The 262,533-nt window shown below is 40.8% G+C and overlaps 2 protein-coding genes across 8 annotated transcripts in view; one reads left to right on the plus strand and one right to left on the minus strand.

Annotated features, from left to right (window-relative positions):
• The first annotated feature begins 24,643 nt into the window (after positions 1-24,643).
• On the plus strand, positions 24,644-242,205 carry robo3 (roundabout, axon guidance receptor, homolog 3 (Drosophila)). 5 transcript variants are annotated; one of them, XM_033644045.2, is made up of 28 exons: positions 24,644-24,879; positions 133,595-133,921; positions 166,609-166,766; positions 168,381-168,501; positions 169,641-169,779; positions 171,508-171,635; positions 177,932-177,943; positions 198,096-198,220; positions 203,188-203,359; positions 207,826-208,031; positions 216,835-216,916; positions 219,130-219,298; positions 222,330-222,496; positions 222,629-222,750; positions 222,893-223,109; positions 223,727-223,851; positions 224,223-224,406; positions 227,847-228,095; positions 228,461-228,500; positions 228,706-228,845; positions 229,013-229,294; positions 230,945-231,092; positions 231,631-231,849; positions 233,702-233,901; positions 234,111-234,218; positions 235,051-235,221; positions 235,947-236,089; positions 241,350-242,205. In XM_033644045.2, exons 1-28 carry the CDS (start codon positions 24,726-24,728, stop codon positions 241,359-241,361), a joined length of 4,320 nt encoding a protein of 1,439 aa, XP_033499936.1. In that variant the 5' UTR covers positions 24,644-24,725; the 3' UTR covers positions 241,362-242,205. The 5 variants fall into 5 exon arrangements, with proteins under 5 accessions (XP_033499936.1, XP_033499968.1, XP_033499952.1 ...); XM_033644077.2 differs by having other exon boundaries at positions 24,645-24,879; positions 233,705-233,901; XM_078172167.1 differs by lacking the exon at positions 24,644-24,879 and adding an exon at positions 113,386-113,591.
• Positions 242,206-254,569: 12,364 nt separating this feature from the next.
• Positions 254,570-262,533, minus strand: part of robo4 (roundabout, axon guidance receptor, homolog 4 (Drosophila)) — a 44,686-nt gene continuing 36,722 nt past the window's right edge. For all 3 annotated transcript variants that reach the window (XM_033650338.2, XM_033650346.2, XM_033650354.2), the window contains exon 19: positions 254,570-257,475. In XM_033650338.2, coding sequence (XP_033506229.1) covers positions 257,294-257,475 — 182 coding nt within the window. In that variant the 3' untranslated portion in view covers positions 254,570-257,293. The remainder of the gene's footprint in view (positions 257,476-262,533) is intronic.

The raw sequence follows: 262,533 nt of genomic DNA on the forward strand, positions 1-262,533 counted from the left end.
CTTCGGTGGCTCGCTGAACTCTTGTGCTTGTAAACATAGTCCCACTAGAAACACGTGTAGCGGTACAAAATGGCTCAGCCGTGCACGCAGAAAACGCCGTCAAAGTTAGTGGATGTTTGTCGCGTTTGCGGCGACACGTTCTCGCCAACTAAAAGAAACAAACATAATCCTTTACAAGGCCATGACTCATCTCATATATATATATATATATATATATATATATATGTATATATATTTTTTTTTTTTCACATCACTGTATCACCGTTTAGACTAATCTGATGTTTGTAAAGTCTATAAACACAATGACTGAACAAACATTACTATTTCTGTGTGCACGTTTAGCTGGGCTAACCGTTAGCTGTTAGCCCTGTTAGCTGTTAGCAGTGTCTGTAATAGGTAATAACTCATTAAAATCCGTGAAAAAATATCTTATCCAGCGGATATCTTAGTTACAACATGATTGAGCTAGCAAAGCAGTTTTGTGTTGCTATGTGTGGTATTTATTCAGTTTTGGGAAATCACGATGTCTAGAAAGCATCAGTGGCTGCAGCTGACAGGGACAGCTAACAGCAGCAGCAAAGCTAACATCAGGACGTCATCTGTTAAAAGCCTCCCATTGTCAGATACGACATGAAACTACTCCAGTTAGCTCAATCATGTTGTAACTAAGACATCCGCTGGAAAAAATATTTTCTTCACGGATGAGTACATGTTTGATAAAACGGAGTTTAATCTCTCGGCATCCATTTTCAAGCTGTGTGTTTGTTTCCTTGCGGACGAGAAAAGGGGGAGCGCATATTTCCAAGAAGGCGTGTCCTTTTCAAAAATGCAAGAGGCGTTGCTTTGTTGCCGGCCGTTTTCGCCGGTGTGTTAAACACACTTTAGAAAGGAGTGTCCCCAGACTATCAGAAGGCGGAGATCTCTCATTGTCTGGTGGCGAGACTAGGTTAATTATGACTCTTTCTATTCTGAATTTTTTAGCCATGGAGGTTTAATATTTGTAAAACTTTCCTGGTGCAGAGGAAATTGATTTAAAATTCTGTGACATCATCACAATGTGCAGTCTCTGAGGCTAGCTGGAACCTGCAGGCAGAGCCAGTGGGAAAAACACCACTGTGCATATTCAGTGGGCTGCATACTGCTGGAGTGAACTCAAAAGCTAGAAACCGTTTTTGGCATATGTGCCAGGCAAACAACTCCACTGGAATGGCTGGGCGGCATCTTGGTGTCCACTACCTAGTTATTATTAAAATCTATTTATAAAAGTGAAGCCAAAACAAGGACGCAGTCCCTTGTGAAGAGGCAGGTTGTGAGGAGAAATGATCACAAAAACCCTGACTTTCCCCCAGGTCTTTCCCCCGGAGACGTGTGTTTGGAACTGTGTGAACTTTGGGCTACCTCTGAGTCATTTTAAGGTACATCCTCACTATGTTTCTTTTCCTAAACCTAATCACCATAACTTTACGTTAATAACATAACTTCACCTTAAAGACGTGAAGTCATTTGTGAGGCAATACTTCAGGGATATCATAGGATATCTAGGGATATCACTAGGATATCATGCGAACAACTGTGACTGCATTTTTCCAGGATATCTTACAAACTGTTCAATGAAGATACTTTGGGCAGTTTTGTTGTCGAAACCTAACTCACAACATAACCCACATGCTTATGCCTGCGGCCATGTAACGGTCATGTATGAGTTATTCTTTTGTCCATCAGTAGGGGTGCTAATTTAAGAAACGTTCCTATGGGTCGTATGCAAAGGGTATGAACATACAAATGATGTGGTCATATGGGTTAGAAGACTTGTTTGAATATCTGTAACTACACACTGCAGCAAATAAAAGCTGGCATCTGACAAATCAGCCTGCAGTTCATCAAATACCACCAATTTGTTACTGATCTCAGCGTCAGATACCAATGCAGAGAAGCACCTTTTGCAGCTGTATAATGAGCGAGAAAGTCTCTATAGGACGGATGAGAGTGTTGGTGGCTGGGTCAAACAAACTCTGGACTTTAGAGTTATTTTGTCATTTTTTAACAAAGTAAAGTTAGTATGTGTGGCATGCTACGGTAGTGATGTATGTCACGTAACAGTTATAACTGTACTTACTTTTTTCCAGACCTAACCACATTCTTTTGTTGCTTAAACTACTTTTAAATTGCATGTCTGCAAGTGATGTACACATGACAAATGTACAATAATAGTTTCTATTACTTTCCATCTTTCCATATTTAATTTGGAAACTTATTTCTTAAAATTTTGTATCTAGCCTTTCGCCTGATGACAGCTGATTGACTACCGCCCCCCTGCAACACAGATTAGGATAAGCAATTTACAGATAATGGATGGATAAATATTCAGATTTGTATTTATAGGCTGCAATGAAATATTTCAGATAAAAAAGTGGGGTTGTTGGTTTTTTAGTAAAATAATCCTTTCATTTCAGCTCTCAAATCACCAAAAGGGGCAAAGGGTGTGTCGTTCTGCCATGCAGAAATACCACAATACCTCCGCTACTGCTGCAGAAAAACTGTTTGAAGTCACATCTCATAAACATCAGAAACACCCTGACTGTCATCACTCAAACAGAGTCGGGAAATCGTTTTGACGACCAGGCTGCTCCAGCCCAAACAGGATGCCAGGCCTGCATGATGAAACAGAGGCCTTGAGGGGGGATCAGCTGCCAATAACAAGCCCTTCCACTTCCACATGCACAAAAAAACATACACTTAAACACACACTGTGGCCAATTTGAGTTTATCCTTGTGTAGAGTAAGGGACATAATCCCCTGCTGTAATTGCATTCGGGAGGTTTCTGAGAGGTTTGATACACCGCTGAAGCCACTTTAGCGGTGAAAGATGCGTCTCAGGTCTCTCCAAGGTCGGTGCTTGACAACATATGTCTCTCAAGTCCTTAATCTCTCTATTCCCAAACAAGAAGGCTAAAATACATGCATCAGGGCTGGTAATTAGTCTGCCCCTGTGATGTGCCACTTGATTTGACATCATTTGAAATAAGCAGCTGAGTCGGGGAACAATGGCAGACCTATGAAAATTGATTCAATGAGAGAGAGAGAAAAAAGGAAAGTAAGCGAAAGAGAGACTTGTGGAGTGAAATATGTTCGTTTTCCTCTTTGACTTTTAATTAAAGTAGCTTACAAAGAGGTGTAGGGATGAAATTGGAAGAGATCAAGTCTGTCCTTGGCAGGAATTAGTGTGCACACGGTGATGGGTTCACCCTTATGTAACTTAAGTACAAGAGAAAAAGGTGACTTTGACTGGAATGACTTCATTTTTGGAAAAAATGGTTGTTACTATCAAAGTTTATTCTAATGCCATCATTGTTTGCAGATCTATGTATGACACTTTACTTTATGGTTATTTTCTATCATGGCATGTCCTCCTTTAACTGCAGGGCTCCTGATTCAAACTCCAGTGTTGGCAGGCATTCAACCAATATGCTGTTGGGCAAGACACCAAATCCTTATAAGGTCCAGGACAACTCATCTGTCTCACTTTGAGACTCAAGGTCCAGATATTTTGTTCATATTTTCCCTATCTACATGACTTTCGTCACCCTTTACAGCCCTTTCATCAGAAATGTTTCTTACCTCTCATTTTCTGCTGCTACATTTCCATAGTGTCTTTATTAAGTCCGATGGAACTTGCAACCTCTTTTGTTACGGTGTGAGGGACCCCAGATGATGCTCGACCCGGGTCATCCATCACCCCTGTCACGTGTCCCTGCAACCCCCAACTACTCCACAGCCCACGTCCCAGCATGCATATTCACAGGAGCTGGTGTCCCGTCTGAGGAAACCAAATTGCCCCACCCTGTGTACCTCTTTGCATAGTCAATATTAAAATGGGCTAATAAAGAGGGGCAAGATTCCCCCGTGGTAATGGCTCCCCAGAGACCCCTGACTAATTAAAGGGCTGCCCCTTCCAATGAACAGTAATCACTCACAGCTTTGGGTAGACAAACACATGAGCCTCTGTGAACGAACAAACAGGGATGAGAGTTTAAGAGATGAAGGTCGACAAAAAGGGTCTGCACCAAAGCTTTCTTTTGTTGTGAAAAAAATTCTTACATCTGTATGGCGAACATCATCAGGGGGACTGCACCCTGATAATCAAGTACCTTGATCATATGAATTCAGGTTGTAGCCATTATCCACTGATTTTATCTATGAAATATAATCACAATGAAGTCAATGTAGATAAAGGGAAGTAGCTTGGAGAAGGGTTTTTAACTTTTAACAGTTATGATGGGACAGTGTAAAAGCTCATGTCTAAAAGTAGTAATTGATGCACTGAGTGAATATTCTGTAACTTTGTTTTTAAAGTGCATTCACAATAAAACTTTTTATACTACAACACTGACAGCAGTCTAGTTATGAATTTCAGTAACTTTCATATACTTTTTTTCAAAGAGCTTGTTCATTGTCAGTGTTATCATCTCTGCATAAACAATGCAAGAGGTTTACAGATTTAGTTAGATCAAATATCAAGTAAAGCAAATTATTCATCTGTAATAATTAAAATATAATGTGTAGCATGTTATACATAAAAAAGCCTGATATCGTGCTGGAGCTTTGCTGCAGGTTTAGCAGCAGCTATTGGACTGAACTAAGGTCTGCCATGGATGGGATCTTGTTCAAATGCCAACATCGCTAAAATCATTATAACAGCAGGGTACAGTCCAAATAATCTGTTAATTTCCTTGGGAAAACAAACTGTATTTTAATGAGTCATCCTTAACCAATATGTGATTCTGTCTGTTTGGGTAGGACCTGCTGTGATTGGATGAATAAAATAGGCTTTACTCATACAGTGATGTTTGTGTTGCTGCTGTAATTGGGCCATTATTTGCATGTTGGGAATGAACAATGGAACATAAGGACTGAAAGGGGCAGAGATCTTAATGACATTTAACAGCACTTTAGTCAGAGCCAGATGAAAACAAACAAACAAACATATTTGTCATTAATAAGTAAGTCATAATTGTTCATGGTACTATTTTAATTCTTTAAGATGACATGTGCCTTTTGAGTTAGTACAAACTGAGACACAGTTGTGGTCAACCAAAAGTACTACACAAAAAAATGACCAGAAAGTCTTTTTTGCCCAAACACATTCTTTATGTTGGACTGTAATATATTTGGCAGATTGTATCTGACTGTGAGAATGCTGTCACCACCAGACTGTAACCTCAGAGCTGATTGAGCATCAAATCTTAACAAGACTCTCTTAATGATCTCAATGAAATGCTCAGTGACTTAATTAGATGGTGTGCTGTGCATTAGAGGATTGGTCTGTGTGTTAATGTGTGTGTGTGTGTGTGTGTGTGTTCAGGGGAACAGAGGGGATGGGGTGGGGGCGGTGGGGGTAAAGTCAAGATAAAATCTGGATTTCTTTGTATTCTAATACATGTAGAAGATGCTTTTATCATGTGTCTTGAGCATGAGATCAAATGAATATGTTTTGATTTATTCTCTAAAGTGATGTAAGAATAATATAAGAATTTGGTAGAAATATTTGATTTCATCACTTTCGTCAACTGGCCGAACATATTGCACAGAACTATATATTTTTTCAATAAATTAAAAATCCTTCATAGCGGGCCCTAGAGGCCATTTTGCTGTATACACCATCCTTAGAACCCCATACACTACTAAGCTGTCATTCACACTGACAGCTCTGTGTGGGGGCATGGTGATTCAGTTACTGGTGATACAATCCAGTAAGTCCAGTTAAATTTAAAGGCTTATCAGATGCCAACGTACTGCCCTGAAGCACTCAATCACAGGATTTTACAACTCCAGAAAGTTAAAATAGCAGCGACATTTTTGTCTTTTGTCTTTGTCTGCTTGACGATGTATTGCACTGCAGCAAGAGTTGAAAAGGTTTTTTCCTGTGTGTGTGTTTGTTTGTCTGTTTGTGTGGGTGTGTGTGGGTGTGTATGTGTGTCACACAGGACTTTGAATGAATCTTAGTGGTATGTGCATGTCCCATACTGCTACAGAATGATACATTAACAGAATTTCAGAATATATTGCATTTTTATTGGCCTGTCAACCGATTAAAAGAAAAAAATAATTAATTACATGCTCTGTGATTAATCTAACTTAATTGCATACATCAGTTTTTGCACTGAAAGTGTTCAAAACATTTCAGTTCAAATCATTTTTGGCAGATGCGTCGTAAAGCTGCTGAATTTTCCTGTACTCTACCACCAAAACTGGTCTGCAGTCCATTGCAATCCATTTTGTAATGGCGTTAGTCTGTCACAGGTAGCCTTACTCAGTCTGCATCTGAATGCCTCAAGTGTGACTTGACAAGGCTGGCTGTTACTGTTAGCATCAGAGGCTGTGCTAGCTCAGACCTTGGGTGCACTGCTAAAGCTTTGCATTGAAGTGATATTTCAGGCTTGAGGTACTCCAATGGTACGAAAATTCCTTACTGCATAAACTGCAGAGAACAGTGTTCCTATCAAAAGTTCCATCTGGGTGTTTTTTTAAATGTAAATGTTTCATTAACAAGGCCAAGCGGCATCATCTCATCTGCCTTTTTCCATCACTCTGTGAGTAACCATATTTTGATTTTATGCTGCACACACCATGAGGTCCCATTTATATGACAATGATTTCAACTGAAAACGGTAAACTTTAGTTGCATTTTGGCTGATCCTTTACACGACAGCGCTGTTTTGGGTGCCTGGCCTGGCATGTATACTGCAGCGTTTTTGGTCATTTTTCTGTGTGCACGGCGATTGTTATCAAAATGTTAACGTCTAAATGCAGAACTTTTTTAAAACGAAAATGAGAAACAATTCTGTTATCAGTGGATCGTTTTTGTGTAAACATGGCCTGAGTCTGCAGCCAGCAGGGCACAGTGAAAGAATTGGTTACCTGGCTAAGTTGGAGGTCTGCAGCCTGTCACCCCGGAGCTCTTCATCTAACAACTCACTGTGGCTGCTTCTGACTGTTCCATTATGTCTTGCAATATACCAAATGATCCGCTGTCAAAAAATGTTGAAAATTAGCATTGTCTTAAATTGTGGTACTTTAATTTAATACAGCATTTTGTCTACAAACACCCAGTTTATAATACTGCTATATAAAGATTGTAATACTTTCATCAGTGGGCCATACGCTCAATCACCATTGTGTTACCTCATTCCACCATAGACAAGACTTAACAGACCAAAATGAAAATCTTTGATATTTAATTGTCACACACGTGTTACCAGTGTTGGAGGTAATGCATTACATAAGTAATTCGATTCAGTATATATTACTCAGTCCCAAAGTAATATAACACATTAACAACAGGATTTTGGATAATATTAACACATTTACAATGTCATGTAATGCGTTACCGCCTGAAATAAACTGTTTATTGTTTTCATTTTACATTCATCCACACTGATCCACTTCTGCCACTACGCCAAATGAAACATTTCCTCTGAAGGTTGCTGTGTCTTGTAATGTCATTACAGACATTATAGAAGGGTGCCAGTGATCTGCACATCTGGGCCATGCTGTCCTGTGCGGAATTTTCATGTTCAGTGTGTTTCCATTAATATACCTGCACTGTCTACAACATATCCTGTTCTGCTTTTGCATACTGAGACTGCTAGAAAGTAGCAGGGATAAGGAGTTGGCCTCCGGTTTGTTTTTTCCTTGTCCCTGTGATTGGCACATCTGGGTGATGTTAGTATTTGTTAAATGTCTTTCCATTCACATCCCCTACAACTGCAGAGCAACACTGGCACACCATCCCATTCTTATGGACAGTTCTCTCTCCGGTGCTTTTGTAGCTTTGCCTGTACCTGTGTTCAAGGCTATTTGTTTACTTTAAAAGGTCTGGGCTATTTAATTGTTCTTTATCATCACACTATTATTAATATAAAAAAGGAATTTTAATACAAAGTAGTAACCACTGTATGTGAGTGCATGAATGGGTCAGACCTGCGCAGGACTGGATTTGAAATGAACTGTAATAAAGTGGAGCTTCTGTGCTTTGATTACCTGCTGTGAAACAACATGACCCTCATCCATTTAAAATCAACATTAGTTCCTCTGAGCTCATTTTGGTCAAAGTAATGCAAAAGTAGTGTAATAAGCAGAGTTGGGTAAGGGTTACTTTAAAAGTAATCAAAGTACTTTACTGCATTACTTTTTTTTAAAGTAACCCGTTACTTTACTGCGTTACTCCCTGAGTAAAGTAACTCAAGCACTTTTAAAGTACTTTTGAGTATTCTACATTTCCTATTGAGCAATGGACCACAGGGCGCTAAGCCTACATTATTTTGTCTCCAAAATTAAAGTTATGGACCACTTGCCCTTCACTGAGATCCAATTCTCCCATCACAGCCGTCACTTTGACCAGTAGAAACACAGAACAATCTGCTGCCGTAGACAACTGTATGACAACAACACCCCAGCATTTTTAATATTTCCTCTAGGGATGTTACCACACAGAGTAAAAGGGGGAAATGATGGTGTGAAACAGCAGAGGCACTTTGTCAATCCGCTGAGTTAACGTTACTGTCGTTAGCATCAAGCTAGCAAACAATGTTACATCCTCACGGTCAGACATAAAGTAATAACATTAACAAATAGCGGCGGGGCTTTTACTCACCACAACTGCAGAGGCTCCCAGCTTCATTTGAAACAAACTACATTATAGACGGTCCGTTATTCATTAATCCCTCTGTGTGTTTATATTTTTACTTTTCATCCACTCCCGTTGTCTTTACAAAGTTAACATATCGCGCCGTCATTTCAAACTCAACACTTCCTGAATTCCTTTCAAATTAAAAGCCCCTTATAACCTCGGCTGAGAGAATCCCTCCATTTTCTAAATAGGCTTTTATTCTGAAACATTTGTCAGAACTTGGTTGTGGAGGATACAGTAGCTTGAATGTTTGCATACGCTGCTTCAAATGTAGCTCCTGCTATCTGCTGACCTTTTTGGTGACTACAACAACATGTCGGCTGGCACATGAACAGACACAGTGACTCAGATGATAGTAATAAAAATAGGACAAGAATAACCCGATGACATCACACACGTCTGAAAGACGACCGGAGACAGCTGGTGAGTACCATGTAGTGTGTCATGTCTGTTGGCCAAGTCAAGGCACGATTTTATGACTCCACAATCGTGTAATATGATATAGTGACTTTCAGAACGGGCAGAAAAGACGTGTAGCATGTAGGCCTATACCAGGCATAATGCAAGTCCTGAGTCTGACCTGTCTGTCAGCGAGTCCTCCTCCACCTTTTTTTTTAGACTCCACTGTAGACAGCGGCAGCATTTCTCCGACCACGTAGCGAGCCACAAGCTTCATGGCTTCTTTCAGGCTGATAGGTTTAACGTTATCTCCGTTATTAGAACCAAAAGACAGTTGTTGCTGTTTCAGAGCTGAAGGACCAGCGTTCTAAAAGTAACGGAAGTAACTGATGTCTTGTTTGAAAATATACTCAAGTATTTGATTACTCAAACAGCAAACTAACACGTTAGGTTACTTGTTACTGCAAAAAGTAATCAAAGTACTCTAACCTGTTACTTTGTAATGCTTTATACCCAACTCTATTAATAATAAGTAACGTATTACTCTTCACAGAGAATAATATTGTAAAGCAACTTATCACTTACAAATGAAGATAGCTAGTAGCCTAATATGTTACATTATGAGGGTAACTTTCCCACCACTGGGTGTTACAAGGTCCTCCCATGAAACCACTGTCAACCACTGTCTTAAAGTGCCCCATAATGACTGCTGTCTGTCTAAAGTTTGAGAAGCTAATTGTATAGGCTACCCCAGGGGAATACTGGTACCTGTGAATGTGAATGTGATATGGACACAGTATATTTCTACAATTGGCTGCTGTGTCACCACTGAACTTTACTGCCACTGGTTGGATATGCATGACATTTATTCCGCTGATGCCAAATGCCCTATCTTGCAGTATAAACTAAAGTAAAAACTAATTTGTGCACTGGGATACTGACCCACTACAAACTTTAACGGGCTCCTCCTTGGCCCATCCTACACACTTTCAATCAATCAATCAATCAAACTTTATTTATATAGCGCCTTTCATACATCAAAAATGCAACCCCAAAACGCTTTACAGACTAAAAACATACAAAAAAAATACTACAAATATTGAAAACCCGCCCCTCCCACCCCCACATAACAGAACAGGGGAGGACAGGAGCAGGAGAACTGTGGGTCGCCACACGAGCAGCGCCCCATTTACTTAGATGAAAAAAGGAGAACAAGAGGGAGGAAGAGGGGGAAAAAAAAAAAAGCAACTCCCAAACTAGGCTCCTGTAGGGGGGCACAGTGTGGGAATAGGAAAAAAAAAACACCTCAGCACATAAGCAACATAATAAGATATTACAACAAAACTCGAAGACTTGCACATATGGGAGGGGGGGAGGGTGTTGGGGAGGGGAGGTGTCGCAGCACAGACACTGGGGGGCGCGCGCACAGCCACATTTGGGCGCATCGCATCACCCTGCCATGCTACATTGCGACACCATTTCACCAAGTTCCATTAAAATGGAGCCAGTAGTTTTTACAGTAATCCTGCTGACGGACAAACAAACCAAAAAGATAAGCTCCTTGGCAGAGTTAATAAATATCCCTAACTGCTTGGAGTGCCGACTATGAGGCAGCTAGACTCACAAGTTAGAAGGCGGAGATCTCTGATTGTCTGGTGGCGAGACTATGAGGCAGCACCCTTACTCTGACATCTCTCCAATAATGCATGTCTATAGGGCATGCGTGTATTTCGGGTCTATGTGTGTGTGCAATGAATAATAGCATCATAATTTAAAAATTAGATTTCCCTAATGCAGGATAAATTCTTCCTCGTCTTTTTCATTAACCTAGAAAAATTTGTTTTATGCGATTTGATGTCTTGAATAAAGTCCTTTAGCCACATTTGTCCATGAGAGGACAGTGCCATTCAAACTCAGGTGTTGTCAAGAAACTGCAGCGAATACACACTCCCCACCCAACTGAATGATCAGGTAGACACTGCAATCACATACAAACACATCCCCAAACACACACAATACAGCCTTCCTTCTTCTTGAACGATGACAGAAACTCTAAAACCCTAAATAAAATGTTGTTAAAACTAAACTGTAACTGTGATGTACAGTGATAATGGAACTTATTTTTGTCCAAAATTGGGTCGTTTAAACTAGTTAAGACAAGATCAAAGTGCTTAGCAAGTTTAGTGGCACAAATATCCAGTGACAGCATCTGAAACTTGTCCAGTAAAAAGCATGTCTCCTCAGGTTTGAACACCTCCAGTCATAGTAAACCAAATGTCTCTGATCTCATGGAGCCCTAAATGAGGGCATGACCATTAGAGCCACTGTCATTTCCTGAGAGGGCAACAATTAGTCCTTGCCAGCAGGCCAGCCGTGCTAATGGCTTCAGTGTAAAAGATGTGAGAGTGTTGGTACCAGTGGCAGAGGAAGAGCAGTGGGTGCCTGGAAAAGAGCCACTCCTCTCTCCACCCTAATTGCCATGAAAACTCCATCTAGCTGGGTTTATGGAGTGGCAGCAGGGAGAGGTGAACTTTGAGAGGTTTTGTTAAGCTGGCCCTGTTTTCTCTTGCTCCCGACCCCCTGAGGGCCAGAAGAGGTGCAAAATGGACACCAGATGGAAGAAGCATAACAGAGGAGCAGAGCAGGAGGAGGAGGGGGGGCGAGCATGAAGCATGGTGGGTGACTTGGCTGGCTGCATGAACCTTGTTGTTCTGTGTTGTATAGGCATATGTCAAAGTATTATCTGAGATGACTGTGGATGTGAAGAAGACTGTGTAAACCTCTTGCTGAGAGAGTTTTGTAAAGTTACAAAGTTTTCCCCAAAAAGTTTTCAGCGCATTATCAAGTTTTGTATGAAAACAGAGGCAAAGACAAACCTTGATTTTGGCACTCACGCTGCACCCGCTGTGTTATTCCAGCCAATTTTCTGGGGCCTGACCAGTGATGGCACAGTTAACCAAGCAAGGCTGTGAATTTGCATCACAGAGACAGCGGTGAAAATAAATGGATGGAGACTAAATTGAGAGGGAAAGGTTGACAATGGGCCTGTCTTGTTGTGGCTGTCTGTTAATCATTTTCCAAACCCCTCTGGCTTCAATAAAGCAGAATAAAAGAATATAAAAGAACAATTTGGGCTGCCCCAGCTGTGAATAACCAACCCATCACACCAAACAATAGCCCAGTCACGCTTGCTATAATTCAGCTTGTGATCTCAGACACGCCCCACTCTCTTGACACATCTTTGTTAAAGTCGTCTGTCAGCCATATCATTTTCCTCTCCCCACCCCTCCTGCATGGCCAGATGGTTAAAATCCATAATTCACCGCCCAAAAAAAGACCCCTGGACCCCCACTTCCACACCCTTTCATGCTATGACATTACTCTCACCATGGCTCATTATTGGCCAGTAGTAGCCCACCCCCTTGGTTAATTAAGCTCAGCTTTGTTGAGCCGGGGCGCAATAGCTTAGTGAGCTGGGAGGACGTCCCAGCACCTGGGGAGTCTACCTGTTACAGTTCCTGGCTCATCAGCCTCACAGAGAGGGAGAGGCAGGATGGGTTGGTGGGGGGCCCAGCTGGCTGGCCTGCACTGGCACTTAGAGAAGAGGCGGGATGGTAGCCACTGGTGCATGATGCAGTTGTTTTAACAGCCTTGAGGGCATTTTATGCAAGATGCACCTCAGTGGGTATGCATGTAATAGTACAGAGGTTTTCAATCTCTAGTGTGCCCACTTTGTTTAAAAACAGAAATCTGACAGCCCGTTCACAGGCCTCCTAAGGTGATTTTTGATGATTATGATATGTAAAACAACCGCTCTATTTGTTGTTGTTAAAATGGTGTACTTATACAACCTATTGTTTGAAAGCTATAAACTCTTCATGGTGCCATTAATGCTGACCATTTCAAGATACAACCACCACAGCAGGCTCAATAAACACTTCGATCAGACAAAAAACAAACAACCTATGAAACTATGACATAACCCACAGATCCATATTACCCAGACCGAATCACAGTTTACACAGCTAAAGTTTAATTCTCACACACTGTCAGCAGTCCAGATGATCTAAATCCAGTGAAATATTTACTCCTTTATATTTCCTCCACATTATTTCTCTGTCCTGCATGTAAACAAACCGACTGAACGGGGTCTTAAAATGGAGGCAAGCTTTGGCCTTCCACTGACATCTCACTTGGGCCAATTTAAGCTCCCAGTGCTGTTGCTATGACCTCGATAGCTACACAGGGCCTGAGCTGAAGGAATGTACGTCACTGAGATTTCCTGTAGTTTCAAGCTAGTTAAAAGGCCAGCGATTGGCTAAATGTTCTCAAGGCTTATGGGTCGTGCTCCACAGCCGTTTTTAACCCCCCTCATCATAAACTGTCATAAATGCGCAGAAATGATAAACAAACAGCCTTTCTTATTAATTTACGTTTTCTAGAAGTGTTTTTGTAAGCTCCTAAATAGACATTTCTGTCTATGTTGATTTGTTTTTCCACTCACATTTACACATTTAGTTTATTGATGTATCCTCTTTTTTGAAAAACACCTGGACAAAACCTTAGAAAAACATGTAAAATGTTTATTTTACTTTTTACTGTTCATTTCTCATTTGAATTTGTATGTGTTTTCCAGCTAATACCTCACACTTCTAGTTATCTGCAGCATCTTATTTCAAGAAAATATTCGGGCAAAGATAATAAACCATTTATTTCAGTGTACTGAAACTTAAATAACTCAGTGACCTGATCCTGTTTTAGGTGAATTTCGGTGAATTTTATAGGACCTTAAAGAGGTTTAATTAAGTTGCTTAAATGAACTTTAGGAAGGCTGAAATAGTCAAAACAGAGAAAACTCTGCATATATTTGCCACCACTGTCAAATCAATTTTATTCTTATTTTTTCTCACTGACAAGATGAATGGTCAGTGAGAGAGAATTGGGAATATGATAAGATTCTCTGCACCATTTTTATACCTTTAAATGGATGAAGTGATTTTCATGAAATTTCAGAGTCATCTGATAGCATGTAGGGGAGAATGACAACAAAGGTGGCTAATCTCTCCAGGTGAGTCCTGCTTAAAGCACTTAGTAAGCTGTGACTGCCGCTTGCCATTGATTTTCTCCTGGAACGCGTGCTCTGTTTGAAGTTGGCTGTCCGCTGCGCACAGCACTGCGGGAAAGCAATCAAGCTCAAAAGTTTTCTCCTCCTTCAAATTCTGAGGCTGACAAATAACTCATCTTTTTTAGCTCCAATCAATATGACGCAGACCTCTTCACTCTTGCACCTCAATATTTTCTCTCTCCAACCCTGATTGGAATGAACTCCAGTGTTTCGAAGGTCCGCACGCGCTGATTGTGAGAATGTGAACCAATCTCGTTAAATAGCGCGAGGTCTTCTTTCAGGCAAGTCACATCAAAGTCTCGCTGCAGCTCGGTGCAGAGGGTCAGTCTCCAAGAAGCACTTGAAAATGGTAGCGTTCTGCCGTAGGACTGGAGGGGTTTAACTCGAGGGAGCTGAAACGGTCCGGGGCTCACTTAAATTACCACCTACGTTTTGGGGAGGTGGGGCTGGAAATAATGCTAATGCATATTTAAATGACTACTTTGCATTTATCTGCATTCATCTGAAAATAAAATAGTATGAAAATAAGAATAGAATGAAATTGATATGATAAGGTGTGTGGAGGGGAATTCATGAGATGCAAATGTGTGATCGGATAAATGACAGGTCCATCTTTTCCTACTTAATATCCGTGGGGTCGCGGCTAATTGTGCTTTTGTTGTGCAATTACTCAGAGTTTGCTCAAGGTTTAGATAGTCGGGGCCGTGGGGTGCGGCTAGTGCTTTGTTTAACTTCCTCCCCTTGTGGCCCCGCATGTAACTTAGGCCTCTGGAGATTGGATAATCCCCTGACTAAAGCATATTGGCTCTGTCACTCCTGGTTACGCCGCCTGCTATGTGACTGTGGCTGAGAAGAAATAGATATAGATGACACACAAAGATTCCTCTTGCTTTTAAAGAGGCACGGATGTCTAAGTTTCAGCCGTGATAGTGTGGGCAGTCCGAATGCTTTGATGTTGGCTTTGATGTTATGAGGCAATTGGAGGAAATGAGGGAATTGGCCGCAGGGTTTCCTGGAGAGCCAGTTTGTGAGAGGCATGATTGGACACAGCGGCCCAGAGGGAGACAGCGGCCACTTTGCTCAGGGGGCCTGTCCTTCTGGCCTGCACGCTAAATCTATAGGACAGAGACACCAATTATGGCACTTTGGCATATGGACAGTGGCTAGCACCCAGCTCTATTGATGGACCCTGCCAACTGCTCCAGGTTATTGACCCCCCTCAAAGAAAAAAAACACCCCCCAATTACTGCCACCTCCTCTCCTGATGGCAGTTGTGTATCAGTGTATCAGATGTATCAGTGCAGGGGGCAATGACAAGGGGGGAGTATCATACACCTGCAGCCTGGTTGGGATGCTGGATCTGGCTGCTTGCCCGCTTTTAGCCCTTCCCTATCCAGCTGGGAGAGAGGGGTGGGTAATACACCCGGCTGTCTCTGCCCCAGCTCTGAAGTTCCCAAGGGAGCAAACTGCAGCAGCAGACCCCAGAAGTGCACACAGCCAGACCGGGGCACAGATGTTCCACCCTGGTGCCGTGTGGCATCTAGTGGCACATCTCTACCTTTCTGATGCCTGTCTGACTGCAGGTGCTGGCAGCAATCGCGTCTCACTGCTCAGGACAAGTCAGACGTTAACCACACTTCATCTCAGCTGACACTCATCCAGGGGAATAGGACTCACACCCTATCATTACTCTGACAGACAAAGCAGATGACATGACAATAAGCTGCTGCAATGAGGCCAGAGTTTTCAATGGGCATTCAGGAGCCTTTACCTTTAATACTATATTGTGAACAAAAGGCAAAGCTCCTCAGGCTGTAGCACAAGCCTACATATCAATTTTCACACTGGAAGGAAACATTTTTCTGATACATCAACATGTTTGTAGTTTTTAGAAAAAAAAATATCCTTGATGAAATTTGCAAAAAACACAGTGAAATTCATGAAACATGCATGAGCCGGGGAGCTGGTTCTAATTCAAGTTTAATGACTCTAAAATGGTCACAGCTTTAGCATGATATGATACAGCTCTTTCATTAAAGTTTCAAACATTTTAAGCAGTTTTATCACTGCAATATTAATGTGCCTGTGTGATCAGTAAATGAAATATATTTTCCCATAGTTGATAATCAGATGTGTCTTCCTTTATTAGCAGTAACGTTGGGGCGCCTCGGAGCAAAGGAGTTAACTTTGAAACTGCACAAATGCCCAGTTGTTTACAGAAATCTATGGGTGAACAGGGCAGCTCCAAGGTATTAATATGTATGAATGTACTATGAAACAGTTGTGGAAAATGCATGCAAGTGCTGCAGACTTAAAGAAAATATGTGGGGCTGCTCAGCTCTCTCATTGTTGTAGACCAAATCTATCTCTGTAAGCCACGGTGCTTCATGGAAACTGTAAAATTCTTCCATTAATTCTGCTTACACAACAAATCGATTTAATACTCCTGTCAGCTTTTCAACATGCAAGGTCCTGTCGATAGGTTTGGGCTGTGTGCCTTTCATTTCTCACCATCAGAAACACTGTGGGAAAGGAGAGTGGATAATGAGAGTTCAATGTAATGTTCTCAAAACAGTTTCTCACCTATGAGATACAGTTAGCCATCAACCTCCTATCCACCTTGACTCTGTGTGATCTGCTATGATTCCCAGCTCAGGATGTTATAATGTATTGACCCAAAGGAGGGTCAGGATCTCTCTGTTTTTTCTGATCAACTGGTTTTACCTTCTAATACTGCATCGGGATGACTTAGGAACGTGTTGGAACAATGTGCTGGATATACAGGTGCTCCCAAACTGTGTACTGTATGAACCCATTAACTCACCTGAATGGATGTGCAAATCATAATCTCTATAAACACTTATCTGCATATGTATGTAATAACTGTAGGCAACAGGATGAGCTTTTGGTATTGGAAACATTCTGGTTTCCATTAGTGGTCCATTTGTAGTCCAAGTAGTACTGACCAGTGGTGACACGTGGTGCTGCAGAGGTGGTGATAATTCTTGAGGGTAAAGTACTTTGAGCAAATCCTTTAAAATTACAGGTTTGCCTAGTATACAAATTATCCATTTTTATCTTACATACTTTTGGGGTTTTTGGCATGATTGTTTTCCTCCATAAACATTCCAGAGAACAGCTGATGCTTTTTTTCTATTTTTAAGATTCATTTTGCTGTAAATGATGTAAATGATGGGTGGCACGGTGATGCAGTGGTTAGCACTGTCACCTCACAGCAGAAGGGTTCCTGGTTCGAACTCAGCGTGGGGGGCTTGGACCCAGGGTGAGGGAGCCCTTCTGTGCGGAGTTTGCATGTTCTCCATGTGACAGCGTGGGTTTTGTTTGGTTACTCCGGCTTCCTCCTGCTGTCCAAAAACATGCAGGTTAGGGTCTGTCTCTATTATTAGTCCTGTGATAGTCTGGTGACCTGTCCAGGGTGTACCCTGCCTCTCCCCCAGTGTCAGCTGGGATAGGCTCCAGCCACCCGCGACCCCCAACAGGATATGTGGTTACAGTGGCAGGTGAGCGGCTAATGTCGAGAGGCAGAATGCTTTGGCTGAAATGCAATCTCTGAACCCATCGGCTATAGTGGCTATAATCTGATGATGAGTTAGCTTTATGTTAGCTTTTTTGTATGTATCTGCATTCATATGCAGATATCTTTCTTACAAATTGGCCAAAATGTGTATCTAAAAAGAATGGATCTGGATATCCACTGGCTACACTGGATCTTCTGAAATATCTTAGTTGTTGGACTTAGTTGTTGTCAGACCGATAGCTGATGGCTTTCAAGTTTGTGCAAATCATAGTGATGCTTATGCTTATGATGGTAAGCAGGGTGTTCTAACAAATTTATTTGCTGATCTGGTTGGAGGTCAAGACAGTCAGGACAAAAGTATCGAATACAGGTATTCTTTGACTGGAGATTTGAGATCAGATTCTGCTTGGTACTGGATTATTCAGTTCAGACTATTCACATAAACTGTTCGTATGTTTTCCTATTAGAAGTAATGAACCCAAATTAATACATATCCCACATATTTTAAAAGGCTGCGATCACGTGACCAATGAGCAGATGGCATGAAACAAGTGACAGTCCCAAGCACTTGTAAGGTGGCAGGTCTGGGTGGTGGATGGGTCACAAGCAAAAAAAAAGACTTTAGTCCAGGACTTTCCTCTGGAGCCGCTTGTTTGGAGCCGTGTGAACTTTGAGTCATTTTAAGTTATGGTAACTCAATTAATCCTAAAATAAAAGCTGGTACTCAAATACGATAAGGCTCCAACTAGTAGCCTGGACTGTGGTGTGTTACGGCTTAAGTACATGGAGCACAGACATGACAAAACTGTGTGGTTGCTGCCAGCCACCCTGTGTACATATTGAGTTTTGCGAAATGATAAATGGGCTATATTAGCTTGCACTGAATTCATTAACTGGACTCTTTTACCCAGAGGGTGCATTGCTTAGCTTGATTAGCCTAATTTTAATGTGAAATGTAAAAACACCCACAAGGTTGCTCTGCTGCATCACATTACCTCTAGCACAATGAGGTACACATTTTAACATTATTTTAACACAAATTATACTTCTTTTTTTTTTTTACACAGTTCTATGTAGTTTTTAACTATTGGGGCATAAAAATTGTGTTGAGCATTGCCATGCCTGTGTGGGCAAGCGCAGCCTCCATGGTCAGTGTAGCAGTTTCAGTTGCTACAATGTATTGTCATAAAACGGTTTGTATGATATCCTACGAAAAATGCATACACAAATGATATCCTACAACTTTGCACCCCATGAATGACATTACATCCTTGACGTACGGTTATGTAATTAACATAAAGTTACGGAGGTTACGTTTAGGCAATAAAGGTTACCTGTGGTTTGGTTTTGGAAAAGAAACATGGTGAGGACGTATCTTAAAATGACTCAAAGTTCACTAAAAGTTTACATGGATCCAAACACACGACTCCAAGGGTTCCAAGTTCCAGGCGAAAGTCCAGTTTTTTTCAACCTTTCAAAATACATGGGATATGTACAAATTTGGATGCACTGCTTTTTGTAAGAAAACATAGGAAAAACTTGAACAGCCTGAGTTGCCAATAATGGTTGCACTCTTTTGTGAGTGTGCTGCAGCAGACATGGTGCACCGTGTCTGCGTCCCATGCGTTTTGGCCATTAGAAAACATAAAGGCTAAGTGCCTTTACACCCGCACAATCATCAGGTCAGACTGATCATTTATCCGAAACTGTGCTTCATGATCAAATACCTGCAGAACTAATGACCTTCCCATCAGCCTCAGCTGTACTTTCTGCTACTGCTAATTACTACAAACTGGGATGGCGAACATAGTAAACATTGTATCATCAGCATGTCAGCATGGTCACTGTGAGAATGTTAGCATGCTGATATTAGCATATAGCTCAAAGCACTGCTGCAAAAGTAACTCTTCAGACATGGTACCTAGATCCTTGGTCTGTTTAGCGTTTACACCACAAACGCTATTCTTAAATGTCGGCGGGTTGGTTTCACTCACTGTTCTGTCCAATTTCACACGTATCCTCATCACTGCTGACACAGATGGAAGTCTGCACCTCATTTATCGTCCACAGAACAGGGTTGCTCACCGTTATTTCAGAACAAAACAGAACAGATTGCAGTGGGATTCTCTCTCCATGGGATATTTAACTGATTTTAGCTGGTTTGTGCATTTAGTCCTTCTCAGGCAAGCTCAGGGGTTTAGTATTGCCAGAGCCCAAAGGAGTGATTCTCCGCAGTGCCTTTTTTTTTCCAAGTGAGGATTAGAATATATGCATACTTCACGTTTTATAAAGTAACATTACAAGTAAACGTTCCACCTTAAAAGTTGCTGGCAGTTGGCCCAGTGAAAAAAGTTATTTTTTCTCAGTCTACAGCTGCTGCTGGAGGCAGCAAAGCATCCTTTGATTTTATAGTTACAGTTTACAAACATATGTAAGACTTACCACGGTATGAACAGTGGTCATATAAGCCTCAAAACCAGCCACAACTCAGCCCTGAGCAAGAGTGACTGTCCTCTATTAACCAATCAATGGACTGCAGTGTTTCTAGCTCCACCACCTAGAACCAGATCTGTGTGCTAGGTACCCAGACAGAGAGGTGACGGAAAATGGGGACAGGTTGGAACGGTTCCATTGGTACCATCCACAACTTTTCACAGTGAAAACGGGAAAAATGCGTACCGAACTGAATTGAACCATACCGTACCAGACTGCTAGATGGAAACGGGGCTATAAAGTGTAATAACAATAATAATAATAATAATAATAAAGTTGGATTAACTGTGAGGACAAAATAAAAATTTCTGTTAGAATTTTTCATAATGCTTGCTTCGACAACCATCTGATTCTCTATCCATCCAGATTAGATATAAATGTGAGCCACAAAATTGGGTATAAGTAGTGATTCAAGAAATCATACTGATACTGAATACTGAATTTCAGTATTTTCTATTTGCTTTTGTAAGATCTGTGTGAGAATGTTGAAAGGATTTAGACTTGTAATAACTGTCATAGCGAGACAAAGACATCCATCCAACTTGATGTTGACATTAATGACCCATCTGCATCCATCTCTGCATTACCATTTGTATGAAAGGCCAAACACTCATTGTGCCACCACCCGTCCCTCTGTTTGATGGATTTGCATGAAATTTGGTTTCATGCTTCAAACACAGGTCCTCATGCCACTGACAAAAGCTCCTCTGACTAAAGGTCACCATGCAGCTTCCCGCTATTCTAAACTATGGTCACACTCAGTTAGCAAATCACTTCTTACCTAATGATATTTATCAACATTAATTTTAACCCAGCTAATACTCCTATTGTTAGTACTGTTCCTCTTACTGATATACTGCAATAGTAGTCACCTGAAATGGTTTTCCAACAGTCTTGAAGGAGTTCCCAGAGGTGTTTAGCACTTGTTGGCCCCTTTGCCTTCACTCTGCAGTCCAGCTCACCCCAAACCATCTGGATTGGGTTCAGGTCCGGTGACTGTGGAGGCCAGGTCATCTGCCGCAGCACTCCATCACTCTCCTTCTTGGTCAAATAACCCTTACACAGCCTGGAGGTGTGTTTGGGGTCATTGTCCTGTTGAAAAATAAATGATGGTCCAACTAAACGCAAACCGGATGGGATGGCATGTCGCTGCAGGATGCTGTGGTAGCCATGCTGGTTCAGTGTGCCTTCAATTTTGAATAAATCCCCAACAGTGTCACCAGCAAAACACCCCCACACCATCACACCTCCTCCTCCATGCTTCACAGTGGGAACCAGGCATGTGGAATCCATCCGTTCACCTTTTCTGCGTCTCACAAAGACACGGCGGTTGGAACCAAAGATCTCAAATTTGGACTCATCAGACCAAAGCACAGATTTCCACTGGTCTAATGTCCATTCCTTGTGTTTCTTGGCCCAAACAAATCTCTTCTGCTTGTTGCCTCTCCTTAGCAGTGGTTTCCTAGCAGCTATTTGACCATGAAGGCCTGATTGGCGCAGTCTCCTCTTAACAGTTGTTCTAGAGATTGGTCTGCTGCTAGAACTCTGTGTGGCTTTCATCTGGTCTCTGATCTGAGCTGCTGTTAACTTGCGATTTCTGAGGCTGGTGACTCGGATGAACTTATCCTCAGAAGCAGAGGTGACTCTTGGTCTTCCTTTCCTGGGTCGGTCCTCATGTGTGCCAGTTTCGTTGTAGCGCTTGATGGTTTTTGCGACTCCACTTGGGGACACATTTAAAGTTTTTGCAATTTTCAGGACTGACCTTCATTTCTTAAAGTAATGATGGCCACTCGTCTTTCTTTAGTTAGCTGATTGGTTCTTGCCATAATATGAATTTTAAGAGTTGTCCAATAGGGCTGTCGGCTGTGTATTAACCTGACTTCTGCACAACACAACTGATGGTCCCAACCCCATTGATAAAGCAAGAAATTCCACTAATTAACCCTGATAAGGCACACCTGTGAAGTGGAAACCATTTCAGGTGACTACCTCTTGAAGCTCATGGAGAGAATGCCAAGAGTGTGCAAAGCAGTAATCAGAGCAAAGGGTGGCTAATTTGAAGAAACTAGAATATAAAACATGTTTTCAGTTATTTCACCTTCTTTTGTTAAGTACATAACTCCACGTGTTCATTCATAGTTTTGATGCCTTCAGTGAGAATCTACAATGTAAATAGTCATGAAAATAAAGAAAACGCATTGAATGAGAAGGTGTGTCCAAACTTTTGGCCTGTACTGTATGTATAACCTGTGCACATGAATAAAAGAACACAGTACAGCTTAAGAGAAAAAAAGCCATAAAGCAACAACAGACAGTAAAGTACAACTTCTATCACTGTCTAACCTGTAATACACATAAACTCTCCCACACAATGTAACCTGGCTAGAAAATGGGTAGAATGTGGAGCAAGACATTCCTCCCTCAGATTGTTAATTAGCTTGCTGAAGACCTGACTGTGGAGATTGAAAGTCTGCTCTTGAGGAGATTGATTGAGGAATTACTGAGTGTGAGTGTGCACACAATAAATGTGTGAGAGCTTTTGAGTCACTGAAGAAGTACAGCTGCAATTGTGCTGTTTGACATAGTTGTTCATCTACATGAGACATGCAAAACTTGTACATCTTCTTACTGAAACACTTAAAGCACATCCATGTGAAATGGCCTGAACAGACTGACAAGATAACATTGACTCCCACACACAAAGAAGTCTGTCAGCAGCTATCGATCTTACACCACTCACCCTCCTTCCATAACGTGCCAGTATTGTGTGCCCATTAGCGCCGTATGTGAGGATGTAGCTGGCACAGATGCCCCATGAATAGAAGACCCTGTGAAATGAGGGGGGACCGGAAAGGACTCTAGGAACAGGGCATAGGACGGGGGTCGTCACGGCAACTTTGTCGGCGGGATGGCTCCCATTGTCACAGTGATGAAGCAGGAGGACAGGGTCCTGATGGGGGACGGGCATCGTTAATAGGAGTCACACTGAGGCTGTCAGCGGGGCGTCCAGGCGCCACATGCGACCATACTGCTATGATCTCACATGTATGTCAATGATGATATGTAGAGTATGCATTAGGGCTGTAGCATGCTTGAGCATGATTGAAGGTATGTGGGTAAATTTGTTTCATCCATATGCACATGCATGCACACACTTAAGCACTTAAATATGGAAAGTAGTCAAACACATTACAACACTGCAGCCCAGCAGTTTGGTAAAGCTCATAGTTGTGACTTTATTGAAAAATTGGGAGCAAATTAATAATTAATGCACAGCTACTGCTTTACTGTATGTGTCCCTGCTATTATCCATATGGGAAATGAATACTGTGACTTTAAAAAGTAACTATTCTTGACTTTTTTATAACCCATTTCAAGATTGGGGTTTTTTTTCTTGGACTACAAAAAGAATTCAAAATACATCTCTGTGCCATTACTTAGTCTAAAACACAAAGTTGTTTTTGCTGTGAAAGCAGGAAGTGAAATGCAAAATGTGTTGCTTTTTTTCAGTATGCAGCATATCAAGCTGTTTTCTGACCTCATACTTGCATGCATAGTCTCTATAGACATATCAACTCTGATCAACTATGATGTTTTTGCTGCAAAGTCCAGTTTGTCATGCTAACAAAGAGAATATGAAACTCTCTTCCTATGAAGATGTTGGCATGCAATTTGTTTCAGAACAGCAGGAAAACAAACACAGCCTCAAATGACATAGCTGGAGTTTGATTTGTCCCATGTTTGTTTGTCTAACACGTACTGTATGCCTGCATTTATGTATATGAGGCTGTGGGTAGTTTATGGGTAAGACAGTGACAGTAAGTCTTTTCTCCCCCTTTTCTCCACCGCCCCGATTCAGAGCCTCCTGGGATGATTATTAATCTAATAATTAAACATTTATTGCCAACAGCACCTGCTCTCTCTCTCTCCTCTGGACCCCCCGGGACCCCATCACAGAGAGGGAGAGAGGAGGAGAGCAGGAGAGGGAGGGAGGGACACAGGAGGAGCCAGAGGGAGGGGTTGGAGAGCGGAGAGCAGCAAATCCGAAGGGGTCATCATCACATTGCTGGATTCTTTTACACTGGCGAGAGGCTGTTTTTTTGTGTGGTGGCAGACAGCGTGTGAAGTTATGTGATCCCAGAACAAAAGAAACAAGGAGGAAGGAACAATCCGATGCTGGGGAGGAACTGGAGGGAATCACAGTGAGGGGCCCCCTGAAGCCACTCTGACAGCTACAACCAACCAATCAACTAAACTTGGTTTCTTTTTATCCACTTTTTCATCAAAAGTGATCTATTTTCCTCCAATTTTTTTAAAAAAATATTTTGAAATATTTGGGTGGGATCAGAAGGACATTTCTCTTTAACTCTTAACACCAGGAAAGGAGAATAAAAAGTGGACAGACTCCCACTTTTAAAAGGACAGATAGAAAGAGAGACAGTGAAACCTACAGAGAAGCACAGGTCTCTTTGCGCGGCAAGATGCTGCGCTATCTGATCAAGACTCTGCTGCAGATGAACCTGTTCACCGACACCATCCGAAACCCGAACAATGGCACTGATCTGTTCTTCAACAGCTCCCTGTCCTCCTTCAACGGCTCCCTGCTAGACTGGGGAAACTTCACCGGCTTCAACGGTAAGCACAGGGAATTTGCCTTTGCATGCTCTCCTCTGTCCTCCCTGTTTAACCTCCCTTTGGTTTGTCTCCTTTGCACTCTTTTCTCATCTGATGCAAGAGGACACATAGGGTTTCTTGAAAAAGACTGAAAACACTTACACGGGGGTGTCTTTTATGATGATAATGTGGAGTTGAGCCGACGAGAGACTTGAAAAGGGAAAGTGGAAGGAGTTGTCATGAGAGTTAATCTCATATGAGGTGATTGGAGATGAATGGATGTTTGAAATGAAATTAGGTGCTTATGACAGATTATTGTTCCAAATGTAAGATCTTCTGCTCTAGATCAGATATAATATGTATTATGAGAATAATAACTTTTATGATGGAGGTTGATAATTATACAGTTTCATTACTAAAAGCTGATAACTAGATAAATCTCCTGTGTTTAAGAAAAGTCCTGTGCTTCCTGATCTCACAATAATGAGTCTGAATTGATATTTTTTTTAGTTAAGATGAATTACACAGAGAATGCAACCCTTTTAAATTGGGCAGGGTGATGTAGTCATTGGATAAAGTTCTTAATCAGGTCCTTAAATACAGCCATGACTTGTGTCCCTAAGCAAAATACTGAACCAATACTTGCCTCAGTCTAAGTCCCTCTGAAGATTTCTGTCAGAAAATAGCCCCCTCCCCAAAAAAAGGGGTCAGTGGATGATCGCAGCACACTGGGATCACACGCCTGTCAGAGTGTTTTGTGGGCTGTGAGTAAAATGTGACAGAGACACAGTATTACCCAATAACACGGTCTATTTTACAGAAGCGTGAGTGGCAGCCTGCTCACTCTGTTAAATGAAGCTGTCTGCTGTCAGGCGCGACGGACCGGAGCTGTCACATCTCCCTAACTTTTGCCACTGGGCTCTCCATCAGTGATGGAGCTCAATCTCGCAGCACTCGTCTCCGTCTTGCTCCAGAAGGGATTCATAAAGCCTAGGTTTTTATGGCTGTGGAGGGAATTTTGTTTTTACTGTGTTTCTGCGCAGGCTTATTAACATGGTGTAATGATCTGTCCCTGCTGTGCTTTGCTCTAATGGCAAGGCTGTATATATGTGTACATATAAGTGTGTGTGCGTGTGTGAGTGTCGATGTGTAGTATAGGGTAGAGTTAAGTCAACAGATCACCTTGATGTCTGCTATAATGAGCCCCCCAGCTTTGTCTCCATGTCAGTGCATACCAATGAAAGCTGCATTCACACACACACACACACACACACACACACACACAAAACTGTCAAGTGTATGTACCATATTCACCATATGTTACTTTCCATGCCACCTAATTCTCCTTTCTTTCTTTCTTTCTTTCTTTCTTTCTTTCTTTCTTTCTTTCTTTCTTTCTTTCTTTCATCCTCCCTTCCATCCTTCCTCCCCTCCATCCTTCCTGTCTTACTTTTATATTTCAATTCCAAGCTGCTTTCTAAAACATCCAGCTGCTTCCCAGCTTGTGTCCATTGACTGATGGTTAAGAGCCAGTGAGAGGGTTACTGTGTGGGTGTGGATGTATGTATGTGTGTAGGTAATTGGTGTGTATTTTTTTTGCCACAGTGGGGAGTGAGGTTTGCCTTTTGATGCGTGGACATTGGTGTGAGGGGTAGATTTGTTTCTGAGCCCCATCCCTCCCTCCCTCCATGTAACCAGCTCACAGCAGCAGTGGTGTTGTCTGTATAATGCTGAGTTTATAGCTTCTCTTTCATTGCCCTCACACTTCTATTTCTTTCTCTCTTTTCATCCCTCCTCTCATCCATAAGCTCTAATGGAGTGTAGATTGAGCGATCTATAGTAGCCCGATGAGAAAGTAAGCATGAGAGGTGAGGAGGAACAATGAATCTATTGAGAGGAATTTATCTGATGCAGAGTAACATGGACTGATGGGCTGATAGAATGACGTGCCTTGTGTGCACCTGGCTTCATATTCAGTTGGAGCGCTCCCCAGAGCTCCCACAGACTGTCTCCTCCCTACAGTCTTTAGGTAGTATCGATACATTCAGGGAGTCTAACTGAAGACAGGGGATAGATAGAATAGTTGTACCAATCAGTGATCAATGAGATAAAGTGTATAAGCTTTCTCCATTGTAAACTGGTGTGAAGGAAACAGATTGACCACCTGGAGAGAGTAAAAGGCAAACCCTGATATCTGAAAACCCACCTGCTTCAGAGATCAATATTGTTGTTTCTTAACAAAAACTGTGTCCAGCTATTTTACTCATACAAACATCCTTTGTCATCATTGCCCTGATATGGATTGATCCCCCCCATATTTTTATTCTTTGCCATAACAGAGATGTATTACGCTGGCCATTATGTGCTGATTCATCAGTGGGGGGTTGCTGGGGGCTGCTGATCAAACCGTGGGTATCCAGGCGAGAAGCTCAATAGCAAGGCAGTGGGCGGACAGTTTGTGTGGGTCAACCTAGAGCTCAGAGGGAGGCTCAATGGGAAAATCAATGCGGCCCAATAACCAATTTGGGAAATAATGGACAATTCACTCAAACACAGCGCTATAGTGGTCTGCTGGGGCCTGGCAAGTTTATCTATTAGTTCTTTCAGTTGTGCAACCTCTCTCTTCCTTTATCGCACCTTCTCTCTTTTCTTTATTGACAGTTTCTTTAGGGATTTGTGACTGATGCATGGGTGCTGGCTATTACCTGATTCTAAGTGACAGCCAAGTTAGTCACAAATTTAGGTTGATTAATAAGGGCCTGAATTTTGACAAGGAAATTATCCAAATGAATAGAAATGTAATTATACTGTATGAAGTATGCTAGTATACAGCGTTTCTGTCTATGAACTGAACTGCTTTACAGCTTTAACTTCCCCATTTATGGCAACGTATCCTCGTACAACGGTTTGTATAATATCTAATGAATAAGTAGCCCACCAATAACGTTAAGTAAGTTAGGTGGGTTAGGTTTAGAAAAGAAAACATGATGGCAACTAGGGTAGGGCTGGTGTAAACATTTTCAACCAGTTTGATATTAGGCCTAACACTGGACCAGAATGGTATACCGAATTTTACCAAGTGTCACTGCTCCCAAGTGGAACATGACACCGAGTCCTAACAGTAAACAAGGGGCAGACTATTGCATCACATCACGTAACATAGGAGCTCTGAGTCAACTTGCGGTATTCCTACATTTGTAACGCTACATTGAAAACAGAAAACACGTTTTATATTGTGATATTTTCTGTAAATGACATAGGGTATAGCCAACAGCAAGTAGACCTGCTTGATTTTAGCAAGGGTCATTTAGCTCACCAGAAATTTTCAGCTCCCAGGCGATCCTTCTCCAGCCAGCCTCCAAGTATTTGTAGGGAAATAAGTAGGTATCATGTAGATAATTCCTCATCTTAACTAAATTAATCAGCCATTCTGCATCCACTGTGGTGCTTTCAAAGCCAGCGACAAATATTAATAGAAACACAGCATCACACAAAAGTTCAGCTCTTGCTTATTCCACCTCTTATGTCATCTTTAAATCCAAAATGTTGCCATATTGGTGCAGTTTTGTTTTTCTTGCCATGTCTCCTCCTGTTACCCTAAAACACACAAACTTTGTTGTAAACAAACACCACGTGTCCCTCTGCTCCTCCTACCTCCTGTAATTTGATCTCCATGGTGCCAGCACTGGCCTGGGCTCATAGCCGGTCAGGCGCTAGTGGCTCCATTGGTCCATTTCTAAACATAATATTATGTTGATCACGTTGTCATATTGCTTATCATTAATGCAATACATGCTGAAATTAATACGGTGACGCTGTCAGCACAAGTTGCAAATCTTAAACTACTTTGCCAGAATGTGTAATTATGACAAATGGTTCAGCTGGTTTCCATAAAGTCAAACCAGATAGGACCAGCAAAACCTGAACTCAACCCAACTCTAGTGACAATGTACCTTAAAGTAACTCAAAGTTCAAATGTTTTCACATGCTTCTGGTCTCCTGGGGGAAAGTCCTGTGTTTTGTGACCCATCCACCACCCAAACCTACATCCTTAAACAGACTACTTGCTTCTTTACTCCCATCAGTGCGTTGGTCATGTCATCACAGCTTTCCCAATTATGTGTTTAAAAACAAATTGCAGTGCATTACTTTTAGTAGGTACGTACAAATAGTGCATGAGAACAGCCTGTTTTTAGACACTGACCCTGAGTCAGTTATGTTATTGACATCATTACTTCCGAGAAAAAAAGAACAGATCAAGGGAATGCATAAGAGGGGAATTTTTTTTAAGGGTGATGCAAATAAAAAATAGTGAAAAACACTGCTCACCTAGTATCCGACTGTGCACCTGTCTGAGGTGCTGGAGCTATAAAACAAAATAAAATGAATGAAAAAAGTATCTGCACACTCAAATCTGTGCAAAAATTGTTATAATAAAGCAAGCTTTCAGTCAGTGCCCTTCCTCAAAAAGTTGGGTTATTTAAGTAAATTTCTTTGAGTTCTACTTAGACTCTTTTTGTCTAAATTTTAAAGCATTCTAAATACAGCTGGAGTAGAAATGACAGCTGAATTAGCCTCCCTCTCTCTCTCTCTCTCTCTCTTTCTCTCTCTCTCTCTCTCTCTCCACCCACACATCCTCCTCTTACACACTCATTTGTGCTCTGGATGCAACTGACTGTGGAGATAAATTGGTAATCCATAAGAGACCTCAGAATCAATAGGCGTTAAGACACATTCCCCTTGGGGAACAGGTGCACAGGAACAGAGCTTCGAGGGCGATGTTTGGATTGTGAATAGATGTCAACATTTTTAAATGAAGTGCATAGGAGTCATGGCACAAAGAGAACTTCCTTTTTTTCCCTGAGTTGCTATGAAGATGTTAAAGCCCTCATTAGAGTGGCCACTGTGTAATCAATAAACCCTGGGTCAAGTCTGTCTTTATGAGGCTCAGGATGGAAACAGAGAAGACAGAGAACTATTTTAAGCTTTTCAGTCTATCATGTCATTTGATATTGTTGTATTTGAAGTGTGTAAGAGGTGATTTTCAGATAAAGTTGTGGATCTGATGCTGCAAGCCCATTCATGTGTGTTTGTATGTGTATGTGTGTATAAATACATATAGGCATCTTTGCATTTAGGCAGCTGGTGATGTCTGCTGCTGTGCTGTGTAATTGTACGTGTGTATGTATTGTAATTTATGGGCGCTAATGCAGCCATTTGTCCCTTCATGGAGGTCAAGTAGACTACCCTTTGCTCTGTTCACCATAAATCTGCCAGGGAGTCATTAACGCTGTCTGTGTGTGTCTCTGTGTGTGTGTGTGTGTGTGTACATATTTCCTAGCTAATTACTTCTAAATATTTCAATATGCAAATCCCCACCACCACAGCCTCCACAACTTATTTTGTGCGGAAGCAGAGCTGCCTGTAGAATCCTTATCAGTGTAAATCAGCATTTCGTACAATCAAGTCTACACACTGAATTCAAACTACAGACGGGGGGCAATCATCATGACACCCTGATGCCCACCAGGAGCTCAGAAAGGAGGATTAAACTTCCTTTACTAGCACTGTAAACTGTGCTGGTTGTAAAGTGGCTGTTTGGTGCTTATGGTGCTGTTGATCTGAAGCTGCATGAATCCAACCAATGCCTGCAGAAGGGCTCTGGACCTATGGCATCAAATGTAAAGATGGAGAGAAGATGACTAGAGCAAGAGATAGAGAAAAATGGGAACAATAGTTTTTATTGCTTCCCACCAGATCCACTACATCCTTGCTGCTGTATTGCTCATTTATTCAGCAGGCCTAGCTGGCTAGTAGAGATGCATTATTAATAGATTTCTAGGGAGCATTTGGGAAGCCAAACATCTTTATTCATAGCCCAAGCCAAGCACTGGGAACCACCAGTTGTCTTCCCTCGTGCTCACCTCAGCTTTGCTCTGCCATCACTGAAAGCCAACCATTAGCCAACTGTGGCCGAGGTCTCTCTCACACAACAACTCACATCACACACACGTAAGGCGTGCATGCACAAATGCACTGAGATGCACACTAATTCAAAGTCACCAGAAATGCAGACACAAACACAGTTTCACCTCTGGACCCTGTACTTCCTGTCAAAGCGGGTTCCTGCTCCAGCGTGACGTCTGGATCATTAGATGTGACCTTTCTCAGTGCGCTGCTGCTGATGCTGGCGGTGTGGCCGTGGCTGGGACTTTGTAGTCGGCTAGAAAGAGAATGTGTGATGACCAGGGAGGGCTCAGCAGCGGCTGGCCAGACAAACTATGGTGGAGAGCAGGAGGTGGAGGGATTTCAACCCCCCGCACTGATGGCATCCAGCCAAAACAAACCCATTATTCTGAGGAGGGTAGGGGAGGGTCAGGACTTTTCACACACAAGCCTGGAAATGTTCTCGCCAATGATGGACCTGTTTTTGTAGCAGTACTCCTCATTGTTGATTACCAGATCAGATATAAATCAATGCTTGGTCGCTAAGCAGTTCACATTTATGACATTAATCATAAACATGTTGACATCTGAATCCAAATCATTCCACCTGATGTTGACAGAGGAAGTGGAAATTAATTAACAACCTCTGTATCTGTATCATCCCTGACAGGAATGAAAACAACCTGATAGCGCAACTCTGGTGCAAACTATCTGCTCCACATGGTCCAGAATACTCAAACAGGTCATCAGCCAATGCAAGTGTGCTTACAGATGCCTCTCTTGGTCAAATGCAATCATGTTTGCACAGCTACTGCATGAACATGATGTGAAAGGTTTCAGATGGTAGTTACACAGTATATGCTGGATTATTTGTAGCACATGTAAGAATTTTTTTTTTTTATTCTATGATATTTCATGAGCTCATACATTATAGCTATTGTAAATGTAATGCTTCTGGGATGTATTCATGTACCTGACTTTATGTCATTCAAAGGGATCTGGCACAAATATTCAAGTATTCATTGTTTTTTTTGTCCGAACCCAGTCTCACTCCGAAGTTGTCGAATACCAGCGTTTTTAGGGGGCGAAAGTCTGAGTAGGGCGTGGGAGGAGTAGTGGATGGGTCCAGCAACCACTGACATTCACCCGGGATGCTGGTGTTCACTTCCCCTATACATGTAAAGCCAAGCCATGTTCTTTTGTCCTAAATCAAACCACGTGCTGCTGTTTCCTAAACCTACACCACGTGTGTGTGTTGGCAAAACTAACCATGTGCATTTGTTGTTTAAGTAAAAAAAAAAAAGAGACTGTATGAAAAAAACATTTCCTGTGAAAACCGAAGCATATTTTGAAAACACACAATGCATGTAGAAAGCTAAAGTTGACATGTCATCCCAGAATGTCATAAGTCGACATGAAAAAAGACATGGAAAAGTCCATGACCAAATTTGTGATGAGGTCAGAGTGAGAATGTGTTATTTTTTTCTATATAGAGACAGTTTGAATGGGGTTCTGCAGGATGTTCAGGGTGACAGCAACGTTTATGTAATATAGTAAACAATCCAAGTTACCCCTCCAAGCTAATGCATGCTAACTATTTGTTGCATTGGACACTAGACATCAATCAAAACCAGACACTGTGTCGTATTAGGTTGCTGTGAGCTGCAGATTCTTAAAAACCACTATTAAGCAGGAGGCAGAAAATGACATTATCTCAGAGCCTGAGCAAGCTAAACATCTCTTCCTCCATGCAGCTGCCTCCATCTCACTCAGACCTATCCTGGATCTGGGTCTGTGGCTGCCTGTGCTGTAGAGCAGTGTGAAAGCGAGGAGCGCTCACTCTGCAGCTAAATCTGGGGACCGTTTGGATAATTAAATGATTTAGATTATCATCATGATTATCATCTTTATTAGGGATGTAAATTGATATGAATACATTTCTAGATATGAACAGAACAGTCACACCACTTCTTCTCGGAGTCATAAATCAGACTAATCAAAACACATGGCGTCCACCATACGGCACACACACTGCAAGTCACTCTTTACAGTTGCGACAGGATTTCTGATGTACATTGAGGATAAACGTCTAAAAATCTTTTTAGAAATCTAATCTCCAGTATCAGAGTCATACAGGTGGCTGCCTGTACAGTATAAACAGGAACTGTGAGCAGCCACAGCAGCAGGATTATCCATCTATGTCAAAATGTAAATAACTAGGCTGAAAACACAGAGGTGTTCTCAGGCTCAAGTTCAGTATTCAGGTGTTCAGCAATGCTTGTCCTCAAAGCTTGTCCGCTTGACTGACGGCTGTTATTTGTACCCCATGACACTTAGCAATTGATTTGAATTGTGGAGACATGTGAAATCAGCATTTTTTTGTATTTCTGTTGTCATTTTCAGCTGTATCTGTAATGCTTATACATATATAGGTAAAAACAGTGGGCCTGACCTATCTGATGTTTCTGCTGTGATTATTTTATGTACTGTGTTGCTTTGCCAGAGTCTATGATAAACCAAATCTACCAGCACGGAAGCTTAGCAGTGTACTGCTGTGGATGGGGTTGCAGCAAAACGTATCTTCGACCCTTAAAAAAAATCAGTATTAGTTTAAATATACACTACTTACCTTAAACACACTAAACACACTAACCAATCAACACCACGGTAGACCAACAACTCTCGGGAAGTCTGCAGGAAGTCCACTTGAGGCCCCTTGTGGACTGGATGAATTGGGAATTTGGACAGCCCTAAGCAGTCCTAGACTTCGCGGGAATGCGTCTGCAAAGTCCGCAAGTCTGCAAGTGCGGTAAAGTGCAGACATTTGGATTCAGCCATAGACTGTAAAAATGCCCTAAGTTCATTGGCCATGTGATCGCAGCCTTTCAAAATATGTGGGATATGTATGAATTTGGGTGCTCTTCTTAGGAAAACATACAAAAAATTTGCGAGAACAGCCTGATCTGAGTTAAGGTATTTTTGTGAAATAGGCAGATATAGATAGTACCTTTGTAATACACTCCTAGTCACTAAAGACCTTCATGTCTTTCACCAAAACAGGCACTAATAGTATTGCCTCATTGTAGTCTGCAGTCTGACCTCTTGCTCCTCACAGCAGAAACAATTATGTCGAGCTAAATGAGGGGATTAATTCAGTGATGTAGTGTTAAAAGTAATTGTCATTATAAGGCGAACAGCCAACAGTAAATCAAAGCAGGGTGAAATAAACCGTCACTCATATTCTCATTCAAATTTGGTCAAACAAAGATGACATCATGCTGTTCTTATTGGACACTTTCAGAAATCCTCTCCTGTCTTCTTCATCCCCTGTGCTGTACCTCATCTGTTTTTTATCCTGTGTGCTGTTATCCTCCCTCCATCTCACTCTCTATTTGCACACCCCCTCTGTCTCACTCACTTCAATTTTGTTCCAATTCACCTTGATTTATCTGCACGGCGGTTGCATAAACAGCATTGCCACATTGTGTGAATACATAACCAAAAGAAGAAGAAAAAAAGCCTTTTGAATTTTATATCTGTGTGTCGTATTTGTGTATGACAGCATCTTCTTAATAAAGGATCTGAGTCACTGCATATTCACCTCTCCTTCTTCTCCACCCATTCTGTGCTGCTTCACCTTATCCCTCCATCTGCACCACCCATCTTCCCCATTAAGAAGCCTGCTCAGTCTCTTCCAGCAGAGGATAAATAACATCAGGCGGTCCTCGGCAGCACGATGACGGCTCAGCAGTCCAGCTAGGAGCCCAATTATCGCTAGATCGTCTTGACGTATTTTCAGCCACTATCAGCTTGAGCCTCCCCATCACGGTTTCCATCAAGCACCGGCCGGCTACATCCCTGATGTGCTTATCATCCACAATTTCACTTTAACATACCTATTTGTAACTGCAGCATGGGGTCTTCTTTTGAATCATTGCCCCTCATCTACTAACATGAAACAACATCTTGGAACATTTGAGATTTTGTTATCCAAATGTAAGTTCCTCCTTTAAAAGTTCACATAGATTGAGTACATTTGGATCTACTGTTTAAGATTTTTCCAAAAATCTCTATGCTAATATATATATGTTGTAGACTGTTGCCAAAAACACTCATTTATCATGAAAATAAAGATTCAGCATTAGAAACAAACTACTGTGCTTTTGTTCCAAGCAAAACACAATTTTAGCTTTCACTTTCAGACCTGTTGAGATGGCCAGTGTTTGCAGTGCGCTCAATGCTTAGCCCCCTGTGTCTGAGATAATATGCAGAATTATGTACATAACCGAGCAGGAATGGAAATTAGGCAGCATCTGTGGCGACGATGAACACTGAAGGGGAAGAGAGAGAGAAGGGCAAGAGATGCTACTTTGTAAGCAGGAGAGACTTCTGCGTATGCTAATAGTGGCTTGGACAACTTCCTCCATCACGGCAAGGATTTTTCCAGGTGATGAGCACAGGCAGATTGGATGGTGATGAAGATATAAAACCGTGGTTAGATGTACTCATAAGGTGCACTGTGGGGGCAGGTATTAGTGTGATGTATTTGCAAAAAGGAAAAAAAAAAGAAAAGTGTGGATCAGGGGAGATGATAACTCCCTGGAATTATAATTGTCAGCGTGGCTTGTTCAATTTCCAGACTGTTTGTGGGAGGAAGAGTTGTGATAAGCCACGGAGATGAGAGAATGATAATGCAGCTTTGTTCCTGGGGTGGGCATGCAGTTGACAGAGTTATTGGAGTGAATGAGAATTATGTCCTTTTAACTTCAGAGAGTGTCTTCATCTCATTTTGCACTTAATGGCCTTTTCACAAATGCTGGAGAATCAATATTCTGATTTATTGGCATCTTTCTTTTATTTTTGTTTTGTTCTCCTACAGCATGTTTTCTTTCTTTTAATCAATCAGTCATTTAATAAATAATTTATTTTGTCCACGGAATTATATATGGTACAACTCCAGTGAAATGTGATCCCATCAACTCCTGTTGGCTGCTGCTTTATAATTGTCCATGTTTCTGGTAATCCATAGTATCTGGTTGTGGAATGATTTAACTATCCACACATTCAGACCTCAACAAGACAGCTGCATGGTCACTCCCCAAACATGGGCCATGCTGCACTGCAGTTGCCTCTGAGCAGCGTATAGCAGTGATTCACAGCAGGAACTCACATTGCCACTGTCACACCAGTCCTTTTTCACCAGAAAGCACATACCTCCTCTCCTTCTCTGCTCTGTCAGATTGACAGAAAAAGTCACCTGGTTGAATGGCACTCTCCAAGACTGAGTCGACTTTTAGTGAATCACAGTTCCTGATATCCTGTTGGAAACTGATGCAGCACAGAGGTTGTCCAGTTTTTATTCCAATGCCTGTACAATGGCTATAAGTATGCCAGTTCAGCTGGTGCCCAACTCCCCCATTTTACTCAATGTGTACTGATTTACATTAAAACTTCAACCTGGTTAGCTAGCATCTTGCTAGCTAGAAGTTTGCAGAAGGAGACTTCTGGTGACAGACTGGTGAATTGATTTCCGCATCCTGTTGAGTGACTCACAGCCACACGCCACCACTGTCCAACACCAACCACAAAAAGCACCACCAAGATTTACACAATACAATAACAACGTAAATTTAACACAAATTTAGTGGAGCTGACAGAGAGGCGTTCGGAAATGTCTGCGTCTACGTCTACAGCATACAGATCTGTTCTCTAAATGGCGTCCTGTGCTCTCTAGTGACATAAATCAAAGATGAAAGTGAGAAAAATAATTAAAATGCTCCTGTTCCATGGCAGGAAGTGCATAGTGTGACAGCGTCTCCCTGTCTTAAGAGTATTCTATGCATATAGCCAATGAAATCATTACACAAAGCATTAAGTGCCACTATTGGACAGTATTATTGGCTGTCGGTAACGCTGATTAACTACCTGGCAGCCACCAACAACACAACTCTCTAGTTAATAACCTCTTATTTATGAGTGTTTTGCAGCTCGGCTTGCTGAACAGGCTACTTAACGTCTACCAGGAAATGTGCAGTGTTAACATCATTTTGCAGACAAGCAGTTGAGCCTATCATCAGTAGCACACAAAAGAAATACCGTACCTACAAATATCAACAAAATGCTTTCTGTTTTTAACCTGTAAGTCACAGTTAAAAGTACATTTATTGACATTTTGGTTTGGTGCCTCTGCCGGCTGACCTGTCAATCAAAACTACTTGTGTGAGCAGGCCTTCATGCCCCTGAGAATGTTTTATATTTAGACGAGTTTTATATTAACTTTCCTGTGACAATGCACCACAAGCTACACCCTTGGAACTGCCTCTCATTAAATAAACTCCAGAGGCTTGGAGGATAAAAGCCTGCTCACATTCGGGTGAAGTAAATATTTATTTCAAGTTCAACTTTGATGAACTTTGACATGCAAATTCATGCCATTAGCCAATAGGAGGTCATCATGGAAGTGCTGACCTTGATGGAACTTGGAGCCGTAGAGTTAAGAACAGAGGAAGCTGTCTTCGCTTATTAGCTGTATGAGTCCTGAGACAAATGCTGGCATGACAGCTGGATTTATTTCAAACACCCACAAACTATATCAAAATGAAGTTCAGAACCTGTAGTTTTTAGCCGTACAGTATGTGCTCATTTCCTCTGTTTAAAAAAACCTACTCCAAATACTGAAAAAAATGTTTTACTTTGTATTTCAGTCAATATTCATCTGTTTTCCACAGCTAAATTACATAGAAACGAATAATATTTATTTTTTAACTTTTTAGTTTTCATTTAACATTGTTGTAGGCCTTAAGTAAATCTTACATTCTCCTCTTGTGAAGATGTGTAGTCTATACACAGAATAAAAAATGTTTTAACATTTCAGCAACTATAGTGTGCATAATAACGTACGACCTTTTCCTCTAAATTGTGCTGAACCTAAATAGTGGTGACTAGTCTTTGGTCTACCTAGCAGGGATAGCTGCTGTCTATGGATTCCAAATCCAAAAAGGGAAAGTCTCAGAGGAAAGTAGAAAACTTAATAGTCCCTGGACAGATAGTTGACTTTCCCCGCCAAAGTGCAAAGTTTTAGTATCGATAATGATAAATAGTAGGGATGTCATCATTATCAGCCTATATTGGCTTCAAAATAGGCTCTTTTGATAGTAAGGGTTACTGACCCCAGTTTGGTTTAAGATGTAACATGCTGTATGTATCTAAATTAAATGTTTAATTTTATTCAATTTTAACATATTTTGGGCATTAGGAAATAAATGCCCCCTGAAAAAAATAAAAGTAGTTCTTTGAAAATGTCCTAAAAAAAGCCATGTATGATTTTGCGGTCACACTTTCTGTTGTGAGGCTGTAAAGCAACAAATTTGGATTTATCTCTGATTTATCTTGATTTTTGTGACTTTAGCCAAGATTCTTGAAAACGACATATAACATTATTAAACATTAAAACACACAGAGTAACAGAAACAGACTGTGATGATGCTTCTTTCTTATTCTGATTATGTTATTAGTGCTAGTGTTTGTCAAAATGAAGACAATAATTATAATAATAATGATAATAATAAACTTTATTATATAGTACCTTTTAAAAGTACTTCACAATAAAACTAAACACATGTAAAACACAAGGAGAATAAGAAAATAAAACCAAATGAACTAAAATGTCATAAAATGTCACCAAAGTAAAACAAATACAAGAAGGTCAAAACTAAATTCAAGATAATAAACAATAATTAAATTCAATAATATAGCAATAAAATAGACAGACTGCTCAGATAAAATCAGGATATGCTGTCCCATAGAGGTACATTGTTAGGAGAGCCTTAAACAAAGACAATGACTCAGACAGCCTCATATCCTCGGGCAGGTCGTTCCAGAGCCTTGGGGCTTTTATTTTTCCTCCACAAAGGGGATTTTTATTTATTTTTCTTACTGTTTTAAATACCTTAAGATACACAATGTTTAAATCAATCACATCAGTGAGGTCACACAATGCGTGCACACTGCAAACACACAAGACAAAAAAAACAGAGCTCTTTTCTCAGTCAGTGCCTCCATAAATGATCCACACTTTCAATTTTCAACAACTCCTGCTTCAGTTTATTAAAGAGGCTGGCTGCTCCATTCATCTGGTGCTCACGTACAAGGAGGAGGTCAATCAAAATGAGGGGTTAAGTGTGCTGATGACACAGGGGTCACCATGAGAGGTCGTAACCCTTAACCCATCTACAAACCCCCATAACCCCTTACACATCTTCACTGAAGGGAGCTGCCTGGATATATTGAGTGTGATGACACGGCCCTTTTGTTCATCACATCTGCCCCGCACCATTGTTATTCCAATCAGTGCGATTAGTTATGAGTAGGTGTCAGCGCTGTCCGCTCCACAGCACATCGTTGCTTTAAGTGTGGACACGTGCGTAGTTTGAGTCAGATTCCAGAATTGAGTTTGAAGTAAAAGCACTGATGTACTTGATATAAAATACTTGTGTCATTGCTAAAACATTGCTTGCCTGAAGGCAGATGTTGCATCATGATTATGGACTAATGGCTAAATTTGTATGCGTAGTATTTTTCTCTTCAAAGTAATCGGTTTTTGCCTACGTTAGAAAAATGGAGTTTAAACAGACTGCCGCACGCTTTGAATTACAGCCTGAGTGGACTGAAGGTGTGAAGTGTGTTTTCTTTATGTAAATTGATTTTAGCATCTAACGGTGGTTGTTCAAGTGATTGAGCTGTTGGTGCAGTAAAAAGATAACACTGGAATAAAGGGACTTGGTTATATTGTCCTTGATACACACTCACAAAAAATACACATGCATACCTAAACATGCCAGTGTCAATATACAAATACACACACAGGTGAAACCACAAAAGCCATCAGTGTAAGCATGACAAATCTCCCCTTCTCTATTTTTCTTTCTTTTACACACACACACACACACACACACACACACACACACTGTAATACATATAGCTATCTCCAAAATCCATTTCACATCACAATCCTGTTCTCAATTATCTTGTGAATCCATTGGTGGGAAAGAAACATGCGATGACAACCCTGCAGTGTCAACACAATTGGTCATGCATGCCTATGAATACCAAGATTTAAAAACAGTGTGATGAGTGCGGACCACGGTGGTTTTGTGTCCTATACCATAATATGTTCTCCTTCTGTTACTTTGAATGTTTTCAGCATATTAATTATTGGTGATCATGCACAGATGTGAGTGTTCCGCAAAATTATTTCAATAAATGATCAAAATAATAATATTAAGAAGTTTGTTTTGCATTTTTTTTGGTTTTTATTTTAATTGACCTCAGTGTAATCTGAGGTCAATTCTCCTGAGGGAGATGAAAGCATGGCTCTCTGCAGGATTCTTGTTTCTATTATTTGTAAGGTCAAAACGGATGACACCATAGAATATGAGTGTACTGGAAACTGTCAGATTGCTTTCATAATGAGATTTTTATTTTTATTTTTTTGGACTGTGTCACTGTTTCCTGCTCCCTTTGTTCCCCTTTTTTCTCTGTTCATTTAACTGTAGACTCCTGTCTTTTTTAAATTTCCAATGGAAATGAGACCCTTGATTTCAGTGGGACTATCCAGAATTAATGAGGTCTTATGAATATAACTAGAAAGAAAAATGCTATTTTAACAGTTGTTACTGTACTGTTAAAATGATCAGTGAATAAACTCACTTCATGTAGATGAATACATGATTTGGACCTTTAATGTCCAAACTAAGCAAAAGGGCAATATAATTTTTTTTGTCTTTTCTTTTTTTTTCCTTGGAGCTATAATAACAAAAATTAATGTTTATTTTTTATTTTTTCTAACAGACCCCAATTTTTAAAATGAGACAAAACTGAGACATCACTTCATGGTACATGTACAACAGAAATCAAAAATCAAAATAACCGACCAAGTACTGTTTTAAGTCTTGTAATATGTTAGTACCAACATGTACCACTTTGTGACTTTGGAATTAGTACTATTACCATTACTAGTATTATTTTTGTGTGTTTATACTCTGTGTTTAACATTACAGTACTTCTAAATCTCATCTCAAATATGTTAAAAAATTGATGAAAATGATTTTTTTTCTTTAAATATATAATGGAATAACATTAAATAAATGGTATTAACAACACTAAATATTCATCCTTTTTTATTTCAGAAAAAATGTAAATTTATTATCTTAGCATCACTACCTACCATGAAAGGACAATTCAAATGTTTGGTTGAGCATGGCTTGAGACAGAAAAAAGTCATACTTACAAACTTATTTCAGAAATTATATAATGGATAATATACATGTATCATTTAACAACAATGAATGATCAGAAGTGTTTTATTTTGTGGCAAATAGTCAATTTTAGTTACAGTAGCTTAGCCTCACCACCTTTACCATAAAAGAACAAATGAACCATTTGGAAGAGTGTGTTTTTTAAATAAAATATTTGACTTTTATTAGACTACACAGACATATATATTGAAAGGCCCACCACACAGAGCCCTTATGTCTGTAGTGACTTTTTTTTGTCACTAACTTCTTGTAGGAGGTGAACTGAAAAGACACAACAACATCCAGTGGATTTTTTTTAGCATAACCTACCTAAACCAAGTGGTAGAGATAGCTCAATCAGGCTGAGTTAAGAGTAAGTTCAACACATTTCATTAAGATACAGTGACTCAAAATGTTAAAGAACGTTAAAGGGGTATAGACTATATATTCAAATTGTTTGTATTGCTTTTATATATATCTATTTATATAATATTTACCTATTTTTTTTCCACATGCTTGAGTACATAATAGTCCTGTCTGTTCCTTACCATTATTCATTCAGCTTTGTTCTCCTTCTTCCAAGATGTTTTGTCTATTTCTCTGTATGGACATTAAGAGCAATGCCAAAACAAAACAAAAAAAAAACACCCAAATGCCTTGTCTGTTTACAAATATTTGGTCAATAAAAGTGATTCAGTATGCCACAGCAATAACCCACTCATGATATGATTTGTTCATTATTATTTGATTCATGATCTCAATTTATGATTGTATCTGTCATGTCACATGCCAATATTGATTCATTAGCTGAGACTGTAAATGTAACTGTGTGTCAAGAGGATACTACCCATGGGCTGTAGCTGAAACAATCACTAGGCAATTACTGAATCAACACTAATTAATCAATAGAGTCAGTCTGTGACCCACCCTGACATCCCTTCAGCCATTCACACGCACATTAACAGACATGTGCGCACAAGGCAAACAAAAGGCCCTAAGTGAGTTGACTTGAGAAAATATTCACTTCCCCTCTTTGTCCATTTACTCTCCTCCATCTGTCTCCAAATGAACCAGCAGAGTAAACGTGACGGAAGTTAACTTTTAATTGCCGTATATAAATGTAATTATGTGCTCGGAGTAATGTTTGTAGAATATTCTAATTTTGACATTTATGATAATGTTGCCTGTGTGGGCCGAAGCCACATTCAGTCAATTAAATGTGAAAGTCTGACTTTGGGCTAATTAAAGTGACTGTAGACTGTAAAGTAAATGCCACTTTGATGGCATTTGATTTAACTGCATTTAAACATAACACAGACATACATTTTACATAACAAGATGACATATTTGTTGGCTGTATGGTGTTCTGTGATAAGAAATCTTTTTTTAGTCAGATATATTATTAATCACTGTATAATGCATCAACGTATCAGCATGCAACTCTGAATATCTTTACCTTCATTCTTGAATACTGACAAAATGGTTCACACACTGTAAGAAATAAAACACAGCAATAGTTATCAGTTCCAAGTAAACAATCACTGTAAGTGCCTTTGACGAGCTCAGTCAGTATGAAAATCAAAATATCAACAACAATCAACAAATCATTCCTTGGTTTGTGAAAATGTAATGTAATAGACAGGCAGAACATGGATAGAGGTTTATTTACAGTATGAGTAGAGTTTGCCTTTGTTCTTTTCAGCCCCACCCTCATTATGTGAGCTGGGATACACACATTCACACCTGAGCATCCCAGTATGACCAGTCAACCAGTGTGGGCCAAGTGGGGAGCAGATGGCAAACTCACTCATTCTTCCCCGAAAGAGTCTGGTGACTCAAACCAGCAGCCGTCCTGTCAGAGGCTGGCTTCCATCAGCTTCAGGCTGTGTGTCACTCAAAATGAAAACTATGAACTCTTACAATGGTCACCGTGTTGTTAAAGAGATAAAGAAAACGTAGGACGACAGGCCCATTGCTCAACTTTCCTGTTAAGTGATCAGAACAAACACTCTAAAAATAATTTGTAGATATTGTTTAAATAAAGACTTTTTTAGAATTAAAAATACACATTTGTTACATTTAAATATTTTAATCAGTTGACAACTTATTTTAGGATTTTTTTTAAAACACCAAATCACCACAATTTTTAAATAAATATTAAGTTGGTTAAGCTTAATTAAGCTTAAGAAAATCATGTTGGTTGCACTGAACTAATGGGTTTGTCATCTTATGAAAGACTCATAGGATTTCATGCTAATACAGTATGCTGAATCAAGTTAGTCAAGAGTTAATAGTCGATTTTTTTGTTGGAAAGAAGTTGATTGTTGTGTTTGTGTTTTCATTTTGTCACACTTTGGTTAATTGAGCCCATCTCTCAAAAACCTAGCATATTCCTTTGAAGCTGCAGGTCCAACTCATTGATTAACCTAATCTGGTATTCAGCACCAAACTGCTGCTGCCGCTGCTGCTGCTGCTGGCTCAGTGACCCCATTCAGAGGTGCCAGTGGAAGAAGTTATACCTCAGTAAAAAGCCTCTGTGACAGAGCAGGGCAGGTGATGGGAAGCCTGAAAAATGACTTCAAAGTGTCACAGACTGATGAATGATGGATGGCTGAAGGTGGAAGAAATGCCTGAGAAAGTGATAGTGGGAGAAAACACTATGTCAAACATGAAAAGCCAAAAGGAAAGATAAAACAAGACAATGAGGGATACACTTGAACAGTGATGCCAGTTTGTATTTTACAGAAGGGGTCAGTAAACACACTCACCCTGTATTCAGATCATATGAGTAGATGAGGTTGGAGGAGCAGAGGGGGAGCAGCTGCACTGTCAGCTTACATTGTGGATTGATACCACGTAGCCAATTCTCTCGAGGAGCGGAAGTCATGATGACTCCAATTTCAAACAGCAAGATTACACTTCTGTGAGAGAAGAGTAGAGGACCTTTAAAAGGAACAAACACAGAGGGTCTCAAGCAGTCTTTCTGGGGGTTTAAGAGGCTGAGCAGTTTTAATAGAGGTGGAGGCATATAAAGCTGTCAATTGCAATATTTCATATTCATACTACTAAATTCTGCATCATTTTTTTTCCAGTCACTAATGATTTTATTAACCATTATTTGATCTTTGTTTTTAACTTGTGACTAAGCTATCTGCAAAAAAAAAATCAAAGTGTCCATCATGATCATGTTCACAAGAACTCATTATGTTGTTTTGAGTTACACTGCTATCAACACAACAAATAGAGGAAAAATTACACTTTGAAATGTCAACTTATCATACAATAACATATATTCTTTAAATCTCAGGATAATGATGAAGATTATCATTAGTATAAAATAACTATTCATTCATCAACTTGCAGAGCTTTGTGGAATGTCATCAAAATGCCACATTACAATAAATTCAGAATAATAATCGTAATCAACTTTATTTACGGTGCTCTTTTTTTGTGAAGCAGTTTCAAAGGGAAATAGAAAAAGCAGGTGGCAGAATCAAACATTATAAACAACAAAAACATAGAAAACAAAAGGGTACAGGTGTTTTTATCAGTCTGAGATGTTGAAGCATATTCCAAAGCTATACTCGATCACTCCTGGTAAGATGAGGTGTGCTTGGAACAACCAGGAGACACCTGGCTGAGGAGCTCAGGCTGTGCTGTGGATCATAGGAGATGACCTTACCGAAAATGGAACTTGGAGCCTGGCTATGCAGCACCTTAAAGGGATAGTTCCAATCCTTTGAAGCGAGATTGTATGAGGTACTTATCCATAATCAAAGGATTACTTACAGTAGATGGCTGTTGGCACACTCCCAGTTTGGGGAAGCAGGCTGGAGTCATGGAAGCCAAACAATGTACTGCTGAGGAGGGGTTAGCAAAGCATAATTTAGCCACCTAAAATGTTTTACTGTACACTGTATTTAGAATATTTTCACTGCTTTACATTATACTCAGACAGGGATTCCTGATGGGGAACTGAAACTGTTATATCAAACATATGAACTGAATTGCCCACATGGGATAAATAAAGTTTTCTGAACTCTGAACTGAACATATATTCTTACTTCCAACTCGTCATATATCGCCACTTGTCCAAAAGACTTTTGATGTCTTCATATGATGCGCTAGGTATCCTGGGTCCTGTCAATTGACATGGTACATGCATTGTATCTTTTCACAATACACTTCTGTTTTCACAGGAACTGTACAGTTTCTGTAGATGTAAGATGCATATAGTCTTTTTGAAAATAAACTTACAATGTCTGTAAAACACCTGGAATTATTTCTATGTCTATGGATAAGTACTCTGTACAAGATCTGTACAAAATCTGAACAATTGCTTTAAATGTTATCAGTAAAATCAAAACCAAAGAAATCTTCATCCTCATGGATGTGGATGCTATAGGCCAAACCTGGGGCTGAATTTGAATGTCTTTGGTAACCCTGACATGAAAAGAACTGGAAACCTCTGGCTTCACATACTGACAAAGCATACAAATCATCACGACATGAACTGAAAGAGAGATGAACAGAGGCAGAATGACGGTGACAGCAGAACAGAGGGGCAGAGACACAGAGACTACCAGCGCTGGGAGGGCTGGTACAGGGCAACAAGAGAGACTGACATTTTCAGGCACTTTAAAAAGTGAATGAAGATTGGCAGCTCTACTTGCTGCTCACTAGCCTGATTACCATAAAGCTATTTATTAGGCTGATTTCCCAGGCTGAGAGCAACAGAGACCGGGGAAAGGAGTGGAGGGGGTAGACGCCATGGGGGAAGGCTGGCAGAAGGTTAAGGGCAAATCACCATGGAAACAGACTGGGAGGGTAGCAGGAAGTGATTGGGAATAGTGGATGTCCATTTACAGGTGGAGGCGAGGCACAGAGCACAGGGTTAGAGGTCAGAGATGACTATCAATTCCACTGTGAAGACTTTTACATCACTACAGGGAGCTCATGGTCGCATTCCTGGAGGTTTATGAAAAGTAAATATGCAGTGACTCTTTCAGGTGGAGCTCCCAAAACCCCCAACTCACCATTCATGCACACATTTTACATGCAATTAGTCTTATTACAGCATCTTAAATTGCACACAGTTGCAGCTCTAATCTATGCACACCCCTCACATGCATGAACACTTCCTGCAAGTCTTCATTAGCACTAATCAGGGTTTTGCTGCTTCCCGCAGCGGGGGCCACTGACACCTTTTTGAGTGTCCATGCTGCTCTAATACTGCTCACATTATGCTGAGGCAAGAAACAGCACAGTGGTAAGTATGTTCGTGTGTAACAGGCTTCAGCCATTCTTTGCAGGGCAGCTGTTATAATCCACTTAAGTGTTGTATACAGTGACATGAAGTGTAAATAGGTTGTTATTGAGCAAAAATATATACACATCCACAGAGTGTGAGGGCTGAAGGATCAGTTTAATTGTCATGAGGAGTACTGTACCACCTTAGCCTGTGAAAATAGATTAATATTGTCATCTGTGGCTCTGAAGGGAGCGCTGCAATGTCTGAAAATGATGTTATCTCAACAATAATTATATTATGTCATAAAATAATGATAATTTTTTTATCATCATTATTTTTTAATTTCCATTAGGCATAGTAGAAGAAAAGAGTTCTTTTAGCATATGTTTTTAAATTAAAATGATAAAAAACATGATTTTAATCTAACAAAGAACTTCCTCAGGCTCCATCTGGTATTTCCTCCTTTACTCCGTCACCTGTTTAATCCAGATCTTTTAAAGGAGCTATATGTAAGAAATCTAAAGAAGAAATCTAATCTTCTTTAGGTTAGTCTAATAGTCGTAAAATCATCCTAATATGTCACAGAGACTAAGGAATAATGTTAATATAACATACTGATCTCACCGACAACAATAGTACGGCCAGAATATTCACATTTTAAAAAAATTTTTACAGTCCGCAAATCATGTTTATGTTTTGAATTTGTGTTTTGGCCTGTTGCACCACCCACCGCCGTCTACCAGTCACGCAGTCAGTAGAGTCTCAGCATCAGTTACAGTTACGACTGAGCTACAGCAGCACAGCAAGCAGCATTAGCAGTGTCCCGGTACATAGCATTAGCAGTCTCCTCAGCTGTATCCCGGCAGCAGCGTCAGCAGTGTCCCGGTACATAGCATTAGCAGTCTCCTCAGCTGTATCCCGGCAGCAGCGTTAGCAGTGTCCCGGTACATAGCATTAGCAGTCTCCTCAGCTGTATCCCGGCAGCAGCGTCAGCAGTGTCCCGGTACATAGCATTAGCAGTCTCCTCAGCTGTATCCCGGCAGCAGCGTCAGCAGTGTCCCGGTACATAGCATTAGCAGCCGGTTCCTCCTCAGCTGTATCCCGGCAGCAGCGTCAGCAGTGTCCCGGTACATAGCAATAGCAGTCTCGTCAGCTGTATCCCGGCAGCAGCGTTAGCAGCAGAGAAGCCGGACTTGCTCTAACGGTCCGCTGGAAAACCGAAGATCACGGACGCGGTGACATGGCCCTGCCACGGCAGCCGCCTGTGGGCAAACAAATCAGCCTCCAGCGTGCCGCTGTCCAGCAACCTCGAATCTGTAGGGGAGGGGGGGCGGACACGACTCACGGCAGTATTTTGAATTTGAGTGCAGTAACCATTTTGGCCACATTCTTACATACAGTGCCTTTAAGTGATACATTTCAATGTGTTGTTTTTGTGGTGGGGTGCTCACCTTATGCAGTGTGTTTCAGGCATTTAGTGCTAGTGAATGCAGCCACAGGCCTGCCTCCTCCCCCAACCACACCCCTAGTTATTGCCAGATTATATAAGGCCTTTGGTGGCTGGGCTCATTCTTTTGGCTCCTGTCTATCCAAGGAGATTAACCTGCTGCTGTGCTGCTGTTCTGCCAATTTACTGTATTGCCTTTCATTGTTTTGCCGTCTTTGTTTTGCCAATTTCATTTTTGTTATATTACCAACTGGCTTGTTTGTATTTTTTTTTCTTTTCTTTCAGTGAAGCAGAGTGCCAACTTGTTAGGAGGCTAGGCACCTATGGTGAGGTCCCTGCACTTAATGCATGTGAGTGAAAGCACCAAGACACAAGTGTAGATTGCACCATTTTTGTAGTGAGTATTGCTGTGTTGCACTTGAGGTGAAGTGGTGGTACCCCTGGGCACCCCTCAGTGTAGTCTGCCTCACCACAAGTGGCCTCTGCTCACTTCCCCTAGTTATGGTTAATTTAGTTTGTGTTGGACTGGGTATTTTATCTAACTTGTGGTTTTATGTTTTGGGTAAAGACGTTTTTAAGCTAACTGTAATAAACAGTATTTGAAATCCCCTCTAGTTGGCATTTGTGTTTGTTTGACTATTAACATTTTTTACCTTTCTCCCAGCAGTTCCAGTTCCTGTTTATTTGCTTGTTTTTGCTAAATTCAATAAAGCATTTCGGTTATTTTGACTTTACGTCTCTTTCACTGTGTCAGTAACAAGCCTGTGGGCCCTATTCCTGATTTTCAACTCAGCTAAAGTTTCTTGAGAAAGTATTTCCTGGGGTGTAATTCACCTGGTGGCATTGTTGGTCCTCTTCCTAAATCGTAGGTCCCCTGGTGATTACCACCCCTAATAAGCACAGATATAGATATAGTGTCCAGTTACAGTTAAATGCTTCGGAAATCTCCATACACCAAGCTGAGCATGTGCCACATCCTCAGAGTTAACAGGCAGGTCACTTTGTTTACATCCCTCTCTCCCACCGGCCCTGTTAGGCTCATAACTTATTTATACTAATGGATGCCAGTGGATCTTTGTGTTAAGTGTGTTGCTGAGGCAGCTGGCCTCCTGACTGGAGGTTTGCATGTGTGTGTGTTTGTGTGTGTGTGTGTGTGTGTGTGTGTGTGTGTTGCCTTGCAACAAGTCACTATTACTGTGTCATAAGTACAGTTTATGCATTATTTGGCTGGGCCAGACATACATTATCATTCAACATCACATTCGCTTACACATTCTAAAACCATCTCATGTTTGTTGCTCAGGTTTGAATTCACTTACATAAAACTGTCAGACATCACATGCTCCACATAACCCTTTAAAATTACATGTTAAAGGAATTCATTACATCACTGAAATTATCAGGGCTCCCATACTTACAATTGTATCAATACCACCAATGACTAAAAAACAGTGACTTACAGTTTGACTTACAGCTCTGAGTTACTCACATATTTGTGTGAGATCATGCTTTTAAAATAAATGGTTGCAAGGAAAGGCTGCATGTTACCTGAAGTTTTGACAAAGAAGACTAATGACCCAGATACATATACACCAAGTTCATGACTTCATTTCAGAATTCCCCTGCCTAGAATATGCACATATCAACATTTATGTCTGACAGGAACAGCTCAGAGCATACGTCTTTATAAACTATGATCTTATATGCAAATAAAATAGGTGAGAACAGCAGACTAAGCAGCTGGGTGAGGCTGACCTCACTGGTTTGGAGCTGTGTATCCTGACGTCCTGACAGGAGTGATATCATAGCCTGGTATCACATCATCTGACCTTGTGCTGCAGCTGTGTTCACCTTGACACAAAGGAATGAGCTGTCTTTGTAAAGACTGTAGGTGAGAAAGAAGAATGAGGCTGCACAAGGCGTGAGTCAGTGCGTCATGACGTCACCTCTGATTAACACAAACACAATCACCCGGCCCTCTCGCTCTGATCTGTTGCAGAACAAAGAGAGAAACCTTTCCTGGCATTTTGTGCCAAATTAAATAATTAAATAAATATTTACTGAGTTTGAAAAATGAGGGGAGGCCTGCTTTGACATTCTGGCATCAAAGTAAAGCATTTTTGGATGTTTGCTGTGCTGCAGACACAGTTATTTTATTTTAAGGTGGATTTATCAAATAAAAGATTGTAAGGCCCTCAAAAAAACAGAAGCAGTTGGAAACTGACCTGAAATAAAACGGCAAGTCTGCTAAATTGTAGCCAATAGAAGGCAGGGATATAAATATATTCTACACATGTACAAAGTAATGCTCATGTGTGATCAACAAGGTGTTTGGAATTGCATCAATTCAAAACCAAACATGAAACCATAGTAGAATGGGCAGTGAACTGTTCGCAGTGGTCATTTGACTAGAAAAAAAGAAAACTGCAATTGTTTACTGTGACAACACATGTTTGAGATTTGGCCTATTCTTACATGTGTTTTCCTTATTAAACAGAGAAATACAACCATTCACCAATTCAAGTTTTTCTGTTTCACTGAACTAACTTACCTTGTGACCTCATCAAAAAACACTCTTCATTCAAAGTCGACACAAACAAAATAAAACTAGATGTGAGAATAAACTGATCTGCTTGCTGTTTATCCCCATAGCCTCACTATGCCTCTCAGCTGTCCACTGAGCAGCAGCTCTTGCTTGTTCTTCAGTTGTAACTGCATTGATTTTATATGTTTCAACAAACATGCACTTAATGGCAGCAAAAGAAAAGTAAAGTTTAAACGAAATGTTTTCTGCTTATTTGATCATTACTTCAAAACCTCACCTCTCTGAGTTTGCGACTTGCTGCAAGTCATTTTCTTACACTGAAATTAATACGTACAACGGTTGCAATGGAAGCAACATAACAATTCAACAATACATAAAATGGCTACATCTCTGACCATCCTTTTACATTAAACTGAATGGAAATGTACATTCTACTCTCATTCTATTTCTACTGATAAAATACAAAAGAGGAAAACTAATGTTTTGATCCTTGAATACAAAATCAATGGTCAATATTTTCCTCAAAATAAAAATCACAATAAACTTTTGAATAAACAAAATATGGTTTACTTATTTGTTGATTATTAATTGTTGTTTTTTTCCTAATTCATTTGTTTAATGGCCTTCCTCCATATCGTATTTGTGAATATAGAGAATTCAAACAAGCAGATCCTAATTCTGCTGTCAAGGTAATTTCACTTAAAGCAAGTTCATTTGTTTCTTTTTGGTAATAAAATAATGAAAAACCTGGTATTGTGGCCTCATGGAGCATGTTTTGGTGATATGAGGAAACAGAGAAGAAAAAGAGAAAACAGTAAAGATTAGAAATATGGAGTGAAGAGAGAGGAGGCGTAGGAAGTCACGTTGTCGTCTCTCTGGAGCGCCTCCTCCAGGGGAAGCACAATTAGGATGCGTGCCGCAGCATTTACCCCACCAATTAGCAGCCGCCTCCCTACCTGGTGAGCAAGCCGATGGACAAAGGGAGTGTTAGGGAGGTGGCAGGGGACAGGGTGTGTCTCTCCATTCCTCTCTCTGCCCTTTCATACCCTCCTTCTATCTCTCTATCCACTCTTTCAGCTCAGTGCAGCTTTGCATTTGAAAGAGCTCTGCCAGTCAAAAAAGCCCCCCGCACATGAAAGCAAATGTCAGGGCCAAAGGGCGTTTCTGACGGAGTTTCAACAAAGGCAGACTATTCTGATTTTAAAAGACAACTATTTAATTTGGAGATTAAAACATGACAGCAATTATTAGCTTCAATGAAATTAAACTTGTTGTAGTGAACAAAATGAAAAAAAGGATTCTTGATATTTACAATCACTCTAGGGGAGACTGGGTATGATTCTAGCACTTTTTGTCTCAGCACCTATAACTTGCTGAATTTTTGTGTTAGAGCTGTCAAATTTTGACACAAATACCCTTTTTTTGCCTACTACAAATTGCAATGTTTCAAATGTCTCCAACTATATCACAGAACTTATTAATTGGTGTCCAATACAAGGAGTTTCACTGTTACAACCTGCCCTTCTGCTGGGGTGAGTTACAACCCAACCTGGGGTAGGTTGTAACACCGAGAATGAAAAATTAAAAACAACACAATTACAAAAATCCAAAAAGCTGACATCCAATTCCTCCTAAGGTCTAACGTTGCTAAACTGCACCTGTGTCAGACATTTAGTGCCTCTGTTGCCTCAGTGAAGTAACCAGTCAAGACATCCTCTTCCTGCACATTAGAGACTGCTGTGATCCTCTACACTGGGCAGCTGTGTTTATCCTCTTTCTGAGGTTTTGTAATTTCTTGCAGTGTCTGCTCAGTGTCACATGGCCCAAAGAGTGTTATTTGGGGACAGACCTTACTGTCTCTCCCTGCCTCACCACATCTGATGCTGAGTTTAGTAGATGTGCAACCACACACCTATCACCAACTCTCCTGGCCTGCTGAAGAAAAGTACTAAGATAGGTAGGTAAAATGTGTTTAGTTGTCATTGGGGTTAGTTGCTCATAAAAGGTGTTACAACCACCCTGTCAGCCAGTGTTTAGCAGCTGTAGCAGCAAGGCAGTTTAAAATGAGCACAGATGAAATGCCTCACACTTTACCTAGGAAACTACTCTCTAATGTAATACAAGCTACATAATTCTAATTTTAACAGTATCAGTATTAATAAGGGTACAGACTTAGTCCCAGAAATTACTTTCACACTTGGAAATCAGTGTTTTGGCTGTAAAATCTGCACACTTCCTCACACAACTATGAAATTTCACATGCAAGTTTAGGAAGGAAGTGATCATCCAGAAAAAACTATTACATGAGTCGTAGGCCTCATTTCCACTAAGCAGTGTGGTACTGTTCAGTTCACTTTAGTATTTTTTCCATTTCCACTGTGAAAAGTTGTGGATGGTACCAATGGAACCAATCCTAACAATCTCCAGGTTTTGGTCACCCCTCTGTTGGAGTACCTAGCACACAGATCTGGTGAAGCCAGAAACACTGCAGTCCATTGATTGGTCAATAGAGAACCGTCACTCTTGCTCAGGGCTGAGTTGTTGCTGGTTTTGAGGCTTATGTAACCATTGTTCGTACTGTGGCAAGTCTTACGTACATTAGTAAACTATAACAATAAAATGAAAGGATGTTTTGCTGCCTCTCACAGCAGCTGTAGACTGAGAAAATAATAACTGCGTTCACTGGGCCGACTGCTGCCAACTTTTAAGGTGGAACGTTTACTTCTAATGTTACTCAATGCACGAGTCGACAACATGAATCCATCAGCACACCTTAAATTTCAATATGACAACTTTGACCATTCTGTTAGATTTATTGTTTCTCTTGGATGACATAGACTTTTAGTGATGAGTGGATCTTCAAGCGTTTGAAAATATATATAAATTTCAGCTGGATTATGTGAACTGCATATATTCTAATTCTCACTCAAAAAAAGCATTGTGGAGCATCTTTCCTGTGGGCTACAGCAACACTAAATCACTGCACTTGCCTGAGAAGGACTAAATCAACAAACCCACTATTTTTAAATATTCCATCGAGATAAACTCTCACTGCAGCCATGTCAACATGCAACCTCATTCTGCAGACAATAAATAAGGTGCAGGCTGATAAAGGAGGAAATACAGTGAGTGCTGGATGGAGCAGTGAGTGACAACAACTCTGCCTACATTTAAGAGTACTGTTTGTGGTGGAAACACTAAATGGACCTAAGGTCTAGGTACCATGTCTAAAGGGTTACTTTTGGTTCCAAAGGTACCATACCAAAAATGTTTGGTGGAAATGGGGCCATAGGTCATCCCTTCTTGGTAAAAGTGGTGCTGTTACAACCATCCCGTTGTTACAAGCATACCTGGTCTCCCCAACTCACTGCTTGAGCTGATGCCATGAATACACAATAAAAACTCATCACTTCTGAAACACTGGTAAAAAAAACATTGTCGAGATGCAATAGATGAGAACGACGGCGACCTCTAGTGGATCACAGAAGCCTCTGACATGCTGCCTCAATTATGATTGCTCTGCACTAGAGCCCTTCCAAATGAAGATAAATATTTATGTCCTCCATCACTAACTGCATTAGACATGGCAAATAAGACAAAACAGGACAAATTGTCTTCAACCTATTAGATGGCACACATTCTCTTATTACTTTTGCCTCACAGAAAGCTCCATACTTTGCTGTCATATGCGCAACATAAATCAATATGTTAAGCTATGGTTCCCTCTAGTGGCCTGCTAGGCAAAGCTCAGCCTCATCAGACTGGCAGTAAAATACATGATGTTTCCTGTTTTGTAGGTATCGAACTGTTTCTTAGCTTAAGTGTTCATCTCTGCCTCAAAAACTTCTAAGATGTTAACTATTATATTGTTTGAATATTGTTCTCTTGAACATGTTCACTGTGCTTGATGAGGAGCTTCCGAAACAGCTGCTGGGTTCATTCATGAATACTGAGTAAGCAAAGGGGAAAAGGTCCCTTGAGAATTCCCATGGGGATATCACACAGCCATACCATGCTGTCACTGTAATGCCTGAATGAAACACCAGATGTCAGCAAGACATCACAGTGAGCTGCTCAATGCTCCATGACTGTACTGGAACATAAAAAATGAAATAAAGTTATAGAATTATTACAAAATGAAAGAAAGATCAATTTCCCCTCTTTAGCATTCACTCACTGAATTCAATGAGTGTGTATAACATTAAAAATCCATTGCTATACATTTTATAAAGTCATATAATATGACAAGGGGTACAAAAACTGTTCCAAATTTAATCTAAATTTGCATTTAGTTCCCTTTCACATTACATATGTCTTTTTTTTTTTTTTTTTACTTAACCAGATATAAATGAGATAAAAATCTGTCTTTCAGTGGTGACCTGGCTAAGAAAGCAGAAGTACACATCAATTATTTATTTTCTTTTTTTTTTTTTATTTGCATACACATAAAATTGCATAAAATCCAAATAGTGAATAAGAAATGTGTCAGAGGAGGTCAAGAAGCCACAGGCTTATACAAGGGAACCTCACCTTAAGGAGAAAAACAGGCAATGACAAAAAAAAGGAGAAAAGGTAAATGAAAGAACTAAACTAACATTATACAGAAAAATACAAGAAAAGATAAAAGACAACAGGAAGCACACTGAGCAGTCAGTGACTAATTATAATCTTCAAAATAAGATGATGAATGTACACAGATAATGTCACAGTACATACCAAAAACATATGCTTAAATTGTTATGCCTTGTAAAAAGAACAGTTTGTGGCCAGGACTTCTTTTCAGATTTGTTTGAAACTGGTTAGAAAGATAAGGACTCAAGATTGAGTCTAGTCTGTAGATCAATATGAGACCAAGGGACAATATATATATATATATATATATATATATATATATATATATATATATATATATAAAGATCCAGTAATACTTTTCCAGCCTCAGTCCACACAGATAGGGCTTTAAGCATAGACAATTACTGTAGCCAGGATTGTAGCTATTTTGTACGAATACAAACCTAGAGCATAATTACATGGGTAACCTCTCTAGAGAGGCATTGTACATTAAATATACAGGTGCTGCATCCTGAGCGTAGAAGGTAAGGACCATCCAACCAGGTTGTACAGTGTGTAGTGATTAGACCTGTAGCCTAAGTTCTAAATGTATCTTGAAGCAGCATGATAAAGTGGGTCAAGTTTGGCTAAAGTAGAGGAACAAGTTCATCTGTAAATGGTACCATCCTCACCACCATAGTGTAGCTGAGACAAGAGGAGGCCTGAAACCACTTTGTTTACTTGAAGATGGAGAGAAACATGTCTTTAATCCATATTAACTAAAAAATCCATAATCCATGTTAACTAAAAATGAAATGACATTAAATTGTCATAAAAACTGATTTCCTATGAGAGTGTTTAGAGTTTTGGGGGAAATGATGATAGATGTATGTCTTTGTTGTACCTTTGAAAGCATGAATGAGTGTTGTGTTCATGTTACACCACCAGAGGGCGACAGAGATCTTTACTGGTGGTGTTGTCAGACTACGATAGATTCATGGGCAGGGGGGAAAAACAATTAAAGTTCAGGGTTTTCACCTCAGAATTACCTACTTGAGATGTTGGCTGATGTCATTGTGTTACATGTCTTTTAAAGCTTTCACAGTATTTAGAAGATTTTGCAGCTTCACAGTTTCCTTCACTCACCTATTTGTGCATATCAGATGGTAGTTTCCTCATTAATTTGCCTATGATTTGGTGGGGTTTTGTGGTTTGATTGGTTTTGTTGGGTGGCTGTGGCAGGTGAGTGGGCGTCACTGATGTGAAACACCCTCCCTGTTGGCCCGTCCCGCCTTCAGACATACCTTCATCCATCACACTCCCTGGCACGCTGACACGCCCACTCTCCATCAATTATGGATATGTGTATGTGTGTGGGTGGGCCCACTGTCCTTTTCTAGTGGAGGTCTAAAAGTATAAATGTATATGTATGGACCCTAAACACTGTGTTCATGTTTTATGCAAAGTTAAAATTAAGTGAAGGACAAGGCATAATGGCAGCTTTGAGTGTGTGAATCCAGTCTGTTATGAATATCTTTCAGTCATTCTCACTGATTATGTTTTTTCATTTAAAGAGTGTGCATCTCATTAAAAAAATGTTTAAAAAAAGATAGCGTGACAGTTTAATGAAAATTAAGGCAGAACTAGAATTACCACTTTGCAGTTGTATGCCTCCATGAACACGCTGGTTACAGTTTACATCCATGTCTGTGAAATCATGGATGCTTCACACACATTGTACCCTGAGCAGCACAGGAGATCTGTACAATCAGCACTGTTTCAAGGTGGACACCCAATTTAGTATCTGACCAAGCATCTCCCCTTCTCTTTCTGAGTTTTGACATTGAATAATGCCCAGAAAAGTACTTTTTCAGAACATTTTGATGTCACAGTGCAGTTAACCTTTGACCTTTTGGATATAGAATGTTATCACTTCTTTATTATACACTATTAAGGCCCAAACATGCTCGGGCGGAACGTACGCGGAGCGGACTGCGGACATTCCTCGCGGAGTCCGCTCCGCTTATAGTACGTATAGTAAGTAGTATAGTAGTTTAGTATAGTATTTAAGTATAGTCTATGAGCACCTTTAGACATTTGTGTCAAATTTTGCCATACTTAGCGTAAGAATTCCTGAATTATGGCCATGTTTTGTGAGGTCACAGTGACTTTGACCGTTGACCACCAAATGCTAATCAGTCCATTCTTGAGTAAGAGCAGATGTTTGTTCCCCCGGCTCAAGGATGAACTGATTAGAATTTGTTGGTAACGTTTGTGCCAAATTTGAGGAAATTCTCTCAAGGTGTTCTTGAGATATCATGTTTACAAGAATGAGATGGATGCAAAGTCACAGTGACCTTGACCTTTGACCACCAAAATCTAATCAGTTCATGCTTGAGTTTGGGGGAATTGTTTGTGCCAAAAAAAAAAAAAAAAAAAAAATCCCCAGATTTGAAGAACTTCCCTCAAGCTGTTGTTGAGATATTCACGAGAATGGGATGGACAGATGTATGTTCATATTTACGTACGTACAGATGGATGAACAGACTACCCAAAAACATGATGCCTCCGGTCACGGCTATTGCCGGCACTGAGGCAAAAAAAATGTATCCTGGAAAGGATGTCTTGATATTTTGAGTTCAAGTTCTAGTTTTTATCACATTGTGGGGAAAAATGTTTTACATTTCTCCTCAATTACTCTGGGCTCCTTGCAGGTATTCATCATTAAAATTAAAGAAAGAAAAGTAAAAAGAATTCAAACTCTCCTTTTGCTATGACTCTCTATATGCTGGGTTTAAAAAACTTGTTTGGACTCTAATTTCTCATTCTGGAGTTGCTGCTGCATCCTAAAGCTACAGCTCAAAACTATAAAACACAAAGATAAAGACACCATATGTTCATATGGCAACGGAGACGACACTAAAAACTCAAATGAATCCCCCACAGATAAACCCATTTTCCCAAACAATGCTATAGCCTATAGAATACGAGGATAAATGAACAGCTGTGTGTTTTAATTGACCATGCAATCTCAATCACATGTCAACATGTGAACATGTTCTGTCTCTGTGTAGATGCTCTTAAGAAGCACATTTCTTCACATATTTTTTTAAGGTGGCGTCCCAGTGATAGGAACTATAGAAGGCATGAGTGAAGTGGCAGCTTGTTGGCTTGTAAGAGCCCACATATGGTTTGCTTTGTTAATGTGGGACGCTGATATCAGATGTGCAGGTAATTGCTATAGGTGAGCAGCATCTGGCATCAATGAGCACCTCGGGGAGACTGGGTGCATTCCAGCGGCGTACCCTTCCTCAACCTCACTTAATCAATTAACTCCACACAATCTCTCCTCTTCCCTTTTTCTCTTTCATTTCCTCCCACTCTCTCTCTCTTCCACAACCATCCCACTTGCAGGTCTTTTACCTTTCTAAATATATCTTTGCCATGAGCGCTTTTGCCTTCCCAACCCCCACCATGCATTGATTCTCCTCTGGCATTGATCTGAAATCCACTGTCTGAGTGTGTGATTGTGTGGGGTTGCGTACCAGAGTATATATGCACCTCTCTGGTTTAATCTAGGTGTGTATGTGTGGACACAAACTAGCATGTGTGTGTGTTTCAGGTTTATTTACTAGATAGATTTTGTTTGCCATCCTCTTATCCCTTTGGTTCAGCTCTCAAGCTCAGATTCCTGAATATAAACCCTGAGAGAGTCTTTACACTCTGACTGCTGGAGTCTTATTTTTTTTATTTTAGCACAACTCTGCTTTGAATCAATGTGAGTATTTTAAATGTGAGCCTCTCAAAACACAATGGCTCCTCTTGCTTTCACATGAAAAGAGCTGCTGGAGCCAAAACGCCTTTTATCTTACAGTCAAATCCCACATCTCTTCCTGTTTTAATTATAATATTTGTCACGTGAGGCACAGAGAGAATGTCTGTGTGTAGGTTTACCAAGATATGAAATGATTCCACTCTGGTGTTCATATAGGGAACAGAAAAAATGAATATATGAGGCCTATCTTTGGAGCACAGGTTTAATTTATATAATTATCACAATTATTTTCATTACTCTGTCCAGGTTAGGCTACATAATGAAATAATAACACAGTATGGGAGAAGGGAAGATTTCAGCTAGTTCCCCCCAGTTGGGGATATCAAGACGAGACGCCAAAGGCTGAAATTCATTTTTCACTTTCCACAATCCTCATCACAATCTTCGATCGATGCCCGGCAGTATAGTTCTGATATATGCTGCTGCCAATGGGATGTGATTTATGTCTGCTGTACTGTGGACATGCTGTGTGCACTTAAACTTGTGCCAAATTTCCTCACAAACAATAAAAGTGATTAGAGAAATCAATCCAACATGCAGATTGTTAGGCTGATGCTGAGGTAGTAGAGTAGAGTTAGGAGCTAAATTCCGGCTCCATTCGATTAGTGCCAGGGTTCATATTGAATGATAAAACACTGCAGGTATTGTTCAATGTTTGCTATCCCTTCCTGTTTCTAATACATCTCATGGTGTCTCAGCATAGCTGGAAACATCAGGGCTCAGGTTCCTCTCTGCAGAATTTACCAACTATCAGTCTTCTTACTGAACAACAGCCAAGTCATGGTAAGACGAGGCTGGTGTTTGTTGTGGTGTCTGAGTTGCTGCTTGGTGTCAGTTGCATGACAGCTACAGGAAGTAGGGTTAGGCAGATCAATACCAAAATATCAATACTACAGATACTACATTTTTGTTTTGACGATCAATTCTAGGGTCAATAGGATTGATACCAAAAATGAGATCAGTCTTTGCCTCTCCACTGCTGTTGTTGTGTTGTATGCACTCAAACAATGTAGGCATTGTGCAGGCGCATCTTGACTAGTTTAATCTGACACTTAAACCAGGGGTGTCTTTTGAATCAGGGGCCCACTTTTTCAATGGGGCCAGGTTAAGATAATTTGAAAATACCTGGGGCCGTATTCACAAAGCTAGTTCCTAGTATAAAGAGTTGCTCCAAATGAAATTCTAAGAAAATTCTTAGCATTATGACATTTTCTTAGAATTTCCCCTTAAAGTTAAGACAAGGTCCTGGTAAATCTCTTAGCCCTAAGGAGAGCTCTTAAGGTGAAAAACTGTTAGGGGCAGGGAGAAGGACTTTTAAGAGGCTTAAGAGTTTCTTAAGTAGAGGACAAAACAGTGGAAACATAGAGAGGTAGGAGAAATATACTCTTTAAATACTGAATGAATTAGATCACGACTGATAATGTTTATTTCCTACCCAACGCAATAACGCCATAAAGTGAGAAATAAAATGATCACAATACTAACATATTTGGGAAACTGGAAAAACACAAATGTGCAGCAGTGATGACTTGAGTCTGTCTCAACCTTCCATCAGCAGAGTGATCACACTAACACAGTCAGCAGTTCATTTCATTTCCACTGGGTGTCCACACCTTGCAGGCTCACAAAAGGGTGTGTCTGTGACAACCAATCACATCTGTTAAAAGAATGCATCATAACTAGCAACAGGGTCAAACACACCTCCTCACTAAGGTAAAAGTTTCTGTCCCTTCCTGACTCAGAGTTGCTCTGAGAACTTCACTTAATCACTCCTAAGCTAGGACTCCTTCCTACATTTTTAGGCTAAGTTAGGAGCTCTCTGAGAGTATTCTTAGAATATTTGTGAATACGGCTTCTGGCGTCCAGCTTCTTCTCACATCATTCAGGTGGTTAAAAAAATTGTTTTATCTTTCAGTGAAAAAAACATTCAACTTTGCACCACTTCTGAAAGCAGTGGCCCTTGCTCTTGATGCTTCTTTGCTGTGGCCATGTCCGATACCCAGCAAGAATTATCTGCTGTTAGATATTTGTTTGCATCTTTACCATCTGTTTATGAAAACACAAAAGTTCTGCCTGTGTAGTTCCTGCTTGGCGCATGTCTACAAACTCTATGATAGTCCTGCCATCATGAGGTGAACAGAAAAATTGCAAAGTGATCTTGCTTAATTAACCAGCATTATGTGGCAGGCCACAGATAGTATAGTTTGAAAAACAAGTTGTAGGCCATTTATAAATCGGTTTACAGGCCACAAATGGCTCGTTGGGGCGTCGGTAGCGTAGTGGATGGTGCCGGCGCCCCATGTACAGAGGTGATGCCTCGCAGGTTCGATTCAGGCTTGCAACCCTTTGCTGCATGTCATCCCCCACTCTCCCTCTCTCTCTCTCCCCATTTCACACTGTCCTGTCAATTAAAGGCAAAAAGCCCAAAAAATAATCTTTAAAAAAAAAAACAAATGGCTCGTATGCCACACTTGGACATGCCTGCCACAGGTGAACAAAAGAGGAGAAAAACAAGAGAACTTGGACCTGCAACAGAAAAAAAAACAGAGGAGGATGGAAATGCTTTGGTACGCAGGCCCCAGACACAGTCTATCCAGGTTTATGGTACTAAAATTAATATTTCAGTATTTAATTAATAGTCAAATAGCATCTTTAGCAGTGGTTGATGTTACATTTTCAAAGTGTAATGGGTCATCACTAGCTTTTACTTTAGCAGATTGATTATTCACCTCATGAATCTCCCCTTCATGAAATAGATAAGTCAAAAAAAAAAATATTGGTGTTAGCATTAATATCTGTGATTTAGGCCCTGTATTGCTTTGCATTGGATCAAAACCAAATTTTGTGCTATAAATTGTGGAAATAATCTTTCAAAAACCTGCTACAAACCTTATTGATGCATGTATATTTTATTGATGGTGTCTTTGTTTGCTTTTAATTTCAAGCTGGCTTTGACACTGAAAAGATTGCAATTAAAATGTCAAATAATCAATACAGCATGCATAAATGACAACACAGCCCAGCATGAGCTGAAAAATGAACTGGAAAAACAGCAAATAAAACATAATTCTAAATGTCACCAGTGTTCTCCTCTGAGGTTAGCATGCAGTGAGAGGGTTGAGTTTGGAAGGTCTGTGCAAGTACACAAGCAAGTATGTGTCAAATAATGAGAGTATTTCCTACATTTTCTTCCTTGAACTTTTACAACTGAATTAAATGGAAAGTCCACCATTGTGTGTTATTACCATCCTTTTCATCGCTAAGTATATATTATAAAGCAGTCAAGCACTGACCTGCAAGCCATAATGGCTCACTAATGGCTGCCAGTTAAATAAAGCAGACTTATACATTCTTCGCAGCAGGTATAAAGAGGTACTGTATGACATGATTGCCTGAAAGTTGCTCTTAATGTTTAGTTAATGACACAGTGTGTATCATCAAATCTGTATATACAGTACAGCAGCACTGCAGTCATCCAATATTCACATTTTATTTGCCTGTAGTTTCCCACTGGAATTTGCAATACAGACCACACTTAACTGAAATCCTCTGCTTTGCGCTCACAATCTGATTACTTCCAGTTTGACTCCAAAATCTATACAGCACACGCTTAAATCATCTATTGTAAGTTAATTGACAAAGACTGCAATTTGCAGAATGCAATTATCACGTGCAGCCATCATCAACCATTATGTCAAGACGAGGGGAATCTTCGTATGGTCTGTAATTTTACAATGGAATGGTCCTAATTGCAAATCTATCTGTCATTGTCTCTTCAGTCAGGTTTTGGTGATAGTCTGTTTCTTCTGTAATTTGATTATCATTTTTGCAGTAATTGAGACAAATTGGAGTTTCCTTTTGGGTAATTAGATAATTCCAACCTGTCACTTTGTAAATGCGGCTGTTACTGGATTAAACACAAAACTTGAATTCTTGACAGACCCAAAGCTGTGCACAAAATGTTGACTCTGACTGACCCAGTTTTTGTGGTGTCATTCATCTCTCCTGTCATCCTTATATCTAAGAAGAATAAATCTCATTAATCAGAATAGATAATACAACCTTGAAGATAACGCTGTGATGTTATCTCAACCTGTGGGGATACAGGTGACAAATTAAAAGAAATAAGAAGGAGTCTCTTTGCAAGGTGTTGTTTCACCAAAACCCTCTCTCAAAGCTTCAGTGCTCCAGAGGCCTGCACTATGAAGGCAGTTCAGCTTACCCCGGATATCTTTTCGTTACCTGGCTTGACTAACCCAAACATTGGCTGTCTAGATAACCCGTACTACAAAGCTGGTTATCAGCTATTTCAGTCAGTTCTTGGATTTCCTATCCAGCCACGAGCGCGTTCATGTGGAAGAGGTAGGGATGTTAATTACGAGCGACATCATCTGAACCATGAATGAGTAGTAGGCTGCTGCATGTCATATGAGATGAAATAAAAGTGCCGAAGGTGTCTGGTACTGTGAGAAAATAAATGTCAACTGTGTGGGATAAACAATACTCTGTAGTCTTACAAAATGTCACATCATTGAAAATACTATCCAAAATTCACCTTAAGCTAACTGCGTGTAGGTATCACTAGGCTGTATATATATGTAGCCGGGTGGGAAAATGTAACTGGTTACTAACGCCACCAGAGGGCACTGTCTCATTTGGGGAACTGTTTAGAGAGCGGTCCGGAAAACAGAAGTCGCCATCTTCTTTACTGCGGTGCGGACACGCTACATTTTCCGATGTTTATGGACTGTTTTGGAAGGTAAATATATTATAAGATGTGACTGTGACATGAAATATCAAGTGATACAAGTTCAAAAGTAATGTATGTCTACGGACTGTGAAATGTTGTACGCTAATTAGTCTGTATGTGTTAGATGCTGACAGATAAACGGGCTGTGTCTCACGATAGCCTTGAGAAAAACCCGATGGATGTCATGTAGTTAACCTCCCGCCGTTAACACTGTTTGTGCTCCGGAACAGATGCACAAGGTCGAGAAAACCACTATAGTTATTTTTGCACTTTGTTATTAGCCTCCAGTAGCCCCACCTCTCTATAGACCAGTATCTCACCAGTGAACACTCAGATGTCTGCGGTACCCACTAGCTCACCTGACAGAGCAGGTACCCCATGGTCATAGGCTATGTTATTGTTGTAGTGGCAGTAGGTTTCATTCCTCTCGCTCTTCTATCCTCCTTTCTAACATTGTCCTGTCCAATAAAGGCAAATATGCCCCAAAGATAGTCATGTCCTTGTAATAAGTCACTTTGATCTTATGCATTGGCCATCTTGAAAAACTGAAACATATTGGATACAGATAAACAGGAGTACCAAGCACCGCCCACCAGCGCACCCCACTTCCTCATTTTACAGCTAAACAGCACACTAAAATGTGTTTCTGAAAACATTTAAGGAGAGAAATAGGCAGTGCATTAACAGGATTGTGATTCATATTTGATCTGTGCTGTCTAGTTTGACAGTTTGAAGCAGTTCACAGATCAGTTTACATGATTGACAGCTGTGTTAGAGACTCCTCAGCTCTGATTGGTTGCTGCAGTCTGATTCTAGCAAATGCCATTAGAGGCAGCAGGGGGGGGAGGCGAGACATGACTTTTTTTTTCATAGACCATATGTCTCTTGCTTCTTTCAGAATATAATGTATGTTATTTTCATAAAAGTTACCAACTGTAGCTTTACACACAATCCGCAGCTCTTTGTAATGTTGTTAGCGTAGGCTACACTTTTGTAAATGTTGGCATGCTGGCCTGCATGTCTCCATGGTGTCTCCCCAACTCTTTTGGAGCAGCTTCTTTTGTAATTTCAGTGGGACTGTGGTTGCAGTTCTCCACAAATGGTTTATTTTTTCCCCTCAGACCTATTTCATTAGCAATGCTGTAGGCTTTGCTGTTGTACATAAATGTATGTTTGTTCTGGAGACACACACAATGCACACTCTGTGAGAACTAATTTTTGCTTTGGGGACAATGAAATCATTCTAACAATACTGGCAGAGACGTCATCCTGACAGTGCAACGGGGTCAAGCAACTAAATCAGTTTCTGAAGAGGAGGTAATTGTGGGTAGTGGAGGATACTGTTTTTTTAATTTGTTGATTTGAGTTTTTGTCATGACATAGAGGTTGTCAATGACTATCAATGAAATGAACCCTGCATGACACAAAGCATGATGCAGTGTTACTAGTTTAACTTTATCATGTCACACACCTGTTGGAAAGCCTCTGCTTTTCTGTTTCTCAGCTACAGATTTCATCAAATTTCTCATTTGTCTGCATCTCTCCAGCAGTTCACTGGCTTGTTGCAATGTAATATACAGCACAGACACAAGCACAGACTGGTGTAAAGAATGGGACTACACAGTTTAATAACAGATGGTCTTCCCACTGGTTTCCACTGACTACATTTAAAATTCCATCCCCTCATCTTTAGTCCACAGTGTTTACACAGCTTTGAGAATCACTGTGTGCATGTGGGGAAATTCTAATGAACTGACCAGGTGTTTGGTGTAGGATGCAGGATACAGGAAGGATAGCAGTCGTTTGTCCTGGGTTCAGGCTTCCTCCTCCTCCACATATGCACACCATGCATCCTTCTTCAACATCCTAACGTATCATCTGATGCAACTCCCACCCTTCCAACACCAAGCAGGGAACGGAAGTCCTTCTTTTCAGCCATTGTCTGCGTCCATTAATTTAACTCCAACTAATGCAGTTCTTATCTATATATGGATTGAAGGAGGCCTTTCACCATCAAACAACAGCCAAACAAGACACTTCATGTTTGTTAGTTGGAGGATAATGCTGAATAAAAGACATCACCTTTTCAGCTCCTATTCAGCCTGGAACATACTGTATCTCCCTATCATTTTCTAGAAAAAAAGGAAGGAAAAAAGAATAAAATGAGCTCTTTGAAAGGTATTAAATTCCATAATAGATCGTCTTCCCACCACAGAGGTGGTATGTAGGGGGATGCACAAATAAATCAATACAACAAAGTGGGCTGTGCAGGGGAGAGAGACAGCGGGCTGAAATATTAACCAAGCACCATAGGAACACAAGCCAAAGCCTATGAAATAGAGAATCCATTATGGGCAAGGCTGGCGTTGTCTGTGGAATTGGATTCTGTAACAAGAGGGAGGGGGGTGTAATGCCCATTCACCGTTTTTATTGAGAACTCATTGCACGGCAAAATTGAGAAGCCATTGGTATCGATCAGCAACTGTACGAGAGAGAGAGAGGAGAATGCAGACTTCCAAACAGGCTGCATTTGCTCAAGTTATTTTTCTCTGTTCCCCTCAGGCACTGGATGGAAGACACACTTCCTCACACACTTCTTTGTTTGCACATCTTTCCTTTATAATCTCTCCTCTTCCAAATTTTTCACTGCGCCATGAACTTTGTTTTGCATCTGCTGTTGCTGACTTTCCATTTCTTGCTTTCACAGTCTTTCTTGTTCCCCCCCTTTCTTCTTCAGTCGCATTTCATCTTTTATTCTGCTGCTCGGGGTGTCCAAATGTTGCATCAAGCTAGATAAAACACGTTTTTAAGATTTTTCAAAGCCAATTAGAATAGAATCTGAGACTTAAGCCTTTGTGACAGGGCCACGGACCCTGTAAAAGCAATTTAACAGTTAAGTATATCATTCAGAGGAGCTCTTCTTCCACCACTTAAAACATGCTTTCCAGTACTTTCCTTGTCTGGATATATTTACTAAGTTAATTTTCATGGCATTTTGGGTGAAATTACACATCACACCCCCAGTTTGGGGAAGCAGGCTGGAGTCCAGCACAGAAGCTAAGCAATGTACTGCTGTGGATGGGGGTCAGCAATAAAACATATTCTAGCTACCTGCAAAATCCCACCTTAAACAACCAATATCAGTTTTTATTAATGATATTTTTCAGCTTTTTGCCTTTATTTGATAGGACAGCTATAGTGTGAGAGGGGGAGAAAGAGAGGGGAAATTACATGCAAAAAGGGGATGTGGGTTGGAATTGAACCTGTGACTGCTGCGGTATGGACACAGCCCTTGCACATGGGGTGCCTGCTCCACTAGGTGAGCTAGTGGGCACTCCATCAATATCAGTTTAAGTGTATGCTGTATTAAAAGTATTTTCACTGCTTTACCTTTCAGTCATACAGCAATTTCTGACAGAGAACTGAAGCCATTATATCGCTCTCTTCACAGCTAGACTCCATTGAGAAAAAGAACACAGGAGCTGCTGGTCTACCACGACCTTGATCAGTTTTTTTTGTGTGTTTGTTTTGTTTTTTATTTTGATTGATTTTAATGTCTGAAATGGTTAGGTCAGATTCACCAAAATCCATAACACAACACAAACAATGGGGTCTAGTGGCTTTGAGGACAGCATGGCTAGGGAATGGCTCCCCTGTTGAAAGAGGCTGTCTAACAGGAAGGTAAAGTAGTGAAAGTGCTCTAAATGTGGCATACACTTAATTGTCATAGATATTTTTCAGTGGGACTTCAGTGGCAAAAATATGTTTTTATCAATGTACTGCTGTGGACCCCCAAACCAGGCGTGTACTGACAGACATCTGCTGTAGGTAATACAAGTACCCCATACAACCCCACTTCAAAACATCTAATCGCTTTGTGACTGAAAGATGCTTAATCCTACTGTAACAGTTTTATTATGGTGAAAAATCATAGAAGTCGAAGTGAAACACCGCTTTCTGTTTTGTTTTAAGTCTCTGGTGTTCCTGGATGCCAAACTTGTAAAGAAATGACTGTACTTCTTCAAAATGCAAATGGAAAGAATAAGCAGCACTCACATCACACTGGAAGTGTACTTTGAAGACCTTGAGTATAATTTTCAGAAAGATAGTTTCAGTGAGTACGGGCACTGTCTGTGTCCGACAGAATCTTGGTGCATGTCACCTGCTCATGTCCCTCCTCCACACAGAGATATGCTATCTTCTTTTCTTCCCCTTCTGCCCTTCTTCATCCCACCCAGTCCCTGCCTTGATAATGACTTTGGAAATCCCCAGCTACAGGTAGTGCCGACACAGCTCTTCTGAGAGCACCTGAATGCTGGAGTTGGTCCTGTAAAGTTAGATTGCACAGCGAGATTGAAGGTGAAGGAGAAGGAGAGCGACACTGAGATGAGATGAGATGGCAGTGGCCTCATTCACAGGAGGGTGATTGTAGGGTAGCGTTGTTGCTGAGGTCAGGGAGAAAGCTCATCCCCTGGATTTACACCCATATGATGCTCATACTACACTACGGCAGGATTTGTGACTGCACTCCTGAAATCCATTTTCTTCTTCTTCTGTGTGTGAGCCTGCACATGAACATGGACCCTGGTTTAACTTGGATTTATAGATCCCCACATTGTATAAGCCTTCCTTACATGCTTCTTTTAATATGTCCCAGTACACAACCACACAGTCAGTTGTTTGCAAAGACAGTATCTTACCTCATCCCTCATCAGCTGCTACTTTTTCTACATCTGTCACAGTCAATAATATACACACAAACATTTGGCTTCTTTTATATATCAACATACAATACAAACATGTATTTGCAGACATTGGAATCTTTAGGTAAAAAAAAAATCAAAGTAGTTTGATCTTCTTTTTGTAAGTAGCTTTAGTTGACCAAACTAGATTTCTCCTCAGAGTAACTTTGCTGTGGTTCAGCTTGTTCCAGTGTGACTATATGCATGTTAATCTTTGGAATAACAGTAACCTGCATTCAGTGTTCTGAGTGTACATGGTGGAGGGTAAGGTCTAGTAAAGAAGTTCTGTCAAGTAAGGAGTTGCTATTTAATGAGTTCTGTTGGTAATAAGCAACACTTTGTAGTCTGACCTGCAGATGACACAAGGAGCCAGTAAAGATAGGACAGAATGTGTTCAAAACATTTTGTTCAACAAAGAATTTTCTGAAAACAAGCATGTCACAATAGTCTGGATGAGACGAAGGGAAGAAGAACTGCTAAGATCTAACTGTAATCATGTGAACAATGATCAGGTTTGAGAGCATTGTCTTTACCTGAATATAAACCACTTTCATTTGTTTTCTACATTGTCCTTCCAACAAAGTAAATGTTAACACCTTGAAGTAAACTGAAAAATGACCAGTGCATACTATCAAGAAAATTGCACAAAAATCAGATTGTTTATTTTTTAAACAGAATTGTCCAAGATCTTTTGTTAAGATGGATGTTTTGTAGTGTGGTGCACATATGTTGCAAGCAAAGCAATGCCAGGAATAGGATATACACAAACACAGTAAGTGAGATCAAGCAAAACAGATTTTCAATTGATATTCAAATATCTACAAAAAGAACATTTTTTGACCGTGAGGTGACGGCCAAGAATATCACTTACGGCTTCATCAATATTCTAAGAAAATCAGTCAAAGCTTAAAATCAAGTCAAATAATAATATTAATGATGATAATAATAATGTAATAATGGTCTCCTGAGAGGATGAAACACTATTGTGGAGCTCAGTGATGAGAGGTTGGTGTTATCAGGGCTTCACACTCCAAGATGAAAGCGTCAGAGATGTCTGACTCAGATGTTTGATGTCACTGGTGCTGACGCTGGCATCATCAATTCTCAGAACAGTGAAACTTGTTCTACATGACTTGTATTTTCTGGGGAATGCAGTGTGTTTAGATTAATACAGAGCCAATCACAGTTGTGTCTTTCTGCACAGAGCTCGTTTGATTTTATTCAAAAAGGGCTTGATTGACAAAACTCAGGACACTGTGACTTTCATTGGTTTGAAATGGTCATTGTGGACTCACAGCCACCGCTTTGCCAGCTTACAGATTTGCTACAAGTTGGGTCACAAAGAGACACAGGTCCCAGAACTTGCAAGCAAGACCAAGTGTGTGTGTGTGTGTGTGTGTGTGTGTGTGTGTGTGTGTCTGTGTGTGTGTGTGTTGGTGCATCCAGCCATTGGGCAATTTCTTTCTGATTCAATGGAATGATGGAAATATTGTTTTCCCTAAACCGTGGTTCTGTATTTTAGATAGCTGAGCTATTAAATAATGTGCAGCAATTATGGATATTTCCTTCAGGAGTTGGTGGAGACAAAAAACAGACACAGACCAAGACACAGACCATGATGTCACAGACATACATGAAAAGACCATGACCTCTTAACATCACACTACAGGGTAGTGCAACACCATGTAACAGTTCATATGATATCCTGCGAATTACTGTCCCACAAATGATGTTAAGTCCTCAGTGTAATTAAATAATTTAATGTAAAGTTATTGTGGTTAGGTTTAGAAAAACAAACCTGATGACGACGTAGGGAAGGTCCTGCTGGAAAGTTCAATGATTTGTGAACAATTCACAAATGCCTCCTAACAGACCACTCAGGACTGCTTCCTTCTTTACTCCCATCAGCCCATTGTTCACGTGATGGCAGCCTCAAAAAATGTGGGTTATGCACCTATTACTGGCTCATGATTACGTGGGATATAAATAAATTTTGGTGTATTACTTTTTGTAGGAAAATATACAAACAGTGCATGAGAACACCCACAGTTGTATTTAGGCACCAGCTACTTGGTTAAGTTCAGAAAAAGATCATGTTTTTGGTTCAAATAACTTTGCTTTTTATGTTCCGACATAAGTACGTCCTAAAGTTAAGTGTGTCACATAGCTTGATGTAACTACGTAAAGGAAGTTAGTATGTTAAAAGAAGTGAACATTGGAAAGTCCTGTGTTTGTTTGACCCATCCACCACCACAACCTCCTGCCTGCATGGACTTTCTCACTCTTTATACTTCCTATGGGGTTATTACATATACCAATGCACATTGTGTGATGTTTTTGAACCAGGGAATTCATGTGTCCACCTCACTGAAGGACCCTAATTGACTTTCAATTGACACTGTATTTGTGGTGCGTAAGTGTAATACATTACAATACAGTGTTAAGAGACTGTGGTCATTTCACTTGTTTCTGTAAGATCAGGTTAGACAGATTTTTATTTTACAGGTGGTTAGAAGGACCATTTAAAGTGAAGGATAATGCTTAATATGAAAGTGAGCAACTGCTTGCTAACAAGTTCACCATATCAACTTGTTATGTTCATGATGTGTTGTGAAGTGGCCAAAACAATAGAATACAGCAATCGATACAGTTAGTATCACAATATTTTTGTGTGGCTATATAGTATTGATACACAGATGCAGAGTATTGTTTTTCCTAAATTTGTATAATAATCTGTAGTTGTATAATGCAAATACAGATTTTTTTTAAACCTTTGGTAGCCTACTAGAATAACAAAATCAATTGCTTTTTCAGATCACTAGATACATTTTGTTGCGATAAAAAACACTGAATTGAGCTGAACAGATTAAAATTTTTATTTTATTAGATAATACATATTTTAAGTTTTCCTTTGAGGACATAATTTGCAGTTAAAAATGGTGAGAAATCACAATGTATCACAATTTATTTGATCGCAAATTTTATCGCAGCACATTTAAACTTGCAATAATATTGTATCGTGACTTATGTAATATGATAATATGGTATCGTGGTGGGGCCTCTAGTGATTCCCTCCTCTACAAAAAGTCATAAGTGACTTTCAAACAAAAGATAGGACGGGCTGTACTTCAAGAACATTATACAGAAATCACAATCTTTCCTAACCAAAGTGCTTTTGTTGCCTTATCTAACCACACACTACAGTTCTGTAGAGTTCTGCGAAAAAACACTTCCGTCATTAGAAAATAACATTGCTACTGAGCATAACCCAGCAGTGATTACATTTCCTGCAAAATGTATTTGGCAATACAAATGAGCAAAATAAACATAATTTCCTGGAGACAGTGTTGTAAGGGATTGCAAGTAATGAACATCATTTGTCTACAGTATCAGACATGATAAAGCTACTCCACAAACCCTTTTGGAAAACATGGTATAAAGTTAGGCAAACACATTTTCAAATCCCAAATCCCACGGTAACAGATGATACAAATTTACATATTACCCCTTTAAAGCTTTTGAGTTTATGCACTTTGCTTTATTGAGAGTGATGCAGCACACGCTGCATCTGAATGACAAAGCTGAGGCCATGTGTTGGTCCATCTGGCCGGGATCCACAGCCACACAGCACCATGATTTGACTGATAGCATGGATAGCATTTGAAATGATAGGCCTCATCTGACAAGGCAAGACATGCACTATATACAACAGGGGCCGGTGCAAACAGGGGTCACCCTCCATCACCCCTCCCCACCCTGAACCACTCTGCTTTTTATCCCTTTCACTCTTTCTCATCTCTGTCTCTGTCTTCATTGCTGTCTGGGTCACAGTTATGGCCGAGCCAGGGTCACTTCACTTTCATTTCCAGTCATGTCAGGAAATTAATTGTATTTAACAGACCACACTGTCTATCCATCTTAACAAGTCAATTCATGTTTTATCCACTTTGTGTTTTTCACAAATCAGGAAAAAAATCAGCCAATAGGGTGAGATGATTTCAGTTGTGTGTATGCAAACCAATTTCTTTCAAAAACCAATAATGATCCCTTAAAGGTTCGGAGTCAAGAGAAATTATCTCACTTCATTTTGTCTCAAATTGCTTTAGGGCAAACTACATTTTATGACTCAATGCAGTGTACACAGTTATGGTGGCGGATATTAAAAAAGGGGATTTCATGTAATTGAAGGTAATTTCTAAGCCTTAATGAGGGATTTCCTCAGTATATAAATCTTACCCCAACACAGAATTTGTGAAGAATTTTAATTGCACCAATTTGTGGTCCATGTTCTTGGTGGTCTCACTGCCCATGTAAAAAAAAAAAAAAAAAACAACTAACAGTGTATTGGAGCAAAGGGAGGGGTTTTCTTTGGGCGCTGGAGATATGGTGAGATTAGATAAGAAGTTAATAGAGCCACAGAGAGGACTGTGTCTCACTGTAGTTTAAACAGCTCAGTGCAGGTCAAGTGAGATATGCACTTTAAGATATGCTCTTATCAAAGTGAATCTATTAGCATTATATCCAACAAAGTTATCAGATAATAAATTGCATGAATTATAGATAGCCCGTACAAGAAAGGCTTATTGTTGAGACAGTGACATGGTCATGATCTGGCCTTTCAACTAACTCCAATGTAAACCCATCAACGGCAATACTTCACACTAAAAGCAACTGACGAGAAATAAAAAAGCAAGTCCACATAGGCAGGAGGGAGGGAAGGTGGATGGGTCAAACAAGACTTTCAACCAGAGACCACTGTGTGTGTCCTGTGTGAAACCAAAGGTCAGTGTTGTTTTTGAAACAATACGCAATTCACGTAGCATCATTGCTCAGTGCCATTACTTACATGACGTATTTATGTTACATTAGGTTACATAACAAATGTACTCATTTAAACAGAAACATTATCTTTTTTTCTGAACCTAACCAAGTAGGTTTTTATGTCTAAACCAACCCATTCTCACTCCGACCTTGACACATATCAATGTTTGGTCATGGATGGACTTTCCACATTAGGATATGATGTGCAAGGTACCCTGGGTGTGTTGGTTGCTGACATTCTGGGACACAGTACAGTTTGCATACAGCCTCTTTCAAAATAAAGGCACAACATCAGTACAACACCACAAATTGACGTTTTGGTGGTTGGGTTTAGACATCAAAACCATGTGGTTGGGTTGAGAAAAAAAAAACAGGGTTTGGCTTTACAATCTTATGGTAAGTGAACACGGCCTCCTGGGTGAAAGTCGATGGTCATTGGATCCAGCCACCACTCCTCTTGCCTGCCCAACTCAGACTTCATCCACCTTAACTGTTGCCCCTGACGCCGCCGGGCCACGCATCATGCTGACGTGAAGGGTTAAAAGTCACTGGCCAGTCGCTGGTTTTCGATGACTTCCGAGTGAGACTGGGTTGCCTAAAGCTAATCACAGCCATTTCAGCTGTGCATTACATAGATACGCCACAGGGTGGCCTATGAGACACCGAGGGGCATGAAAAAGCATCTGTATTTGAAGACCTGGGAATGAGAATAGCTTGACAATATGGGACATATTTTACTAAACCAAACACAGTAACACACCCAAAAGATGTACATATATGGAAGTACTTTATAGAAATATGTTTCTACGGACTCTTTCGTAGTTGTTTCCACCATGAAAAAGTGACTACCTGGAAATGGAATCCATTTTAACTGGCTGGAGGAAATTGGAGGACAGAAGCATACAGCCAGCTATCACCAGCCACCTGTAAGTCTATAAACTTTTCAAGGCTGGCATGACCTTTACATCCATGATTTTCCTTAAAATATTTTCATGTAAATAAAGAAATACATATATCAGTCAACTGCCTCAGAATATTTAGAATTGCACTCTTATAACATTATAAGTATGACGTGTTTTTTTTTTTTTACTATCAATAATAGGGCAGAAACATCCAAAATCCACTTTCTAACAGTTAACATATCTGTTTTTCAGCACGTTGGTGACATTGAACGTAACACACCAGACAATAGAAAGAAAGAAAAAAACAGAAAGGCATACTTGTCTACTGGCACTGAGAAAGAGTCTATCACCTATTTTTAGTGGGTTTTCCTGTGTTTATAAACCTACATATATGTGCCAATTTTAATGAGAAAAGGGTATAACTTAACATGCCTAGATTTTTCCATTTTTAAACTTGTAGTCCTTAGCCCCAGCTGATGCTACACTTACCTCAAGTTACATCACATGAGCAAATTTATCAGACTTCACATAGCTCTGGCTTTATACCACTGTCATACAGTATGCAACACGCTGATGTGTATAATTTAGTGGAGTTCCCTTTTAGGTTACTGTTTTAACTTTAGACTTTGGTGGCGGGACTTTAAGACTTGTTACTTTCTGAACAATGACTTTATCCCACCTCTGGGTTGTGAATTTACTGAACTGATATATTAAATCAGGTATAGAAACAGCCGCCTGCAAGAGGTATGGCCACACACACATACTGATACCAAATGACATTTAAATCAGTGAATGGGAAATATAATAGCTTGATGCAGACTCGGATCACCTGTTTTCAGCAGCTTGACTCTCCTGCATTCCAGCACTTACCCTCCTGTATGAGAACTGATGGATTATCTAAGAACTGATCACAGAGATTGATCTCTCTATGAGGCAATCAATCAAAGTCTCTCTTATTTTCCCCCCATCCTGTCACCCTGTCTATCTCCCAGTGTGGAAATGAAAGAAATGAAATGTTGGATGGTGGGTGGATGCAAAGACTGTGACTCATTTTCTTTTCCAGCCTAATGAGCCACTATCTTTTCTCATTGCTATTAGCCAAACCAGGTGCCAGGTGGTCTCAAAGCACAACAGTCAGGATGCAGTTTAGACAAGATGGCTACAAATGGACAAACAAACAATTCTGATTTATGTGTTTCTAGGAGAGGAGTAGCAGTGAAATGGAAATGAGATCATTACAGTACAGGGACAGACAGATTTGATCCTGTCTGGGCTTTTATATTCCACTGTCTCTATTAAATAATAGTGTTTCATGATTAACTTGTTTTCTCTGGCGCTCTGCCATCGTGTATTGAGCCAGCTGAGCCACGATTGATTCCCATGTGAATACATTACTTCTGATTGGCTATAGGCTTAACGGTAGGGTTACAGCACTATGTGACCCATGACGCTGATGACAGTCTACTTGGGGTTTGCCTACCAAAAAAGCTTATGATAGGGTGGAGAAAGATATTCAAAAATGTCTGAGAAAAGACAGAACATGTAACAGGATGAATCTGTTACTGCCAGTGGCAGGTTGGATGATTTTCTATGTCTGTTTTCCAAAAGATTAAACTTGTAATGAGGAAAGAAATAATGCAAACTGATAGAATGTCAGTATAAATGATAATTAGTGTTAGCTTTGGAAATAGTAAAAAAAAAAGTGGTCAGTAGCAATAAATGTGAAATAGTGCTAAAAAGCCCAGTGGAGAGAAGCCACATTTAAGTGAACACATTTATTGCTCAGGTCATTTTAAGAGCAGTCATTCCACACATTCATTGTAATTCTTTTGTGTGAATCAAGAAAGTTAGAGGTCCCATTCTGTTATTTCTCTTATCTGCCTGCCTGATAGTCTGCTTGGAGAAAAACGGTGGAGAATGGCTGTTGACTGGCTATCACAAGTTGCTTATCAGGGCTGCATTGAATTGAAATGAACCACATTGCCACAGCCATAAATACAGACACAAGGCTCCCTGCAGGCTTTGATTGTGGCTTGTTTGAAGTAGCCTGAAGGGTTAATGCCTTTCGCACATGATGGCCAAAGGAGAGGTGGAGAAAGGTCATTCCTTTTTGGTGGCAGCTCATCAGCTGGCCCTGCAGGAAAACACACGTGGGTCACACACACAAACATAAAGTACACTAACAGCAGACAGAACCAGAATAAATGTGTTCAAACATTGTCCCTCTGCTATTATTGACTGTAGAGATTTGTAAAGGGAGGGACAGTATTTATCAGATATGAGTGAGCTGTGGATTTTTACATGTTCTGAGGAAAAATTTCATTTATTTTTTACACGGGGATAACTAACATGTAAAAGCCAGCCCATTCTCATTCCAAAGTCATCAAATACCACCACATTATTTGTCAGTGATGGCATTAGACACCAATGCCAAAAGTCACCTTTTGTGGCGTTATGATACACTGCCTTTCAGCCAGACAGCACTTGTCGTGGCAGTATGATACGTGACCAGGTGACATCAGTTCATAATAACACCTCTCACAGTGGTATGATACGCTGCTGGACAGCATCAGGTTGGAATGCTGTGTAGCGACTTTGGACGTGAATGTGTTGAAAAAGCTAAATTTTCACCTTTGTCAAAATATTCACAAATAGCCAAAATGTGGATGTCAGTCTAAAAATAACAGTTATATTTAATTAAAGTTCTGGTGTGCAGGATTTAGTGGCATTGAGCCGTGAGGTTGCAGATTGGAACCAACTAAAACTTCTTCTGTGTGCCAAGCCTGCAGGACAACTAAGGTAGCCGATGTGAAAATGCAAATGGCCCCATCTAGAGCCAGTCTTTGGTTTGTCCATTCTTGGCCACTGTAGAGCAACATGGTGACATCATGGAAGAGGACCCATTCAGCATGGTGCTGAACAACCTGTTTGTTCTTACTAATTCACCTGTGTTGAGCTAATGCACTGTGCTATAATGCAAATGTACATAAAGAAAAATAATACTTTCAAGACGAGGAGCTTCCCATAATGAAAAATTATATTTTCAGAGAAGCCTTTGTGTTTACATGAAACTATAAAACATAGAGTACACATGGTACTACTTAGCTGCTCATCCATGTACATATTTGAAAAGTTAAACAGCAGATTTCTATTCACATTAAATTGTTGATAAGTGCTATTTTTTTCTGCAGTAGACAGACTCACTTGTTGGACCTGCAGTCACCAGGTAACAGCTAATTTGTTATTCATGAAAAGCCACTTGTATAAAGCCGCCCTCGGCTGCAGCAGCACCTAAATTGCCCAATTACGCTAATGGAAGACCATCTCTTTGTTCACAGCGGCCATATTGGCACTGGTGGAGGTGATGGTGGTGGGAGCGTGTGGGAGGTAAAAAGGTAAAGAAAACAAACGTACGCGTACACACATGGACACACACATAGCAATTTTATTGATGTGTGTGTTGGAAGGAGGCCTCCATTACGCTTCAGAAGGGCCCAAGATTGGACTAAATTACTGTTCGTGTGTTTGAAGTGTTCTGGCAGCGATGGTAGTTCGGAGGGACGCTGGGGGTTTGGATGAAGTGCAGAATGTCACCAAAGCAGCTGGAGAGGGCTAATGAGGCTAGCAGGGGTTACTATCCCCATCAGTGTATCTCTGGCCTGGGTCGGCTAAAACTGGAGGAAATCATCTGGAATTAAAAACAGCAGTGCTCTCTGGGTCAACCTCACAGCTCTCTCTCCACGTTTATGTTTCCAGCATCCATTTTTTCCCCTTTTGCTGTTGGTTTATAGAAGACCTCTCTCATCCCTGCACGCCCTGCTGTCCTGTGCTCCCCTGCTCCTGCTACAAAAGAGTATTTTGCAGATATTAACATGGTAATGATTGGAGAGGGGCTCCACAGGCAGCTGACCACAGGTTTTTAGGCACTGTCAAGGGGACGCAAATGAAAAGCTACCTGCTGGGCCTTGAAGTGAAGAATGGTGTATGCAAGGCTCCTCTGTGAGATCTACAGCCACTGCACATGCATGTGTGTCTATGAGAGGGTGAGAGAGAGCAAGAAGAATCTTTATGTAGTTACCTGAAATAAAAGAAATGTACAATATTGTTCAGTAAGGTGTCCGTTTCTGTCCAAGAGTCCATAATATTGGGAGATGTAAGGGGCCCGTATGCAAGTTTAAGTTATGTACAACTTAAACTTAGTTTGCTGCAATCATTCTTTCAGTCCCTACTGGCTTTGCAGAGATTCTTCCTAACCCAGATCTAATGTAAAGGCCCAAATACACCAAACCGACATCAGAAAAGTGTTTTAGGCAAAATGTTGCACTTGAGCACTCTGCAAAGACTACAGCTAAAACATATGTTCTGCACCTGCATGGGAGGTAATAAGTCTTGGAAGCCTGAATTCATTATTCAAAGAAGGAGACCTGAAGACTGAAAGGATGGATACAACATGCAAGTTAGCCAGTTCAGTACGTTCTCTCTCCCAAATACCGCTGCCTTGTCAGAAGACCCCGGGGACAGACACAGAGGCACTCTTTGTGGTGGTTTAATACGCTCCGGGCGGTGGCTTTTTCTGACACAGCCGGCAACAGCCGTAGTCTGCGTAGGGCGGGTGGGAGGGGAGGTGGCAGGGTTAAACAAACTCCAGACACTCACCTGGGAGCCTACTGGTTTTTGTGTGAAACCAAAAGTCAATGAGGTACGTTAATAACATAGTAGTGTACTAGTATGTGTAGCATGCTCCACTAGTGATGTATGTCACATGACAAATGTCACGTGATGTGACATTACGTTGGTAACAATCATACTTATTTACAAAACCATGATGGGTTTTTTTCTAAACCTAACCATGTGCTTTTGTTATTTAAATTTAAACTTACGCTGTCAGTGTGTTTTGTGTAAAAGAGTTTGTATCTAATAAAGAGAAACTGTTCATTTGCTGTTGGTTTTGGAGGTTCTTTTTCCTGAACGTCCAAAATTGACGCAGGAGGGTATACCTAGCAAGTCATTTTTTGACGTGTAGGTCCACTGACAAAGCCCGGTACTTAACAAGTTGGGAAGAGAACGAGTTGGCCAGTTCCTAAAACTACTAGGGTGACAGACGCTCAGGGACAGCCCGACATTGACCGACTGCCGACCAGCAGCTTGGTGTGTCAGGGCCTTTGGAGATGGAAGATAAAACCCACAACCCTCATTCTGTGTGAAAATACATTCTGAAGTCCAGCTGATTCCATTGGAATCACATTAGGACTTTTTTTCCCAGGGCCAGTATCCATTTACTATAGAGCCAGCAATAAATCTTCTAATGTACATGTGGGCATATATTGTAATGTTGTATTGTAGGAAATAGGAGAGTTGTATCAAGACAAACTTGAAAAAATTGAAACATATTCTTTTGATTTGAATTTTATGTTTCCAAATGCAAACCAGTAACGTGATAGAATTGTTATTTTTGGGGGTTTTTTTGGAGGTTTGCATCTTACATATTTTGCAGAGGTCTAGGTCTGTAGACCCTGTGGTATCACTTTGAGTACCACTGATCTGTAGTATGAGTAGGCAGGCATAGCATGTGAAGTATATGAGCGATCAGCTTGTAGATCATCTAGCCTTTCAACCCTGATTTCCATACAAAACCACAGTACACAGCATATGGCAGAACATAATTGCAAACATTCATCGTTTGACCTATACATACATTCTGACATTTTGATTCTGATTGCTGTGTGAGAGCTACAACCTTAACGAGCATGTCATACAAAGGTGCGAGCTCACACACTGTGTGAATCAGAGGCAGGAAGGAATTTCTTTAATATGCTGAAAATGAAGGAAAAAAAAGGACCCAACACTTAAAGTTTCCTTGCAATCTGCCATCAGTCCTTGAGTGTCTAAATAAAGAAATTACTATTCCGCACTAGCTTCACCACACTTGCCATGATGCTTCATAATTGGCAAGCATACCAATGGGCCTCATGTGACAACTGTTCTCTTCATTAACATTCCCAGCTCATACTGGTTTAATATCATCCCAGAGCTGTGATGGCGATCCACGCGCAGCCGCTGTATAGTCCAGGCCTCTGGTTTTATGGCCATTGCTGCACAGCACATGAAATCCAATTAAGGCAATGACATCAAATCAAGGCGGCTACATCTGGATATGCTAATTTCTAACTGGTTTGCTGCTAAATCCAATTCTTTCCCAAAGGTCATTCTTTGACATGCTTGTAGCGTGTTACCGTACAGTTCTCCAGCAGCCCCCTGAGGACAACTTTGTGGGAAGTGATTTGGCAAAGCTATGGGCTTTTATTGGCTAAATTTCAATTAAATACAATTACAACCTGTTTTTGGTAATTGAATGACATAAACGGCAGTCCTGTGTATATGAGCGTGTGGTCTCACATATGGCAGCTTTGTGTGTGTTATGCCTTTGTTGCATCTGCTGACGTGCATGAACATGGGCACTATAAAAAAGAAAAAAAAAACAGTTTGCATAGATCAAGTAAGATCAGTATTTATACATCAAGGCTGCTGATATTTTGGTGCATATTCATAAATGTGCTGTGACTGGTACTTACCACTGTGCACATGCTCATTTTGGCCAAATATTTTAAATGAAAAATAGATAATTCTGTGAACATATGGACAGATACTGCAGAAACAAATGCATATACAGGACACACACTCTTATGTTTTTCATCCAAACTCATCCCCCATCAGGACAGACAGACAGAAGACAGAGGAAGAGGAGGCCATATAAGAATGAAATATTAATACCTTTTCTCTTGGTCCCTGGCCTTACAAGGTCACCTGCTCACTTTTCATTGTTTGAAAACAGCCTGACGGCTGAGGCAATTGAAACTGAAGAGATTTCCACCTTATCCTCACACAAATTAAACCAAGGAAACCATGACTCTTTGTTACGTGACCTCGGTCCACATTGTTACCTGCAGGAATGGAGGGAGGGGAAGGGACGGATGTGGATGGAGGGAGGGAGGTAGAGATTTGCTTGTAAGACAGACGAGAGCTTTACCTTCATTTATTTGCTGTGTGCCTGCAGCATGGCTGTCATACAAGGGTATGGTGTGTGTGTGCTTTTGTATGTGGCGTTCTGTGTGTTGGGGTGTTTTATGTGAGTCGTCTCCCCTGTGTTGAAGGACAGACACAATCAATAGAAGCAATCAATGTTGCATGAAGGCTGGAGGGAAGACAGTTCTGAGGTCTGCTGTACTACACACACACACATACACTTACAGTAACGTATCCCAGGGTCCAAAGCAGCTCAGTCAGTGGTGTCTGTGTACACAAACATCTGTTCTTCATACACATCTATGGCAGCACGTCATTGTGAGGACGCTTGCATTTGCCTTTGTATCTTAGCACATCCATTTCCTTTCATTTCTCTCCCATGATGCCTTTCAACTCCCCTACCTGTGTGCATGCAGACAGATAACCCAAAGCCAACAGCTGATTACAGCAGAGAGGGAACATGGATTACTGTTCTGCTGGTTACTGTATTTGCTGCTTCGCTCACTGTGATCTGTGTAGCACTGAGGCAGCTGACAGCATAACAAGCAGGCAAAGTAAAGATTGTTGCCACAATTCTGTCACACAATGCTTCATTAAATATCAAACATATGAATTTCATTTCTGCAAAACTTACTGAAGATGATAAAGACAAATTTATGAAATGTGTTAAACCTTTTGTAACTGCCCACTTCATCAAAGAGACAAGCAGAGATGCTGTTTCCTTTTTCCATCTCATGTCCCCCTTTTCTACACATTGTTACTTCCCTGTTAGTGGTCTGGTTTCTGTTTCACAGTAGAAAACATTTCAACTATCTGGATTGCTGGATTTTGCAGAGTAAAAGTGATAATGCAGTGAGACTGAGTACTGCAGGTTGCTGCTTTTTAGTTATTTAGCTGCATTTTAGTCAGCCAACTGACATGGAATGGATGATTATGTGAATGTAAAATGTACAGCATTGATATTCAATGTCCAGCCTCTGACTCGTCACTTCCCCATTAGGAAACGCCAGGCTCATCCCAGCAGGAAGTGAGGGGGGGGGATGATAATAATTTCCCTTCCAGGGGGAATATAGTCTCAGAGTCTGGAGGTAGACATCACAAAATGATGTAGGAACATTAGCAGTGGCAGCAGTAGCAGGAAGTGACAGCTTAGATGGATTACTGAATGGACCTACTAGACACAGGCCTAGGGGCCACAGGTGTCTGAGGGCCCCACAGCTCACTTGTTTTTGTTTTTGCCCCTTTTTTGGTCCTTTTTGGTAAAGAATTTCATCCGTTCAGAACCCAATTTCCAAACACATTTATTTTTTCTGTCCATTTCAATGAATAAAGAATCTTAACAGAAGCTGCCTAATAGTAAACATGACAATAAGAGACCTTTTTTCAATAAAAAGCATGAGTTTATTTATTTTTCATGAATGACTGACTCACTGCTCTGTGCTTCTGTTCCAACTATAGGCTGTAAAAATAATCACCTCATCTGTAATGTCGCTCATTGGTTTATGGAGTTCGGCATTTCAAGTGACCATATTTGGGAAAGAGGGTGGAGCTGTGGAGGAGCGAGGGGTGGATCTGACTGATCAGCAGACAGCCTTTCACTCAAGGCAGCTCAATCTTAATTATGTGTAACTTTAACCCTTAATAAAATGTATACGGGTGAGTTATATGAAAATTCACCCCTTATACAGCAGTCAGTTGGGGAAATTAGCTATAGAGACAAAAAATGTTTTCTGTACCAGGCTGTAAACATGTTTATTTCTTCCTCATTTGGGCATTTTTACATGGGGGACTTTGGGGAATGACTGCCTTCTGGAGACAGCCTCGAGTGGCCGATTGAAGAACTGCAGTTTTTTTGCAGCATTTTTCAGCCCTGGAGTTAGCTGTTTGGTTCCAACATCACCATGCTCATCTGAGGGGGTTATAAAACCTGTATCAGTACCTGCTGCATGTTACATTCTGAACCTTTTCACTCCAGCAAAGAAACACTCCCGTCACTATAGATCACACTGGTGAGTCTTTTCACATTCATATTCAGAAACAGTGTTATTTGACTTATTAGTCTAAACTGGTCTTCAGATGCACGTGTGAACGTCATGTGCAGACTGGAGCTGAGCTGTAAACACAAAACAATAATAACACCCACCAACATGGAAATGGGCTGTAAACAGCAGGGGTTAGTGCAGGAGGATGAGCACACTAGATGAGACAGACATGTCATAACACCAGTCTGCTTCTTCATATCAAGACACAGTCCTCTCAAACTATTTATTCACTAAAGGTTGGAAAACAGAAACAACACAGACCTCTGTCTGAAAAAAAGAGAATTAAAAATATTATGCAGCACCTTTGCTCATCATCATAGCTTGAATTCACAAGTTGAACTGTTATCGACCACAATATTCATTTCGATCAAAAGATGAAAGAGAGATCTCTTTCCTGAAAAAGCATGAGCTACATTACATTTGGCACATGAAGAAACTAATGTTTTGACTTGATAAAATAATCAATGACTTCCTGCAATGGCATCTTTAAAAATCACATTCTGAGTGCCACACTGCTGTGTGATTCAGAATGGCTCCAATATGTTTCTGAATGCATTAGTTGAAGTGCAGATTGAGTTCATTTTGTCAGACTGAGTCATTCGAAGACAAACAGTAGAGAAAACAAAGCTGTGCACATCAGATGAGACGACAGCTACGAGCCTTTTTTCTAGTTTACAATCACATCTGTGGCCTTTCATGCCACTGAGCTCTTCAGTTTTCCACATTTCCAGACAAATGATACTCAAAAGCTTACTTCCACTCCCACGTAATTAACACATTTTTACCGCACTAGCCTTCAACATTCCAAACCACTTCAGGCAATGTGCCCATGCAATTTTAGACCGACGCGAGCGGAGGCGGTGAAGGGAAGAGCTTTGTGAGACAGCTCTCTGATGTACTGCAGAGTGTTTTGCCGAGCTTTATTAGATTTAGTCGGAGTGTACAGACTGTGTGAAAATGGGCCGCTTGATGAGCTCAACGTCGGTACCCGCCTCCCCCAGCAAGCATGACATCCGCCTCGTCTCGGAACATCTCAATCTCGCCTCAACAATCGGCCCCCCACTGTACTTGACATTTCTCGTCGGACGTTTATTTTGTTAGATCTTGTTAATTATCTGGCATTTTTTCTACTAATGTTTTGAACAATTAGCTGAAGAGGAGTGAAATTCTTTGGTGACAGAACCCAAAATTAGAAGGCACAATCCCTCGCTGTTACACATGACAGCATGAGCTGAGTCTACTGTGAGCTGTCTGAGGTGTTGCCTGGTGGAATCAAAAGACATTTGAATTTCCTCAGAGGTAGAAATTTCTGTGTATAGACGATACACACAAGGACATTTAGGACAGCAGCCACAAACACAGATGGACCCACTCACACAAATGCCAGAATTTAAATGATGTGGTTGACAAGCATATTTAAGTGAATATAATTGTAGTAACTGCCTGGTTTAACTTATGAGTCAGTCTAACTGCATTAGTGGCCCACACAATTAGGATTATGCTAATTTAGCTAAACTATCCATCCATTCCACATCTCTAATGTCTCAGAATCTGCTGTACATGTGTGAAGATCTGAAATAAAGCAGTATAAAAATATGTTGCAATGTAGTCAACACAGCAAAGAGACACTGTATATTACACACTGGACCTACTGCAGAAAAGGAGCTAGTGAGGAAGAGCTCAAGGTCATTTCAGCACAGTGGATGTTTGCTGACATAGGTGTTGAGCACAGGTTATCAGGTTGAATGATAACTCTTTAACCACGAGACCACCCTGTTTTACCCCATTACTGCCCATTTCCTGATTTATTATCACTGCAGCAGCTCCAGGCTTCATATCTGTTAAACATCACTGATAACACACAGGCTCCTCTGGTTCCTGGAGAACAATACAATAGTAATAATTATACTATATTATATATATTATTACATACTATATACTATATTCTATACTATAAAGATATAAAGAGGCAATGGTGATCACACCTATCCAGAGCCATCAGTCACAATTCATACATAAAAATGACTTAATACAAATACCATGAGCCTGCTTTCTTTTCATTATTGGCATATTTTGGCAATTTGCACAGTTGCTCAGAAACAGCTCCCTCATTATCTTCATGTAAGTCACAAACATGACTGACTGTATGCAGCCCAACCGCCTTGCAATTACGTACAGTATGTGGGTCTGCAAACCACAAATACGTAACATTTGCACAGTTCCTACAGGGCATATAAACATGTCTAAACTGACTTAGTATGTCAGCTGACTTAGTCATCAGGAAGAGTAGGGATGGTGGATGGATTGATACCTGCCAAGCTGCAGAACACTGTTCAAGACTGACAAACAATAAACATAGTTGTGTTTTAATGAATCATTGCTTTGTTTCCAGCAGCTTATTACTCATCACATTTTTTGGTTTTTTTTTGGCAACAGATTGCTGTTTTTCCACAGGGTATAGAGGCATGAAAAGTAAGCCTAGTTGTTTTTTGTTACAGAGACCTGGCTATGTTTCCTACCATGATAGTGCCATGAGAAGTGGCTGTTTTATTCCAAGACATAGCTGCTTTTACAGCAGGGATTGTGCCTCAAAAACTGGGTATTATAAGCCAAAACATGATCTTGACCTGTGTGTGATTTATTCTGACTTCATATGAGTTATTATTATTAATGCAATGTTAAATGTCATAGGCTCATGCTAATAATATTAGCATGTTGAATTTGCGGGGCAAACATGTTTAGTATAAGACAATTGTTTTATCGGTGAACCTTGTGACTTGTGATGGAGCCAGATTTTGAAGCATAACCTTTGTTAAATGTTGCTGTTGTCCCTGACATTGGAAGAGCAGAGGAAAACACTGTTAGCTGTGAGGCTAATTTAAACAATGTAAAAACAATAGGCTTGTGCTAATAATTTTAGCATGTTGTATTTGTGGGGAAAATGTGTCCAGCAAAAAAAAGTGGTTTTTATCTGAATCTTGGGAGTTATAACAAAGCTGATTTGTGTACTTGTGTTTGAAATTGTTTCTATGAAGCAGTGTTTAATGTGTGTTTTAGGTGCATTGAATAAATCAAACTCTATCAAATGCTGACGAGTGTTTAGAGGTGTAATTGCAGAGCAGCACAGACACACACAAAAGTATAAATGATCACGTTAACCACAGCACTGTTGAAAGTTTCAACAAATCCACTACATAATAACATACAAATAACGTAACATACCTGTGGTTTGCAGAAACATATAATGCCAACCTTTTCTCTGTGATTGGGTTGCTGTATAATATTCTCCCATCCATCATGACTGCCTGCCATCCAATCGAGGAAGGCTTCGATGAGGCAGGAAGTTTCTCTATCATCTGAATTAATATCAAACCATTGTCTTTTGTATTTCTCTTACACTGTAGCACTGTTCACACAGCGTGATCTTAATAAGTGTTTCAAGTCCCCTGTGCCTACTATGTTTCTGACTGCTGGTTTCCAAGAGCAGGACATCAAACTTGGCAGTATTAGCAACTTCTCCTGAAATATGATATTTCATGTACAATAATTTAAAGAATTGGAGGGATTTAAATTTGATCAAATGCTTACCTCAAATCCTCAAGAAGTAAAAATTGCTGAAGGGAAACTTTCAGTCACTAGACAGACAAGATGGGAGGCTTCAGTCTTGCTATCTGCTGTTGACTTCTGTGCTTGTGTGCAGCTTGAAAATGAGTTTTGTCCCTCTTTTCGAACCACAGGTGCAACTATTCTAAGCAGTGCCCAAACTGAAAATGCACTTATGGTGATGTGCGGTGCTTTGGATGAAAGCATTCGCCCCTTGGCATATATTATATTCAAGCTTCATGCTGAGACAACACTGGGTAAGCACACATCAAACCCCCAGCTAGAAGTAAAATAAGTGGTGGAGGTACAGTTGTAGGGGGGAAAACAAAGGGGAGGTGGGGTGTGTTGTGAAAAAGATAATTGCATCTTTTTAATTAAATCCCTGGAGCACTGAAATGCTCGAAGGGTGATTGGAATCAAACCACCCTCAGCCTTTGTTTCTCTCCTCTTCCGTAAGCTAGAGCAAAGCATTGTGGGATATCCTCTAAGATCTTGTTTAGTAAATTCAGATCCATACCCCCAATGTATTTCTGTCTTTTTGCTTTGCCCTCTGCATTGTGATCTTCCTCAGTTCATACGTTTGTTCACAACTCCTTTCTCCCATGAGTTCTCCTCTGTCATTCTCTCTCCTCCTTCCTTTAGTCTCTCCACGTGTATGCATCCTTTTGTTGTTCGCTCATCTGCATTGTCATGTCCCAATCCATCCCAAAGCAACAAGTCGAAGTGCCTCTTCAGATTCTCTTCTCCAGTTTTTTTCTTGTCATTTCCTTTTTGTCTTCCCGGTGTTTCTTCACCCCAGCTTCACTCTCTCTCCCTCCAGTTCAGGCCTAATTAGCGAGACTCATCTCTGATCAATAAACCCCCCTCATGGGAGCGCAAGAGGCAGCAGCCTAGATTGACGACACATGAGTGTGTGTGTGTGTGTACGTGTGTGTTTCTGTGTGTGCACATGCATGCAGAGTGGGGTGTCAAAGGGTTATGTGTAGAACCTGCTTAGCAAACAGATACTCACTGCATGCACCCACACCTTTGTTCTTGGCAAATAACCAGCTTTAAACTGCACACACAACTTACAGTAATTCATACACATACTATCCATGACATAACATATTACATTGCATATGACTTCAATTCATGTCTGTATCAGCTGTTAACATGCATTGGATTTACTATTAATAGTCCATAACTGTTACTATAAACACACTGGCACATTGGTTCAGTGGTTGCAGTGCAAATTTGTGGAGGTATTGCAAAATGGTCTACCTGTGATTGAATTTATTGTATGGTTATCAAACCTCAAAGAGCGGTTATTAAAAAACTGCATGACAATGATGAAGCTTTGAAGCTGACATGTGATGATTCACATTTGGCTGCATAATCCATCCTTTGTTTATTCTGTAGTATTTTTGTGAACTTAACAGTGTGCTTTACGCTGGCTCAGAGGAATTTAGCTGAGGAATGAGTCTGGCACTGGAATTCTACAAACATATTTCACAGTTTATTGTAGTTATTTAGTTAGGTAGTCATAACTTGTGCTTATAAAGCTTTAAATAAATTCTTGCATGCCATAACCTCACCCAAACAAAGCCTGCCACTTTCCCTATATCCATAATTAACAATACATTTTTGCTAATTTCCCCTTTTAAAGCTGACGAGGGACAGACTCTGCCTCAAGGTCACAGCAGAGGCAGTATATTAAAATTTAATCGCAGTCATACACAGATTTAAAGTGAGCGGTGTGGGGAATTAAGCAGCCAAGGAAAATCATAAAAGGGAGGCTGTATCTAATGAGTCAGGAGTGAATGATGTGAACGTGTTTACGTGCCACTGATGTGAGAGTAGAGGGCCCAGGGCCGCGGACGGCCATCTGGGGCTCCGAATTTGACAATTACATGGGGCACTGTGGCCACAGGCACATTCCCTTTGCTGCTGTCAAAGAATGCGTGTGTGTCTGTGTAAGTGTGTGTGTGTGTGTGTGTGTGTGTGTGTGTGTGTGTGTGTGTGCGTGCATCACACGTGTATGTGTGTCTCCCGTCGTCTATTTTCATAGAAATCCCTCATAATCTTGTTGGAAAACAACAGCCAATTAAAATTACTGCAATCTGTATGCATAAGCCTCCGCCAATTTATCCAGGGAGCCTTGTGAAAGTACAAGGTTTCAATATGCAATGTGTTTGGGCTTGGCTGTGAGTAAGCATTAGCTATGCACAGCGATGGGGAGACTGAGTCAAACAAAGCTACAAGAACTAGCCACTGTATGCAGGCTCCAGAGAACTTCAATCCCAAATGATTCATTAGCTATTCTAGGAAGAGAATATATTCAGTCCCCACTCAATTAGTGAGCGGGGTTGGGTATGTATTTACTTATATAGCATCAAATTTTACATTTAGACTGTTGAATATCATGCATTTTAGGCTATCACTTTTTTGTAATTTATTTGTTGTCGCTTGAGACCAGACAGCACATCACCTCACACATAATTTACTGATGATTTGGGCCCAGCCAACATTTGTAGGTAGGGCCCATGTGGGTAGTAAATGGGCTGAAAAATAGCCCCTATATGGAACTGTTTACAGGTTTCATGATGGCCCTCTGCCAACTGCCCACATGCGTGGGTACACCCGAGTGAGCTCTAGATAAGGTGCCCATTTTGAGCCCATCACAGTTGCCACCCAAAAAGTCTTAGCATATCCAATGTAAAGCCCACTTGGGTAAACCCACCCATGTGGGTAATTGGCATAGTGTCAATACAGAACTCATGGACAATCCCATAAAGGGCCCGTTTTTTTTTTTTTTTTTTCAGTCCATTTAGTAACCAAATGGGTCCCACATACAAATCTTGGCTAGGGGCTGGATATCAGTACTTGATACCTTTAAGCTTTCGACTGGAATAACCCAGAACCAAGAAGTATTAAAACATCTCCAGTCAAAATCAGTTTTTCACCAGGGTTTAATCCAGGACCATCCCGACTCCCTGACACATCAGCAAACTTTCTGTTGCTGCCATCACTGGGGCTACTCTCCTCCTGGCATCAGTCGTTTTAATTTCTTCCCAATTGTCAAAAGATAATATAGCAGCTAAAATCCAATATTGAGTTATTAAGCGGTCCCAACAAACTCACACCAACAATGAATGGCTCAACCCTTTCCTCAAACCTGTTAATATATGTTAAGGCCCTGATACACCAAGTGGATGGTCAACCGTCAGTCAATGTCGGTGAGCATCTGTTGCCCTATGGTCTGTTGCCCCTTGTTAGCCCCTGTTGCCTTTTTTTTTTGGCCAATAAAGATGTTAAATCAGCGACAGCAGAGCTCATCGTGGAATGAAATCACTCGGATTGGCAGTTATGCAAGTGAGGAAAGTAAACAAATTGCTAAAGTCAAGAGGGAGTGAGACCCATTACATAAGATTTTTAAAGAATAAAATTTTCTTTAGCCATTAAGCTCTTTAACAGAAAAGTTAAAAAGACAACAACAGTGTATTCAAGAGCATCTTCTTAGCCAAGAAACAGGTGATGTGAGGCAATGCAACAGTCGTCTCTCGTTGCTACTAGTTTTCTGAAGTCGGTTTGGTGTGTCTCAGCATTTAGGAAACAACTGCCATGTGATGCAGTGAGATCTGTCACTGTGTGTGTGGCCAGGTGGACACTAAAACTGTCCCCGGCAGCAGCAGCTACATCCCATACAGTCTGTGGTGAAGTCGAGTGAGGTAGGCTATATTTTACAGAGATGGCAGTTCAGCATGCTAGGATGCCACCAAAATGTTTGAAAGTATTGCTACACCACACATCACTTCACAGTAGGGGTATTGAACGAAGTACTCTTCTGGTATTGTTAACACTTGAAAGCTATAGATATTGGTACTGCTATTGTAATTTTCTAAACGATACCCAACCCTCGTGGTGATCATCACACACATACTTCCATGTCTTTAGAAAGTATTTCAAATGCTTATCATATTTTTCCACTTTTAGCTCCATCACTTGCATCACTTGTGTACTCTACCTGTCCTTATGTATGTGTTTGCATGTGTATTTCTGTGTTTGGTGTGTGTTGTTGCCTCAGTGCCCCAGCGTCTTTAGGCTGATTACTACAATGCCTGAAGGGAGTAGTCCATTGTTTATGTTATTTATGAGCTTCATATAATTGGGCTGAGAGTAGCGAGGCTCAGTCAGAGGCATGCTCCTGTTGGCTTAAGCACAGTTCTCTGTCAGTACTGGGGGCTATGTGGAATGTGTGGCTGTCATTAATGAAATTTACTTCGACATGTTGCAGGTGGATTAGATGCACAATGTGACAGTTCACAAGGCCCAGCTGATTGTCACACATGAACCCAATCTCTTGTTTTTGCAACTTATTTTACTGAGAAATTATGAGGTAAATAATTTGCTCATTCCTTTGGCTTGATGATTGCATGTGTGGATGTCTCTATTAAAGAAAGTGTCACGCACAACACCTTACCTGGATGCATTCCTGGAATCAATACCAATGAATGAATAAACAGCAGTATCCCAGTTAATTTAGACATTTTACAGCCCTGGTCTCATTCTGCATTCTTGCTGTGTCCTGGAACACTGGGGAAATTATTATCATAAAGCCTCTAAAGTCAGGAGCCTGACAGCAATATCTAAAGTAACTGAAATAATTCAACACTCATGAATTATTTTTTGCCGCTGTATTATTTTATCTAGTGAAGGTAAGCTCACCAGTCTCTTTTAGGGATGACATTTGTGGTGAAATAATTTAAAATTATTCAATGATTAGCTGACTGACAGAAAATGAATTGCTAATAATTTTGATAATAATTTATCATCATTTATAATTTCCAGCTTCTCCTGTGTGGATTTGCTGCTTTCTTTGTTTTATATCATTATAAACTGGATGTCTATGGGTTTCTTACTGGTGGTCCGACAAAACAAGACATTTGAAGATGTCACCTTTGACTCAAGGAAACTGTTTCAAGAACCGATGGATCTAATCTATTTTAAAATTAATGAATTCTTTTCTTAGAAGATAGTTGATTTTTGTTGGCAGTGTTGGTTTGTTTCTAGAGATCAAAGTTAAAGGTACAGTTCATCCCACAATCAAAAATACAAATTTTCCTCTGGAGTGTTTCGATGTGACTTGTCAAGTGTTGGATATATTGGCCCTAGAGATGTCTGCCTTCTCTCCAATACAATGGAACTAGATGGTACTCAGCTTTTGGTGCTCAACAGCAATGTCTCTTTCCAGAAATCATGACCCACTTACTCAAACTAACCCACAGCCCTTGTTGTGAGCAGTTTCATGTAGGAACTGTTTTCTTTCTACCAAACTACACCTACCAGCTGTATCACGGTGCAGAAGGACGCATGCTTTTACTCATGGATCAGAGGCTCATGCTCATGATGGCACTGGTGAGGTAGCAGTACATGCACACTTCTTTGTGGTGATATGGTTGGCGGTTGTAGTTTGGTATACAGAAAATAGTTCCTACATCAAACTATACTACTAAAACTAAACTACTTATTATTTTTTTCTTTTCTTTTTTTGGGTGCTTTGAGCACCACAAGCTGAGCACAATCTAGTTTCATTATATTTGAGAGAAGACATCTCTACAGCTGATATCTCCAACACCCTGCAACTCACACTAAAACAGTCTAGACTGAAGAGTAGCACTACGGTAAGAGGAAAATGTATTTCTCATTTTGGGGTGAACTGTTCTGTTGACATTTCTTTCTAGTTTTTACTTTTCAATATCTACGTGTGTGAGAAAAAAAAGGTTTACTGGCTACAACATAAGTTCTTCATAACATATTGCTTATTCCACTTGCTTCTCACTAATAATGCTCCAAGTGGCAGTAAATGATCAATATTTTTTTATAATAAGAATATAGCAAATGACAACATGAAAACTGTAAACAATCTGATAATGCAAGAGGGGTGGCTTGTAGCAGCGAACCTATAGAAGATTATCACCTGAGTCTGCAACTTCCCGCAGCTTTATGGAGCTTCAGCTTATTGTTTATCTGTCCGACCCACACCTTATCTGTTCTCATCGCTCTCGTAGTCTTCAGCTGCAGCAGGCAGCAGTTTTCAGAGAAAAAGCTTTAAAATCCACTGCACACTACCTGCTCAGCACCAAACAGCAGACCCCCACAGTTACATGTCAATGTCTACACAATATTAACACATCATCACCTTTTAACCTCCTGGTAAACAGTTGCCTGTTTACATATTCATTAGATACAGAGCAGTGTTATCATTGATGTGGAGTTGTGTTTGTGTCCATCTGATGAATAGTGACTCTGTTTTAGCTCAGTTTTTGGTCTTCACCAACTCCTGAGGAAAATATCTGGAAACATTTCCACTGTAAACTCACTCACTCAACTTTTTTTTTTTTTTCTTTTGGAAACAGCTTGCACTCAAAACTTTTGGTTTTGCCATAAGCATAATAAATATGGAAAATGTACAAGGGATGAGTTTCTGTTTGACCTATAACTTTATGCCAACATAAAGTTTTTCTCTCATTTGCAGCATTTGTGTAGACTTTACATTAAAGCTTTGTCATGGATGGATAGAGGTTTACAGTGTAGATGCCAAATCTTCCACTGTGTTCATCTGCTTGGCTTTGACTGTGTCTGTCCGCCCTTTGGTGTTGGGTTTGGCTTGAAACAACTGCCTGTCGTGGCCAAACCAATGCCAGAAGAGTGATTAGAGTAAACCAAAACAGCATGAGCTGAATGAGCTGAAAGCTGTGACAGAGCTCCGTAGAGCTGAGAGGAACTGCAAGGTTGGGTGATAAGTCTCTTTGTCACTATGAGTGACACCTTTCACATACATGTGATCCATTGTTCATATAAAATGATTAATTGTAGCTGCTTTATATAAAAGAGTGTCCACTTGTGACCAAAAGTTTTAATCCTGTAGAGTCCTGAAGCACACTGTCTAGTGTGACAAGTAAGCAGAATGTTGTGTAGTTTTTATGTCTTTGTGACTTTGTGACTATATGTTATGACCCTTGGGTGGATGGAAACCTCTGGCTTAGCTCATTCATGGGTATTGAATTCCAGTGGCTTTATCAGTTATCATTGTTTGCAATCTGAGATGCCATGTCCAACACTGTGGTTTGAGTTTTCTCACCCAGCCTCGTTTTGGAAATCAAAATGGAGCCCAGCTCAGGAGACACAGCCAGTCATATCCTAATGAGTTGTTGGCAGGCCAGCCCTGCTTCGCCTGTCCAGAAAGAAAACACTGGCAGATAATTGGCCAATTTCATAGCTGGGATGTTTCCTCTGGCATGAGACTGTGAATTAACGAGCTGACCATCACAATATCACGGGTCATTTCCAATGAAGAAAAAAAAACAAAGACAGAAAGTGATGATGCTCTACAAAGCTAATGATGCCTGCCATTAGCAGTGGGAGCTTTGCATTGTCACAGTCAGCTTTGACGGTGTCCGACAGGAGCTGCGCTGGCTGTTTTGATTGCATCACGAGTCATCTGGGGTTAGTCAAGTGAGAGGCTGTTAGTGTGTCTCATAACTACGAAACACATGCATAATATCAACATTGAGAATATGAAGGGCTCAGAATATTTGATACACTGCCAGAAGATAAAGTTTGTTGACAATGTACTGCTGCAGGATGACATTTTAGATAGCCTCATCCTGGTTTTCCTTGTCAAAAAGCCACTAGAATTTTTGTAATTTTTTTATTACAGAGAATGATACTCACACGTTTTGTGTAAGGATAATCTTCACAAATGAACACCATTTTTATGATTTTTGAAGCCTAAATACAATCACCAGAAGTAAAATACTAACGTTAGGCTAAAAAAACTACCCCACAGTGACTTAATATCGGCACCACAGTGAGGCTGTAAAGCCACGTTTGGTGTGATGACGATCTGTAGTCTCATTTAGCTTGTTGTTGGCAACTGCCTTTTTTTAAGACACTAAAAGCTTCAAAATCACTGGGGGGCTATTTACTGATGCATTTTAGGTTGGAGAACAAAATGTGAAAGTCTCTTGAATTTGTGTTAACCACAGACCTTATTCCAGGCATCTGACCAAAAACCCATTGTCTTCAAGATGAGGGAGCCAGGAGCACTAAAATCCTAACTAATTTCCAAATTTTAGGACTCATTCCTGCAGCACTCGATACACGATGCGAATTAGTGAATTCTGCTCTACTCTCCCTCTGATTGGCTAGTACTTGTTGCCTTTGTTGTTTTTACTGGTTATGTTTAGGCAAGAGTCATGGTGGGATTGGTTAGAGTTAAATTAAGAATGTTAGGGCAAGCCAATCAGAGGCAGAGTAAGGCAGGTTATTCCTTCTCTATCCTAAGAAATGCAAATAAACAGGATGAGAGAATCTTCTTATTCTGAAACCATCACTTTGGTCTCAGACACGGGTGCCAAAATCCACCTTTTGTGGTGTTATGATACACTGCTGGTCAGCTGGACGGCACATGTCACAGCAGTGTGATATGCGGTCAAGTGGCATTAGTTCATAATGCAGATGGACGGCACCTGTTGCAGCAGAAACGCTGCACATAATGATGTCAGATAAGGAGCTGGACAGTCCCTATAGGGCAGGTGGAAGGGGCAGTGGACTAAGTCCAGACACAAAAGACGACATTATAAGTAGCAGATAGTCAGTAAAACAAACATACAAAGTAATTGCAAAACACTAAACACATTAAATCAGCTCATCGTTTGTCTATGGTTTAAAACTCATCAGTCACTTGAGGGACTTCTTGAAAGCATTTTTAGTTGCCAGAGGGACTCTGTAGCGCCTCCTGGAGCTTAAGAGCTCAAACTGGCTAAAGAGAGGGTGGGCGCTATCTGCCAGGATACTCCTTGCTTTCTTCCTCATCCTTTCTATGAAGAGTTGGGTCAAGGGCTGTTCTGGCCACTGAGTTTACTAAGAAGATAGAGTCGCTGTGAACATCTCTTCAGTATATACTCAGTATTTCCAAAGAAGCTCACAAAGTAGTCCAGAATCATACCAAAGTCCCCAGACTTTCACATACGAGCCGCTGTTCACTTCTCGCATGAATGTAGAGCCAAACCATCATGTATTTTGTAAACCTAACCACATGCTTTTGTTGACATTGTGGTGTTAGTTGTGGCATCCCAGAATGTCAACAGCAGGCAGAGAAGGATAACTAGTGTGTAATACGTAGATGTGAAAGTCCACTGACAAAGTGTCACTTGGGTTGAGGTGTAACTTGTTACTATTCTCTATTTTTGACTATAATACAATTTTAAAAATGTTTTACTACTAAGGAAATTGTATTACAAAAAAAACAAAAACAAAAACAAAAAAACCCTCTGGTAATGGTTTTGATGGTTCCTTTAGCAGCCTTGCAGCTGTGTGTGGGCTTTGTTTCAGTGAGTAGCTGAGGACTGACAGTAAGTGTTACAAATGAATGGTGGCTCTGACATAAATCAATGATTTTCTGTGATGAAAGAGACCATTTTATCTTTTGACAACACATGAGGTTTTACACTTCCACTGGTTTGTGATGATTACTTATGTATTTGCTGTGTTTGGTTCTGTATGTCTACTGTCTGAAGATCAGATTAGGGCTTCAGAGTTGCTCTAGGTCATGTGTGAAAGTGCAAACTCCTTTTTGTAACTGCCATACAAGGCTACCTCTGCAAAATGTTTGGAATGTTTCACACTGTTCTTCAATGCCACTGGTGTGAATAGGCAGTGTTAGTGATGGGCACTGGGCAGCTGGTGCTCAGTAGTTCACTGACTAAGTGGACTTGACGCTTCAGCATGAACGACACGAGGTCAAAGAGATCAGCCAGCTGAATGTTAGTCTTTCATCCTGCAAATCCCAAGGCACCCCTTTTCTTCACACTTCATGCATTACATTCAAGAAATGTCTTCCCCATTGTCTAGTCCGCAGACTTAAATCACAATTTGCAGCACTGATTAGTGTATTCACTGGATGTGAGCATTCTCAAAAAGTCTGTGTATAGGAGCAGTTTTTTAGAAATGATTTGGAAGCATGATTTACAGCAGACCTGGAGAATTGTAAAGCAAAAAAATACACAGTGCAAAATCCATTGAATAATTTCTGATTATTCCACGTTTCACCCGCATCAGGTCAGCTTTTTAAACTCCCACTGCTCCGTTTCTTTTCAATGCTGGAGTGAAAAAACAGCTCTCAAGATGCATCTCCTCTCAGCACAGACCATCCGACGAAGCAAACACACATTGAAGGTGCATTTGCACTTCTCTGCGCCCACACAACTTGGCCTCAGTGCAACTAATGCTCTCATGACTTGATCACAGTTCACCCTGCCATTTTTATTCCTTCCTGCTACAGTGTGAAGTGGAAATGATAAGGATGGGAACTGCAGTTGACGCATGCTGGCATTCAAAAATGTGATCTTTATGTGCATCCATGTATAAGCTGTTGTTGACACTGACCTTAAAGGGATGCACACTGAGGGCTTCTTTCCCCTCCATTAGTGTCTAACAAACAGTGCTTGTTTTCCTTAGTAAAGACATTGGATTCTCAAGTGTCACCCAGGCCCACAAAGTGCTTTAAGTGCATACAATTCACAAAGTAAGGTGAAATGTCTATTGAAGCCTACATATGGCTTTATTGATGAAGAGGAAATATGTGGTGCTTCTGATAAGTCCCCAGAAACTTTTAAAAAATATTTTCTCTCTTGAGCTCATCTTGTAATTGCTTTTATGAAAAACATCCTCATTATGAAGCAGTTTGAGGGTATGCATCAGAATGAGGAAAGATTTAATTGGAGTGTCCTCATCAAAATTCTCATCTCAGTGTATATCCATCCTCATCTACATTCATTTTGTTTCCTAAATGATCAGCGCAGTATGTCTCCACCCCCTTGAAAGTCTAATTTATGGGATCCACCATGCAGATTTTTGTAACTCAGCGTGCGCTCTGCCTCATAAATGTTAACCAGACTCAATAAGGAACTAAATATACAGACAGTGCATGCCCTCTCTATTGGAAAGTAACCCCTCTTTACACCCAGTAGGTTAAAAGCACAGAGAATGTTTTTACATAAAATTTTGACCAAATTATGTTTTGAATCATAAAATTTAATTTAAGTTTTTAATATGCATGGGGATTATTGTAGCAGAATGTCTGTCTGCTGCTCTGGTGAACCCTGTCCTTTCTTTGGAGCACAGACTGGATGTGTAAACACTGTCATGACCATAGCCACAGGACTCAGGAAGAGGTAATGGAGTGTAAATAATGTGCAACAACAGTTGCCTGAACAGCTGTAAAGTTGATTCATATCAGTTGTTGTGTTTATTGAAGATGCTATTCTCAGATACTTCCAAAGCTGCACACAACGGTCATTCTCTTCTGCAAACTGCTTCCTGACAGACTCAGGCCTTTGCTCTTTGGCCTGTCCACCTGCTCTAAAACTCAGTCAAACAGGTGTTCATGCTCTGACAACCTATTCCACAGTCTATTTAACAACTGCAAATAGGTCATTACCTGCATTAGCTCTGTGTGGGATCATGTCTTGGCATGAGTTGCTGAGTCAGAGCTGTTGTGTTACTTAGGCATACCTATAAAAGGCAGTTGTTCGGGACAAGTGTTTGGCTAGCATCATGGCTACAGGGATGGCAATGTTGTTCAGTCAGTCTGTCCACCTCTTTGGTCCAGACTGAAATGTGGCAAACAAATCATTGATGGATTGCCACTGATGTTCTGCCATGATCATCTGTGGACCACAGAAATTCATGGCCCACAGATGATGTGTCCTACTGACTTTGGTGGCCCACGCTGACTTTTCCTATTGCACTACCATGAGGTCCACAATTGTGCTTTGAGTGAAGTGTCTGAACAGTTATTCGATGGACTGTCATGACATTCAACACATGATGGACTTTTCATGTCCACATATACCGTGCAAGGTTGTTGATGTTCTTGGACTCTGTGTCAACTTCAGCCTGTTGCATGCATTGTCTGTTTTCAAAATACACTTCCGTTTTCACAGGAAATGTACAGTTTGCATACAGTCTCGTTCAAAGTTAACGTATCACGTCGGTACAACACCACAAATTGATGTTTTTTTCCTTCAACAACAGACACGTGATTACGTTAAGCCAACACACGCACATGGTAAGGTTTAGAAAAAAAGAACAGGGTTTAGCTTTACTACTAGGACTTCTGCCGCCTTAGCCTTACATCGACCGGCCACATACCATGCCGGTGTGAAATGATGGCTTTTTTTGTCAGTGTCTGACGCTGGAAGTCACTGACCAAGCATTTGGTGCACACATGCATGAACTCCTCGGGATAAATTTAAGAACTTTAACAGTCTTCTGACTTTACATCTACCAACATTATCAGTTCAGATTTTTAATTTGTCCAAAGCTTTGATTTATGACCAAATACCCACAAAACATCAACCTCAGTGGTACTTTGTGATCAGTGCTAATTAGCAAATGTTAGCATGCTATCACACTAAGCTAAGATGGTGAACATGGTAAACATTATATTTGCTGTAAGCCATGCTCACAACACAAAAGTCAAACAACCCGTTACACAAAAGGGAAAGAAAACACGGACAAATGGACAGACAGTCAAGTCCATGTTTTACTGAGCAAATATGCAATGGTGGAAATACAACATGATAGTGACTCGCCAGAGTGAATGTGATGGTAACGGAATAGGTATGTAGTTCTTCAGAGGTCTTCGATCCTAACCTAACTCTTTTCAACTCCAGCTTCTTGCATGACCAAACAGTTATAGAAAACTGAACTTGAATCATGACTTCCAATTATTCCAAAGTCACTTATCAATATGTTTTTTGTAATATGTTTGTAATATTTTAAAAAAGTTAAAAAAAAAAAAATTGTTCAAATGGGGATTGGAAAAAGTTTGGGGGGTACATTTTTTCAGTGTTGTGTATTGACTGGACAGATATATAAGTCACTACTGTATTGAATAAGGTCAAAGGGAGTCGTGAGGCAAGTGAAACCCAATGCTGCAATACTGGCCCGTACATGTGTTAAACTGTTAAATGTAAAGGTTAAATCAGGAAAAGACATCCCACAAATATGGACCCAACCGATGGTGTAAAGAAAATGTCGGGGTGATCCCTTCTCTGTCCTTCACATTGTCTGGTTTGGTTTATAGGCACATCAAGGTTGCTGTTTTCTATCAACAACACTGGACAACAATACAAAACATGTGACACCTCCCCGAGGGACGATGTCAGATGACGGCGACAACACTCATTGTTACACTTAATGCGTTAAACCTCCCACTCCCCCCCGCACTCCCAAACATAGCCATTATTCACCCCTCATGGTCCAACCTTGCGTGTGATCCTGTGATAGCTCTCATTCACCTAAACAACCCAGCTGACTCCCTCAGAGTGATGGGCAGGGGGGCTATTGTCTTGTGATCAGCCAGAGAGCCACAACACACGGCTTGATCTGCCTCAGGAGTCACCGTCACCAGTGTATTGCGTGCTGCACGTTCTCCCTGGGGTCATGCCATGTCTCCGGTCAGGCTGGAGATATCATAAATAAAGAGAGACAGTGGAAAGAGAAAGAGAACAATGAATCCCCCCTTTCCCTGCTTCCAGCGCTGCCTCTCTTCCCCCGTCAGCCACCGGGGACATTGTAAATCAGAGGGCAGGGGTGGGGAGAAACCTGAGCCGAGAGCAAGGGAGTAAGGCAAGGAGACATTAAAGTGGGAACCTGGCTCTCTGGGAGCCTGGCCATTCCTGTCATCATTAGGGAGCGTGGGAGACAAAGGCAGGAAGAGATGATGATGAGCCATGGGATGGAGGGAGAGGGGGGCTAGGATACACACTCTTAGGTGGACATATAAAATGAAAACAGCAAACACAAATACATGTGTAGTCCCTTCTCGTGCTCTCTGTGTCACTCGCGTACTTGCACAGGTCATAAATCCAGGTTGGCTAGGTTTAGCTCTGACAGCACTGCCGCTGGGAGACAAAGGTAATCCGGCAATAATTTTCAGGGAACAAGGGATTTTGATTTCTACCCTGCCAGGAGGGAGAAAGCCAAAATCATCTGCGAAGGGCTTTCTTTCAGTGCAGCACTGCCTAGCCTTCAGCCAAGTAATGTCCTTGCATTCACTGGGATAAAGCCATCTCTGACAATGGTGGAAGAAAAAGAATTGCTGATGGAGAGGGAAGAGGCTGAAGTGAGGCAGTGATGAAAGGGATAAGACAGAGTGTGTGTGTGTGTGTGTGTGTGTGTGTGTGTGTGTGTGTGTGTGTGTGTGTGTGAGAGTGAAAGAGAGATGGCTGAATGGTTGTACCTTTGTGTATTTGTGCCTTTGTGTGACTCACCGTACTGCCACTTTCACACCAACCACAATCACAATAACAAATCACCAAAAAGATGTCTCTATATGAGTAAAAGTGTCACAGAAATTTAATGATCTTGACCTTAAAATTATAACTTCACTGTTAAAGGAAAGCAAGATTAAAACAAATACAGAATGAATAAGCACCAAAACCTTCACATTTAGCCTACCTTCCCTGATAAAGCCCCAAATCAGTCCTGGTTGATATATGTTCTCTCCTTTCTCTACTGTTTACTAAGGCTGTCAAGATAGGTTTACTGAGTGCTACCTCGCTCTCGCTGACATTGATCACTGTCCCTCTTGCCCCAGGTATCTCTCTCTATATGTCTTTCTCTCTCTGAGAGGTAACTAAGCCCTGTGGAATGTTTCGTGCCCCTCTCCCCGACTTCTGCAAGTGTTTGGACTTGGCTCTCACCCATCATCTCACATTTTGCCCTTGAGGTAGTGAGGCTTAACCCTGACAGCCCATGAAGAGGGTCGAGGAGAAAAGCTAGTGCCACTTTTCACTGGACTCTTTACATTTCCTCACTACACAAGGGAGGGGAGTTATGAAGAAGAACGCTGAGAGGCATGGAATCTAACTCTGCGTCCCCTGAGGGAGCTTTAGGGCTTATTTAAGGTAGAGCTGTAGAGGAGCTGCTGGTGAGAAATCACGCTACTTTGGTGGTCAACACTTGTTTTATGGATTTGTTGTGTGAAAGGGCATCAAGCTCAAGGTTTCACAGGTTTGATTTCAGCTAATTAGGTGAAACAATTGTCTCTCATTATTACAGTGTGGCTTCCTACTGTAAGGCTGTACTTCATGCAGTGGAAAGAGAATGTAATGCAATTAGCAGAGCCAATAACAAATTGAAGCACAGCAACTATCCATAATTGATTGCACATATTTTTCAGTGCACGTTTTCTATGCCAGACTGTGAGAAATATATCGTCAGTCCTCTACTATAAGTCAGGTTTATGTGAATGAATGCAAGGTTCAAAACTCAAGCAATCTATATTTATATATTCACAGGTACAGGCAAAAATAAACTACATGTGGGTGGGCAGGGAGTGACAACAAAAATATATTTGTTTTTCAGAATAAAAGAACTGAAAAAGATGTGCAGTATACGTGTATTATTTTGACATCTAAATCACTATTATCAAACTGCAACTCCTTTTTTTTGAAAGCCAATGAAACAAGTTAAATCTTTGACCCTGACGTCACATTTATCACCGACGTGGAGGACTCCAGCAATGAAACTTTGCAGCCCATGAATGAGGTGGCAGCCTACACTGAGTTCAAGACAACCAAAGAGGACCCTTTTTGTGGTTTTATGGTGCATGCTAAAATGTTTCCTAACCTAGCAGTGATTGTGTGGAATGTTTTCGCCTTCCCCGCAGTCAGTAAAAAAGACACCTCCTCCACTGTATTTGTAATTCAAGAACAGAGAACCCAGCGTAATGTGAGTGGCTGTAGCCTGTGTGTGTTTCATCACGGCCGCAGGTCAGGTTGCAGGACTTTTATTAACGGGTGCAACTTTGACGTAGACATAACGACGGGTAACGGGTCAGTTCTGGTACTGAGCTGTACAGGCATGAACAGGTGTGGGTTTTCAAAAATGGACCTGTGCAGGACTTTGACAGCTCTAACTTCTTAGCTTTCACTCAAAGAGCATAAATAGTGGATACCAATAAAATAATTACAAAACAACCAAATTAAACTGTTTCCAAATATCACATATTACTGGCTGTTACCAGATGACAATGACTGTTTAGGCCATGGCATAACAGTAATGCTGTGATTTTATGTCAAACTTAAGCGAAACAGCAGTCCAACTCAGCAGTGTAAAAGTTATGATTTCTCATGGATTTTGTGCCTTTTTGTGTTGAGGTGAAACTCCCATGTGACAAATGGAACAAAGCCAATCAGGAAACACAAAAAAATCAAACACTACTCTACACAACCGCTTATTGTTCAGTTGCCAGGGTATATTCTACATCATGGTTCACAAACTTTTTACCTTCAAAGGACATTTTTTGTCATGGCAACCTGCCAACCCTCTAATAGAATATGCATACATGTACACAGAGGCTTATCGGTTTGAGCAATTTTCAATTTAATATTAGGTTGCTGGCATTATCAGGGATGAGAGGATGAGATTACGCATACATGATGCAGCACCACAGTCAGTGTGGACAATGATAGATATCCCTCTTCCACCAGCAGCCAAAATCTGTCCGTTATGCCGTTAGCTGAGCAGCGTCCAGTGTGACTGTAGTTCTTTTGGTGGGTGTTGAGGGCTTTTCTTTGAGTTCTGTTTACTATTTCAAAATGTTATATAAACATAGTTAATGTAAATGTTACTAATATTTACATTAATGTGGTGGAAGTAACATTATTAAGAAATATACAGTAGTACCCCTGGCCCTCCTTATGGCACCCCAGTGTGCTGTGACACCCACTTTGGTAACCACTGTTCCATATCATCACCACTATTATAGATGTCATGCCCCTACATTATCTTTTGGCAATTTTCTTTTCCAATGTAGGGTGATTCCAGGGTGAGCCAATCAGAGGCAGAGTGAGGAGGATGTAAGTAGGGTGGGTCATGCCTTTACTGTCCTACAAATTCACCTCCCTGACATGCTGGTTGAGAAGTGAAGCATGTTAGGCCAAAGACTAAAAGTGCCCAAAAGACCCCAAACTGCCTTGTGCCATCGAGTGACACAGGATTCATCCACCTACCTATCCAACCTACCTACATATCAGGGGTGATTGCTCTGAGATAACAAGGGAGGCTGAACTTCCCCTAAAATTTCATAGAAAGAAATGGTCAAATATGCACTATTGAATTTACATTGCATTAAATGTGCGCTAGGATGCATTTAACATCATGACTATGATGTTCAAACGTCAGCTGTTTATCACCAGTTTTCAAACGCGACCTCCCTGACATAGCCTACATTCTCATGTCACCACGGTGGACGTGTAGCCTCCAAGCGTTCCTATGAGACAGCACTGAGCAGGTTTTTTTCATGCAGCAAAGCGAGACGGTCATTGGATAAATGCGACAAAATCGTCACTTCCAAGGAGGCTCAGCTTCCCTGGTACCTAATAGAGCTACCTACCTACCTACCTACCCACCAACCTACCTAGTTACCTACCTACCTGACTAGCTAGGACATTTCAATTGCCAGAAAACAAAAAGCTAAAACATTTTCCAATGGAATTCTACCCAGAATTAAGGCCAAACCAACCAAGGTTTTGTTTCAAACAACAATTAAATTTAACTAGCAATAAAAGAAATTGACTAAAAATAAGAGTCAAGACCAGATACGCTCTCATAAATTTCATTCCTCTTCATCCCACAGTGGCCCTTGTCACATTTACATAAGATCTGTCTGGTAAAGGTCTATGCTTTCAACAAACGACCACAGTATCGTATGCGCAGTCAGTATCTCACTATTTATTGCCATCTCCCATTAAAATGGGAACATCTCTGCTGTGAGTGTTATTTTGCTTTATTAGATCCATTCTCAATACTACAAATGAGCTGGCTGTGTATATTCATGGTGTAATTACTTTCCCTTTCCAATTTGCCAGACACAACAGCTCTGTCCTGGAAATATAATGGGCTATTTTACATCAAACACAGCTAAAGTAATAACAGAATATTAGCTTACCTCTCAGCAGGAGCCCAATGAGATGGGGTCAACTTCAATGCAGGAGACAAAAGCTTCTGGCATTTTCTGTTCGCAATCAGTGTGGAAAACATAGCATTGTCTGATCTGTGCATGTGTGTGATAATTGCTCCCTGGAAGTGGATATGATGAAACAAGGGTTCAAAACATATCTGGCTGCCATCTCCCTTTCGACTTCAATCTTAGAGATACTATTTTTATTTTTGTATTTCATGTGGCGTTCCCATCACATTCTGAGAAAGCCTGCTGCAGATCCTGTGATAGGAAAACAGGTTTTGCATGTTTTAGATGGCCAGGCTTTAGGTGAACAAACTCTCTGCATGCTGCACATGCTTCACTAGTTGAAAAACTATGCATGTTAACTGATCAACACCTTTTCTCTCCCTCTTGCCCGTGGCATTTCATGTATTCTTACCAAAAATAAGGCATCTCAGGCAGGGCAACTAACTGTTAGGCTTGAATGGCTCCTGTCACACACCATAATAGCTTGTGTGAAAGGCCAGGGCTGCCTGTTAATACCAGGTGAGAGCAGGGATGGAGCCGGAGGAGCTTGTCTGTGGAGCACAGACAATTTTGCTCTGGCTCTCCAGCAGCTTTGCCAGAGTGTGTGTGTGTGTGTGTGTGTGTGTTGGAGGGAGGGCCGTAATTGCTGTCGCCACCCCTCCTCCCTAGAGCAGACTGGGAGAATTGGAAGAGTCATTTCATCTCGGAGGAAACGAACGGATGGGAGCTCTATGGGGAGGGGAAGCAGAGGAGGCTAAATTACAGAGCAGCACAGTGTGGCAGCCGGTTGTGTACTCTGACCCTCTGTCCTGACACCACTTGGAGCCTGAGAAGAAGGCTATTTTGAAGAAGATGCACATCTTCTGCCAGAAACTACATGGGGTGGACACAATAAGATGACATCCTGTGCAATATCATGCAATCCAATTCGACAGCCATGCAATAAATGTTACCTTTGTAGAGATTACGTTGTCAGGTGATAAGACAGAGACAATTTTGCCCCAATTTTCTTGTGTTCCAAATACTGTTAAGATGTCCAACAGTTTAAAACAATGAAGCTATAACCTGTGGCTATAAACATGACCAGAGAGTAAAATCAACACCTCTCTTCGCTGCCTCAACAAAAACTGGACTGTATGTGTTACAAAAGTGTTATTTGCTGCCAGGCTGCATGAGGGTTGGGATTAATATTACTGCACAAACCTTCACTGCTCTCTTCTGTTTGGATGTAAGTCTGTGATAGTGACATTCAAATAAAGATTTTTAGTCAAACATTCAGTTGCAACTGAAGTGGAAATATTCCTTTTAATTAGAAGGACAGTCTTTCTGAGGTGAACATGAACATAGGTTCGTTGTTTTAAGTGTAATAAACACTGCTTTTGTTTCTGTAATGAGAATAGCCTCCAAAATCAAAGACATGGTAATAAATTACATCATTTTGTCAATGGAAGAGTGCATTGTCTTCCTAAGGCCCAGACACATCAAACTAACATCATAAGCTACTTTTACACTGCTCCTTCAAGGCGGGAATTTCATGCCATTATTCCACCTCACTGCTCTGTATAAAAGATACAATCACAGAACGGGGGGACAGAGTTGTCTCGCCTTTAAGCCACCATCAGAAGTACTAACAGCACCAAAATGAAGTCTGTCTAAAAGGGACAGCTGGCAGGACAGGATCAGGGACAATGATCAGCTCTGCACTCAGATAGACTGAAATGGGCTTGTTGGGCTTGCAACTTAGCAACCTCAGACACAACCCGCCGCGCTCTTGAAAGCTGGCGGGGCACAAAAGTATAGCCCCCAATCTCTGACTTCACATTTTCCAGGTGGTTAAGGACACGGCGTATGTAGGGCCCCTTATGCATGTGAACCACATTTAAAACAAATTGGAAAAACAATGAGGTTGGGGAGCTCCTTGCCCTCTGAGCAGAGGACAAGATCAGTCACAGTACATGATTGTTATTGTCATGATATGAGAGGAAGTAAGTCTCTGTACCAGTATGTATGTATTCGTCATCAAAAAAGGCAAACCAGAAAACTGAGAGGATGAATTCAAACTGATAGTTAGCCAGTTAGGACATTAACAACACAACCCGTTGTTAAAAGAACTAAGGATATTTTCTGTTTCTCTTCTCTCAGAGTGATTTCATTCGTCGACGGGCACCGCCATCTTCAACGCCGATTTAACATGCTGAATTAGCCAAAAACAGCTGACAGGAGCCGACCAGCGCCAATGGTGCAGGACACACTGCAAAAAATTTGAGCGACAGAAGCTCACCAACAGCCTGACACTGACCGACAGCCAACTGTTGGCCTGGTGTCCCAAGGCACTCATGTCCAGTTCAGATCTTATAAAGGAGTGTGTTTACAGACTTTCAGAGGAAGCATTTCTATCCTTATGAGCACTGGCACATTTGTGATGACAATATTTCAACTCACAGAGCACCACTGGTCAAGAAATTAGTGGTTTAAAAAAGCCATGGAAAGCTCATGCCATCTGTGTTAACATGGCCATTTCTGTTCCTAGATACAAACCCAAGTGAACAATTAAGAGAAATGGTAGAGTGACACCATTGCTGAAATGTATTCCAAGGTGCACTGAAGCTACTCTGGCTCAGAACACAAAGAAAACACATTCAGGATTACTTCCTGTCCTCATCATCTTGCAAACTCAAAAGACAGCCAAGTCATAAAATGCAAAATTGTAGTTAGACACTCAAAATAACCACTTTCATCACCCAATTCAGTCCCATTGTAACCGATTTCCATTATTGGCAACCCACTCAACTGTTGTCTTCAGAGAGAGATCCATAGAGCTCACGGTGAGCATGCCAAATGTAATCCCCACTCATTACAAAATACAATCAGTATATGAAACCAGTTGAATGGTTAAACCCTGGTAGATAGACAAGAGGTTAATGTTGCCTTTGACACTCCAATCTGCCCTTTCTCATCATGATGCGTGGTGGCAAACAGATGAGGACGCCCCAGCCCAATCTGTCTTCATACAGTCATATCAGTCGGTAGATTTGCAGAGAGTGGTTAGGGGGGGAACAGAGGGCACGTCTCGCTTCAGAGCCCCGAAATTAATAGGGGGCCCCCTCATTACGGAGAAAAAGGAAAGACAAAGACAAAGAGGTCTCGGGGACGGAGTGGGACATAGAGAGGCGGATTCTTATATAATGGGAGAAGAGGAGAGAGTGTGAAGGAAAAGGGGAGAAATGAGATGATATTTGTGAAAGAGAACTCCAGCCTGAATGCAGCCCACTGGATCACTCATATTTCCTTGTGCTCATACTGTGGGACTGAATCCAAGCTGAGAGAAGCCAGCGAGAGAAACAGGAAATTAGCTGCCCCCTTAATAGCCTTGCTTTACCTTCTCCCCCTCAAATTTTTTTCCTCTTTTTTTTCTCCCTCCATCCCTCAGGGAGGTTGGGTAACAGCCAATCCCATTGAAAGGCAGATCAATAAAGAGATATATTGTCATCTCGGAGCGCCACCCTCTTAATCAATTAATCTATAATAGAATCCATTCACTGGAGCCTCTTAAAGGGCCCGTCCTCCCATTACCAGCTATGGGTCAGAAAAGGTGCAGACATATAGGGGTCTCATTACTAGTAATGAGGAGGGGACTGGGATAGGCTCACATGCCTGGCCATAGATACAGGTGATACACATTTAATGGCATTGCTATGGAACAGTGCTCATGTTTTGACCAAGAATAGGTCAGCCTACTAAAATTTACTCCTAATGAGTTATTAACCATGCTCTGCTGCATCATCAGATTTAGGGACACATGCATTAGACTGCAAGTGACTCTCAAACTGTGCAGGGTGCTCACTGCAATATGCTGGTGATGCTATCTTAATACACATTTCTGCTTCAAGCTTTGGCAATGGTGTCGCAGAGGCTATAACCACATAATAAACGTTCCATCATGGTCAGCCATGCGGGGATTGTGAAGGTACTTCAAAGATGACCATTTACTGTTGAACAAGCAGTGTTTGAGGTGTAAATCAGAGCTCAAGGTCAGTGCAACTAAAAAGCAATATTTTACGCATGTTATTGTGCACATTTACCAAATGAAGTCACAGAAAGCTAATCTTTGACATCAACAGCTGTGGGCACACATATCGGTGGGACTTTTCCCCCCCTCAACATTATCAGCTCTAATTGTTACCATGCAAAATTACCTCTTGAATACTCCCAACAACATCAGAGCTGCCATCACTGTTGTTCATACATGTTAAAAGTGATTTATACTCAGGAAGGAAGTGTTTCTTGTAAGGGGTGTTGGCCATTTCTTCGTGGGCAGAATAATTTCATGTGGTGTTCTGAAGACAAAAGAAGCTTGTTCGCCTTCCAGCGACAAGACGACCATTGTTTTGGGAGACTTGAGGCTCTTTGGACCATGCAGTATCCATATTCCCTCTTTACACCACAAATTTACATGATACTTGCTTTGCTGATTTATGTTGAGGGTTCATTTACCACATAACACTGCTCATTTCAGGCATTCTACATTCGATTAAGTAAATATTGTAGATAGATAATGGTTAAAGGCAACAGGTTATGCTTGTTTTCAGGTTTGTACTTGCATTTTTAAGTGTTTTAGTATCTCTTGAAGCCTCCTCTCCCGAAAAAGCCCAGCCAGTTCTGATTGGTCAGTGTTTCCGGGTCTTTCATTTCTTTGTGTCTCTGCCAGGCCCCTAGGAAGTGCGTTAGGCTTTGAAGCCAAATTTTATAGTGACTAGGAATTGAAATTACAACTCCCAAGTCTGTCAGGTGATGCCCTTTGGCCTGAAAAGACTTTTCTCCATAGGCTTATATTGGGAAAGTCTGGAAATAAGTGCTTACATATCTTTTGAGTGCCACAGCCCTTGTGAATTTGTTTCACTTATCAAGATTTAATCGATTCGGTCTGATAACATTTGGAAAATTTAGGAGAGCCGCAAGATTGAATAATTTTATTCCCATTAGTAAAGTAGCTGACTCAGCCAGAGGAAGTCTCTCGTGAGCCTGCTCTATGGGCCCAATGATGCGGAAGCAACGCAGATCATACCACGGAAATATAGTTTTTTTGGCTTCATGCACCACTGAGCAACTTTCATAGGAATGAATGTGGTCCTGTCGTCAATGCTGTATCCAGGTGTCTCAATACATTCATGGTCTCTGCACGCAGCCAAGGAATGACTATAACAAAAAACATGTTCCAGCAAGAATATGATCCGAAACTGGGAGAAACAGCAGCAACCAAGCCCACGTGTTTCCCTGACGTTAGCATTTAGCTACATGTCTTATCTTAAATCACTTTTGGAATCACTCAGTTTTTGTATTCAAATGACTTCTCATTTGGTCTCCTTGGCAACTGAATTTGATTTCTGAGGAAATTATGGACTCTTAATATTGCTCTTTTTTTTATGAAGCACTTAATCAACTCTGAATGGTGTGGAATAATGAAATTACTTGTAGTAGCAGCACAGCCTCAGCCAAAATAAATAAGCATTCCAGAGGTCAGGAATATATCTAGTATATCTAGTCTCAATTCCATTAAAGTCATTAGTTTATTCATGAACAGAGGCCCAGGTGCCCAATGCATTATGAAAAGAACACACGTCTTTGCTGAAGACAATGATACACACATCTTGATCTTTGCTTGATTCATGCTAAATTTCAGCTGTCTCTATGGATCTGTGATAATTATTAATAATCTAATGTTAGAGCATTTTTATCAGCTGGTAAAGCTTTCAAACACAGATGTTCCTCTCACTGTTTCAGAACCAACTTAATCATACAAGAGCTAAGGACATGAAAACTCACTGACCACCTAAACCTCTCCGATGAATTAGACTCTATAGATCATAGAGGTGGTCTTTTCATAATGCTGCCAGGAAATGTTTTAATGCTGGCATTTCCCAGAAGCTGACTCCGAAGGCCTTTACAATACATTCAGATGAATGGCAAAAATCACCTCATAAAACCGAGCCTTTGTGTGTGTGGAGAGGGCATAATTTTATGATCTATGGCTCAGCTGCAAGTGTGCAACGCAGCACCAAACCCCACTGATGGGCTGTCATTGTAATTCAGTCCCTAATGTGGATAATTAGTCTAAATTCATGGAGTGCTTGATTCCACTGACAGCTACGCCAAATGTTTGACGAAGACACCATAGTAGCAGCATCAGTCACAGGCGAACGGAAATGCATTTAGTGGAGGGCCTCATCATGTTTTATTCAATCACAGAGCGATGCTCAATTAATCAGTTTCTGCAATTAAATTAAACATGTACATGCATAAAACATGAAAGAAATATCAGGGGTGTTTAAGCACTGCTTGGTTCTCAGTGCTCCCGTTAGCCCAAAAAGAGAGTATTTATTCTGCGCCCTCTACAACAACCTCTGTGACTTTAGTGATGTGGAATTATTCCTTTTTCACCCAATGTCAGGAGTCGTGTGTGACAGAATGTGTAAAATCTCATCTTAGTATGCGCTCCTTGATGCATACCACCACCCAATGCATTTCTATAAATGTCAAGAGCTGTGTGTTTACTAGGTCTGTCTGACCCCTAATATTTATTCAGCTCAACAGCACTCTACCCAATCATTCCTTATTGCTTCATTGCAGAAGCGTGGCTCTTGCTGTGTCAAGTCTCATTGGCTGCAGTTTGCCATATCTCCTGGCACATGTAATATTGCTTTTCGCTTTCCATCAAGTGTAGGCAAAGCCTGGGCTCAGATAAATAGTGACATTTTGCAGTGGTGTGTGGGGTTTGTTTGTATCTCATAGTGCCTGAGTCATTTCCATCGCCTGATTTGTATACATAGCACCACAGTCGGCACGATCAAAGGTCTTTCACATGTAAGACAAATTTGCATTTGGATTCATACTACTGCCAACATAATTTATGCCTCTGTCGTTAGATAACAGCTTTGAGATAAATGTTGACATTTGCACTACATTGAATAGTGGGACTTCAATTAAATAAGGTTGTTTCTAAATAGATTTAATCCAAGTAACATCTGCAGGATTATTAAGAGCCTAAGGTGCCTTTCACATTTCCTCATTCTAAATAGGATTATGTGAAAGTAAGAAATATTAATATTCACATTCTAAATGATTCAAGATTACAATTACAAAATGCTGTAGCCTTTGATGATGAAAACAGTTGTGTCACATCATCCATGTCTCACCTCCTGAAGATGGAAAACATTTGCAGCATTTAAGAGATGTGAACATCTAGCCCAATATGACCTAGGTGATTATTCAACCCCAACTGACCATTAAACAGCTGTAAACATGTTGCTTAATTGAAATACAGTAAATAACTAACTAACTAAAGAAAGAAAGAAAGAAAGAAAGAAAGAAAGAAAGAAAAGAGCAATATAGACTACCTGATTAAAACTGAGGCTGAAAAACATAAGCTTGTATTTATGTTTGAAGTGTTTGTGAATGTACAGCTATGAAGTTGTGCTCCAACCTAAACATTTTTTTTAATTAAGAGAGCACACAGTGCAACCGAATCTGATGAGTTAGCATGCGTCAACCATCTTATTTTGAGTTTTAACTTTTGTCAGCATTTTGATGTGTATCTTACAAAGCAAAGAACAATCTTTCAGATGCCTAACCAGATTTGGTCGAGTGCGCTGGCCCTTTAAGAGAGTGGTGCTCGGATGAAGTCAGACAGAATGAACCGGGAGCAAACCGGAAGCTTGTTGAATGTGCCTTCAACATAATATCACAGTAAGCGACAACGTGTCACAATTGAAATAATATCAAATGTGGATTGAGTGGAGGACCACAGAATCACAAAAGAGAAATTAATTATATCAAAAAAAATCCACAGTATGTAATCACCATAACACCAAATCAGTCTACAATTATCTAGTAAATCCATTGCTGTCTTTATGAAGTATTAGCTAATGAGTGTCTGGAAATATATGATAAACGTAAAGATCATTTACAATATAACTTAAAACTATGGGGAATTTGAAGGTATAAATGACGTGTATAACATCCTGGGTTGATGATATCCATATCTTGAAATACTACCACTGCTAGGCCCGCTAGTAGTAGTAGTAATTATAATGACAATACTATCATTAATTCTTCATCTCATTCAACACATTTCACTAGGTCCATTCTTTTGTCGGCTCTGTGCAAACTGCCTGTTACGGAAATCAACTATCTGGGAAATTACACAACGTAGGCTACTTACCGCAGTTTATACTCTAAATGTAGCCTACGTAAGGCGATACAACGCGATGGTAAATCCTAGTCTTATTTTGAAAGCAGGACCGGAAGCTACATATCCTACTACGGGTTATCTGACTGAAGTGTGTTTCGGCTCCGGGACCGTGTTGTTTGTGATGAGGCTGTAGTAATTCAGTCCTAGTAGCGGAGCACAGGGAGGACAAGAGACAGAAAGAGGAACTGGAGCTGCGTGTGTAACAAAGTGGAGTTTTCCTATCAGCACAATGACTTCATGTACTTTGGGACTTATTCCGTGTCAGAGGAAGGCGTTATGAATCTTTTTCCTCTGTGACATTAATTTGAGAACGGGAGAGAACGGGACTGACTGACCGGGCGCTGCTTGCCGCTCACAGCCGCCTCTCCTCTCATCACCTGCGGCTTGCCTTTCACGGACTCTCCGTGGGTTTACACGCACACTTTTGGAGGGGTTGAAAAAGTTGCTGTGTTTCATGTCTGAACTTCAGATGTAATTCTGCAGCGGCTGAGATGCTGCCTGTGGAGTTTGATGCTGTTTTCATCCCATAGACTGGAAACCAGTTTGGATCTATCACTGCTGCTGGACAGCCTGTCTCACAAACTGCTCTTCCTGAAGACTGTGACCGACCTTATCTACCTATGAAACATATGAGTGTATAATGGAGTACCGCCAGACTTTGGTTTCGCTACTGGTTTTATTTGCACTCAGAACTTTGGCATATGGTAAGTTTGAATTGGCATGGTTGGCTGCTTGTTTTTGGGTTATGTTTGCACAGATGGAGCTTATATGCTCCATATCAGTGGCTCCCAACTAGGTCTCACACTCCCCTGGGCTCTGAAGGGGGTCCCACATCAAAAATGACAATTTTACTCCTGCAAAGTTAACATTTCATGTCTCCTTTCCTTGTACCAATTCATGGATCCTTGCCATGAACCCTTACATATATGTCAGTATTTGTGCAAAAGTGAGTAATCCTCTTGGATGATGTCATTTAAAAGGCCACTTAAACCAGCAGACACAAGAGCAGCCCATATGCAGCTTTACTGTGTGTCTTGCCCAAGGGACTTTGGATTCACACCAGCATCTGCTCCCCACTGAAAGTGGACTTTGCTGTGATTTGAGCCTGCTCATTTATCTCTATTATTAGGTCCATTAGATGAAGACATATCCTCTGCACAATGCAAGTGTGTAACAGAAACAGCATGATAGAGACAGTTTCCATTTACTGATGCAGAGTACTGTAAGTGAGCATGGCAGGGTTGGAAGTGCGATTTCCCCCTGTGGATAGCAGTGCTTAAAAATGCATTGTTTTTTTCTCTTTACTATAATGCGTTGGAGATAAAAGCCTTCGGCAGATGCTGCATGTAAAATGTTAAACTATTCATCTATTTCCGTCTGATTGCACCCTTGTATTGTGTCGTGTAGATTTTGGATTCCAAGTTGCATTTAGCAGACAGATAATACATGCAGTGTGGGTGGATAAAGATGTTTGTTAAGTTAAAGCCTTTTAATCATATCTTAAATTTAAAAAAAAGACCACTAAACATTGCCACAACTTTTGGATAGATATTAAGTTGGTTCAATAAATTAAGCTTTTCGAGGTCAAATCAAATTGTGTTGATTGTACGAAACAATTTGGGTTTGTCAGATTATAAAGGGCGCATAGGACTTACTCAATAAGGAACAACTAATAAAGATGCATTCAAATTGCTACCCTTTTTTTTAAGTTTAACCAGTGGATTCTTTTTATAGTGACAGTGCCTTGAATTTAAGTTTCCCTCACACTAAGCTATGTGGAGAGAAAGCTGCCACTGCAGGCACACCATCAACCCGAGTTCGACTCTCACTTGTAGACTGAGTCACCTCTGGGATGATAAAAACCTGCTTAATTTAGAGTGGATGCTGCATCCACAGATCCTCCATCAATCACCAGATGAATGACTGGTAAATTGCTGCCAGTGGGCTACAGGCTCTTTGTCAACATACCTAAGTCTTTGTGTTCTGCACAGAAACACCCCTGACTGTGATATACAAAAGCATTTTTTTTCAACAGGAGAGGGATGTTATAGTTTGTGACAGCGTGGTGTCTTTGGGCCTGGACCTACAGCTGAGGCTCCCTTTTACAAGGCTGTAAACATTGGCTATGAACCCAGAGCATATGAACTCAGCATCTGTGAAAGTGCTCCTTCAGTGACTCCAGATGCTCCTCTGGGACTACAAAGGCTGGATTAAAGCTTCTTATTTTCACTTTAGCAAAACACACAGTGACTTTTTAGAAAAAAGTCTGTACTGTTTTTAGACATGGGACCTTTTTACATTTCATTGAAATTTACATTTGAATAGGCATTTGTGTCACATTCTGACACTGTTATCCAAAGCTACTAAGATTAAAGGGAGAATAAGCTGCAGTTCAGCACCAGCATGGATATGTTAGGCAGATATATTTGACAAAATTAGCTTTATACAATATGATAAGAAGAACTTAAGAATCATCCTGGCTGCCTGTCTCTGTTTTCCTTTTCATATCTGAAGGGCCCTTCATGTGGAGCCAGAGTCACATTTCAGGGGCCTGGTCTTCAGACTGTTTGGCCAGTAAGGTGATACTGGAGTCTGCACTGTTATTGTCAGTCATCTCTGTCACCATCAGTCAACACAGTGGTCTCTGTCAGCTCTCCCCAAAGACTGTCAACGGGCCATGTGTTTGCCTTGCTCTCACTGAAGTGATTGGGAGGCAGGGCTCGAAGACAGCTGCCTTGTTGTCTCATGACTGTCCCCAAACAGACCACTGACCAGATCAAGTAGCCGGCACCAAACCTTGATACCCACACTGTAATTACAGTCTGAGCGTACAACTCCGTTTCCTTAAGCGAGGGAAGTGTGGTGGGCTGTAATGTGGCTGAAATAGCACAATTAACAAGACGTCTCATTGTTCACATTCCTTTCTTTCGTTCCTGGCAGTTGTGCGTTCTCACATGAGGCATTTAAGACATGCTGTCATCCACAGTGACTCACAGTGGAGGAGGTTGGGAGGGCTGTAATGGATTGGTCAAGGACAGTTTGACAGGAGTTATAGCTGTTGCTGTGATTTAATCTGCGAAATTCCAGTAGCAGTACAGCCTTTTTAAACTTGGGATACACATACCTTAAACCCTAAAAACCAGTCAGTTAAAGGTTCAATTCACCAATTGACATCAGAAAGAAAATCAACAACAGCATTTCTTTCCAGAAACAAAGTCCCTGTTACACTGGATAATCAATAGGCTTAATTGCCAGCAGGTTTAGTGGGGACTAGGGCTGAATGATTTTGAAAAATATCCACAACATAGGCCTAATTGTTATTATTTTGACCGATATTGCAATTGTGATATGATTTTAAATACGGATAGGAATCATATTTGCCACATCATTATTCTTATTTTCATTGAAAAACATATTAAAATGATTATGGTGTGATTCTTCCGGGAATTTGTGGCAAAATGCTGAAGTCTGGAGAATGTGATGTGTAGGCCAGGTCATCCCTGCATTGTGACAGTATTTGATTTAAACACATATTTCACCTTCAACAAATGTTGTAGGTCATATGTGTTTTAAAATTAAAATTTTGATTAATTGTTCAGCCCTAACGAGGACTGTCTCTTTGGGAGAAGGTGTTGACAGGCAGTTGTACAGAACAGTGCTGCAGGTGAGGATTAATTTCATCATAGATTAATCTGTCAGAACAGAACAAGGAATCTGTTAATCAAGGAAAATATCCTTGATTAACAGATTCCTTGTTCTGTTCATGAAATGCCACAAAGAAGTGAAAAAATGCTAATCATGATTTCCCAGAGCCAGAGTTGATGTCTTCAAATCGCATGTGTTATCAGACCAGCGGTCTCAAACCCAAAGTTTACTGTCATAAAACCACACATTTTAGGGACTGGAACCTGTAAATGTTTGACATTTTTGCTTGAAATATAAAGGAACAGCGTGTAAGATTTAAAGGGAATTTAGTGGCATCTAGCGCTGAGAATTGCAAATTGTAACCAGCTGAAACTTCTACCATTAGAATCCCTTCGGTGTTGGTTGTTCAGGAGGTTTTTACCAGGAGCTGAATTATCCGCAAAAGTCTCTTCCTCTCCAAAACAAATGGATTCAGTGATTTAAACTGGTAAAAATGCTGAATAAAGCAGTTGCACATTAAAAAAATTAGTGCTGCTTGTCCTTGAGGGGCTGCTAACTATGGTGGCCAACTTGAAAACATGAAAGGCCCCATCTAGAGCCAGTGTTTGGTTTGTCCGTTTTGGGCTACTGTAGAAACATGGCAGTGCAACATGGAGAGATGAGAATCCACTACCTTTGTAGATATAAATGGCTCCTTCTAAGGTAACAAAAATACAACAGTCCTTATTTGCAGGTGATTATACACTAAAGAAAACATAGTTATTATATAATATTCCATTTTTGCCAAAACAACTCCCTAAATCCTTCACACTGGACCTTTAAACCAAAAATAACCAAAATTATTTGCATGCATGGCTAGATATCACTAGCGGTAAGTGAGAACAGTATCAGTATAATTTTATATACTTTATTAATCCCCCTGTGGGGAAATTCAATTTTTTCACTCCGTTGTCATTAACACACAGGTCCGAAATACACACACATGCACAAACAGGACCTATACATGCACAAAGTGGAGAGATGTCAGAATGAGGGGGCTGCCTTGGTGAGGCGCCCTGAGCGGTTGGGGTTTTCAGTGCCTTGCTCAAGGGCACCCCGGCAGTGCCCAGGAGGTGAACTGGCACCTCTCCAGCCACCAGTCCACGTGTGATCTATATCCAGTTTGTTTGATTACATATTGCACAGTTGATCTTACTGCTCAGGTCATCAGTTGGAGTCTTTACAAAAGGTTAACCCAGATCCAGTTTGTTATTTTACAAGCGTACCTTTTATGCTATTGATAGTGGCACTTAACAGTCTCAGTCTTGTTGTCATTACCACATTGTTAATGTGACTGGCTTGTTACAATATAACTGTGGATGAGTCATAACAGCACAGCAAGACAACATCCAGTAGCTCAGGTTTTTGCAGTTGGCTTATTGACAACATGTCTACTTTTCTTCTGCAGAGAAAAAAGGAGACAGAGAAAGCTTTGTAGTCATTTTTGAGGACTAATACACACTCACACACTCAGTGTACCTACCTCCTCCCCCACCTGCCTGCCCATCTGTTCTTTACACATCAATTAGCCTGTCAATAGCTCAGCAAGCTTTGGTAATATACATGAGAAATGAGCTATATCTTGTGAAAATCGTTGAGGTACAAGTGAATCCTCATTTACGCTCACTGAAAAGGTAGGGCAAGGAACTAAACATCCTCTTCCTGTCATCAGAGAATCAGCGGCGTTAACCACACGCTGAAATTGATGTTTGAAGCTTAGTTGCCTATTTCCGGCGTTTTTTTTTCAAACACAGCTCCTGGCTTGCTAAATTTAGAAATAAGAAATGAGTAATCAAAAAGCTTGGGAGTTGAGCTGTACTTGGGTATGCTTGTCACTGAGCAGCCACTCATTATGTATACCCATGATAATAAAATTTCACCGTCCCAAATATTCATTACACAACAGCTTGACGACGGCTCGTGATGCATTATTAACAAGTTATTTGCCCATTTGACTGTAACGAATGAAAAAAAAAGCAAAGAAAAAAGAGCACGCCCAGTCACTTCTTTTTTCCAAATGTAACCGCAGGGTTGCACTCCCTCTCTTAATGGCAATGCTTAATATCTACCCTGTACATTCCTACCACTGAGGGCCAAAATAAACACATGATGGGACACCAGAGACTTCTGCATTGGGCATCAAAGGAAAGGGAAGAAACTGAACAGGAACTCTTTTTAGCAGCGGGTGCTGACAGGACAAGTCAGCTACTCCCTCTCCTTAAAGGGCTCAAGTGCGACCGCCTGAGGTGCCTAACACAATACCGCCTGAGCTCCCCACCTCAGGCTGTAGACAGATGGATGGCCCCCAGCATTAGTTCCAGTGGTTTTAGGAGGTCTGACCTCTATATTGCTGCTCATAATACTGAAATAGACATGGAGTGAGGCAAACCAGGGGCCACTGCCATCTGACTATAATAAGGTGTCAGTCATAGAGCACAGGGCTTTGATGAGGCTATTGCACTGCATAACAGTGGGGGATAATACAGCTACTAATTGGACAATACAGGTGACATAGGTGTCATTTTGTGTTTCATGCACAGTATGAAAAACAAAATCGTTTTGCTCTCCAGGTGGAGAAGTTTTCCTTCCTGTCTCTGGCGAAGGATTAAAGTGACTGAAAAAAAGAGTGATGTGCATGAATTCGCACGCCGTGTCAAAACGTCCCCATCAAACACTGACTGCGACAATCTGCCAACTTCATCTCCAGAGAGGCGTCTTCCTTCCCTGCATTCTCTTTGCCCACAAATATGGGACACATCCAAAATGTCTTCAAAGAGGCCTTCTTTCATGTGCATATGTGTGTGTAGGAGAGAGATATGGTGTCAATGTACGGGAAAATGTGTGTGTCACAACACAGATAAAATCATACAAGGGAGCTGACCTACGCACACACCATTTACATTCTATTACATCATATATTCACATTATATGAGGATGTATTTGTATTGAAGTCAAGGTACATTAAAAACAATCAAAACACCAAATGTGTAAGTAATATAAATGTTATATTCTTCATCTATATATGTATATGCCATCTAGCAAATAATAACGCATGATTAAATGATTAAAAATATATTTAGTAATGCTATTATGTTATACATTCATTCAAATTCCCATTTTCAGTGTCCACAAAGAATCTTTGAAGTCATTATGCAAAGAAAAAATCTTCTGCAAATTAAAACAGCTCTATGATTTTTTAACCTCAAAATGCAGAGGGGTTGGGGGACTTTATCAGCCCTGAGCGCCTGCAGTCGATCTCACAGGCTCCAGCCCCAACAACCTCCACCAACAAGGTAGAGCTTGTATGTTGCCTCAGTTCAGCCCTTTTTCCAAGAAACGTTCATATAAAACTAATTTGAAAAAGCAAATATATTTTTAAAAGAAATGTAATGCAGAGTGGATTACAGTTTCTGTTAACATCATGAGGCATGCTGCAAGGTACCATACATTTTATAAACGTCTAATTTTAATCTTCCCCTAACCTTAACCAAAATGCTTTTGTTGCCCAAACCTAACAACCATTATCATGTCCACCATGTACCCCAACCATCTCCCTACGAATCCTCAAAGCACTTTACAACTCAAACACCATTCACCCATTCACACACTGGTGGCCATAGAAGGTGCCGCCTGTTCATTAGAAGTGATAAACATTCAAAACCACAGTCAAACACCAGTTTGGGGTTAAGTATCTTGACCAAGGACACTTCAGTATGTATACTTTATGGTTTTCCAGGAATCCAATCACCAACCTTCCGATTAATAGACCCGCACATGTACCTCCTGAGCCACAGCCAACCCCATAAAACATAAATATGGTGTTTCATTAACCCAAGGAAATGTCTCTGAACATAATCCACCAACATAACGTCACCAAAATGTAATTATAAATGTAATTTGTTAAAAATATACAATCGGAATTTCTGGGAGACAGGGTTGCTGAGACTCAAAATCCGGGGCGAAACCATTTAGAAGTCAATTGCTACTGCTTATAAAGCTCAGTTATAACTTGTTAAATACTGAGGGTAATTCAAATGAGCATTTAAACATTTTGATCAGCTCAGATCCTCTTCTATCTGGATTTTGGCAGTTGGACAGCAAAAGGACACTATTTCAGTGGATGAATCAAACCGAACCTGGGGACGAATATAATTTTTGAAATGTGGAGCATGTTTGCCCATCCTTAGTGAAAACTACACCCTTTGCCTTTAAATGTTTAATTTGCAGAGGAATTAAATTGGCATAGCTGAGCAACTGTGTTGTTTTGCATTGTTCTTACACAACTCTAACAGCCCGCACTTTTGTGTCTTTACTGTCTGACCAATCGTCTAACAAGAGCACATGGTTTTCATCAAGTTTGGCTGGCAAGACAGTTGGTCAGATCTCCATGTTTACCAGTTTTTATTGTCCACAGACTTTTGTGACAGTTTGAAGCCTGACCAAACTCTGTGGCAGAGTCAAAAGGAAAGCCCAGGGGTATAGCTGCAGCTGTCACCGCCGTGACTTTGTCGATGGGTTGGATATATTTGTGCCACTTGAAAGCTTGGTGTGGGAAAGAGCCAACTGATAATGGATCATTTTCAGCACCGGTGTATCAAGGTGATGCTGCAGTGGAGGGATTTTGACAGCCGCTGTCGATTATTTAATGGCTGGTTTTGGAACTGACTGAGACAGCTCTTTTTGAGAAGTGACAGTCGCTGGGTACCTGTTACTTTGTGATGGGAGTGTTGATACACAAAAAGTGACTCTGGGATGGGAGGCAGAGTGTCTCTGGCTATTTGTTCTCTGTAGCAGCAGTTTGATGATTGACAGCTATGCATGACATCCTGAAGGGAAATGCTTATTAAAGAAATGTGACTTGGGTGACGAGGCAATTAGAGTGCCTCCTCTACTTTTTATCTCTTAAGTGCAACTTACTGCAGAAATCAGAAGCATTTGTAGCATTCAGAGAAGTGAAAGGTGGCTGGATTTGAATCCATCTCTCGCTCTTCTTAAACTTCCATCAGTTTCTCAACTCATGTCTTAATTATACCTCAGAACCAGTGTTTCTCCGAGTCTCATGTGTGAAGGGGGCATTCATTCACTTATTTCTGTCATGGTAATGTTATCCCACTTATAAATAAGGGATCGTTCCTTTCTACAGTGACACATTCTAAGTGTTTCATTTGTGATTTTGGCTCATGTATATAATTGCATGATAGTCTAGTCTTCTTACAGTGCCAGCAGCGTGTCATCATGTTCAATGAAACTTTACATTCAGTACAAGCACACTGTAGTGATTGGTCTAACTAGAAAAAGGACAGAGCAGCATGTCAGTAAGCTTAATCGTTCGTTCTTGCTCCCATCATACTTCCCTGTTTAACCCTGACGCCCAAATTATGTCTCCTCATGTAGATTATTTTAAAAAAAATAGCTAAAACTCCAAATCAGACTAGGTGTTACTCTGCCTTTTGTAGACTCAGACACAGGTTAGCAACTTTCATGGCTATGGGTTAATGCAAAAAATAATAATATGTTTATTTTTCATGGTATCACACTTGTTTTTCCTTAGAGTTATCGACTCAGGAAGTCCCTGTCTGGACCCTTTCCTCCCTTCCAGTGACTTGTGTGATCTATGTGGTTAGACGGAAAGGGGCTGATAGCAGCCAGTCTGACTGTATGTGTGTGCGAGTGGTCAACATCTAATAGGAGCTAATCTTGAAATATGCTGCTGTGGGACAGGAAACCAATGGCATTTCCCTGCAGCTGTGTTAGGCCACCCGCAACCAGTGGTGTGCCTGTCCTGGGGCCCCTTGAGGATTTCCCCCCTAAGGGCACTGACACAGAGCCGACGTCAGAGAACAATTTGCAACGAAGGCCGACTGTTGCGTTGCCTTATGTTGCCTGTGTCTTAGCGAAAAAAGTTGTACTTGAATACATCACAAAGACTACAGCCAACAGCATGTAAATTCTGCCACTGTTTGGGAGGAAATAACTCTTCTTACCAGCAGGCGAAGGTTCGTTATTAAAAATCAGAAAATGGAACACTGGATGGGATTAAGATGCTAGTTAGTAGGCTTGGGCGGTATCAAGGTATTATGGTATACTAGGGTGTTCCTGATATGATTTTCAACACCATCAAAAATACAGATGTTCCTCTTTCTGTTAAACTGATATGGAGATGCTGTAATAAGGAGATGTATTGTAGTGCACAGCATTCACCAGGTAACTGAGCAGAGAAAGATGGCGACTGCGAGTGGTGGGAATAACGTTACAGGACTAGTAAAAAAGAAAAATGCCTCTGCCCCTGTTTGGTAGTATTGCCACAGATAACTTTATCTGAAGACGACTTTTCCAGCTACAAAAGCAGTTTATTAGTCACATTAGCCATTGTTTTTGTTTGTTTGATTTTTTTTGCACAAATACTGTCATATATTGTATAACATTGTGAAATGTCAGGAAGGTATGAAGTTATGAACTGTTTCTACTAAAGAGCTCAATGACAAAAGAACACGAAGAAAAATTAGCTAATGTGACATGGTTGTTTTGATCTCACATCCTCTTTTTTTTGTAATCGTCCCTTTCCTCACTTTGGTTTCTCTTCTCGTGATTCTTGGAGTGATTTCTCTCACCAATGGGCTCCATTGGCTCTTCCGCTGATTCAGCATGCTTCATCGGCCAAAAAACAGCCAACAACAGTCAACTATTGCCATTGGTGCAGGACCTTAATGGACCGATAATATGTAATAAGAAATCCTGTCAAGTAACTAGGATTCAATAGTTTTCCATCTTAGTGTTTTTGCTTTGTTGTTCTCTTGTCAAGCATCACTACAGCCAGTCTATTCTTACTTCCCTCGTTCCAGTATTTTCTCCTCTTCTTCCTCTTGTCTCCTCTTGCTCTCATCACATAGAACACTTAGAGCAAAATGGAGTGAATAGTGAAAGTCTAGTCGCCACATACAGTTACTGTTCTGCTGTTCTTTCAGAGCGTAATCCAAAAACCCCCTCAGTGGAATCAGTGGAGAAAATCGATGCTTGTTACTGGCAGGCTACTAGAACTCAAACTGACATCTCTTGGCAGGATTTGTGATAACTTGAAGAATGCTGGACTGGTTATATTTAAGTCCTCTGGACTGCTTTTTTACGAATGCTCCTCTATTCAGTGTGTTTAAATATGAGAATAGTTTTGACGAACCATCCTCCGCATTATTGATGTTGATATCTGATGTTATACCAGAATGTGCTGCAGAAACTTGAGGAAAGTGCATTTCAAAGTCAAAGTAAACAGCTGAAATGTCCATGTAAAAGAGGGGGCGGGGGGGGGGGGGGGGGGGGTTGTATTTGGAACTTAATCAAAGCTTAATCAACTCCCATGCCTTTCAGCCATGTTTTACTATGAGTAACTTTTTGTGTAAAAATGGTCCTTTAGGCTCAACTGTCTGTTCCTGTTGGACCAGAAAAAATGCCACTATTTGCTCTCTATCTACAGCAAGCTGCTTCTGCCTTGTCAACTTGCCCAAACATCAAGCCAAACTCATTTCAGCTGCTTCGCCAGCATAAGAGGCCATACTCAGAGGGAGCATGAAACAGAGTTGTTAGTGGAAAGGGCATTTTGTGGAACTGCCGCGGGAGTTTGGATCTTTTTGCTCACAATTTCCACAATCCCCTCTTCTGAAGGAAGAGCAAAAAAGAGTAGCTTTAGCCCCTCCTCATGAATCTGTTCACGGCCCCAAGAGGGACATGATAAAAACACCCAATTTCCTTTCGCAAAGTTGACCCTGCCCATTTAGACGCTTAGCATCAACACAGGCTCAATTAAGAGGGGTTGTCTCTTCATGGCTGGCACATTGTATTCTCATGCAAGTGCCTCATTTTGTTGTCCCCACAGGGTCAAAGACTAGGAGGCTACAGAGAAAGCACTCCAGCCTGCCTTCCTCACTGCTGCCAATTTAACTTTGAATGCTCATTTGCAAATCAATTCCTGTGGCTTTGGTGAAAAAATGGAGAGGTGAAGGAGGAGGTAACAAAGCTGTAAAACAACAAGTTCTGTGAGAGGGAAGCCAGCCCTCTAAAAAGAATTGCAGATGAGGGAGCGATGGGAAAAGGAAAGTTGTTGAATTGTCTGTGATCGTCATGTTTTGCCCTTCACCTCTCTCCTCTGTTCCCTCTTTAAAGATTATAAAGCCCCTTCTGTTCACCAGTGGAAGGTCATTTTATTGTAGGCTACTGGAAGTTCAGCTTAAAAAGACTTTTCTTGGCCATTAACAGCAATGTCTTTTTTAAGTAGAACAGGGAGGGGAGGGTGGTTATCTTGAGTGAAGGGCGAGGGTTAGCTCAGCTTAGCCTTAATTTTAGTTGCTAAGCCAGAGCATGGTTTAATCTTTCTTTATACCACAACTCACCACAGAGTGATAAGGAGTGCAGGGTTTTGATATACTGCAGTGTTCTGATTTATTTTCAAGTCCTTCATGCCAAAATGAAAGGCATTTCTCACCCTGTCTGGGTGGAAGACTTGATGGGGCTGAATGAAGTGCCATCCATGTTTTATGTCCTTTTCCCTGCAGGGCCGTAGTAAACAGAATATTTTTGATCCTGTGTGTGATGACACATACACCTTCTATGAGCTGGGAGGGGTGGCTTAGGGGTGGGTAGGTAGAGTGGTAAGTAGGCGTGAAGATTTTTGTCAGCCTCAAGCTTGAGTCGTTTTTATGTCTCTGCGCCAGCTATAGCTGTGGCCAGAGGCATTATGTTTTCAGGTTGTCCGTCCCTTTAAATTTGGCACAAACGTCCACTTTGACTCAAAGATGAATTGAGCAGATTTTGGTTGTCAAAGGTCAAAGTCACTGTGACCTTGCGTCCACCTTATTGTCGTGAACAGAATACTGTATCTCAAGAAGGCCTTGAGAGATTTTTTTTCACTTGGACTCTACAATGAACTGATTAGATTTTGCTGGTCAAAGGTCAAGGTCATTGTGACCTTGTGGTTATCTTATTCTCATGTACTCAATATCCCAAGAAGGCCTTGAGAGAATTTCCTCAAATTTGGCGCCAATGTCCACTTCGACTCAAGAATAAACTGATTGAAATTTGATGGTCCAAGGTCAAAGGTCAGCTTTACTGTGACATCAATATGTTCTGCAAAAAACCTTTCTGGCCATTTGTCAACGTCATAACTGAGGAGCAGAAGAGGCGACATTTGGTCAGACACTGAAATGGTGACACTAATCTTGGGTGCCCTCCTTGAAACTGGGCTGATTGTATAGATTGTCTGTGCTGCTGGGGGCAAGATGTGTGTGAAGCATCCATGTTTTCACAGACATGGATGTTAACTGTAAGAGAAACTTGATGACTGCATGGAGGCATACAACTGTAAAGCGGTAATTCTAGTTGTATCAGACAAAATGATCAGCCTCTGTGGCTTTATTGTATGAGTCAGACCGTCATCTCAGCGTTATACCATCTGTGTTTGGAAAATAGTGTCTGTGAAATGCAGTTTGGGAGAGATACAGGGGGATGAGCATATTTACATACAAAGCTGTTGAAGTGCAGAAAATGGTTTAACAGCCTGTCACCTAAAGCGAATAGCTTGTCAAGTAAAATTATGTTGAGATGAACTTTTCACAGCTTTCTATATTTCACATCAGGAGATCTGCACAAGAAAATAATCTCCATCTACCTACAACTTTTTCTTAAATTGTTTTCTTTTTCTTTTAGCCTCAGTTTTCCTTTTACAGTGATTAACTGTCAGGGCCTTTAGTCGACAGCAGCATAGTGAGCACATCTCTAATCACATGCTGGAAACAAGTTGACAGTCACTCATTTGACCTGTGACTTCTTGGCAGGGGATTATTTTTGGATAATTGGAGTGGAATTATTTCCATGTCGGAAGACGCTACATTATCATCACATTGTCAGTCACAGTAGCATTTAATGCTCTTCTAATTTGGTATTAAAATAGAGAAAAGTTTTTTTGAGATTTCTCTGCTAGACATTTTTAAGTTGGTCTTTACAGTCCAACCCCCCCACATACAAATAAAGCATCTCCCCCATGCAAGCAGCATTTCAGTGCAAGTCAAGACTACTGGAGCGATATGTGTGAGTTGCTGGTTGTTGTTCTGATGTTTTTGCCTTCTTAGAGGAAGTAAATCTGCTTAGTGATGAAAGCCCACTTGTGTTTGTAGTGAAATAAAGCTGGGGAGTTGGCAGAGGGGGAAGGGAGGAGGGGGATCCACTGAAGATCTTTGGCAGTGGTCCTCTGTTTTTGATTTATATCAGCAGGACACACTGAGCCACTTGTTCTTGTACTAGATGAGAAAAAGTTCTGCCTCAGCACTTTGCCATCCTCCATTATAGAAAGGACATTGCAGCAGGAGTTTGTGCTCCCCGTGGCTGTTTGGGTCCAGTTTTTCTCATTTGTTTTTGTGCACTTTTGTCTCTTTCACTATTTTTCTGTCACCCTCTCAGTCTCTTATTCTCTCCTCCTCCCATTTCTCCAGTTAAAATAACTTTAAAGTAGTTTGACAGTAATTCACTCTGTGTGTGCATTTGTCTTGGTGTTTGAATATAATCTTTATACAAATGCACCACGTGAGCCTTTTTTGATTTAAAGTCTGTCAGTTTGGACACGTCAGGTAGTTGCTGAGTTAATTAAAGAAAAAGCAGTGCTCTGTTTTTCTCTGCTGGATTAACCAGCCATATAATTACACTGCAAGAGAAATTCAGCTACGTTGTATTAAGATAGGTCTGCAGCTTACATTTTCAACTGAAGCAAGGGCCAGTTGTTTGCCATTGATGTCAATGGGTCTCCCAAAGGTGTTTATTTGGGCTGAGATTTGGTAACTGCCAATCATAGTGCTTTGCAAAAACATATGATTCACATTAATTTCATATTTATCAAAACATTCATTGTATTGGGGACTTCCAACATGTTGGCCGGGTCACAATCTTTCTCATTTTACAGCTAAACAGTCACTAAAATATGTTTCTAAAACAATTTGAAGTGAGAAATAGGCAATGCAGTAACACAAACTTGATTCCTATTTGATCATCGCTGCGTAGGTTGACAGTTTAATCACAGTTCACGAGCAGTGATTGGCTTAATTGACAGCTACATTAAAGACTCTGGCTGGTTGTTTTCTGTGAGCTGCGGTGGTTTCTAGCAAATGCCATTAGAGGCAATAGGAGGAGGGGAAGGGACATGATTTTTATGCCTCAGCAACTGGCGATGGCTGGAGGCATTATGTCTTTGGCTTGTCCGTCCATCCGTATGTGTGTCCAATTCTCATGAACACAATTTTCCTTGTTGGGGGAATTTCTTCAGATTTTGCACTAATTTTGCAATGTCCACTGGGACTCAACAATGAAATGATTCAATTTTGATGGTCATAGATCAAAGGTCAAGGCCACTGCAACCTTGCCTGTGTCATTCTTTTGAACATGATATCTCAGGAACATTGATTGATTGATTGGTTGATTGGTTGATTGATTGATTGATTGATTGATTGATTGATTGATTGAAGATGTTGTGGCAGTTTTAGCAAATATGATAAAAAGTCGTCTTCAGAAAGGTTACCATCTGTAGCTCTAATTTGTCACCCGTCTGTAAATTTCCATTGTCAAAAATTACACTTTGTGCCTCTAAAGGCAAGATATAAAAACATTTTGGCTACCACTGATGACTGACAGCTCTCAGATCTACAAGGGAAATCACACATAAATCCTTCAAGTGTGCTTCACCTCTCTTTTGGCTTGGGAATTTAGACAGTAAGTCATCTTTTTTCCACGCACAATTCTTGTCAAACACTCTCACAGGCTGTACTCTTACAGCATCCCTGTGGTTTCATTAGCTCACATGTAGCTTTGAGAGCTGCTGCCATCCTGCTGTAGTACACCACCGGCTTGAGCTAATAGGTCCTTAGAGGGTCCGGACTTTCCTATTAGACAGCCTTCTAGAGACAACCAGTCATCCTCTCCGGACTCCAGCTGTCCATTTAACCCAATTTGAGTTCATCTTCTCCAGCCTCGCCCTTATCTGTTACATACGTTTACACACAGTGTGAGCTGCGTCGCTGGGGAATATGCTGGTCAAAAATTCAAATGTCCTAAAGTTGTGTTGCAGCACAGTCAGTCTCTATCAACATGCAGATCCGAACAGTTGTACGGTCACATTACTACGGTGTAGTAATGTACAGCCTGCAGCTACATCATCATCCTCTCATCATCTTAAGAAAATCATCTTGGATGCATTCACAGTTACTTTTATCCGTCTTCCCAAGTTAAACTGTCCGTCTATGTAACATCCCAGAGTAAGTTGCCAGTGTTTTTCTATTTGTAGAAGACAGTAGTTGAGAGATTGTTCCATCAAGTCTCAATTTCCTTGGATGATAGGCATATCATCTTTAAGAGCTGCTCTTCAGTACTTGTCACTTGGACGTTCTCTTGACGATATTTTGCTCAGTCAACACGGTGGTCTTGTCCTCTTTAAAAGCCTTCCCTTTACATTTCCACATGGCTTGTTCCAACCAGCTTGGACTGCAAAATTTATGAGTCAGCTCTTAAAGCCTCTGCCCTGCTGAGCTCTTCCCACAGACCCCCCCCAACACACCCACCATCCCCCCCATCAGACAAACTCAGTCCAGCAATGATACATATGCTGCCTTAAAGCTAAGAGATGAATGGTCAAACTCTGCTGCTCAGAGAGCTTGAGGGAGGAGAGGCAGTTAGCAAAATAATGACTCTTGTTGGTTTTTATTCCACATGATTGCTGCCTTCGCAAAAAAGTGTATTAGGGAGAGCACAGATAACTTCCAAAAATGGCACTACGGGTAGGCCTGTCACAATAGTTACTTTATCGACTTATCAAGGTCAGCAAAAATGATTGAGGTCATGTCATGTCCATATGGTACATGATGCCTGATAAACAGGAGGACTTTCCCAGTCATTATAAGGCTGAAAGAACAGAAAAATACTATGCTTCGACTTATTTTTGTATTCTTTCTGGTTGAATAAATAGTTCACTGATCTTTGGAAGGATGTACTTGCACTGTTATGTTGCAATATTTTCAATCAGTGGCATAAAAATGTTTAAATGATAATAATATTGTTTATCACAATTATTAATTAGACTATGTCATCGAATAAAAGTAGTTATCGTGACAGGCCTAACTATGGGAGAATGCCAGAAGACTCCTGATAAGCAGTTCATGTACAGTAGTGAAGACTCAAGCACCATCAACATGACTACTTAATATAACCAGTGGCAGCTGTCCAGCATAGCGATGATTTGTTTTGCATCCTGATAGTTTTTGTCATTGAATTCATATAAACAGTGCTTAATCCCAAAGGATAATTGCACTGTTAGAGCAGCCAAGTCACACACAAGAATCACAAAATGACACTCAAAAGTCCTTTTTTCACAGATATGGTGCTATAAAGCTGCTACAAAGTCTCTTCTTTATGCCACCTTTGCATTTTTTTACACAAAATCAAACAAGAGTGGTATCATGCCGCTCCAGGGTGTGATTTTAGACAGCATGCTGGCATTGCTGAAGCAAAAGAAGCATGACGGGCATGACATGTAACACAACAGCGACAGCCTCTAGTGTGACATATAACATATGCATCGACAGTGCTTCATGAACAATAACAATGGCATAAACTTGGCCATAACAATCATTTACCACCTCTTTTATATGGCGGCTGATCTCATCCTCTGCTTGAAGGGTAAGGAGCTCCCAGACCTCATAGTTTTTCCAATTTTTGGACATTTTCGGCTGCTGTTCTTCTTTTTGAGTTAGCTCTTAACTGCCAAGAGCTACTTTTTAAATATCCCGTGGTAGGTGGGACACTTAACATGTTGTCGAGATGTCACACCTGTACCACTTGCAATCCTGTTCTGCTGACTGTCCTGTTTATACAGACACTATTTTGGTGCTGTTACTACCTCTGATGCTGGCTTACAGGCAAGAAAAAACCCCCATCATTTCACGGTGTTGTACTGATGTAGTGTGTTTATTTTGAAAGAAACTCTACATTTCCTGTGAAAATGGAAGTGTGTTTTGAAATCAGACAATGCATGTAACAGGCAGAGGTTCACACGGTGTCCCAGAACATCAACAACCAATGCACCCAGGGAACTTTGCATCACATATCTTGACATCGAAAGTCCATGACCAAACCTTGATATGTGACGAAGTTGGAGTGAGAATGTGTTGTGAAATAGTATACATCTGTAATAGTCAGGAAATTTGGTATGGTTACCAGAAATAAATAGTTGGTGATAGAGCAGTGTATCAGTACTTGATATTTTTAAGGTATCAACCTAAATAACCTAGTACCAAATAGTAACAAAACTGCTTCAGTCAATTGATACCTGCATTCAACCCTTTTTGGGCCCAGATCTAGAAAAACATGACTGTATGTGTAGTTCTGCTGACAGCCAATTACCTCAAGTGTTCTCTGATTTTATGCAATGTGTGATTGGCCAACTACCATAGCAGCTACAACCCATACAGTCTATGATGTGGTGAAATCGAATGCTCCCATTCATAGTATGGGTATCGAATGAAGTGTTCTATAGGTGTTGGTATCACTTTAGGGGTACTGATCTTGGTACTGGTATCATAACTTTATAAACTATACCGAGCCTTAGTTGGTGAATCCATAGTGAACACAATGTACATTGGACACTTTAATTTAAACTCAGTTCCTAATCAAACCTATTTCAGAAGGTTTTAAGATTTGATTAAACATATGTAGCCCACTGCTTTTGAAACACTTCAGCTGTTTTTCCTCAAGTTGGTATGACATAACTGCTATTCAACACATACAGCCTATAAACGCAAGACAATATAGTGTTCCAGTCTAAGAAATAAAGAGGCAAAGAAAGAAATTTGCAGGTATGTTTTTTTTTCTTCCATTAATGGCAGTGAAATATAACCCTAAAAGGTATATCTGATCTCATTCTGGTGTGTGCTTGGAAGTAGATGTCAGACATAAACCCAGCTGCAATTTGATTCTAGCTAGACTTCAAAGCCTCAATACCATTTCCTCGTTTTCAGAACTTCCTTTTTTCCATCTTTGTGAATGTAATTGCATTGAGAGCAGGGCCATTAGATGTTACTCTATATCCCCATCAGCGACAGGAACTTTAGCTGAGTTCTTAATCCGCCCAAAACCTTCTAGAGGATTTGTCACTTTGAGGGCAGGAATTTTGACTGCTTTTCTTATCAGGTGTTATCAGGAGAGTCTGAACCTTTGAACTCCTCATTCATGCACCTGTGGGAAGAACCATTACATCCCTTTTTCGTATTACAGTGTTTCAAATAGTATATACCAGAGCTGTGGGCACATTCTCAGCTATCTTTCCATACTGTAGGAGAGGAAGAACACAGGAAACAGGCTGCTATTTTGATCACCTCTTGAAGGTTTGAACTTGTGCGTCTGTCTCTGCTGCATCAGTTGTGGCTCCATCTTCTTTTTTTCTTTCTTTCACCGTTCTTTGTTCACAAACTAAAACCCTACAGCAATACAAAATCACCTCGAGTTATGTTTAATTTCTATTTAAACAAAACTTGTTTATACTTCAACTAAGCAATGACTTATTCCCCAAGAACAGCATCAAAGTAGCGAAACAAAACACAAGTGAAACAGACCTCTGTGTGATGCAGGAGCAACAAAACTCTGAAACGCTGGACAAATGTAATTTGTGTTTTTTGTCTTCCTGTTATATGCATAGCCACTCCCGCCAATCTCCTGCTGTGAATGTTCTGAAAACACAAAGTTGCATAATATGCCACTTTATGGCATGGCTAAAGCGTGCAATACTGTGACAGTGAAAAATGGGTTTAGTTTAAAAGCAGCACAGAATTCCCCCATTGCAAAGTCATGCATGCTGCAACAATCATCACTGGAACAAAACCTGGTTATTCAGAAAAAACTGGCGAGATGCACCTCCTGTTCTTTCTTTCTGTCATTCTTTCATATGCTCTCCAGGGGAAAATTTCACTTGTGCCTCATGGTGCTTGAGTTTGTGTTATTGCTTTTCATACATAATTGTACCGCCAACATGCTGTCATTCAAATCGAAGGAGGAAGAGGAAAGATAGAGGAGAAAAAAAGCAATTTCAAAAGCTTGCAAAAAAAACCTGTGGGAATTACCTCGCCTCTGTCTGCTTCTGTCTCTGTCTTAATTTATTTCTTTCAATCAGACTTTCAGAAGAAAGTTATAGAGTCTGCAGACTGCATAACCGCTGATCAGAAACACTATACATTTATATTAAGTCATTTATAGAAACTTACACCTTGCAGAGCTTTGCAAATTATTCAATTAAGTAGAAAACACCAGTTCAAATGTCTTAAGTATTTTCACTTGGAAATCATATGGGATATATATATTGGGGTTGGTTGTATATTTTTGAATATTTCTGTAGTTCAGTCAGCCTTCTTTCCCATGAGCTTATGATTAACACAGCTCTGCCATGTTTACTTCTCTCCTGTTTCCCCTCCACTGCCGGAGAATTTTGTTTTGGCTTGATAGATGCAGAATTTAGAGCATGTAATTTCACACGTCCTCTTGATTTATATTTTCAATGTAAGCGTTGAGCAATTACATTACATGCTCGCTTCACACAGCCATGTTGTCTGTGATAAAACTGTGTGTTTTTCTGCAGCCGTTCACACGCCAAGCTCGAGAGGTTTGGAGAGATGGCAGCTGAGTGTGCTTTTAGAAGTTGTGCCGCCCGCTTGCCTCTTGTGTGCAGTGGCGTGAATGTAAAAAAAGCTGCAGATTTTTATGTTCTGTGTTTATTATAGTCCTTACTCTTCCTACACTGTTGCAACCACGCTCTTTAGATCCTGAGTCTGTGAACAATCTAAGTGTACCATGTTTTCACTCGTGCTCTTTAAATACCCTTAACAACTCTCAGCAACACAGACTGTTACTTCTGTGCCTTTCTTTTCTATTTATTGTCTATTGTCTGAACACTGATAGTCTAAAATCTAAATCTTAACCCTTTCTCTTCCCCTTGTTGTCTACTTATGTCCAGGATCCCGACCCAGGTTAGAGGATGCGCCTCCCCGGATCGTAGAACACCCGTCTGATCTGATCGTGTCCAAGGGTGAGCCAGCCACTCTCAACTGTAAGGCAGAAGGTCGACCGACTCCGATGGTGGAATGGTACAAAGATGGGGAGCGTGTGGAGACAGATCGAGAGGACCCTCGATCCCACCGTATGCTCTTACCCAGTGGCTCCCTCTTTTTCCTGCGAATTGTACACGGGAGGCGGAGCAAACCTGACGAAGGCATCTATGTGTGCGTGGCACGCAACTACCTGGGCGAGGCAGTCAGTCGTAATGCTTCGCTGGAGGTGGCAAGTAAGTCTTTGATTTTTAGCTGTTAAGACTTGAGTGCTCAGATGTGTGTGTGTGTGTGTGTGTGTGTGTGTGTGTGTGTGTGTGTGTTTGTGGGTGCGATGCAGCCAAAAGACAGAAAATGAATGCTGTTATGTACTAATGCAGGGCTAACACATGGGAGATGGATGTAAAGGACATACAGTATTATATGTGACTCTACAATGATACTAAGGCCCAATTCCATTTCTTGTTTTTACTCCTACCCCTCAACAACCTTTCATGACCCTGATATGTCATCAGTAGTTGTTGATGGTGTTTACGTAAGCAGACAGGACTAGGGCAATAATAGTATTATCATATAAATATGATAATACCATAAATCTGGGACTGCCATGCACAAATCAGCAATAACAATGTAATGTGAGCTAGCTTGCTACTGAAACATTGGCATACTATTTTTTTGTTTTGCCTGTTAGCATGAAAAGGACCACAATACATTGAAACGACGTCAAACTAAGATAAAACAATGGCCGATGTAATTTTTAAACCTTAATTAACTGAGAAAATACATTCATGGGTCTTTGGTTGCCTGTGCAGCCAACTTTCCAGTGATTTCTTTTGGTTTCTTTTGAACATTTGGTTTGAAGTGGAAAAACCTCAGTTTGGAGGGTCATGTGGCCCCAACGCTTTGCACCACCCCTCGGACCTGAGAAGAATCAGGACACACTACCCCTAGAAGTGAATACATAAAATGGAGGTGTAGTGGTAGGGGCAAGGGGTGTTTGGGGATTCCCATTTTCATGCTGATGACTCAATTTACACTTCTAATAATGCCCATTAAAGTTTATGGAGGTAGACTGAAATACACATGACTGTTTTGGAAGAAATTTAGAGTTGCAGAGAACATCACAAACCAAAAGGAACATACTGTGTAAGTGCAACACAAGTCTGTGTATAGGCAAGGAAAGATAGCTGTGATAGCTTTGTGCTTGTCCACATATCAGGTGTCAAACATCATGTCATGGATTGTGTAGCTCCAGTAATAAGAAACAAATTAAATCACAGATAGATTTCACAGGTAACGTTAGCCATGCTATAACAGCAGAGGAATGTAGAGGCAGCCTCAAAGGACTCTCTGCTCTCTTATCATCACCATCACTCGGCTGAGTTAACTTAAGACACCACCCCTGACCTTGGTGTCAGATCTCTACCCCCCCTCACCCTCATCCCTCCTCCCCGGCCTCCAGCATCGCATCATATCTTCTCCTGCTCCGGAGAGCCTGGCCTCTGTCGTGTTGTGACCAGGCCTCTGCGACCAGGCCTGTTAATGTAGATGGATGACAGCTAGCTCCTGCACAGAGATAACAGTTGTCGCCACTAGACAGGAAAGCTAAAAAAAAAAAAAAACCTCTTGCAGGGAGAGGAGGAGAGGCCACTGTTGGTTGGCAGCTTCTCTCTAGCAGATGTTAGTTCCTTAAAATACAACAAACTCCTGTCAGATGGTTTTTCAACAGACACCTCGTTTTTTTTTACTCTCCACAACAAGGCTGCTTGTGATCAGTGGCACTTTAATGAAATGCAGATAGGGCCAATTAAATCTAATCACCATTACCTTTAGTGTTAGAATATCACTAGTATAACTTTTTTTTGACAGCAGCAGAAAGTAATTTAAAGAAATGTAGGCAGTTTATATGAAGCAAAATACAGTACATAGAGGACTTTTTTGTTGCTACATTTAGGTTTTGTTATGTCAGTGTTACAGTAGATTTAAACATTTCCTCTAATCCCTTCACTCCAGCCACTCCATCCTCATCATCGACCCTTTAAAACAGAAACCATCCCAGGAATTTCTCACCGCGTTAACACAAACCAGCTGAAAGCGGTAAAACAAACTCCATTCCCAGTAAAAACCTGTGAAACTCTAGCCTCAAACACCTTAAGGCCAGGCATCATATTTTCCTGAAAGGCTCCAGCCCCTAACTTAATAATCAGGCTGAATTTCCCCTGCGTGCCTCCACAGAAATACAGCTCATGAATCATCCTCTATCCTTTATAAACAGCTGGGATCTGTGTGGTGTGCCCGTCACCTTTCCTAAAAGCAGCATGAAGAACTACCTTTCACCTTGCTATTGCTCTGTTTAGGTATCAGCATCAGAAGCTGCAGGATGTTTGTGATATAAGCTGTATATTGAAACCCAGCAGGTAAAGTAGGTGGAGGTGTTGTGAATCACTTTATGCTGAACTGGTTATGAAAAAGAGCAAAGGAGTAGAGTAGTGACAGATGCTAGAATGTTCTTACTCCCCATGAATAATCTCTAATGTGTTCCTCCACTGTTTCTGTGCACTGTGCTAGTTTTGAGCTCTGCTTTTGAGTTTCAAAATTGTCTTTGCTTTTTTGAGGTTAATGACATAAGGATAGTGCTCTCTCAAAACCAAAGACACATGATTATTGTATTAATTATCGTTAGTATTAGGGATGCATATTGGATTTTTTGGCGATATCCGAGAACAACTTATTTGGCTGATAACTGATACCAGTATTGATATATCCTCTTTTTTCCCCCACCTTATTTTAGTAATCATCAAATCTCTTCTCTAGTAGAATTAACATCATATTATGCATGCATGCTCTTATAGTGATGGCCCGCCAGCAGATAGAGACATGAAGTAGAATGCTGTTTCAATGTATTATGTTCCTTTTCTTTATAAAAAGCATATCAAAAGAAATTGCTAGTATGCCGATGTTTCGGTAGCTAGCTAGCTAGCTAGCATTACATTGTTATTGCTGATTTGTGCATGACAGTCCCTCATTTTAACCTACCTACATGTTGCATTTCCCCTTTGATGGCATATGGTGCCTGAAATTTAATTTAAGTCCAGCGATGAAATTGTTGCACTTGTTAGTGCTCCTCTAATCAGTACAGACTTGCAGAATAGGAGCATGAGCTGCTAATGTTAGCCTACAGAGCACACCAGTGGCCTGGTAATGAAGCAGTGTTCTGTTTTATTTGATGACTTGTTTGATCGATTGATAGCGGGAAGTTTTAAATAAATTGCGAGCATCCTGACAACTGCAAAGGCTGCCTATAGCCCAAATAAGAGAAATCCCCACAGAAGATGATGGCATATCCGCTGTGAGGGTCCAAAGGACAGAGGGATGTCGTATGCTGTGAAGCCCTCTGAGGCAAATTGTGATTTGTGATATTGGGCTTTATAAATAAAATTGATTGATTGATTGATATTTGCAGTGTCTGGCAACACTCATGTCTGTTTACGTGAACACCAGCATGAACAACAACTGATGACGTATCAGGGTCTTGAAGAGTTGTCTGATTTCATGTTACAAGGGGTAGTGGCTGAAGATTTCAACCACTACCCCTTGTCACTTTGTTCTGAGGGTTAAGGTGTCACTCGAAAATGATAGCAAGGGGGTAATAATAAGAAATGGGTCTGGGCCCAGGTCCACCAGGCTGACAGTCGGCTGTTGATCAATGTTGGGCCGTCAGTGAGTGTCCGTCACTCCTAGTTTTTGCAGTGTGTCCTGCACCACTCAAGCAAGTTGGATATTGTTAGTGGCTTTTCAGCCACTTCAGTGTGTTGAATTTGTGGTGGAGCTAGCGAAGCCCAGCGGTAAGAGAAATCACTCTGATTGACAGTTTAGTTCAGCGCGTGAGAAACGAAACGACGTGAGGAAAGCAAACACATGACTAAAGTCAAGAGGGTGTGAGTTGAAAATAATCTTCTTATATTAGGTAAAATAACTGCTTTAGTCATTGAGCTCTATGGCAGAAATGGTTTGTAATTCTTAATTGTTCGTTAGGGCGTGGTAAATATCATTTGTTCTCTAAGCATTGTTAATGTGCTAACTGGCTAACTAGCATCTTGAATCTGTCCTGCCAGTTTCCATTTTTGAATGAAAAATAAAGACAACGAACGCCTGCTGCTACAGAGAGTTGTTTCCTCTCACGCAGGCGCAGAACGCCTGTGCTAGTTGGTTGTTGGCTATAGTTCCTGCAGTGTGTTTAAGTGCCACTTTTTGGCAGAGACAAAGGCAATATGAGGCGACACAGCAATCGGCCCTGCTCTAATTTTCTTTGTCAGTTTGGTGTGTCCGGGCCTTAAGAACTCAACAAGGCTGTATGATGTTGCGGAGCATCACATTTGCAGTCGAAAGTGTTTGGTGTGTATTCTGAACCTCTCATTCTGTGAGGCCACGCAGCTGATCAGTTCATCTGTTTGTCTCTACATCAAGCTCTCTGTTGCTTTCTCTCTTAATGCTGTGGTCCATTGGGAGGTGACATTCTCTGCAGCTGTCTACAAACAGACACATGCGCAGGGACACAACTTGGCGTACAGCAGTTGTTCTGAGAAACAGTAGTATAGGGAAAACTGCAAGTGTGTGTTTTACTTGTGTCTTCTTATGTGTTTGTCTGCCTGCACAACCACACAAACCCACAAACACACTTTTGGAGTATTGCCTCCAGAGAGTGAGGGAGAGAGGTTATATAGAACAAACAGTGGCCAGTGCCAAAGCCAAGCCAGTGCCAGCTCCTGCCAGCCCCCTCTGCATGGCACCAATGGGGTTGGAGATAAGGCCACAGGCGCATAAGCTCGCCTGGGGCTGCCAGGAGGCTCGGCGTGGCACCAGAGAAGGCGCAAGATGGCACTTTGTGGCATGGTGTCACTTTACTCCCCAGCCTGTGACTTGGAAGCACTGGGGGCAAACTGAGAGGGAGCTGCATTGTGTGTTGGTGTGTATATTTGGTATCAGGGTGGAAGCCAACACAGTGGGAAGGGTAGAAGGTTCAGGAGGTTTAACCCTTCACAGTCCATCTGCCGCAGGCTGAGAGGCAATGGAGGCGACTGAGCTGTACAATGGATGAACTGGCAGAATTTTGCAAGCGCTGACAAAAATACCTGACTCAAGAGTTTGTCTGGAACTTGTTTGTTTTGTTGTGTTTCATATGATAATCTCTTTGTGCATGTACCAAAGGGCCCAAGAGCACAGATCTTTTTGAAGTGGAGCTTTCACTACAGACAGCTTGTCTAGACATTTTCTCATGTAGAACTGAAGCAGCAGTTGATAAATGAGTTCTTAGAGGTCAAACAAATGTAACACTAGACAGTCCATCATCTTAGCTGTAGTTTGAGAGTGCACAAAGTTATAGATTTCAGCTTTAAAGTGATACCCCAGCCGAAATCTATCTTTTGAAGATCAAACACCCTGTGCAGGCTTAAAGGTGGCTGTAAAATGTTTGCAGATTCCTCACCGACAGAGAACATCTGCTGGAGTCAGCTTAAATTCAGTCCATCACACTGTATTCTAATAGTGAAAAAGAATGTCATAAAAGTATTTCACACAACCCCTGAAGTAAAATTAGACTCATATGTCTCACACCCTTCACTGGAATAGCTGTTGTCATCAGAGTGTGAACACAGGTTCTGTACCTCGTCAGGATTGAACAGTTGGGTCAATGGGAAACTTTGACTTGTTGGGGGTGCTTTATAAAGTGTCAAGGGATTACCATATTAGGATTCATCTGCTGGGCAATTAATTAAATAGCTGTTGTAACATTAAAGTCTACATAATGTTGGACTGACAAACATAGCTATTCCTAAACCTTGGCACTAGTGTGATTAAAAAAGTTCCTCCCAAAAAGATACGCCCCATTTAGTCAGTTTACCAAAATTGGCGACGAGACGAGTTGAAACACGCAGCTACTTACAATGTGCCATTCTGCAATGTTTTAAAAACCTGTTGGTTCACACCAATGCAACTAGATAAGCCGGTGTATCATCTCTATTCAACAACCCTCTGTACTTTGGCTCTGATTTCCAGCTTTTCAGGCTTATTTGTAGCTTCTTAAAATATGAATGAGGATAGTGATAGTGAGATACTGGGGACAGTTGCATTTGTAGTAGTGATGAAACAGCGAAAAAAAAAGCAAAAACAAAAAACAAGCATCAGGTGGACTGTATTCATAAGAATTATGCCACAATACTGTAAATAACCAGTGCCAATTTTCAGTCAATGAGAACGCGTGTGTGCGTGGGGGGCATAAGCACATACAGCGAGCAGCAGCAGAGACCCTTCCGACACCAAAACAGAAAGCTTGGCAGAGACGTCGCCTGCAGTCATTTTGACTTGACCAGCGGACTTCACTACAAGCCAACACAGATGTGCATAAACTCATAGTATTTGGAAATAATTTGATGGCTCCAAAGTTATGTCATGTTTGAGCAGAGGACTGAACCCAAGTAGAACCAAGTGGCACTCCACAGGTGATGATGATTATTTCTTGCCTAAAATGTTTTCAGAAACATGTTTTAGCTTATTGTTAAATTGTAATAAGAGGTCCTTTGTTACTAGCTGGCTGCTTTTGTGTCAGCTGAACACTTAATATTACGTCACCTATCAGCAGGAGTATTTATTGGTCCAGTGCGGCACAGTGCGTTCTGGTAGTTGTAGGTTTTCTGCCTCTTAAGCAAAAGTGAATGCCAGAGCCCTTTTCCTCTGTTTTCACTGATCATGTAGCACCAATTTTTAAAGTATTGGCATCTTTCTACTGCATAGACAGCCTAGTTTTGTTAAAAGACTGTCCTTTCATGGGTGAAATACTTCTCCAACAAGCCTAGATATACTTAAGATAGCAAACCGACCAATGTCATAAAGACCTCTCCTCTCTTATGACAACAAATTCCAGTCTGACACAAGCACATCTTCAGGGAGACACTCCAATGTTTTCTAAAACTTGCCTTACGTCACAAGATCACAGTGCCTTTCTATAGCACAGATGATTAACAGTGACATGGCTAGTTTTTGCTACTGGCATGACAGTTCTCCCACTAGAGGTATGTGCAGACCATTTTTCCTTTGCAAGCATTCATACTGACAATTAGGTACTCAATAACTCATTAGGAAAGGTTCTGCTCAGTTACATCAGTAACAGTTTCCAGTTATCATTAATGACATGTTTGATAAATGGATGTTTGATGCATGAACTATGAGGGTCTTTTTTGCGCTTCAGTAGGTGGCGCTTAACCGTAGATATGATATAGCTGGCGGTTGAAGTAGTTGTGCATTTTTTAAACAAACATTGCCTCGATGTCTTTGCACAGCACTCTGTCTTAAAGAGCTACAAAAGATGTGTCACAGATGCAGGATCAAACGAAGCAACGCACAGTTTGATGAGTTACCTAAATTCACATATGTGCTGTAAGTGTGGCTGTCACCCAGCACTAAGCTTTAAAAATCCTTTTTCAAACGGTACATTCCATTATCTTGCATTAAGAACAGATCCTGTACCATGTTACTGAATATTTCCTTCCAAAATGTGTGTTTTGCACCTCAGTCCTATACGATTTCACGCATTAAATGAGATTCTTTGATCCTGAAAATGTTATGTGCCAGGAGCAGAGGCCAATTCGTGTCAGATGCATAAAAGTCAGTCAAGCACAATAGACCTAACGGGCCAGACACCCCTGGGTGGGGATTTGACATTCAGAGTGACTTGCCCAAGCTCCTGGCGGCTGTTTCTTTGAGTGTTTTATACCTCTGACGTTTTTATTATGCCTGCTACGTCTCTACCACCTGGCTTTATGGCTCATGAATATTCACACTAACAGGGGAGGGGAAGAGGTGCTCTTTTGAAGGCGCTGAGGGTGGAGTCAGAAGCATTTCAAATAAAGCTGACTGGGGTAACCTCCAGGGGTTTGGGGGGTTTACCACCTTCTTTTTTTTTTTTTTAAAAAAAAAGGTTGTTTGGAGATCAAGCCTTCAGTGTTAACGATGGCAGCTGCCATGTGGAATTTGGGGAATAAACAGGTGAAGATGAGATGAAACTCCCGTTTTCCTCTGCTTTTGTGTGAATTTGTTCTTGTGTGTGTGTGTGTGTGGGTGTGTACATCCTTAAGTCTTTGTAGCGGTAGTCTGGGCCAACTTTCTCACCCGTAGTAATCCTAGACACCAGTGTGGGAGCAACAGCTGAACAGCACTGTCACCACTTGGATCCTCCTTTCTCTTTCTGTCTCACACACACACACACACACACACACCTGTCATACTGTTTTTGATCACTGAGACCCCTGTGCAGAAAAATGGATTTCAGGGTTTAGGGATTTGGGAATGGGAAAAGGATTTAGGTGGGAGGTGGTGTTAGGAAGGAGTTACAGTAGGGAGAAGTGTAGGTTGGTAGGCTTTGATAGAAGAGATAAAGTAAACCTCCACTCCCCCAACCCGCTCCCCTCTGCCCTGCTCCCTCTGCTGTCCCTGCTCTCCTGGAGCTGCCCTCTGTCCTTGTTATTAACCTCAGTGGTCTGGAGCCATATGGGTTGTGATTGGAGCTCCATGGTGCATGCTGTCATACACAGTGGAGTGCAGTCACACTGATCTGTACGTGTACCTGCAGGCTACAACTAAGTGAGCACTGACCTGCTGTCTGTTTCTGTAGACACCTGTTAGCATTATCAATCACAGGAGTTTAAGTGAGGTCTGTGCTGCTCTAACGCCCCATGCCATGGTTTAAATGATTTTTATTGTGGCTGGAAAAATGTCCCATCCATCCATCCATCCATCCATCCATCCATCCATCCATCCATCCGCCCATCTATCCGTCCGTCCGTCTGTCCATCCATCCATCCATCCATCCATTTTCATCAACTTACATGGGGATTGCGGGGGCAGTAGACTGAGCAAAGTACTCCAGACAACTGTAGGGCTGGGTGATACGGACAAAAATTCATATCTTGATACTGTCAGGCTGAATGGCGATACATATGATATCTGGCAGACCTGCCAACCTGTACGCATTTTGCGTATCAGGCACGCATTTTGACATCAAAGTACACTGGTACGATTTGATGCTCTAAAGTACGCATATCACTTGATCTCGCATTTTGCTGGTTTTAGTCTATGCGAGTGTCGGGTAAGGTGGTACTCATAACCTTTCTTCAAGGTTGGCAGGTCTGATCTGGGTATTTTCTAAGAAATGGGCTACATGTTCAGTTGCAAGTCAGACTGCATTTGAGATGCCACGAGCACATTTATAAAAACAGACTGTGATCAACATAAAATTCAAAGACAGGGATTTTTTTCCCTGTTTGAAAATATACAGCTGCACAACATGTCAATGAGAAATGACATAAAATAAATAGAAGGGCTGTACATTAACATTTTGTGCATAGCACTGAAGATGCAGACATTTAAAGTTTGCAGCTCAGGCCACAAAACCGTAACATGAGTATAAAAATATCAAGTAGGCCTAAATCCATGTTGTCTGAAACAATTAGATATCTTTGTTGAGGGAGTAAAAAAGTCATTTTCCTTGGTCTTCCAAATTAATCTAGTTTTGGAAAATGATGAAAATACTTCATTTATTTAGGCTATTAATCTTATATATGCACATAGCATCAACAGAGAGGCCAATGGAGGGAGGGAGCAAGAGACACTTGATCCGCAATATGTACATCTTGTATATAAAATAACTGTGCTGTCACTGCATTTTTTAAACCCATCTCTTGCCTGCATCCAGGCACTGTCTCAGTGTCACACAATAAACTACAACTACCAAGAAAAACAGTGATGCGCTATAATCCACCTCACAAACTAGCAAACAAATGCTCACCTGAAACAACCAAGCAGCTCTGTCTCCCGGGTGCTGCTGCGGTCTTTTTATTCATCTCACTGACTGGTTTAGTGTAGCACGTGCAACATATAGAGCGATGTTGCACTGTAGGCTAATTAAAAGACAGATTAAACAGAGTAGCAGCTCTGTGTCTCTCTCACTGTTCCTGGAGAATATGTTAGTGGGTGGGGCAGAGCTGTGCGCAGAGTGTGAGAGAGGAGAGATGCACACCAGCATGGCTTTGCCAAAGAGCACTGTTATGTAATGCAACCCGACCCTATATTAATATAAGCAATATTATCTAAGTCTATATCTTGCTTGATAATAGGTCGATATATCGTACATAGTTGTCATATCGCCCAGCCCCAGACAATCCTCTCTCCAGCAACACTTTCCAGCTTTCCAGACGGTCCAATGCAGCGCCCCCATCACTGCAGACACAGAGCCAAACCGCCTATTCATCTTACCCTCACTCGTCAACAAGAACCAAGATACTTGAGCTCTCTCCCAACCCAGAGGGGGCAATCCACTGGTTTCCAGCTAGGGAACCATAGCCTCAGACTTGAAGGTGCTGACTCTTACCCCAACCGCTTCAACTGACCCAGTGCATGCTGGAGGTCATGGTGTGATACGAGCCAACAGTACCATATAATCTGCCAAAAGCAGAGATGCAATTCTGAGGTCCCCAAAGCGGACCCTTTCCTCCCCCCAGCTGGCTCCTTCAGATCCTGTCCATGAAAATCACAAACAGAATCAGTGACAAGGGACAACCCTGGCGGAGGCCAATACCCACTGAGAAAGTGTTTAACTTTATGCCCAGTATGCAGACACAGCTCTCACTTTGGTTATACAGGGACCGGATAGCTTGTATCAACGACCCCAGTGTCCAGTATTCCTGCAGTATCCCCCGCAGGTCTGTGCGAGGGACACGGTAGTAGGCTTTCTCCAAGTCCACAAAACACATACAGACTGGATAGGGAAGGTTTGTATTTATTTTATTTCAAAAGTAATTAACAAGAAAAAGTGTCATTGTGATTTAAAATCTCCTTTACAAGAGAGTCCTGGTCAAGACAGGAAGCAGCATATTAATCAAAGTTGGAGAAAAACAACATAGAACAGTAACAGAAAATAAAAAAAAACACAGTATACCAAGAAATAAGGTCAACATATCCTGGATCACATAGCGGCAAGGATTTATGTATTAATGTAGAAATAAAGCCTTTCCCCTTTAGACTCTTCCTATTTTCCTAAACTGAAAACTGTTTCGTAATCCTTAAACCTGTTCTGAATGAGCAGCATTAGCCGTTAGCCTACTTTGCATGAGCTGATATTATCTGTTCAGCTATTATGAGACAGCTCATTTGATCTGTTTGTCTTTTGACCTATTAAGGACGAGCTGTTCCTGAGAGGCTGTCAGTCAAGTGTTAGAAGAAAGAGAGGCTGTTGACCTGCTGTAGCCCAGAATTGAAACTCAAATCTGCAGTGTTATGTGTGTCAGTGCATACGGATCTTTTTCTTGCAGTTGTATAATGAGTCAATTTTAGATGGCACCAATGAGTAATCCTCCTTGCATTATTATTTGTATTTGCCAACTTGATGAGTTCTGGCAGGTAAGGAAAGCTGCTCAGGTTCATATTAGTTGTAAAAAGGGCTCTTTTTGTAATGATCCTCCCTTCATATAGTCCTTTACCAACATTAGAATCAAAAATATCATTGCAGGGTTCCTGTAGATTCTTACAAAGTCTTAAAGGCACTGACATTATTAATATAGAAATAAGGCTTTAATTTTTATTTAAATGTCTTAAATCATTCTTCAAGAAGTCTTAAAAATAAAGACATGAAATGTAAAATGTTATTGATATTTTTGTTTTTCTGATGTTGCATTGCAAAATCTCAACATCCATTTGTTTTTAAATAATTTACTGAATACCTCCTGCATATACATCAGGCAGATTAGGACAGCAGAACCAACTAAACTCATAGTTTTGTTTCTGGCTGGGATGCTCAGAGCAGAGGATCCACTGTCTGCTAGCCAAATGTTACCAGCCTCTTTCACACTGTCTGTTCAAGGTGGGAATATCACGCCGTTATGCTGTCTCACTCTGCTGTGTATAATGTGCAATTACAGAATGGGGGTGGGGGGCAAAGTGATCTAGTAACAACAATGAAACAGTGCCTGTATAAACAGCACAGCCGGCAGATTGGAACCATGGGTAGGACATGTGTGATGTTTTGAGGACATGTTATGCATGCAACCCACCACGGAAGATTTACAAAGCAGCTTATAGCAGTTAGCAGCTAACTCAAAGAAGAAGAACAGTGGGTGAAAATGTCTGCAGATTGGGGAAAAAAATGAGGTGCAGGAGCTCCTTACCCCCTGAGCAGAGGACGAGATCAGCCACCATATAACAGAGATTGTCATTGCCATGTTATGCCATTGGTATTATTTATAAAGCACTGCCAACGCGTATGTTATATGTCACAGTAGAGGCCGACGCTGTTGTGTTACATGTCACGTTCATCATGCCTCTTTTGATTCCATGATGCTGGGACACTGTCTATAATCACACACTGGAGCAGCAAGATACCACTGTTGTTTAGTTCTGTGTAAAAATGCAAATGTGGCATGAAGAAGGGACTTTATAGCACCCCTACAGTGCAATCTCTGGCTAAAAAGGGCTATAGTGACCTGGACGACATGGGGAAGTGCAAATTCAATGAAAAGTGGCTATTTAACCAAGATTTTGCAGCATGGTGGAAACCAGTACAAGGCAATGCATATGAGGCTCAGTGTACTTTATGGAAAAACCTTATCACATTTGGCATATTGATAATAAAGGCAGTTAAATCCCAAATTCAGAGTGAAAAAACCCCCACAAACTTGTGAAGACATGCTTTAAAAAGCATTTTGGCAAATTTGTTCATAAAGTAATTGTTCATTTTTGGTTGTTTGTTTCTTTTCAGTTTTGGTTATTGAAAAATTGCTGTTAAATATCACTCTGAGTGGCATTAAAAAAATTCTGAAAAGTTTTAAATCCATTCTACCTTAAGCTGTAGGAACCCTGCATTGCTAACACTATGACAGGATGATGATAATAAAAAGAACAATAATGTTTTTTTGATTTGATTCTGTGACTGGTGTGTAGAACACATCCCACTGGTAGGAGTGTCAAATTCAGCCCTCCCTGCATCTTCCTTCACATCCACAGGAGCATAACAATGTTTTCCACCAGCTGTCTGAGGCACTTTGTCCATTCAGATCCATTTGTCAAAACGAGCTACTGTCAAGTCTTATTTCCCAATTACCTCCCTCTCATCTGCTTTTACCAGTTGAGATATCTTGTGGACATCATGATATGTGCATCATCTTGCTTCATTGTATCCATTTACTTACCACAGATCAGTTTGTGTGGATTGGTATTCAGCACACTGAGTCAAGAGGAAGTGATACAGTAACACCATCACTAGCAGCTCTCGTAGTGAGCTCTTCAGCACTGACCTTCTTAGTTGCTTGACGATAACAAGCTCTCCTCTCTTGTGTTTTTGTGTTTGTATCTGTCTGTCTGTGTGAGCACTGAGGTGTGTTCATGCTTCACTAATGGGATTGCAGGTCCCAGCCTTGTGGAGGACAGAGCCGGTGGCCATTCTGGTCTTAAAAGAAGGGGATCAGATGGCCGGAGTGAGGCCACAGGCCTCTGGCTTATTCCCCTCTGTATGATCCGGCCGTCTGCCGGTCATTGAGCCAGGCCCACCAGCCAAACCCTCCTCCAGAGGATAGCCATGAATTAATTAAACCATACTAAAGGCGAGTGTAACCAGTGACCAGCATGTGTGTGCGTGTGTGTGTGTGTGTGTGTGAGTCATAAAGGGTCAGCAGGACAAAAGCAGAAGGATGGGGGGTTGGATTGGAGGTGGTTTGGGGGCTGGGGGGGGAGGCGGTGACAACAGGTGGTGTGAGGAAGATTTTAACCTCCTCCCCCCTATAACGACCAGGGGCCATGGGGGCTGTGGAGAACAATATAAATCCCCCTTGCTCCAACTGTTGTGTCCAATCACACCCCATTATCTCTCGGGGCTGCTCATCACAGGCGCTACACTGCCAGACTCACCAGTTCGTCTATGCCAAATGACTTTCCTTATTGATCGTTTCCTAGGTTTCCTCCCATGAATTGTGTGTGAATTAATGTATGATTGTGTATTTCTATTCATATACTCATACAAGTATGTAAGTATTGGGGGTGTACACATGAAAAGCAGCAACTCTTGTGAATACATATAGTATGGATGATTTCAAAAACGGTACTCATTACCAATTAGGGTAAGCAATAAACTGATTTCAAGGAATACCATGATATAAAAGTTGACAGTTCTCATACTGTGTTCATTTGGTTATCTACGATATTGTAAAAAAAAAAAAAAACGGGGAGGGGGCGACTTCTTACACATACTTCCATCAACCCTATTACCCATACTTGCTGCATTTAGTATTTAAACATTTTTGCTAATAAGTAAGCTAATAAGTTGTTTTTGCTGATTTTATTGTGGACAAAGGCAAGTGAAAATGTGTAATTAGCTAACTAATTGTCATATTTTAAGGACAATAGAACTTTAAACTTGCATATTCTTTCATACCCCAAATGAGCCCTCATATATTTTATGAATATTTGCATGTATTTTTATTTTTTTGCTGAGGTGTCTTGATTAAGAATGTAATTAATTGCGAGTCATTAGTCATAGTCTTACAGAATGCAAATGACCCCTGTTTGGGCTCATTGAGGCCAACAATAGCCCTCAGGCAAAACTACACAAGGGGCTGTGTGGTGTGAATGTGTTGCTTCAGGGTACAGATTAAGAGAAAAAAAACAAGCCAGGAAGTCCAGTTGTAAGCCTGATCAGACACAAAGACACCGCACAGCAGTTTATAGCACCAATGTGCAGAATCTGAAACCGAAAGTTATCAGCAGTTATTTGTTTGTTTGTCTCATGCTATGAGGTATTCAATATGTCATTTGTACTTGCATGGATTTGATTTGTGTAGGGGCAAACATTGAACCACAGTAAATCTTTCCCCCAGACTGCATTTTTGAGCCGGAACCCTCTGCAGCAGCACCCCTGCTGCACCAGTGCAGCGGCTTCATTGAAATTATTGAGAAGTGTGTGCTTTTAATGTACTGCTAATATTGGGCTGAATGTGCTCGCAGGAGGGCATGAGGGGGCACCATTGTAAAACAGTCAGCACCGAATCAGAAGTGAAATAAGAACAAAAGACAGCAAAATTAAGATGAGGTGGGAAATAAACTGAACCTAACACAAAAATAGACAAGACAGCACAAGCAAATGGCAGACAGTTGGGCATGGGCAATGCAGACGTACAGAGGGGGTAGCTCTAAAGAAATCCATCAATTCATCACAAGTAGCACGAGAAGCAGGATACATCTGGGGAGTTTCAGGCGTCATTAATGACAGACAGTGAGCACGAGAGGCCAACACAATCAATACACGGTTCAAACAAATCAGTCGACGCAAGCAGCGCATCATTACAAAGCAGATGAAAAGAGAGCACATTATAGCAACAGAGGGAGAGGCATCTGGTTGCTGGTTACCAGGATCAGTGTAAGAGTAAATGTTGTTTCAAAATGATCTTTACTCAACTTGTGGTCCTTTTGACAGCACATTGTAGTTATTGAACCAATCAGTGGAGTTATTGGAAAAATCATTGTGTTTACTGAAGCACGTATTGTGGCTATTTATGAGCTAATCCTATTCAAAGGACAGCTCAGTGTACAGCAGCTGAAGGACATTGGACAGCAGTAATTGGACATTTCATTCTTATCACTGGACAACTTTACTCAGTTGTGGTACAATCCAGTGTCATTATTATGTGTCAACTTCTTCTGGTAATTGGAAAACTTAGTTAAGTCATTAGAGGACAAATTCCACTTGGTGGGAAACTTATTCTGATTGTTTTATTACTAGTGCTAGGTTTTGCCAGCTCATTTTAATTGTCGGACAATTTATTTTCATGATTGGATGAGTCATTCAAAGTTGGAGACTACTATTTCTGGTTATCTGGCAATTTATTCTACTCGCGGGATAACTCATTCCAAGAACTGGACAGCTCAAACCAGTAATTGGACATCTTCTCATTGGTGCCACCTTGATACACCCTCAAGCTAAATCCTTCGTGTGTGCTTTAATTTGATGAAGGATATGGTTTCTATCAAGAGACATTTTAAGCAATATCTTCAGCTCTGATGCAGCATCTTGTAAGCACTTGGAAAATTAATATTTGAGTGGCAGAAAATGTCAGTCTATTCCGAATCACTGGTGGTAAATGTTAAATTAGCATTATGTAAATTGAAATGGTTCCCCTTCTGCATATGAATAAGAGGCTTATGTTCTTCCTTTGTATGTTTAGGACTGTTTGCTACTGACATGTCAATAGCATCTTGCAGTGAGAGCATGTGTTAACAGTAAAGATTGCTTAATCTTTAATGTCAGCCTCATTGGATGTACGTATTATGTACATGTTTGTTCACTTTTGTCACAGTTTTTCATGTCTCACCTTTCCATTGCCCTGACTGGTAAAAGCATAGAGAGTCTTTTAAAAGCAGTCTCTCGCTTAAAAATAACCGTTGGGATTTTTCTTTGGACAGAAGCATTCACCTTTGAGTATTTGGCATGGCTGCATTAATACTGATCGCTAGCTCTTTGTGGTCAAAAAGGTATTTCAGGGGGATTTAGGTATATTCGACCTGTCTGCAAATGGTAAATAGGAGGGCAAACAGCTGTGGAAATGCTTATTGATTTCTACTCGTGTGTATTTGTACAAGATTCATTTCTCCTTAAGACGCAGCTCCCACCTCCGAGTTATAAAAGGTCAGCGAATGGGGGCTTAAGTCATTCAAGTGGAGCTAAATGGATTTCTGCTCCAAGATCCATCTGTTTTTGGAGTTTGTTGACAGGGTGGAAAATTGGAACTGTTGCTCTTCCCTCCCCCAGTCGCACCACCATCACCTCCTCCCCTTTCAGTGCAGGGGTATGAACAGGCATGGCACACTGTTGGGTAAAAAGTGTGCTGGGCACGAGGCAGGATACAAGACCTGACCATCTGCTCCAGTTATGTGAACACATTTGTGTACGTTTGACAGGGAGAACCGCAGCATTAGTTGGGCTTTGGCCATTAGCAGACGGGGACAGCTGACAGGGGGGTCATCTAACATGGGCAGACTCCTCCAACAGAAAGACGCTGATGTCAGAAAGACGTTTCACCTTTTTCACCTCTCAGGCACGGGCAAGGAGAGTGGACACTGAGTCAGCGACCTAACAATGAAACAGCACACATGCAGAAAATGACAGGGCTATGTGTGAACGTGTGTGTGTGTGAGAAAAAGGAGAGGCACTGCTGAGAATGTTGACAGGACTTACATGATAGTGAAACAGCATAGAATACTGCAAAGACGCATACCTTTATCAACCAAAATCAGTGCATATATATAACCCTTTGATCTTTAAATGCTTCATATCCTTAAAATCTGTACAACATAAGCTAAAAGGTTCTGTAAGTCACTAACCTATAATAACTGATGAAAGCACTGAAATTGTGTCATTGAAAAAAATTTGAATTTTCATCAGATTTGACAAAATAAAAACACAAAACATAATGATTCAAAATATTTTTAAATGTAGAAACATTAACACCCCATTAGTTTTTTGAGATTTGTTCATTTTTATGGGCAAAGTGCCAAGGTGTTGTGATGGATGCATCATTTATTCCTCTGGTGCCACCACACGTTTTTGCCTTACGAACATACAACACGATGACATGGAAGACTTAGCTTTCTGCTTCAAAAGGAATAAATGTTCTAGTTATTATGCTTTTTATTTTAGATTGATATATACAGGATTATGCAAGCAATGATTTTGTACCACCATTACCAGACAGTTCTCGGGGAATTCTGCCATAATGGTGGTGAAATATGCTTGCACTACACGTGAGGCAAGGCAACGTAAGATCATGACGTGATGAGGGGGAAGAAAAAAGCCTAAGCTTTTTGCTGCAAATGCCCTAGATATTGACAGTAGACCAGAGTTGTGTACACAGCTTTGCATTAGATGAGTTAACCTTTGTGTCTGTTTTTTTACTGGTGTGCCAGGTTTGATCTCATGAACACGCCGGTTAGTAAACAGTAGAAAGCAGCATGGAGACCAGTGAAAATGTTAAAGTGGTTATTTCTTTTATTTCTGTTACATCCTTAGTCTCACTTTTAAACTCAGTGCATAATAATTTGGAACCATATTGAGCACTGCTTGGGCGGAGACAGACAGAATTTGTGTAGGCGCGTCATTGTATCACGCTGGAAAAGTGACGAAAATTAGCACATCCACCCTGGTGTCATTTTCCCATCTCCGCTGATGGAACTTGATTGCAGCTGGAGCCGATAAAAACTTGGAGAGTCATTTGTCCTGGGGATGAATGCTGATTGTAACCTTTTCTACTAAAGGAAAAGATCCAAGTGTTGGTGGGTGTTAGTGGCTTTTTCATCCAGTGACAAAGGGGCTTTGTGAGCATTCTCCCACTCTGTATTTAGCTCTGAGCCATACATCTCCAGGCAAACATGTCTGGGTGTTTTACAGGCTTTTATCAACACTTGCTGCAAAAACTTGAAATTATGTTGCGTCTCCCTTTTTTTTTGTATTTGTTTACCAGCGTAGTGGTCTCATTTAACTAAAAGAGTTGGTTGTGCTTCATGACCTAATGCTATAGTCAGTCTGAACATGGCCTGAATCACACTGTTAAAATTTCACTTCAAATTGTTGGAGTGGTCACTGCAGTGGTCAATAATTAATGGGTTGTGTGTGAATGTTGGATGGGGGCTCCCATTGTCCATCCTGTTCCTCTTGAGGTCGAGTTAAAGAGTGTTTCTGGTTTTCCAGATGGGTGAACTACAGTAGCCTTGATTGGGCTGGAGGGTCAGCTGAGGGCAGTTCGGGGCAGGCGGACTGTGGGGGTGAAGGAGGGGTGGTTTGTCTTACAATGGGCTTCTCAGCAATTCTTGGTGACCCTCTTACCCCGCTGCTATAGGCTGCACGACGTCGGCCATTACTAGATTAAAGTAATCCTCTTTTCAGGGCCAGACAATTGCTTTATTAGCTGACCACACACAGGAGCCCGACCACCTCTGTAATGGTATTGTTGTGGGGGGCCCTTGGGGTCCCGGGGTGGGTGTTATTGGTGGAGGGTGGGCATAGGGGGAGTGGAGGTTTATCACTATTGTTTTGGCCCTTTTTATCAATGTGATGCATATATTACATATGCATTACTGCTTCTTGTTAAACCCTTCACAGCAGCAGCATTTGTCTGTGTTCTGCATGTATGTGTTTGCAGAGGGCTGGTTCTTTTTTATGGTACAACGTGCAAATTGCAAATGGACACACGACACCCTCCACACCTCGTATTCTATATCACATATCGGTGGACATATTGTTTGAATAACAATCAGTTTAATTGAGGGTATGGATGTGCATGTTTGCAAATCCCCCCCTGCTTTTCCTCCTCCCTTGTTAGCATGTGGGCCAGATTTTTTTCTCTGAATCTCTCCACTGGCTTGTCCCTGCCAAAAAAATCCCATCAAAATGCTGTTTCATCTCCTCTATTCCTCAGTTTCTAAAGGCATGGTGCATTTCCAACTAAAGCAAAAATTTTCCTTTAAAATCCACTCCAAAATGTGTGTTTGTGCTGACAGGTTTTTCTTTTTTAAAAGGGCATGATCTGTTTTTATGAGCCTGTCAATCAGGTGTGAACGGCTTCACATGATAATTTATTCAGCTTTATGAAGAGTGGGGAGCCACTCAAGCTGAATTAAGTATTGTCAAACAGTTTGAATATTTCATGAATAGCTGGGATAATTTGAAGGGACGTGGTGGATTTCTATCTATGCCATTTACATCATAGTGTCCATGAGAGATGCTTACATTGGCTTTTTTAACAGAGTTGCAGGGCTTCAGGATGCATCTCTGCACACACCCGATAGGATATGTGCCAGTTTCAATTAAAGAGAGGATTCATGCATGGAAAGTTCATAACCTCTGCATTGGGGAATTTAAGATATCAATCCCAAAATATAGTAGCTAGCGTCAATGTCGAGGTTCAAGCCAGCATGGAATTTTAAAACTTGAAAGCTGGGTAGGATAAAGACCTTTGACAAGTAAGGATGCCTGCATTAAAGATTTCCAACAGGTTTTATGACGATCGGACAGATGCTCATCATTATGCACAAATCTCTACTAGGCCGTACTCTTCTTTGGAAACACTGTTGTTTCCTATTGGTCAGTTACAGAAAGATTTTGGGGACATGCATCAATGGCTTAGTGAAAAAAATCCACCAAGTTTGGGGATGTTTGAACAAACTGTCATTGATTTATGGCCAAATTATGCCATTGTACTTGTTTTGAACAGGTGGCAACCCTGTTGACTGATTTCAAAATAATTCTACACATGTGGTTCAACATTAGAAATGAACATACCCTGCACGTTTTGTAACGATTGGACACAATTTCTGATTTATAGTATAGATTTATAGAGTCATAGCAGATTTGTGTTATGTCATAACCATTTTTTGCACATGTAGTGCCCCAGTAATCGATTTGAATGACACTTTAATGTTATGTTGCTAGTACTTATATAGGCAACTCTTGCCAGTTTTGTGAGGATTGACTCAATGGTTATGGAGTTAGGTCTATTTATGTGCTGAGCCACGCCCCTCTAAATTCATTGGACAATATCATCAAAATGTGAGATATCAACAATCTTTTCATAACTTTAGACAGGACTTGTCAAATGATGATACACAGAAAATTTGGTACAAATGAGACCTACATTTGTGGCGCCCCCCTAGTGGTCGATTTAAATGACACTCAAAGGGTATGTTGCTGAGACCTCTTTAGACATTTCCTGCAAATTTTGTGTTGCTTGGCTCAACAGTTATGGAGTTAGTTCCATTTATGTGCTGAGCCACACCCCCTCTAAAGTTCATTGGACAACATCTTCAAAACGCAGTGAGATATTAAAAAGCTTTGGACAGCATTTGATCAGCTTGGTCCAATGATGATCCACAGAAAATTTGGTACAAACCAGACCTATGGTTTAGCAGGCAATGTCAAAAATGTGTTTTTCAAAAAATTCAAAATGGCAGAAAAATCTAGCAGTGGACCTTTTAAGTTTTTTTTGTTTTTTTTCCCTTGTAGAGCACATTAAGCTGGACGTGTATACTGAATTTCAATTCAGTCTAACGTATGGTGTTAGGGTGTGAGGGCCTTAATAGCAGCACTCCCATCAGGTCAACTTGCATTATATTTGTTTAGCAGCATTTGCACACAACATCCAATCATTGGTGAAAATTTTATGTGAAAAGAAAATTTTATGTTAAAAAGAAAAATAATAAATCAGCACACAACAATAGAGTTTCAGCACTTTGGGCTTGAAATCCCAATAATCTTCAGTTATTGTCTTTTATCATAAAAAAATAAATTTTTGGGATGAAATCCTCCACCTGCAAAAAATAAGCCAATAAATACACAGCTTCATTAAGTTGATAGATCTGACAGGGACTGGACATGGAAAAACCATTCACCTTGACTATACTCCATCTGACATATCTTTCCTCCTCAGAGGTCAGGGGCATTCACTGTTGATCATCAGTTCCCATTAAGAGACTAAAGAGAGGGAGAAATAAATCTTAAACACATCTTTTTGATAATGTGATATTATTGATCCATGCCAGGAAATTGTTTTTTTTTCTCCTCACTGCAGGAGGTCAGAAGTCGGGGTCAGCTGCTCAACAGTACCCTGCAGTAGGAAACAAATCATTGTATTGCCCAAGGACACTTCAGCAGGGTGGATGCTTGCAGCACTAACCTGGGCTCTCTATTTGAAGGATGTCTCTCTTACCTACATTCTGCCCTATATGGGGTCCTTTCACTTTCCCGGAGGAAAACCCAAGAGCCAGGGAGCCATAGTGTTACTTTAATTCCAGAGAATTTCAGAGTCCATACTCTGCTGAGTTTGGTCTACAAGTTGTCAGGGGTCGGGGGAGTCATGTGTATCCCATCAGGAATTGCAGAGATGAAATACATAGATGAAAAATTGGCAGAAAAACACACACACACACACACACACACACACACACACACACACACACACACACATACACATACATACACACCTACAGGGCCAACATAGCATGCCAGGGGAGGTTTGCGGTGGATTAACCTCAAGGTTGTTGGGTGGGTGAGCACAGCTGGAGCAGCAGCACCAGCTCAGAATTGGGATGGGAACCTGCTGCTGAGCCACACATAGGTGAACACTCTCCATGCCAGGAGATTGGAAGGATTTACACGCAAATGTGGAGAAGTTTGTCTGTGTGAGTGTTGGTGTGTGTATGAATTTACACAAGTTTGTGTTTACAGTAGACTGGCTTTATCCGTGTCTGTGCACACGCTTGGGTCATATTCTGTAGTAGCAGGTTAATGGGAGGGGTTGGGTAGAGGTAGGGGTTTTGATGCGAGAAGATTTTGCTGGCAAGTAGTATTTTAATACTGCCACCGTCTTGACTTGAAATATGGCTATTTCAATCAAATGGGCTTGGCATGCCTCAGGCCTGTTCTGCTCTGTTTGAGTGTGTGCATGTGTGTGTGTCAGTGTGCGTGCATGTGTGATGGGGGAAGGAAAGAAGAGGGGTGAAGATCCAGCCGGATGGATGGAAGGTTAGCCAAGGCCTTTAAAAGCTTTCTAGACACACACACACACACACACACACGTATATGTATGCACAGAGTACGGTGTGAGGCTCATTACTGGAAAAGTCATGTACTCCTCATTGATCATTAATCATTTCAGAAGTACCAATAATATTTCATCTGTAACTATCTTTTATTGTATCTTTGTCTGGATGGAACTACCTGGATGAACCAGATGATCCTACGTGCATTAATTTAAAATATTTGGGTGCAGCTCAGTATCCATAGGAATTCTGGTTTTATTGGACGATTCTCCAGGGCATGATAGACATCTAGTGCCAGACATTCAGCTAGTTCAGACAGTAATGTGCCCTTTAGCTGGGTTTATGCTTAAAACAAGGGGTTAACAGGAGTCCAGCCATAGTTATACACGATCAGGCACAATATTAAAACCACTGACTGGTGAAGTGAATAAGTCTGATAATCTTGTTACAATGCAATGTTCAATTGGGAACCCCCTCCTGGAAAGGGCACTCCCCATTACTAAATATGAGACTACTCTGTGCAGTTGCTGTAGTTGTTTCATTTACTGTGATAGATAGTGGTGACCACAGTGAGCAGAGGGTTTTAAGTACGTGTGTTACTGAAAAGAAGAAGATAGCTGAGCCTTTTGTCAACTTCCTTTGTGTTGTTTTCATGTGGTTTTCGCGTAGTGCACATTTTTGAGGGGGTGTAGGTCAGTGATAGAGCAGCTTACAGTGTAGCTATATGTGTAGGCTTTGTAGCTACTCTGTATTCTCTTAATGCAACACCATAAATCTGGTGGAGAGCTTGGTGCTGTGGAAGGACATGTTTTATGGCATTTGTGATGTTGAATATTGACCCATAGGGTTGCTTGCATGGGATATACTGTGAGCTGCGGCTGTAGTTTTGCATGATATTACTGATTGTAGTTTTAGGGAAAGGGGAACGCTTATATTGAAACTTTTGTGTAGCTAGTGCATGAACAGAGACGTGTACATTTGCCGATTTCACATGACACCTGCATGATTGATGACTCCAGCTGAGTTAGTTAGAAAAGCTCAGATGTGGACATCCCTCACCAAGAATAGAACACTCATCTGAATCCATTGGTCCTGGTTTCCTCTTCCTGGTTGGGGGCAGCACAGTGACATCTGCGTTTATAACATACCTTGTGAGACTCCCTAGCTCCCACTCATTTTTGCAGGACTTACATAATATTAACCACGTGTACAGTGTAGCTTGCACTCCCATGTAAAGCATGAGCCAGCTTAAACATATAATCTTATTGTCACATGATTGTGGCTCCGTGCTAACAGGGTGCCCGTAAGTTGGCCTGATCATCCTCAACCTCTGGTCTGCAGCATGTTGTGGGCCATGTGGTTCATTATAACACACACACACACACACACACACACACACACACCCATTATGTGTGTGGCTGATAATGAGGGCCTCCTGTGTTGTCCCACTGCTACATGTGGGGCCCACAGTCATATTGGCTGCAGACTACACCACTGCCAACTATTAGCCTCCCTTCCCACTCCTCATCCACCCTTACCCAGCCCCCCTGTCAACACGTCTAGTGTGTGGTAAGACAGTGTGGAGGGGCCCAGCCCGGCATTTACGAGCTCTTAAAAAGCCATGAAACGTCGCACCTTGACAGATAATCTCATCTATTTTCTTCTCAGCAGTGCTGGGGGCTGGGTGGGTGATGGTGGTTTCTCGTATTTTATCTCCTAATTCCATTTTGGGCAGTATTTTACATAATATAGTGATGGTGATAACACATAAAGCATCATACACTGTATCAGACCATATTAATTTAATGTAATTTTCTTGGGTTCGCCTGATGATTATGTTGTAAGAGGTTTATTTAATAGGTTTATAATCTGCCTGTAATGCATCACGGTGAGTTGTGGATTTCATTTCAGTGTTATCTGAGTGCCGTGGCTAATAATTGGTTTTCCTGAGGTTTGCCATGAGAAATGCCAGGACTTCCATGTAATGGTAATTTGTACTGCAGAGATCTTCTGTCAACTTCTGGTCAGGATTAATTTGGTAAACCCTCCAGTGCTTTATCAAACTGATGATTTGTTTTCATTTTCATGCTACATCCCCTCACTAATCACACACACACACACACACACACACACACAAAAAGAACTTCTGAACATTCACCTCAACTTGTAGAGTCTCACTTTTTGCATCGATGCACTGAAATCATTTTTCATGCTCTTGTCATCATGAGTAGTGGGACCAGCTGCTTTCCAACCATCAGCCCGGGTTTGGTGGCAGCATGGGTGGGAGGGCTCTCGGTGAGGGTGCTGGGGATTGGGTGGGTGGGGTCGGTGCAGCTTTTGTGGCTGCTAAATGGACTCAGCTGACAGGACTAAGCAGCAGTGACGGTGGCCTAAATGGCTACACCAGCAGACACGCCAAGGGACAAAAGAAAATGGAGGGAGCAAATTTGAGGGGGGAAAATGCATCAGACATTGATGAACAGGTTATGTGTGTGTGTGTGTGTGTGTGTGTGTGTGTGTGTGTGTGTGTGTGTGTGTGCGCGTGCGTGCTTGAAGAGTAGGCAGGCGGTAACGCATGGGCCGAGAAGGTGACCCTTCTGGACTCATGGAAGGAGTAATTGAAATGCCCTGTTGCTGTGATTCCCATTCATTTAGCTTTAGTGCTGGCTCAATTTTGCTGCTGGCTATATGAGCATTTCCAGAGAGCTAAACCATGTTATGTCATTTACTCAAGGCCATAAAATACCCTCAGGCCCAAAGAGCCCAATGACAGCACCATGAGAAAAATGGAATAACACTTCAAACTAAGTTGTTTTTTAGAAGAGGGGACATTTCAGGTCAGCTGTCAGAAAGTGTTGATAGAGAAATGGTAAAGGCTTCTTGACAGTGTGTGTGTGTGTGTGTGTGTGTGTGTGTGTGTGTGTGTCTACACTGCAGGGGAGTTACAATCTCCAGTCAGCCTGTATATTGGACTGAGCTGGTAATATTGGATGCAGACAGTGTTTTGCTGTACTTGCTGCTGCAGCTGCCGTGCAGCATATCTGTGCGAGTGTCTGTGTTTGTATTGGGTGGGGTGGGGAGGCGGTGGGTGCTTAGAGGCAGCATGGACATCTGTCTCCAACTGTGAGACCCCCGCCTCCCCTCCATCGTCTCCCGACCCTCCCATCACCACACACACACACACACACACACACACACACACACACACAATATCCTGTGTGGGCCGTTTCATCATGGTGTAATAGTTGATAGGGATCGGAGGGGGTCCACTCTGGATAATGAGAGTGGCTGATAGAAGGTGGCTTCTGATGGGGGCCCCTGTTGGGCCCAAGGGCCTGGACAGATATTGCCTTGGGGACCAGGCTACACCTATAGAGAGAACAGAGAAGACATTTATGTGTGCGTCTAAGCGGTCTTGATAAAGGGATAAGAATGATGTATGTACTTGGGTGAAGAACAAAAACGTGTGTGTATTTGCGTGTGCTCACACCAAAGCAGATTGCTTCATGTCGGGACAAGCAGTAAGCTGACGGATGACCAGCTCAATCCCCCACAACAGAGCCTGAACCTGAGGACGCTTTTCTTGATTCCGTCTGTCCATCCCTCACTCTACTCTGCCTGCCAAGGGACTATCCGTCATTCTCTCTCCTCCATCTGAATATTTATTCTTGAGGGGGTGCTGTCACACACACACACACACACTTGCAGTCCCTGGAACATTAACGACAGCGATAAAGCCATTTAATTAAAAGTAAGCCTGAGCTCGCCCCAAAGGTGTTTTTTATGTCCAATTAAATGCTCAAATGATGCCCTGATATACAGCAGGGTCGTGATACTTTGCACATGTGGTAAATCACAGAAGTCTAACGGTCACATATGACTTCCATATAATAACACACATTGTTTGGCCAAGAATAGATTAGTCTCTCGGGTGGTTTTTGATTTTTGTAATGATTAAGCATAATTTGCAATTCGCATATCCATCAATGTACACAAGCATATAAATGCTGCACACAGACGGGTATCATTGTTTATGTGTGACTAATGTGTTTGTCATTGTGAAAGCCTGACAATCAATCTATCACAGACAGTGAAACAAAAAGCCTCACACATCTGATTTTGATGATTGTCGATACTTAGATGCGGTTGTGCTTAGAAGTGGATGATGAAATCGTGACTGCAAACGTTAACGTAGATCTGTACGTGATGTGAAATAGTTTTCAAAAAAATTGAATCAAGAAACAATGAGGGCTGCAACAGTTCTTTTCCCAAATAATTGTTTTGTCTATAAAGGTGAAAAATCCTTGATGAAAAAGATTAATAAAAACTATTTCTACAGCATGTTTTATTTGACCAGCAGTTGTAAACGTATGTAGTGAAGTATCATACAACAATGAAAAGCATCGAATCCTCTCATTTGAGAAGCTGGAACCAGAGAATGTTTGAGATTTTTACTTGAAAAATGACCACAAACAATTATCGAAATAGTTGTTGATTAATCTTCTTTCGATTGACTAATCAATTCATTGATTCATTGATTGTTGCAGCTCTTGAAACAATTAAAGAAGTATTTCACTCCTGGAAGGATTGTCTTTGTGTAAAACTGGGCTGTCCATGCAGTACTAAGATGCAAATATTTTTTTAAATTGGTGGTACATGACCAGATAAAACAGAGAAAAAATGACCGTGGCATCTGCTTTGCTCAAGAGGTAGAAAACCTACAAATACCATAATGCACAGGTAAAATCAGTACTGGCAGACAGATATTGTGTTGTAGCATATATTGCCACATGTCTGACTCCAGTTACTATCAGAGCAGGGGAAGCATGTATGTTATACATTTTCAGGGTTTCAGTTCCAATCAGACATCTCTTTCTCAAATATATGCACCCATGGTCCTTATCTCTCACCCTGTGTGTGTTACTGTGTGTCTGTGCTCTGATTAAAGCACACCGTTCTGGCCCAGTGGTGGGGATTACTCTGGCTTTGTTGAAGGGGTTTAAAGAAAAGGTCAAAGTGCACCCACTTAATATGGGCCCCAAAGGGCCTTATGGGTAATTGCCAGTGCCTAATAAACTTCTAGACACCCTCTTTTTTGCTCAGATCTGGAGAGAGCGGAGGGCAGAGTGGGAAAGATCAGGGGCCCCTGGAGCCATGATCTCAGAATGGTGTGTGTCAGGTCTTGCAGCGGTCCTTTAACCTTGCGGCATGGTAATTCAGACCTGGGGTGCAACATATTGCCCTATTTCCCTCCTCACTCTGCATGATGGGACAGGTTACTGAACAATTTAGCCAGGGCTCTGTAATCTGCTGTGAATAGTGATTGGGAGAACTGTCAGCAGCAGGTACAGATAAGGTCAGGGGTGTGGTTTGGCATATCATTCCAGGATTGGAAGGGCCAATGGGATTTAGAGTGCCCCAAATGGTCTGTGGATAGTAATTGGCCATCAGGATATGGGTCTGACTAAAGCCATAAGTGGCAATTTGATCTCTCGAAGAGACACAGATAAAAAAGACAGCAACATAGTGGTTCAGAAGCCCGCAGTGGATTGTGTAGACCTGTATTTTATCAGGGCAAAGGCAAGCACAGGCACCGTTAGCTAATGAGGAAATGAAAAATAACCTCCTTTAACACTGACATGACCTTGATTACAAACAAAACAGGCTGATTTATCTCTTCAGGTACACACCCACACTCACACTCATTCAGAGAGGACGCCGCGCTATCTTGACATGAAGAGAAATTAGCCATCGCTGTGTACAGCCTGACATTGAGACACAATGCATTTTCCACACAAACCCAGGTATTTCAGATAAAGAAACGTCAGAATTCTGAGAGCATAAGAGGGTTTATATGGATGGATGGATGGACATATAGCTATATGGATGGTGTTGATAATGGTAATGTCCTGTGCTGTCATTAGGGGAGGTGTATCATTCATAAGATGAGGTGGTGTCTCCCCTGTTGGCCTGGGACATTACCAGATATCTGCGCTGTTTCTCACAAATTTTCACACATACATGCACTCACTTTTGTGTGCGTACACACCCATGTATCGAGACAGACATGCACAATAGAGATCTATCTATAACAATAAATGCTTCCAAAATGCCCGGAGGAGTCATTTAATGACAAACAATAACATGTGCAAGTCACTGCATTACATGAACATAAAATCTTGTGGATGGGCTGAGGTAAATATTTGTTTTAAGCCACTGGCACCAGTGGAAGATGACTCAGATCATCCAAAAATGTTACACTTTAATTTCCCACTGCAATAACATACCATATATTCCACTCTGTTTGCTTATGTGGTCCTCGAGGCTTCATATATCAGTGAATATGTCTAAGAGAGCTTTGAAAACTATTCCCTGTTCTATTTATTCTCTAGGTAAATGCAAACAGAACACTTTTATATGCTACTGAAGACACATTTCAGAAGGACCACCCTTTGGACCAGATACATGGCAAATTAAATCAGGTTTTATAGGGAATTACAGAGGGATTGGTCTTTTTTTCTCAGGGCTGAATGGGGTTTAAATGAGTAATAGAACATTTGCTTCAACAAGATGTACTTGTACTTGATTTACAGTACACATATTGCTCACGTAAAAATGAAATAACTTGTGTTTAATTCACCTAACAATAAGCACAGACTATTTTGATTAAAACTTACATGCATATAGTGTAAGGATGATACAAATTCAATATGAGTGCAGTAAGAGTGATACTGTTGAATGTAGCTTGCTCCAGCTTGTTCTTATTGGACTTTCTCAAAGATTCCCCAGTGAGGGCCAAGTCTCAGATTAAATGTTAATGGAATAGCCTCATGACTGAACCATAACCTTGTCAGTGCAGCTTGTAATTTGGTCTTAAACATGATTAATACTTATGCCTTGAGTCATGCCGCATCTATGGCGTAGGCTCTGCATACACGTGTGCCATTGCTGCCTATGCTGTAGCCTGACTTGCACCTGTAACTAATGTAGCTACATGTCGTGGCAATGCAGACCTTTTACTTTTGTAAGATGAAAACAATTTCCCTCAGTGGAAATGAAGCTTTTATTTACTTTTATTTTACCAATAAGAAACAATAAATTGTGAAGACAATAAAGTCCCCACAAAATAGCATTTTAAGACCTGTGTGTGATTTATCCTGACTTCATAAGAGTAGAGGAAAACTCACTAGCCACTAGGCTAATTAATGCAATGTAAAATGTCTCATGCTCATGCTAATAATGTTAGCATGTTGTATATGTGGGGAAAATGTGTCTAGCATAAAACAGTTGTTTTGTCACTGAACCTTGTTAAAGGAGCAATAAGCGAAATCGTTTCACCGCTAGGTTTTCTGTTGTGCACTGCCTGTAGACCAAAACAAAGTGTGTCATGAGCCACTCCTCCCTCTACCTCTGCTCTCTCTCTCTGGGTTAATGTCCGGAGCTTGAGCAGCAGAGAAGAGGAGGAACGTTAGCGTTAGCTTCCGGTGTTAGCACTAGCCAGGATCCGAGTCGGCTAGAGCCCGCCAGGCTGCCCGCCTGGCTCACGGGCTGCCTGCTAGGCTAAAACATCGCTCTCACTCACGGAGAAGAGGAGGAATGTTAGTGTTAGCTCCCATTGTTAGCACTAGCCGGGTCGGCTAGAGTCCGCCAGGCTGCCCGCCTGGCTCGCAGGCTGCTCAAGCTCCGGACACTAACCCATCCCGGTGTTTCCTCTGCAGCCTCCACTTCACCCAGCTTCACACAGCTGCCCGATAAACCCGCTGCTTCTTCCCACTTTAACCTGAAGCGATGTTTTAGCCTAGTGGGCAGCCCACGAGCCAGCTGCCCACTAGGCTAAAACATCGCTCTCACTCACGGAGAAGAGGAGGAACGTTAGCGTTAGCTCCCGGCGTTAGCACTAGCTGAGTCGGCTGCCAACGGCTACTGGAGTAACTTAACAGCTATGGAGCACTTCTATCAGCTCTTGTAGTCACTGAGCCTCGCCTCCATCTCAGCAAATATATTACAAAAATGTAGCCTCGCGGGGGGGGGGGGGGGGGGGGGGTGGGGGGGGGGATTCACTTGAACGTACATGAACACGCAGCCGGACCGGCTTGTAAACAATGGGCTGGAGATCAACACAGAGAGAGGCTGTGTGAGGTCATGCTATACTCCAGATGAAATTACACCTCTAGTCCTTCACATAGCAATTTTTTAATTCCTTCAATCTAGAAATGATGAATTTCGCTTATTGCTCCTTTAATAACAATAAAGCCGAATTTTGTAACGTTACCTTTGTTAAATGTTGCTGTTGTTCCTGACTCCGTATTCGTAGAGGAATATTCTGCTAGCTACTAGGCAAATTTATGCAATGTAAAACGCTGTAGGGACATGCTAATAATGTTAGCGTGTTTTACATGTGGGGAAAATGCGGTGTAAGACAAATTTATTTTTGGTGAACATTGTGAGTTGTAATGAAGCCAAATTTTGTATCGTACCTTTGTTAAAGGTTGCTGTTGTTCCTGACTTTGTATGAGTAGAGGAAAACTCTGCTAGGCTAATTTAGGCAATGTAAAATGTCATATGCATGTGCTAGTAATGCCAACATTTTGTATTTGTGGGGAAAACGTGTCTGGCAGAAGACAAGTGTTTTATCTGTGAACCTTGTGAGTTATAATGGAGTTAAATTTTGTACTTGTGTTTGAAATTGTCGCTGCCAAGCCATGTTTAATGTGTGTTTTAGGTGTATTTTAAATCAACCAAACTTTACAGCACTTTAAAAAAAAAGCATTTGAGTGTGTAATTGCAGAGTGACACAGACACACCACTGCACAAGTATATATCTTCACAATGATGTAGGCCACTTGCGTAGAGCTATAAACTATACTAAACTAAAAATCAGCCTTTATTTGTACTTATCTTAGTGGTACTCTTTATTTTAGTGTAAACCAGGACATGACTTGCACTTTTTAAGGTGAAGCAACTGAGTTCTCTCTGCTAATCTTTATGACAGCCTCAACAGCCCTGCAGATCTTGAAACACTCAGGAGAAGTTTGAGTCAGGACATGAGCGGAATGTCATTATATTGATATAACTTATTGATATCCTCAATGAGATATATCAATATAATGTAAGAGAGTATGCAAATCCATCGTGCTCTTCTCTTGCATCAATTAATCATCCAGCAACTCCTTGATGTCCAAATCTCATATCTTCCCTTCAAAGAGAACTTTGTGGATATTTGAGGGTAGAAATGTGATGCCCCCCAAGAGCAATTTAGAAAGAGCTGCTGCTCAACTTCGGACAGTTCTTAATAGATGCCTAGGAGAGATTGTGATGTGAAATGGTATTTTGGGGGGAGCTGCTTTTCAGATAGGTTATGGCGTCTTTCTGGAGGGTGTATTCCAGGTAGGAATGCCATAGAAACCATCTCATTGGTTTATCCCCTTTGGAAGTCCCTGGAGTGGCTGAGGCCAGACTGAGCCTGCAGGCCTGAATGGCTTTGGCCTCTTCCTGGTAGACTGGTGTTGTCAGTACATCATTCTAGATTACAAAACCATCCTCCACACATGTAATATGAGACGTCACTGAGCCTTAGAGACTGAAATAAGAAAAGGTCCAATGCCTCCGGGTAACAGGCACAAGATGTTGACTACAGAGGGATGAATCTGGAGGTAAAGCAGGCAGGCTGACTGGAAGACAGCTTCCAGTCTCTGGTTTATGAATAGTCTCCTGAAAAGCAAAATTATAACAATATTTTCTGGATAACATATTTTAAGTGGCCTCCTGCAATTGATATCATTGATTTATCTGAGGTCGTTGTTTGAATAGTAACTTGCTTTGTTTTCCACCTATCTTAATCTATTTATATGTGTGTATTTGCCAAGGGAGTGTGTGTGTGAGGGTCAGATGAATAATTCATCTACTTTGTGTGTAAGAGCCTTCATTATTGATGTGGTGTGATGCGGCACACATGACACAGAGTCGATGAAGACCATAGGGACACCATGTTAAATTCACAGTCCTACAGTATCAGTAGCAATGTCCTGTCACTCTCTGTGTTATTCAGCTCAGTCAGACACAGAGATGATCCTAATTTTTGATTTGCAGTCATGTTGTTTGTTTTTCAATGCCAAATGTCAGTACAGAGTCAACAGGACTCCATGTATGCATAGTCAGAAAGTATCAACAACAGGCTGACTCTCAGCAGAAGGTTGGCAGAACTCCATTTATCCAGCCGATCCAGATAAAACATAGGATCAATGAAGAAGTTCCAACACACTCTAACTAACCATGTCACTCTTCTTCTCTGTCCTTTCTCCAGTTCTGAGAGACGACTTCCGTCAGACGCCCAGTGATGTGGTGGTAGCAGCAGGCGAGCCGGCTGTTATGGAGTGCATCCCCCCCAGAGGCCATCCTGAGCCCACCATCTCTTGGAAGAGAAACAACATCCGGGTCAACGACCGAGATGAGAGGATCACTGTAAGTTTTTCTTTCCGTTCAAGGAAAATATAATAAGACTTGTTGAGACTATAATAATTAAGACTTATTAGACTTAATTATAATTAAGACTAAGACCTGTTAATTTGTGTCTGAAATTTTAGTTTGTCACTCATTCTCGAGAATTGGAAAAGATGAACCATACTGACTATATAACCTTGTAACTGGCCAACCTGCCAGTGATTTGATTTCTTGGATGTTAGAGGTAGGATCTGATAGAGTTGACGTCTCACAGAGTACACAAAAAGTTATATATTTAATTTCACAGCAGTTAATGCTAATCAAAATACTACTTTTTAAACCTTAATTCTTATTTGTTTGAAATTAAAAGGGGTACAGAGTTGACCTGTTATGGTTGAAACACACATGATAGCAATGTTATTAATCTATTAATTTATTTAATTTATCAAAAAATAGAAAGTTTACCAGTACATTACTGCCTTTTTGGAAGTGAGACGGGAGTTCCAAGTATATAGCCAACTCCTTTTATGCCTGATTAAATTATGTTTTTGTAGAAATCTGACGGAGATGACAATCTGAGGCACATCTTTAAAAGGCCAACATTTCCACAAACATACATTTCAGAACAAAGATGATCCTGGCTGTACATTTTTACAGCGGTGTTATCACTGCATACTGTTAATTTTAGATTTGTACAGCTTTTAACTCATTTTTTAATTGAGGTTGTGAATTCTTGACTGGGACAAGGCTGTTTCTTGCACAGGGCAAGTTTGGAAGTAAAAAAAAAAAATGACAGCAGATCAAAATATTTTATAAATCATATTCATTTCATACATATAAATTCTTTGAAAATAATGTTTTCCCCTAGAAATGGAACAAGTGTGTTGATAATTTACATTTTTAAGGGTTTTTTGGTTGTCCCAATTCCCAAAGAATGGGTGTTGTACAGATAATTTGCTGCTTGCAAGCCATTAGGTTTGTGCATTGTGGTGTTAGGGTGCACAAGCTAAACTACCTCATTTTTTAGGTGATCTTCCAATTCTTTTTCCTTATCCACTGAGCAATCAATAATTTGGAGTTTTGATTATTGATGAGAAGCCCCTGATTAAGAATCAATCAGGTCAATAAAAAACAGCATTGCTATTGAACTGCATTGATTCTTGTTTAATTGAATCTTACAAGAGTGTTCATCAGAAGAACACCTTCTTGAAATAATCTGCCACACAAACTGCAGAATACAATAAAGCCAGACATGTTAACCTGCTATTTGTGACGCATGTGTGTGCGCACTATATGCCAGCATCAATCAATGCATCACATATTGCAAACTGAGCCATGGAAGATGTGTCTATGGAAATTGGCCCGGAGCTAGACCCATTGTCAAACAGCGTAAGAACCAGCAGAGGAGCCATCTGTCATGACACACACTGAACATGACGGCACGGCCTCTCTCTAGACTAACATGCTTCAATATCCTGTTTCCAACCTCTCTCCATTTGTCTTCTTTCTCCCCACCTCCTCCATCACCACCACTTCTCCTCCTCCTCGTCTTCTTCGCTGTCCTCCTCTGCTTACCTTTTCATCCATTTCCTTCCTTGCCTCTCTCCTTTCCCTCTCCTGATCCTTTTGTTTCAGATCCGAGGAGGCAAGTTGATGATTTCCAACACCAGGAAAAGTGATGCTGGCATGTATGTGTGTGTTGGAACCAACATGGTTGGAGAGAAAGACAGTGATCCTGCTGAACTGGTGGTGTTTGGTGAGTCATTATTAAAACATCTCATTAAATTATGGGCAACGTGCAAGTACTGCATGGGAAATGAAACATATGGGAATTATAGCAAACAAAAGCGTGATTAGTTTTTTAAATAGATGCAAACAGATGCAAATATCTGTATCTTCAAATAATAATTGTTGAGGTTCTATAGTGAAGTTGGATATAGTTGGATAAAAGATTACAGTGTAAATAGTCTCAATTAGAGTTAATGGTTCATCTGTTGAATTTTGTAAATTAATTTGACTTAGATAAATGCCCTTTGTTATAACTTAGCATAGGACATTTATTAATCTTGTAGAGTAAATTACTCCAATGATAAATTTGTAATGGTTCTTATAGTAAGCTTCACAAGATACAAGTATGGTATTTTTTCGCCTTTCTCTGGATTTATTTTCTCTTGGGCAGCACTTTGTTTCCTCAGCTGATGTTGTTGGAGCAGAAGATGAATGTCTCCCTCCCAGCTGCCCTTTGCTTTGCTCTCTTGACCTCTCTGCTGCTTTCCTTCTCTCTGATTCTCTGCTTTGCTCTCAGCAGAGCAGCAACATAAGCGTTCTCAAAGTGTGTATTGATCCCAGGAAACAGATAGAAGATTGATATTTTCTTTTTAGTCCCACCAGACCTCCTCCACACCACCACCCAGATGCTGCTCCTTTTGCACATTGTGGTGCAACAGTAAACCATAACCAAATTATCAATTTATGTTGCCTTCAAAGTGCATGGCCTGACACTTTTTCTTATATTTATTACTGCCATCTGTCAAATTTGCAAAGACACACCTGCGCTAATTTCTTTAGGGTATCACCATTTTTAAAACTGATTATGATCTTGAGAAGAGCTTACAGTGCATATTTGTCTCTCCAGACATATGTCTCTGGTGGATTGATTCTCTCACCTGTGTATCTCAATGTTATGCACATTCCCTCTTGTTTGATAATGTTACCATGTTTAGTTGTGGTGATTTGGTTTTAGTTTTCACACTTCATTTCCTCACTGGTCACTATTTGTCTTCTTCTCATCTATATCACCGTCACTGCTGCTGTAAAAATCTAATTACCCTAGAGGGGTCAATTTAGTACAACATTTTAATCCTCTTTCCATCCTCTGTCTCTGTTTAATTTCAGAGAGGCCAGTGTTCACCAAACAGCCGGTGAACCAGGTGGTGTTGGCAGAAGATACAGTGGACTTCTTCTGCGAGGTGCACGGAGACCCAACTCCGACTGTCCGCTGGCGGAGAGAGGAGGGAGAGTTGCCCCGGGGCAGGTACAGCGGAAACAACACTCTTATGTTGTCTGTTAGAACTGCTTGATTCAGCATACCAACAATACGTGCTGGTTGCCAGGGTAAAAACTCAGCAACATGTTACATTTCTGGTAATAATTGTAGTGTAGTTATCATTTCACTGATGATATAACCATTTCTAATTAAAGAGCAACTGCAGGCATGTTCTGTGCAAAGTTATGCACAATGAGGAAAGATTAAATGATTGATTGAAAAGAAGAAGAAAAGTTCTTATCTCCTGTTTTGGAGGTATGGCGGAGGACACCAAACTGAAACAAATCCTATCTCTGATGGAGCCATAATAATTTGAATGGTCTGTCTCTATAGCCCCGTTTCCACCAAACACTTCCGGTACAGTAACTTTGGAACCAAAAGTAACCCTTCAGTCATGGCACCTAGACCCTAGGTCCATTTAGCGTTTCCACTACCAACTGTATTCTTAAATGTGGGCGGGGTTGTTGTCACTCTCTGCTCCATCCAGCACTGTCTTTCCTTATCACTGGTGACACAGAGGAACGTCTGCACCTTATTTATCATCCACAGAACGGGGTCATATGCCAAAATTTTCAGAACAAAATAGAACAGCCTGTAGTGAGAGTCTGTCTCGAAAATAGCAGGTTTGTGTATTTAGTCCTTCTCAGCAGGGGTTTAGTGTTGCTGTAGCCCACAGGAACAACGCTCTGTGATGCTTTTTTTTTTCTTTGAGTGAGGATTATAATATATGCAGTTCACATAATCTAGTCGAAATGAATATATATTTCTTAAATGATTGAAGATCCACTCATTACTCAAAGTGCCTGTCATCACAGAGAAACAATAAAAACTAATGGGATGGTCAAAGTTGTCTTATTGCCATTTAAGGTGTGCTGATGGATGCACATCAGCAATTCATGTGTTGAGTAACATTACAATTAAGTGTTCCACCTTAAAATTTGCCGGCAGTAACCTTAGTGAATTAAATGATTTTTTTCTCACTACTAAACCTCAAAACCAGCCACAACTCAGCACAGAGCAAGAGTGACCGTCTGCTACTGACCAATCAACAGACTGCAGCGTTCACAGCCTTGTGATAGTCTCTTGCCCAATGACAGCTGGGATAGGCTTCAGCGCACCAGCAACCCCTAACAGGATAAGCGGTTATTCCAGGAATCAAAATGTTTGCCTCATATTGCATAGCAGCTTGTACAGGAAGTACAGAGACAATCATCAAAATGCTAAGCAACATATTCATTAAACAGCTGTTGAACTTGTCATATAGCTGTTAGACAGTAATAGTAATAATACCAGTGATAGTAAGTGATAACAGTCATGGTAGTATTGCAGGGTAACACAGTTACTAAGGTACTGTGAGAGCCTTTGTGGATCTGACTGGATGAAACTTTAATGATCCCTCAGGGAAAATGCAGTCAATGTTCCCTTGTTGTCAGCAGGATCCACATCTACACAGGGTGCTGAAAGCTATACAGGACAATAATCCGAGATTTACCAAACCAAATCTCATACTGCCAAGTGCATTATGTCAACTTTTCATATAGTACAAAAAACAGCTTAGTTCTTAGCCTGACAGCTCTACGTTTTGCTCTCTTGCATTTTTAAAGGTTTAATGGAGGAGATAACTTTGCAGTTTGCTCAGAGGGACATATAAAATGAGCTTGAATGTTGAAACAATGGGAGTTTTCAAAAAAGTCTCGTGCATCACTGTCTTTCCAGATTTGAGATCCGCAGCGACAACAGTCTGCGTCTGACCCAGGTTCGAGGTGAGGACGAGGGCACTTACACCTGCGTGTCAGAGAACAGCGTGGGCAAAGCTGAAGCATCGGGCACCCTGCAAGTGCACGGTGAGACATGAGCATGCATCAGAAATGTTTTAGTAAAAGTTTGTTGTTCAAGCTACTGAGATCCCAGCTGCTTACTGACAGTGCCAGCTGGCTGCTCAGTCATGATGGAGTTGTTAAATTTTGAGAATGAATACAAGTGGATTTGCAAAATGTGTAAATCACAAAAACAAATTGTCATAGCAAGTCATTTCATTTAATATTATGTGTGAGAAATATAAAAAAAAAATGACACAGTGTTTTTACTTTTTCCCAATATGCTGATAAATTTGATAGTATCATTTTCTCAATAACAGAAAGGTAGAAATCTGCCACCAACTACAAAAGGTCTTAACTTGCTTTATTTCAATACATATCATCCAACAAGTGTAATTTCTGTGGAGGCAGTTCTGCACTGGCAGAAAATTTGATTTTAACACTGAATAGATGAGTAAATTATTTGCACAGATGGACAGCCTTGCTATGATGCATCACGAAACATCTCACCTACCAGCATGCTCTTATTTAACTGTTCTTCCAGAGTCTGATTCTGATTTTTTTCGGTGAATTACGTTTGGTAGCTTTCATGGAAGATTTGCCATCAAGTCAGTTTTCTCTAAAGCTGTAGTTGGTACCTTTTAGAAAAAAAACAACAACAAAAAAACAAAACAAAACGAAGCTTTGCTGAAACTGTCACTATGTCCAAACTACAGAACATGAGATAGATAATCTATGGAAAAAAATCCGACGCCTCTGCCTACTCTATTGCCTCATAGGGCTTCTAATGGCCTTATGGCATGTGAACAAACGTGAAATTAAGTTTGTGACCTGACTGCCTTGTTAAAAGCAGCCAAGCCAAAACAACAGGACATCAACTCGCTGGTGCAAACTTTCTCATTTAACAGCTAAACAGTAACCAAAATATGTTCCTGATAGGGAGACCGGGGTAAGATGAGCCACTTTTCATAGTCAGGATCACTACATCAAGGCTATTATAGTTTTGTTGCTAACTAATATATGTGCATATATTTCAGGACGTTGTGCATCACTACAGACAACCAGAATGAGTGTAAACATAACTGTTTTGATAATATAGCATGTCCAAAAAAAGTGGTCTCGTGGCACAACTTACCCCGTGTCTGGGGTAAGTTGAGCATAGGAGTGGGGTAAATTGAGCCATCTCCCTCCTTCCCTCCCCCCGCCCTCCCTCTTACTAGAGTTGGGTACCGTTCATAATTGAACCGATACGGTACCGGTACAGGTATCTGGAATTCGGTACTGGTACCAAACAGTACCTTATTTCGGTACTTTTTAACCCTATGGGTCCTGGGCCTTTCTGGGGTATTTTTACTGCCTTTACTTTTAAGCTCATATCACAGTCATTATAAAGGCTACATACACATGCTATATCTTGTTTTTTTTTCAGGACAATCTGGGCTAACCAGATTTGCCATCATTTCATGTTCTTCTATGTGCCTGTATTTTATATTAATTTTTATATCAAAACAAAAAAAACAAATCTGTGTGCCTAAATTCTTACATTTTTACATGTATCTCACCATGGCAAGTTGGAAGTTGACATATTCTGCCATATATGAAGAGGGGAGACTCTCTGGAATCTGGCAATATAAGAACCACAATGCTGGGACATTGTGTCACTTCACAGCTGTCCAAAACATGTGGTTTGTGCCAGGCGGACATGATTGCCAGTATTTTTACATTATTGCAAGAAATTCCACTTACTCATTCTCAAGTCAAAAATATGTTTTTTCTGAAAGAAACATGCAATATTTACATCTAAGATAATAGAAAAATAATCAACCAAGTGCAATGATGTCCTCCAAGATAATATTTGCCACTTTGTTTGCAGTAAACAAAGTTTGTTGTTGTTTTTCAGTTTCAGTTATATATTAGGGAGACATTTTGGGCATTGGTGGGGGGAACGTGTCCCCCTCAATGTATATGGTGACTACGGCCCTGTCAGCATGCATTAGGGTGCAGTTGTCTGGGTGCGCAAAGGTGAAGTAGCTGGTCTTGTCATACAAAGTTTGATGGAGTGTCAACTGGACAATATGGAGATATTTGCATCTTGAAAGCTGGACTACAAATATGGATAGACAGGGAGAAACACACGCAAGCCTAAGATGTGGTAAGATACGATATTCCTCACTGTATGAAGTGACTGACAACAAGATCTGTATAATGGATTGTAAAGAAATTCGTCAAGTTTTTATTTTGTAGACAACTGATCTGGATTTATAGCGTGATGGGATGACAGCACAATGATGTGTGTGGTCCTGCGCTTTCATGTGATATGCGTGGCATTTCTGTGCGAGCCTGCGTTCGCGAGTAATCCATCCAAGAGTAATGTGTGTGCAAAGCTGTATGAAAGCTCTGTTATACATCATTTTATTGTAATTTTTCGCAGTAAAAACATTGGATTATCGACAAGTGCTTGGCCTTGTCGGAAAGCTACAATTCTGCAGTTTCCGCTGATATGCGTGGCTTCTCGCTAGGAGAAGATCCACAGAGAAGAACGGGTGTGAATTTGGACTCACTATGCGTCATTCGGGCCCATAGTCTAAACTTCTCAGTTTCAACATTTTATTGAGAACATTTAGGAACAGTGCTGCACGTTAACTTTTGTCTGCACATTGTTTTTGTCGCCATTGTTGCTGAGTCTGAGGTGCGAGTCATGCGCTCTCACTCTGCCTCCACCTCAGGTACCGAAATTTGGCACCGTTTCATTTTAAGTGAATCGGTACTCGGTAGTACCGGCATGAATCGGTACCAAGTACAAAAAGTACCGACTTTCGGTACCCAACCCTACCTCTTACCCCCCCTTACCCCCACCTCACCTTCTCTCCTCCCCCTTTCTCCTTCCCTCCCTGGGTTAAGATATTCCAGTTATACATGTCTGTACTGAATTAAATAAGACGCTTCTTCAAATCCATGTGTATTTTTATTTATAATACACAATTCAACAGGTACAAATCTTTTTTTTAAATTATTATTGCATATAACAACTTCAAAACATTTTAACATAGGCCTGAGAATGCCTTAAAGTATGCTTAGCAAGAGAACCTTAACAGCTGTGTTTTTGGAAAGAAAACACTGAACTAAATCCATAGACGTGAATCCTAGTTTAACTCTCATTCTCTCATCATCCTTCCTCTATATGTCCTCCTTCATCCTCTCTAAACTCCTCCCTCCATCTTACTCTTGTTCCATCCACCCCCCTCCCTCCTTCCATCCATATCCCACCTGCTCCTTTACTCAGTATTCCACCTATCCAGGTTGCAGGGGAATACAAACTGCTGGGACTCTGAGGTTTGGGGAGTTTTGCGATTACATCACTTCTTGGGAAGAATCCCTCATCTTTCTCCTTGAAAGTAAAACTTGGTTTACCATATCCAGCTTTGCCTCTTCTCAGAAACTTATGGCTCAACTTACCCCTGTTCAAATTGCTCAACTTACCCCATAGCTACCGTACTGACTTTATTAGCCCCCACAGCTAAAATGGTGAACTTTCATGCTAGCTGTACTATCTCATTTTGTAGCTAATAGATACCACAATTGATGTATAAAACAAATTAAAAATGATTTATTTTGGTCTAAACACAATCCCCATGAAACTTATGATAGACTAAATTCACTTTCATGAGTGAAAAATGCTTTTTTGGACATAAATCTCTAGCCACTTAACCCATCAATCAATCAATCAATCAATCAATCAGTTTTATTTATAAAGCCCAATATCACAAATCACAATTTGCCTCACAGGGTTTTACAGCATACAACATCCTTCTGTCCTTTGGACCCTCACAGCGGATAAGGAAAAACTCCCCAAAAAAACCCTTTAACGGGGAAAAAAAACGTTAGAAACCTCAGGAAGAGCAACTGAGGAGGGATCCCTCTTCCAGGACGGACAGATGTGCAATAGATGTCGTACAGAACAGATCAGCATAATAAATTAACAGTAATCCGTATGTCACAATGAGACAGAAAGAGAGAGAGAGAGAGAGAGAGAGATGCAGGACAGACGGTAATGACAGTAGCTTACAACAACATTAATGAAAGTAATAATATTATGGTTATAGTTCTGGCTACTGTGGTACAATATGTTGAAAGTATATATTAATATCTGATAGTGTACATATTTGACAATAGTCATATGTGTATAATAACAGTAGAAGTATGACTAATGACTAATGATGGCAGCAGCAGCAGGAGGCATCTGGCAGGACCATGGCAGCAGCACAACCACACACGTCACGCTGTCCAGGCACCGCTGTGATATGAGTTAATCTGAGAGACAGTGGAGCACAAAGGCTCCGGAGAAGAAGCCGAGTTAGTGACATCCAGAATGGCCGAGTTAGTAAGATGAACCCATGTGGTTCTTACCTTCACAGACTCCATAAAATGATGCCTTCCTCCTAAATATTTGGTCACATGCTCAATTTTATTTATGGTTTCCTAGCAACAAGGGGTGGCTCAACTTACCCTTTGGCTCAACTTACCCCAGTCTCCCTAACATTTAAGGTGAGAAATAGGCAATGAAGTAACAATCCTGATCCTGAATCCTGATTCATATTTGATCAGTGCTGCCTAGTTTGACAGTTGACTGCAGTTCGCGAGCAGTGATTGATGTGATTGCTGCGATAGAGACTCTTCAGCTCTGATTGGTTGCTTTCTGTAAGCCACTGTAGATTTGAGCAAATACCATTAGAGGCAAAACAAGTGGAGGGGTCTTGTTTTTTTAACAGATTGTCTGGCTTATATTTGGATTAGAGGTGTAACATCACACATATTGAAGTGTTCGGTACGAGGCTTTCGGTTCAGCACACATTACAAACCGAGCGCTAAATTAAATTAAATTATCCTATTACATTTGGAAAATAAGATATACAGCTTAAACAGTGCTTCATAGAATGTTCTCAGTGCCACAGGACAGGCAACATGCTGTCTGTCCCCCCCAGAACATTCTACTCCAGTGAGACACACTGGGAGGCAGCTACGCTAAGCTAGCTTGTCGCAAGATGGTTAGTAGAACAGAATTGCTTCTTCTTTTGTATTTGTTTGTAACTACAATGCCACATTTTATATTTTATATTTTATAAGGAGCTGTTTCTGTCACTCACGTATAGCTCCGTCACTGCTCAAAGTAAAAAAAACATCGTACTTTGTGAAGTTAGTTTTAATGATTTAAAAATGTTAAGACTCTAAGAATGTTCTCTGGCATTTATACTTTTTTGCTGTATTGAAAACGCACAGAACCGTGAATTTTGTGAACCGTTACACCCTGAGTCTGGATGTAGTGACATTTTCAGCAAATATGACAAAAAGCTACTTTAATAAAAATGACCTACTATAGCTTTAAGATCATGTTGAATGGTGTCCTCAGTGTCCACAATGTTCATACGATATAGCCTGTAAGAAGAAAAATCATTGAAGAGACAGCCAGATAGACAGTGTCTCTGGTTAAAACTCCCCATAATGCCACTGCTAACATGCTCTTAACTGAAACTATAAGAGAGGAAAAAAAAGAAAAATAGATTTTTAAGTTTCTTTCAAGCGCCGACTCGTCATCCCTCTGGAGAGAGAGCTAAGATCAAAAAGCCCTGAAATTGCATTAGAATAAAGTCAGTCCCTTGAAGAGAGGCACTCGGAAGAGAAATCTGTCATTTGTGATGATAAAAGAGAATATTTAGAGTTTTACTCTGTAACAGTTAATTCAGTGGGCCGGCCCTCCAGTATGTACTTACATTCCTAACATCTGTCAGGACATTAATGCTGACATACTACGTCCACATGCGTGCACTGACAAACACACAAAACACACACGTACACACTCCTGCACATGCAGAAATGCACTTTATTAATAGAATTTTGCAGCAGAATGAAGAAGTCATTTCCAACAGCAGCTGTTAGGCAAATGGAGATTGATTGTGGGTTGGTGCATGCAGCTGCAGTATTAGCCCCCCCTCCTGTTTAAAACCACAGATCAATCAGAACGCTGCCTCTTATCTCCACGTGTATGTCCACATTCAGCTCATCATTCCTCCTCCCACTCGCCCACTGTTCCTTTCTTTTGGGACCACTTCATTTAAATAGCAGACAGTTTCACTTCAGTCCATTCACATTCAGTGATTATTCATGTTGAATAGACCTGAGCGGCTGTGGTGCTCCAAAGTTTCGCTCTGTCTTGTTGAAGTATTTCATCCATTACCACTGTTCATCATGAACTCATCATCTCATTCTCATTCATCTCTTCTTTTCTCCTTTTCTTTTCCATCCCTTTCTGCATCACTCCATCGCAGTCGGCCCATCCAGTGAGTATTCCATTTCATCCCATCTTATATCTGTGTGTGTGTGTGTGTGTGTGTATGTGTGTGTGTGTGAGAGAGAGAAAGAGACATAATATGAGAGAGAGAGGAATACAGATACAGACCATGTTGCCATGTTGGAGACAACCACTACCACTCTTACTTTTTTCTTTTGGCCAATTAGTAATAGAGAATAGTCAACTAGTATTTAAGTACCTTTGGAGGCGCTGGGAGTAGGCTTTTGATTTTGCACAGCTGCACTCCAGTCAAGCTTTAAAGCATCTAGGTAGAGCTTCCGTTACTACAAAGAAAAAGATTCCATCAATACCATATTAAGTTTAGTACTCAGCTCCTGAATATATGGAATAAAAAGGGAATTACACCAAACAAAATCCTAAATATCCCACATACTATAAAGTAGTTTAAAATAATTCGTAGTGCTGCAATAACATGCTGATTAATCATGTATGTGCTGACAATTTAATTTTCTCGTTGGAAAAACAGGGCCTCTGTACTCTGAAAAATAGTCATTTTACAGCTAACAGAGCAGCGTAGTTTGGAAGCTGACAAACTCATCATATAACACCATCTGCTTGGGCATGATATCATTTCTAATTGTGTGTGTACTTATGTTGATTAAATTGCAAAAAGCTGTGAGTTGAATTGAGGCACAAGATGCTTCTTATGTGTGTCGTGAAATGGAGAAATACCAAAGCTGCAAAAGTAGACCTTTTTACCCTGGAAGGGAAAATATTGTTTCTTCACAGCAATGTATTACAGTGCAGGAGCTTTTCATTGGCATTCCTGGAAGACAAACATGAAATTGAGGAAAGGAGTTGCAATTTTTCCACAGGTGTCTGAGAAATGGGCTGTCAGACCGGCCCTCTTACTACCTTCGCATCAACAGAAATGGAATAAAGAGTAGGGAGTGTAAATGATGGGTTTCAGGAACAGTTTAGGTTACACAACAAAGGGGAGTGTGTGTTTAGAGGACGTGTGGTCTTTGTGTATGTCCGTGGGTTTTGACTCTTCACTGTACATTTCCATATCTGAAAGGGCCTTGATGCTTTAAAGGTTGACACCACTCCAACTTTTCATCTTTCTCGCCTCTCAGTCACTTCACATAATGCGTAGGCAGGGGCAATTGAGAGGGATGAAATAACACTTTTAAGCTATGACACGCACTGGCAGAGAGCAACAACAGATTTATGTCTATTACAGAAACACATCTCTGTAGCAGAGGACGGACAAATAAGAGCAAATGGTGTGAATAATCCCACATCAGTCCACACTACATGAAATAAACCTGTATTAACTGACAGGTTAAGACTCTAACATTAAGCCCTGCATCTGTTAACAACAAGGAATCAGCTAAATAGATTGCATTAGCAATAGAATATTTTCTTCAGACAAGGGCAAAGGCCAATGTGAATAAATGGGACAGGTTGGTGTGGAGTGCAGAGAGGAGAATTTTCTATAGCACAAATCCTTCATCAGGCTTGATGCATGTTAGATGACATCAGTAACATCTCACATTACCTAGCCATGATTTCCATGTTGACGCTCGTCAGAAAAACAAAGTGGCTCATTTGATCGTTTCCACTACAAGACTGTGTGCTACCAAACATGCCTGATAGCCATCAGGAAACTCTGAAGAGGGCTGAGGGCAACAGCGACAAATGAACTGGAACACGTCAGTCCTCTCACGGCAGGGGGGCACAAGACTCCAGAGAGACCTAGCTGAAATGACGATCCAAAACAGTAATTTGGTCTAGTTTCCCATTTGCTTTCAAGTGTGCCCTATTGCCTCCTGGAGTGACTCAGTATGTTTACATGACACAAGAGAAAATAGATTTGTTGTGTTAGTCCGACTAAAAGCAGTCTTTTAAAATACATGTGAATATGTTAGACCGACTTCAATCGTACTGAATTGAATTTCTCCATGTCAGACTAACACACCCAGATAATGTGATTGGGAGTCAAATTACTCTTGCGTGTACAGTCGCTCTGTGCATGCACCACAGTTTCTGACCCAGGCTTTGACCCAGAAATTGAATAGTATTAAATGCATAACAGAAGAAGAAGCCAGTAACAACATGGCAACATCTACATCCAGTTCTGTGCATTTTTGGACAGACAAGGAGACACAATTCCTGCTGTGTCATCTGAAATGTACAGAGCTGGAAAGATGTCCACTATGGTAACAGTTTGCCTCCAGCTAACCGTAGCTAACTTGTTTGTTGATTGTTTGGTCTGTGACGTAATAGGTCAACCAGAAAAAGGTCCAGTGCTAACAAGCTGAAAGGGGGCATATCGCCACCTATCATAGTTGAGTCTTAAATACTTTGGTCAACAAATCAATTCCCCTCCCATGCTTGTATACTGGGACAAGGACAGCAGTCCAATTAAATGGCCTAGCCAAGTTATAATCATCGCTCTACTTAACTGTGCATGTAAACGTACTGATTGAGTGCAACCCTTTATTTGCTATATATTACAATGGGATTGCTTACTAAATAAAAAGTACAGAACAGGAGCCTCATTACAGAAAAAAATATATGCTTGTCCTATCTTAACTGACGTTTCAATGATAAAAAAAAAATCCTATCTTCCCATTACACAAGGAATTCCCATATTCATGGCTGTGTCCTACCCTGTCTCAGACCTCCTATCTTAACTTAAGAAATCCTAACTCCTAAATCATAAAAGTGTAAATTTGATTCTTCAATCTGCACTCATCCTGTCATGGCTGTAGCTTTGATAGTGTACCGGTAGGCTCAAGATGGACAGACATAATATCATCGGCTCTCCTGTCACTGACTAGCTAGTTCGCTATAATGGACAAAAAAAGATGGGCGTTCAGTTTTAGCCACAGTGTGTCAGAGGCAGTTATCATGTTGGAAAAGACACCCCACCTTTTCAGGAAGTTTTCTTCTCAATTATTTAAATGAATGAATTATTTATTTTAATTATTTGATTAGAGCTATTTATTGAAATTAAAGTGTTCTCATACGGTTTCAGCAGCCCTTCAGTCATATTTCAGTGTTCATGATGGTCCCCATCTTCACTGTCATTAACATACAGACCTAACAACAGTACCTGTGCCATTTTTGTTAGTTGTTTTGAGTTTAGGACAGGGTCTACTCTATCCTAATTTAGGATTCCTAACATGGTAAATCCCTAACTTAGGACAGCTCTGTAATAGCGAAATTCCTACCCTAAGTCTTTGTAATACCAAAAATCCTCAATGTCATGTGTAACTGAAAGCAGATAGAATTTTAGACTTAGGAAGTTTCTGTAAACAGGCCTCAGGACTGGCTGTGTGTCCTGTCAACTTGAGTCAGTCCTGTCTGTAAAGGCCCAGACACACCGAGCTGATGGTCGGCTGTTGATCAGTGTTGGGATGTCAAGGAGCCTCTGTCACCCGAGTCTTTTGGTGTGTCCTGCAGCATTGGGTGCTAGTTGGCCATAGTTGTTTGTTTTTTTTCGGCTGATCCAACACATTGAATCGTTGTCATAGATGGCAAAGCCTGTCAGTGAGAGAAATCACTCTAATTGTCAGTTCAGCTCAGCGGACGAGAAGAGAAATGAAAGTAAAGGAAAGTAAACAAATAACTAAAGTCAAGAAGGAGGGAGATCAAAACAAACTTATTATATAAGTTAAGATTTTTTTTTTAAAACCATTGAGCTCTTTACAGAAACTATTCATAGTTGTTTGTGTTATTGTTTACTGGCTCACGGTAGACATAATTTATTCTTTCAACATCTGGTTGTGTTTTTAATGTGCTAATTGGCTAACTAGTGAAAGGACTGACAAGATCAGTCTCCCGGTTTTCAATTTTGAATGAAGAATAAAGACTATCGCTGCCTGCTAGTATGATGACTGATTTCCTCTCACGCAGACGCAGAGCGTATGTGCTAGTTGGCTGTTGATTGTAATGTTTGTGGTGTGTTCATGTGCAACTTTTTGGCCGAAACACAGGCTAGGTGAGGTGACGCAACAGTAGGCCTTCGGCGCAACTAGTTCTTTGATGTCAGTTTGGTGTGTCTGGGCATTAAATGTGCAGCCAGCTTTGGGGAATGAAGAGGCAAGGATAGGGGAAGGAAAAAAGAAGAAAATGGTAAAAGGAAAACAACTGCAGGTTATAGCACACATGTTGATAAATCATGCTTTGTAAAGCACATGTACAGACAGGAGTCAGGATGACCTTCCCATGAATTTTATGCAATAGAATTTCTATATCATGTACCTCGTACAGAGGGTTAACTTGTGGGAGCTAAGACATTATAAAAACAAAGAATTGCATAGCTGCTTCTATAACTTACACTTAGCCTATTAAAAGCTGTACCAGCCCTCCAATTCATATATTGATGTTGGATAAACAAGGAGGAGTTCTGGGCACAAAGGTCCCACTCCAAATTAAATAAAAGCATAGATGAATTATGGTCCTGATAGAATTCATTACGAAATAACCACCTCCTCAATCATCACTTCAGAATGGAAACAGCATCAGGAAAAATGTGTATGCGTCTGAGAGAGAGAGAGAGTGTTGTATAAATGATGAAGCTGAAGACTCGTGCAGCAGCAGCAGCGTGAGAGTGTGTTTACTCAAGCGCATGTGTGTGAAACAGGCTGTCTGCATCAGCGTGGGACTGTGACAGCTGCCTGTCACATCGAAGCCCCTGAGGAACTCCTCCTGGGAGTGTGTGTGTGTATTTGTGTTCCTCTGTGTGTGATAGCTTCAGTATGTTGGTGCAAATCGCACGTCAGTTGTGCATTTAGGGGGGTTGGGGGAGGTAAGATGCTTTTGGTTGTAAACACTTTGTCTGCCTTTGCTATGTGATTGAGCAACACACACGGTGTTCATACAACAGCAGTGGAACAAATGGCACACTGTGATCTGTCTTAGTGGGAACACAGTATGTGGTGAGCAGTTGAGTTGGCTGAAACATTTGTCTGCTGTATTTAGTTCATGAGCATCTTCCATTGATTATGTTCCCTCCCAAACTTCTAAAGCTGGGATCAGCAACCCTGTCAGCATACAAGAACTTCAATATTGGACAACCCAAACCCCCCAATACCCATCAATGCCAAATTTTTGGCTATACTAGGTTAAAGTATACTAGGTTAGGAAAGATTGTGCTTATGGCAAATAAGGTATGGTAAGGTTAGGAAACTAAAACGTTATATGACACCATCTCCTGCCTTCTGCATTTAAGTCAAATTCACTACACTCCCATCTAACACCCCAACCTCCACACCCTTACTTTCTGCCTCGCTCCATAAAGGGCACGCTACCTCCGTTCGCATGGAATATGAGCATGATTCCCAGATACTGCTTTGGGATCAAAGTACATGACATATCCCTAAAATGGCCAGATGCAGCAGACATGGGACGTCCGAATTGAGAATGAGTGCAGGGCACAAAAATGGTGTCAAAATGAAAAACCATTTCTTGGTCTTGGACACCTAGCAGGTCACATTTGCTGTGCCTTCTGTTGGTTAGCATGACAGACGCCCTTTTTCATAGAGATCACGTGATAGGGCCGCTATTAAGTCCCTTTGCTTTTTTTCCAAAGAACAAAAAATGGGGGCATAGTGCCGCACCAGTGTGTGATATTAGACAACATGCCGCCATTATGAAAGCACAAGAGGTATTATGGGCATGGCAAGTAACACAACACTGTCAGTCTCTAGTGTGACATATAACACAAGTATAGGTAGCCTCAAACCTGCACCATAGATGTTGACATACTTCAGCCTGGGAGTTTCTCTGGCTGCTCCTGCCTGATCACCAATGGATGCCACGCATGAAGAACGCTACAAGCTAATATTCCTTAAGATAAAATTTGTAGTCTGATATGGTGTTCTGCCAAGATGTGGCAGAACCTGATTACATCACCTGCTATAGAACCCTCTAAATTTTGTGTCGTCTGATGCCATCATAAAGTAATTCTAACATTCACCACCTTTTCTAACATTACGTTTAAAGGGTTAACTTTAAATGGCCAATGTAAAAAGTAAGGATTGGCCAAAATGACTTCACTTTTGCAGGATTTAAGAGAATGTTTAATTCCCATCACACAGAAACACACACAAGTATTCAAAGAGACCACGCACTTCACACTCAGACAATACTTTCCTTCTGCAGTTTGACTCTTTTATCGTAAAAGCTGTGGAAGTTTAACTTGTAGGTCTTGTTTATTTTTGCTTCCTCTTGGCATGTTAGCCTTGTTATGTGTTCTCCAGTTCCGGCAATATCCAGCATATAAAAGAAGTCTCCAGGCTCCTTTAAATTCCTATCTCAAGTGTTTCATTCTTTATTTAGATCTTCCCCATTTTACCTCCCTGACACAGCCTCTTGCAGTTATCAGTTTATGTGCCATCATTTTTGCAGATCTGGTTATATACTTTATGAAATTGGAAAGTTAAGGTTCGGTGGTGTTTGATAAGCAGTGACACTCTTTCTGTCCTTTTTAACGGCACTTTGAACAATAAAAGCTGTCATACCTTAAAGCTAGCAACCCAGAATACCAAACTACTGTACAAGCAGCATGCTGTGCAAATAGCCTCCATGACATGCAGGCATTGTTTGCTGATTTTTGTCATGTATATTTCAGCTGCTCTGTTACAATCCATCTCCCTGCTTCTACCCCATGTGAGGATGCTAATGTCTCTCTCTGCCCTAAATCTAAAGCTCAGTGTCGCGCCGAGTGCACCCATTATTGCTAATTATTTATTACAGCCTCAGGCAATGTGCCGGCTTGCCTCCTCAAATCAAACATTGTTATTCTCCAGACAGGGCTACGTAGCGCACCAAAAACGGCATTTTAATAGCCTGAATATTCCAAGCTGTCACTGTATTTGGGTCAAAGTTATGGCGATGTGTCAGGCGCGAGGGGAAAATGTTCAGGTGTTGACAAGTTTTTGTAAAATGACCTGTTTAGCATGATGTTCTTATACAATGTCTTTTCTCTGGTGTGTTTATCACATCTGTATGTGCACAAGCCGGGAGTTGCATTACATAAGAAGTATGTATTACACTGCATTTCTTTAATATTTCAGGCCTTGCATCAGTCTTGACAGGAAGCCTGTCCTTATGGTAGCTGGGAAGTGAAGGCAGGGGTTCAGTGCCACCAGCCTGTATTGCACTATTGTGGTTCACATCCGAAACATAGGGAGCATCGTTGGGCTTTGACCTTTAGGGTTACTGGGGGGCTGCGTCTTCAATCCCATGACATGACCCTGCCCACTGTGGCCAAGGCCCCCTTAGCTGTGATTTATCTTGAGGTTGACACATGGATCTCCTCCTGCTGTGTGATGGGGCCAGCGGTGGAAGCAGTCTTAAGGACGGCAAAGGGCAGGGCAATTCCCAAGGCAGGGGATCAAAACGTTTATGCAGGGTTATTAAATGAAGCTTGAATACTCATCTGAGGTTAGTGATTACAGGAAACAGACAAGTCACAAAGAGGGGGGGCTAGGTAGAGACAACATTTCACGTACAACAAATTTTCAATACTTGATACTCACCTGCTTTCAGTGCTAGCTTTTCTGGCTTGACCCTTAATTTTTGCTCTGTTTATCTTGTTTTTTTTATCTTGCCTGCTGCTTTCTCTCCCTGTAAGGATGTAATCAAACTCTAACCCTCTCAACAAAATGTAAGAGACAACATCCTCCTCTGAGCTAACTAATGTCAGCAGTCATTCCTCAAGTTGTAATTGCTTTGGGCTGATAATTGAAGCAAAGTTACACATCATAATACCTGTCATGGTCAGTTTTTTTCTCTCACTAGGTATCTTTCCATCACTCGTTTAATCCATCATTGGCTTTGCAAATTGAAAGGAAAGGCAAGTTGTTGCATGTTTGCATGTGTGTGTTACGACCCCTAGCTCGTGGTGGGAAAAGGGAAGCAACATAAACCAGCTGTAACTGGTAAAAGTAAAATTATTTATTAAACAAGGTTTGGTAAACAGAAATTGTGAGGCAAAGCTAAAGGAAAAAGGGCTGATGGATGCTGCTCAAATTAAAGAAACAAATAGAACCAAAACTAGAGTACTAATAAGGAGACTAAGTAAATCAAAAGCAAAAACAAAATCGCTAATTAACTCTTGATTATTTTAAAACATAACACAATTAGAAGAGCACCCCTTAACCTAGTGTGTCTAAACAGAAGAAATGCCAGTATCGTTAGTGCAATCAGTTATTGAAACTTACGTTCCCTAGCACAGTCCTGTCTATCAAGTGCCTCATATACTTCAAACATTCAAGTTAATGCAACATTAACATTTACATTTACATCATTTGGGAGACACGTCTGGCAAGCTGCTTTACAGCCGCCCCGATTGATGATCTGGCTGAGGCTCATATAGCCTTGCTCCTCAGCTGCAGCCTGGGGATTGGTGGAGCTGATGTGGTACTGTACCAATCCAAACGAAGGAGATGCGGCCAGGAGATGGAAGGTGGAGGGAAGGCACACCTCCTCAGCGTGAGCCAATCAGCTGCAGGGGATCACACAGCCTGGTCAGCATGAAACACAACTATACACAAAGTTAAACTATGAGGCAGGGGTACGGTGGTGGTGGCCGTAACAGTGTGTCAACTAGAGTATATTGTAAGGAGCGCATACAACAACATGACATAGGCCAACTGTATGCAAGAAACTGCAAAGCAAGGCAGTTTTATTCAAAAAGCACATTTTACACACAGAGAGGTTCAAGGTGCTGTGAGAAGTTAGAATAGAATGAAAGTAGACACTGCCATTCAAATCAACATAGCAGGATGGTCAGAGCGTGTGTACCTTTACCACTGCAACAGTTGTAGTGGGCTAAGTTCTGTATAAATTTTAGTAAAAATAAACCAAACCGCTGCAAGTCACAAACTAATTGAGGTGAGGTTTGGCAAAAACAACAGAGAGAGACTTGCTGCTTGAGAGGAATTGAGGATTGTGACAGTATAGCTACTGAGAAATGTACCTCCTTGGACTACTTTTGCATTACTGCCCATAGTTTCAGCTGGGAGATGTGTTCGAGCAGAGACTTCACTACTTTTGTATGTATGTTACGTAAAATAAATAATAAAATAAAATAAAACATAAAGTCATAGGACAATGAGAATAATCTTGCACATATTTTCCTTAGTGAGAAAAAAATACAACCACAAACAACATTTCTCTCTTTCACCAAACTTTTTCTTTTTTTCTTTTTTTCTCATTTTCTTTCAAACTTTGACATAAGCAAAATAAATCTCACCAAAAAAAATCCTTGTCTCTAGCCTCTTTTCCACTGCACACAAAAAAAATTAGCACGTGCTGAGTCTACCCCTCTACCAGCGAGATGCAGTGATGTGCCACCACAAAATACTGTCTGTCCCCCTTCCAAGCAGCGCTCAAACATCGATCCAGATCAGTCTGCACAAAGTTTGAAAGGGAGACTGAATATAAATATAAAGCTATTTAAAGATATATCAAAAAAGTAACCTCTGTAAAGGTTTCACAGGCCTCAATGCTGCTTTTTACTGTTTACTATGCTGTTTTCTGGCCTGTCTGTTACTTAGTATGTGAAACACCAAAAAACCCAGCACACTCACCCAGAGGCATACTTGTTTGCCGCAGAGAAGTGTTCACATTTCTGGTCTACTGGCAATGGAAATATGGCCTTGTTAGCAGGTTTACTCATGTTTAAAAAAAAATAAAAAAAGTGTACATGCACTAATTTTAGTGGAAAAGGCGTAACAATTAACTAACACCAGAACAGCTTGAGAACACTATGGTTTACAGTTTGGATTTAAAAACTGCAATGGTTGGGGTATTCCTGAAGCTCTGCAGCAAATGTCAGAGTGCATTATGACTTTTCAGTGTTCTGAGATTTTTGTTTTTCCTTTGTGCAAATTTAACTATCACATAAAGAATGTGGATGGAAACTCGCCTTTTATTCTTTCTCTTTAGCTGGTGAGTATTTTTTTTCTGTTATTTGTCTTTCTATTCTTTGGGAAGCTTTTCCTCCTCTCCGTCTTTCTCTTTCTCTCAGTTTCTCTCAATGCTAATTGAGACAGAGAATGAAAGAGAAGCAGGAGATCAGGTGGGAAGATGAGAAATCAATTAGGACTGGTGGAGGGCATCATTATGCATTCACATCCCCTGTGGAGGAAGGCCTGTCACTTGCTACAGAATCAATAGAAATCAAAGAGGTGTGTGTGTGTGTGTGTATGTGTGTGTGTGTGTGTGTGAGGACACAAACACAGACTTCCCACCCCTGCCCTCCATCTATGCTCACAGACATCTGATTAGCCTGGTGCCTGGGATCAAAAAGGTGACCCACAAACCCGGATTTAGGTTCCTGTGTGGTTGCCTTCTTGATAGGCTCTCCACCCAAGCATTGGAGATTGATTATCTTAGCATATAGCTTAACCAATAGGCATCAATCAAAGCCAAACAAATCAAGGACACAGATGATCTATGTTGTATCCTTATCCTTGTAATAGTAGTTCCAGGTAGGAGGCACTAAATTTAGGAATGCAGCCAGCAGCTGAAAGTCCCATTTGCACATTCCTGTTGGCATCCGAGGGCTTGTGAATATTAGAAAAATAAGTGTGAAAATGGATTACAAGTGACTGAGGTATGTGCATGTTTGTTAGGCATGTTTGTTGCGTGACTCCGATAAACGTAATGAATGGAGGCAAATGAGACATGCAGGAGAGGAAAGGGAGCCTGAAGACTCCAGAATGCCTGGGTCCAAATCCAACACTTGTTGTGGCTTTGTGTTAACATATTTCTGTTAAGTGCATATCCATGGTAAAACAATTATCAAATTAAGCTTTGTTTTTCTTGTTCTCTTGCTTTGTTCTCTCATTGCTTCTCCCTCTCTGTAGTTCACCTGCTACCTCTCTGAATCACGGCTCCCTCTGTTGCTCTCGCTCATTGGTGGTCTCAGCATGTTCTTACACATTTTCTCCTTTTTTGACTTATCAAGAGGCAAACAACATTGCTTTTACATTCATGCAAGTCCATACTACCCTGCAACATACAGTGAAGTCCTTTTCCTACTAGAAGAAAACCCACTAACACTTGCTAAAATCTGGCTTTTGTGTGTAATAGGAAATGTTACAATCTGCATTCACTCCCAGTCAAATAATTCGGCAGTAGTCGCAGGTATTTATTGGCTACGGCTCCAATCGGCAGTGATGGAAATACTACTAGAGACTGCGCTAATTTTAGCCCAGTTGATAAGCGGTGACACACTGTCACAAAATACTGGCCATCTCTGCCCAAGCAGCGCTCAAACAACAATCCAAATTAGTCTGCACTGAATTTGAAAGAGAGACTGAATAAGTAAGCGATATATTTAAAAAAAAAAGTAACCACTGTAACATTTTCACTGGCCCCCGTGCTACTTTCTACTGTTTACTATCCTGTTTTCCAGCCTGTCTATGATGTTGAATGTGACACGCCAGCAAAAACAAACAAACAAAAAACAAAATAGAAAGGTGGACTCGTCTGCTGCAGAGCCGTGGACACAGCTCTGGACTAGTGGCAATGGGAAAGAAAGGAGTCTATAGCCTATTTTTAGCGAGAAGTCCTGTTTTTCCCATTTGATTTCATCTCTGACATAAATGCTTAATAAGGCCTGGATTTCATTATTGGTATATCTTTCGTAGGCTCTATATTGATGTGTTGATGTCGATGCATAAAGAACAACAAAACTATCCCATGAATGTTTCCTGCAAGTAATCGGCCAATCAGAAATGTTCAGCACTGCAAGCCCCACCCCCAAAGTTCCTGTACTTTCAGTAAGTACTACCTTCTGATGTGGGACTTTTTAGGGGCAAAAGAATGTCCCCGGAATTGAATTTGGAGCTTGGTCCCTGTGGTCAAAACAAAATTAGTTCCTCGACAGGCTCCTAGTTCGCGGGGGAAGTTTCTGCGGTCATAAAGGTTGTTTTTTTTCCACCTGTAACTGTCCTAGAGGAACTAAATGTAGTCCCTGGTTTCTCCTGGTGAAATGCAATTACTGTTCCTGAGTGTCTAGAACTCTGAAAGTGGGAGCAAAAAGCAAACACTGCCCTGGCTTTGGAGACTACATTACTAATTTTATAGTAAAGGAAAGGTTAAAGTTAATGTTGTTTATTGCTTTAATGCTGTAGAGTTGCATCTGTTCTGAGCCTTGTTTGATGTAATTAGCCTGTTTTGAATCATCAGTGATGATAACATGCCACCATGAGAATAATTTTTTGAACTAAGTATTCACAGGCAGTACCCACTGTGTGTAAGTGTGTGAAAAAATATTACGTCAATAGTTGCTGCTAAAACTGTGTGTCACTTAATGGATTCTTTTTTTTCTCAAGTAACTTCAAATAAGAACATTTTATATATGAATTTAAAAAGACTGGTTCATTATTAAACATTGTTATTGTCATTGTCTGCTTTGGCCTTTTCCCCTCTCTTGCCTTGACATACTTGACATAAAATCCTCTTATGTTAAAATATTTAATCACCGGCAGCCTTGATTGAATATTTGGGCATAATGTACATTTGAACATAGTGAGTGTTAAAAGCAAGTAGCAGCTGATAATAGAGTAACAGCAGGGTGATTTATCAGCTGCCACAAGGGTGCTGGCTTACATTCTCCTCAGTGAAGTATGTTTATGAACTATGCTAATTGAAAAATGTGAAGTTGCTGTGTTTGATAGAGAAACTTCTCTTGACTTTGTTGCCTCTACATCAAAAAACCTTCATATTTACATATTTATACTTTCTTTTAAACCTCCGTCCCACGTGTGGCCTTTAGTGTCGGTGTTTGAAGTGATGAGGCCGTCAGAGGAACACCTCATGGTGTGTGTGTGTGCGTGTGTGTGTGTGTGTGTGTGTGTGTGTGTGTGTGTGAGAAACAGATAAAGAGACAGAGAGAGCGCGAGTGAGAGAGTTGTCAGTTATGAGTTGCTGTCATCACTGGTGGCCTGGCTGTCACGGCTTAAATGGGACCTGTTATCCTCACTTTTACGTTCATATTTGTATTTTGGGTTACTACTAGAACATGTGTACATGCTTTGATGTTCACAAAACACTTTTTCTGCCTCATACTGTCTGTGCTGAAACACCTGTTCTCACCTTTTGACTGAGACTGTCTTTTAGCACTCTCTGTAAGCCACCATCTTGAAAAAGCCCTGTCTGCTCTGATTGGTCAGCTTTTTCAGGTCTTCAGTACTATATCTGTAATCTCTACATCTCTGCATTGTCTTTGTAGCCAGGGTAATGACTTGAGAAAAGTAAAGTACTGAACATCTGACACTGTAACATTATAGTATATATATGATAGAACATTAGAAAACTTATAACAAGTTCCCCTTTAAAGCTACAGATGGTAAGTCTCATAAAAAACACAGCTACTTTTTTTCACATTTGTTGAAACTGGGTCCGCACCATTAGCACGCCGAGTAGGCAGAGTCTGCACACCATTCAAAAGTTATTGGAGGCAGCAGATTTCAACAGTAAGAGTGGCGTATACATCACCACAACCACATGGCCTCTATAAACACAAACAAGTCAAAGGAGATTGATAAGACAGAGAACTAATGAATGGCACACAGGATTACATAAAATCATGTTGTGAACATTACCATCCATGCAGGCAATTATTTGTCAACAAGGAAAGCTACTGTAGCTTTTGCCCTGAAGGTCGACATTGTTGTATGTTTTGTCAGCTGACAATTACATGGTTACTGCCACTGGCTGACAGATTACACTCCATTCTAACAGCTTTCCCAGCCCTCGCCATTACATGTTATGCAGTGCATTGATGCACTGAAATGGAGTGGACCCACTGTCACTATATTCACACAGTACTAAATAATGCTAAATTATAATAATTATATTATTATTCTAAAAATCCCCTACCTGCTCTATTGCCTTGAAACATTCCTAATAGCCTTACGGCATGTGAACAAAAACAGCCAATCAGAGCCCAGGAGTCTCTAAATCAGCTGTCAATCATTTAAATCACTTCTCAAAAACTGTGATCAATCTTTCAGACAAGGCAGTGCACAGTTTGTGACCTGGGTGCCATGTTAGCTGAACTTCAGTACCAAGCACTGCCCACCAGCCAGACAAACATTCTCATTTTACAGCTAAACAGTCTCTAAAATGTGTTTCTGAAAACATTTCAAGTGAAAAATAGGCAATGTTGTTATTTATATTTGATCAGCAGTGCCTCATTTGACAGTTTAACCGCAGTTTCCAAACACTGATTGACATGATTGGCAGCTGCCTTAGAGACTCCTCGGCTCTGACTAGTTGTTGCTGACTGCACTGCAGTCTGCTTCTAGCAAAAGCCATTAAAGGCATTGGGGGGAGGAGGGACATGATTATGTGGTTCGTGTATTTATTTAGGAATAAAGTGACAATTTCAGCAAATATGACAAAGCTATTTTCATAAATGTTGCCAACTGTACCGTTAATACAGTCAATACCCCCTTTTACACGGCCTGTTCAAAGCGGGACTGTCCCGTCGTTATGCCATCTTGCTGTGCTGTATATAAGGTACAATCAATCAATCAATCAATCAATTTTATTTATAAAGCCCAATATCACAAATCACAATTTGCCTCACAGGGCTTTACAGCATACGACATCCCTCTGTCCTTATGACCCTCGCAGCGGATAAGGAAAAACTCCCCAAAAAAACCCCTTTAACGGGGAAAAAAAACGGTAGAAACCTCAGGAAGAGCAACTGAGGAGGGATCCCTCTTCCAGGACGGACAGACGTGCAATAGATGTCGTACAGAACAGATCAGCATAATAAATTAACAGTAATCCGCATGACACAATGAGACAGAGAGAGAGAGAGACAGAGAGAGAGATGCAGGTAATAACAGTAGCTTACAACAACATTATTGAAAGTAATAATATTATAGTTATAGTTCTGGCTACTGTGGTACAATATGTTGAAAGTATGTATTAATATCTGGCAGTATACATGTGTGACAATAGTCATATGTGTATAATAACAGTAGAAGTATGACTAATGACTAATGATGGCAGCAGCAGCAGGAGGCATCTGGCAGGACCACGGCAGCAGCACAACCACACACGTCACGCTGTCCAGGCACCGCTGCGATATGAGTTAATCTGAGAGACAGTGGAGCACAAAGGCTCCAGAGAAGAAGCCGAGTTAGTGACATCCAGAATGGCCGAGTTAGCAAGATGCAGTAATAGAATACGAGAGAGAGAGAGAGAGAAGGAGAGAAGGTGCCCGGTGTATTATGGGGGGGTCCTCCAGCAGACTAGGCCTAAGTCAGCCTAACTAGGGGCTGGTACAGGGCAAGCCTGAGCCAGCCCTAACTATAAGTTTTATCAAAGAGGAAAGTCTTAAGTCTAGTCTTAAATGTGGAGACGGTGTCTGCCTCCCGGACCGTAACAGGAAGATGATTCCACAGGAGAGGAGCCTGATAGCTGAAGGCTCTAGCTCCTGATCTACTTTTGGAGACTTTAGGGACCACGAGTAACCCTGCGTTCTCAGAGCGCAGTGTTCTGGTGGGATAATATGGCACTATGAGCTCACTAAGATATGATGGAGCTTGACCATTTAGAGCTTTATAAGTTAACAGTAGGATTTTAAATTCAATTCTGGATTTTACAGGGAGCCAGTGCAGAGAAGCTAAAACAGGAGAAATATGATCACGTTTCTTAGTTCCTGTTAGTACACGTGCTGCTGCATTCTGAATTAGCTGGAGAGTTTTTAAGGACTTACTAGAGCTACCTGATAATAGAGAGTTACAGTAATCCAGCCTAGAGGTAACAAAAGCGTGGACCAATTTTTCTGCATCTTTTCGGGTCAGGATAGGCCTAATTTTCGCAATATTACGCAGATGAAAAAATGCAGTCCGTGAGGTTTGTTTTAAATGAGAATTAAAAGACAAATCTTGATCAAATATTACTCCGAGGTTTCTTACGGTAGTGCTAGAGGCCAGAGCAATGCCATCTAGAGAAACTATGTCATCAGATAAAGAGTCTCTGAGTTGTTTGGGGCCAAGAACAATAACTTCAGTTTTGTCTGAATTTAACATCAGGAAATTGGTGCTCATCCAAGTTTTTATGTCTTTAAGGCAGTTATGGAGTTTAGTTAATTGATTACTTTCTTCTGGCTTCATCGATAAATACAACTGAGTATCATCCGCATAACAATGAAAATTTATAGAGTGATTTCTAATGATGTTACCTAAAGGAAGCATATATAGAGTAAATAGGATTGGTCCGAGCACAGAACCTTGCGGAACTCCAAAACAAACTTTGGTACGTAAGGATGATTCATTATGAACATCAACAAACTGAAAACGATCAGATAAATAAGATTTAAACCAGCTTAGTGCAGAACCTTTTAGGCCAATTAAATGATCCAGTCTCTGCAGTAGAATTTGATGGTCAATTGTGTCAAACGCCGCACTAAGATCTAATAAAACAAGTACAGAGACAAGTCCTTTGTCTCAAGCAATCAGAAGGTCATTTGTAATTTTAACTAGTGCTGTCTCAGTGCTATGATGCACTCTAAATCCTGACTGAAATTCCTCAAATAAATTATTATCATGGAGAAAATCACACAGCTGGTCTGCGACTACTTTCTCAAGGATCTTTGACATAAAGGGAAGATTAGATATTGGTCTATAGTTGGCTAACACCTCTGGATCCAGGGTGGGCTTTTTTAGTAGAGGTTTAATTACAGCTACCTTAAAAGACTGTGGTACATAGCCTGTTAATAAGGATATATTGATCATATCTAATATATGAGTGTTAACTAAAGGAAAGACCTCCTTAAGTAGCCTAGTTGGGATGGGGTCTAAGAGACACGTTGATGATTTAGATGAAGAAATCACTGCTGTCAATTCTTGAAGAGAAATTGGGGAGAAGCAATCTAAATATATATTAGGTCTTACAGCTGTGTTTGAGGTTAGATAGGTACTATCTGAGGACAGGAGGTCATGAATTTTGCCTCTAATAGTTAGAATTTTGTCATTAAAAAAGCTCATAAAATCATTACTGCTAAGGGCTAAAGGAATACAAGGCTCAATAGAGCTTTGACTCTCAGTCAGCCTGGCTACAGTGCTGAAAAGAAACCTGGGGTTGTTCTTGTTTTCTTCTATTAATGCTGAGTAATAGTTTGCTCTGGCATTGCGGAGGCCCCTCTTATAAGTTTTGAGACTGTCTGTCCAGATTAAACGAGATTCTTCCAGTTTGGTCAATCGCCAATTCCTTTCAAATTTTCGCGATATTTGTTTTAACTTACGGGTTTGAGAGTTATACCAAGGAGCGAACTTTCTTTGCTTTTTTAACTTCTTTTTAAGAGGAGCTACAGAGTCAAGTGTTGTTCGCAGCGAGCCTACGGCACTATCGACAAAATGATCAAAGTCGGTACAGGAAACCTCTGTTACTGAGGGACTTGGTATTGAATTTAACGACGGAGTAATCTTTTCCTTAAATTTTGCGACAGCACTATCTGATAAACATCTAGTATAGTAACTGTTGCTGAGTGGCGTGTAATCGGGTAAAAAGAAATCAAAAGTAATCAGATAATGATCCGATAGCGAGGGATTCTGTGGAAAGACTTTTAGGTTATCAATTTCAATTCCATACGTCAGAACTAGATCGAGGGTATGGTTAAAACAATGAGTGGGTTCATGTACACCCTGATTGAAGCCAATGGAGTCTAATAATGAGATAAACGCGGTAGCCAGGGAGTCATTATCAACGTCGACATGAATGTTAAAATCACCTACAATAATAACTTTATCTGATTTAAGAACTAAACTGGATAAAAACTCTGAGAATTCAGATACAAATTCAGAATACGGGCCAGGAGCACAGTACACTATAACAAATAAAAGTGGCTGCGAGGTTTTCCAGGTCGGATGTAAAAGACTAAGAACGAGGCTTTCAAATGAATTATAATCTAGTTTAGGTTTAGGGCTGATTAACAGACTAGAGTTAAAAATGGCTGCAACTCCCCCTCCTCGGCTGCTGCCTCGAGGAATGTGGGTATTATTATGACTGGGAGGAGTGGATTCATTGAGACTGACATATTCATCTTGACACAGCCAGGTTTCTGTGAGACTGAGTAAATCAATATGATTATCTGATATTAATTCGTTTACTAACACTGCTTTAGACGATAGAGACCTGATATTTAACAGTCCGCATTTAATTCTCCTGTTTTGTCTTTCTGTCACAGAAGAGGTTTTAATTTTTATGAGGTTGTTATGCACAACTCCTCTTTGTTTAATTTTAGATTTAAATAATTTAGGTGGTCGGGGGACAGACACCGTTTGTATAAAACTATGAAAACTATGGCTGGGTAACTGAACTAGAAGCTCAGAGAGGCGTATAGGACTGCGTCTCCGAGTCCTGGTCTCAACTCTGGGTTGTCAGAGATTTGATTTACTAATAAAGTTTGCCAGGTTCCTAGAAATGAGAGCAGCTCCATCCAAAGTGGGATGAATGCCGTCTCTCCTAATAAGACCAGGTTTTCCCCAGAAAGTTTGCCAATTATTAACGAAACCCACATCGTTTGCTGGACACCACCTGGACAGCCAGCGATTAAATGATGACATGCGGCTAAACATGTCATCACTGGTCAGATTTGGGAGGGGTCCAGAGAAAACTACGGAGTCCGACATCGTTTTTGCATATTCACACACCGAGGCAATATTAATTTTAGTGACCTCCGATTGGCGTAACCGGGTGTCATTGCCGCCGACGTGAATAACAATCTTACTGAATCTACGTTTAGCTTTAGCCAGCAGTTTTAAATTTGACTCAATGTCGCCCGCTCTGGCCCCAGGGATACATTTGACTATGGCCGCTGGTGTTGCTAACTTCACGTTCCTCAGAATAGAGCTGCCAATAACTAGAGTTTTATCCTCAGCGGGTGTGTCGCTGAGTGGAGAAAAGCGATTGGAAACGTGAACAGGCTGGTGGTGAGCCGTGGGCTTCGGCTTGGAGCTGCGCCTCTCACGAACAGTTACCCAGCCTCCCGGCTGCACGGGAGTTGCCGGAGGACAGTTAGCAGATGCTAAGGCTATGCTATGTGGCTCCGCACCGGCTACAGGGGGCTGGCTAACTACCGCAGCTACTGAATGGTTTTCCATGGTGTGGAGCCGCGCTTCTAATTCACTAAGCCTCGCCTCCAACGCAGCAAATAAGCTACACTTATTACAATTACCACTGTCGCTAAAGGAGGCAGAGGCATAACTGAACATTTGGCACACCGAGCAAGAAAGAGCAGAAGGAGAAGCCATCGCTAACTGTAAAGCTAATGTAGCTACCAAGGCTAGTAACGTGCAAACAACAGCTAAGAGATTAGCGAGAAAGTCGTAGAAAGGAGGAGAGCTATAAGTGCTTAAACAGAACCACTGTGGGTTAAGACTTGAAGTAGACGTTAAAGCAACTGAAGTGTCACAGAAACACCGGAAATGACACAACTCGCTTACCGCAATACGTCAGCATCAGCAATACGTCAGCAATCGCAGAATGGGAGACAGAGTGGTCTCGCCTTGAAGCTGCCACAGGAGGTAGTAACAGCACTGCAACAGTGTCTGTATAAACAGGACAATGGGCAGGACAGGTATGACATTTTGACAATGTGTTGCGCGTGCAACCCACCGTGGGAGATTTAAAAAGTAGCTGTTAGCAGCTAGCTCAAGAAGTAGAAGAGCAACCATAAATGTCTGGAAATTGGGAAAACAATTAGATTTGGGAGCTCCTTACCTATTGAGCAGAGGACGAGATCAGCTGCCATATAACAGAGAGGGTAAATGATTGTTATTGCCATGTTATGCCATTGTTATGTTTATAAAGTGCTGCTGCTGTTTTGTGTCATACAAGAGGCTGACACTGCTGTGTTACATGTCACGCATGTCACGCTTTGTTTGATTGGTGATCCAGTCTGTAATCACACGCTGGAGTGGAATGTTGCTGCTGTCATTTGGTTCTGTGTAAAAATGCATAGGAGGTGTAAAGAAGGGACTTTGTAGCGCCCTTATAGTGTGATCTCTGTGTAAAAAGGCTAATGCCACTGCTGGCATATTCTCACTGTATTAAGCCCCTTCAACATACACACAAAGACTTAAATTCTGTTGTGCTCTGATTACGATTTCTATCCATTCTCTGTGTTGCAGTGCCCCCTCAGATAGTAGTTCGGCCACGGGACCAGATCACAGCTCCGGGTCGCACCGTCACCTTCCTCTGTGGCACCAAAGGAAATCCTCCGCCAGCTGTCTTTTGGCAAAAAGAAGGCAGTCAGGTAAGACACTTCTTGTGACTTGTATTAAAGTCAGCTTTGGAACTGACACAGCTTCTGCCCTCTGAGGCATCCATCAAGGTCTCATGGTCAATTTGCGACTGACAGTTGGTGTATTGGAGCAAGCAGTTTGAGTGGCAGGGTGGCCTGGTGGTTAACACGGCTTCCACTGGTGATAGGAGGTTCTGTACTATCACATAAATAGGAGTTAGAATAGTGAAGCCATGGGGACTGAGGAAATTTTACAAATGGGCACATCACAGGAATATACTGCATATAGCCATATATATTGTTCAACTTTTAATAGATTAGATGGTGGTTGTCAGCTGTTCCAGTTGTGTTTTTCAAAGTTTAGTTAAGGTAATATCGGGGCTCTGATACGTCTTCACCTACTGACATGGTGCATGAAGAAGGGAGTCATAGAAGCATCAAAGCTCAAGCAACACTATAGTGTAGAACACCTTTATTATTTAAGTGTTTGAACCCCAACACAAAAAATACATCCAACGTTAGACACAACCCTTTCCTCGCGGCCAGTACAGAAATTTGATTGGTCTAAAACCACATGATCATATACTAAACTCCTTCATGATTCACCAGTTGGCTTCTGTGTTTATCATTGTTCTTATGTCATTGCTTTATGTTCCTTTCATATTTATTCTATTTAGATGTGTTTGGTTGGAAATACCTGTACCATTTAGATCATCAAAGCTTTAAGTTGGTAATATTAATACATGTAAAAATCGTAGATATGTTACATACTGTATTGTCAGGAATGTGATTTTCCTTACTGGCAGTTTTACAGACTGACTTCGAACAAAAAAAATACAGTTTCTATTTATAAACACTGTTTTGAGGTCTTATTTCTCACATTGGACTGAAGTCAACCAGCTCAAAGAGAAATATTTCCAAGAGCTCTCTTTCAGTATTATCATAATGCCAATATTCACTATGTTTATAAACAGCTTACCATGCAGAGATATTCTTTTTCAGTGTTGGGAAATGCTACTCTGTTTATCAGTCTGTTTTGATGTGAGTTGTTGAGTGTTGGAGATGTCGGCCATTGTTATTTCTGCCTTCTCTCCAGTATAATGGAGCTAGAAGGCACTCAGCTTGTGGTGCTCAAAGCGCCCAAAAAAACATTTGAAAGACTCAACAGCAGTGTCTCTTTCATGTCTCAATCGTGATCCGGTTACTCAAGACAATCTACAGACCTTGTTGTAATGGACAAGAGGCTTGTGACAGCGTGAGATGTAAACATAAATGGCATCCTCCTCGGCTGAGCTGTAATATTAGTTAGCTCAGTGGTGCTAGGTGAGCTAGCAGTAGATGCATGCTTTCTTTCGCACAGTGATGCGGTTGGCGGGTGTAGTTCGGAAGAAAGTAAATACATCTGTGAAAATAGTGTGTGTGTGTGACATTCTTCTAGATATGATATGTGACATGCTTCATACATCACATGCGTCATGAAAAACATGGGCTCCAGTGCCTGGTTTGAAAGCAGTTTTTCCAAATGAAGTTTGCTTTGGAAATGATTCTAAGCCTGGGGTGCACTGTACCAAAATACAGCTCAAAACAAGTTCAGATCCATCTTGAAAGTTTATCCGCAGGGATGTGTTGTGTTTCCTGTTCAGTTTAGTTTGAAGGAAACAAGCACAGCTCAAAATCTGCTTCCACTAAAATAGATAAAGGGGGTGTTCAGGTCGGGCGGCACGGTGGTGTGGTGGTTAGCACTGTCGCCTCACAGCAAGAGGGTTCCCGGTTCGATCCCGGGTGTGGGAGCCCTTCTGTGCGGAGTTTGCATGTTCTCCCCGTGTCAGCGTGGGTTCTCTCCAGGCACTCCGGCTTCCTCCCACAGTCCAAAGCCATGCAGATTGGGGACTAGGTTAATTGATAACTCTAAATTGATGTGTAGGTGTAGGTGTGAACTTGAGCATGAATGGCTGTCTGTCTCTATGTGTCAGCCCTGCGATAGTCTGGCGACCTGTCCAGGATGTACCCTGCCTCTCGCCCGATGTCAGCTGGGATAGGCTCCAGCCCCGCAACCCTCAAGAGGATGAAGTGATTAGAAGATGGATGGATGGTGTTCAGGTCAACATTAACAGCACAGCATGAGAAAGCACATCCCTCTTATTTATTTCTATGGGACCACTGCATCATCACAATGGGAGTGCTGACTCAAGCACTCAAGTGAAAAGAAACAAAAAGCAGGATTTGTCCAGCAATAATTCTAAAACCAAGCTTCAACTTTTGCTACAAAGTAATGTAATGTATATAACTGTTTTAGCTAATTTCACCCACTTTTAATAATTCAATCAAATCCCCATATTTACCCAAACAAAAAAGAGCCCTACAGAAAACTTCTTATGATGTTATGATGCTGGTTCAAGCTAGTTTCTCCACATGCCAATCTGACACACATACTTGAGAGAAAGAGAGCCTGCATCTCTTCTTACTGTCATGTTCTTGACTATCATCCTTCGCTTGTATCACTCTGTGTTGTAGTTTAGTGCCGGGGTGACTCATACACACACACACCCACACACACTCGCACAACCACGCATTTATACACACCTCATTTTCCCATCATCCACACAGGCTATTATTCACCAAAGCGTGAGTCTGCACAGGCTTGTGTGTGTGTGTGTGTGTGTGTGTACGTGCATAAGTATGAGTGTGAGAAAGGCAAGTGTATGATAAGCATTGCAGCCTGTTGGAATGCACTGAAAGGCCTGATGAGAGAGCGTGGGTGCCTGCAGCATGGCTCCCAGGTACAGATTAGAGGGGGAAGATTTAGATTGGAGGAGGCCTGCAGAATGTGTGTGTGGGAGAGGGAGAACAAGAGTGGAGGAGAGAGATAAAGAGGAGAAAGCATGGAGAAAGAGGGGGAGGAGAGGAAGTATGTGGGTAGCATGTTGGGAATGTTGGCTGCCTTTTAGTGAAATACCCAGGGAATATAGTCATTTTCATACTAACAAATGAAAAAGGGGAAAGTGGAGAAGATCAGGGATAAAAATTGGGGAGACAATACTTTTGGTGACATTCTTCTGTAACAGCTGAGTCTCTGCGTTATGTAGAAGTAAGTAAAGAAAAGAGTAACAGGCACAACACACCAATTGTTATTTTTGATTTCTTAATGCAGAGTGCACACTGATAACCAAGACCGATTATTATTTTTTAGCGAAAATAATTTTTTCAATGTTGTGTTATATACAGTAGATCCTTTGCAGCCCTTGTCTTTTAATGGAAAAAACACTCAGTAGGTTTACATACCAGTGTTGATTTTGACAGGTATTTTATATTTAGTCTTAGTCTTGAGACGGAAATGCTTTTTAGTTTTAGTCACATTCTAGTCATTTTATCCTTCATAGTTTCAGTCTACTGTAGTTTTAGTAGACGGAAGTTCAAAATGTTTTAGTTCCATTTTAGTCAACTTTTAGTCATTATGTTTTCATTATATTTTATTTAATCTTTAAAAATAATCTAGTTAGGCTAATTCATGTATCAGAAACTAGAATCAAGGTGACAGGTTGTATAAAATTTATATTGAGATATTTTTTCCCACAACTACAAACTTTTCTGCACATTAACAAGCTGTCATTTCTTCAGCAGTTTTTGACAGGTTTTATTGGTGATTTACAAGCACACACTTACTGATCATCATTTGAAAAGTTCAACATCTCTCTGTTTACGCTCTCAAAAACTTTGACACCACAAAAAAATAATCTGAGACAACTAGGATTTGTACCCAGGTTCACTGTAAACGCTGACTCATCAATCTCACTGTTAGAAGCAGAGAAACAATTAAAGCCTGCTTAAAAGGGTGCTTGCTCCGCTGCCATTCAGCGGCTAACAAGCGGAGCCAAAAGCCACCGCTGCAACTAACAAACTACACAAATCCATTCAACAGCTCCACCATCCACAGTCAGACACACATGGCTGATTATTTACTGCTGAATTACAGCTTACAGCTGGCATCAATGGCCATTAATTGGACGACAGTTCTTGTCCCAGTACAGGCACAGGAGGGAAATGAATTGGACCTTTTTCCGGTTGACCTATTACGTCACACAACTTAGCTACAGTTAGTTAGTGGCAAACTGGTACCATGGTGGACAGTTTATAGCTCTGTACATTTTGTCCGTCCAAAAATGCACAGCTCTGGATGTAGATTTCGGCATGATGTTACAGGCTTCTTCTTCTGTTACTTATTTAATGCTATTCAACTTCAAGGTCAAAGCCCGGGGTGGAAACTATGGAGCATGTGCGGGGCGTCTAGACCAGTTTGGGTCCAATTGACTGTATACATGCAGGAGGAATTTGACTTCCAATCACATCTTGGTGTGTTAGTCCGACTTGGAGAAATTCAAGTAAAAGTCTGGTTTCAGTCGGACTAGCCCAAGTAAATGATTTTCTCTAATGTCATATAAACATGCATCTGGTCATCCTCTCTGCTGCTTATGCTCCATTATTTCCCCAACATCCTATCTCTTTTCCCTGCCCTTGATTATGCTTTTTTTTCCATTTTGTGTACTTATTGTGCCTTTCTTAGTTTGAGGACATACAGAGTCATATGCAGTTTCAAGGTCTGCCATTTGAATGACAGGCCATAGTTCATTTGTTCATGGTCTATTGCTGCTCCTACAAGTTTTGTCTGGCTAACAAAAGCTCTTATCCTTGAACATTCAAGAGCCACATTTATGAGTTAATTCTGTGTATGGCTGCAAAATTCAAATTCTTAATAAAGCTGTAAGTGGAACAGCTTCAGTCTGGCATTGAGTTTTGTAAAGAAGCTTGAGGGTTCTGTTCTTTCAATATCATCTTACTCAGTAAAAGCACAAGAAATGAATGCCCCAAGTTCACATAAATCAGTGATGAATAACAGACTTAATTGTGAGGTATAGAGTGAGTCACTGATCAGGAGGAAACCAAATGAAGAGACTAATCTGCATAATGTTTGTCTTCTCCAGATCTTGCTGTTCCCCATCCAGGAGCCATCACAGTCAGGTCGTTTCTCTGTGTCACTGAGTGGTGAGCTGACCATCGCCAATGTCCAAGTCGAAGACTCCGGCTATTACATTTGCCAGGCTATCAGTGTGGCCGGCAGCATCCTCACTAAAGCCCTGCTGGAGGTGGAAAGTGGTGAGTGTAGACAGACAGAGTGTGGCATTACAGTAACCTGATTACACAAAATAAAGAGTGACTGCAAGAGAAATAAACAGCGATCACATTAAAGATTCAATTAGCTACAATATTTATGGAGAGTAAGAACATACTTCACTGCGTTTATGTTTTCTCTCTGTTTGTGGTCTGTCTTTACCTGGAGTCAATGTCACTTGGCTTTTGGCGTCCACTGTTAAATTTCAAACAGCTGTTAAAAATTTGCTCAAGATCTGAATGCAGGTTGGTTCAAATGCGAAGTGCCTCACAGAGACCGAGAGTGTCTTTTTATTTAGAAGTGTCTAGACCAAGACTGCAGTTACTTCTTGACACCATAAGTCTGCCCTTGTCTTTCTGTCAATCAGCTGCACTGCCAAAATGACCTTGCAAGTAATTTTCTTATAGACCCTGTCTGAAAATTGCCAACAAATGTGCATCTTTAAACTGTATCGAATTATACAATATGGCCTCTATTAGGCAGATTGTTAGGGGCCGGGCTGCTAATCGCCTCCTCCTCCTCCACACTCCTCCATATTTTTCTCCTGTACCTCCTCCTCCTCCTTCTACTTCTTCTTCTTCTTTTCTGCACCTTCTTTTTCTTTTCATCCTCCTCCTCCTCCTTCTTCTGCTGCCTCTACTTCTTCCTTTTCTCCTCCTCTTCTTCTTTCCTGTTTTGTCTTTTTCTGCTATCCCTCCTCCCCCTCCTCCGCCTCCTCCTCCTTCTTTCGCTGCCTCTTCTTCTCCTTCGAGCTAATAGTCCTGATGGTGCCACCGCAGCAAACATCTGAAGTCATTACACCTCCTATGTCCTTTCATATTTTTTGCTCTTTTGACACCAAACTTAATATCAGATTTTTAAAATATCAAAAGCACACAGTTTCCACACAGTCCACAGTGCATCAAATTGTTTTCACTAGTTAACATTGTTAATAGCTACTGCAGATTCTAGCTACACAAATGTCCAGTGTTCTTCTTCTTCTTTGAAAAAAAGATGTCATGATAGAAGTGTGGTAAATGTCAGAATTATATCTTAAAACTGAATTTTTGACAAATATTTGAATTCTATCCTCATGTAAACTATTGCAGTCGATGAAAATTAGAGCATCTTCAGGCATCAGTTTATCACTTCAGGAGCAATCATTTTTTTGTAAAAACAAATTAGAGACACATGATTTCTAAGATATTTTAAGAGGTTTTTTATAGTTTATGTCTGGGCAGTTCTACTGACGGACCCTCCTGTGCTCTCATTTATATTTCTCCTTTTCCTTTTTCATCTTTCTGCTTTTCCTGCTCCTTTTTCCTCCTCAGACTGCTCAGCAGTCATAATTTTTTATTGGTCTTAAGAAGACAGCACTGAACTAAATGACACATTGATACTGACACTTTTTGGTATTTGTGTGGGAGAAATATTTCTGTTAAAACTTAAATCAATAAAAAATAACATTAGCATTTGCTGCTGCAATGTAGGTACCCTCAGCTGGCAGCATTTCTTTCAAGTGTCAAACTCTGCTGTAAACTGGATGAAGTCAGAGACAAATAAGACTTTGAAAAGGCACTATGCATGTGTTTGATGTTGAAAAAAATACGTTCCTTATCTAAGCATCAACACCAAATCTTTGGTACTTTTTAAGTGTAACATTTTCAGCTTCATATTTGATCAATAATTTCTTACAGTCTGTTGATTTAACCTCCATCTCCTCCTCATATATGCACTGATATAAACCCAGAAACTCTTCAAACCTGTCTCAAATTAAAATATTCTTCCCTTAAATGAGCCTGATGTAATCAAAACAGACAACTGGTGATAGTTGTATGCAAATAACCCCGCTGCAACATATGCTCCCTCCCTGCATCCCCATTCAGGGACTAAACAGGGATTTTGTTCAGCTCTGTCTACACCAACTCCTGTATTGACTTATCACACTTTCAGTTAGCTTCAGTTAGCTGATGCTTTCCACAGCACTGAATACTGATGAGCGTATACTCCACGTCTGCAGGCAAATGGCAAACGGTAGATTGAGTGAAACGTTCTATTTTTGCTCAGTCATTGCGTGGCCAGGGCTTTGTGAGCCCCAGTTGCCATCGCAGGAAGGAAAAGAAAGGAAAAGTTTGAGTTAGAGTCTTCTTTCCACAGGCAGTTATGAATGTGCAGGAATTCACTTTACTTGTCCAAACTGAGTATAACTCTGCGAGTTGGCAACGCTTACATCACTGTGTTTACGTTTAAGATTCAACTTACAGACATAGACATGAAGCACAGCCTTATATGTTCATGAGTTTCTTTGTGATGACTGTAAAGGCTGCAGGCGCGCAAGGGTCAAGTGAAAGCAGGCTTCCTCTATAGGAGATTTATTCAGTGGCTATGTCTAGATGATTTGCAAGATGTAATTGTAGCTGTATGGAAAATAGGGATGTGCATGTGAATAAAAGTGTCCATTCCAGTTTTTATCCCCTTGATGTGAAGCCCAGTTGTGCAGCTAACAAAGCATGCAACATATATTCATTTATTTTTTACATTTTCTCAAGCTAATAAAAGAACTCATAAAATTTTCTTACAGTCAACTTAATAACAACCCAGCTAAGCTGAGTGAAAATACACCCTCAGTGTTTTGCCACGGATTAGCATTAGCATTAATCTGTCTGGTACCAAAATGTGTGTATTGTGTTGTATCCTGGCACACACACACTCACTGCAGTCCCATGTCGAAGTATCAGATACAACTTGAAGATAGATAGATATTTAAGTGGTTAATAACCAGGTAATTAAGGTATTGAAGCCATTAATAGCTTATTAACTACACATGATAGACATAGACTGTATAAAGAAATGGATGTAGCCAACATAATATCACCCATTGTCTTGTGGACTCCCGTTTTGTAGCCTGGAGTTTGGTATGCTGGCCGTCACCATCTTGGATTTTTGGAGCCAAAAGTTACCATATTTGGACAAAAGGATGGAAATAACCCTGTCGCTAGCCGCTAACTTAGTTAGCACGGTGCATTTACATTTGCTATGCATCCAGTCTGTGGGCTCACAAAAATTAGGCTGCACATGGATGTCTGCCTCGGGGTCTGTGCATATCCTTGCAGACATTGGTGGATGATGAAATTTTACATTTTGCGGACCAAAGCAAACACTCAAGGACACAAGGATGCAGAAGCTATGAATTGGCCCGTAGAGGGTGTTTTTTTTTTATTACAACCAAATGCTGACATTTTTAGGCGATCAAAATGTTAAAATGAACTTTCATGAACTGAAAACACACTGAAACAGCAACAGCTAACTTATGGCGAGGAGTGTACTCTGTGAATCTGGGGTTACGCCATTATCACGTGCTTAACTAGTGTTGTCACCATGGTAGGAACTTGTCAATGGAAAGCACCCAACCTGTCACTCAAAGCAGCCACGCCTTTCATTATGCATAACTTTAAGCCTTAGTATACATTAACACTGCTGAGTTACATAAATTTTATCCAAGTACAGTTGTCATGGATGTTGAAATTAGCTATAGTCACTGAAACCATTTTTTTAAAGTAGTAAGTAAACATTTATATTTCCGCTGTAAAGTTGGGCATTTTAACACGAGAGTCTATGGGGATTAACTCGCTCCTGAAGGCAGCGTCAAGTGGCCATTAGAGGAACTGCAGTTTTTGGCACTTCTTTTGGCTTCAGTATTCACCCCAGGAGGTTGCTGTGGTGATAGGGAGTACATATTTTGGTTTCTGGTCATGATTGTACCCCACAAACACACGGATGACTCAGTTGTCCACCAAGACTATATTCCAAATAATTTATGTTTACTCAAAGGTGTAAATTTTGTTGAAAATGCACTTTCAAGTATAATATTAAATACTGTATTCATGGAGGCGCTGTTCAATTGTCTGTCACGAGATCCATCACTCTGACTGAAGGTAAAAGTATCAACATATTCCTGACGGAGATAAATCTGTGTCATCAATTTGCATGCTAAACTGGGTTAGGACCAGAGAGAGGTGGAGTTGAGAGCTTCTGGGAGTGGATGCCCTCTTATAGTGACATCTTACAACTCACTTGGCAGGGCAGGCTGGGATTTTACAAGCAAACATTAAGATTTGTAACCCAAAAAGCAAACTGTTGACTTCCTGTGTCTTTCCCTGTAAATATGGTCTCCAGGACAATGATAACAAAATTTACAAATTACCAGTTATGAAAATGCCCAAAACACATCAAACATATTAACCAGGTCTGATTGTTGAACATGTAATGGATTTAAATGTAAGAGTGAGATGTAATATTTCCATTTAGCTCATGATTAAAATTTAGTTCCTGAAGTGTTTAGTGGACTGGAAAGGAAACCAAAAGGATCATAAGATTTAAGTAAAAAAAGATAATCTGAATTCTCTGAGGACAAGAGGGGATTTCAGTTATGGCCTTGTATCTCAAACCACTTAATTCTCTGTCCCAACAGCACCTTCGGACCGCGTCCCTCCCATCATCCGCCAGGGACCAGCCAATTCCACTTTAGCTCCTGGTTCCACCACTCAGTTGCACTGCCACATCATGGGCAACCCCATCCCCAGCATCCAATGGGAGAAAGACGGACAGAGGATCCTGGGAAATGATGGTCGAATCAGCTTGATGGAAAATGGCACCTTCCAAATCACCAACCTCCAGGTATTTGATTTCCACATAAACAAATGAACTGCAGACACAGATTATGAACAGGAAATGGAAAACTTTTAATTTGTCATTTTGCCTTTAAATTCACAGCTTTCTGTGATGACCTTCAACTAATTTTAATTCATTGTATATTTATCACTGCTTCTCATTCCATCACACCACAGTGTACTCATTAAAATGTATTCACAGTCTTCATGTATTACTATTTGCACATCAAACATGACGCCGTTCACACGAGATAAAGATATTCCACATGATAAAACACCAGTTTTAATTACAGGGAAAGAAGGAAGCACTTAAACAGAGGACATTTTTACCGTTGACTCAAATGATGAGTTTTTATGAGAGTAGGAGAGGCGGGGAATGTAGCAAAACCACATCTGTGAGGCGTGATCATCATGATAATCAGCGTACGAGGCCATTAGCAGTCGTTAGCATCGTCTTACTTCGTGCTAATGAAATCCATTCTGCCCAGAATTCCCTCCAGGGTATGAAGCAGCACCTGAGGTCACCGCAGCCTCTGTGAGACTCGAGGAGGCTCACACATTAATTGATTGTGGGTTCTTAATGATTAACGATCGCTGAGACTTGTAATTAAATCCTCAATACATCACTGTGTGTGAGGAGTGGATGAATGAGAGAGGGAGATAGAGATGGAGGAGCACACGGTAGAGTGAGAGGAGAGGATAGACGGAGACATACTCAGAGGGAGTCAGAAGCCTAAAGTACATTTTTATGCTGCATTCATGTCATGTAGGAATAAAAGAGAGTGACTTGACAGCTAAGAGCACAAACTTGGAAGTGCTCATGCTTTGGAACCCATTTGAAGTTGTCACACTCTGCGTTGAAGTTCTCTGTAGACTTTGGCTCCGTTTGATCAGACTCTACACAGTGAGGAGACATGCCCTCAGTGATGGTGGTGTTTTTGATTTTATTGTTTTACAGCAGACATAACAACACATGGTATTTATGGCTTTGGATTTCAGAGGTGAGATCACAAAATTACTTGTAGAAATCATTTGTTTGTTTAGTTGTTTAGTTTCTGTCTTGTCATTGATGTCGGGGGTTGGACACTAGAGTCCATCACTAAAACAAAGAATCAAGTCCCACAGTTACACTAACACTACAGTTGCATTGCATTTCAGATAGTCAAGACAAGTCATGAACTGTTTCTCTCCATTTACCTTAGGCTGTATTGATGGTAGAAAACACAACTATGGCTTTGTTTCTACCAAGCAATCCGCTTCAGTTCAGTTTAGTTCGTTGTGCATTAGAAGAGTTATTTTTGTGTTTCCATTGTAAAAATTTGGCCATGTTACCTACAGAACCATTTCATTCCGTCCTGTTTTTGTGCTACCTCTCTGTTGAGGTACCTAATATACTGATCCAATACTAAAAGGTGAAGCTAGTAACGCTGTAGTCTGTTGATTGGTCAAGCAAAATTCATCATTCTTGCTTACCAAAAACTCAAATAAACCCCAAACCTGCTATTTTTAAATATCCCATCGATTGTGGCAGAGACTCTTAACATTCCAACTTGTTCTTTTATGTTGTGAAAATGTCAGCGTGCCACCCCATTCCATTGGGTGTCTGGCTGTCTGTGAGGCATCACCATTGTCTACCCCTCGCTCCTCCACAGCTCCGTCCAAATATGATCTCCTCTGGCCTCAAAAATCCAAGATTTCGACAGCCATACTGCCAAACAATAGGGTTAAAATAAGGAGTCCACGAACCAATAGGTAAAGTAAGATGTGTGGTAGCTACATCCATTGTTTTTACAGACTGTGCTTCTGGCAGCAGAGTCTTTTGTTCCAGCTGCACCAGAGAAGTCTGGCCTGTGACCCAGCAAAGCATCCGGGCATTCAAACCATTTGTTGGTCAGCCCATCTGAGCAGCTTCTGTTGTTATGGATTGTAATTTCCTAAATGATACTGATTTTTTTTATGTAGCTTTTCTCAGCACTGTTTCACAGTGTGACATATGTTAAGCTCAACTTGCAGAAGATTTTCGCGACACCTTGTCATTTCAGGTCAACATTTCCAACTCCCACTTGATTTCATCTTTGGCATAATTGCTTAATAAGGTCTTGGCTTCATTGTGGGTTCATCTTTCGTGGGCTTTCTTCTGTACCTCTATATTGATGTGTCGATGTTGATGCATAAATAACAACAAAAATAGGTAAAAATAGATGATATGTAATGTCACTGTGGCTACGTCCATTATTTTTTTTACAGACTGTGGTCATAAACCAAATTTTTCTGACTTATTCTAAAAAGATGAATGTTTCTGTTTTTGTCTTGAAAGATAATCTTGGTTTATCACAACTTGGATCTTACTTTTATAGTTTTTTTTATCAGTTATAATAATGTGCACACTGAGTGAATTGTTGACATCTGGCAACATTGCTTAAAAGCAGTCTAATGGGTGAAAAAACAGGGACAGTCAGACAACCAGACAGACTTGAAACATGGTGACAGCAACTGGTGCCAAAGCTACAAATGTAGAAATAAACTGAAAATTTATTTTAAACTAGGAGACCTAATGTACTATGGTATTAACGCCTGAAATCGTAAATGTAGACACTTATTTTCATATGAGTTTACTGATTATCTAATGATATCAGTCAGTCTGGCAGGTGTCGTGACAAATCGATAATAATGAAATGTTCCAAAATGTTCCCAAATTCTCGTAAGTGAAAATCTTTCATTTTCCCCAAGATACTTTAACATTTAACATATTTATTAATCTCTAAATGTTAGTTCTGCTATGAATGAACCCCAAAGTTAAAATCAAAAGAGAGTGTAAAACACAAACTTTTATCATTGAGCACAATCTCACTCTGAGAAAAAAACAAAATCAGCATTGATAAAACACATGTAACCCTGAAATAATCAGTATAAATAAGTCAATTTCATCAGGGCCCCTGGAGGGGGACAGATGGTCTGTTTGTTCCTCGTACCTTGGCAGTGAGGAGATGCCATTACCCTGGGACCTCTGCCAGACACACACCACCACGGTCCCTCACCGCTGCCAAGACGTCCCGGACAGACGGGAAGTGTGTCTGTGTCTGTGTGTGGTGCTGGTGGGGGGGTTAAAAGAGGTTTGTGCTGCCATCCTGCTAAATGGTTGATGTGGGCATGGGGTGGGGGCTGTGTACGGGTATGGCAAAGTAAAAACAAGAAGGGAGTGGGACAGTTGGGAAACAGAGGAACCCAAACAAAGCCTGAGGAGTGTGAGAAAGACTACATGGACAAGTGAAAACAGATTACTGGGAGTAATCAGGTTAAAGCAGGAAATCGAGTTCATGTGTTTTTAAATCCCAGTGTACACGTGTTATAGACTGTAATTACATTTCCCTTCTGCACCCTCCTAAAAAAAGGTCTGATATCATTATCAGCCTTCTGTCTGCTCTTGTGCAGCAGGCTGATACCCATGCTAACTGGGTAGTTAGCAGGTGGTGGACAAAGATGGAAAAAAAAGCTCAGATCACTGTTTGATTGGCAGATCATTTCAGGGAAGTGCAGTGAAGAAATATCCCAAATTTCAAGATAAAATCAAACTATGATAAATAAATGATAGTCCCTCTTAAGTGTAGAGCTCCTCTCTCCTGCCTCCCTCCCTCCTCTTCTCCTCTTTTTTTCTCGCCTAATCCATTTTTTCAGCAATCTGTTTCGCACAGCGCCCAGAGCTGCCTGCCTTGATTAATAGTCAGGTGTCCTGGCTGTTTACCCCACCCGCCCTCCGTGCCGATTCCCCATCCACCGATCAAACGCCACCATCTGGGGACTCGCTTTTTACCCCCTCAGACAGCCAAACCATCAGCTGGCCTACAGGTCAACTCAAGGTCAGGGCCTATAGAAAGAGAGGAGGAGCAGCGAGGGATGTTGTATAGGATGGAGAGTCACCTGTCCTGGGTCCTGCCGGACGCTCTGACAAGCCACTTAGGCTTGAGTAATTCTTCTGTCAGCTTTACTGATGAGACGGCCCAGACGTGTACGTGTACGTGCACACCACTCAGCTAGGCATTAGTCATGATAGGCTCTGCCTGGCACATCCCCTGCATAATGTATAAGGTTTTCAATTGGAGTAATATGGGCTGTGTTCACAGAATAAGTGAATAAGGGAAGGCTGATTGTGTTTGCGGTGGATTGGGTCTGCATGTAAATTGATGAACTACAGAGGACTGAAACCTCTTGCAGCAAAACAGATGAAAAACTAATTAAAATTCCCCAACACTCCCACACACATACCTGTACACACACACACACACACACACACACACACACACACAGTGCAACAGGAGAACAATTTAGAGAGCTAGCAGCCCTCCCAGGTGCACTTAACATTAAAATACAGTTGGTCCTTTGCTCTCACAATGTGACTGTAGATGGAGCCCAATTCATAATTTATCTAGTTTTACAGCTGCTCTCTGGAGTTTATATTGTAAACAAACGTGTTTTTTGTTTCTCACCAGAACACAGTGTAGTCCCTAAGACGTTGGCAAATTGTTGAACGCATTTCATACCTCATAAAACCTTTGCAAAGCCTTTATCTGTGAATGTTTGGAAACTCGCATTGTTCACGTCTTGCCGTCTTTTTCGTCTTTACTGCCTCTTTTACTCGTGCACTGCTGCTATCTTGTTTGGTGCATTAAGGCCACCAGTAGTTGACATGCACAACTGCCCTTTGCACTCAACATGAATTTGCAGTCACAGACTTGTGGCATGAATGTGCGTCCTTGTGCGAGAGCTGGTCAATAATACAAGGGCACCTCCATTTAAACAATGCTACAGCACCACTTATGGTCAAAAATTCTCTATTTACATTTACATTTATGACTTAAAGGTGAAACCTGTACATTAAAAGTAATTTAAGAAATTTTAGTCAGTGAGACAGTCAGTTTCTCACCCAAACACTCTTTGAGGCTAACCAAACATGTTAAATCTGTTTCCTCTCAATCAATCATATTTTTTCACTTAGCAAAAAAAAGAAAAGAATCAGTCAGTCAAAGGAGTATATCACATAAGACAATGCTTGTGCATTGCTTCATTTCTTGGTTGGCATCAGACTAAAAACAGTCCTGCTTTGAACAAAAATGCAAGGGGATTTGGTGGTGGCGTTTTGTGTTGGATAACAGTTAGGTGATGAAATAATAATCCAGCTGGAGCAATAGATGAGTTTTAAACAGCTGTTTGTATCTTTTAATTTTATCCCTCTGTTGCAATGTCCATGAGGCAAACAGTTGAAATGAAGCATTCATTTTAAGTAATGTAGAAGGAATGAACACCTGCACATATTTGATGGACAACTTTGCATTGCATTGCACCAAAATACACATGGGCCTGGATCAACTTTCTTGTGGGTCAACCCAGCCTTTTTTGCCAGAACATTCTCTGTCGGCACACATTTGAATAGTTAAGGATGGACCAATTTTTTTTTTACAGTATCAGTTTATTGAAGTTGATGCATGTAAACATATTGAACGTTTTGAGTTTTGATACTTTCTTAAAATATGGTGTCAGTGTCTTCTTGACACTGTTATAGTACATGCACGTTTGACAGCGAGGGCTACCCAGCCCCACAAAAAATATCCTAAATACATCACCAGTCATCATGTATATGTTTACATATTTACAGATAAAATATTCATTTTAATGTTCTGATTCAGCATACCACTTGTATGTAGGCAGGCCATGTAAGGTCAGTACAGGGGACCAGAAATATCACTGGCAAACTGCCGTTCTTTGAATCTGCAAGTAGCAGACATCCTGGTTACCTTTGTGCCCTCGTGCTGCATTCATGTGGTGTCGGAATACTAAGAAAAATATGTACCTAATCATATTTCATGGCTCACCTGATCTGTTCCCTTTGCTCTTTGTTATCAAAGTGTTGTTTAAACACTCTGAGCAGTAGGGGTGTGCCATATATCTCATTCACGATTATACCGTGAATGTCTAATTTTTAATAGAGCATGAAAAATTTATATCAGGATTCTCGCAGTATTTCGACTTGTAGACATAATGATGTCATACTGTTATGCACGGCAACAACAAGCATGGCTGAAAGCGAAATTATTAGTGACTCTGCGGTGGTTCCAAAATGAGGAGCAGCTTCAGTAGTGTGTAATAAACTGTGGCATCCTGAATGTTTTATCAACAGCCCTGGACTTCTAAGACTCTTTTAGTGACTTACCGCTCAGAGGGAACTCATTCAGCAGCTCCTCTGGCAGCAGCACAGCATCTCCCTCTCCTCTTTTGCCATTGTAAATGAGAGTTGGTGATTTTGTCATAAACCTTTGGTAATGCTAACAAATGTGATGTTCACAGCTTGACAAAAAACTACATACATGTGAATGCGCAATAGTCATGGTAACATAACAGCCTGTCAAGGGTTACAGCATGATGATTAGAAGATACATGGCAGGGCATATAGGTCCAGGTTGAAAAAAAACAACTCATTCATTTAGGATTTTGCTAAAAGAGAAGGAAATCACCTGTTGATTTACATAAATAGATCCAAGGGTACATTTTTTTTTTTTTTTTTTGTATTTGGAAACTCATTTTTGTTTAAATTTTACTGAATATTTGAAGGCAAACTGTTAGGTTGACATATAAATTTTGTTACAATTCTGTATTCTTGAATCATTTTTCTTGTTTTTTTCTTTTTTGATAATTTGTCATATCATTAAGAATATCCTTGTTGCAAAAATAACATGAGATATCGTGATATTATTATAGGGCCATAGTGCCCACTCCTACTGAGCAATAAAATACAGCACATCGTCTTTTTGTCCATGTTGATTCCACATTACAATTTAAAAGCTCATGCACACCTAAGTCAGAAGAATGACCTTCCAAGGAGCACATGAATGCACCATTGGCCTTGGCTGTTGGAGGTCTAGACTTGACAGGCATTCAGTTGCTTCTTGTTCACTCCTTGGAGCAGGTAGCCTGAGCGCTCCCCTGCAAGAACACCGAGTGGGAAAAGTCTGGGCTTGATGAGCACTCAGATGTTTGACTGGCTAACCAGTACACACTGGACACTAAAAAGAATTGTTCAAAAAGATTGGTTTGTTCAGTTTTGCCCATCATAATTTTAAAATGAATGAGGGGGGCTATGTTTTTTCACACAGTGCTGTTGTCTTTCTGAACCCGCCCAATAAAATATTGCTTCATGGTAGTCCTAGTTGTCAAAAAGCCGCAGGGTAGCTTTAAATAAGACGCCAACCTATTCAACATGCCATCGAAAGATTGCCTGCATTTATTCAATCCAGAACAGGGTAAGCACTACAGTTTTTTTCACATCTGTCTTGGCAATTGGACTGCTTGATAATCTTCTGATGTCCTTTGTCTTCCAACGCCCATTTATAGTTACACAACATCCTAAATTGTGGATAAACTGAAACTGAAAATGAAAGAGAGTGAAAAGACAGAAACAAAGAAAGACAAAAAGAATGATGTGGAGCTGTGGAGCAACAGAAACATGTTCAGAGGCACTGCTCCTGTTAGCTGTTACTACCTCACTGTCACATTCCCCAGTGTAGAGACCCCCAACATCTCCCTCTGTTGTAAGCAATTTCACAGACCGTCTAGCTTTTGGCTTGCCTCCCCAAAAATTTGATAGCCAGCATTCACACTCACACACACACATGCACACACACGCGCACACACACACACACACACACACACACACACGTACCTCTTAATTACATCTGCTCCTAGCCTGTCCAGAATGCTAAGTAGTGGCTGTTGAGTATAAAGACTGGTGCCTCAGAAATTTCTAGACCTCTAGCTGGTCATTAAAATTCTGTCCTTTGATCCTTCCTTTAACTCTCCTCCTGTGCCGTGTAGGAATCAGACAGGGAACATAAAAGCCACCAGCTTGACTTCAAATAGGTCCACTGAGAATATATCATTTATTTAAAAAAAATTAAATAACCACAATTGACAAAATGTCTAAAGTAAAATCAGTTAATTAAAGCAGATGTTAAGGCATGTCTAATGAGAATGCAAATATTCATATGCAGTTAACGATAATTGATGCCCAAGAGAGGCTGTTTTTTAATATAAAAGAAGATTCAGATAAACATGCCCAATTTGTCAGCTGAATGATGTAGTTTGCTTAAAAATATTGGCTGAAATTTGATTACATTTAAATATTATCACAGTGTCACTGATGTATAGATAAAGATATGTCAGAATTATTCACAGCCATGATGTCTTCTCACAGTCAAACTATGGACTAAAATGTGTCATTATATCTGTCCATGCATCAGTAATTCTGTCCTTACTGCCAGCAATGTGTGCTTAGCTTCCATCTTAGATACTTATATGATGTGACTTCCATGCCTGTGGAGGTGAGAGGCTTCTTTCAACCCTCTTCATGCTATAATCATAACAGAAAGTCAGAAAGACAAAAGGTGATGGCTGTTGACAGTGTTAAAGATGCACTTTTTAAACATATTGGCACCAGTGGGAGCTACGAGCTGCTCTGAACTGATAGCAAAAAGCCAGTCTTACTTTGATGTGAAAGGGTAAAGAGTCACCTGGTCGGCTCTGTGTGAATAACAGCTCTCTGTTCTGCCAGCTCGTCATCCACGCCAACTTCCCTCTGCTCAGTATTCAGAGTACAAACATTCTGGTTTGAGAGATATGACATTTAGTCTCAATCACTGGTAATGGGTACATTAACATAGTATCACGGTCACACACACACACACACACACACACACACACACACACACACTCACGAACACGCTCACACACTAAACTAATGATACACATTTTACTGTTGCCAGGAAACGGACTCTGGGGTTTACACCTGCCTGGCTTCCAGCTCCAGTGGAGAGACGAGTTGGAGTGGAGTGCTCACAGTCAAAGGTAAATTGTCTCTGCGTGATTTAAATGCATGCAAATGAAAGCTGTATGAAGAATAACAAAACAGAGATAAATTATTAAAAAAAACAGAATCCTGATTATCACTGCTATATCCGCACTGTTATTCATTTGGCTAACCTTAGAACCATTCCTGTGTAACACTTTTCTGTTTTAATTAACAGCAGTGAAATTATTAGCTGTAGATTTAAGTGTGACTGCAGATAAGAACATATACACATTTTGAAGTCTTTCTTAATGTGTGATTTTTCCTTAAAAAGTCTAAGTAACAAGGATCCATGTGACCATAGACTTGCTTAAATGAATAAGTGAAGTGAAACACTGCATAGGTCCAAGTGTGCAGAAATCTTTTTATACCACCTTAAATGAAATAAGTAAAAGAGTGTAATGAAAACACTTAACCCCTGTCAGTCCTGAGGATGTTGCTGGCAGGCAGCAGACGGAGTGCTATGGGGAGTAAGTTTGACCAGGAAGTTAGCATTGCACATTTTTGATTATTGCAGAAAATAAGCTCTGTCACAAGCAAAACGTTTATGACACTTACATGCTTTGTTCGTCAAAAAAATCTTCATAAATTAACATCATTTTTATGATTTTTGAAGTATAAATGCAGTCGCTGGATATAAAAAATTAACTTTTGGCTATCAACAAACTACACTATAGTCGCATGACTTTAAAAGCCCAGACCCATCAAACCAAAGAACTAGTGGTGACGGAGGTCAGCTGTCATTTCATGTTGCCTCTGTCTCAGCAAAAACTTGCACTTGAACACACCGCAAAGACTACAGCCAACCAGCACGTACATTCTGCACCTGAGTGAGAGAAAATAATCTGTATCAACAGGTGGTGGTAGACTGTATTCATCACTGAAAACAGGAAATCAGTTAGCCAGTTAGCACATTAACAACACATTTTGAAAAAACAAATGATATTTACTGTACGCTAATAAACAACAACACAAACAATTATGATCTGTTTCTGCTAAAGAGCTCCATGGCTAAACAAAAAAATGTTACCATATGCAACAAGTTAGTTTCAATTTCACACCTTCTTGACTTTAGCCGATTGTTTGCTTTTCCCACTTCCTTTTCTCTTCACGTAAACTGAACTGAACTACTGATCAGAGTGATTTCTCTCACCGCTGGGCTTTGCCGATTCTGCTGCTGATTCAATACACTGAATTGGCTTTAAAAAAAACAGACAATGGCCGACGAGGGTGAACCCTGCCGTACACATCACTCACCGACAGCCTGACACTGATAGGATGGTCGACCATTGGCTTTGGATGTCAGGGCCATAATGTCACCACCACAACAAGGCAGTAAAGCCGTGTTCAGTGTGATCACGCTCTGTGGTCTCATTTAGCCACTCATTAGCAACAGCCTCTTTAAAGACCTGTAAAAGCTTCAAAATTCAGGAGGGGTGGGGTATTTACTGACATATTTTACATTGTAGAACAAAATCTAAGCAACTGTTAGCTTGTGTTCACCACAGACCCTATTTCAGGCATCTCACCAAATGCTCATGTACTAAAAAAACCCATATACTTAGGGACGAGGGAACTGGGAGTGTGAAAATTCTAACCAATATGCAAGTTTTAGGACTCATTCCTGCAGCTCTCTATATGAATGTATGCATAAACATGAAGCACGGTGTTGACAAAGAGCACTTTTTGGGGATAAATAAAGGTTAAAACATGCTGATGCCCTCACTCAAGATATCATTGTGAGATATAGTCAGCTGCTGCTGCAGCTCAAAGCACACACTGCTTTGTGGGGCTATGTACTTTTATATTTCTTCCACAACCCATCAGGCATTAGTACATAAAATATTTCAGGCAGGCAGTCATTAGTGGCATTAAATGAAGGAGTAAAGACTTAACAAGCTGCTCTGATGACACCTTTATTTGTTATTTGACTGTTAGCGTCGTAATGGTTAATTAAGATCCAATAGTTGTAGTGAAAAGCAAAATTGTAAAGTCTGTTAGAAGTGAGGAAATCAGCCTGCAGCAGCACTGAATGCAAATGTTCAGTCAACATTAGTGGGATTACACAGAGGACATTCTGAAACGTTAATGATAAAGGCGGATGTTGCAGTTCTAATCAGATGTGCACTCCCCTCCTCCCTCCGCTTTTATTTCTCTTCCACCTCTCTCCTGCCTCCATCTCTGTCTCCTCTTCTGCTCCCTCACCACCCAGAGAGTGCAGACCCATCAATAGCTCAGGCCACTGAGCCCTTCCAGTTACCAGGTCCACCACACAAACCCATAGTCACAGACGTGTCCAAGAACAGCGTCTCTCTGACTTGGCAGCCCAACGCCCATGAGGGAGGAGCCGCCGTCACCTCCTACATCATTGAGGCCTTCAGGTGAGTTTCACAGAATCTAAGCTCCATCAAAGGCAGGTGCAATGACATGTACGGACACACACTTTCCCTCATTTTCACGGTCATTGACGCTGTATCAGTCAGGGACCCTTTGCTGCTTTTTCTGCAAATCATTTTGTCACAAATCATTCCTCCTCTTAATTTAGAAGTCAAGGCTGTATTCTTCATGTATTGAGTATCCTAAAATTTGACAATTTAACGTGAAAGTATTGGTCTTGGCAGAATAGAAAACCTTTCCATTTTGGGACACTAAGAACCCTCCACTGAATTCCAGACTAATGAAATTCTTTAATGGTTTGCAGTCCTTTAAAGTCGAGCTACAGCATTTATTAATTATGATTAGACCTTGGGAAGAAGAAAAACTCAAACAGAGCAATTTAATGGATATGCACAAGGAATGTACCATTTCATTTCAGTTTTTTTAGCCAGGTATAGGAGCTTGTCAGTGGATAACATAACTAGTCAAATCGTGCACACAGTTCATAGTCACAGACATGTGGAAGGACTATTTCTTGTCCTTCATGGCTAGTCTGCACACTCATGAGCCTGAATGCACCTAAGCAAAAACTTTCAGGTACTGCCACTTGAGAGGAAGTCCACCTTGGATTAATTAGGGGAAAAGTAGATTTAGCCGAGCAGGATGGGTGGCTCCACTGATGGAAGGAGGCCTCCAGATGAAGATAGGCAGCGTTATGGGGAAATGTGTCCTTCCAATTCGATAAAGAAGGGAGCACCGGCAGAGCTTAATCAGATCCAGACGTCCACCGTGGCCCATGGCAGCGGCAGAGCGTTTCCAAGTAACGCAAACTGATTCTTTATAAAGCTGCTGAAGGGGGCCGCTGGGATGTTTGCAATAACATTTTCTTGCCTGAGGTGCTAAGGTTTGTTTGTAGGAGCACAGGGAAGAGTAGGAGTCGGTGTGTGTGTGTGTGTGTGTGTGTGTGTGTGTGTGTGTGTGTGTGTGTGAGTGCGTGCGTGCGTGTGTATGCAATGTGTAATAGTGTTCATTTAATGTACAAAGGCAGACTTTCCAGTCTCTTGGTGAGACCGCATTCATTTTCTCTTTTCGGGGGCCACAGCCTTGTATGTGATTGTGTGAGCTCCCTCTGAGCATCTCCTCCACAAAGTTACCTTGAATGTAGCCCTGGCACAGGGCAGCATGCACTCATACACACAAGAGATGAGTATTCATGAGTTTTCCTCTTTGGTCTAATTGTGCAGTTCAGCACTGGAGCTAGTTCACCTCACATTCCCCACAATACCCTTGGGGAAAATCTAAAAGTGTCAAACAAATGGTTGGGGAGGCCCTTGTGACTGCTGCTCTGCCAAGGTGACAGTAAATTCACAAAAAGAAGGGGAGAGACAGGAAGATGGAGGAACGGGGTTGAGGGGTGGTGGGATAATGCATCTGGGGGAGTGCCACAAGGCTAAGAACATGCCCTCATTTCCTGCTGGCAGCTGTGCCTTCTTACAAGCCTCATTACATTATTCATCAGGACAGCAAATTGTATCATTTGGAGATCTTCTAGTGAGCACAAACTTCTCTCTACTGAGTGACTTTGCTCACATCTGCTTTTGTTTACCAGATAAGACATATTAGAGGAAGCCAAAAATAGATCGTGCTATTGCCTGGAGATCTTCTCATGCATTGGTAGCGTCACATCAAATCAGCATCGCAAGGCAGTCCTCAATGCAGTAAGGAACTTGTGCAGACACACGCAGTCTGTAGTGTGCACTCTGTCAGTAGTGAAATGTCACAAAGTGCATTTACTTCTGCTACTAAGTTCAAATTTGAGGTACTTGTACCACTTATAGTATTTTCTGTTTGTGCTATCTCAGAGGCAAATATTGTTCTCCACCTCAACCAACTACAAGACTACAATTCTGCTTACACAGTAATGCATAAGTAATAATAACGATATGATAATGATATAATAATTATATAATACTATACTATCTACTAGCATAACAGTCTTGTATCTGTATTAAATACTTTTACTCTTGATACTAAAGAAACATTTCACTGCAGGAAAAATGGTCTTTTCATAAAACTGGGTCTCTGCTGTAGAAACACACATGACCAGAGAAACAGAGAAGAAGGGCTGTGGCGTTCGCTTTTGAGGTAGAAAACATACAACTACCAGAATGCACTGTGCTGCACCGGGGCCAATTAACACTCCTGTTGATGAATGATGTAATGCAAGTTGCCCATCCAAAACCAATGTTTCGGCCAATATAACAAATTATCTCTTATTATAGTTAAACAGTGGACTAAAATATCTTTTTGGAAACATCTGAGGTGAGAAATCAGCAAGGCAGTAACAGATTCTTGGTTTATATTTGATCAGCGCTGCTTAGTTTTACCGTTTGATCCCATATTTTTCAGCCTCTGTTTTCACAGTTTAGAAAAGAGTATGATGCCCAATTCCTGTTCGCAAACTCTTGCAACTAAACGAACACTAGAATATGTGTTTGAAAACATTTTCTTTTCAGAACCTTGGTATATATTCGATCAGCACTGCTTAGTTTTATCAATAGGGTGTTAAACGACTTCACCAAACAGTAAAGCTAAGATGACCTAAATACACAGTGGTGAAAGACTGTTACCATGTGCTCCAAACTCACTTCAGCACACCTGTCTTTAATTAAAGGTTCCCAAAATACCCACACTGTTATGATACACAGCTGGTTGAAAATTGGTGAAGTATCCTCTTCCTGATTATACTGTAAGGATAGGTATAGGCTATATGCTTTAACTCTCCAGCAAATTGGAAACTGTTGTAACAATTGTACATGACATACTGTAATTGTCATGTACATAGATTCTGTCACAGGAAACATTTTGATGTGCAGGAGGTTTCAATGTACCAGCGAGCAGCAGCTGTGAAACTCCATGTAAGGCACAATGAAAGCTGACATGCCAAGTTAGTACCTGTGTCGTCTTAGATTACAGCTCACAATATCATACTGCATCTGAAACTGAACATCAGTTTTTCCTTCTATCCTTTCACAGCCAATCAGCAGGCAGCACATGGCAGACTGTAGCCGACATGGTCAAGGTGGAAACACACACAATTACCGGCCTTCTCCCCAACACCATCTACCTGTTCATCGTCCGAGCTGTCAACGCCTATGGCCTGAGCGACCCCAGCCCCATCTCTGAGCCTGTCAGAACGCAAGGTCAGTCTGCACCTCTCTCACACCAAATAAAACATGACTCTTATCTGGAATGGTGAAAAACACCACAGCTGTGTGTGCTAATGCATTGGCAGCAGCACTCTGAGGAGAAGTGAATACTTGTGTTTCTCTCAGATGTGAGTCCTACGGGTCAGGGAGTGGACCACAGGCAAGTGCAGAGAGAGCTGGGAGAGGTGGCCGTCCAGCTGCAAGAGCCTGTCACGCTAACAACAGCTTCCATCCGAGTGTCCTGGACTGTGAGTGGCTCTTTGTGGATCTTTGGTTTTTTTAGGGAAGCAGACTAAGGGAATGGAGAAAATAACTCTTTCACCCTATCTCCATCTCTCCTCTCTCCCACAATTTTCTAATTTTCCCCTATGTCACCCTCAATTCATCAAGGTTGACCGTCAGTCTCAGTACGTCCAGGGCTACCGTCTCTTCTACCGACCCAGTGGGGGAAATTGGCTCCTCCAGGACATCAACTCCCCCTCCGAACGCAGCACTGTACTCACCAGCCTGCTCAAAGGAACCGAGTACGAGATAAAGATCCGTCCCTATTTCGATGAATTCCAGGGCAAGGACAGCCGAACGTTACTGGTTCGAACCCCAGAAGAGGGTAATAAATCTGGTGACTTCTGAAACACGTCTGCACCTCAAAAATATTCAAAGAAAACTTCTTTTAATAAACTAATCTAGGTTTGCTTTGACATTGTGGGGCCTTGAAAATAGCTGTTCATTAGCCTGTCTGACACCACATGAATCTCCTAATGTTATCTCATTTTGAGGTTAATTTTATATCCTCCACAATTTGGGTTCATTTATATTGATCCCTATTTTCATTAAATTCAGCCTCTGCACACTGCAATTTTTGCAGCCTGAGGTTCTCAGCAGGTTTATATTAGTTGATCCAAACTCTAGATTAAAAACAAGAGAGAAGACTTTTTTTGCCATCAGCACTTGTAGACTTCGGATCGACCTGCGTGAAGAGCTTAATCTGGCAAAAAAAAAAAAAAAATTACATTATGAACTTTTTAAAGTATTCAGAACTTAATTTCCCCTCCTGCTACAGCTCACTTTTATGTTTCTTGACTTGTGTTTTATACATCCTCACTTTTATCGCCTTTAGCTATTTGATTTTTCAGTTTAAATGTTTTGGTCTCCCTTGTTAATGATCACTCCAGTCTATAATTATGTTGATGAAATAACATGAATGCTTTTTCCCACCTCTCACAGTCCCCAGCGCCCCACCCAGAGCGGTTACAGTGGTAACGGTGAAGCTAAGCAACAGCTCCAGCATCAGCGTCTCCTGGGAGCCTCCACCCAGCGAGATGCAGAACGGCATCATCCAGGAGTACAGGGTAAACACACCTCAGCTGAGTCATGCCACATGTGTGACACGCAAGCGATGTCACTGTGTCTTAGCTGAAGGCAACAAGCACCAAAACACATAGAAAAAAACACTCCTGCTACAGCACACAAGGAGCTTCATTTCACACAAATCTTGCACTTCATGTACAAAATGTTAAGAATGCTAAGAATTCCTTAATTAAATTTGTACTAATCAGTATTTCATCAGTAAATGAAAATTTACTATTTCATCAGTAAATGAAAATGCCAGTACACTCTTAGCTGTCCAGAAAAGACTGATAAGAATCCAAGTGTCACAAAAACAAAGAAACTGAACTGAGCTGTATATCAAATTCACTATCAACTCTGTGTATCCCAACAGATTTGGTGTGTGGGCAGCGGCAGCGACAACCAGACACGCTACTACATCAACAGGACAGTGGATGGAAACACCTTGTCTACAGCACTGAAAGGTCTGATGCCTGGCGTGCTTTACCAGGTGGAGGTGGCGGCGGTGACCAGCGCTGGCGTGGGCGCCCGCAGTCAGCCAGTGTCTGTCCTCATCAGTAAGTCCACCATGACAAAAATAGCTGTAAAATAAGATTAGGTCAAGATGGAATGTACTAGAGACAAACTTTATTTTTGCAAGAAAGTTAGAACAGGCAGATTATTTACTTCATTGCCTGGAAATGTCATAGAATTATTAAAAATCATTTAAGGTTTTGGAAAGTCATGGAATTTTAGCGTGGATTTTCCATGGATAACTTTCTACGTAAAATAACATAATGGCACATTTATTTTCTGTAGCTGACAATGTAGCATAGCTTTAATATGCTTTGATGTGTGATGACTTGTGTACCATCACGCATATCAGACTGAATCTGATATGTCTGAAAAAAGCCGAACAAATTTAGCAAGAAAAAATACTGTGGGTCCTTAAAATGTCATGGAGAAGTTTTGAGATTTTGGCCATGAAATTGTGTGGAAATCCTGGTACTTTAAAAATTATGGCGACATTTTTTTAATTTTTGTATTTTTATTTTTACTTGTCAAATACTGATGCTTGGCCCACATGTCAAACACATGATGCCCTTGAGCATCAGTTTATACTTGTTACATGTGTTGTGTCTATTAAAAATAAATATCTTTTAAAATCTTTTCAAAGGAAATGTACAGCTTGTTAAATCCACAGGCTATTTTCAAGATAAAATTTGAATGTGGACAAAAAAAAAGTTGTTAGGTTTACTTACTTAAGTTAAGGCAACAAAGCACATAGTTAGGTTTGATAAAAAAAAACATAATGGTTGGGCTTCAAATAAGTATGTTTGTTACTATTGTAATGTAACTTAACATGTCGTACGTCACATACGTCTCTAAATATGTCACGAGCATAGTATGCTGCACATACTAGCACACTACGTTGTTATTAAGTAACTCAATTGACTTTTGGTTTCACATGGGACAGGAACAGCGATCTCCCAGGTGAAAGTCCTGAGGTTGTTTAACCCGCCCACCCTATGTGGATTTTTTTTTTTGCTCTTTATAATACAGCAGTTGTTCTGAGTGTCAAAAAATGCCACCCAGTGCGTCTCGTGCTGCTGCTAATAGGTAACTTGTGTGTGTTGGTACCCAATGCAGAGTGCCGGAGACCAAGCTTCAGTATTTGATGAGTTGGGAGAGAGACCGGTTCAGTTTTTAGCAATGCTCACAGTGTAGCCCAATGGATGGGTTTGTCTGCCCGTTGGCCAGTTGGTCCAACACTTTGGTCCAGACTGTAATAATATAATAACTAATATAATATAATAATATAATATAATATAATATAATATATAATAATAATATAATATCTCAACTATCTGATTGATTACCATGAAATTTTGTACACACATCTAGACTTTTCATTTTAGGAGTCTAAACTAATTGCTATAATATCATCATCAGGTCAAAATTTCAGTTTGTCCAATACTTTAGTTTAAGACCAAATCCCTGCACAGGTAATGTCATTCCCATCAGCCTCGGCTATACTTTGAGCATAGTGCTAATCAGCAATCATTAGTATGCTCACAGTTGTCATTACATGACATTACATTGGCATTTTGACCGTGTTGTCATGCTGACATTAGCATGTAGCTCAAAGCACCTCTGTGCTAAGTACTGTAGGCTTTGTATCATTTCCTAACAGCTCTAGCCTCCTCCATGTATTATAAGGCTGCTATTACTGTATATACAGTACAGGCCAAAAGTTTGGACACACCTTCTCATTCAATGCGTTTTCTTTATTTTCATGACTATTTACATTGTAGATTCTCACTGAAGGCATCAAAACTATGAATGAACACATGTGGAGTTATGTACTTAACAAAAAAAGGTGAAATAACTGAAAACATGTTTTATATTCTAGTTTCTTCAAAATAGCCACCCTTTGCTCTGATTACTGCTTTGCACACTCTTGGCATTCTCTCCATGAGCTTCAAGAGGTAGTCACCTGAAATGGTTTTCCAACAGTCTTGAAGGAGTTCCCAGAGGTGTTTAGCACTTGTTGGCCCCTTTGCCTTCACTCTGCGGTCCAGCTCACCCCAAACCATCTCGATTGGGTTCAGGTCCGGTGACTGTGGAGGCCAGGTCATCTGCCGCAGCACTCCATCACTCTCCTTCTTGGTCAAATAGCCCTTACACAGCCTGGAGGTGTGTTTGGGGTCATTGTCCTGTTGAAAAATAAATGATGGTCCAACTAAACGCAAACCGGATGGGATGGCATGTCGCTGCAGGATGCTGTGGTAGCCATGCTGGTTCAGTGTGCCTTCAATTTTGAATAAATCCCCAACAGTGTCACCAGCAAAACACCCCCACACCATCACACCTCCTCCTCCATGCTTCACAGTGGGAACCAGGCATGTGGAATCCATCCGTTCACCTTTTCTGCGTCTCACAAAGACACGGCAGTTGGAACCAAAGATCTCAAATTTGGACTCATCAGACCAAAGCACAGATTTCCACTGGTCTAATGTCCATTCCTTGTGTTTCTTGGCCCAAACAAATCTCTTCTGCTTGTTGCCTCTCCTTAGCAGTGGTTTCCTAGCAGCTATTTGACCATGAAGGCCTGATTGGCGCAGTCTCCTCTTAACAGTTGTTCTAGAGATGGGTCTGCTGCTAGAACTCTGTGTGGCATTCATCTGGTCTCTGATCTGAGCTGCTGTTAACTTGCCATTTCTGAGGCTGGTGACTCGGATGAACTTATCCTTAGAAGCAGAGGTGACTCTTGGTCTTCCTTTCCTGGGTCGGTCCTCATGTGTGCCAGTTTGGTTGTAGCGCTTGATGGTTTTTGCGACTCCACTTGGGGACACATTGAAAGTTTTTGCAATTTTCCGGACTGACTGACCTTCATTTCTTAAAGTAATGATGGCCACTCGTTTTTCTTTAGTTAGCTGATTGGTTCTTGCCATAATATGAATTTTAACAGTTGTCCAATAGGGCTGTCGGCTGTGTATTAACCTGACTTCTGCACAACACAACTGATGGTCCCAACCGCATTGATAAAGCAAGAAATTCCACTAATTAACCCTGATAAGGCACACCTGTGAAGTGGAAACCATTTCAGGTGACTACCTCTTGAAGCTCATGGAGAGAATGCCAAGAGTGTGCAAAGCAGTAATCAGAGCAAAGGGTGGCTATTTTGAAGAAACTAGAATATAAAACATGTTTTCAGTTATTTCACCTTTTTTTGTTAAGTACATAACTCCACATGTGTTCATTCATAGTTTTGATGCCTTCAGTGAGAATCTACAATGTAAATAGTCATGAAAATAAAGAAAACGCATTGAATGAGAAGGTGTGTCCAAACTTTTGGCCTGTACTGTACATAGTTAGGTTTTTATTGGGTTCTCTGTTTGGCTTTAAAAACATTTAAGCTTTACAGTATGAAATACATTGGATGGAAACAACAGATCAACAATCAGTTTTTATTATGATATCTTATTTTGCCCTCCTCCTATCTGTTTTAACCCAGAGCTGCCTGCTGAACAGCCCTCCGTGCCAGGCAGTGGAGGCGGCAGTGGCCCCAGCGACAGCGGTGAGGAGAGCAGTGTGAGTCTGGCTGAGCAGATCACCGATGTGGTCAAGCAGCCAGCGTTCATCGCGGGCATCGGCGGAGCCTGCTGGGTCATCCTCATGGGCTTCAGTGTCTGGATCTACTGCCGACGCAAGAAGAGGAAGGAGCTGAGCCACTACACTGCGTCCTTCGCCTACACTCCAGCAGGTCAGGGAGAATGATTAAGATGTAAAATGTTGACCTGAGGCTCTCTGTGTCTGCTGTCTGGTATGATACCTTGCACTTATGGCAGAAGTCATGGGAATGACCTAAAATGGCATTTAGACTCACAGTAGCAGCCAAAGGCATTTATTTAAATAAGTTTGAGGAGAAGTTGGATTAAATTTGAAAAGGAAAAATGACCAGTAAAAATAGTTGCCATTTACATTTGCACATTTATGTGGAAATGAGAACAGCTGATCTCAGATAATATAAGCATTGTCTTGACTCAACAAAAAGACAAAGCGAAAGCAAAGTAGGCCACAAAAAGTATGCCCCTCTCATCACTCTCTCTTTCTCTCTGTCTTCTGCAGTTGGTTTCCCTCATGGCGAGGGAACAGGGATCAATGGAAGGTAATTAAATTATACCCCACAAGATATTTTTATCCTCTGTGAAGCTGTGTTCTCCTCTTTTTTAAGCTGGACTGATTTTTGCATATGTTTCTTACTGTATATCCAGCTTTCTATTTACTGTTTGTGCTGTATTTCCATCTAGGCAGTTGTTGCTGTTGCACTGTGTCCCACAATGTCCTAAATTAATGCCAGAATGTCTCTGTAGACCCGGCGTGCTGGGAGGCAACATGGGCAACTATCCATGGCTGGCAGACTCTTGGCCCACTACCAACTTGGTCCACAGTGGTAAAGAGGCAGTTAACTGCTGCACCACCAATCACGACACAGCTGAGAGATATTACAATGGTAGGCTTGTGTTCTATTGTGCTTATATAATAGCTGTTGTGGCAGATTTTCTTATTAAGTTAAAGCATCATTGAGTACAGTGATAAGTAGTGGTATTTAAAAGAGAGCTGATAGACTCACAACAAAGCAAGAAAGCTGTGCTAAATATTACCTCCATGCTTGTGTAGAAGCTGGTATCTCCAACTACCTGAATCAGACAGAGAAGTACAGTATGGGTGGCTCCACTGAAGGTCCCATCTACAGCACCATTGATGCCACCAGTGAAGACCTGCACAGCTTTACCTACGCCCAGCACAACTCTACAGCTCCCTATGCCTCCACCTCCATCATGCCTTTTACCAACCAGACGCAGGCGCCGGCCCACAGTGGCGAGCAGCAGGATGATGGACACTGGATCACCCAGCCGGGACCCTCTGGAGCTCAGTACGCCCAGCCAGACCGCTGCAACGGTGAGGAAGGCGACTCCTCTCTGTCTTTGTTCAGTATAGACATTTCATGCAGCATTTCTTACCAGAGGTGCTTGTTTGTAAAGCAATGCATTGATTGGTACCAGTTTGCCTCCCCAATCCTCTCCATCCCCATTCTACCTCTAGACGCATCAGCTCTGCTGACCAATCATAGCAATGGCCAATATTTCAGGAGATCTATTGTAGCAAGCAGATATCTGGGCCAAGGCTTCCTCTTCTGCATGCCACTTATTTAAGCTAATCTCTACGAGTAGATATATGCATATGAATGAAAATGAATGAATATAAAGCTAATATAAAGCTAAATCTTCATCAAACAATAGGCATTTAATGATAGGCCCATGTGTGCTGCCTCTCAACAGGGACTGTTTACCTGCCGCTCAAACATGATTGATCATTACCACTCTGACTTCAGGGGTATCCACCAGAGCTGCTGCCTGCAAACTGAATGTTAATTTCACAACCATAAGATGTCTCCAGTGATGTTTCAGAGATTTGGCAGTACATCCAACCGTCCTCACTACCACAAGCCATGTATAACTATACCAGCCCAGGTCCTCCACATTTGGCTTCGTCACCTGTAATATTGCCTAAAGCAAGCCACTTGGACATCTGATGCTACAGTTGGTTTGAACAAACTAAATATAGAGATCCTGGGTTGGTGTGTTCTGTGGTTGTAAGGTTGGTGGGATGTACTGCCAAATTTCTGAAAAACTACATTAAAGACAGCTAATGATAGTGAAATGAACATTCAGTTCAGTTCAGTTGCAACAGCTCAGGGCAGTCCTGCAGTCAGCATGTCAATTAAATGCTCCCTAAAAACTGTGGCATTGTGTTTGGTGATATAACTGAACATTTTATATAGTCTTTTATTGTGACCATGCCAAGGCACACCTGTGTAGTAATCAGCATCTTTATTTGCCACTCCTGTCGGGTGGATAGATTATGGATTATGCTGGCAAAGCACTCACTTACAGAGATTTAAACAAATTTGTGAAGGAAAGGGTTATGTTTAGATTTTTTTGTCAAGTAACAAAAAAATTATCATGCGACTATTTTGATAATCAACTCATTTTTCAAGCAAAAACACCAATATTTGCATAGTTTCAGTTTTTCAGTTATGAGGACTTACTGCTTTTCTTTGTTGTGTGTGATATTAAACTGAATATTTTAAGGTTCTCAGTTGTTAGAATAAACAAGCAGTTTGAAGATGGCATCTTGGGCTTCATGAAATGGTGCATTTTTCCACCCAAAGATAAAATAATCAGTCAGGTCTGATATTTATTACTTTTTATTACTGGACTTTTTTTGTTTTGTTTTTTTCTTTTTCATACGAACAGTACTTTCTATTCTATTAATCTGATTGTATTCTGACCTAAACTTAACTTGACTTAGCACCACTGCTGCACCTCAGGGAAAAAAAAATCTTTGTGAAGTGTCAAAGACAAAAGCTCTTTACAAATTTGGTGTCCCATGCTCTACTCTCATACTTCTATTAATATCTTTCAACCACAGGCCTTCTGGGATATGTGTCGTGTGTGCCATGTGTCAGTTCTGCTCATGACATATCAGCCCAATGTGACAAAGTATCTTCTTCAAGTGAATCATTGTGTTTGTCTGTTGGTTTTATAGGTAAGCCCAAGCAGAAGGCCATGGGTAAAGCTGTCAAGACCCCGTCTCTTACCTGGATGGAGGCGTTGCCACCACCTCCCCCAATTGGAGAGCTTGAACAGTGTGAGACGGACGAGCAGCCCCCAGAGCACGAGGACATGGACATAGGGTGAGTCAGACTCCCACACACTCTCTTTCACACCCACACACATCTCTATAAATTAGTATTACACTGCTTCACCATCATTTAGACTTACCGTCAGCTTTAACAGGCACATTAAGTATCGAACCCAACGTGGCTCTTATGCCCCTGGCTTTAACAACTCAATTACCTTGGCCTTGGTCAATTGCTTTAGTGATTAAGCTGTTTTCCCCACCCTTAAAACACAATTTGCTGTGTTCCTCTTTAACAGTTGCTCTCTGCAACCTCAGAGCAAACTATCATTCAGTATGATGCTCGTAGCAGCATCCCACCCAAGTGGAAACTTAGCCTCCTACAGTTTTGCCAACGGCAAGGCCCTCTTACTTCAGTCGAGCCTGAAAGAACAGTATTAATGTTTAAGTAGCCTCATAGATTGCTGAAACTGAAGGCACCAGTGAGACAACAGGTCCCTTAACAATGTCTTTTAAGAGCCCATGAAGATAAAACCCAGCTGCATGTCTTACACTGTATCATTTGGCTGTAACACTCCTCTTTGTCTGTGTAGCTCGGATGAGGAGTGGTGTCCTCCTCTCCCGGAGAGGACCTACCTGATGGAGGGCTGTGAAGGTGGACCCTCTCCCCCGCAGAGAAACAACGCTTCCTCTCCAGCCACCTCCTACAGTCACCAGTCGACGGCTACGCTCACCCCGTCACCTCACGAGGAGACCCGAGCATCCCATGACCTCCCCCGCCTCAACCAAGCAGACGGCCAGCAGCTGTCACGGTATTTGAACGGGCTTGGTATTGACTGGTAGCTAATGGTCGTGTTCATACTTGAATCCACAGCAACTCATGACCCTGAGCTCCTGAACAAACACACTATCATCTGCTTTACTGAATACAAACCTCCTTTTCTGCTTTGTTGAAGGAAATTTATGTTGTTGATAATCCTCATGTTTTTCCTTTGAGTTTTTACTGTCCACTGCTCAGTTAACAGAAGGACACTTTCTTTACTAACAATATAATGCAACAGCATGGCAATTATTGTTATTTAGTTCAGATCAATCAGTCAACACCTCAATACACTCAGGGGTTTTGCCACTACAGCCTTCCTTGGTCTGGTATGACCAGTAGCTTAGGGGCTAATATAAGCAAATTGTAGATACTAAGTGTATAGTAATATGTCTCACTTTAGCAATATATTTTGACACTGTAGCTGCTACGGCTGTTAATCTCGATCCAGAATTTGGCTTCCTACAACTGAATGAACGTGATTGACTGCAATATTGTAATTTAAATGCGTTCTCCACTCATTTAAAACTCTGCTGCATATCAAATCAAGCACTTCCTAAACTAACAGCGAGAGTGTTACGGCTGCATTCCAGTTGTAGCGTAGAAGAGTAGTATGCAATCAACTGTATAGCAGATGGGAAAAACTTAAATTAGATGTCTGGAGCAGAAGGCGAAAAGCTAGCCCTGCTATACAGAGCATCATCTTTTGTTTGGAATTATTTGGATTGAGAGTGTATGAGACGTGTCTGTGCTGCAAAGCAGTGCAACTAACTTGTCCAGCTTCCTCAGAATACACCACAATCTGTAGTAAGAGAATTGCATGAAGGTCAAGAAGAACAGGGTCGCTAACTTAACCTCACTGAATGCAGACAAACCTATGTGTCCAAAACATACTTTTATTTATCGTGAACAAGGTAGTGGTATTTGAGGACTGTCTTTATCATATGAAACTCAAGAAAAATGCAGGTGCTCTTGAAGAACAGGGTCAGCTCATGCGAAGAAAAAATGAACTTTAGACAACTTTAGCCTGGAGCAGGAACATATGCACTTGAATTAAGCTGAAAACCTTTTTTTCATAAAACATGACTGTTTACATTAAAACACTGACTGGTTTCCACCCTAAGGTCGGGGTGCAAAAGGGTGGACAGGAGTCAAGCAAACATTTGTCACGCAATTCATAAGTAAATGCAGGTGGGTGACAACAATGGATCACAATGAGAGGCCATTTGGAAGATGACATGCCTCCAGAAGCGTTCAGAAAAACATCCTGCACAGAAATTAGATGTTACACTTTTATTGAAATAGTGTTTCCAGGAGATACACTGTGAATTAGGACCTGTCTTATTTTGATGCAACGATTTGTACATTAGCAGAAATGTAGCTCAACATAGAAGTGAAAGGAGTGCTCTGTTTATTTAAACCTGAAAGTACAAAAAAAATGATTTTTTTCATCCCTAAAATCAATGAATAATCTCAACAAATAGTTATGATTATCAACTTGGCCATACTCATTTTGTACTAGTAGCTGCACATTTTCACACATCAACCACAATCACTTTTACATATTCAACAAATACTATATCATTGTGAGTAATTGAATGTTTTAACAGCAATAATGCACATTGCCCATTGTTAGCCAAATGGCTAATCCCTTGGTCAGACCTTCAGTTATCCAAATAAAAAACAATGATGCAGATAAACTCATAACAGGAGAAGACAGGCAAAACATTAACAGACACGATTTGCTTTTTTTTTTCATCACCCTCACCTCTAAACCCAATGATTGAACTTCAGACTCCATGGATTTGTTCTCTCCAGTAACACGTTGCCCTTACTTCCCATAGCAGAAGGTTACCCTGCGGTCCAGTGCCAGTTCCCCAGGCGCCGAGCCCGCTGCTCACCCAGTCCAACCCCAACCTCTCTGGCCAACAGCATCACGGCTCATCAGAGGTTGGCACGCTGCAGTGCCAAAGTCCTGCCCATCGCTGCCTCCACAGCCAGGGGCCAGCTCTGAATGAAGACAGTGGCAGCGCGACTACACCCGGTAAAGTGACTGGCAGCGCCATGTGCTCCACATACCAGCCTGCATGTAACACACAAAGGCACATTAGCAAACAAGATTATAAAAGCTGAACATTCATGTATGCAACTGTGTTGACTCACTAATCCATATGCATTGAGTACATCAAAAGCTCAGTGTCTGAGTATGGAGAAAAAAACACTGTCTGATTGTTTTTCCCTTCCCTCATACAGTGCACAGTCGCTCATCCCCAGCAGATACATGCACTCCTCCCAACCAAAAATCACGAGTGAAGAAAAAGGTCTCTAAGAGTTCAGCTTACAGAAGAGATGTACAAGGAGGTGAGTGGATTTTAGTTTGGATTCCACTTCAGGGGCAGGGGAACAATAACAGCTGCATTTCTGTTTTTCATTTTTGACATTTTCTCAAATTCAGTGTTACTGAACATACACAAAAGAGTTCAGAAATAAAGGTATTATTTTGCATGAATGTGACAATGACACTGTCGCAGGGCATCAAATAGTTCCAGTATCTGAATATGCAGCTCTACTACCATTACAAAATCATGTCCACAGTTATTTTCTGTAACTATTTAACGCTCTTAGTAAGTTTGTCAATAATAATTCAGCACATAAACAGATATTCTATGATACTATCTGTGATTGAATACTGGTGCAAAGATGTAATGTGAAACTACCGGCCCTGGTTATATACATGGATTTGATTTAAAATCTTAGCTTTCAGACACACTGACTTCACACACCATATGTGTGCCAGATAACCCCCTTTACAAACAGATTGGGAATGATAATGATCTTACATTGCATTGCATTATGAATAGAGTAACCTTGAAACCAGTTCACCAGCACATGGCTGCATGTGCATCATACATTTTAACAAGCAGGAAGTCAGCGTTAACTTAAACGTGCCCTTGTGCTTTTAAAGGAAAACTGGGCTGATACGAGCCTCTTGGGTTCACTCAGTTATGCACAGGAAAACAAAAACAAAATGCTCTCATTCTCCTTCTGAAAGCCATGTAAGGCTATTACATAACACAAACCTGACATTAAGATGAACTTGCATTGAATGAAAAAGAAGCACAAAATCTTTTCCTTACATCCTTAACTCAGATATTCATTATGGGTGTTTTTCCCTCCTCTTCTCTCTGTTTAGACCTGCCCCCACCTCCAGAGCCGCCCCCAGGAGAGGACAGGTTGCAGGGGCCCCAGGAGTGCATGGAGGCCAGCAATGTGGTGAACAGCGCTCTGTCCTCCCTGGAGAGGACTGAATACAGCAGCAGCAGCAGCCACCAACGGAAAGGCTCGGGACAAAGACACATTGACAGTGAGACAATATTTTGCAGTATTTCAGTCAGACTTTAGTTTAAGGGTAGCAAAAGCTAATTTAGCACAAGGAGTGAATGTTCATCCTGAAATATTTCACTAGAAATCAGAAATGGAGTAAATAGACAACACATTTATATTTCACTGAAGCTGAGTAATATTCTGCAGTGTTGTAACTGTGCTCAGATGTAGTATTTTCCACATTTATGCCCTCCTACTGCACTGCAGTATTCTCTCCTCCAGTGCTACACAGTAGAGTAAATGGGACAAAGACTTGTGTCCATGACTGGTTGCGAGGTCATTCCTTATGAATGACTTTATAACATTTATAACATGCAGCTATGGTGCCATAAATAAAACACATGCAGTGGTCTAGAAAATCCATAAATCCTCAACATGATGCCTCCCTGGTGCAGGAAATCACAGGTGTTTAAGAGAAAATTCTAAATTTTGGCTTTTGATTTACCTCCTTCTGTGAAGAACAGTTACAGCTAATAACCATACCAAACACCAGAGTTAAATATGGACAAATGGAAGGAATTTATAGGGGTTTTAGCAAAGAAAAATCTTGCCTAGAGCAGTTTTAAATGGTCATTTCTCCAGCAGATATATCACTGGATAAGATATTTATTAACCTTTCTTTTCCTACTAAGAGACTGTACTGCCTTATAAACTAAAATCCCTCTCTTTAACCCCATCTTGTCTCTGTTACTATTGCCTCCTCAGATGAGGAGATGATGCCATACAGCAGTAAGGCCGGTTACCTCTCCAGGAGTCAGATGTCCAGTAACTGTTCGACCACAGGAAGCTCCTCGTCCAGAGGCTCCACAGGCTCTCGAGGGCTCAACTCGGCCAGGAAACACAATGAGGTAAGATACAGCGACACTAATGATTTTATAATTTCACTGCGGTTTTATGCATGGGAAAAATGTTCTCTTTTCACCTCAAATGGTTTTAATAATTGATGCTTTTAGATATTTATGAGTGCTGGAACAAAGACTGTTCCTGCCATGGAGAGGTTCCTGTGGTTTAGTTTTATCTACATATCATTACTCGCGCTCCATAAAACACACATAATCTTATATGTGCAGGCGCATGAAAAGAGCTTCTACATTCCCTTGTTGCCCCCCCCCCCCCCCCACATACACACACACACACACACACACACACACACACACATTCACAGCAACATGCTCTTAGGTTCATACATACAGATCTACCATTACTGTCTACCCAGGATAGGCTTTACAGTAAGAAACAATGTTAAGCGTGCACGCCCACCGCTTTCTCTAGAGTGCACTTCTGAGGCCTCACTTCACTGTGGGAGCGCTCCTTTAAATGCACCCCCTGCAGGCTCTCTAGTGAGGAGCTGGTGTCTTTTATGGCAGAACAAGCTGTGCCAGCCGAATGGAAAGCTCTTTGGGTATTTCACACTAGCGAGGAAAAACGTACATGTATTTGACATGTCCCTCAAGATTACTGTAGGTAGACAGAGGTAGTAGCTGATAGAAAGCATAGAAAGTTGTCCAAATTACTTGATGCAACTATGGCTCAGAGGGTGGTATCTTATCCTACTTTTAATGATAATCAGGCTATTATTAAATGTTAACAAAGAAGAAAACTGGGAAAGGAAATTCTCTGTTTAAGCTTTTACATCTTCTGTTTCATGTTTCAGTTTTCATTCCATTTTATAGTTGCTTTATTGGATATTATCTCTGTAATGTTATTTTAATGTCAATGTCCCTTTTTTGTTTTTAGCATTTATTCATGATTATCCATCTTTTAATTAGATTTATTCATTTTATTCAGAGCTTTTACAAAGTAAAAGTATCAACACCACACTGAAAATACCCTATCACAAGTAATAATTCAAAAACCGTCTGGCACCAGACGTCTTTATGATATAAGACAGATGTTTACATCAGACAGACAAATTTTGGTTGGGATGAAAACTGGGATGACGATATCTTAAATGTATAATGCATTAGAATTTCAGGTTGTGTGGACATTAGCAGCATAAAGTTTTGCAGATGTTTGATTTCATTCTCCATATCTTTTGACTTAATGTCGTTCTTCATCAAGATGATGTTGGCATTTGAAAGACATTCATTTTGGTTACGTAGCAACACAATTTAACACCAAAAAATATCAACACCATCTTTTGTCAGTATTCTACGTCAAAATTACATTGGCATTAGATGTACCGACATTGAATTTAGTCATCCAAATTCAATTCAATTCAGTTCAATTCAATCTTATCCATAAAGCCCAATATCACATATCACAATTTGCCTCAGAGAGCTTTACACCATACGACATCCCTCTGTCCTCTGACCCTCACAGCTGATAAGGAAAATCTCCCCCAAAAAACCCTTTAATAGGGAAAAATGGTAGAAACCTCTGGAAGAGCAACTGAGGAGGGATCCCTTCTCCAGGATGGACAGACGTGCAATAGATGTGGTGTGTACAGAACAGATCAACATAATAAAATTGCAGTAATCCGTATGACAAAGTGATACATTGAGAGAGAGAGAGACAGAGAGAGATGCACAGCGGACAATAGCTACAATAACATTAATTTTAGTAATAATATTATTATAATGATAGTAGTATTATTATAATAATGATAGTATTTTGGTAGTATGTATGTGATATGTATATATTAATATATGACAGCAAATGTATGTGACAATAATAATCACATGTGTATAAATAGTTGACGTATGACTAATAATGACAGCAGTAGAAGGAGGCATTAGGCAGGACCACGGCAGCAGTGCAACCACGACCCACGATCCAGGCGTCGCTGTGATACGAGGAAACCTGCAAGACAGTGGAGCAAAAAGGCTCCAGAGAAGAAGCCAAGTTAGTGACATGCAGTAATGGGACATTAACGTTAGCAAATAAAAAAGAACCAACTTTTCAGAATCTGAGAGCGAGAGAAAGAGAAAGAGAGGAGGGGCTCAGTGAATCGTAGGAGGTCCCCTGGCAGACCAGGCCTATATCAGCCTAACTAGGGGCTGGTTCAAGGCAAGCCTGAGCCAGCCCTAACTATAATCTTTATCAAAGAGGACAGTCTTAAGTCTAGTCTTAAATGTGGAGACTGTTACCCATTTTTCAGAGCCTACGCTGTGGCTACGGCATCGATTCAACGCAGAAGTATAAATTCTGCCTAAGTGTCTGCCTCCTGAACCAAAACAGGAAGATGGTTCCACAGAAGAGGAGCCTGATAGCTGAAGCCTCTGGCTCCCGTTCTACTTTTGGAGACTGTAGGAACCCTGCATTCTTAGAGTGCAGTGCTCTCTAAGATATGATGGAGCCTGACCATGTAGAGCATTGTAAGTGAGGAGAAGGAAAAATTAAATTAATCAAATTCAAATCAGGATTTTACAGGGAGCCAGTGCAGAGAAGCTAAAACAGGAGAAATATGATCTTGTTTCTTAGTTCCTGTTAGTACACATGCTGCTGCATTCTGAATTAGCTGGAGAGTTTTTAAAGACTTATTAGAGCTACCTGATAATAGAGAGTTACAGTAATCAAGTCTAGAGGTAACAAAAGCGTGGACCAATTTTTCTGCATCTTTTCGGGTCAGGATAGGCCTAATTTTCACAATATTATGCAGATGAAAAAGTGCAGTCCGTGAGGTTTGTTTTAAATGAAAAATAAAAGACAAATCTTGATTGAATATTACTCCGAGGACTAGAGTCCAAAGCACTGCCATCTAGAGAAACTATATCTTTACATCGAGAGACTCTGAGGTGTTTGGGGCCAAGAACAATAACTTCAGTTTTGTCTGAATTTAGTATAAAGAAACCTAAATACAATCAAATTTCAACATCTAACAGCATTGGTGGCCAGCTGGGAAGCCTTTTAAAATATTTTACTGATCTTCAGAAATAGGAGGATTTAAACCCATAAAGAAGACTTAATCCCTCAGTTTATCACAAAATATCAAATTCAGAATCTCCAAATTGGGACATGGTTTTCACTGGACAGAGGTAGTATAAAAAGTTGAAATCTGAGTTTATTAGTTACTAGTTAGTTAATAAATGTAGTTACTTGCACCACTGCTTTTAGTTTACTTTTGGGCAAGAGGATCCTCCAAAGTTAAATTGCCATAGAGCAACTACCAAAGAGGTTATAAGCAAACCATTAGACTTTACTTTGAGAGGTAAAGAAACTAAACTAAGTTGGCCTTCATAAGGGTGGGTTTATGAGAAATGGACAGTATAGAAGCTTTGATGCTTTCCTTTAGTGCTGGAGTTGTTAAGTTTAATGCATGTAACCTGAGGCGTCATCATAAAGCTGCCTGTGTGTGGAGAGAGAGAAAGGATGGCCCTGTCACGGGTCAATCCACACTGACCTCAACACACATCTGACATGGGAATGTAGCAAGGCATATTGTAAAAGTGACACACTCACACACAATTGCTCTTTTCACTTGCTCTCAACACATACACACATAGAGCTACCTTATATCTCGTGCCTCTCGGGTCACCCCCCTGTGGAGCAGTAAGGAACACCTCACCCCCCAACTGACCCTTACTGGCCTTTTCACGCCTTGCTGGGGACATGAAAGCTCCGCAGTAAAGTTTAGGTGTTTCTACAGGAAGCCTGGATTAGGTTACCCCGTCTTCCTGTGGTGCTGCTGACTGCTATCTTTGCCCTTTGACCCAGGTGGACAACCAGGCAGTTGTTGCATCCTTGGCTCTGTTACATCAGCTCTGAGGCTGAGGACACAATACACATGTGTACAGAGGGGGCATATCAAATATAGAATCACTGGTAGGCAATACAAAACTTTGTTGTTCTCACATGCCTCCACAGTAAACAAAGAATCAAAAAACAAAGAAATTCTTTAAGAATTGAATTCATAGGGGTCTGCATTTAACAACAGCTCCCATATCAAAATATTGGTTTATATACTCAAGGAACATGAATTATAAAAGGCAGAGAGACTGTTTACTCCACAACTTTAGTTTCACATTGATTGATTCCAAGTATAAAGCATTTCTTTTTGACATTTAAAATTAGTAATTCAGGTTTATTTGATATATAGCATAGCTTACAGAAATACACCACATTACTTTAAATTGTTTGAGCATCCCAGGAACACCGTGAAAAGCTACTGTTAAGAAGCAGTAAACAGCGTGCAGTTAATCTTAAAGTCCAAAAATGCAAAATCAACATCGACGGAGGCTCAGTCATTTTTACTTCACCTGTGTCTCGCCCAAAAAGTTGCACATGAACACACTGCAAAGACTACAGCCAACTGCCTACCAGCACATACCTTCTACCCCTTAAGAGAGGAAATAACTCTCCACATCAGCAGGGGGCGGTAGTCTTGGTCATTGAAAAGGGGAAATCAGAGGACTGACAGGACTTAATCCGGACACTAGTTAGCCAGTTAGCACATTAAAAACTCAACATGACATTGAAAGAAGAAATTATACTTACTGTGTGCTAGTAAACAATAGCACAAACAATTACGAACTGCTTCTGCTGAAAACTTCAGCGACTAAAAAAAATAATGTTACCTTATGTGACAAGTTTGATTCAATTTCACTCCATCTGGACTTTAACCTTTTGTCTACTTTCCTCATTTCCATTTCTTTTCTCATGCTCTGAGCTGAACTGCCAATCAGAGTGATTTTATTCACCGACAGGCTCCATCAGCTCTAAAGCAGATTCAACATTAGGTATCGGGCAAAAAAAAAAATAGACATGGGCCAACGAGGGCCAACGGTGCAGGTCAGACTGCAAAATCTCAGGCAACAGGTGCTCACTGACAGCCTGATCAATGGCCGACCGTCGGCTTGGTGTGTCAAAGCCTATAAATGCTGTTTTGGGAGACAAAGTGTATTATCGTCATTGGGAAATGGGGATTGAAGTCCTCACCTGATGACAAAGCAGTCTTGACTCACTCTTGACAAAACTGACCAATTGTGATTCAAAACCATGCCCAGAATGAGTCTTCTATTGCCATCTGCTCCCAGCTTATTGCTACCCGTCATATAATAACTATGATGAGCTGACAACTGTTGACTGATCAAAATCAAAACTTATCACACCATGTTTTATGTAACAGTTTGACTTTTTATTGGTGTTAAAATATTTCTCTCTCCGCAGGAAATGAGATAAGAACACCAGTGACTGTCAGTGTACCTTCGATGCCTCCATCAACCACCATCCTTCCACCATGGACACACTGAGCCGGACAAGAGAAAAAGTTTTGTGTTTCAGGACATTTGACTCTGTGTCATTGCTGTGAAAGAAAGCAACAACGGACTTTACATCATGTTTTTTGGTATTACTATGATTATTTATGAGCAATCGAGTTCATTCCTCTCCCTTGATTTGTAAATACCTGTGTCTGTACTGTTCTTTTGTGGGCTCTGGATACAGGGAAAGAGACGTATATTGTATTTATGAGGATTAAAAAAAAAAAAAAAACAATGTAAAAAAAGTCTGTTATAAAAAAGCTCATGTCTTCTTGAATGTGCCAACCTTTTTGTCAAAATGTATACTTTTTGGAAAAAGCATTAACTACTGTTGCACTCTCTTGTTGTGATGGCAAAACAACAGAAAATATGAAGCACAAAGTGTGTTTGCTGGTCGAGAGGGGCAGTCAGAAAAGCCAAAATGAGTGGGTTCTCGCTCCCGGAAGGACGCCCCAGCCTGAGCGCTTTCCCACCGGGATCCCTGCACCCATCTAGTCCGCTAAGAATGTCATACTTTTCTATGTTTCCTTTGGTTTCTCTGCAGCAAAACGTTGTGCCAGCAGACAGACAGGCTTTATAAAAGTTTGATTGTAACCCCCCCGCTCTTCCCTCGTCCCCTCCACTCATCGTCTGAGGGACTGTTTGCTGCAGTTGTGAGATAAAATTTGCATATACTCCTTCCAAAACAAACAAAAAAAATGTCTGTGGACTGACTTTTTGTACTCTTGTTGTTTTGTAAATGTACAATAAAATACATTTGCTGATCTAAGCCTTCACTCATTTCCTGAAGCAGCTTTTAGAAGTGTAGTTTGACAGATATGCTGCTTGGTCTCTGGGCTGTGAATTTTCAATTTACTCCATGTTTTGTCAGTCATGTCTGTTTCCTTCTGTGACTTTCAGTCAATCAATCAATCAATCAATCAATTTGTAACATGGAGTTATACAAGGTACAACTCCAGTGAAAGGTGATCCCATCAGCTCAACAATATGGCCACATGCTCCTGAACATGGCACTGCACTACAGCCACCTCTGAACAGCGTATAGCAGTGATCCATGGCAGGAACAAGACAGCACCCTCACATTCTCACCATCACACCAGTCCTTATTCACTGTAAAGCACATGCCTCCTCTCCTTGTCTTGCTAGATTCCTCTGCTCTGTCAGATTTGCAGATAGATAAAGAGCTTCCTGGTTGAATGGTGCTGTCCAGGATTTAGCCAGGTTTCAGTGAATCAAAGGATATTACAGTTCCTGATATTTTTCCAGTATTATCCAGTCGTAGGACTAGTACTTCCCAAACACATGCATTTCCACTAAAACCTTACAATTTAAAACACATCAGTACAAGCAGTCTGGCACACGACCGATGTGCATTTGAACTCTGCTCATGCGAAGTTCGCACACACACGTGCACAGGCATTCTCAGGGCACACTAGTCAGACAGAAGTGTTTTATATAGTGAGGTTATAATGAAAATGCGTGTTTGGGAAGTACTGAGCGTACAACTGGATAAAGGAGACTTGGATTATACTGCATGAGTTGTGTGAGGGTTCATAAAAGGATATATTGACATAGTTTTGCTGTTGTTGAATGTTGACCCTGATTTCTTCAGATCATCAAGAATGTTTTTTTTTTTTAGATTCTTTGTTTACTGTAGCGGTATGAGAGATAAACAAAGGCTTATTAAATTCAAGGTCACGCGAGATGAGTCTGAATACTGGATACATGTGAAACGGTTTGGTACTGTAGTCAGCAATGCATTGTGGGCTGCTCTACTTGAAGCAACAGGATGGAGGCCATAAACAGTCTGCTGCTGTTTTCAATTCAAGGACACTACAGTATATTTTTGAAATTGGGTGTTACATGGAGAATTTGGAGCGTGGTCAGAAGTTTGAAGTTTGATAAACATTAGTCTTGTAATCCTAACATTAGGTTAGTGTTTTTTGTTTCACAGCCAATTTTCTTTTATAAAAATAGACGGGTATAATTTGCCATCAGCTCCTGAAGGGACTTCAGAAACTGTCATTTGGAAAGCAGTTTTCCAGAGGAGGACACAGTTAGGACATGCATGCAGTCTAACTGATTTGGTAGAGGGGGATTTGATTTATTCTAACTAGACTAGACTAGAGACCAGTGTATCTGTCTGAATCTAACATCATTTTAAGTCCATACATGCCAACATACCTGTTTCCCAGACGTTTTAAATGTCCAGTGTGAAAGATTTAAGGGGATTTAGTGTATTCTAGAAGCGAAGACTGCAGATTGCAACCAGCTGAAATTTATTCTAGTTTCGAGAGGTTTTCACCAGGAGTCAAATTATCTGCAGAGGTCTCTTCCTCTCCAAAACAAATGGACCAGGTGATCAAAATAGGTAAAAATACAGAATAGTTTCAGGTTACAAATCAGTGTTTCTCCAACACTGCTTAATTCATCAAAGTAGAGCTAATCTAGCACCTTCTGATGTGTGCTCATCTTTTTTCTCTGATAACTTAAGATCAATCAATCAATCAATTTTATTTATAAAGCCCAATATCACAAATCACAATTTGCCTCACAGGGCTTTACAGCATACAACATCTCTCTGTCCTTATGACCCTCGATCCAGACATTCAAGAGGTTTTTCAGGGTAGCTAAGCTATCCGCAGCGACAAGCACAAAAACACTGACTACAGTAGTTTCATGTTAAGAAATAGATGTTTTGCCAACACTGCTCATCGCAAAGGGGATACTGTTGGCCAACATGACAACACAACAACGCAAACAGTCCTTTCTAGAGTCAGTGTTTGGCTTGTCTGATCTGGGCTATTGTAGAAACATGGCAGTGTAACATGGCAGATTCCAGCTCATTCGAAGGTAATGAAAACACAAAGATTCTACAAACAACATAATTATTATATTATTTTCAGTTCCTGCCAGTTTATCCCCCTGGAGACATTGGGCCTTATTCACAAACAATGTGTACACACAAATATTTAAGTTCTCAACAGGACAAAGAAATTACAAACTGAACCAAACTAACCCAGTTAAAGTTAAGCCCGACCTAGCCTGTCCAAGATCATCACATAAAATATGGAGCCCAAGCCTGACCTAGCCCGAGCCATTCACAGAGCACTAGTCAGCTTCTGACACCTGACACACCAGCTGTGTGGCGACACAAGCCACACGCATCTCCCCTGGAAAATGTACCAGCTCCTTGACTCTCCACACTGTAATTCTCTGCCAGAAAAGCCCCCTGCTATGGCCAAGAGAAAGGACAGAGAGCCCAGCACAGAGCCTGGCTGCTCCCTCCCCATTTCTACCTGCCTGACGTCACGAGAGACCACCTTATATTCACCTTTTGCTATCATCATCTTTATTATCACCACCTCCATCTTCTCACATTTTCATCTCTCTGACCTTGTTGACAATGACACTAATAACGTTTACATGACATTAGAGAAAATCGAATTATTGTGTTAGTCCGACTAAAACCGGATTTTTAAAACATGTGAACATGTAAATATGACTGAAATTGCACCAAATTAAATTTCTCACATTCAGACAATCACAACCAGATAATGCAATTGGAAGTCAAATTACTCCTGCATGTATACAGTCAATCTTATCCAAATTGACCTAGGTGCTCTGCGCATGTCGAATAGCATTAAATGCATAACAGAAGAAGAAGAAGCCGGTAACAACATGGCGACATCAACATCAGAGCTGGATGGAGTCTCTCAGTTTTTATTGCATAGAAATTGGTAGCCTATTAATAGGTACGAAGGGTATATTAAAAATATTAAAGCAGCTGTTAAGGTGGCACATCTAACCTTGCTGGAAGATGTTACAGTCCATACCTTCATGTTTGAACATGTTTGCAGAGAGTGACGAATGGTTAATCAGGCGTTTATGACTGCCATTATATTCACAGATGCTAGCTGTCAGTCTGACGTTGGTGTGTCAGGGCATTCATATGTGCATAGAAACAACTTCACCATTTTCTCCATGACACATATCTAGGCAAACTTATTTCCTGATAGAGAGAAATGGGTGCTTGGCATTAAGCTGATGGCAGATTGCGGGTATGCTCCTGTCAGTTTAGAATGATCCTGATTCACCAACATATGCATGGTGATAACATCATGAATCCGATGGTAATTTTGTGTGCATAATTATTTTATGTGCAGAGTAAGAACATTTCTACACATACAGTATATTGGTGAATTAGGCCCATTGGTTTAGACCAGCCTCATTAGCGGCGTCTATCTTGTCTATAGCGCTCGCCATTGTTGTTTTTACCCCTCACTGGTTGCATGACAACATCATTAGGCCCCCTGTAGCACTCACTAGGCGTTTTTTAATTTCAGCTGAGAAACCACTGTTTTATGTCACAATGCCAGACAAATAAGTCAACTCAGTGGTCTGGGCAGATTCCAAGGTCTGGACCAAGACAAATGGCAGTCATATGAGAATCATCAGTCTCATGAATTTAGGTGTAAATGTGAAAGACATGCATGCATAAACAGCGGAATTTAAAACACTAATGTCTTTGGTTCTCTGTCCATTCTTGGGATATTTGTCCAAATCTATGTGGTAGAATCAAATCTGAGATTCTTCTGATACACAGGAAGTCATATAACTTATCCGTAAGATGAGGGCTCTTAACTGTGTTTGCGTGTGTGTTGGTGCAAACTGCTGAACCAAATCTAAAACATTCAGCATCTAAACTTCTTAAAGCCTTCAACTCCTTGACCATACTTTCATGTCACCCCTAAATAAATAAATAAAAAGCTGCCTTATTGGAGAAGTTGTGTTTGCTTCTTAATCTCCTAATGCCCCATTCTTCCTCCAGCTTCACAGTGCATTGCACCTGGGTGAGTGCTGTACGCGCCAAGGAGCATGAAATTGCCAGGCTCTCTACTCTGAAAGTGCAACACACACTCCCTCCCGCTGTCCATCTGAGACAAGGCATGCATTACCCTCTGGTGCTCTACAGATGCTCGCTGTGTCTTGGCATCCACGAAGTCACTAACTCTCAGGCCCAGACAACACACTCAGCTACACAGATACATGAATAGCCCAGGGTGTATTTCTCCTCTCAGTGCTCTGTGATCAACTGAAAGGAGCATGATAAGATGCTGCAGCACAGCTCTGTGGCAGTCCGCAGATGGAGACGGTGGAGGTGGCAGCATAAACACATAAAAAAAATTCAAAAGACATGTAAGATGTAGAGAGAACCCTGATGAATGTAGTGGTATTTGATTGGCATGTCTTTTTAAGGTCTGATACTACCATTTATAGTCTAACCAGCACTAAAAAGACATATAATTTGGATTCAATTGAACGAGGTACAGAGTGGGGGAAAATGCTCTTTTAAATTAATGCCATGTGAGGATTTTAATAAAATCAAGTTCCACAATCTGACTTTGATGGAGAACTGCTCAGAGCTGATTTCAAAGAACTTAATAAATTAAATATATTAGAGAACCACGGCAGATGAGGTACATTTGAAATGAAATGGCTTGTAAACTGGATTTCAGAAGTAAAATATCATTGCTTTTGGTCTATAAATGGGATTACTTGATAGTAAGAAAAATATGGAATATTTCAAGCTTTATCCATTAATACATGTTAACATGCATTACAATACAGTATTTGCGTGAGAGAGCATGTATATTGTGGATCAATAGGTGTGGCAGCAGTCACTTCAGGGTGTCGGATCAGAAAACATTGTTTGTGCTTAGGTGAGCAATTTGACAGCAGATACAAAATAACAGTGTGTCTGGAAAGAGACACAGAATGACTACAAAGTGAAAAAAAAAAAAAGACACAAAATAACTCAAAAAGACACAAAATGACTACACACGAACACAAAAACAATCAAAAACAGACACAGAGTGACACAAAATGACTTCAAAGCCACATAAAATGACCAAAAAAGACACAAAATTGTGTCAAGGAGACACAAAAGACAACAAAAAGATGCACAATTAATACAAAGCTCCACAAAACATCTAGAAAGAGACACAAAATTAATACAAAGTGAGCCAAAAAAGACACAAAATAACTCAGAGACACACAGCGACTCAAAAGCAACACAAACTTACAACAATGAAACACAAAACAACCACAAAGAGGCACAAAATTACCTCAGAGACACACAAGACTAAAAAAAGACACAAAATTACTACAATGAAAGACAAAACTACCACAAAGAGACATAAAATGACTACAAACATACACAAAACAACTAAAAGGCATAAAATTAACATAAAGGGGCACAAAGCAGCATGCAATGACCAAAACACATACAAAATGACCTCAAAGAGACTCAAAAGACTACAGAAAGATACATAATGACTACAAAGCAACACAAAACAACCACAAGGAGGCACAAAATGACTACACAGTGAAAAACGACCCAAAAATACACAAAATTGTCTCAAGAGACACAAAAGACTACGAAAAGACACACAATGACTACAAAGCTCCACAAAACATCTAGAAAGAGACACAAAGTTACTGCAAAGTGAGACAAAAAAGACAAAACTAATCAGACATGAAAGAGTTAAAAAAAAACAACCACAAACTGTCTACAAAGCAACATGACCAAAAAAAAGACACAAAATTACCTCAAAGAGACACACAACCACCACAGAGTCTGTGTGTCTTGCTCCTGTGTAGGAGATGTGGTGCATGTCTGTGCCCAGGTGCCCATTGTCTCATAATCTGGCCATACCTGGATTACAGCTAACTGCATATAAAGTAGTTCCAACTAGCTTCACCTTGAGCAGTTATAAACAGTAAAATACTGCTTATGTATTGATGCATCGGTATTTAAAATCTAATAACATCTTATTTTATAATATATCACTCACAGGGGACATTTTGCCTGCAGAACCACTGCTTTCACTTTGCTGATAATACTTTTCTGTTATCAGCATGTGCTTTTACTTGAAGGCAGGATTTTTACTGGTAGTATTTGAGTGTTCTTTCACATTGTTGTTATGCACCTTTAGTTGAGTAAAGATTAATTATTCCAGTGTTTCACAGTTATCCTTGAGCCCCTGACAGATGTTCACTTCATTAATTCATTGCATGGGCAGACATTTCTAATAAATGATCACTACTGAATGACTTATCTGTTCATTGAATTGATTTTAGGCCAAAAGATAGAAATTGGATGGATTTTGAAAAGCACCAATTTATTTTCTAAAAGGACTAAAGATGGCTTATCAGACAACCAGTGAATGGGTTTATTGGAACTGCTGCTACAATCATCCCAGGAGGTGAAAAACATTTTGGGTAGGCCATATTTAAGATGTTCAGATAGACTGCATCTTCCACTAATATGAACCTAATTTTCTTGTTCTGTTTATGTTACTTGCGGGACCTAAAAGTTTTTTAAAACTATTTTCCCATTACTAAGTAGTTTCTGTCTTGGCAAGGACGTCACATGTCCTTACATGTCCTTGCAGAGATTATTATGCATATTATGTTAACAGGTTGTTAGCTTTCATGAGCCTGTGGAATTAAAAAACAAACAAGAGCAAAGGACAGCAGATAAGGCGATGAGAAGATTTACGTTACTGACCTTCTACAGCGTGACCCAAAACCCCTTACCCTTTCCACACCCCCCTCAACTTCCCTCGCCCCTCCATCCCTTCCTTCTCCTCCCTCTCCCTCAGCTATAAATCACCTCGCTCATTCATTAGGCTAGTGTCAGGGCCATAACGCCCACCGGGGCTAAAGGAAGAAGGCCGCCGGCCTGAGAGGAGAGAAAAGAGACAGAGACAGAAAAGGAAGGATGAAAGGGAGGGGATGGTGTCATTTAAAGCCCTGTTCCCTCATTCCAAAATGCAACACACCAATTTCCATGTTAATTTTCCCTGTGACAGCTGAGATGGATGTTGGTGACTTTTTGGCTGATGTGATGCATACATAGAGAAGCTTAAATGAAGCCATTATGTAGGCAGCAGGGTCAGAGAGTGTAGAAGGTAAATGATTTAGTTGCTTGCAGGATAAAAAAAAACATTCAACCTTCAAGTGATGTTATAAAATGATCAATACTGAACTCATCTATTTTGTATTAACATATATTTTTAAAGATGTAATTGTTCAACAGACAGCATGTTTCATGTACAACATTGGGTGAACAGACCAGGTCAGCTTAAATATTACTCCATGCTAATACTTTAGCATGTCGACTGACAGTGAGGCATTAGCTTTATCCAGACAGCAAATAGCAGAGGTGGGACCGAGTCACGAGCCCCTCACTGTCTGAATATTGCACTGTTATGCTGCATCGCCAATCTCTATAATGCACAATTGTGGGGGGACAGAGTTGTCTTGCCCCTGAGCCAGAAACGGACGTGGTAACAGTGCTGAAACACCTGGTTCTTCTCAAAGTCAAAAAAGATCCTCAAACAGCCAAATTTCAAAAAGGCTATGTGATCAAATCCTGCCAAAGGACTGTTTCAATGTCAGGATCCTTCAAATTCTACCAAGGACCGAATCCTTCCCTCAGAGAATTTTCAAGGATGCATGTGTGTATCCTTAGCAGGCATGAAGTGCCCACAAGCATTTGCAGAAGACTTTAAGGGAGGACCTCTTCAATGACACAAACCTGGGCACTTGCCAGTCTGTTCCAATGCGCATTCACCGAATGTTAGGAAGGAGTCTTGCCTAGCCTTTGTGGGACCTGACTTGGAAGGACCTGTCCTACCAAGGAAGCATCCTTGACTTTGAGATCCTTCTTTTATACATCCTTGACTGTATAAAAGGGAAAGTCAGCAGAACGGGATTGCGGGCGGCACTGATGTGAAGTTTAGACAATGTGTTATGAGTGCGACCCACTGCAGGAGATTAAAAGAGTAGCTGATAGCAGTAGCCATAAATGTAACAAACTGAAATAACAGTGAGGTCTGGGAGCTCCTTACCCTCCGAACAGAGGACGAGATCAGCCACCATATAACAGGTACAAAGCACTGCTGGCGTGTGTGATATATATCACACTAGAGGCTGACATTGTTGTATTACATGTCATGCCCATCACACATCTTTTGACTAGGCGATGCCGGGATGCTGTCCATAATCACACAAGGGAACAGCAAGTTGCAGCGGTCATTTGGTTCCCTGTAAAAATACAGAGGCGGCATAAAGAAGGGACTTCGTAACGGATCTGTTGTACAATCTCTGTGTAAAAAGGGCTGTAATGCAGGTCACAAGTAAGTCTAAAGTCTTTGCACACAAGTCCCAATTCAAGTCCAAAGTCAAGACTGACAGGTCCCAAGTTAAGTGCCCTAATGTTCTGGGTTTTGAGTCAAAAAGTGCTCTTTACCAAATATAATGCCATTTTAACCATGATGTAATAACACTGGCTAAGCATTAGTTCACTGACAATCTAATATTAGCCTCAACTGCCATTCTTTGTGCACCTTCAAATGTTAAACAAAGTTGGAGGTTGTTGCGTCTCTGCCTTTAATTTTTGACCTGCACGTTTTGCATACTGCATATTGTTTGTTGACCACTGCATAGTTTTTGACATGACTAAAATTAATTTTTGGAAATCATTTTTTTCCAACTGGTGCTCAGTGACAAAAGGGTAGGTCTTTCTGGTTTTTTCATGCAACTTTTTTGGATGTTGTTGGATTGGTTCAAACAAAGTGGATCTGGGGTCTGCTTGAGTGGGAATAAATAGCATCAGTTTATCCAGGAACAAGTGGAGAAACAAGTAGTCCCTAGTTAAAAACTACAAGATTAGGGTGAAACAAAGGAAGTCATAACATTTAAAAAAAATCTACATACAGGACTATCTAAAAAAAAATGCATTGTCACAAAGCTGATACAGAGCTGATTTCCATACCTTGTGAAAAGTTGACATTTTGGACATACATGGTTTTCACAGGACAGTGACAATAGGCTGAAACAAAATGCTTAACATCTTATTGGCCAAGATGACCAGCAGTCATGTCTCCCAATAAATGTGCTAATGTGCAAGACACACAAGTGTGTGTGTGTGTGTGTGTGTGTGTGTGTGTGTTGGAGCAGTCAACTGGCCCTGTGTGACTGACAGAGCAATATTGAAACAGATCACCCATAAGGGTGCTATTGATTTCCAGTTAATTGAATGATTACCACTTTAGTATGCAACACCATAGTAAAACACTGCTGTCAATCAATGTGAGCGCATCACTGCCACCTGAACTGTCAGCTCCTGTAATCACACTAACTGATGTGGTGCTACTGCATCTCCATCTAGTTCCTCCTCGTGTTATATTCTATTTGTGTTCTTATATTCTATTTGCTTTGATTTCCTGTAGAATCCTATCACTTTTGTGGTTGCAAAACTAACCTCATTTCCCCACAGATCAATAAAGTTTCACTGTGTTGTATAAATAGTGGTGCCTGTAAAGTAACTGAATTTAAATGAATTGCTGGAGGTTTGAACTATGACAACCTGACGATGGAAATGTAATCCTGTAAAACTGCTACATGATTTAACACAAACAGGTCACACATAAATGATGTAGAAAGAGCCAAAAAAGGGTCTATTTTGATGACCTGGATCATGTCCCTTGATGTTGGACTGGCAGGTATATTATATAGCAAGAAGTTCAGCTGATTATACTCACTCACTGCTGCCTGTGTCTGGACTTAGCATGGTAACATAACAGACTACAGAGAAGACAGTTAATCTACATTTGTATGTGTCCATGTGTGTGTGCGCAGTGTGTCCATGGTTTTAGGCCATGTCTAATATGGGTCATTGGTTTGCTGACATGCTATATAAAGCTGGTATTTTGGCATACACCAAATTCTGTGATGCACAAATCCCACGGGTGGTGTGTGAGCATGTGTGTGCGCATATGAACTAATAAGACAAGCAGAGATACAGTAGTGTTTGATTCATTACTGCGTGAGCCTCGTAGCGTGTGGTCTAGTCCATCAGTGAGAATGTGTGTGCTGCTCAGAGGAGCTGGAGGCTTCGTGTAGAAACATATGGCCTTTAGTGGAGGAGACAGATGATGGATAATCTCTTTGGCAGTCCAGTATGCGCACACACACACACACACACACACACACACACACACACACACACACAGAAATAGTCCAGTACTTGCTGTATTGCTTATAGATTGTAAATGTGACATGGTGTGATAGTTCAACACAGTTTAATGCTTATTTTTTGTGCTAGAAAAGCTGTTTTGTATTAAAAACATTATTTGTTTTTAGCCTGCATTGACTCTTCTTCTAATTGCAGTCTGCTTGACTTTATCTGACAATAACTGCAAATGAATAGTGGCTGATTAATCTTCAAAATGGAATTCAAAAAGAAGAAAGACATGAAAAAAGCTCTGCCTTCCTTCTTTCATATTTTTGCAGAGAAACAAACCTGCTGCTCCTTTGAAAAGAAAAAATAACTGACCCCAGTAACTCACATCCCGATGTGTTTTTTTGTGTGTGTTTTGTTGTTTCAGCTCTGGTAATTATGGGCTGTTTTTTCTTTTCTTTTTTTTAATACACCACACATAGATTGTGATCCCAGCATGACTGCTCCTGTGCAGCTTATAAATGAAACAGACAGCAAAGCACTTCTTAGCTCAACATTCCCACTCTCATGTGAACCCGGCAACCTAGAGACAAGACATGGATTACTTTGAAAAGAGTGTGTTGTGCTTTGCAGCCGCATGACAAACACTCATCCTGAACACAAAGTCATTGAGGAAATCATATTAGATTAGATACATATTAGAATATCTACCAGGCCTTACAGCATTTCCTTCTTAATACTCAACTCAGGCAAAGTTTGATTGAGATAAAAAGTCAGAAGTGTTTGCAATAATCTGCTTTAAACAGGGAGAAACAACATGGAATCTTAGGTTTTCCTTTAATGACGTAACATTGAGTTACAGAGTTAAAAATCCCACTTCCTGTTTCTGTATAAACATAGATTAAGGTTTAATTATTCTCTCCAATGGGTTTGTAATTAGCAGCCATTATCAGGTACAGCAGCATTGTTTGTCTTGGTTAATCAAGCTAAACAGATGAGTTCTAAACATCACCTCCCTGCTCCACATAGCCATTAAAAACAGCAGGGGTCGATGGAAATCCTGCCCACAGGCCACAGAGGGACAGTGTGTAATGCAAAGATACTTCACTTCCTTAACTTCACTTCATCCACAGAGACTACTGTACCGTGGCAAACTCAAACAGTGAAGCATTAAATCAGGCTCCTCTTCTGTGGAACCATCTTCCAGTTTGGTCCAGGAGGTAGACACCATATCCAGATTTAAGAGTAAATTTAAGACTTTCCTCTTTGATAAAGCTTATAGTTAGGGCTGGCTCAGGCTTGCCTTGGACCAGCCCCTAGGTACTCTGATATAGGTCTTGTCTGCAGAGGGTCTTCTTATGATACACTGAGTTCTCTCTATTCATGTTCTATTCTGCATGTCACTAACTCAGCTTTTCCCCCTGGAGTCTTTGTGCTCCAATGTTTCAGAGGTTCCCTCGAATCGAGGTTGCACCTGAATCATGGATTGTGGTGGTGCTGCTGCCGTAGTCCTGCCTGATGCCTACTACTAGCCTACTGCTGTTATTATTAGTCATACGTCAACTACTACTACTATCACTGTCACACACATAAACTATCATATAGCAATATATACATATAATATACTATCATATACTAAAACTGATATTTTTATTCATATTTCTATTATCGTTATAGTTGCTGATATTACTGTCGTAGCTGTGTATCTATCTCTCTCCTTCTATGTATCACTTTGTCATATGAATTACTGCAATTTTACGATGTTGACCTGTTCTGTACGACATCTATTGCACGTCTGTCCGTCCTGGAAGAGGGATCCCTCAGCTGCTCTTTTTTAGGTTTCTACCATTTTTCCCTATTAAAGGTTTTTTTGGGGGAGTTTTTCCTTATCCGCTGTGAGGGTCTGAAGACAGAGAGATGTAATATGCTGTAAAGCCCTCTAAGGCAAATTGTGATTTGTGATATGGGGCTTCATATATAAAATTAAACTGAACTGAATTAAAATTGCAAGGTGAAAAACCCTCCACGAGAAACTGCAAATACATCCTGCATGGTAGATCTTTCAAAATAAAACTTGGTCCAGCTATCATCGGAAGTATGTATGAAGATATTTTTAATTTGAGAGGATAACATAAAAGACAACATCAGTGTCACAAGGGAAAATAATAATTTTAGCTTCAGTCAAACATTTTTGAGTACAATGTGAAACATGGCAGCAACTTTGACTTCACAGATCAGCTGGGACACATTCCAAATGTAAAGTCCTTGCAAAATGTAAAACTTTCTGTAAAAGATTTCAATTAATCCAAAGATTTTATTAAAAACTATAAAACACAACTTTAATGTGGACATAATAAAATGCAAATTCGTATATAAAAAGAAAAACCTTGATTACACTACAATTAGCGATTTTCTAAATATATATATATATATAAAAAAAATCATCACCATGCATACAACACTTTAACTTTTGAAATACTCTTACTAAAATTTAAGTTATTTAGAGGGCAAACCTCACGTTAGTTCAATTAACTGTGAACCAAACAACTTTTTAAAAATAATGTTTTGTCTGATGCAAACTTTTTTGTAACATTAAAGGGAGACACCCCAGGCAAATAGGGTAACATTTTTAACTAATAGATATCCTCATGAAACCACACCTGCTGATTACTTACAATAGGACAATTATTGTTTGTATATCAAGTTGTCTCAAATTTGGGGCGTCGGTAGCGTAGTGGATAGTGCCGTGCTCCATGTATAGAGGTGATGCCTCGCTGCAGCGGTTGTGAGTTTGACTCTGGCTTGCAACCCTTTGCTGCATGTCGTCCCCCGACTCTCTCTGTCTCCCCATTTCACACTGTCCTGTATATTAAAGGCAAAAAGCCCCCCCCCCCCAAAAAAAATCTTTAAAAAAAGTTGTCTCAAATTTTATGTTTAAACATGCAAATGAGGCATTATCTAATGAAAGACGCACTAATTTCCCTACATTTCCACACATTTTGTTTTATTTTGTTGAAATATTACATTTTAAGGTTTTTACAGAGGGAATTTTTGATATCTCTTTTTATCACTTCATAAATCAGAAACTACTGCCAACAGCCATGAATAAATCCACATGCTTTTAGGAATAAAATGATCTTTAAATCAGGTTATGAATGATATTTGAACAAGCCTCTCTGTAAAAAGAATATAGATAGGAATAAAATTGGAAAATTTTGTGTATGTAAGTGTTTCTGAAGTGGAGATTTTGGGCTTGGAGAAGACTATAAAATTTCATACATTTTTAGACAAAAATAAAACAAGTAGAATTTTAACTAAGATATGTACATAAATCTTCCCCAGTTGGTTACTTCCATTAAGACAATTCTTTTAAGAAAGGTTTTTCAGAAACGTTATGTTCACATATTTTCAAAGCAAAAATCTGAACATTGGATAGAGCCACGGGTGAAATTATTGTTGACACAGATTCAAGGTTTATACAGAGAGAATTTTGGATATCTTAATTTTTACATTATTTAGCAGAAAACACTGTCAACAGCCATAAAAAAAATCTATTTTTACCATGTTTTTAGGAATAAAATGTTGTAAATCAGGCTGTGAATGATATATGAACAAACCCCTCCATAAAAACCTTCAGAATGTAAACAGGAATCAAACTGGACAGCTTGGTGGATGTAAGAGTCAAAATTATAACAAAGATTTCACCATTAATCTTCCCCAGTTAATTATCTACATAAAAATATATATTTTTTTTATTTTACAAGTTTTCAGAAATTTTATGTTTAAATATGCTTTAAATGGGGCATTATCTAATTAAATATATGCTTTTTGCATGACAGAACACAGTCTTGAACTAATATAAACATCTAAATGTGTATTTTGGACATTTTCTTTCCACAAGTCTAAAAGACAACATCTTAAAGAAGCAAAATAGCCAAAAATCTCAACTCAAAATTGATCAGTGTATGGGTGAACTATGTTTTCACCTGGGGTGTCTCACCTTGAAAAATGAACGAGTGTATCAAGTAAAAAAAAAAAAAAATTAAATCTAAAAAAAATCCCAAAATATAAAAGAAATCATCAAACAATCAGGAAGACAGTAAATGATTTGGAATGTTTTAAATTTAAATAACATTTGTTGAATATGCTGAATATATACACTTGATCAGTAAAACAGTCTGTACAGAATCCCTAAGCGAAGCTCTATTTGGTAGGACTTCAGCCCTAATAAAATTTTGCAACAAACATGAAAAAATAAGAAACAAACATGTGCTGTGAGGAAAACCCTGGTGCTGTATTTCTTCTGCCTAATGACTGCTTTCTCACTGTCTCGAATCCTGTCTCTGTGTCTCTCTGGCCTTTTCAAAACACACTGGGTGAGAAGATCCCGAGGGAAGTATCTCATTATCCTATTCTCTAATGAGCGGGAAGGATACAGAGAGGGAGGAAAACTTTAGAATCTCAATGGAAGTCATTTGAAGGATGCAAAATAGTAGCTGGACGGCCCTGAGGTAAACTGGGAAAACTATTACAGACAAACAACAGGCATGCATCTACGAGCAGAGGCATCTGAAACATCAAGGCGTTGGCTCCAATTATTTTTCAGATCCAGATATTTACCTTTTCCTGACAGGGAAATCGCTACACATCAAACCCTGAATTATTCAGACCTCAAAATTCCAGAACTCTCCAACACCAGTAACTGTTTCAGTGTCATGTCTGTCCCATCTTGTCCTGCAGATCTGGCACTGCTGAGAGGTGTTTCTGAAGTTTTTAAAAAATTTGTTACGTTGTATCTTTTACCTTCCTGGCAGAGTCCCCTAAGTGTCAAAGGGTTTGGTGTTTCTGCCAGGATAGTGAGCTCTGTACTGAGCCTCCATTTCTTCCACCCACGCCATGCTCCAGTCCCATGCAGGAACAGGCTCCAGCTCGCTGTACGAGTCGCCCTCTGCACGAAATGACGGATACAAGGCGCTGAGGGGGGAGGCCGGTGGAGAGAAGTCTAAACACAAGAGAGGACACCATGTTGACATGCATTTCAATATCGAGTGGAGGGATTATATTAAAACAGAAACCCTTTTGCCTGTGGAGAAGCTAACAGAAGAAGTAAACATTTCAAGACCTCTGAGGAACACCTTTCACGCTGATTCTCTGAGGAAAAGCAAATTTAGAAGCTTCTTTGAAGCAGCTGTCTGTCACTGAAAATAAAACTATTCTAATATGTTTGAGGCACCAAAACAAACATTGCCAATTCACTGCAGCCACATTCTGGATTATAAAGGTACTATTATATTTCAAAGACCTCAGAAAGTGTAGCAGTCCAGGAATAATAACAGTTTATTCCAAGCTGAAGGGTTCATGCTATAGAGGCTCTGCCAATTCATGTGAGAGTGTGAAAGTGCATATTGCACTGTGTCCAAATCTAAAACAAGCCTGTCCCTGCTGCTCCACTGTTTTCACATGATTGGTCCACACTGTTTCTGTCCTTCAAGCCAGGTCATTACATAAGCACACTAAGCCTTAGTGTGGAGAGCTAAATGGTAAATGAGAAGCTGAATATTTTTCTGACTGCCCCTTTGCTGATGAAGCAACTTGTATTCAATGAGAATATCAGAGGCCATTGTGAACACATCCTGAGAAGAAAAACAACAGGGTACCTACAGCTTAGTTAGAGTTAGACAAGTTAGATTTGACCCTTTGAACTCTGCGACAGAGATAGTCCATCTGTGGCTACATTGGTATTTTTGCTTTTTGTGAAGTCCCTTCTTAGAGTATCTTCAAATGCTTTATATCCCTACAATCTGTACAACCTAAGACAAAAGATTATGTCAGTAGATAAACCATATTAATTGCTAAAAGTATTAAAATTGTGTCATAAAAAACACAAAAATCTGACATTTTTTCACAAGATTTGACAAAATAAAAACACAAAGCATACTGATCCAAAAGATTTTTAAAGGTAGAGGCATAAACAAAATATTTCTTAATACTCCAAAAGTTATTTGAACTATGTTCATTATTGGGTTTTTGAGACATGCTCATTTTCATGAGCAGAGTGAAAAGGTGAACCTTGTTCCTCTGATGCCATGTTGCAAGTGGTGCAAAACCACATGAAAACGCATGACTCACAACGTGGCACAATGACATCACTACGATGTGATGACACAGAAGACAGAAGCCTTGCAGCTTTCTGCTGTAAGAAGAATGGATGTTCTAGCTATTACGTGTTTTATTTTAGGTTGATATATACAGGATTAGGCAAAAATGATCTTCTGCTTCTTGTGAGGACATTCCCCAGGAAATTTCAGTGTTATTACAGCAAAATATCACATTTGCACAGCACATAAGGTAACGTAACGTCTGGTGTTCATGTACTATTGTTCTTTATGTGCCTGTATTTGAGAATTCTGTACTGTTTTTGTAATTTTCATATAATCTGTATGCAGCATTTACTGGATGTTAACTTAAAAAAAACAATGAACAGACTAGAAATAGGCAATTTTTATAAAATACAGCGACAGCTAGCTAGCAGACAGTGCATTCTGTGCACTGAGCATCCCGGCCAGAGGCAAAATACGATTGTTGTTGGTTCACTATCCTGATCAGCATTACGTTAATGTGAATGGCATTTGGTATGTTATATATTAAATAAATAGATGCCACCAATGATTTTGAAATTTTACAATACAACGTTAGAAATAAGTTCATCGATAAAATCCTACCTCCTAAGTTTAAGTATTTTTAAGACTTATGAAAGATGGATTTAAGATATCTTAATACTATTCAAGGCCTTACTTTTAGATTAATAAATTCAAAGCCTTTTCAGACTTTGTAAGGATCCATAGGAGCCCTGAAAAACATATTTGCCTCAAAGGCCCTCTTGACATAGAGTCACATGTTTGACTGACCTAATTTTCTATTTGATACACATGATTCTCCAAATCTTAAAGATGAAAAATGAGCAAAGCTCTCGGTTAGCAAGTTCGGTGTAGTTTCACCTGACCTGAGGCTTCCAATATTATTAAAGTTTATTATCAGCCACTGTGAGACTGCATTGTAAACTGCACAGAAAACACAAGTCTGTTTTTTACATCACACAGTTGTACGTGTGAATAAAGCTGAGACTGAAAAAGTGAGCCAAAAGTGAGTTTAGTAAATGGAATAGAGCTGAACTGTGCCTGCAGAGGGACAGCAGAGTGACTGATGAGGTGACACGGCGGGGGGGGGGGGGACACGACTCATCTGGGGGTTTAATCTGCTGAAAGGTCCTAAGTAATTGCCTGGTGACACTTAAGAAATTAGACTTAATGTCTTTGTGTCTCACAGCAACAGCCACATGCACAATCACTGACGCACAGTGGCATATATGTGGACACACTCTCTGTCTCTAACCTCCAAAAAGATATTTTTCTTCTTTACAGATTTAGAATCTAAAACATCAAAATTAACTTGTGTCATGAGTTTCATATTTGACAGATTTCCTGGATGTCACTAGTCTGACTACAGGGCTGCATATTACCACATGTGATCATTCATAAACAGAGGATGCCATCTAGTGGAGAAATGCAATAAACACAACAGCCTGGGATCATCAGTCTGAGGAGGATGTTTATCATTAGCCATTCATTTGTGTTGTTGAATACTCTCAAGCACTGTATTAATATATTTGGACCTGACTATCTTTAAGGGGGCTGAGGGACAGTGACATGCAACTCAGACAAAACATCCCATATGGCCAGTTCCAACGCATATGACGTATTTGTGGTGAAGACTTTCATTGAACAGGCTGAGGCTATGCCCAATAGGTTTTCAAACATATCTTACAAACCCAGAGTGGTTCAGTATGCTTTTGACAGAGCACAGTCGCCTGAGTGTGATACACTTCTTCAAAAAAAAAAACATCAGACAAGAAGCCTACAAGTCAGTCTTGTCCATTCTTTATCACCACATACAATACACATGCTGAACAAATCAAATGCATCGTTATAAATAATTATCCCATTATTGAGAGTGATACTTTGTTGAGTAGAGTCTTTCCTGAACTCCCTATATTTTTGTTAAGATGCGCCCCGACACTTAGGGACAGGCTTATGCATTCACATCTTCCAGCAGACAAAAAAGGCACTTGGTTATCCAAACCGTTTGGCACTTTAAAATGTATGCATTGCTGTCACTGTGACAACATTGTGTAAACTGAACATTTTGTTGATGATAATACAAACAGAATTTATAAACTAATTGATTTTATTAATTGCAACACTACTTTTGTTATAAACCACCTCACTTGTCCATATGTGGAAGGCTTTCTCTACATAGGCTGTACAAAAAGATGCTGGAGAGATTACATTGCTGAGCATAAATATGCGATTGGAAATGGATGACAGCTATGCTTAAGGTAACAGCGGTCGAGGTCAGGATATTGACCTTTGTTATGAATGCACACCATCCATCGCCTCCCAGTTGTGGCAGAAGGGGTATAGCTGCCCAGATAAGGGTGTCTAGTCGGCTTTGTTGCCATAGCTCCCAAGGTTAAGGGTAAAGGAGACTGCCCTATGCTCAAGGCTCAACAGACAAGAGTCTCTTTTTAAATATGTGCATTTCGTAAGAAACAGTCAAGGGGATTAAGAGCCAGCCAGGTGAGCAGGCTTGTTGTTTAAAGGGAAATTTCGGTTTATTTCAACCTGTCTCCTATCGTCCTAAATTTGTTTCAAGTGACTAGTAGTCTGAGTGGGCGGAAGTTCACTGCATAGATCAGCCTCTCATTGGGCGGAACGAGCCACCTGCTGAAATCCCGCCCTACCACCTCCGGTTGTGTAGCAGTTTTCAACCGTTTTCAACACGTCCTTTACTAACTTTTGCAGTGTTTGATCTTGCAGGAATGTAGCCATTTTTCTGCCATGGTTCGCGTCCTGTAGGCAATATTTTTGTGGGCGTGTTACACCAAAACCTGTTTCCCCCCAGCAATATTTTTGCAAGGGCACCGTTGCTGTGGCACCGCCCAGAACGATTGTGATTGGTTAAAAGAAATACAAGCAGCCAGGGCGTTTTTTTGTCCAATCTCAAAGTGAGAGGCGGCCCAGCCAGACCTTTCTTTTCTTGAGAAAGGTCTGCTGAGTGACACTAAGTGACTAGTGACATAAAAATAATAGTTAGCATGTTAGCCATTAGCCTAGATACAGCACATAGTAGCGTCAGACCTGTTAAAAGTAAGTGAACGGGCATACTTCAAGTGTAAAGTTAGTCCACTAAACAAGCTTTTTTTTCCACAAAGACCACCTCATATCATTAGGATAAATGTCAGAGAACATATAGAAAACGACATGTAAACGTGTTGTCTTACCTTACCGGTGTGCTGCCATGTTTGTTTATCATTTAGCTCTGCTTTCCAAAGCGCGGCCGAAATATATCTCGCGAGCTCTAGATAAAGCCCAGCTGGATACAACTCCAGGTGGAGGTGTCTCGTCCTCGGTCACATCCAGACCTTGAAAATAAGGCTGCAACCGGTCCCATTCCTTGCAACAGAGGCATTCCTCTTCTGTGGGCATTGGGGCACAGCATTCACAGGTACACCACCAATCTCCAGAGCTACGCAGCCTTGCAGCAGCCATTCCTCCTCTCTCGTCCTCTACCTATTGCACCTCTCTCTCTCTCCTCCTCCTCCGTTCTTCAATTTCACGAAGCTCTTCGTCAGTGTATTTTGGCTCAAATAAATAAGGGTGGCCATCAAACTCTGCAAAATCAAATTCCTCCTCCACAAAGTTGAACTCTGGCAAAAAGTCAGCCATTATTCTATAAATCTTTCATAAAATAAATGAATGAACTTGTCAGGCTACTGTCCGGTTCTGCCTTCCAGCTGTTGCTGCTTGTTCTCCCGATATTTCGGCCGCGCTTTGGAAAGCAGAGCTAAATGGTAAACAAACATGGCAGCACACCGGTAAGGTAAGACAACACGTTTACATGTCGTTTTCTATATGTTCTCTGACATTTATCCCCACTTGAAGTATGCCCGTTCACTTACGTTTTAACAGGTCTGACGCTACTATGTGCCCCGGCTGTATCT

This window comes from Epinephelus lanceolatus, chromosome 11, assembly GCF_041903045.1.
Source record: "Epinephelus lanceolatus isolate andai-2023 chromosome 11, ASM4190304v1, whole genome shotgun sequence".
NCBI classification, from domain to species: domain Eukaryota; kingdom Metazoa; phylum Chordata; class Actinopteri; order Perciformes; family Serranidae; genus Epinephelus; species Epinephelus lanceolatus.

Coding starts and splice junctions, on each gene's coding strand:
- robo3 (XM_033644045.2), top strand. CDS start 24,726: ATGCTGCGCTATCTGATCAAGACTCTGCTGCAGATGAACCTGTTCACC. Junction 224,407..227,846: donor GCCAGTGTCTGTCCTCATCA/GTAAGTCCACCA, acceptor GTTTTAACCCAG/AGCTGCCTGCTGAACAGCCC. Junction 228,096..228,460: donor CTTCGCCTACACTCCAGCAG/GTCAGGGAGAAT, acceptor TGTCTTCTGCAG/TTGGTTTCCCTCATGGCGAG.